At 42.5% G+C, this 260,021-nt stretch overlaps 2 protein-coding genes and 1 pseudogene across 5 annotated transcripts; 2 read left to right on the forward strand and 1 right to left on the reverse strand.

The window, feature by feature from the left end:
* Positions 1–7,193: 7,193 nt before the first annotated feature.
* Positions 7,194–154,369, forward strand: SGPP2 (sphingosine-1-phosphate phosphatase 2). The gene is made up of 5 exons (XM_027514575.1): positions 7,194–7,465; positions 61,526–61,684; positions 109,493–109,672; positions 112,876–112,965; positions 150,933–154,369. Exons 1-5 carry the CDS (start codon positions 7,247–7,249, stop codon positions 151,482–151,484), a joined length of 1,200 nt encoding a protein of 399 aa, XP_027370376.1. The 5' UTR covers positions 7,194–7,246; the 3' UTR covers positions 151,485–154,369.
* An 8,707-nt stretch (positions 154,370–163,076) lies between these two features.
* FARSB (phenylalanyl-tRNA synthetase subunit beta) lies at positions 163,077–236,903 on the reverse strand. Of its 3 annotated transcripts, XM_027514588.1 has the most exons (18): positions 236,801–236,903; positions 230,904–230,959; positions 226,707–226,861; positions 224,131–224,200; positions 223,457–223,572; positions 218,433–218,583; positions 217,334–217,442; positions 216,130–216,200; positions 214,253–214,314; positions 213,395–213,446; positions 210,416–210,477; positions 209,933–210,140; positions 209,363–209,443; positions 206,599–206,691; positions 201,522–201,639; positions 188,615–188,770; positions 170,661–170,788; positions 163,077–163,357 (listed from the first exon to the last, which is right to left on the reverse strand). In XM_027514588.1, exons 1-18 carry the CDS (start codon positions 236,856–236,858, stop codon positions 163,253–163,255), a joined length of 1,851 nt encoding a protein of 616 aa, XP_027370389.1. In that variant the 5' UTR covers positions 236,859–236,903; the 3' UTR covers positions 163,077–163,252. The 3 variants fall into 3 exon arrangements, with proteins under 3 accessions (XP_027370389.1, XP_027370396.1, XP_027370398.1); XM_027514595.1 differs by lacking the exon at positions 170,661–170,788; XM_027514597.1 differs by lacking the exon at positions 230,904–230,959 and having other exon boundaries at positions 236,801–236,863.
* Positions 236,904–257,140: 20,237 nt separating this feature from the next.
* LOC113875906 lies at positions 257,141–259,314 on the forward strand (annotated as a pseudogene). Its single transcript, XR_003506355.1, has one exon. The product of XR_003506355.1 is annotated as a glycerol kinase pseudogene (transcript).
* Positions 259,315–260,021: the final 707 nt, after the last annotated feature.

The following is a 260,021-nucleotide window of genomic DNA, read 5'->3' on the forward strand; positions in this document are numbered from 1 at the left end:
ATACTTAAAGGGAATATTCTTTAGAAATAAAAATGACCACCCTAATAGACCACTTGTGAACAGTCAAGTATCTTTTCTTTGTCTTAAATTGGAGTTCTCTGCATATGAGCTTGACCAACCCCAATGCAAGCCTGATGGAAGTGGAAGAAATGGCTTGCTTTTTTCCGTTAGATGTTTGATGTTTCATCAAAGCATAAGTCAGACAAAGAGGACTGACCTTTAAAACTGGTTGGCATGAGATAACCCCCTTCTCCCAAGTTCTTTAGTTGGGTAGAGCCAGCTAAACTCTACAATATTCCTCATAAAGTGGTCAAAATCTATCAAAACTCATTGGAGAAAACTATTTGGTCTCATACGGTTTGATTCAACTGGATTCAAACCAAGAAGTGCTGGCTGAAATCATACTCTTAATCAATATTCATGGTTGTAAGAGCGTGCAAACTGGACCATTCCTTGACTGTTTGCTGCAGGGGAGACTAAAGACTCCTAGTCTTTCTTCTTACTGCTTTTCCTCTTTCTGCCCCCTCCCCTGCCCCCCACTCTACAGGAACATCACCTGTAAATGTTTTCTTTCAAAGCCAGGTTTTAAGCTGAAATTTCTCCCAGCCTAAAAGGTCCCCCCACCTCAAGAAAATAATTTATGTTTGATGACTTACTGAAACTGTCTTAATCGAAAAAAGTGTTTTTCATTAGTTAAAGAAAAGTATCCTGAAAAATAGAAGACGAGTTCTATGCTTTGCATTTCAAACTCTCAGTGATCTAAACAGTCCATGGAGCCTAGGGCTTTGATCAATTTGTCAACAAATGATACATCTTTAATCTCCTGAAGTTATTAATCCTTGAGTACTCTACGTATCTGCAAAGATATAAATTATCATTCCTAAAAAGACTGCCAGAAAACAAATTCACATATATGGTAGTTTACAAATCTTGAAAGGATTCCATGCCAGAAGTTTGTTGGATTTCAGAATGCCCTCCCCATAGATAGTGGCTAGATTTCCCCAAGCCCAGGAAGCAGTTTGAGTCACCATGAGGTGAGATAATAGCAATAGACTCACTGTGTTCCCTAATCTCTCAGGAAGCCCTTTCCAACACGTTGAGGGGCTGAGGTGGAGTCACAACCTGCAGTTTCCATCGCAGCAAGATGAAACCTCCAGCAGCAAGACGTGGGTAGGGCTTGGTAATCACTTGATGGTGAATTGAAGGTGAGGAGTTGCTTCATTTTCCCTATTCTGCCAATTCCTGGCTGTCTGAATTAGGACTCTTCAGGTCATAAGTAAAAGACATGGGGGATTTGCTACCAAGGATTCAAGGGCAGTTCAGGAACCCAGGCCAGGAGGACCTTCACAAGGACTGGAACAAGGTGCCGACACAGAGTTGTCTTTCCAGATTAATTGCTTGCATTGCTTAACTTCTCTGTGTGTCTGTCTGCTTTATTTCTCCCTTGTGAGCACTCAGCAGTCTAAGTCTGCTGAGTGAAACCTGACTCCATGTTGGATCTGTTTCTTTGATTTTGTTGTGGTTCAGCTGCTCAGTCGTGTCCGACTCTTTGCAACCCCATGGACTGCAGCACAACAGGCTTCCCTGTCCTTCATTATCTCCTGGAGCTTGCTCAAACTCCTGTCCATTGAGTCGGTGATGCCATCAAACCATCTAGTCCTCTGCTCTGTGGTCCCCTTCTTCTCCTGCCTTCAGTCTTTCCCAGCATCAGCATCTTTGACTTTAACTGTTGCTTTTGTTATTATAATCGCTAAAAGGATGCTGTCTTTAACTATCAGCATACATAATGACCTGTCTCGGGGAACGTGTCCCTCTGCCCAATGTTAAACTAAAGACCCTTTATTCTGTAGGAAGGGAGACATTCTGATCCTGCCCACCTGTGAATGGTTGCAGAAAAGAAGAAATTAACACATCCCCTTCCCAATGCTGGCCCAATCAAGAGGTACTTTGCAAAATGAATGGCCTTTTTTCTTTACTTTCTCACTTCCTCTATTCTATAAAAAAAAAAAACTGGCATGCAGACACCCTCCCTCCCCTCACCATAAGATGGTACTCTGAAGACACTAGCCTGCCTTCTAGGATGCCCAGTTTTATGAATCAAGTCCTTATTTCTTGCCTCAACACCTTTTCAACACCTTTTCTCCCGATTATTAGCTTAGTTGTGTGGTGAGCAGACTGAGCTTGGATTCGGCAACAAGACCACTTGTCTGCCCCATGGCATTGTCTTCACTTTTTAAATTTTCTTCTCCCTAGTTCAACAGATACTGACAGAGGTCTGTGTATCCAAATTCCCAAGGAGAAAGCATTTGATGATCCTAAATGTCATCAAGTGGTGTACAGTCCAGGGTCAACTTGGCTCTGGTCAGGGGGCCAGGTCATGTGGCTCAAAAATGGCTGCCATCTCCTCTCTCATTCTTTTCTCATCCCCTGAGTACAGATGAAGAAGGAAGGAAATTCTCCCCATAAGAGCATTGTGAAATGGCAGACGCTGCAGAGTATCTAATAAATTCTCTAACTTTGGGAAAAATCATTTTACAGCTCAGTCTCAGTTTCTTTTCTTAAAAAAAAAAAAAAAAAGAGGTAAAACTGAAACTTGACCTCAGTTTGGGAATCGAACCCACAAGACCAGGACTCGAACCCACCCAAACCCCACAGTTTTCCCACCGAGGTCACAGACCTGGTTTCAGGACCTAATAAACTTCAAGTTCTTGATGTCTCATCACAGAAAGAATTCAATGAGAGACAAAGTGATAGGTAAGAAGTAGATTTATTCGGAGAGGAACACACTCCACAGACAGAGTGCAGGCCATCACAGAGGACAAGTGCAGTGGTCTTGAAATGTGGCTTTGTTATTTTTTATGGGCTGGGTAATTTCATAGGTTAATGAGTGGGAGGACTGTTGCTACTGCTGCTGCTAAGTTGCTTCAGTTGTGTCTGACTCTGTGTGACCCCATAGACAGCAGCCCACAAGGCTCCCTGGTCCCTAGGATTCTCCAGGCAAGAACACTAGAGTGGGTTGCCTCTTCCTTCTCCAATGCGTTAAAGTGAATTCGCTCAGTCGTGTCCGACTTGTAGCGACCCCATGGACTGCAGCCTACCAGGCTCCTCCGTCCATGGGATTTTCTAGGCAAGAGTGTTGCAGGAAGGGGGACCCCTACCAGGGCCCGAAACTTGGCTCTTGTCTAACACTCGGAAATGAATTGTCTGAGGAGACACATGTGCTGACAAAGCAAGAGATTTTCTTGGGAAAGGGCACCCGGGTGGACAGCAGTAGGGTAAGGGAACCCAGGAGAACTGCTCTGCCACATGACTTGCAGTCTCGGGTTTTATGGTGATGGGATTAGTTTCTGGGTGGTCTTTGGCCAATCATTCTAATTCAGGGTCTTTCCTGGTGGCGCAGCATTGCTCAGCCAAGATGGATGCTAATGAGAGGGATTCTGGGAAGTGGACAGACACGTGGTGTCTCCTTTTGACCTCTCCTGAACTCTTCCGGTTGGTAGTGGCTTATCAGGATCTCCTGTCATAAAACAACTCATGCAAATGGTTACTATGGTGCCTGGCCAAAGTGGGCGGTTTCAATCAGTGTGCTTCCCCTAACAAGAGTACTGGAGTGGCTTGCCATTGCCTACTCCGGTGGGAGGACTATTCCAACGATTTGGGGCAAGGGGTGGAGATTTCCAGGAATCCAGCTACCACTCACTTTTTGGAACCTCTGGGTGTGTCATTTAGCTTGCTGATTGAGGATAAAAATCTGATCAAAGTTGACTTGTCTGCCATCTTGGACCCATTTAATTCTAATCAGTTTATGTTGTGTCCTCAGGCTATGTCATTCTTTAGACAGTTTTGCCCTACCCTGCCCACCACCCCCCCTCCACCCTTCTTTCCCAGTTGGTTCAAAATCAATGGTCTCTGAGGGTTGTAGAATTCACATGCAAAAATTTACAAATGAGTCCAAAAGCTCTAAAATCTGTGAGGTGCACTCTTTAGTCTAGAACAACATTCCCAAAGTGTTTATTGAACACTCACTACACACTAGGAAAACTTTTCAATACAAAAGTAAAGAGTGAAGATAAATTCCAGGAATAGAATGTGGTTTAGTAATAGAAAGATTACACGGTAGTCAGTAACACCTAAGTTGAATCCTCCTTCTGGCACTTGGAGACCTGGGTTCCATCCCTGGGTCGGGAAGATCCCCTGGAGAAGGAAATGGCAACCCACTCCAGTATTCTTGCTTGGAAAATCCCATGGACAGAGAAGTCTGGTAGGCTACAGTCTATGGGGTTGCAAAGAGTCAGACATGACTGAGCGACTTCACTTTCACTTTCTGGCACTTAGTTGTGTGGCTTTGGTTAGGTTTCCCATCTCTGAGCCTCAGTTTTCTTATCTGTAAAGTGGGAATATATGGCAACCCACTCCAGTATTCTTGCATAGAGAATTCCATGGAAAGAGAAGCCCAGTGGGTTACAATCCATTGGGTTGCAAAGAGTTGGACACAAGTGAGTGACTAACACTTTCACTTTACTCTTTGCTGGTGGTTTATTGCTGCTGCTGCTGCTAAGTCACTTCAGTCGTGTCCGACTCTGTGCGACCCCATAGACAGCAGCCCACCAGGCTTCCGGGTCCCTGGGATTCTCCAGGCAAGAACACTGGAGTGGGTTGCCATTTCCTTCTCTAATGCATGAAAGTGAAAAGTGAAAGTGAAGTCACTCAGTCGTGTCCGACCCTCAGTGACCCCATGGACTGCAGCCCACCAGGCTCCTCTGTCCATGGGATTCTCCAGGCTAGAATACTGGAGTGGGTTCCCATTTCCTTCTCCAGGGGATCTTCCTGACCCAGTAATCAAACCCAGGTCTCCTGCATTGCAGGCAGATTCTTTACTGACTCAACTATAAGGGAAGTCCCTAACTCTTTATTATTTATTATAGTCTAAATGGTCCTACTGGGGCTTCCCTGGTGGCTCAAACAATTTGCTCCAAATTGACGTGCACCCAGAACCTGTGAATGTGGAGCAAATGTAATTTTTGCAGATGTAATCATGTTATGATGTGCCAGACTGGTTTAGAACAGACCCTAATCCAAAAACTGGGACTGGTGTCCCTATAAAAAGAGGGAGATCTGGGCAGAGAAAGTCACACAGGGAGAATGCTCCATGACAACAAAGAAGGAGATGGTGTGATATTTCCTCAAGACAAGGACTGCCACACACAAGAAGTGAGGAATGTCATTTCATCAGGGAAGGCAACTGAGGCCCAAAGTGACGTCAGAAGCCACCGGAAGCTAGGGTTAGTACCTGGTCCCCAAGGGGATAAAAATGCCTTGTCTGAATATGCATTTTTTTGGCCTTGTGCTCCATATGCCATGTTTGGCTTTGACTCTACTATTTGGGAGAAAGGAAAATCACAACATCAAATTTGGGAACTACATCACTTAAGTGTCTTCATGGGAAAGCGTATTTCTTTATCATATAAAAAGAAAAGGTCCTAAGGTACAATTCCTACTTTAAAAACAGAACCACAGGATTTCCTTGATGGTCCAGTGGTTAAGAATCCACCTGCCAATGCCAGGGACACAGGTTCGATCCCTGGTCCCAGAAGATTCTACATGCTGGGGAGCAACTAAAACACGTGTGCCACAACTACTGAACCCTCACGTCTACAGCCCATGCTCTGCAAATAAGAGAATCCACTGCAATGAGAAGCCTGGCACCACAACTGGAGAGTAGCCCCATTTGTTCACCGCAACTCGAGAAAGCCCATGCTCAGCAACAAAGACCCAGCACAGCCAAAAATAAAGAGAAAACCCCACAGAATTTGGTCCTAGTGGCTGTAAATGACCACAGCAGAGGGAAGAGGAGCCTTCTGCTTTTAGGACTGAACATCTCTTTGTGTGACACAGCCTGATTGGGCCAGCAGCTCTGTGCCTCTTCTGTAAATTAAGTAGAAAACGGTTATTTGCCAAGAATTTTATTGCTCTCTCAGCCACCTTGATCTTGCTTGCCAGACAGGACTGGGAAGAAGAGCAGAAACGCAGACACAAGGGAGACCACGTCATCCTTGAAGGCCACATCGAAAGACTTCCTGGCCTGAACTGACAATTGGATAAACAAGGTCGGTGGTGAGCAGGTGTGCCTCCCTAGTCATGTGTGCAACCAAATACTTAGCAGCTTCACACGGGGGCTACCGGGAAACCCCAGGCTTCAGCTGCAGCCTGAAGACAGAAGGATTGAATTGCACTTTCCTTGCAGGCTGGTCAGCTGGGCCTAATTTGACTGTTGGTTTTCTCTGTGAGGAAGTGCAGTGTCTCTAGAGGATTCAGGAGGGAGGAGGCAAAATCAAGGTCGACAGGCAGGATGTTTTCTTTGCTCTTCTGTTGAGATATCTAAAGCCCGCGCTGGTGCGGGGAGAAGTCAACTCCTCCTCCAGATCCTTCAACACCTTGTTCTTTTTGGGTCTCAAGTGTCTAAAGGCAGAGTGGGGGGAAAAAAAGTCGGGGGGAGGGGCAAGCACCATCTTTCTTAATGCGGAACACCAAGAAAGAATCAGTGTTCCTCTCCAGGTATCTAGGTGTTCCTCAGTTGCCAAATCACAAGGGCAAGGGCAGGGACCCGGAGGATGACTCGGAATCCACTTGAAACCCACTCGGTTGGTTCTTGAGCAATGTCGCAGAAGTTTGGGGCTGTGGGAAGACGCGACATCACGCAGAATTTGGCAAGAACTCAAGAAATGTTCTCTAGCTGGGCTCGCGATCCCTGCCAGAAGTGGGCAAAGGCAGAGACTAGAGGCTGGATGCGGGGAGTTGGGGGGTGGAAAATTTGACCTCCCTTTGAGATCAACAGTGAACAGGAAGGTCCCTAAGCGATCGGCCAGTGCGCGCCAAGTGGACTCACGCAGATACACACGTGCGCGGCCGCTCCCCATTAGGTGGCACTTATGCACCAGCCGACAGGGGTGGGGACACCTGTACCTTTTCGCCCAGTTCCGAGCCTGCCGGACGCCAGAGATCACCCGAGTACGCGCGGGCCCGCCGGAAGGAAAGGAGCCCGGACGTGCCCTGAGCAAGGTGGAGGCGAACACCTGGGCGTCCGCTCGCGGGGGGCGGGCGCTAGGACCCGAGCGGCGCACCTGTTGGCTGGCGCCCCGGGCTCCGCCCGCCCGCCAGCCACCCGGAGCGCCCAGCCCGGCGCGGGCGAGGGCGGGAGGGAAGGCGCGAGCAGAGGGCACCGGGCGGCGGCGGCTCCGGGAACACCATGGCCGAGCTGCTCTGGAGCCTGCAGGATTCCCAGCTTGTCGCCCGCTTCCAGCGCCGCTGCGGGCTCTTCCCCGCGCTGGATGAAGGCCCCGGTGAGAACGGCGCGGGCCCAGCGGACGGCGAGGCGCAGACGCCGGAGCTCGGGCATCTCCCCGCCGCCAAAGGCAAGGGCGCCGGAGAGCCGGCCAATGGGCTGCGGAGACTGGCGGCCCCGCAGGTAACCGCGGGCCAGGTGTTCGCAGAGGGGGGAGGTGAAGGGGGCAGATCGCTCTGCAGCCTGCGGACTGGTATGTCCAGCCGACCCCGCGACGCGGCGAGGGGCTTCCGGCGATCCTTGCCGAGCCGAGAGGGCCGCGTCCCCGGCGGTGACCCGGCTGTCTGCGCGGTGGGTCCCACCCCTAGGATGACACCCTCTAACGCTGCCAGGTGACAACCAGGTCTGTTAAGACTTCAGATGGACCCTGAGCTAAAGCTATTTAGAGATTTTTTTTTTAGAGTCTATTTAGAGATTTTCTGCCGTCCTAAGTATATGTGCATGTATATTCTTCCAAATGTATGAGAGTTACATAATTGAAAAGAGGAGCGGAGATGTCATTGTCATTTTCGGGAGAGGCTTCACTGGGGAGAAATTCCGACAACTCCCCCCTCCCTCATTGTGAGTTTCCGCGCCATCCTTTGTTTGATCCACACTAAGCTGGTGCAGTAGGACTCCGCTTGCTCCTCACCGTCCTGCACCGCTGGCTCTCCAGACAGAATTGCGGGTTTAAATACTGCTGCTGGAGAGATTTACCAACCCCACCGCCTACAAACAGTGCTGTTGTCCAGACAGCGCGCTTCGCTCCCACCCTCCCCTAGAGTCTTCGGGTCCCGCCGGCCTGGTGGGTCTCTTTTTGGCTGACACCAAGTGACTCTGAACAGATGCTGTCAGGAGGGAGGCTCACCACGCTGTCCTTCAGGCGTGCACAGTGTGGTTATACAATCCACTGCGGCTTTGGGAAGCCGGCGCATCGTCGCAGTGCACAAGGACTCCAGGCGGGAGAGACGAGACAGGCTGCAGATGCCAACGTGCCAGGGCGCAGGGCTGCCCTCTGGGAGCAGTGAGACACCTCGGGCCAGGACAGCGTCTGTGCTCTTCCCCCAGGAGAGGTGGAAAGTGTGACAAAGGAAAAGGGAAACAATGTATTACAACTCTTTGATGGAGGTGGTGGTCTTGGTGGTGGAGGAGGAAACCAGGTATTTTTTCTTCCTAGAAGTTTTGATGACAGGAAGGTGGCATGTATTTATGTGTAGATTTCTAGATCTAGTAACAGGAATTATGAAGAATCTGGCTTTCACCGGGAATGGAATATTGTGGGCATTAAATGGTAGGATTTAATTAGAGGGTGGGCGGTGGGTTCCACTCCAGAGAAATCTTCCTCCATGATATTTTCTTTTCTCCTTTTGTGTTTTCTTCTCCATCCTACAGGACACCCAAAAACTTTTAGAGACCTTTGAGAGCCCCTGCCCCTTTCCTCTTGCTTTCTCTTTAAAATGGTGCAGAGAGGAGAGATTAAGAACCTGTCTCTTTCCTTAAACGCTGTCTGGCATTTTCTGGGCACACAGTTTATATCCACAGGTAGATTCATGGGCTGCTCCCTGTTGCTCTCTCCTCTAGCATTTCTTTATGCTCTGTTTCTTTAGTCCAGGGAGCTGAAGAAGAGCACAGTTTTCCAGTAGTATTTCTCAAACGGTTTCAAACATTACTCTTAGTCATTAACTTCCAGATCTGGAAAAGGAACCTCCTGCCCTTTAAAAGCGAGAGGAGCAGGTTTCCTTGTAGAAGGAGTTATCTTGCTCCTTTCAGTGAAGGAAATGAAAGGATCATCCCCTTTCTTTCCTTTTTTAAAACACTTTTTTTATTGGAGTAAAATTGCTTTACAATGTTGTGTTAGTTTCTGCTGTACCGCAAAGTGAATCAGCTATATGTATACTTAGATCTCCAATCCCCTTTCCATCCTACACAGGACCTCACTCACTGTAAGAGGGTTAAAAATTCATGATAAGAAATCCCCACAGGCAATGGGCAAAAAAATGAGAGCACTTGATAAATAATGGGATAATGTTTTTAAAGATGGGTTGGTATCAAGTGACTTGGGAACATTCATATTTTGCAAGTACAGGTGGAGTTCCCAAAGCAAGATGATTGCATACTTGCCCCCAGATAATTGATAGGACCTCAAAGGGACAGCGGACAAAACTTCTCTCCAATTAGCTACTCTTCCCCTTGGCCTCTGCCTGACTTGTGGCTTGTCTGAATTGCCTGTCCATCCTCTGAGTAAACTCCCACTCATCCTTCAGTTTCAAAGGTCAGTTCCTCAGGAGACACTTTCACTCACTCTCCAATTTCCCTCCTCTCTTTATAGATTCTCTTTGCTTCTTATCTGTTTTCATCATGTTGTGTAAGCGTACCACTTTGTGGCTGTCTGATTATTGCTAGCCTCTTCCAGGGGATGATAAGCTCTAAGAATGCGGGAAACTTGTCTACGGTGCTCATTATTTGCTCCTCATGGCCTGGTGCCTGGGAGCTCAGTGAATTTTATACATAAGTGAGTGCAGATTGCAATATAAAATTGCCCTTTAAAAGCTAAACAAGGAGGTTTTTTTGCAGAAAAGTATCTTCTTACTGCTTGCGCATTGAGTGAACCAAATGGTAGGCTTTCCCCCTCCCATCCAACACTCTTCACTCACTATATCATGACAAAGAGAGTGTTCAACATTCAAGATAAGAGACTGAAGATTTTTAAAAACTGAAGCATAAATATTGAAAATCAAAATTTTCCACATAATCTAGAAGTCAGGCAGCACCAGGGTATTGATTTAAGATATATCAGACAACAGAGAAGTTGTTTTCTTCCCTGAATGGGTTTGTTGTTGTTTAGTTGCTGTGTTGTATCTGACCCTTAGTGACCCCATGGACTATATGGAGCCTTCTGGTCTCCTCTGTCCATGGGATTTCCTAGGCAAAAATACTGGAGTGGCTTGCCATTTTCACCTCCAGGGAATCTTCCCAATCTAGGGAACAAACCTGCAGCTGGCTGATTCTCTACCCCTGAGCCATCCGGGAAGCCCCTGAGTGACTTCAGATAGTAACAAGTCTTATTTTTTCTTAACCTTTCATATTTTCTATATTTCTTGTAGTGCTTATAAAGCAGGGACAAGTAGGAAAATGACTGAAGAAGGGCTTCCTTTACACATTCTTGTAACACCACACACTTCTAGCTTAAAGAGTAACTACATCGTTTACAAATCAGGCTGGGCTGAACTTGCACAAAGCTGTCATGGTATAAATTAGACTCGATCTCATAGATTTCCCAGTAGGCCTACATTTCACAGACAGAAAAAGTTTGAGTCCTAAAGAGTTAAATGCTTTGTTGAGGACTTTCCTGATATTACACAGTCAGATCCGTGACTTATGTTTAAACTTCTTTCTACATGCACACTTTCCTGGGAAAACAGCTCAAGGCTTTATTCTGTTTGCGTCATGGAGGATGTGTGAGGTGTTGAGACTGTTCTAGGTCAGGGTAGAGACTTAATGGAAAGAGGAGCTATTGCTCTTGGTTTGTAAAGGTAACTGGTTTGCAAGGGTAACCAGAGGAGGACATTCTTGGAAGTCACCAGGAGCACTAGGCAGGGGTCTTTGGACCCAACTAAGTGGGAGACAAAGGCCTGGACAGAATTATGTTTATTTGTTCTGGAGTAAAGCCAACGTTGAATACAATGGTATTTTGATTTCTGTCCTCTTTGCCTGCTCAATACAGTCCCATCAAGTTAGATTTTGTAGTACCTTTCCCGTTGTTACGTCAGACTGTGGTTAATGTTTCCAAATTGCACTGTGCTCAGTAAATACTATTTGATAAGTAGCTAATTTTTAGAAGTCTTTGCACTCCGCATTTTCCTCTTAAAACTTTTGGGGTCCTCCAAGACTGTCAATCTATAAAACCCCACCCTTAATTTTATTGGCTTGCTAAAGTGCAAAGGACCAGGGTCTAGCTCTGTGCTGATGTCATTTTGAACTTCTCTAGGCCTCTGTTGTCCCATCCTCAAAATGAGTAGAGTGGAATAGAACCTTGGATTTCCAACTATGGCTATACATTACAGTCAGTTAGAGAAGCTTTAAAAACGAAACAAACAGGGATTTCCCTGGTTTGATCTCTGGTCAGGGAACTAGATCCCACATGCTGCAATTAATACCTGATGCAGTTAAATAAAAAATTAAAAAAAAACAAACAAGCAAAAAACCAATGTCCAGGATCCAGGTCAGAAGTAGGGCCCCAGTGCACGTGTGCTCATTTGCTAAGTTCTGTCCGACTCTTTGTGACTCCATAGACTGTAGCCCGCCAGGCTCCTCTGTGCATGGGATTTGCTAGACAAGAATACTGGAGTGGGTTATCATTTCCTACTTCAGGGGATCTTCCCGGACCAAGGATCGAACCTGTGTCTCCTGCATCTTGTGCATCGGCAGGTGGATTCTTTACCACTGAGCCACCTGTGAAGCCCGGGGCCCCATAGAAGCTGGCAAACAGAAGTAGGAAGCTCTGAATTCTCTTTCCCTGGGACCCACCCCACTTAGTGTGTTTAGGACAAGGGTAGTGATGGCTGGAAGCAGCAGTCATGGTGTCTATTGACATTTTGACTTGATTATATCTGAACTGTCCAACGATCAGCCTTTAAGCTTTGATTATCTTTAGCTGGATGCTCAGGTTGGAAATGGCAAAATAAGCCTCTGTGAAAAGGTACGTTTGATCATTTTTTTCCCTGGTTGCAGATATGGTTCAGACGTGAAAATATGGGAAAAAATACAAAGAAAAAGTTAAACCCATGTCCATTATACCACTGCGCAAGGATAATCACCTGGTAAATGTTCAACCTGAATTTTAATGACTATATATTGCTCCATAGCATGGATGTACTATAATTTAGTCGACCTCTTGGTAAGCCTTTAGTTTCTTTCTAGTTTTTGCTTTTAAAATATTATTTTTGTGTGTGTAGCCTGCAGGCTTCTCTGTCCCTGGGATTTTCCAGGCAAGAATACTGGAGTTTTTGCCATTTCCTTCTCCAGGGGATCTTCCCCACCCAGGGATCCAACCCATGTCTCCTGCAGCTTCTGCATTACAGGCAGATTCTTTCCTGCTGAGCCACTGGGGAAGCCCCACATATCTTGGTAGTCTTGTTTTTATTTATTTATTTTAAAAAATATTTATTATTCATTTGGCTGAATCGAGTCTTAGTTGCTACACACAGGCTCTTTCATTGTGGCACATGGGTTCAGTTGCTCCAAAGCATGTGGGCTTTTAGTTTCCCAACCAGTAATTGAACCCACCCAAGTTCCCTGCATTGCAAGGCAGATTCTTTACCACTGGACCACCAGGGGAGTCCCAATAGTCTTGTTTTTAAATTGAGATATAACTGACACAGCTTATTAGTTTCGAGTATGCAACGTGATTCAATATTTGTATATATTGTGATATGATCACCACAGTAAGTCCAGGTAACATCCATCACCATACGGAGTTACAGTTCTTCTTGTGATCAGGACTTTTAAGAACTGCTCTTTCAGCAGTTTTCAAATATACAATACAGTATTAACTATAGTTATCATGCTGTTCATTACATCTTCATGACTTATTTATTTTTTAACTGGATGTTTGTATCTTTTGACCATCTTCATCTATTTTGTTCATTGCTGTCCTCCACGCCCCACCTCTGTGTGCATGTATGTGCATGCTCAGTCGTGTCCGACTCTGTGACCCTTATGGACTATAGCCCTCCAGGCACTCCTGTCCATGGGATTCTCCAGGCAAGAATACTGGAGTGGGTAGCCATTTCCTTCTCCAGGGGATCTTTCCAACCCTGGGATCGAACTGACATCTCCTGTATCTCCTTGCGTTGGCAGGCAGATTCTTTACCATGGAGCCATGAGGGAAGCCCCACCCCCATTCTGGCAACCATCAACTTGTTGTCTGTAATGTGAGTTGTTTGTTGTTGTTTAGATTCCACATATAAGTGAGGTCATACATTATTTCTCTTTATCTGACTTATTTCACTTAGCGTAACGGCCTCAAGGCTTCTCAGGTTTCCTTGGCCCTGCAGAAGCCTTTTAATTGAATGTGGTCCAGCTTGTTTCTCTTTGCTTTTGTTGCTTCCACTTTGGGTGTCAAGTCCAAAAACTCATTGCCAAGACTGATGTCAGTCTTTGATTGCTTTCTTAATTTAAATTTCCAGTCTTGTAATTGCTGGGTAGAAATATGTATATATTATGGCTTTTGATAAGTATTATTAACTTGTCATGCAGAAAGCGTGGAGGGATACATAGCTATGCATGCAGCTTTTCTGACACCCTCACCAGTCTTAGATATTAACAGTCTCTTTACTCTTTGGAGAAAATAGGCCATCTCTGTTTCTGTCTCATCTTTGCTTCCTTGATTTCCAGCTAACATTTATTGATCAGCTACTGTGTTTCTAGGACAGTTCTCATCCTTAAAGGTACAAGATAAAGGAGATTTAGTTCCTGCCCTGGGAAAGCCACAAAGAAAATAATGCAATGCAGCAAATACTAGAATACAAGGAGAAATAGGTGGTTAGGGAGACGAGAGCAGGAGTCGGGGAACCCATGAGGTCTCGAATCAAGGCTTAAAGAGCAGTAGGTAGCAAATAGTTGAAAATATGAGACTCTGTTTTTCTTACATGGAAATCTCATGTAATGAAACATAAAAACACATTACTATTATTTTTTGTGAGAAGTGATAAGTTCATCTTGGCATAGTAAGAGTCCCAGCAGGAGACAGATGGTTTACTGATAAGGGGTCACTGAAACTCTTATAAATGATTACGTGACAACTTTTATGTCTGTATGGTAGTGGTGGTTTAGTCGCTCAGTAGGTCTAGCTCTTTGCCCCGCCATGGACTGTAGCCTGCCAGGCTCCTCTGTCCATGGAATTTTCCAGGCAAGAATACTGGAATGGGTTGCCATTTCCTTCTGTAGGGGAACTTCCCATCTCTCGGATCAAACCTGGATCTCCTGCACTGCAAGTGGATTTTTTTACCAACTGAGCCACCATATTTTACTGCAATTTACAAAAAAAGAAAGAAAGAAAGAAAGGAAGGAATGGAGAAAGAAAGGAAACATGGGCTCTCCTCCAGGGGGAGAAATCATAATTTCCCTCTCCTTGAGTGTGGGCTGCACACGGTGACTTCCTTCGGAAGAGTACAATACGGAAAGAGGGAGGCGGGGAGAAAAAGTGACTTTACAGTGTAAAACCTGACAGTGCCACCTCAGCCAGATGATCCAGGCTGATGTCGACAGTGATGAGTGAGTCTTGTTGATGTGTGTGCTCTTGGTGTGCATTGAAATGATAATCTCTTGATCCATGTTGAAAATGGCACTTCACCTCTGTGACCTTCTTCCCCCAAACTCTCATTCTAATCATGAGAAAATCCTAGTTGAGGGACATTCTACAAAACACCTGTCCTCTTCAACACTGTCAAGGTCATCCATCATAAGGGATATCTGAGAAACAGTCACAGTCAAGAGGAACCTAAGGCGATAGATGAAGAAGTGTAATTGTGGAGTCGTGGGTGGGACCTTGGAACAGAACAAAAAAAAAAAGAAAAAGCATTTGGTAAAAGCTAAGGACGTCTGAGTAAAATATGGATCTTGGTTGAAAATAGCACATTAGTATTTTAACCAGTGTATCATATTGGTAAGATGTTTAAAGATGGGGAAACAGGCTGCAGGGACTTCCCTGAAGGTCCAGTGGCTAGGACTCCACATTCCCAGTGCCCGGGTTCCATCCCTGGTCAGGGAACTAGGGGCCACATACCACAAGTAAGAAGTTCACACGCAACAACTAAAGATCGTGCATGCTGCAACTAAGACCTGGCACAGCAAAATGAATACATATGAAAAAGAAAAAACAGGCTGCAGAGTATATGGGAAGAATGTAGAATATGTGGGAGCTTTTAAAGGGGAATGAATGGGCAGTTGAAGAAGTTCAAAGATGGGATGCTTTACAAAGCTGTAGGAAGAGTTGGGGAAAATCAGCATGGGATGATGAAGTATCCTAAACAGACAACTTTAGCCTAAAAAGGTGAGGGGAGAGGATGGCATTCTGGCATCCTCAGACCCAAGGAGAGCTTAGCATCAGAGAGGCCCCTGATGGGAATGAGCCTTTTAGTGGAGAAACAGCCACAACCGGGCAGGAGCTGAAAAGGAAACTTATTTATAACTTCTCTGTATGCCTTCTGCTATCCCAACAGTTGCCTCTGTCCCTCCAAATTCAGTCAGAAGCCAGGGATCCTGGGCTGATGCAATTCAAGAAGGTCAGCCCCACTCTGGAGAAACATGGAGAGTGGATCTGGAAGGACAAATGAAGAATATCCAGTTGTGTAAAGAAGTTGGTGTTATATTGGCTGTAGTGTTGGGCTAGAGCCAGAGTTCAAGTGTGGCTTCCTGCAGAATTTGGACCTCATCCTACAGGGAATAGCAAATCACTTTCATCCCATGTGCCAAATCAGAATTTTCAACTCGGCCTTGGTGTTGAGAAAGGTTCTTGGGGTGTCACTGTGCTTCATGAGAAAGAGTGTGAGGTTGAGTGGTGACGCCTGTGTGGGGTACTGAGGGACCTAGTGCTGAAGCATTTAAGCAACGATGATGTCATCCCTTGTATGCAGAATCTAGAAAGAAAGGATACAAATGAACTGATTTACGAAACAGACTCACAAACTTACGGAATGAACTTATGCTTGCCAGGGGGTAAGAATGGGGGAAGAGATAGTTAAGGGAGTATGGGATTGACTTTTACACAGTGCTATATTTAAAATGAATCACCAAGAAGGTCCCACTGTATAGCCCAGGGCACTCTGCTCAGTACGCAGCTGGAAGGGAGGGGATTTTAGGGGAGATTGCTCATTTGCTCAGTCGTGTCCTATGCTTTGCGACCCCATGTCTGTAGCTCACCAGGCTGCTCTTTCCATGGGATTTTTCAGGCAGGAATACTGGAGCAAGTTGCCATTTCCTTCTGTACAGAATCTTCCCGACCCAGGGATCGAACACTCGTCTCTTGCATCTCCTGCATTGGCAGGCAGATTCTTTACCACTGCCCCACCTGGGAAATCCTAAGCAGGGAGGAGAATGGATACAAGGATATGTATGACTGAATGCCTTTGCTGTATACTTGAAATTATCACAACATTCTTAGCTTTGTATACATATTTTTTAAAAAAAGAAATGGTGGTGTATAGTCAAACAGCATCAAACATGGGACTAACATAAAATCAAGCCTTAGTATCTGTTTTGGGTCCTTGGTGATACTTTGAGTGTCTTCTGCACCTAAAAATGCCTTAGGAGGAAAGAGACCATAAGTTGTTTAAGACGCAAGTTGCCATGTTTTGAATCATGGGACCCCATCATTATGGCTGAAAGCTGATTGGATCAACGATCAGCCCTTAAGTCAAAGGCAGCCTGTGTAGGCTGGTCAGTATTTTATGATGTAACCCCACATGGGAACTTCACCTAACTGGGATACTGCATCATGGAGGGTGACTAAGGGAACCAATTTAGTGGCTCCCTTAGGGAGTCTGAATGGAAGACCCAGGGGTAGGGACATGAATGGTAGAGTGGTGATGGACTTCAGAGAGAAAGAGGAGGTCGTAAGCAGAAGTCTCATGACAGAGAAAGCAGTAGGAAGGCAGAGTCCGCAGTAATGGGTGGTAAAAGCAGCAGGAAAAACTCTCAGGTGGAGAAGCAGCAGGAATCCTGAAGGGTAGACTCCACTTCTGAGGGAGGAGGTGCTTGAGGACTGCTGGCTTTCAGCATAGAGTGGCTTAGGGTGAGGCCGACTCAGTCTGTGTCCTTGTTGATGTTCAGTTGCTCAGTCGTGTCCAGCTCCTTGCGACCCCATGGACTGTAACACACCAGGCTTCCCTGTCCTTCACAATTTCCTGGAGTTTGCTCAAACTCATGTCCATTGAGTCAGTGATGCCATCCAACCATCTCATCCTCTGTCATCCCCTTCTCCTCCTGCCTTCAATCTTTCCCAGCATCAGGGTCTTTTCCAGTGGTTTGGCTCTTCACATTAGGTGGCCAAAATATTGGAGCTTCAGCCTTAGCATCAGTCCCTCCAATGGATATTCAGGATTGATATCCTTTAGGATTGACAGGTTTGATCTCCTTGCAGTCCACAGGACTCTCAAGAGTCTTCTCCAACACCACAGTTCAAAAGCATAAATTCTTTGGCACTCAGCCATCTTTATTGTCCAACTCTTACATCCATACATGATGGAAAAAAACCATAGCTTTGACTAGATGGACCTTTGTTGGCAAAGTAATGTCTCTGCTTTTTAATATGCTGTCTAGGCTTCTCAGAGCTTTTCTTCCAAGGAACAAGCATCTTTTAATCTCATGGCTGCAGTCACCATCTGCAGTGATTTTGGAGCCCAAGAACTTCTGAGGATTTATGTAACTCACTGGAGGGGACCTGAGTGGGTCTCCACTTGCAGCCAGAACATGCTGGTCTCTAGGTGCTCTGAAGACTTGCACATAATCACAATTAAATCATTCGTTCTAGCAGTTTTTGTGAAGTTGGAACTGGGGTAGGAGGGAGAGGGGAGAAGGGGCCAGGTTTCTCTTCCTCACCTATTCATCCTCAAGCTAACCTGCCCCTGGAACCTGTTAATCTGTTAACAGGTACCTGGCACTCCCTGTTTGACGAAGCATGTAACTGTGCTGAGCACAACCTTTTCTCTCTTGGCAGAAATGTGATGTCTCCTATCAGAACTGGGGTCATTTGGTCCCTGACCACTCTACCTGACCGTGTCCTCCTTTAAGCTTAATGGTGTTTTCAAGTGTTAGCGCCTTCCTTTTTATCCAGGAAACTGATGACGGATTTTGATTAATGAATAACTTTTTTTTTTAATTGGTTTGCTTTCTTCTGTTGGACACTGTAAAGGGAGTTCGGGTATTGCTAGAAGTTGATGATGGTGAAACACCTGTCAACTTTAAAAATGTGATTAGGTAACTGTTTTAGGAAAGCTTTTGACAGCAAGTCTAATCTAATTTTAACTTTTGACTTATAATTAAGAGGTTGAAACTTCCCAATTTTAAAAGTGCTTTTGCTTAAGTGGGTACAGTTAATGATTAAATCTTCTGTTGTCCTGATAAGAATTATGTCTCGAGCAATGGCATTTTTCTTGCATTTTATATGGTACACAGTTTTCCTGGAAGAAAATAATACTGTCACCGTTTCCTGGCAACACATTTGGAAGGCTCCTATCTCTGTTAGAAAGCTATGGAAATACTAAAATTGGGGCATACACTGGTTGTTATAATCTGGCTTGCCTGGTGAGATATTTTCTACATATTAAGAAAAAAAGTGAAAGTGTTAGTGCTCAGTTGTGTCCGACTCTTTCGACCCCATGGACTGTAGCCCTCCAGACTCCTCCTCTGTCCATGGAATTCTTCAGGTAACAATACTGGAGTGTGTAGCCATTCCCTTCTCCAGGACATCTTCCCTACCCAGGAATCAAACCTGGGTCTCCTGCACTGCAGGCAGATTCTTTACCCTCTGAGCCACTATTAAGAAAATGAGATACTGAAAAATCCAGCAAGACCCTGATTCACATTTTTTTGCCTCTTGACTCTGGCTTGAAACAGTACGGGCTAATTAGCAAAGTGTTTTGAAAACAAAGAAAGAATCCTTGGGCATGCACCAGGGTGATGGCAGTAGGGAAAGAGGTGAACCACCTAAGATCTGGAGAGCAGAGTTAGGAATTTTGGGAATGGGAGTACTGGTTTCTTTGAACCATTTAGAAATACTGCCTCTAGTCCTTCAAATGCTAACTGGCAGTTTTATACCTCTTTGTTTAATAGAACAAAGTGAAACAAAACAAAACACCGGATTCATTCTTTCTTTTTTGTTAATGCTGTGTATTTAGCAATCATGCCTGCAGGAGAAACTTGATCTCTGGGTATGTTTTGATTTTTCCAAGTGGCAGAAACTTTGTTCTCACAGCATTTTATGGGAAACAGCTCATCAAAGCATGGACTGAGGAGGATGAGGAATTGATGATCGCGCAAAGAGGGCTTCTGAGGGTAAAATGTTGGCAGCTGAAAAAGGGTGTGTTAATCTTTCAGCTGTGTCCCACTCCTTGGGACCCCATGGACTGTAGCCCACCAGGCTCCTCTGTCCATGGAATTCTCCAGGAAAGAATACTGGAGTGGGTGGCCATTCCCTGCTCCAGGGGATCTTCCTGACCCAGGGATCAAACCTGGGTCTCCTGCATCGCAGGAGGATTCATTACCCTGAGTCACCAGGGCAGCTGAGAGGCCAGGGCTTAATTGGCGGGTAAAGGGCACAGGTGAACTTTTTTTGTTTTTGCAGTTAAAAAAATATCCTGTCTTGATAGGTGACTTAAAAGGTGGCCGTGAAGTAGAACTTCAAAGATTTTGTTAAAAGCATGATAGGTGAAAGAAGACTCTATTAGAAGTTGGTTTTCTCCTTTCTGAATCTTGATCTTCTGATTTTTTTCAACCAGGAAGCTATTAGATACTTTGAAATTAATGTTTATGCTTTTCCACTATTAAAGGAATGAATGTTCGTGTTAGAAATAGTGGAAGACACCAAAAAGTATAATGAAGAAAACAAAATCCTGTCATTATTCTGCAACCCAGAGAAAAATATTAGCATTTTAAAGCAGTACTTCGCTTTATCTCTGAAAAACATAGGATATTTACGTTATCAACATTCTGTGAAGGTATAACACTGAGATCAGTTTTTGTCACTCATATCATGAGTATTTATTTCCCCAGATCACTGGGTAGTCTTTATATGATTTAATAGTTGTATTATAGTTTATCAGATGATTGTAACTTAGATTTTTTAAGCATTTTCTTAACTATGCATTTTGATTGTTTCATTGTTTATCTTTGTACTTCAACTGGAGTTTAAATATTTAATTGTTTCCGGAGAACTGGAAGAAAATCTTATTTCAGAACTCTTCACACGAACTGCCAAATTGCTTTTTGGAAAATGTATCTTAGTTATTGTTCTGAACTGCAATCCAAGACTGCTAGTCTATTGTCAGCATTTATTATCTTCTTTTGCATTTTCTTTTTCTTTATTATAATATACTGTGTGCATGCTCAGTTGTGTGACTCTTTGGGACCCCATGGACTGTAGCCTGCCAAGCTCCTCTGTCCACTGGATTTCCCAGGCAAGAATACTGGAGTGGATTGCTATATCTTCCTCCAAAAGAACTCACAGACCCAGGGACTGAACTCCCATCTCCTGCATCTCCTTCACTGGCAGGCAAATTCTTTACCTCTGAACCACCTGGGAAGCCCTTATTAAATATAACTTCAGTATAAGTGCAGTATAACTTCAGTATAATAAATGTAAATACGACTATATGTCTGGATTCCAGTTACTATTGCCCAGATGAGAATATAGAGCAATTCCAGAACCTCAAAAAGCTCCCTTGGACTTCCCTGGTGGTCCAGGGCCTAAGACTCTGAGCTCCCAAAGCCAGGGGCCTGGATTTGATCCCTGATGAGGGAACTAGATCCCGCATGCCGCAACTAAAATCCAGCACAGCCAAGTAGTTAGATATTTTTTAAAAAATACCACTCTCACCCCCCAGATAACCACTTCTTTCCCCCCATCACCAGAACATAGTCTCACCTCCTCCTGAACTTCATATAAATGAATCATATAAGCTGTACATTTTTCATGCCCATTGGCATGCATTGCAGGAACATACAACCGTGTGTTTATATGTTCTACTGTCTATGGACAGTTAGGTTTCTATGACTAAAGGACAGCATCAAGTATTATCTTTAAAGCATTTTTAAGTTTTATTTTGAAATAAAACTTTTGAAAGTTTGTAAAAATAGTACAAAACATTCCTATGTACTCTTGACCAATATTCTCTTAATGTTAACATCATATATAACCACAATACAATTATCACAATGAGGAAATAGTATGTAATCTACAGGCCTTATTCAGTTTTCATGAATTGCTCTACTAATCTCTTTTTGCTATTCTAGGATCTTACACAAAGCCAAAAATTGCGTGTAATTGGTATGCCTGTTTAGTTCCACCTGGAAGTTCTTCAGTCTGCCTCTTCTGACCTTGACTGTTGAAGGGTCTAAGCCAGTTATTTGTACAGTATTCCTCAACTTGGGTTTGTCTGATGTTTTCTCATGATTCCATTCAGGTTCTGTAATTTTAGCTGGAATGCCACAAGCAAGATATTATAGGATGCACATAATGTGGATTTGTTCCATTCCTAGTAATTTTTAACTTCACACATTTTTTAAGCTGCTTCAGTGATGTCTTCCATAAATGTTATTCTCTTTGTAATTAATAAGTATCTTATAGGGCACTATTCGGGAGAAGGCAGTGGCACCCCACTCCAGTACTGTTGCCTGGAAAATCCCATGGATGGAGGAGCCTGGTAGGCTGCAGTCCATGGGGTCGCAAAGAGTCAGACACAACTGAGCGACTTCACTTTCACTTTCCACTTTCATGCATTGGAGAAGGAAATGGCAACCCACTCCAGTGTTCTTGCCTGGAGAATCCCATGGATGGAGAAGCCTGGTGGGTTGCAGTCCATGGGGTCGCACAGAGTCAGACACGACTGAAGTGACTTAAGAGCAGCAGCAGCAGGGCACTATTCTGAGGCATTATAAATATCTTGTTTTTCTGTATATTTTCATCCTCTAATTTTGTCATTCATTTAAAAAACCTATAGCAGATGAAAGCATCTCATTATTTTGGTTTTGTATTTCTTTTTATCTCTAGTGAGGTTGAGCAATTTTCTTTTGTTTAGCAGATACTTGTATTATTTTCTTGAATGATCTGGTTATATACTGTATCCACTTTTCCACTGTGATTTTAATGATTTCCTTACTGAGTTTCGATGGTCTCCTCAGTTTATCCATTGTGCCTTAAGATCTTTTACTGTACATCAGCTACCATAATCTCACAGCTAATGGATTTCTAATTTTTCCTCGTAAAAAGAAAATATTTGGAGGCTGAGAGAGTGAAGGATGATGGGGGGTGGGGGGGTGATAGCTCCCTTCCAGACACCTGAGGGTTTAGATAAGTCTTGCCTGGCCCCTTGGTCCTTCTGCCTGCTCCTTCCAGGTCAGGTCCATCATTCACAGCCTGGACATGTTTGTGATACTTCAGTAGCCTTGGGCAGGGGCTGAAGATTCTGTAAGACTTAAAGAATATATCCTCTGGCAACTCTGAGCCAAGAAGGCAATGTATGCATAGAGGATGTTCCCCTCACTTTATGATATTATGGCTGCCAAGCAGGGAAATGAATCTGTTCTGTTGTGCAGAGAGTGGCAGACAGTTCCAGAGTCCTCCCTGCCTTGGGTCTCCCTTTTCTGCATGGTTCCTTGAGGAGGCTTCAGGACGGCCGTCTTGCCACGGTCATTTACAGCACACATATCCTCAAACAGAAAGAATGAAATGAATATTCCCAATATTTATTTAGTAGTATATTCTGGCATAATGATTACTTCTGGAGAAGCAGGACTATCATCTGTTGATCACTTAATTTTGCCTCCATCTCAACCCTCTGACCAGTTCAGTTCAGTCTCTCAGTCATGTCTGACTCCTTGCAACCCCATGGACTGTAGCATGCCAGGCTTCCCTGTCCAACTCCTGGAGCTTGCTCAAACTCATATCCATTAAGTTGGTGATGCCATCCAACCATCTCATCCTCTGTCATCCCCTTCTCCTGCCTTCAATCTTTCCCAGCAACAGGATCTTTCATATTTCATTGTCTAAAAATCTGGACCCTGATGGACTTACCAGAAATTTCCAAATATCTTGGGTTATAAATGGTCTAACCCTGATCTCTTCATGCTTACCACCCCAGTACCATTGTGACAATAGAAAAGGGACTTCCCACGCTCGTTCTGAGTACTTTCCAATAGAAAGAGGTATGGTGCATAGATCATGGAGCCCACATGTCATGATGAAGCCCATAAATATGATACCCTCTCTTACCTCCCCTCCTCTCCTCTGCCTTACCTGACCCTCGACCCTCAGCCTAAGTGACTCACCAGATAAATAATCTGTGATGGGAAAATGTTACTTTTGTAGAGAAACATTTAATGTTTAAAAGTTAGTGCTAAACATACATTTAGGGCTTTCCTGGTGGCTCAGTGATAAAGAATCTGCCTTCCAATACAGGAGATGTGGGTTCCTTCCCTGGATTGGGAAGAGCCCCTGAAGGAGGAAATGGCAACCTACCCCAGTATTCATGCCTGGGAAATCCCATGGACAGAGGAGCCTACAGTCTTCAGTTCAGTTCAGTTCAGTCTCTCAGTCGTGTCCAACTCCTCGCAACCCCATGAACCACAGCACACCAGCCCTCCCTGTCCATCACCAACTCCCAGATTTCACCCAAACCCATGTCCACTGAGTCAGTGATGCCATCCAACAATCTCATCCTCTGTCGTCCCCTTCTCCTCCTGCCCCCAATCTTTCTCAGCATCAGGGTCTTTTCAAATGAATCAGCTTTTCGCATCAAGTAGCCAAAGTATTGGTTTCAGCTTCAACATCAGTCCTTCCAATGAACACTCACGACTGATCTCCTTTAGGATGGACTGGTTGGATCTCCTTGCAGTCCAAGGGACTCCCAAGATTCTTCTCCAACACCATAGTTCAAAAGCATCAATTATTCGGTACTCATCTTTCTTTATAGTCCAACTGTCACATCCATACATGACCACTGGAAAAACCATAGCCTTGAGTAGACGAACCTTTGTTGGCAAAGTAATGTCTCTGCTTTTGACTATACTATCTAGGTTGGTCATAACTTTCCTTCCAAGGAGTAAGCGTCTTTTAATTTCATGGCTGCAGTCACCATCTGCAGTGATTTTGGAGCCCAGAAAAATAGTCAGCCACTGTTTCCACTGTTTCCCCATCTATTTGCCATGAAGTGATGGGACCGGATGCCATGATCTTAGTTTTCTGAATGTTGAGCTTTAAGCCAGCTTTTTCACTCTCCTCTTTCACTTTCATCAAGAGGCTCTTTAGTTCTTCTTCACTTTCTGCCATAGGGTGGTGTCATCTGCATATCTGAGGTTATTGATATTTCTCCCGGCAGTCTTGATTCCAGCTTGAGCTTCTTTCAGCCCAGTGTTTCTCATGATGTACTCTGCATATAAGTTAAATAAGTAGGGAAGAGGGTGTTTGCTATGACCATTGCATTCTCTTGGCCTACAGTCTACGGAGTTGCAAAGAGTCGGACATGATTTAACGACTAAACACCACAAACATACATTTACCATGCAACCCGCAAGTGCACTCCTGGATGTTTTTCCCAGAGGTAGGAGAACCTATGCATACAAAAATCTGCACATGATTGTTCATAGCAGCTTTATTTATAATAACCCCCAAACTGGGAACAACCAAGATGTCCCTCAGCAGACAATGGCTCAGCAAACTGTCGTACATCCATACCATGGAACACTACTCAGCTGTTAAAGGGAATGAGCGATTGATATACCCAACAACTTGGATGGATCCCAAGGGCATTATGCTGAGTAAAAATGCCAATCTCAGAAGGTCACATATTACATGATTCCATTTATCTGTTTCTGAAATGACACAAATATAAAGATGGAAAACAGATTAATGATTGCCAGGGATTAAGAATGGAGGGGCATGACTATAAAAGGGTTGTAACGAGGGATACCTTTGTGGTAATGGAAAAACTTTATAACTTGATGACTGTAGTGGTTAGTAAGTCTACATGTGTGGTAAATTGTCATAACTCTACACACTGCACCAATGTTGGATTCCTGGTTTTGTTTTTTTAAAAGAGGATCATTTTCTAGAGTACATTTTACTCATGAGATCCGCATACTTTCTTGACTCCAGACAGAAATATTAATAATTAACTAGCCTCTACAAATAGAAAAATTCCTGATTTTGATTATGTAATCATGTGAGATGTAATTATGTGAAATGTAACCTCTGGGAGGAAATGGGTAAAGGCTGTACAGGAGCTTGCTTATTACCTTTGCTATTGCTTGTGAATCTACAGTTTGTAAAAATCAATACTGCCTTATAAAAATGGGTCCCAAATACTCATCACAACTCTAATTGCAGGCACTCCACACACACACCAGAGAAGGCAATGGCACCCCACTCCAGTACTCTTGCTTGGAAAATCCCATGGACGGAGAGTCTGGTAGGCTGCAGTCGATGGGGTCGCTAAGAGTCGAACACAACTGAGTGACTTCCCTTTCACTTTTCACTTTCATGCATCGGAGAAGGAAATGGCAACCCACTCCAGTGTTCTTGCCTGGAGAATCCCAGGGACGGGGGAGCCTGGTGGGCTGCTGTCTATGGGGTCGCACAGAGTCGGACATGACTGAAGCGACTTAGCAGCAGCAGCACACACACACATTTCCCAGGTGGCTCAGTGGTAAAGAATCCGTCTGCCAGTCAGGAGATGCAGGAGACCTGAATTCCATCCCTGGGTGGGGAAGATCCCTTGAAGAAGGAAATGGCAACCCATTCCAGTATTCTTGCCTGGGAAATCTCATGGATAGAGTAGCCTGGCGGGCCACAGTGTATGGGGGGTCTCAAAGAGGCGGACATGACTTAGAAACTGAAAACCCAGTGTGCAGACTGCAAACTTGGGGAGACCTTCCTCTGAGGGGCCTCTGTTTCCAGAACTGGGGTGGTTGGAAACCTCCTCACTAGCCTCACCTATCTACCCAGGATGAACAGAGGGAAATATTTGAGGGTCACAAAAAGCATGTTTGCCCTTTACTTTTGTTCGACTTATTTGTTGTTCAGGGTTTTTACATTAAAAAAATATTGTTGTTGGTTTCTGTTTTTTACATCAGTTCAAATTGATGTTACAAGCAGGTCAAATTCACACATCATTCGTCTCCCCTCAGTTGTCATTTTTTCTGTCTACAAACAGGCTGAAAATCTTCAACCCCCTCCTTACCCAGGACAGAACTTCTGCATTCAGCCTGCCTAGAGTCTGACACGCTTGTCTTTCTTGAACCACGTGATATCTTGAAAGAGTCATCTGAGATCTATGCTCCATTTCTACTATTTCACCTATATTTCCCCCCCTGTGGCATAGCTCTAGCTGACATAGTATACACTAAAATGAAGAGGTTATTTACCTTAAGATGATGTTTAAGGTTTACTTTGCTGCTGCTGCTAAGTCACTTCAGTCGTGTCCGACTCTGTGCGACCCCGTAGACGGCCACCCACCAGGCTCCCCCAGTCCCTGGGATTCTCCAAGCAAGAATGCTGGAGTGGGTTGCCATTTCCTTCTCCAATACATGAAAGTGAAAAGTCAAAGTGAAGTTGCTCAGTCGTATCAGACTCTTCGCCACCCCATGGACTGCAGCCTACCAGGCTCCTCCGCCCATGGGAGTCTCCAGGCAAGAGTACTGGAGTGGGGTGCCAGAGGTTTACTTTGCCTGTGTGTAATTTCATTGAGGATAGTTGACCAATTTTAAATTAACAGTTGTAAAAGAGAGAGACTTCTCTGGTGGTCCAGTGGCTAAGACTGCAAGCTCTCAATGGGGGCCCAGTTCCACCCCAGTTAGGGAACTCGATCCCACATGCCACAACTAAGACCCAGTGCAGCCAAATAACTAAGTATATTTTTAAAAAATTATAAAAGAAAGCGTTCTCTCTGATATACATAAAAGACAATGGGGATTTCTCTTTATTTCAACTGCACTCCAGATGTCAAGAGCCGAGGCTATGGCTTCCCATGGCTCAGCTGGTTCAAGAACCGGCCTTCCGGTGCAGGAGGTACAGGAGACACAGTTTCGATCCCTGGGTTGAGAAGATCCCCTGGAATAGCAAATAGCAACCTGTTCCAATATTCTTGCCTGGGAAATCTTATGGACAGAGAGCCTGGTGGGCTACAGTCCATAGTGTTACAAAGAGTTGGACATGACTGAGCACAGCACCATTGAAGCTGTGGCAATGGATTAGCTGAATAGAAACTCACGAGTTCATATTTTACTGGCTGGTTTTCCTGCTTTCAAGGTTAACAGTATACTGCACAAGTGGTAGGCTCCCTTCACCCCTGTTTGTTAGATTTATGTTTTTCTCCCACAGGTAGGTTTTTTTTTTTTTTTTTTAATGTTTGTTTGTTTATTTGTCTGCTTTAGATCTTAGTTGTACCATGTGAGATATAGTTCCCTTACTAAGGATTAAACCCAGGGCCCCTGCATCGGGAGCATAGAGTCTTACCCACTGGACCACCAGGGAAGTCCCTCCCGCAAGTAGTTTTTACCAGAAAGTGTTTATCAAATATCTAATTGTAAAAGGTTTTTTCAGCTGTCATCTACAAAAGGAAAAACTTAATCACAATATTGAAAGGGTATCTCAAATTTATTAAAATTCCATATATTTCTAGACATGGAAACATCCATGACATTCGGTTCAACCCATCCCCCCCCCAAAAAAAAAGCAAATATAAAAAATATTTATGACCCAAATTTAAAAACTGTGTAAGTTCATGTTTGAACAACTTTTTAAAGGATTTGTAGGGATGAAGCAAATCTTACCAGTGGTTCTCTCTGGGAATTTGGAACTTTTCCCTTATTCATGCTTTTCTGTATTTTCTGCATAGTTTTGTTTACTCTAGAAGGTAGAGGTTTTATGTTTAGATAAGATTAAAGCACTGTTGTTTTATAGAAAAAAGTCTTAGGCCATTTTGTACTTTTGAGGAATATTAGTTATTAAGATTACTAACATTACTCCATGTAAGAATTCTTTAAAAAAAATTACCATTGGCATTTTTGTAAGAGAGTCCCAAATATCAGCTGTATTGGTCATGATCTATACCTGAGGAAATATTTATTAAATCATGTGGAGTACATGAAAGCCTTCTTAAAAACAATATGGCTCCCTCCACGTATGCATAAGAACCTTGAGTGAAATTACAGAACACCTTTTCCTTGTCTGTCTGAACAACCATGTGAAATTCCAAGAGCTTTAAATACATAATGTTCTTCTGTACTATTGGGAATCATAATGCAATTAAAGATTTTGGCCCGCAAAAGATCTCTTCTTTTCTTGGCCTAAAATATATTATTAGACAGCTCAGGAAAGTTTTAAGAAAAGCAGATGTTGTGTATTATCACCCCCCACCCTTCAGGCAACTTTTGGCAAGGACTTTTTGTTTCTTTATAAGATCTTTGGACATCTCTTCTTACTGTTGTAGATCCAAATGATTGTAAGTGGTTTTTTGCTTGTTTGGGCTTCCCTGCTGTCTCAGAGGATAAAGAATCCGCCTGTAATACAGGAGATGCAGGTTTGATCCATGGGTCAGGAAAATCCCCTGGAGAAGGAAATGGCAACCCACTCTAATATTTTTGCTTGGGAAATCCCATGGACAGAGGAGCCTGGTGGGCTACAGTCCATGGGGTTACAAAGAATAGGACTTTCATTTTCACTTTTACTTTTTAGCTGGTTTAGCTCATTAGTTACCTGATGGCAATATCTTGGGCATGTTTTGTGTTGGATATTGGCTCCTCTTAATCTGATGACAGTGATTAAAGTAAAGGGATCTTAAAGTAGGATTGGACTTAGGGCATCTCAACTACCATTGCCATGTGTTTGATGTGGTTCTTAATCGAATAACTTAAGAATCCATCCATTTTTATTTTAAAATAAAACTTAGTGTTAGGTGTTCAGTTGTGTCTGACTTTTTGCGACCCCATGGACTGTAGCCTGCCAGGCTCCTCTGTCCATGGGATTTTCCAGGCAAGGATACTGGAGTGGGTTGCCATCTCCTTTCCAGGGGATCTTCCCAACCCAGGGATAGAACTCAGGTCTCCTGCATTGCAGGCAGATTCTTTACCATCTGAGCCATGAGGGAAGGGCCTAATTACTAATTTCAAAAATTAAATGAATGATAGTTTTCTTTTCAAAAATGATATTCTTCACTTTCCTAAAAAATAATTTGTGTGCATGCTTACTCAGTCATGTCTGACTCTTTGGGATGGTTGTAGCCTGCCATGCTTCTCTGTCCATGGGATTTCCCAGACAAGAATACTGGAGTGGGTTGCCATTTCCTCGTCTGGGGTATCTTCCCAGTCCAGGGATCGAACCCACGTCTTCTGCATTGGTAGGCAGATTCTTTGCCACCTGTGAAGCCCAAAATAATTTGTAGATGAACTCAGTTTTAATATAATTTTATTTGGAGTTGTATTAAATCTATGAGTTGATTTTAGGATAATTGATATCTTTATAACACAGTCATCCCTAAACAAATTATGTCTAGCTCTTTATTTGTGTGTGTGTGTGCTTAGTCAGACGTGCTTAGTCTTTCAGTCGTGTCCAACTCTTTGTGACCCCATGGACTGTTGCCTGCCAGGCTCCTCTATCCATGGAATTTTTCAGGCAAGAATATTGGAGTGTATTGCCACTTCCTACTCCAGGGGATCTTCCCCACCCAGGGATCAAACCTGTGACTCTTGAGTCGTCGAGTGGATTCTTTACCGCTACCAACCCCTGGGAAGCCCTGCCATTTATTTAATTCTTTCAGTAGAGTTGTACAACTTTCCCCATAAAATATTGCACCCTTTTGCTTGATTTATTCCTAGATGTCTTATATTTTTGTTAGTATCAAAGCAATGTTTTGAAATTGGTTTTCTGCTGATGAGTTAGAATGCAATTGAATTTTGTCTATTGATTTGGCAACTGTGCCAAACTTTTAAGTCCAACAAATTGTCTCATATTTCTTTGTGTTTGTTATAAAAATAATAAAAAATGGATTTTATTTCTTCCTTTTTGATTCCTATACTTTTCATTTATCTATTTTTTTCTGCCTTACTGCACAGATAAGGACCTTCAAGTATTATGTTGAGCAGAATTGGTGATACCACACATTCTTGTCTTGTTCTTGATTTTAAGGGAATGGTTTTAACATTTCACCATAGAGTATTAAACTTGATTTAGTCTTCCCTGCCTTTTAGAACTTGCTTGACAAGAGATGTTCTCATGAATTTTGGCTAAATTGTGTTGAATTCTTTTTCTGTATCTATAATGAAAGGATCATATGTGGGGTTTTTTTTTTTTTTCCTTAATCTCCTTTAATCTTATGAAAGGGTGAGTTAAAAGAGATTTTCTTTGTTGACTCAACTTTCCATTTATGGGATATACTATCTGTGGCATGATGTAATCAATAGCAATATTCACTGCTCATAGCAGATATTATAAAAATATCTAAAATGTTTTGTACTAGTGTATTTTTATTTTTAACATTTGTTTTCTTTTTTAAAAAAGTTTTCTTTTCTTTTTTTTTTTTTTTTTTACTATTTTTTAAGATGAGTTTGAAAGTGATTTTATTTTATTTTTTGGCCATGCCACTCAGCATGTGGGGTCTACTCCCCCATCAGGGACTGACCCTGTACCCCATGCACTGCAATCGCAGAGTCTTAACCACGTGACTGCCAGGGAAGTCTCTGTACTTGTATATTTTAAAAATATTTTCCTTCAGTCCTTTCCCCCACCCCTTCTGGCTTTGTTGGGTGATATTTTTCATAAGCACAGAAAAAACACTGAACAACTTAATTGTAGAATTTATCTTCATGTCTCTGTGAATATTAGATACGTATCATAAAATTTGCTTTGTTACGTAAATATTCCTGAGCATATAAACTACCCAATTCCTAAGGGGTTAACTGCATGAGTATCTCTTGGCTAAAAACCCCAAATATTTTTTAATAAGTAGGTTTCTTTTTGCAGTGGGATTCTGTACTCATGTATGAACTCTGATGTATCTAACATTTATGAATCCACTATAATATAATGGAGTCACATTGGAAAGATTTGACTCAGGGACTCTAACTTCCTCCTTCTTCAGAGCAGACACTGTCTTAGCTCAGTATTCTGAAGATTCTGACCAAAAGCAGAGCAAGAATCTGTGGATCAGTGAGCAAGGGGCTGTGTGAACAAACCAGAAATCAGAGTGACCAAGGATTGAATCACGCGGAATGCCTTGGAAAGACTCAGCATATTTGCATGTATTGACCTTTATCAGACACCCACACTTAAAAGGAAAATGACATTTTTAGTAGTTAATCCCCTAAAAATGATCACATATTAAAATTGAAAGTATATCACCAGATAAGATCAGAAATTGTCTTAGGAAGTATTATATCATGTGTTACCCTGTGAATTTTATTTTTTAATTTTGCCCTTTTTTCTTACTGAAGGGAAGGATTTAGGAGGGGCCAGCCTGGAGAGAAGGAAAAGCAGTAATGTTGCTTTCTGATGTGCCTCCAATCGTGTCTTCTTGCTGGTAGTTCCTCAGGTGATCTGTGTTCTGCCAGGAGCAGGCATTGCCATAGTTTGCTCTCCTGTTTTTGTCTTTTCAGCCATAGGTTTTGTTGGTGTTAGCCTGGGTCATGTGCTACAGGGCTTTTGGCAACCTTTCGTGGCTGCCCGTGCCCCAGCAGGCCATGTGTTCCATGCCTGTGCTGTACTTTGCAGGGAGGCAGTATAAGGAATGGGCCAAAACAGTACTTGGCTTCTTACACTTGCAAACACTGTGACCTTGAACAGATCGAGTAAGCCATACCACCTTGGTTACCTTATCTCTGAAACATTGAGGAGCAGGAGAATAATAACAGGTGAGATGGTTAGCATCACCAGCTCAATGGACATGAATTTGGGCAAACTCTGGGAGACGGTGAAGCACAGGGAAGCCCTGGTATGCTGCAGTCCATGGGGTCACAGAGAGTTGGACACAACTTAGGGACTGAAGACCAACAACACCTCCAAGAGTCCTGAGATGCAAATAAGATCATCAGTGGGAATGCCAGACACATTGTTGTAGCTGCAAGCTAGCCCTCAAATGCTATTTTCACTATCGTTGTTTTAAAAAAATTATGATTTTATTTTTTGGCCTTGCTGTGTGGCATGTGGGATCTCAATTCCTGACCAGGGTTGGAACCTGTGTCCCTTGCGTTGGAAATGCAGGGTCTTAACCACTAGGCTGCCAGGGAAGCCCTTTCACCATCATTTCTGCCAGCCCATCACCACCAATGCTACTTGCTCTGGCTCCTACTACTGCTAATATCCCTACTGCTATTTTTTATCCAGTGAACCTTGTCTGGAATGAATCTCTGATGGCAGGGCATGAGTGGTGCGGAGGAGGAAAGTTGATATAAGTAGCGCAAATCTTTCCGTGCCACTTCCTAGTGCCTTCTACCTTAAAATTTGGGCTGATCTTACATGTTCAGTTGTTGCACTAAAATGTATTAAATTTGGCATTCCTTCCTTCTGATAGTTCACAGCACCTGATCATCTGCCATGAAAATGCTTTCCCAGGTCCCGCTTCCCCTCCTGCATGTGGGAAGTGCATTTTAGAGTGTTTCTTGCTCTGATAAAACACTATCCATGTTCAGCCAATCTGTATGAAGCATCTAATGATGTGTCAGATCTGGGGTCACACTCTGAGCTCTCAGCAAGAGGCATGAGCCTGCTACTCCTGCTCTCGAAGAACTGTCAGTCTGTCGAGGAGACAAGGAGACAGATGAACATGACCTGAGGGGAAAGGACAAATTCTCCAAGATCATCGATGTGGAATTGAGCAAGGTCTTCCTTTCTTGGCTTCCCTCATACCCCATGAGAAAACTCGAAGAGAACATTTCAAAAGAAGATGCTTCTAAGATTCCTGATGGAATCATTAAGAGGATTTGAAACATGCCAAATATAGGACAGCTGATGTTGTCGGATTTTAGAAGACAATAAATGTGGATATCATCTGGGAAAAAAATGCTTGGCGATTTTTTTTTTACAGCTTGTGTCAAAGAGATTTCATGCTTAAGACTAGAACTTTGTGAGTTTAAAACTTAGAAATGGGAAAAGAAATTGTGTCCATGAGTAATAAGATAAAGCTTCGAACATATGGGTGTCAAGGTTTCTGTCAATCCTTGGCCAAATCCCAACCTAGGAGAATGTTAACTATCCGGTGACCAGGGCAAAGGAGGGTCTCCCCTGATCCTTTTTTCCATTGACGATGTGTGGAGTTTTGAAAATAAGGCCACCCACCCTTGTGGGGAACCATGTGTGATGAAGATGGTAACCTCCACTGCTGGGACCTGGCCTTGCCTGGGGTGGCTCTTCTTTAACTGCAAAGTAGAGGTCGCAAATGAGGCAAACCGAGTGTTGGCTACGCATATGCTTTGTTCACTCATGGTTTTACTAGCAACATCTTTCTAGATTTTTCTGGCTTCTGTTTTTCTAAGAAAATGAGATCTGGAGCAGTACCTGCTTGCATTCCTACATGACTGGAAGAGGCTAGTTCCCAGTTGCAGAAGCCTCTCTCAACCAGAACAGGCTTCGACTGCATCTTATCCCACATCTGCTGTTGATTGGCTTTGCTGATTTACATCACTTGCTTAAACCATGTAGGCATTTGAATTTGCAGCTCCTGGTCTAGAAAATTCCAAAGTGAGAGAGAATGGCTGGGGTTCCCAGGGTAGAAGCCTTCAGGAAACCCTCAGAAATGGTGTGTGCTGCCCTGGGGACCAGGATGTTTTGCCTGATACTTTTGGATGTAGGCAGTGGTCCCCAGGGGAGAGACACAGAATCACTTTGGACTGGTTAGGCCATCAGAGACACTGCTTTTAGGGTACTTAACCTCATGACCGGTGATTAAGTATCTACCTTGCAGTGCAGAGGATGTGGGTTCGATCCCTGGTCGGGGAGCTATGATCCCACATGTTGAGGAGCAGCTAAGCCGGTGTGCCACAGCTAGAGTCTGGTGATCCTGTGTGATGCAACAAAGATCCTGCATGCCACAACTAAGACCCTATGCAGTCAAATGTATAAATATTTAAAAAAAATTAAAACAGACCCAGCAATCCCACTGCTGGGCATACACACTGAGGAAACCAGAATTGAAAGAGACACATGTACCCCAGTGTTCATCACAGCACTGTTTACAATAGCCAGGATATGGAAGCAACCTAGATATCCATCGGCAGATGAATGGATAAGAAAGCTGTGGTACATATACACAATGGAATATTACTCAGCTATTAAAAAGAATGCATTTGAATCAGTTCTAATGAGGTGGATGAAACTGGAGCCTACTATACAGAGTGAAGTAAGTCAGAAAGAAAAACACCAATATATTATATTAATGCAAATATATGGAATTTAGAAAGATGGTAATGATGACACTATATGCGAGACAGCAAAAGAGACACAGATGTAAAGAACAGACTTTTGGACTCAGTGGGAGAAGGCGAGGGTGGGATGATTTGAGAGAATAGCATTGAAACATGTATATTATCATATGTGAAATAGATCGCCAGTCCAGGTTCGATGCATGAGACAGGGTGCTCAGGGCTGGTGCATTGGGATGACCCTGAGGCATGGGATGGGGAGGGAGGTGGGAGGGGGGTTCAGGATGGGGAACACATGTACACCCATGGCTGATTTATGTCACTTTATGGCAAAAACCACTATGATATTGTAAAGTAATTAGCCTCCAATTTAAATAAGTAAATTAAAAAAGAATTTAAAAAAGGCCCTGCTGTGGGTGGGAGTACATGGAAAAGGCTGATGACTGCTGATTAAGAGAAGCCTTGGACACTGACCTCTTTGAATCCTCCCAACACTAGGCTTAGGTGGACCCACCACCTGCCTCATTCATACACTAGCCCGGGAGCTTTGTCCCTGGACGAGGCTTGAGAGAAAGGATAGGATGGGTTTTGAAGAATGAGGAGAATTTGTAATGTTGGAGGAGATGGAGAGAACATTCCAGAAAGAGGGCACGACAGAGTGAAATACAGGTGGTGGGAATGAGTGTGCCATGAGAAAGGGACACTTAGGAAACCAGACTGACAAAAGCAGAGGGGAAGCGTGGAAGTTGGCTATTTGGCTCTTCAATCTGTTCTTTTTTTAAAAATGTTATTTATTAATATTTATTTAGGCTGCACTGGATCTTCATTGCTGTACAAGGGCTTCCTCTGGTTGCAGCAAGCAGAGGCTACTCTCTGGTTGCCATGCGTGGGCTTCTTATTGCAAGTGGCTTCTCTTGCTGCAGAGGACAGACTCTAAAGTGTAGGCTTCAGAGATAATTGTGGCACGTGAGTTCAGTAGTTGTGGTACACAAGCTTAGTTGCCCTGTAGCATGTGCAATCTTCCCTGATCAGGGATATAACCTGTGTCCCCTGCATTGGCAGACAGATTCTCAACCACTCAATGCTAGGCTGAAAATTTCTTGTTGCTCAGTCTCTTAGTTACATCCAAGTCTTTGGCAAATGAGACTGGTGAAAGAGTCATCCAGGTTGACTTGCTCCATGGCCCAAAGTCCAGTCTGAGTTTGATTTTGCTAATAAGCCAAAGGGGGATGAGTAGTTCCCAGTAAGCAATTCATGATGTCTTGGATGCTATGCTGAAAAATTGAGTTACTGGGTCATTCAGGAGGTATTCTCTGGGTATCAAAGAACCGTGGTATCGAGGTCAAAGCCGTACAAGAAAAGATTGGAGTAGTCATTGCATAGCCATAGAGGGAACCAAAGATGATAAATCAGACACATAAGACAACAGATTATTCAGTTTGAAGGAGAAAACTGAGAAGAAAAATTAATATTTATTAAATTTTCCATGGGTGTTTTCACTTAATCCTCCTAATGATTTCATGATTCTCCAAATATTAACCAGCAGTTTACCATGTGCTGATTTTCTCTGATGGCTCAGATGGTAAAGAATCTGCCAGCAAGGTATGAGAGCCGGGTTCAATCTCTGGGTCAGGAAGATCGCCTGGAGAAGGAAATGGCAGCCCACTCCAGTATTCTTGCCTGAAGAATCCCACGGACAGAGGAGCCTGGCAGGCTACAGCCCATGGGGTTGCAAAGAGTCACACATGACTGATTGCCTATCACTTTCACTTTAACCGTGTGCTGAACTAGGCACTGGGATACGATGGCGAATAAAGCAGACAAGCTGCTTCACTATTGAGCTTACAGGCTAGTGAAGGAGGCAAAATAATAACCAGAGGAACAAATAATGTCAGGTGGAAATAAGTGCAGTGAGGAGACATACAGCTCAGCCAGGGGATGGAGAGTGATGAGAGATGTGTCACCAGGAAGCAGCTTCATCATCACCACTTTTCTGCCGGGGACACTGAGGCAGGCAGGCTGGGATCCAGTGCAGCCAGGTGGTAATTGGCAGAATCTGGCCTCTGATTCAGGTCGAGCCCCAGAGCATATAGTTGGGAAGTCTTCCAGCTGGGACCTGGGGAACCACTTAACATCTGCCTTTAAGTGGAGACCAAGCATCTCATGTCGGACTCCGCATATGAGAAGAAGGCAACCTCGATGGCGTCAAGCTCCTTTGAATTTTGCCAGTCTGCTATATCAGGGACCAGCCACCTGGTTTTTGCCATGACTTCCTGGTCTTCACTGGCCAATAGTCATTGAAACACAGGGATTGTGTTCCATTCTATGAGCTGTCTGGGCCAGCACCAGTTTACAGGCAGGATGGAGAGACGGTTGAGGGGTTGTAGGCTCTAGAATCCAACGGCTTGGGTTTCAGTGCTTATTCTCTCACTCACTGGTGTATGAACTTGACAAGTTAGCCTCTGTGTGGCCAAGTGTCCTCCCCTGGAAAGCAGGACTAATCCTAATTTCTGCCTTAGTGCCTAGATGTGCGGTCTCTGAGATAATACAGGTAATAGGAGTACAGAAAGCCCATAATAAATGCTCACTCTGTGTATTGGTTCTCTTAGTGTCTTTTATGGAGTCTTTGTCTCCTGTGATGTGTTCACATTTGCAGAGATAGCCTCAGAAAAATGTATTATTTTTTTTCCATGCCGAAACCTCACATTCACACGTTTGTAAACTGTGAGCAGCCTGGTGGTGTGGCTAGGGATCGTGTTCCCCCAATGGCGCATTTCTAAAGCACAGCCTCCTCAGAAGTGTATCTTCCCATTTGACGTGCTTTTGCAGACTGCACAACGTGAAACTGGTCAGACTCCTAATTGTGACCGTGGTCCAGAGCCAGAATCCAGTCATCTCGTTGACAAAGAACTTGGTACAGAGAACAGTAACCAGCTGTTCCCCATCTCCAGTGAGCAGAGAGTCAGAGGAAATGGGTTTAAGCTGCGTGAAGGATTTGGGTCATTCATGCCAGAATTTCCTGACAGTGAAGGTTGCTGAACATTAGGACTGGATTAGAGAAAGAGGTTGGAAAATTCCCGTCTGCGGAGACTTTGCAAGCATATGTTTGTCTGTGTGATTACTACACACACTGCCTTCTACCAGCACTCTCTGCCTTGTCTCTCTCTCTGGTGCTTGGAACCAAATGAACTTTATCTGAAGGACGAGGGAGGAGGAGGCTGGGCTGAAGAAAAGGGAAGAGGCCGCCTGGTTAACTGGTCTTTGGCATTCTGGTGAGGACACATGAGCATTAACAGCCTTGGGCTAGAAAGCCCACCTGGGCCAGATGAGATGCAAAGGTGGTCAGGTTTAAGACTTGGATGGACGTGGAGGACACAGGCTGGCCCTGAAGAAGACAGACCCATAGGAGAATCAGCTGATTTTCATTGCAGGGTCGGTGGGAACTCACACTGTTGCCAGACTTTGATTCCCCAAAGGAGTATGAATTCTAGGGAGTCTAACAGTTCTGGCATGCATGCATGCTAAGTTGCATCAGTTATGTCTGACTCTGTGTGACCCTATGGACTAGAGCCCACCAGGCTCCTCTACCCATGGGATCCTCCCAGCAAGAATACTGGGTTGCCATTTCCTTCTCCAGGGGATCTTCCTGACCCAGGGATCGAATTGGCATCTCTGACATCCTGCATTGGCAGGCGGGTTCTTTACCACTAACACCACCTGGGAAAAGATTCTGATGACTAACTTTTAAAAAGCCAGTTACATATGGGCCAAGCCAAAGTAAGGAGGTCAGAATTCAAAGTGCAGGACTCTCTTCTGTGACCTTGGCTCTGTTGGTCTGGTCAGCAAGGAGAAGGTTAAGCCTTTCTCCAAGTTCAAATAAGCACTTGAAGCCGCAGAATTCCTCTTTTAAAATGAGAACCTCTGGGGACTTCCCTGGTAGTCCAGTGGCTTAGACGCCTCACTCCCAATGCAGGGAGCCCGGGTTCAATCCCTAGTCAGGGAACTAGACCCCACACACCGCAAATAAAGAGTTTGCATGCTATAACTAAAGGTCCTGCATGCTTCAGTGAAGAGAAGATCTCGAGTTCTGCAACTAAGACCTGGTGCAGCCAAGTAAATAAATACATATTTTTTTAAAAATTAGTTTGTGAGCCTGTAAGAGTGAATAGGAAAATTTTCTAAAAAAATTTAAGAATTAAGATAAAATCAGAAACTCTATATTCACGGGTTGAACCATAAGAACTTGCTATTTTGTACATCAAGAATGATCAAATATTGTTAATATAATTTACTTCAATCTAAAGTAATCATTTACTATTCAAGAAAAATAATGCTAAATGGAAACCATGTTTTTTCCTGCAGCATCAAAAACTGCTGCCTCCTCTGGGTCATCCTTCTCTTCTCTTCCCATCTTCCATGTCATTATAGGCTGCCACCTTTGTCACTCAGTGGACATCAGTTTGACCAAACTCCGGGAGATGGTGAAGGACAGGGAAGCCTGGCATGCTGCAGTCCATGGGGTTGCAAAGAGTCTGACACAATTTAGCTACTGAACATCTTTCTACAAATATCATTAGTTTGAAATCATCTAGGCATAACTGAGGATAAGAAAATTGTTACTAGACAGATGGCCATATTCTCAAAGCAGGAAGAGTTCTGTTTCAGCCAGGATCCATAATGTTTCTGGGAGAAATTGCTTACTGATGGTTTCAGTCTCTTGAACACAAGGCGTGTTGGGGGAGACATGAGTGGCAGACTGCCTCATAGGAACCAGAAAGGGAGCTTCCACCTCGGATGCCATGTTCTCTGCCCCCCTCAGCCTGACCCCTGGCGAGGGTATGGGATGCCAAGTGTTGGTCATGTTACAGGAGAAAGATGGATATTAGAACAACCTTGATACCTCTCTGGCCTCCCAGTGTGTCCTAGAACTCCAACTCTGATGGAAGGATTTCTCCAGTCAGTTCTGAGAGCTCTCTGGATAAACCGGGTGACACAATTTTTTAACCATTTAGTATACTCTCTGTGTGCATAGTCGGTTCAATTCTTTGCAACCCCATGGACTGTAGCCCCACAGGCTCCGCTGTCCATGGGGATCCTCCAGGCAAGAATACTGGAATAGGTTGCCATGCCCCCGTCTAGGGGAATCATCCCAACCCAGGGATCGAACCCAGGTCTCCCACATTGCGGGCTGATTCTTTACCTTCTGAGCCACCAGGGAGAATACTGGAGTGAGTAGGTAGCTTAACCCTTTTCCAGGGGATCTTCCCGACTCAGGAATCGAACCAGGGTCTCTTGCATTGCAGGCAGATTCTTTGCCAGCTGAGCCACCAGGGAAAGTTTACTCTCTACTGATTTATAATTAGCAACTTTTTTTTGGCATATTTTCTTTATAACATCAAAAAGGTTAATTGCAGTTCATAATTAATTGGGATTAATTGGAATTAATTGATTGGAACTCATAATTAATTGGAATTTCATCCTTGCCCCAATTTCTTCACTTTTAGTAAAAGTAGCAAATGAGTAAAAACCATACTTAAGGGATGGGGTGGGGGTGCTGAAAGCAGAGACTTAATAAAACTCACTGAAGCAAAATTCCAGAAACAACTTTCAGAATACCTACTAAATCAATCATCTGAGAGGTGTTTTGAAGGAAGAGAAATGCCCTATAAAGTGACTTGTGTATTTTCTTCATGGGGCTTTAAAAAAAGTGTAATCTATTCCTCATTATGTTGATGGTGAATATTTTGAAAGTCATAATTCTATTTCAAAAACAGCTGTGACCACACACAGCACTATCCAGCTGCCGCTTTATCTAGTCTAATAAGTATGTAAAAACTCATTTGGATGTGTCCAAGGAATCTAAACCCTCTTCGCTGACTGTAGCTGGCTCAAAAACTGCAGAATCATCTGAGGGCTGAGCCCAGGGCACAGCCACCCCTGGGTGCTTCCTTCTCTTATCAGAAGAGAAAGAATCCAGTGCTTCTTTGCTTTTCATAGACTGCTGCTTCAGCAGCTTTGTGCCTCAGATTTTAGACTGATGGTATTGCAAAGGTCTCACTGGAAGGACTTAGGCTGAAACTGAAGCTCCAATACTTTGGCCATCTGATGCAAAGAGCCGACTCATCGGAAAAGACCCTGATGCTGGTAAAGATTGAAGCCAGAAGGAGAAGGGGGCAGCAGAAGATGAGACGGTTAGCATCACCGACTCAAAGGACATGAGTCTGTGCAAATTCTGGGAGATAGTGGAGGACAGAGGAGCCTGGTATGCTGCAGTTCATGAGACTGAAAGTAGTTGGACACAAATTAGTGATTGAACAACAACAACAACATTGCAATGGCACTAAAAGTAAAAGGATAATATACACTGATTTAAAAATATGTTCTCATGTTCACTGAACAGGGATGCATGGAATCTTACTGCCTCAGTTCAGTTCAGTTGCTCAGTCGTGTCCGACTCTTTGCAACCCCATGGACTGCAGCACGCCAGGCTTCCCTGTCCATTACCAACTCTCAGAGCTTGCTCAAACTCATGACCTTCGAGTCGGTGATGCCATCCAACCATTTCATCCTCTGTCGTCCCCTTTTCCTCCCATCTTCAATCTTTCCCAGCATCAGGATCTTTTCCAATGAGTCAGTTTTTCACATTAGGTGGCCAAAGTATTGGGGTTTCAGCTTCAGCATCAGTCCTTCCAATGAATATTCAGGACTGATCTCCTTTAGGACAGATTTCTCTTGGACTGGTTGGATCTCTTTGCTGTCCAAGGGACTCTCAAGAGTCTTCTCCAAAACCAGTTCAAAAACATCAATTCTTTGGCGCTCAGCTTTCTTTATAGTCCAACTCTCACATCCATACATGACCACTGGAAAAACCATAGCTTTGACTATATGGACCTTTGTGGGCAAAGTAATGTCTCTGCTTTCTAATATGCTGTTTAAGTTGGTCATAGCTTTTCTTCCAAGGAGCAAGCGTCTTTTAATTTCATGGCTGCAGTCACCATCTGCAGTGATTTTGGAGCCCCCCAAAATAAAGTCTCTCACTGTTTCCACTGTTTCCCCATGTATTTCCCATGAAGTGATGGGACCAGATGCCTTGTTCTTAGTTTTCTGAATGTTGAGCTTTAAGCCAACTTTTTCACTCTCCTCTTTCACTTTCATCAAGAGGCTCTTTAGTTCTTCTTTGCTTTCTGCCATAAGGGTGATGTCATCTGCATATCTGAGGTTATTTCTCCCAGCAAGCTCTTGATTCCAGCTTGTGCTTCATGCACCCTGGAATTTTGCATGATGTTTTCTGCAAATAAGTTAAATAAGCAGGGTGACAATATACAGCCTTGACATACTCCTTTCCCAATTTGGAACCAGTCTGTTGTTCCATGTCCAGTTCTAACTGTTGCTTCTTGACCTGCATACGGATTTCTCAGGAGGCAGGTCAGGTGGTCTGGTATTCCCATCTCTTTAAGAATCTTCTACAGTTTGTTGTGATCCACACACTCAAAGGTTTTGGGGTAGTCAATAAAGCAGAAGTAGATGTTTTTATGGAACTCTCTTGCTTTTCTCTTGGAACTTACTGCCGAGGCCTGGTTGTTTAGTGCCTGACGGGGTACAGCAATTCTTTCTGTTTATTTGTTGTTTACTGGCTGCACCAGGTCTTAGTTGCGGTACATGGGATCTTTGATCCCTGTGGTAGCATGCATTTATTTTTTAATTTTTTATTGGAATATAGTTACTTTACCATGTTGTGTTCGTTTCTGCTGTACAGAAAGTGAATTAGCTATACACGTACATATATCCCCTCTTTTTTTTTAGATTTCCTTCCCAATCAGATCATCACAGAGCACTGAGCAGAGTTCCCTGTGCCATATAGTATGTTCTCATTAGTTACCTATTTTATACATAGCAGTGTATATAATGTCAATCCCAGTCCCAATCCATCCCACCCCCATGCCACATTTGTTCTCAATGTCTGTGCCTCTGTTTCTGCTTTGCAAATAGGTTCATCTATAACATTTTCCTATTTTCCACATATATGCCTTGATATATGATATTTGTTTTTCACAATGAGAGTTTTTGACTAGCTGGAAAGTCAGGCAAGTCTGAGCCTGAGTTACCTCCTCTGAAAGTGAAGCGATCAGACTAACAGTGGAACTTGTAAAAAACCAGACCAATTGAACCTCCCCCCAGACCTAGTAAGTCAGACTGTAAGAGTGGAGTCCAAACATGTATATTTGGCACACCTGCCTGGGTGGTCATTATGAACTTCTGCGTGGTTCTAAGGCCCCTTCCACCCAGAGCCTGTGGTTCACTCTTCGTTTTCGTGTCTGTTCGCTCAACAAGTGTTCCTTGTGCGCTTGCTATGTGGTGGGCAGAACATGGCCGCTGTGCTGGATGTTAGGGTTTCCACAGGAAGTCAGAGGTCAGGCTTCCAGCTTTCCAGGCGCTTGCAGTCCAGTGTAGGCAAGGAAACAAGCCCAAGGGTAAAAAGCACTCAAGTGGGGTACAAATTAGAAAGACGGTATCACATAGCCACACAATGCAGCTGCGGAGAAAGTCGCCGGAGAAGGCATCTCACAGGGGAAACCCTGAGGGGCTGGCATCTCAAAGATGAGAAGGAGCCAGCCACACAGAAACCTGCTCAATAAAGAAGATGGGAACTGCTCATCATGCTGAAGGAACAAGTAGTGAACGAAGGCCAGGGTGGCTGGTCTATGAACCGAGGTGGGCAGAGACGCAGGAAAAAAGAACAGTGGTCAGATCTCAGGCCTTGACCATGGTCAGACATTTGGACTTTATTCTGAGTGCACTGAGAAGCCACTGGGGATGGAGGTGGTTCAGTCTGCTTGTTTTGAGATGTGAATCAATTCTCTTTGATTGATATTGATTGATTGAATAAAGTCATTTTGGCTGTTCTGTCATACTTGACAGGTGGATTTATGAAATTATTGCTTGATATTTGATCAGCTTGGCTACTTTTCACCTTTTTAAAATGTGGTTTTTGTTTATTCACAAAGCCGTGAAGCTGTGTAGATTGTACATCAGTTACTATCTGCTTTTTGAATTTAAAGATAAGTTGATTCAAGTTGCAAACACATGGCTATATAAGAAATCATAGTCCCAAGAACAGAGTGAGTATAGGAAGGCTTGGTGGGACCTCAAGGAAACACAGAAACTCTCTTAATTCGGCATTTCCAATAGAACTTCCTATGAAGTTGGGAAGGTTCTGTATCTGTGCTTGTCCACATGCGTAGCCATTACTCACATGTGGCTGCTGAGCCCTTGAAATGCGACTAGTACAACTCAGTAACTGGAATTTTTATCTAATTACATTTACACTTAAATAGCCACATCTGGCTACAATACTGGCCAGTACAACTGCAGAGCAACTTACAAATTCACAGTCTTATCTGAGATCATTCTCCCTATCTCCCCTACCACCCCAGCTTCCAAAATGTTGGAAAGTTTGAAGCATCTGCTATTGCTTGTATTGTTGTATTTAAACTTAATCCTCACTACAAAGGAAAAATTGCTACGTTCCCATAGGGAATCCAGATGACAGAGCTTCCACATATAGGATGGGGAGCCATTCTAGAAATACATCTGAGTGGCGTCTACTTGGTTGGCACCAGGCGTGGGTGACATCTGTGTGCTCAGAGGAGTGCAAAGTAAACTCATGAGCTTGGCCTCAGTTTCACGGCTCACACAGAATAAAAATAATTCCAATATTTTTGAGAGGGCCTGATAAGTATGGTTGCTTCTCCTGCTCACACTGGGGTCCCATGTGACACAAGAGCAAAATCACCCCTTCTAATAATCTGTCACCAAACTATCAGTTGAGAAGAATCAAAGGGCCATGAAAGATTCTTTAAACTCTTACTGTTCAACTCATTAAGTTCCTCCTCTCCCTAAAGGTCCATTTAAGCTGTTTCTGTTATTTAAAAAAAAAAAGTCTTCAGCAGCTTGTGTTTTTTTTTCCTTGAGAATTTGCTTTTCCATGAGGAAAGACTGAGGACATGAGGAGAACAGAGAATGAGATGGTTGGAAGGCATCATCGACTCAATGGACATGGGTTTGAACAAGCTCTGGGAGATGGTGAAGGAGAGAGAAGCTTGGCGTGCTGCAGTCCACGGGGTTACAGAGTCAGACACTGAGCAACTGAACAGCAACAACAGGAGAAGAAAAGTAGCCCAAGAGGACCTTTAAGCTTTATGAATGTTGTAAAATATTCAGTGTTGTTTTTTTTTTCATTGTTCTTTATTTCCTGTTCTTCTCTTTTTTTCAATTATCATGTTTTGTAAATACGAGGCATACATGAAAGCACAGTGAAGATGCTTCTTATCCTAAAACTTCTTATACTTTTAGAGCAAAAAAAGATCCTTAGCATTAATTATGTATGAAGCTATGAAAAGATGGGCTGGCCTTTAATGAATAGTTAATATTTACCTATAAAATATGACATGCTCAGGAGAAAACCACAAATATTCACTGACTGCATGACAAACTTAGAAGAAAAAAATAATTGACCTCTAAAATGGTTCGGTTTTAGGACAAGTGCACAAATGGAGAAAAAGATGCCATAGGTCAAAGTAGTTTTTCAAGATATTTATCGAGCTAAAAAAGCATTACATCTTCTTGTACTTTCACTTTCTATTTATTAATGTTAGGCTGCACCGGGTCTTTGTTGCTGTGTTTGGGCTTTTCTCTAGCTGTGTCAAGCGGGGGTACTCTCTAGTTGCAGTGTGAGGGCTTCTCGTGGTGGTGGCTTCTCATTGCAGAGCATGGGCTCGAGGGTGAGTGGCCTTCAGTAGTTACAGCACTTGGGCTCAGTGGTTGCAACTCCTGGGCTCTGGAGCACATCTCAGTAGTTGTGGCACAGTCTTAGTTGCTCCATGGCATGTAGAATCTTCCCAGATCAGGGATTGAACACGTGTCTCCTGCATTGGCCAGCAGATTCTTTGCCACTGAACCATCAGGGAAGCCCACAAAGCATTACATTAGATAGATTTTGTCCTCCTACCTTGACATATCGATCTTCATATGACTTGGAAAGCTAGGTTCATAGTTAAAATTCTCAGACCCCAGAGTTCCTCGCTGGCATGCGGTGGTGTCAGGGAGCCGGCCTGTCACTGCCTGGGGCTGCACGATGGATTCCTGTGTGCCCAGTCTGCTTCCTCACACTAGCCAGCCCTCGGGTCTAGGGGAGTGCACACCAGTGCTCACGCTTCCCAGCTGGCTCAATAGGTAACAGAATCCACCTGCAGTGCAGAAGATGTGGGAGACTCGAGTTCCATCCCTGGGTCAGAAAGATCCCCTGGAGGAGGGCATGGCAACCCACTCCTATATTCTCACCTGGAGAATCCCTTGGACAGAGGAGCCTGGCGGGCTACAGTCCATGGGGTCGCAAAGAGTCGGACCCAACTGAAGTGACTGAGCACGCACGCACACCAGCAGTCTCATTTACCCTAGGAAGGACGACCCTGACAGAGAGACCTGCAGAGGCCCTGCCTGCAAGCTCTGGCATTTGGGCAGGGAATGCTGGGCCACCAGGTGTCTGGAGAAGGATCTAGCAGCCTGAGCATCTTCCCTTGCTCAGGGAAGAAGGACACAGCTGGAGGAGGATCAGAGTGGGGTGTCTACATCACAGAGTCCAGGACACGGACCCTGCAGCCTGAGTCTAAGGGCAGCATGGAAGCTTTCATATTTTAAGAGCCAGTGACCATTTCAGTACTGCCCTGCTGGAAGAAACTGTGTTTCCTAACATGCCCCTTAAATCTCACCATCCTAGGACAATAGAGCAGTCTCTTACTGGAGGTGCCCTTCAGTAAGAGTTCTGCAAGTGGTCTCTTTTGCAGTGGGAATCATGAATTTTCAGTTTGGTGTTTCCAAGACTCTTGAGGGCTTTTATTTCTATTTTTAAGTTTTCTTGAGATACAAGTCACACACCATGCAATGCGCCTATCTAAATGGTTTTCAGTATATTCAGAGTTGTACAACTTTCACCAGAAGCTATTTTTAGAGCATTTTCATCCTCCTAAAAAGAAACTCATCTGCATTAGCGCCCCTCCCCCTTTCCTCCCCACCTCAGCTCCAGCTGTGGGCAACCACCGATCTACTTTCTGTCTTAAAGTACTTTTCCCCTTTCATGTGTCCATAGGCCTAGAGAGCACTGTAAAACCTTAGTACATCCATCCAATCTTATTTTTCTCATCAGATGTGGATTTGTGCTTCTCCAACTTCAATGTGTGTGTGTGTGTGTGTGTGTGTGTGTGTGTGTGTGTGTGTGTGTGTGTGTGTGTGTGTGTGTGTGAATCCCCTGGGGAATCGGGTTAAAATTCCCAGGGATTCCCCAGGTCTGGGGTGGACTTGACATTCTCAACTGCTATCAAGTGATGCCCATGCTCTGGGTCTGGGGACCACATTTCAAAGGATAATGGGTGATGCTGAAGTCATTATTTTAACTGGAGTAACTTCCATTTCCTGGGTTTCCCTGGTGGCTCAGACGATAAGGAGCCTGCCTGCAATGTGGGAGACCCAGGTTTGATCCCTGGAGAAAGAAATGGCAACCCACTCCAGTATTTTTGCCATGGGAAAATCCTATGGATGGAGAAGCCTGGTGGGCTAAAGTCCATGGGGTCGCAAAGAGTTGAACAGGACTGAGCGACGAACACACAAAAACAGCCTGCATTTCAGACGGTGTGGCAACGACTTGTGATTTCAACGGGCTTAGGATGGCAGGTTTACATTCCATCTTAGAAAGTGGCGCGGGGGAGGGGAAGGAAGAGTGTGTGTGTGTGTGTGTGTGTGTGTGTGTGTGTGGTGTGTGTGTGGTGTGATTCAGTGGGCAGAGCTTTGCATACATGGACCTCTGTCTACCATTCTGAAATGAGGCCTGTGAGGACCCCAGGCCTCCTTTCTGTCTTTTCTTTCAACCCGTGTTCACCCTGCTTTGTCAGCATCCTTGTGGAAGCAGGCAGAGACACTCCATTGTTTACTTTGGTCTGGTTCCCTTCCTCATCGGGGCTGCAAACCCACATTTCTCTGACCATCTCTGCCTCAGGGTCATCGGTTCTGGTCACACAGCGCTTTCTGGAAATAGTATCCTAGGAAAAGAAATGAGAAGCACATTTTCCACACTGTGGTACTTGCAGTGAGCTCTGTGTCCTCCGGTGTAGGAGCCGTGGTCTCCGCTGGCGGGGGAGGCCTCTGAAGCATGTGTCCCTCGGTGACAGAACTGAGCTGCAGCCCAAGGGTTCATTTGGGGTGGGTCTTGACACAGCCTGTGGCATTCGGCCGCCTTCCATGGAGGAACTCACTTTCTCTGGGTTTCATCAACTTGTTTTTGTTCCTGTGGTTTCTTGCTAAATAACTGTATCCTCAGATCCCACACGGCAGAGCCAAGGCCAGAAACAGAAACCGAGCTTTCTTCATCTTCCATGATGGTCCACGGAGGCCCTGGGAGCACCGATGGGGAACCCGGAGCCCAAGAGGCTCACCCCGGGCTGCGGGTGGCAGAGGCAGGTTGTGTGTGAGACCCTCTAAGAGCAGAGCTTGAGAAGTGGTTTCCCGGCTGTGGTGCAAGGGTGTCTGACCTCTCCTGAGACACATGTCAGCCTGCAAAAATGGGGGAATCACGGAGAAAGGATGAGAATGTGAGCACAGAGCGGGCCGTGCAGAGCACACCTCTGATCATGACACTTCCTGCTCAAACACTCTCAGTGGTCCCCATTACCCACATCCTCCTCGTTACCGCCTTCGGGACTCCGCTCTCTGGTTCTAGTCACCCCTTCCAGCCTTGCTGCCGACGATTCCTGCTATAAATGCCGTACGCTCCAGGCATGTGGACCAGGTTCTGTTCCAGGAGCACTGTGCCTTGCTGCATCCGTACTTCTCAGGCCATTCCTTCGGCTAGAATGTCCCTGTTCCCTTTCTCTTTCTGTCGCAGTTCCAGCCTCCTGCCAGGACAGCTCCCTTTCCTCCTCCTCTATAATATCTTTGTTTTTTAAATCTTCTCATCTACTTCCCCTCCTCTGTGCTTTCTCCTATAACCAGACACTTCTGACACTATCCTTAGTATTTATGTGTGTGTGTGTGTGTGTGTGTTAGTTGCTCAGTCGTGATGGACTCTTTGTGACCCCATGGACTGTAGCCCGCCAGGCTCCTCTGTCCATGGGATTCTCCAGGCAAGAATATGGGAGTGGGTTGCTATTCCCTTCTCCAGGGGATCTTCCTGACTCAGGGATTGAACTTGGGTCTCCCGGATTGCGGGCAGATTTTTTTACCCACTGAGCCACCTGGGAAACACCTTACTAAAACCATGCAAATACAGCTACCATCTCTTGAGCTCACACTGTGTCTGGTGTGGTGTAGTATGGTTTACATAAGTAACTTCTTTTTATCTTCTAAGGGCCTCTGCAAGGGAGCTGGTATTAGATCTACTGCACAGTTGAAAAATTCAAACTTCCCCAGAGTTGCCCAAGGCTGGTGATTCTTACCAACTGAACTATGAGGGAAGCCCTCATAACTGTGGCCATTAGGCCACCTTAAACTGTATCCCTGATGCTTCTGCAAAATCTGGCAAAGAGACTTGAAGTCACCAGAAAACGAAACAAGCAAGCCACAGTAAGACCAAAAAATGCAGACAGGTGGTCTCAGGGAATGTTGTCGCTGTTGGAAACATTGAGGAATGAGCAAGGTGAGACAGCATCCATGGAACAGTACCTCTGGGGGCTCTAACGGAAGTGGGTGGGAAACTCCAGTAAAGAGGTTCTCGGGTGATAAGATTCTTGGTCATCCAACCTGTGATGTGTTTGCAGTCTTGGTCTGTCCCGGGAGTTGCTATAAGAATGGGTGTGTAAGAAGGGGGAGGGGGGGTCACAGTAAAGGTGGAACAAGAAAAACTTAAATGGTTAAACCTTACCAAAATCATGATCTAAAATAATATAGGGAAATGCTTACAATACAATAAATAATACTTAAAATTTTAAGATTCAGTAGAATCTCAATTTTTGTAAACACAGGCCACATGCTTGGGCACCAGAGAGGAGAAAGACCAATGGGAATATTCATAGGGGTTGAATCTGAGGGTTAGGATACTGGGTAATTTTTACTTTGTACAGCTTTTGAAATCCCGCATGTTCTAGAGTGAAATGTGTTCATCAGAAGAATAACAAGTGATCATCAGATAATCAGGAAAAAAACAAATGATATAAAAAGCCCAAATTTTAACTCAAAAAATTAAAAGTGAAAACAAAACAAAAAACAACCCTCACAGGGCATAAGGAAATCAGTGTGCCCAGAAACAGGTTGGGTGGGGAGGACCATTGTTCTCACCCAGCATGGCTTTCTTCTTAATGTTCTTTTATGCGTGTATGTATAATTTCAAAGCTTTTCCTAAGTTTATTTTTGTGACCAGTGGCTTTAAACTTGCTAAGAGATAGGCTTCCAGAGGGAACTGTGGTTTGAAAATGTGACGGAAATTGATGGAACCTCCCAAGAACTTTTGGTGTAGACAAGGCCTTAGAAGTGTGCAGGGAGTGAGACCCTCTCAGCAGAATGCCCCATCCCTGCTTTCCCTGCGATACCCATCACCATGTAAGAACAGTGCCCCAGAGAGGGGCAGGGAGGGATCAAGAAAGAAAAGCTCACTGCGGTGGCTTCTCTCATCGTGGAGCCTGGCTTTAGGGCACACGGGCTTCAGCAGTCACAGCACGAGGGCTCACTGGTTGCATCTGCTGGGCTCTAGAGCAGGAACTCAGTAGTTGCGGCCCACAGGCCTAGTTGCTCCACAGCACGTGGAAAATCCCGAATCAGGGATCACACCTGTGTCCCCCGCACTGGCAGGCAAGTTCTTAACCACTGGGCCACCGGGGAAGCCTTGTTTTTAAATCTCCGTACATAAAAGGTCACCAAGGAGAAAACTTTAGGTGTATCTGAATAGTTTCTTACATTTTGGTGATGCCTTTTTAAAAGGAAAAAAAAAAAAAATTTTTAACTGAGGTATAATTGACAGATAACATTAATTTCAGGTGTACAACAGTGATTTAATACTTGTATATATTGCAAAATGATCATCGCAGTAAGACTAGTGTCCATCACCACCCATAGATACAGAATTTTTTCCCTTGTGGTGTAAACCTTTATGATTTACTCTCAGCAGACTTTCAGATATGCAATGATGGTCTTATTGACTGTAGTCACCATGGCTGAACAGTAATTCCCCATGACTTATTTATTTTATAAATAGAAGTTTATATCTTTGACCGCCTTTACCCATATTTTGGTGGTGCCTTTATAAATCTTTAGCAAATGTTTCTTGAAGGGAATTAGGAGTGGGTGAGTTCATGCTGCCAGGTTAGGGCAGAACTGAGTCAGTCCTTCCAAGTTCTGAGTTCTGAGTATGTGTATCTGGGTAGGGGGTAGAATTCCTGCATTAAAACTAACAAACCCAAGCTTATGACTCCTTCTTGAACATCCTATAGCTCGTCCAAATGTCCTTTTGATAAGTTAATATAAATGAATGAGAAACATCTGCATCAGAAATCTCCCTGAACACACCAGGGCTTAACAATTAAATGGAAGAATGTTTGGCACAGTGTGGTTCAGGTTTTAGCAGATCCAAACTGTTTTGCAAAACAGTTGTTCTGAAGACATTCTGAGAATTTAAAAGGCAGCTGGTTCTCCCACCCACTCTAAAAATGAGAGTGGTGATTTCTGTTCTTTGTGTCGACTCTGGTTGCTCTTACTGACTGTGGAGGGACTTCTCCTCGCAGAGGCCCTGTCTCTGGTCTCTGCCAAGTGCTGTCCTCGCCTCTCATTCTCTCTTTTCTCTTTCTCTCAATCCTACATTTGGGTCCTCAGCAGATACTCTGTGTTTCAGGCACAGTTCTAACAGTGATGACGAGGCTGCATTTTGTCGAGCTGTGAGATCCAGTTCTAGGTTCAGGTCGAGCATTATTTTCACCCTGGTTCACAGAATTTAATAATCCTTGTCCCTTTCACCCTTCCTGATGGTGCCCGATATGAGAGCTGGTCTCTGGGGAAAAGAGAAAGAAATTATCAAACATTCAGAGGAGGAGCTGAAATCTGATGGATGGTCCAGAGGAAAGCAAAGCTCAAACTGTGGGAAAGGCTACAACGAAAACGCCACTGTAAATAAAAGCCAAGTTCAGTTCAGTTCTCTTGAGCCTCCCTCTTGTTCTGGAACACAGACTGAGTGATCCCAGCAAATGCCAACGAAGCAGATGAAAGTGATTAGTGTGCTGTTCCCTTTCAAGCTCTTTTATTCGAAGACGTTGTCCTTCCATTTTAATTGACTTTCAGTCTCGCCATCGTGAAATTTTAATCACCCGAGCACGGAGACGACATCTCAGATCACCCAACTCGTAATTCTATCTCAACTGCAAGATGAAAGAGGACACCCTCATGCATTCTTGTCCCTTCTGTTTTCCCCTTCAAGGGACACTGTCAATCTTCCTTAGGCTTCCTGAGTGATCATTTAATTTTCTTTGGAGGTTGCAAAGTCTTGATTTCCTAAACTGAAAAAAAAAAAACAAAAAGAGTAATTAAAAGTGATGGAAGCATGTTAGGAAAGAGATGGAAATTCAAACAAATGGACATCTACCCCACTGGGCAAACAATGCGACTCCACCCCCAGTGGCTTTTAAGTTTAGCACTGCTAGTTAATATTTCTCCACTAAGTTTAAGAAATTAAAAACAAAAGAATTAAAGCGTGGCTTTTTCCCTTGGCTTCAGAGCCAAAGCTTGTTTTAGTTTTGTCAGAGTTCAAATAATGAAATTCTTATTTGGAACCTTTCAGGGACTTGCTGTTATTCTCAGCCGAGATGCCAAACCTTAGCTTGATCTTGCTTCTGCTCTTAATTTCATCTCTTCTCTCTCTTTTTCATCTGCCATGTCCTGGCACACAGGCTTGGTTCCTCCTTCGGGGCCTTTTGCTAAGTGGTCTTTCTAACCCTGGACGCCAAAGGAACCAGCTCATTTCCCGATGCAGGGCTCAGCTCAAATGTCTCCTCCTTGGAGAGCATCCCCCAACACACACATATCATTTGGTATCACTTAATCCTGCTTTCATTTCATCATAGTGCTTATTGCTAAACGAAATAATCTCACTTGTTGTCAATCTTCCATCCCTAAAGTGTAAAATGGCTGAGTGGTAAAGAATCTGCCTGTAGTGCAAGAGATGCAGGAGGTGAAGGTTCAGTCCATGGGGTCGCAAAGAGTCGGACACGACTGAAGTGACTGAGCACAAAGTCTAAGCATTGAATACATGATCTGTGTAGATGTGGCCTCCCTCTGCAAAAGATTTGCCACTTTCAGTTAAAACAAAAAGGAGGGCATTGCTTGGTTTGTACTTGGCGTGTTAACATGCCAGTTGCTGTTTTATAATACCTTGGAGTGTTTCTTTTGCAAATGCTCCATCTCTGCAGTGTGTCCTTACATGTCCACCAAAGCTAGGCTTTTAGAGACAGGGAGCAAGACCCAAACCTTGCAAAGTGTAGGCTGTAATGAAGAGGCGTCAAGTTCCTTAGATTTGCCCTTCCTCATCTCTAGGCTCTAGATTAGAAATTCTTACTACATGGCTCAGTAGTAAAGAATCTGCCTGCCAGTGCTAGGAGCCACAGGAGATGGGGGTTCAATTCCTGGGTTGGGAAGATCCCCTGGAGAAGGAAATGGCAACCCACAAGAGTATTCTTGCCTGGAGAATCCCATGGACAGAGGAGCCTGGTGGGCTACAGTCCATGGGGTCGCAAAGAGTCAGACACGACTGAGGACGCACATGCAGAACGTGGGCAAGGCTAGAGCTTTAGTCCCGAATTGCCTACCTTCCAGGACACTTCTCCCACCATGGAAGGTGTTTCTCCGGAGGCCCCAGTCTCCATAAATGACTGTTAGATTGGAGACCAGGCTGATGTCCCTTGCCTCCCAAACTGCAAGCACATGAAGTGGTTCCCACCTTGGAAAATGATGCCAAGATGACAGCCCCCGGGAGCTGATGAGAAGAATCCGTGTGTAGGTTGAATGTATAGCAGATGTAACTAGAAATGACAAAGGCTTTCCCAAGTTGGGTTAAAAAAGCAGTTTAAAATTCCCAAAACCATTGATTTTAATGGAATACTCTCCTCTTAGTTTTTTTTAAAAATAATTTTTATTTATTTTTGGCTGTGCTGGTTCTTTGTTGCTGCGTGGGCTTTTCTCTAGTTGTGGGGGCCACTCTCTAGTTGCTGTGTGTGGCCTTCTCATTGCGATGGCTTCTCTGGTGGTGGAGCATGGGCTGGAGGACACTCAGGCTTCAGTAGTTGTGGCACATGGGCTTGGTTGCTCCGTACCATATGAGATCTTCCTGGATCAGGGATTGAACTGGTGTCCCCTGAATTGGCCGGCAGATTCTTTACCACTGAGCCATACCAGTGGCTCAGTGGTAAAGACACCAGCAAAGTCCTCTCTTTTTAAAAAAATTTTATTTATTTTTAATTGGAAGATAATTGACTTACAATATTGTTTTTTGCCATATATCAACACGAATCAGCCATAGGTATACATATGTGCCCGTCCTCTTGAACCTCCCTCCCACCTCCCACCCCATCCCACCCCTCTAGGTGGTCACAGAGCACCAGTTTGAGCTCCCTGCATCATACAGCAAATTCCCGATAATCTAATTTTACATATAGTATTGTATGTGTTTCCATGGTACTCTCTCATCTTACCCTCTCCTTCTCAACCCCTCTCTTCTTAGTTTTTATCTTTTCCTCCAAAAGTAAAAAAATGCTGCCTCTGTCTTAGCAGAGAACATAAGGACAGATACTCCGGCCTGCAGAGCCAGAGAACCTTGTCTCCAAGCCAGGATTCAAACGGTAGTACAAGAGCCCTTTTTAGGGAAATGAGATTTCTTTTTCTGTGATGGTCTGAGAGGTTAGGAATGTTTTTCATGCTTCAGAGCTCTTTGACTAATTTTGAATTTGTCATCCAGGAATTTATGCAAACCCTTCTCAGATGAAGGCAGGGAGCCTGGGACGGCTTCTTTTCTTTCTGCATCGTCAGTGGGTCGGTTGATCCACTGCTATTTCGGTGGGATGCTTCTTCCTCGTGCCCTTCCCGTCAGTACCTCCTGTGGTTGAGGGGCACACCAGGGCTCAGTTCCTGCACTCAGCTTGCTGTGGGATCCTCCATGGAATTCATGAACTGCTCCCTCTGGTTTGTCACCAGCATTTTTACCTGTCACTTTGATCATGCTCTCTTACTCTCTTAAACTCCAGTTGAGCCTTCCTCTAACACTGAGAATTAAACCTGAGAACCTTCCATCTGGGTTTAAAAACCCTTCACTGGGAATGTCCTTGCCCCTTGCTACTCAAAGTGTGGTCCATGGGTGGGCAACCTGGCCGTATCTGCATCACCCTAGAGCCCATTAGAACTCGCAACCCTGCCACAGGTGAACTGCATCAAAGTCAGCATTTTTAATAAGATCCAGGTGAGTCACGTGTGTGTTAGAATGGAGAAATGCTTTCTGGGAAATCCTCCCTGCTACCATCATCATTCATGGCCATCAAGTAGGTCTTAGAGCAACATTTCTCCACCTGGCTCTGACCTGATGCTTGGCGTATAGCAGAGCAGCACACTCCAATTTAATCTTCCCAGTGTCTCCATGTGGTATGTACTGTTGTTAATCCCACTTGCAGAAGGGGAAACAGGCCTTTGGGAGATGCTCATTCAGGTAGTGAGTGCTGGAGCAGCCTGGATTTAATCCAAGACACTCTGCCTCCAGAGTTCATGTGCCTAACTATTGGCTCTGCACCCTCCCCTTTTCTGGACTCTTCCCTCCAAGTCTATTAGCTCTGGACTCTCTTGCTTCTTTCTCATTGGTCTGTAAAACTTCTCTAAAGCAAAGCCATGTTGAAGGAAATGCTGCTGTTTGGTGTCTTCTAGAAAAGCTTTGAGTCCTAAAGTTATTTTTAAGGAAGATTGTGCTGTACTCTGTAGAGATTTGATCTCTCAGCCAAGGAGAAGGAGCTCTTTCTACTGCTTCCAATTTAATACAGGCCACGTGGAGCCTCAGATATTACCCTCCCCGGATGTGAACTTCTTCTGGCTGTGTTGAGATAGAGTAGTATCTCAAACTTGACCTTTGGAAGAATCCTTACATTTACAACTCTAATCAGAAAAAAAAATGGAGATAATTCATATGACCTTCAATGACATTGGTGCAGAGTTTATCAAGTCCTTTGAAGACCTTAAGGTCAGAATGTTTATAGCCTGTATACTCAAGGCCAGAGTTTCGTTACAGGAGGTTAGCTATATGAGGTCAGGAAGAGATTAAGGTCAGTGGTTTTCAAACTGATTATTGAACTGCTTTGAGGGAATATTCCAGAGAAAAACTTGGAGGCTTTGGTGTGAGGTAGTGTCTGAGCTGAAAGAGAGGTTCCCTGGGCCCCACCTCACTTTCAACCAATTAGTTTCAATTTTACATCATTTTGTATAATACATCCTGGGGTAACATTTTATTTAATGGGCACTTCCCTACTTAGGGTTTTCCTGGCGGCTCACACGGTAAGATCCCTGGGTCAGGAAGATCCCCTGGAAAAGGGAATGGCTACCTATTCCAGTATTCTTGCCTGGAGAATTCCATGGACAGAATTTTCTTTTTGTATATTAAAAGCCAATTAAACTACTCCATCCTTTGCATTTGAGGCTGTTGAGGTTCAAAAAGGCAAATTGACTTCCCCAAGGTCATGCATAGTTTTGGCCAAAAGCTGTTTCTTGTATTCCTCCTTTGAAAACTCAGAAGCTGGGCCAGCTGCCAAGCCTGCTGGACATTCACTTCTTTGCTGTCTGGGTCAGCCCTTCTTACAGTCAGTGGTGCTGACCTGGCCATTTTTCCTTTGCATTTAGGACTGTGTGTGTGTTTGGAAAACCAAACACCATTCAGGTGTTTTAGGGGCAAAGCTAAGTCAAGAAGTCATATATTGGCAGCATTCTTTGTCTTCATCTTGGGGTGAAGCTGTATGGCTGTCTCACTGTCCTGACTTAGTTATCCATTGAAGGCAGCCTTGCAGAGAACACAGAATATTCCGGTACCTGCAAAACAGAGCAGCTGTTCCCCTCCGAACATTAGTTTACCAAACCCCCCATTTTAGGAGAATGTGCATTTGAGGAATGTGTGACCAAAAGGGAAAGATGGCATTGAAAGACTGAGATCATGTATTTTTCCCTGCTCCTGCAAAAACATTTTTTTCTTTCATTTTCAGGAAAATAAATCAATAGGTGAAACAGACAAAATGAGAATTTCAGTGACAGTTTACAGTTAGTAATGATGGATATATGGGTAATTTCCATCATATCATCTGTTGTTTACTAGAAACTTCTTTAAGGCAGATGATTGGCATACTAAGAGATGTTTTATTTCTAAAAATAGCTCTTCACCCACCTGTATGTTCAGTGCTTGTCCTGATCTTTTGTTTAGAAAATTGGGTGCTAATCACTGCCTCCCTCCTGAGTCTGGGCCCCAGAAATGCAGCCCCACTGCCTGGGATGTAAGCCCTTTGTGTGTGGCCAGTTATGTAGAATGTAGATGTTTCATTCCGGGACTTGATTTTCTGTCAGTTTTTCTCTCTTCTCTCTGCCATTCACTTTACCTACTGTTTCTTTCTCTAACCCCAGTTTCTGCTACCTCTAATTGTTCCCAGTGGAACCAACACATACCCTGGAACTAAAATTCTTCTTTACAGAGATATATTAAAGTGATACACACTGTGATCTCCTACAAGGGAAACTTAGATTCTTGTTCTGAAAAGACAAGTACTTAATTATTTATAGTATGTATAATTCCTAAGAATTTGGAGGCAAATATTAGCTCTCAAGCTATTTAGTTACATATAGAGATGTTACCTAAAAACTCCTTTGGCTGCCCTATATACATGTTGGAGGCTTCCCTGATAGCTTAGTTGGTGAAGAATCCTGCACCACAGGAGATCCCGATTTGATTCCTGGGCAGGAAGATCTGCTGGAGAAGGGATAGGCTACCCACTCCGGTATTCTGGCCTAGAGAATTCCATGGACTGTATAGTCCATGGGGTCACAAAGAGTTGAACACGACTGAGGGACTTTTACTTCACTTCATATACATGTTGATATTTTTAATTTCACTTTTGCTTTTTGTTTCTAAGATTTAGAGAGGATTCAGTTCTCCACCAAAAAAATAGTTCCTAAGAGATTGTAGAAAGCATGCCTAAAGATATTAATTAGTTACATGTAACATTACTTTGCCAACAAAGGTGCGTGTAGTCAAGGCTATGGTTTCTCCAGTGGTCACGTATGGATGTGAGAGTTGGACTGTGAAGAAGGCTGAGCACTGAAGAATTGATGCTTTTGAACTGTGGTGTTGGAGAAGACTCTTGAGAGTCCCTTGGACTGCAAGGAGATCAGCTCTGGGTGTTCTTCGGAGGGAATGATGCTAAGGCTGAAGCTCCAGTACTTTGGCCACCTCATGCGAAGAGTTGACTCATTGGAAAAGACTCTGATGCTGGGAGGGATTGGGGGCAAGAGGAGAAGGGGACGACAGAGGATGAGATGGCTGGATGGCATCACCGATTCGATGGACATGAGTTTGAGTGAACTCCGGGAGTTGATGATGGACAGGGAGGCCTGGCGTGCTTCGATTCATGGGGTTGCAAAGAGTCGGACACAACTGAGTGACTGGACTGAACACTAAAGCAGTTTTTTGTCATCTTTGGCAAATTTTTCCATTATTTACTAGGATTAAGGTATTGAACTTGGTCTCAGATAGGTCTCTAGGATAGGGTATGGTTGTTGCTGATTGTTTATGATGTCATGTAACATTTAAGTGTTTATTATTTAAGTGTTAGTCACTCAGCCATTTCTGACTCTGACCCCATGGACTGCAGTCCTCTAGTCTCCTCTGTCTATGGAATTCCACAGACAAGAATACTGGAGTGGGTTGCCATGCCCATCTCCAGGGGATCTTCCAACCCAGGGATCGAACCCAGGTCTCCTGCATTGCGGGTGAATTCTTTACCGTCTGAGCCACCAGGAAAGCCCTTGGGTACTGTGAAATGACATGAGGGAGGGGCTTGACCCTTGTCAAAGTTTGGCAAAAGTTTTTCCTCCTAAAGCTTCAAAGCAGGAGAGAGTCCCAAGTGTACCTGGCAGCTGGTGCGTTAAAATAACTAATCTTCACATACAAAAGGCCTCTTCACAGGATTTGGCCAAAGGTCAAGCCTGTTGGATATATATTTATAAAACAGAGTCTGTAGAGATTAGTCCTCACTTTAGATAATGAGTGACAGGAGGAGGAGGGAGGAGTTTGTCACTTACGTATTCATCACGGTCCCTTGACCTCGTTCTGCACGTCTAGCCATAGTTATCTTGCCAGAGAGGTAGAACTATACACTTCTTTATTTAATTCATTTTGTGCTTTATTGTCTTTGCTCTTGAGGATGGATCCATTCTCTCTCCTTTGAATTCACTTAGAAGTGAAGTTGCTCCCCAAAGAGAGATGAACTTCAGGCTTACATTGTATGCTCCTAACGAGTAACTTTACTCCTGACTAATAACTTTCTCACAGATAGTGCCATGTAACGCTGGGCTTTGAGGCTGAAGATTTGCACTTAACCGTGACTGGTTTACACAAATCTAGATATACCTCTGGAGCCAAGGATGGTGTCAACTCCCGCCTGAGACACTGGGCTCTGTAGGGGAGGTAGACATGCTGGAATAAAATCAGGAACCTCAGAAAGAGGAGAAAGTGATGCATACTTGGTAGGTAGCCAACAGTGTCTAGCACAGTTAATATTCTGGCAATTTCCAAGGTCATTTTTTTTTTTTTAAGTATAAAAGCATTCTTGGCCTTTTTCAAGGCTTCAAATAAAATATTGGTCCTTTAAAAATTAATTTCCTCAAATTATAGATTTTGATACCCGCCCACCCCCACCAGATAAGAGCTTCTTGAAGCCAGGCCTCATGCCTGGCTCATCTGAATATTCTTGGCAGCCCAAGTTCTGAGTCATCATAGACAATGACTATTTGCAAAATAAATGCATATAACTTATTCTCTGGATTCCCCCAGGATTCAAGGACCTCAGACATTGTGTAAAAACAAACCAAAACTCCAGACCTACAAGACCCTTGACAGAGTCAATCCTGTGGTAGGGCTGCCTTTTTTCCTTCTCATTTTCAGTACTGGTTTTTTACTTTGATTTTATGAAGTTCACAGCTACCTTCATTAACATTAAAATTCTATTGTTTAGATTCATTTATTGGGGTGACTGTTTTTGTTTTTTTCATTACAATTATACCATAATTTGAGGACATATACCATATTTTAAAATAGATTGTTTGTTTACTCCAGTTTTAATATCCTTAAGTTTTTTTTTCCTTCCCTCTTCTCCCTGCCTACTACCAGGATGATAGAAAATGGGAGTGCATTTTAGCAGGCCCAGGTGTACTTGCTGTTTCTTAGGTTCTCACTGTAGTGGGTTGACTTTAACAAATCCCATTTAAAAGGTAAATTACAAACATTCATCAGCAAGTGATTTTTCTAAAGTCTTCATATTAGCTATCTCTTGTTGCCGCAACAGATTAGCACAAAAGCCGTGGCTTAAAACAACACTCGTTTATTCTGTGGCTACAGAATGCATGGAAGGCAGAAGTCCAAATAGTTCTTACTTGGCTGAAATTAAGGCATCAGCAAAGGTGCCTTCCTTTAGGAGCCTCAAGCAGAGGGTCGGTCCTTTCCCTCACTTTTTCCAGCTTCTAGAGGCTGCCTGTATTCCTTGAATCATGGCTCCTTCCTCCATCTTCAAAGTCAACAGTGTAGCATCTTCAGATTCTAACTGGGTTTCTGACTTGACTCTTTTGCCTCCTGTTTTTTTTAAGGATTTTGTGATTACCTTGAATCCATCCACATAATCCAGGGTGACCCCTCGACCTCGAGATCATTAATTACATCTGCAAACCTCTTTTTGTCACATGAGGTAACATATTTGCAGATTCTAAGGATTAGGATGTGGACATCTTTGGGGCCATTCCCCTGTCTATCATAAGCATGCATGCATGCTAAGTCGCTTCAGCTGCGTCCAACTTTGGTGATCCTAAGGACTGTAGCCTGCCAGGCTCCTCTGTCCAAGCAAGAACACTGGAGTGGGTTGCTGTGCCCTCCTCCAGGGGATCTTCCTGACACAGGGATCAAACCCAGGTCTCTCATGTCTCCTGCGATGGCAGGCGGGTTCTTTACCACTAGTGCCACCTGGGAATCCACCACAGTCATAGACCCACACAGTGTTCTCACAGAGTTCCACTACCTCGAGTTTCTAGCTTTCTGTGTACTCAGGAGAAAGGCTTTGAGTTTTTGTGTGTGTGTGTCTTCCCCTGATATTTCTGTCTTGGATGTTACTACTTTAATTTTATGAAGTGATAAAGAATCCGCCTGCCAGTGTAGGAGACATGGGTTCAATCCCTGGGTCAGGAAGATGTCCTGGAGAAGGAAATGGCAACCCACTCCAGTATTCTTGCCTGGAAAATCCCATGGACAGAGGAGCCTGATGGGCTATATTGTTCATAAAGTCACAAAAGAGTCAGATGTGACTTAGTGACTAAACAACAACAATATCAACAAAACATTATCTGTGTTTGTGTGGACACATCAGGGTGGATAGATAGATGTTCAATATTCGGACAATAATGACTGGGTATTGGGTTGATACAATGATAATGTAAAATTCGCTCAGTTTTTCCTATTACACCATACGGAAACCTGAACAAGCTTTTTGGCCAACCAGTGATTAATAATGGAAAAGGAGGCAGCAACTTGGCAATTGAAACCCCATGAGTTGTAGATAGAGGTGTTTTGTTGTTGTTCTCATGTTTGTTTTGTTTGGGCTGCAGCTTGAAGCATGAGGGATCCTCGCTCCCCTATCAGGGATGGAACCTACACCTTCTGTAGTGGAAGCTCAGACTCTTAACTACTAGATTACCAGAGAGGTCCCCAGGAGGAGGTTTTTAAAACTTGTCTTTATGGTAACCTGTTCAGTGAACTCACAGAGCCTTCTAACTTTTGTCTTTTAGGCTTATGTACAGAAATATGTCGTGAAGAATTATTTCTACTATTACCTGTTCCGATTTTCAGCTGCTTTGGGACAAGAAGTGTTCTACATCACATTCCTTCCATTCACTCACTGGAATATAGATCCTTATTTGTCCAGAAGACTGACCATCATATGGGTTGTAAGTATTATTATTACTTATGGACCAGTATTGTTTCTGCAGCAGCCATCTGCTTTGGTATTCAAGTTCTCTGCATATTTGCTCTTTTTTAAAAAATCACTGAGAGCTGAATTTTTACCTGGTTTACTTTGGGAAAATGAAAGGAAAAACATTGTTAAAGCTATGGGTGAGTAAGACTAGGAGAGGAGAGAGATGATGTTCAGAGAAATGACCTTTCTGAGAATCCTAGCAGTGGTGGGGCATGTGTGCATGCTCAGTCATGACCAACACTTTGTGACCACACGGACTGCAGCCCAGAACCCAAGATGGGGCATAAAATGCCTCCTCTCACGAAGCCCCTTTTAGTAAAATTTGATCAAAAACTGAAAATAGGAGCTGTTGGCTAATACCACTTGGAATTCCTAGGAGAGGAAAGACATGATGTGGTATTAAGCGTGACTTAATTCCAAGTGGTTTTAAGTGTGACTACTCTATACCGATTAGACGCAAAGGCATATAAGGCAGGGCAGCTTTAATTTGAGGGAGTTTCTAGTATTAGGGGGGCAGCTGGCCTATATACAGAAACTCATTGACAATTCCAGGTAGAGAGGTGGAGCCCCTTCTGATGTTTTGTTTCAGACCCTATCATTGAACTTTGTTCAGGACTAAATTCTGATTTTCTTTTTTTTTTAATTGAGAGAGAGAGTAGCAAGGTGTGCTGTGAGCATCCAAGCCCTGGGATCAGATTGGCCTGGGTTCAAGTGCAGCTCAGCCAATGCACTTGTCTGTGTGCCCTTGTCCTGAGCCTGTAAAACAGTGTTAATAAAGTGCATCTCCCAGAATAATCCTGAAGACATTCACAGCATGGCCAACATGTGGGAGGGATCTACAGGTTGCTATAAGCATGTAATGCATAGTGATGAGTCCATGAAGGTGAAAGTCTTAAAGATCAATTCTTAGGTTAAAGATTGTTTAGCCAGGAGAGGGTGGCTTCAGGAACAAGGCTGCCAGCACAGCTGTTTCCTTAACTCAAGATTCTACCCTGAAAACTGAGCTTCAGAAGCACTTGGTCATGTGTAAAGGCACTAGGATTCTTAGGCAGCTCTGTTCTAAGAAGCTGTGGCTGCACATCTGGGGCTTTATTTTTCTCATTTGTAGAAGAAGTGAGAGAGAGGTCTTGTTTGGAGCCATAAATGCAAATGTTACAACAGGCAGGGGGTAGAAATAAAACAGTGAAGTGATGGGTGGAGAGGGCTGGTGGGTGAGGAGGCATCTTGGGACACTGGGAGTGGCTGCCCCTCTCCACCACCTGTGCCCAAGAGAGGAAAAATAGGGTGGGATTGTCAGATCTCTTTTTTCTGTAAAGTCTTTAAATGAAGGCTTACAGTTGTTTAAAATATGGTATTTATTTATTTATTTTTGGCTGCACTGGGTCTTTGTTGCTTTGTGCAGGCTTTCTCTAGTGGCGAGTGGGAGCTACTCTTCATTTCAGTGCTTGGGCTTCTCGTTGCGGTGGCTTCTCTTGTTGCTGAGCGTGGGCCCTGGGTGCTAGGGCTTCAGTTGTTGCGGCTCTCAGGCTCAGTAGTTGTGGCGCATGGGCTTATGAGTTACTCCACGGCATGTGGGATCTTCCCAGATCAGGGATCAAATCTGTGTCCCCTGCCTTAGCCCACAGATTCTTATCCACTGGGCCACCAGGAAAGTCCTAGGCTTGCATTTTAAAAGCTTTATATGCCAACTGAACAAAAGCATCCTTGACATGCAGACTTCCAAGGTCTGGTTTGAAGTCTTCGGCCTAAAGGACAACTAAGGTCCCTCAGGCTGGTGGTCAGGATTATTTGGCCCCTAATTCTTCCTGATTATTTGCTCCTTTTCTCTCTCATTCTACAAGTCACTGTTTCCTTTCTCCGTCTCTGTCTCCCAGCCAGCCCTCTTCTGAAATCTAGCTTACGTCTAGAAGTATGATCCAATGAGAACGTGCAAAAGCATAAGAATCTTGGAAGAGATGAACGTTAGTGCAGTTGTTCCCCTCCTTTCTGAAGTGCCTTCTGTTCCTGCAGAGCTGGTGATGTCCACTAGAGCAGCTGGGGGAGGAGAGGGAGCTGGGAGTACTCCTCAGGATGTGAATGTGCACCCAAGATCCATGGTACTTGCATTCCTTTTCTTGTCATTTATTTTCTGAGATTTTTGTGTAGTCGTTAAGATGTGTCTGACTCTACAACCCCATGGACTGTAGCCCGCCAGGCTCCTCTGTCCATGGGATTTCCCAGGCAAGAATACTGGAGTGGGTTGCCATTTCCTTCTCCAGGCAATCTTCCCAACCTATGTCTCCCGCATTGGCAGGTGGATTCTTTACCATTGAGCCACCAGGGAAGCCCCTTTTTCTTAGATTTTTTTTTTTTAATCCAACTTTTATGGTAGTTGAGTGTGGTAAATGATGCAAAATATTTTTAATAACCCAGCAATATCTTATACTGTGTACAGTCAGTTTGAGGTCAGTTATCTTGCCCACTGAGGGTAGAAAACTTTTCTTGAGGGATCAGGAAGATCTTTAGACCCTGTAGGAGGCAGTGGTTATGGGACTCTGATTGTCATCGTGGGTGGCGGTTTTTCATTTTGGAGTCCTGATTTCAGAGCACTCAAAGGATTTCCGACTTGAGGTAGAATTACGAGTCTTTTGTCAGAGAGTGGGCAAGTAAAGTCTTCACCTGAGAGAGGAAAGGGCAGCCTTTGAGTGTGCTATTTGTTGTGAGCTTTGGCAACCTGTTGTTTGCTTTTAGAGATGAGTGAATGGTCCAATCCACAAGGCACCCACATAGAGGGTTATGTAATTTGCATCAGTGAGGCATTCTTGGCAGTTAATGGTGGAGAGACAGTGGTGGGTCCAAGGAGGGTTGGAGGGAAGGAAGGAAGGAAGGAAGGGCAAAGGGAGGTAGAGGTTTGGAGGGGACAGATGCTGAGAGGTGGGAAGGTGGTTGCTCTGTCCTCGGTTGTGGAGATAATTAAGGGGGATGCTTGGTTTGGCTCCACTGTTGTAACTGGGTGGAGGGAAGGAAAATTCTTGATGGTGTTACAGGGAGCCAGGAGGGGAGGTGGATGGACATGCCTGCTAAGTGCTTAGTCCCTTCAGTCATGTCTGAGTCCATGTGACCCCATGTACGGCAGCCCACCAGGCTCCTCTGTCCATGGGATTCTCCAAGCAGGAATACTGGAGTGGGTTACTGTTCCCTTCTCCAGGGGACCTTTCCAACCCTAGGATCCAGCCCACGTCTCTTACATCTCCTGCACTGGCAGGTGGATTCTTTACCACTCGGGCCACCTGGGATGGAGATGGGTGAGATTCTTCTGGGCAATCAGTTTCCTCCTGTGGCAGCCTGTCTCCTATAAGGGATATCACTAAATTAGTGGCTGCCTCTTTAAGGGGTGAGGATGAAGACACGTTTATTATATAAGGGACAGAATTTGAAGTCCCCTAACTAAACATCTTATCTCAAACTCAAAATCCTTTGGAAGGTAGCTATGTTCAAGAGTGCCAGATCTCTTGACAAATTGCATATTAATTTGACAGTTGTCATTGGATGAAGTCTCAGCAGGTTTTATCGCTTTTAAAAATAATTTGTTATATTAGGAATGACTCATATTGTCTGAAGCAACTTAACAGAATTTATGGTTACATGAACAGCTTTCTTATCACAGTTGTAATTGTTCCTCCTGTCTATTCCACCTCTGTTAATTGCATTTGTGGGCATCCCCATGTTCTCTGGTGGCTCAGACGGTAAAAGCATCTGCCTGCAATGTGGGAGACCCAGGTTCGATTCCTGGGTCAGGAAGATCCTCTGGAGAAGAAATGGCAATCCAGCACTCTTGCCTGGAAAATCCCATGGACTGAGGAGCCTGATAGGCTACCGTCCATGGGGTCGCAAAGAGTCGGACACGACTGAGCGACTTCACTTCATTTCCATGTTCATTGTCTTTTTTGATCTTCATAAAAATGGGTTGGTATCGTTTTATCATTTTATAGATTGGGATTGTAATACTTCAAATAATAAGCCACTTTATGTGTTGAGGACACTCAGTGTATTAGTGCTTTACATATACTACCTAATTTAATCCTGCCAGCACCTGAGACATGACTGTTGGCGATCAGGAAACTTAACATGTAGAAAGAATCACTTTGGATTAAGTGGATTTGATCCAGAGCCCTAAGGCCTCTTATGCAAGAAAAGAAAAACACTTCTTAGAAAAACTTCTTAGAAAAACACTGCTGAACTACACTGACTCTTCACTGATGGTTGGTATTTTTTTTTTTTTTTTTTTTAAGAGATGTTGAAGTTGAGGCTTTAAGCATTCAGACAACTTGCCCTAGGTTCTGTTCCATTGCATTTTTGCTATGATTGCATTTCAGTTTTGCCCATATGGCATTTATTAACTTTATCTACTCCTTAAGTGTCTTTCATAGACCTTTCTTGACAAGTCAAAGGTATTTTATCCCAGGAAACTTAGATAAGCTTTTTCTTTAAGTTAGCTGAGAAACATCTATGAGGTATTTTCTTCCTCTGTCACTAATCAAGGTTTTTAACCTGTCCTTTGATTCAATAGAATCTTTGACCTTGGGACAGAAAAGGCCATGAATGGGTTATTCATTAGATCCTCATAAGAGATGTTATCCATAGAACTTTAGGAGTCACTGCTCAACTGAGTGATTATCTGATCTCCTGTCTTCCATTTTGGCATGGTGACAGCCCCACCAAAAAAGAAAATAGAATATTGCTTGTGTCTTAAAAAGGTTAGCTCCAATTTCATTGAAACTGCATGGTGTTCAGCTCTGTAACATGAGGTAGCATAATGGTACCTCCATTAATTTTCATATATTTTTAATATCACTAAAATTTTTTTTCAGGTGCCACTTGTGTTAACTCTTGTGAATTTTCAGTCTGTCTTTTGAGTATATTTTAAAGGGGCTTTTATAATCTCTTTTTATCAGTTAGCATCAAGTGAGATTGAACTATTGATTTTCCAAGTCTCAGAGGTCATGTGTCTTTAAGATTTTTAGAAATTCAAGATTTTGAGAAGTGGTATGTAAGGTGATGGTATCATCAGTAGAAGAAAATCCCTTAAAACTGAATTTCAGTGCTTTTATGCAGGGTGTTCACATTAGTCTAGGCAGAGACCTCACCACTCTGTTGCCTTACCTTTTGTGACCTCCATGGCCCGTATGTGTGTGCACGCACGCTCAGTTGTGTTCTACTCTTTGCGACCCCATGGACTGTAGCCGGCCAGGCGCCTCTGTCCAGGGGATGTCCCAGGCAAGAACACTGGAATGGGTTGCTATTTCCTTCTCCAGAGGATCTTTCTGACCCAGGGATCGAACCCACATCTCTTGCATTGGCAGATTCTTTACCAACTGAGCCACCAGGGAAGTCCTTGACCCCTATATAACATTTGAATTTGGAACTCCCATCTTCAGGCACCAAATCTTTCTGACCTGGAGTTTCCCTGGCCCTGAAATAGTTTACTCGGGGGCAATCAGCCTTGAGAAAACCTGATTCTCGCTGCCCAAACTCCAGAAAGTTTTAAATTTGTCTTGGGAGTTTTCTTTTCCCTTTGTTTTCCCATTTGTAAACACTTCTTTTACATAACATCAAAGGATACAGTCCTCACCATTCTGACCCATATGTGGTTATTTTTAATAATTGTCATCCTATCCAAACTGTTCTTAGAGTTTTTCTGATGGTTGAAGGTCTAGTTGAAGGCCCTGGTTGCTTCTGAGTTTCCAGGTAGGGGTAATCTCTTTTCTAATAATTCATGTTGTTTTTTTTTCTTTTCCTTTTTTTAATTCCCTCAATCCACTTTTTTTTTTTTTTTTTTAAATTTTTGGCCATACTACACAGCATGCAGTATCTTAGCTCCTGACCAGGGATCAAACCCACACCCCCTGCAGTGGAGGTGAGAAATCTTAACTACTGGATGGCCAGGGAAGCCCCCCTCAGTCCTCCTGAATTTATGGCTTTTGATGAACTCTTTGAATGAAATCAAGGAGTGTTGATGTTGGGGGAGGGGGGCTGCTTCCACCTCTATCAGCAGCTCTGAGGTTTGGTCAGAGATTCCTGGCTTCCCAGGTGGCACTAGTGTTAAAGACTCCACCTGCCAATGCAGGAGACAGGGTTTGATCCCAGTGTTGGGAAGATCCCTTGGAGGAGGGCATGGCAACCCACTCCAGTATTCTTGCCTGGAGAATCCCATGGACAGAGGAGCCTGGCGGGCTACAGTCCATAGGGTCACAAGGAGGTGGACGTGACTGAAGCAACCTAGTATACATGCACATTCGGAGGTTCCCGGGCTTCCCTGGTGGTGCAGTGGTAAAGAATCCGCCTGCCAGTGTAGGAGATGCAAGAGACACAGGTTCAATTCCTGGGTCGAGAAAATCCCCTGGAGGAGGAAATGACAACCAGTATTCTTTCCTGGGAAATTCCATGGACAGAGGAGCCAGGCAGGGTACAGTTCATGGGGTTGCAGAGAGTCAGACACGACTGTGCACACACATACACACAGAGGTTCCTGATCCTGAAACATCAATACCATGAAAGGAACATGAGGATGGTGTTTATAGGGTATTGGTTTTGGTTTCCACTCAAAACTGGCTCCAGAAAGGGGAGATGTTGTCAGGTTGTCTGGCTCTGTAGGAGCCAGAACCACACGGGCTGATGTCAGTGAACAGCTTGGTTTCTGCTACAATTAAGCAGTGACTCCATGGACCTGCCTCTTTACCTCCTGATGCCAGCTGGTAACTTCCTGTCTTTTGATTCAGAGTTTCAAGACAATATAACCTAGCTCACTGTGTAGCACAACTGCACCCATTGGCTAATGCATATATTGACAGTATTTGGTCCAAGCAGCTGTGTTGGGGGTGAGGATAGACAATTAATTGAGGCACAGAGCCATGGACCAGGTTAAAATATCAGGAGACTTGGACTATAATCCTAGCAGTGAGACTTTGCTCAGGGCACTCACTGCTTGATTCTGGCCTGCAGCATCCCTAGCTTCAGAATGAAAGGACTCAGCTAGAGGACCTTGGGAGGTACATAACATGCTCGTGACTCTTCTTTATATGTTCACTATGTGACACTTAAGAGAGCCATCCATGGCTTGGAGTAAGAAAGCAAAGACTAAATGCTGGACAGAATTATAAAAAAAAAAACCTCATCTCTTTTGCAGACTGAATGCTAATATGGTTTTACATGGTTCATCTTCTGCTCAATGATGATACATTAGAAATGCATATCAAATCCACTACTAACTATTTGTTAGATAGTTTGCTGTTTTGTGTTCAACACAATTAAAGAAATGCTTTAAAAGGAAATGCTGAGTTGCTCGGTGACTAGAGATTCCATTTTTTTTTTTTTTTTTTTTGGTACTCTCAAAATCCTGGCAATAAGGAAGTCATAACAGCAGAAGATTTCCTTTTGGCAGGTCCTTCTTTTCCTCCTCTTCCAAGTCAAGTTAACTTATGCTGAAGAGCTTGAGTTTAAAATGCTGGGTTTCACATCTCTCACATTTTGATTACTGAAAGCTAAAGTGAAGTGAAAGGCACTCAGTTGTGTCCAACTCTTTTGAGACTCCAGGGACTATACAGTCCATGGAATTCTCCAGGCCAGAATACTGGAGTGGGTAGCCTTTCCCTTCTCCAGGGGATGGTCCCAACCCAGGGATCAAACCCACGTCTCCCGCATTGCACGAGGATTCTTTACCAGCTGAACCACAAGGGAAACCCTTATTGAAAGCTAGCTGGCTGATATCTATATTACAAAGCAGACCTAACATTTTATGTTTAAATTGTGCCTGTAACCTAGTGTCTAACTGCGGTAGAGTCTTGGGTATTATAAAGGGTTCCATAAATTGGTTAAGAGGCAGTTGTGTGATAACATGTCAAAATGCAGTGGTGTCTCTTTGGATGTGGGCAGACTGCCATCTGGCTGTGTCACAGGGGAGTCTGAGACATGGTAAGAAAGGAGGGCAAAACAGCCTCTCCCAGCCCTGATTCACAGCCCCCAGACTGGGGTCAATTTTAGTGCCAAAAGATGACTTTTAATGTGATTATCTTCTAATCCTCTGTTTAAACCACTACCACCGTTCACTTCAAAAGGTTGCCCTGCCTGTTAAGTTGGTTCTTGCTTGAGATTAATGAGTCTTGAAAAGTATTCAACAAAGGCCAGATTGTAACTTGCAGTGAATGAAATGGAATTAGGCGTCAGAGGTTCTGACCAGTCCCTCTGAAGTAGAATCTTGTAATTTAGCCTTGGTTAAATATTAAGTAAATGTCTCTAGAGGGTTTGTTATGCAAACTGTGTTGGTTCGGTTTTCGCAATGAGGAAATGTTTTTGGTTTTAGTGTAGGTTTTAAAAAAGAAAAACTTGAAAACCCGGACTCAACAGATTCGGATCTAATTATCACTGTCATTACCTGAAAAATGATCTGTCCCCCTCCCCTTTTGATGATGACTGGAGAATGTGACTACATTCTTCCAGAACTCATCTGCCACCCCACCTCTGAAACAGGAGGGAAGGGGGGAGGGCACAACCTTTAAAAGAATGACAAAGCCATTTTGTTGTGGATTTAGTAGCTTTTCATGACTCTCTTGCTTCCCTATGGAGTGTAGCCCTCCAGGCTCCTCTGGCAATGAGATTTCCCAGGTAAGAATACTGTTTGTTGGTGTTCACTTGCTAGGTTGTGTTTGATTCTTTGTGACCCCATGGATTGCAGCATGCCCGGCTTCCCTGTCCTTTACCATGTCCCGGAGTTTGCTCAAACTCACGCCCATTGTGTCGATGATGCCATCCAACCTTCTCATCCTCTGTCATCCTTTTTCTCCTGCTTTCAATCTTTCCTAGCATCAGGGTCTTTTCCAATGAGTTGGCTCTTTGCATCAGGTGGCCAAAGTATTGGAGATTTAGCATCAGTCTTTCCAATGAATATTGAGGGTTGATTTCCTTTAGGTTTGACTGGTTTGATCTTGCAGTCCAAGGGACTCACAAAATAATCTTCTCCAACACTGCAGTTCAAAGCATCAATTCTTCAGGACACTGGAATGGGCTGCCATTTCCTTCTGTAGGGGATCTTGCCAACATAGGAATAGAACCTGTGTCTCCTGCATGGCAGGCAGATTCTTTACCACTGAGCCACCTGGGAAGCTCTGACATGGCCATCAGATCAGATCAGTCGCTCAGTCGTGTCCGACTCTTTGCAACCCCATGAATTGCAGCACGCCAGGCCTCCCTGTCCATCACCAACTCCCGGAATTCACTGAGACTCACATCCATCGAGTCAGTGATGCCATCCAGCCATCTCATCCTCTGTCTTCCCCTTCTCCTCCTGCCCCCAATCCCTCCCAGCATCAGAGTCTTTTCCAATGAGTCAACTCTTCACATGAGGTGGCCAAAGTACTGGAGTTTCAGCTTTCGCATCATTCCTTCCAAAGAAATCCCAGGGCTGATCTCCTTCAGAATGGACTGGTTGGATCTCCTTACAGTCCAAGGGACTCTCAAGAGTCTTCTCCAACACCACAGTTCAAAAGCATCAATTCTTCGGCACTCAGCCTTCTTCACAGTCCAACTCTCCCATCCATACATGACCACAGGAAAAACCACAGCCTTGACTAGATGAAACTTTGTTGGCAAAGTAATGTCTCTGCTTTTGAATATGCTATCTAGGTTGGTCATAACTTTCCTTCCAAGGAGTAAGCGTCTTTTAATTTCATGGCTGCAGTCACCATCTGTAGTGATTTTGGAGCCCAGAAAAATAAAGTCTGACACTGTTTCCACTGTTCCCCCATCTATTTCCCATGAAGTGGTGGGACCAGATGCCATGATCTTTTTTTTCTGAATGTTGAGCTTTAAGCCAACTTTTTCACTCTCCACTTTCACTTTCATCAAGAGGCTTTTGGGTTCCTCTTCACTTTCTGCCATAAGGGTGGTGTCATCTGCATATCTGAGGTTATTGATATTTCTCCCGGCAATCTTGATTCTAGTTTGTGTTTCTTCCAGTCCAGCGTTTCTCATGATGTACTCTGCATATAAGTTAAATAAACAGGGTGATAATATACAGCCTTGATGTACTCCTTTTCCTATTTGGAACCAGTCTGTTGTTCCATGTCCAGTTCTAACTGTTGCTTCTTGACCTGCATATAGGTTTCTCAAGAGGCAGATCAGGTGTTCTGGTATTCCCATCTCTTTCAGAATTTTCCACAGTTTATTGTGATCCACAGAGTCAAAGGCTTTGGCATAGTCAATAAAGCAGAAATAGGTGTTTTTCTGGAACTCTCTTGCTTTTTCCATGATCCAGTGGATGTTGGCAATTTGATCTCTGGTTCCTCTGCCTTTTCTAAAACCAGCTTGAACATCAGGAAGTTCACGGTTCACATATTGCTGAAGCCTGGCCTGGAGAATTTTGAGCATTGCATTACTAGCATGTGAGATGAGTGCAATTGTGTGGTAGTTTGAGCATTCTTTGGCATTGCCTTTTTTTGGGATTGGAATGAAAACTGACCTTTTCCAGTCCTGTGGCCACTGCTAAGTTTTCCAAATTTGCTGGCATATTGAGTGCAGCTCTTTCACAGCATCATCTTTCAGGATTTGGAATAGCTCAACTGGAATTCCATCACCTCCACTAGCTTTGTTCGTAGTGATGCTTTCTAAGGCCCACTTGACTTCACATTCCAGGATGTCTGGCTGTAGGTCAGTCATCACACCATCGTGATTATCTGGGTCGTGAAGATCTTTTTTGTACAGTTCTTCTGTGTTTTCTTGCCATCTCTTCTTAATGTCTTCTGCTTCTGTTAGGTCCATACCATTTCTGTCCTTTATCGAGCCCATCTTTGCATGAAATGTACCTTTGGTATCTCTGATTTTCTTGAAGAGATCTCTAGTCTTTCCCATTCTGTTGTTTTCCTCTATTTCTTTGCACTGATCGCTGAAGAAGGCTTTCTTATCTCTTCTTGCTATTCTTTGGAACTCTGCATTCAGTTGCTTATATCTTTCCTTTTCTCCTTTGCTTTTCGCTTCTCTTCTTTTCACAGCTATTTGTAAGGCCTCCCCAGACAGCCATTTTGCTTTTTTGCATTTCTTTTCCATGGGAATGGTCTTGATCCCTCTCTCCTGTACAAAGTCATGAACCTCATTCCATAGTTCATCAGGTACTCTATCTATCAGATGTAGGCCCTTAAATCTATTTCTCACTTCCACTGTATAATCATAAGGGATTTGATTTAGGTCATACCTGAATGGTCTAGTGGTTTTCCCTACTTTCTTCAATTTCAGTCTGAATTTGGCAATAAGGAGTTCATGGTCTGAGCCACAGTCAGCTCCTGGTCTTGTTTTTGCTGACTGTATAGAGCTTCTCCATCTTTGGCTGCAAAGAATATAATCAGTTTGATTTCGTTGTTGACCATCTGGTGATGTCCATGTATAAAATCTTCTCTTGTGTTGACACGGCCATAGGACATGACAAAAACTGGTTAGAGCCAACTAGGTACAAGATGGCAGGAACTTAGACCTCTAGTAGACCTTGAGCCTGATTATACTATCATTGTAATACATTAGAGTGGCGTGCTGCTGTCCATGGGGTCACAAAGAGTCGGACATGAGTAAGCGACTGACCAGCGAAATATATTAGCATCTAAACAACACATCCACCAGCGCCAAGACATTTCTGAGGCTAACCATAGAAGACCAGAAAATGGGCAGTGGTCCAGTTCCTGGAAATCCCAGCCCCTTCCCTGAAATGGTTGGAATATTTCAACCATTAGCTCCTACTCATTATTCTATGAAATTACCTAGCCCACAAAAACTAACTGCCCTGTATTTCAGGGCCTCTCTTCCTGTAAGTTGGCCCACACTGTCTGTGGAGTGTGCTCTCTCTAAATAAATCCTCTTCTTTCTCTCTCACTGATGCCTTTCTGTGACCAGACATCAAAAACCTGAGCATCATTAAGTCCTAAGACCAGATGTATGATCTCAATTAAAGGACTGTGGGTTCAAGTCTTACCTGAATTTCAGTTTTCACCTCCACTGCTGTCTCTCTTTTCAACCTCCTAAGACTTGAAATGCTGGTTTTTGGATTGGGTTTGATTGAGCAGAATTGTAATCCTCCCATAAAGAGACCAGCACCCCTACTCTTCACCCCTAAGCACCACTTCTAAACACTTCACTTTATTTCCTGGATGTGTGATTACTTTCCAGTTTAGCTAGGTATGAAATTGTTTGAAACATCAGGAGCCTGGAGGGCAGGATATCTTTAAGGATGAACTTAGTTTATTTAGATCTGCTAAGACAACACAGAAAAAATTAAACATTTCATTTCAGAGTTTGGATATGCAGTTAGTTCTTCTCCTTTCCTTTTGGTTTTATCATAGCTTTAAGTGTCTTATCAAGAAAAACAGCCTTTGCCATGTTATATCCAGACCTTGAACCATGGAGCCTCCAGTAGGTCAGATCTCAGGAGGTCACCTTCTGAATTCAGCTGTCTAGGCCCAAAGCTGCCTTTCCCTATTTCCTGCAGGGGATCAGTCCCTAAGGGCCTTTACAAAGCACCCTTTCGGCTGGACCTGTCCCAGAGCCTCTCCCATTTATTTGTAAAACAAAATGGAAGAAAAATGAACTAATCAGTAGGCCACAGGGGCCTTTCTTTCACAGGAAATTTTCAAGTAAAATCTTAACAATGCTCTCCCTATTTTTTTTTTAACTAATCAATCCTATTTGCAAAGCTGCCTTCTTGAATGGGTAGGATTCTCACAGCCACTGCTCGAGAGCTTCCTCTATTCGCCAGTTACTTTACCCAGTTCACAGGTGAGAAAACTGAAACCCAAAGAGTAGTTAAGGGATTCACCCAAGATTCATCCAGTAAGTAAAATACATATGTCTGTCTCCCCATCCCATCCATTCCTTTCCACTGCAGCATCTTGCCTCAAATGGCTAAATCCTACTTCCCCCTCCCCGCTCCATCCAGTTATTCAGAAGGTGCTTGGCCTATTTGGTTGGAAGGCTCCATATATCATCCTGTTAGCAAGTGCCTTCCACATGCAGCAGATACACGGCCCAGGTTCCTCAGACATTGGCCTCCCAGTTCTCTGTGCGGTGATCCCTTGAGTGCCCTCCTTTTTTTTCAGACTTTGTGTCCCAGACTCTCTACTCTCCATAAGAGGCCGGGGCATTCCAGGGGCCTGGGAGGGGAGAAGGGCTTTGGGACCTTGGTTGGGGGCAGGGAATGGAGAAGGTCTGAGGAAGCAGACTGTTGTCCCCTCAGGCTTGTGGTGCCACCGCAAACACTCTACTTCCTGATTGTATTTTGTATGCAGCCAAGTGGAAAAGGAGGAATGAGGCTAAGACTGGCCTTTGTCCCACAGGGAGGTGGGGATTTGACTCCTCTTTGCCTCAGGAGCCTCTGGTGGAGGAGGGAGGAGCCCTCTACCCCTCAGCAACTCTCCCACAAGATTAGAAGTGTCTTCTAGGCCAAGAAGGGGAAGAAAAGGGTTTTTCTTTTTTATCAGCTTCCAGTTTACAACTGGAGAGGCCATACTGTATTTTGGCCTCCGGAATGTTCTGGAAGCTTGGGGTACTATACCAACCCAGTCTTGCTAAACATAATGGCAGTTGCCTCTCATCTTTCCTCTCCTTTCTCCAGTGCGGCCCTGGGGCTTCCCCAGGTGTCCCCTTCATAGCCGCTTCTCCTCAGTGCAGCCAACAGCCTTGACCTCTGTTCCTTTCCTCCCAGGCCCAGCTGCCACCAGATGCTAGTCAGGCACTGTTGTGCCAGTGGCCTCAGTGGGGCTCGTTGGCCAGGAGGCATTGTGTCTGCTTGTGGGGGAGTTGGGCCTCAGCTAACTGAGGGTTAATCTGGGAAACTGAGGCTTCCTGGCAAGACTCTGACCCAGGGCGCCCTCTCTGGCCTCTTTCGGCCTGCAGTGGGTCCTGGCCGCCACCCGAGGCCTAGCCCCAGTGCTCTCCCTGTTGGATTGAGTCCAATTCCTGTGTCCTTATTGTGTCCTCTGTGAGGTGGAGTGAATGTGTCATTTTCAAGGTGCCACAGCCTGTTTATGAATAAATAGTGTAGAATTCATGAACGTGAACTGCCCATGGCTGTGTGCAGAGCCTCTGTGCCAGCCTTCGAGACGATAACAGCTCTCTGTGAGCCAAAGCCAGCTAACTGTGTCCTGTCTGGGTGCTGAACACAGGGCCGTTGACCCTATAAATGTTGGGGAGTGAGGTTTCATAGGTGGCTCAGTGGTAAAGAATCTGCTTGACAATCTCACTGGACATTCGGGTTAAATCCCTGGGTTGGGAAGATCTCCTGGACTAGGAAAAGGCAGCCATGGACAGAGGAGCCTGGTGAGCTGCAGTGCATGGGGTCTCAAAGAGTCAGAAACGATTGAGCAACTTCACTTTCACTTTTCACTTTCATGCATTGGAGAAGGAAATGGCAACCCACTCCAGTGTTCTTGGCTGGAGAATCCCAGGGATGGAGGAGCCTGGTAGGCTGCCGTCTATGGGGTCGCACAGAGTCGGACATGCTTGACATGACTTAGCAGCAGCAGCAGCTCTTTGCATCAGGTAGCAAAGTATTGGAGCTTTAGCATCAGTCCTTGCAATAAATATTCAGGATTGATTTCTTCTAGGATTGACTAGTCTGATCTCCTTGTTATCCAAGGGACACTCAAGAGTCTCTCCAGCCCCACAGTTGGAAAGCATCAGTCCTTTAGTGCTCAGTCTCTTTTCTAGTCCAAGAGTGGGAACACTTAACATGGAAGGCCCAAGAAGCTGACATAGCCAGTAGGGAGCAGTCTCAGGATTTGAACTCATGAATATCTTATTCCAGAATCCTGGCTATAAACCACTGCTCTCACTAACCTTTTCCCTTAATTATGTTAAATATAGTCGGGCTTTTCTGTTTATTAAACGTGCTCAATTAATTTGATTTTTTCATTTTAAAAGTATGAACCATACTAATAAAAAATTGAGCAAAGAAGAAAAGTTTCCTAGATCCTCATTTATTGATTTAAGAGTGAATCCCCCTTTCCTTCTATTTTGTCTGCCTGCTTGTCTGTCTTTATGCACTGTTTGATCACAGGATACAGTTGATCTGCTATTTTGTGGTAAATAGTTTGATTTTACACTAACTATCTCTTGGGGTTCATGGTGCATACCTAAAAAAAAAAAAAAGGAGTGAGATGGGATAACTCACTAAGCTTTTAACCTAAAAGAAATCATTCAATCTTAATTCCTTTAAGAATTAGAAAACTTGGATTCTAATCCAAATGAGAATTGCTCCACCTCTATTTTACTTACCATCAGTTCAGTTCAGTTCAGTTCAGTCGCTCAGTCATGTCCGACTCTGCGACCCCATGAACTGCAGCACGCCAGGCCTCCCTGTCCATCACCAACTCCCGGAATTCACTGAGACTCACATCCATCGAGTCAGTGATGCCATCCAGCCATCTCATCCTCTGCTATCCCCTCCTCCTCCTGCCCCCAATCCCTCCCAGCATCAGAGTCTTTTCCAATGAGTCAACTCTTTGCATGAGGTGGCCAAAGTACTGGAGTTTCAGCTTTAGCATCATTCCTTCCAAAGAAATCCCAGGGCTGATCTCCTTCAGAATGGACTGGTTGGATCTCCTTGCAGTCCAAGGGACTCTCAGGAGTCTTCTCCAACACCACAGTTCAAAAGCATCAATTCTTCGGCGCTCAGCTTTCTTCACAGTCCAACTCTCACATCCATACATGACCACAGGAAAAACCATAGCCTTGACTAGACAGACATTTGTTGGCAGAGTAATGTCTCTGCTTTTGAATGTGCTGTCTAGGTTGGTCGTAACTTTTCTTCCAAGGAGTAAGTGTATTTTAATTTCATGGCTGCAGTCACCATCTGCAGTGATTTTGGAGCCCAAAAAAATAAAGTCTGACACTGTTTCCACTGTTTCCCCATCTATTTCCCATGAAGTGATGGGACCAGATGCCATGGTCTTCGTTTTCTGAATATTGAGCTTTAAGCCAACTTTTTTACTCTCCTCTTTCACTTTTATCAAGAGGCTTTTTAGTTCCTCTTCACTTTCTGCCATAAGGGTGGTGTCATCTGCATATCTGAGGTTATTGATATTTCTTGCGGTGATCTTGATTCCATCCCAGCGTACATTTTAGTAAAATAGAGGGAGATATTTTGGTTGGAGTCAAGGCCAAGCTAGAATGGGCTCATAACTACTGACTGTTCCAGACGGGCAAGTAATTAGTCCAGAGTTTGTTAATAATTAGCCTAGTGATGTTTATTTCTGGGTTCAGTTTGACCACCTCTGAAATTTGGAGTTGAGCAAAATGACCACAGGGGTCCTTCTCATTTTGAAAGTGTCACAGTTATAAAAATAATAATGGTGATGTGTGTTTTAGTTATGAATTCTGTTTTTTTAAATCATATGTTCTGGCTTCAACAATGCATCTGGCCCTATACAGTTTCCCCCAGGTGACTGCCACCTGTGCCTTGACTGGGTTTGCTCCTAGGGTCCCTCTAAGGAACAATAGTTAGCGGTTCTCTGAAAAAAGTTCTGAGACCCTGTGTTGGACCACTGGATCTGAGTCCCCAGGAATCACTTGGCCCTGAAAGTGCAAACCAAGTGATAGAGGGCTTTGCTGAAGGTTTAGTGATCTTAGTCCAGGCACAAGCAATGGCAAACATCAAGCACACAGTCTCGCTCTGAGCTTGTGTCTGTGTGTGTGTGTGTGAGAACACATAGCAATCCATTGTTTGCATTGCATACGCTCTGATTTAACTAGAAAAAGATGTTATGTTTTTGTTCCTCTGAAAATTAAATTTCTTCTGGCATTCACAGGCACTGAAATCGGAAGGGAAAAAAAGTTTCGTTAAATTTGAAAGTGTTTTTGAAATACGTAGCATTTCGACTCTAGGGAATGGGAAACAATATTCTGAAGGTTTTTCCAAAAACATGAACTTGGAAATTAGCAACTGAGAAGCAGTAAGCTGACTTCCTTTTAACCTACCACTCATCAACAAAGGCCAAATGAGCGAAATAAAACAACTGATTTCTTTATTAGGCCATAACAGAAGGTTCAGTCAAAGGAGAAAATGAAACTGGATTGAACACTAAGGCTAGGATGCATGGCACACCTGTGTGCGGGCTGCCCTGCCCCCACAGGAGCCCCTTCCAGCCCAGCCACATCCCCAACCAGGACTTCTTAAACCTAGGCTGTTTGAGATAAAGGTTGAGCAATTTTCTGCATTTGTCTACGTAATTGGGGAAAATATTTAGAAAGAATGGATACAGGGGGATGGCTTGAATGGTCCCACTTTTCTTTAGCCAGTGAAGACCACAACAGTGTCGTTTCTTGAGAATTCATTAAAAAAAAAAAAGAAATGGGGCTCATTCACTGGGGTAAGCATTCTACACAAGCTGAGTGTTCTTTGAGGCTTTTGCCCTTTGGGGACCGGATTCAGAAATTTAAACCTGAATTTGTACTGTAGGAAAGCTTCTCAAGTGTATAAGTCTGGGTTTTATGCTTTAAAAAAAAAAGTCTGCTAATCTACAAAGAATGCTAGACTTTTTTCCCCTACAGGGCAATCCAAAGGGTGTGTCTTTAACACAAAAAGGATTAAAATCACTATAACTCTGTCAAGAGCCTGAGTTTCAGAAAGCCAGGTGCTTGTCTTTATTTAAAACATCTCAGCTGCCTAAAGTGATGTTTTAAGGCTGTGTTAAGCTGTTATCTAGCTCTCTTATGGATGCTAATTTTGTGTAACTTTATATGTATTCATGAGGTATATGTTTTAAGGAAAATTTATAAAAGAGGCATAAAACCACCTAGAGCCTTTTCGGTGTGTTACCATTAAGATAAAGATATAAAAAGCTATGTATAGGATCAGCCCTGGTTTAGAAATTGTTTGGTAATAGAACAGTTTTTCTAAAGGAAATTCTCCTAGAAAACCCAAAGTGAAGGGACACCCAAATCAAACCTGGGCATGCGTGCTTAGTCACTTTAGTTGTGTCTGACTCTTTGCGACCCTATGGACTACAGGTCAACAGGCTCTTCTGTCCATTGGATTCTCCAGGCAAGAATATTGGAGTGGGTTGCCATTTCCTTCTCCAGGGGATCTTCCCAACCCAGGGATCAAACCCACGTTTCTTTACATCTCCTGTTAGCAGGCCCGGAGAAGGCATTTTTTTGAGGGTGGGACTGCTGATAAGAATTAGGGTGTGTGAAGGGTCTTTAATCTGATTTTAGGCAGTCTAATGAGTTTCTGAGGTTGCTTTAATCTGGCCTCAGGTGGTCTCTTGAACAGCTTTTCTGGTTTCCTTAACATAGAATGAAGAATGCTAATATCTTCATTTGTTGGCATTTTTTGTTTTATAGGCTCAAATGTATTGTTACATGTATCCCTTTAGGAGGAACCAGGACCCTGCCCCTGGTTTCACTGTATGATTATACAGTGGAAGTGAGAAATAGATTTAAGGGACAAGATCTGATAGACAGAGCGCCTGATAAACTATGGACAGAGGTCTGTGACATTGTACAGGAGACAGGGAACAAGACCATCCCCAAGAAAAAGAAATGCAAAAAAGCAAAATGGCTGTCTGAGGAGGTGTTACAAATAGCTGTGAAAAGAAGAGAAGTGAAAACAAAGGAGAAAAGGAAAGATAAGCATCTGAATGCAGAGTTCCAAAGAAAAGCAAGGAGAGATAAGAAAGCCTTCCTCAGTGATCAGTGCAAAGAAATAGAGGAAAATAATAGAATGGGAAAGACTAGAGATCTCTTCAAGAAAATTAGAGATACCAAGGGAACATTTCATGCAAAGATGGGCTCGATAAAGGACAGAAATGGTAGGGACCTAACAGAAGCAGAAGACATTAAGAAGAGATGGCAAGAATACACAGAAGAACTGTACAAAAAAGATCTTCATGACCCAGATAATCACGATGGTGTGATCACTCACCTAGAGCCAGACATCCTGGAATGTGAAGTCAAGTGGGCCTTAGAAAGCATCACTACTAACAAAGCTAGTGGATATGATGGAATTCCAGTTGAGCTATTTCAAATCCTAAAAGATGATGCTGTGAAAGTGCTGCACTCAATATGCCAGCAAATTTGGAAAACTCAGCAGTGGCCACAGACTGGAAAAAGTCAGTTTTCATTCCAATCCCAAAGAAAGGCAATGCCAAAGAATGTTCAAACTACTGCACAATTGCACTCATCTCACACGGTAGCAAAGTAATGTTCAAAATTCTCCAAGCCAGGCTTCAGCAATACGTGAACCATGAACTTCCAGATGTTCAAACTGGTTTTAGAAAAGGCAGAGGAACCAGATATCAAATTGCCAACATCTGCTGGATCATGGAAAAAGCAAGAGAGTTCCAGAAAAACATCTATTTCTGCTTTATTGATTATGCCAGAGCCTTTGACTGTGTAGATCACAATAAACTGTGGAAAATTCTGAAAGAGATGGGAATAACAGACCACTTGACCTGCCTCTTGAGAAACCTGTATGCAGGTCAGGAAGCAACAGTTAGAACTGGACATGGAACAACAGACTGGTTCCAAATAGGAAAAGGAGTACGTCAAGGCTGTATATTGTCACCCTCCTTATTTAACTTATATGCAGAGTACATCATGAGAAATGCTGGACTGGAAGAAGCACAAGCTGGAATCAAGATTGCCGGGAGAAATCTCAATAACCTCAGATATGCAGATGACACCACCCTTATGGCAGAAAGTGAAGAGGAACTAAAAAGCCGCTTGATGAAAGTGGAGAGTGAAAAAGTTGGCTTAAAGCTCAACATTCAGAAAACTAAGACCATGGCATCCGGTCCCACCACTTCATGGCAAATAGATGGGGAAACAGTGGAAACAGTGGCTGACTTTATTTTTGGAGGGTCCAAAATCACTGCAGATGGTGATTGCAGCCATGAAATTAAAAGATGCTTACTCCTTGGAATGAAAGTTATGACCAGCCTAGACAGCATATTAAAAAGCAAAGACATTACTTTGTCAGCAAAGGTCTGTCTAGTCAAAGCTGTGGTTTTTCCAGTAGTCATGTATGGATGTGAGAGTTGGACTGTAAAGAAAGCTGAGCACCAAAGAAGTGATGCTTTTGAACTATGGTGTTGGAGAAGACTCTTGAGAGTCCCTTGGACTGCAAGGAGATCCAACCAGTCCATCCTAAAGAAGATCAGTCCTGGGTGTGCATTTGAAGGACTAATGTTGAAGCTGAAACTCCAATACTTTGGCCATCTGATGCGAAGAGCTGACTCATTAGCAAAGACTGTGATACTGGAAAAGATTGAGGGCAGGAGGAGAAGGGGATGACAGAGGATGAGGTGGTTGGATGGCATCACCAACTCAATGGACATGAGTTTGGGTAAACTCCGGGAGTTGGTGATGGACAGGGAAGCCTGGTGTGCTGCAGTCGTGGGGTCGCAGAGAGTTGGACACGACTGAGCGACTGCACTGGACTGCAGGACCGTGCCCCAAGACTGCACTCGTGTTCCTTGGCCGCTCCTCTCCTGTCTCTGTATCCCCTCCCTTCCCTGGTTAGCAATGGTTTGAGTCTGCTCTTTGGAACTCAAGGAAGGTCTTGGAGGGTAAACAGAAAGGTTCCTGCACCCAGAAGCCCCACAGGGTGCTGCTTGTTTTCATAAGTGCACTACAGCCCAAGTGTAAAAAAAGTTAAATGATGTGAACATGTGCTTGCCTCTTAAAATGATGAAGTGCTGTGAGAGTATATGTGGTCTCATGCCAGCTCTCCTTTCCACTCTAAGAATAGCTGGACATAAACTCTACAGAAGTAAGTTCTGTAGCATATCTGTATCTAAAATGTGATGTCAGGAGCATGTTAAAAAAAAGTTCCAGAGTCAGTCATTGTTTCTAAAAATAATGTTTTAAAAAAGCATACAACTCCACAGATGGCTGAGCCCTTCCAAGCATATTCTTATCTCAATCCAACAGCATTTTTGTGATATTAATGCCTACATTTACATAAGATGAAACTGAGGATGAGATATTAATATCACCCAGATCTCATTTTCACTCCAGCCCTCTTCTTACTTCATTGTACTGTGTCAAGCTTAATATAAAGGTTCTTTAAGAAGAAAATGAACAATCTTTGAAAAGAGCCCAACAGGCTAGAAATGAAAGGATTTAAAGACGTTTAAACGTTTAGTAAGGACTGGACAACTTGTGTGTGTGTGTGTGGGGGGGGGTGTTCTTTTAATTTTAAAGGAAAGTTTGCTCCTTTCCACTCAGTCTAGCAGTCTTGGCTTCAGTTACTGTCAGCTTCTCAGAAAGCTCCTGAAGCCCCTACTCACCTGGCTCTTGTTGACTGGAAAAAAAGCAAAACAAAACCTACAATATGAGAGTTGTGAATTAAGTTATATCTGGGACAGAATAAGGATTGTAGTCTAGGAGATGGCATTTCAGATAGCTCTGAGAAACTGCTCCAAAAAGGCGTGGGGGAAGTCGTCTATATGTGATTTTGGTAAAGATAGAATACGTGCAATCAAACTCATCGTTTTTGCAAGTTTTTGCTAATCTCTAGGCACGAGGAGCAGATATCACTATGAAGGATTTTAGTCCTTTCTAGATTCAAGGAGATGCAAGAATTGGGCTCATAAAATCTTCTCCTAAAAATATCTAACTATCTGAAGACCTGTCAGTTTTCCCAGAGCACAGAGTGCCTCCTTCCTGATCTCCACCCTGGACTCCTTTCAGGGATGTTGAAGGTGAGCAGCTGCAGTGAAGAAGTCGATGGCAAGTGCCAATTTGCAGGTGACACCTTCAACCTAAGAGATTCGGATGGTCTGAGAGCACAAAGGGGTTTGCCAGAGTTTATCTTAAAATACTGATCTGCATTTTCTTCTGCAAATAAAACCCTGATTAGATAAATCCCTAAATACACTGCTGGCTGAAAAATAAAAGAGAGAAGATGATCCTATTGAATTTTACCTGAGCCCTATGCTCCTGGAAACAGAAACCATGAAGATAATCCACTCACCCTTTTGTGTTCTAGGAATGATTTACTACAAGGAACCATCCTTCTCCAGATAACTTAGACAAGGCTCACAGCCCCACCCCCGCCTTATTTACCTGTGACAAGGCTGGTCATGACACCTCCAGTTCCCATTCTTTGATTTATAAATGGTTTTAACTCCATCCCCACTGGCCCATCTGGTCAAAATACCTGCTCCCTTGACTTGATCAAACTTGAGTTGAGCTTTTCTCCAAGGCTGGACCCTGGATTTTGATTTATCTCATACCAGCCAGTACACAGCCCCCCTCCTGAGGATAAGCTGACCACAGGATAAACAAGGCTCTGATCTACCACCCTGTCCATCTCCCCACACCCAGAGAACACCTTTCCAGTACTGATCATCCCTCTGGATGAAAGAAAAGCCCTTTTCTGCCTGGTCTTTGAACACTCACAGATCTTAGATCAGAGAGATCTTCCAGTCCTTTCAAATAAAAGCTGTCCTTGCCTAAATCCAGATTTGTTTTTCATTTGATAAAGACAATAGAAAGAGAATTCAGCCCTGAAGTCCCTCTACGTGCTGTCCTATAGTTCTCACTTTCCAAGATCATTTTGGCAAAATGTGCTTAGTGTCTACTCCCTCTTGTGCAACATACAATCTTTTGTATTGCTGAACAGCTTTCAGGAAAGCATTTGAATTCTTCCTCTAACCAAAGCAGCATATAAACATTAAAGAAAATGAGAAGAAGCAGTTATTTTGCTTAGGCTAGTATTTCACATACACTTGAGACTAGATTGCTGTTCAAACACAGTGATTTCCTAACTTTATTATTATGGCTCCAAATCACAAACGCTAGAGATAACTACAATTATGCTAGAGAACATTCAAATGTAACTACAAAAGTAGTTACAAGGTAACTATCTTCCACCCCTCAGTATTAAAGCATTTCTATTGTCTCTTGCTTTATATGGGGGCTTCCTTGGTGACTCAAATGGTAGAGAATCTGCCTACAATTTGGGAAACCCAGGTTTGATCCTTGGGCCAGGAAGATCCCCTGGAGAAGGGCATGGCTACCAACTCCAGTATTCTTGCCTGGAGAATCCCATGGACAGAGGATTTGCTTTATGTAAACTTCAGGATTGACTTTCCCAGCATTAACTAGAGACATTGAGAATTTGCTGTATGGTATCTCCTTCTCTTGCCTGGAAAATCCCGTGGGCGGAGGAGCCTGGTAGGCTGCAGTCCATGGGGTTTCGAAGAGTCAGACACGACTGAAGCAACTTAGCAGCAGCAGCATCTCCTTCTCAGCTGTGTCCAGGTAGTCGATCACCTTGTTCTGTTACTATTTCAAAGGAATAAATACTCCACAAAAAATATAGGTTTTAAGTAATGTATGGAAAGTCAGTTTTACTTCTGTTAGGACATCTAGGCTATTGATTAACTATCAAATATGTGTCCTACTTTATGTACCAGTTAATTCAAGGGCCTTAATTTAGCCAGTTGTATGATGAGGTCTGTAGTAAGGAGGCATACAATATTTTTTCAGCCCTTGATATTCTAGTATATAACTTAGAAATTATACACTAGGATTTACACAGTATTAAAGAAGTTGTCACATAATTTTTTGCTTGTTTGTTTGTTTTTTGGCTACACCACATGGCATGCAGGATCTTAATTCCCTAACTGAGGATTAAACTCTAGCTCCCTGCAGTGGAAACCTGGAGTCTTAACCACTGGACTACCAGAGAAGTCCCATCCTATAAAATTTTATCTAAGATTCTTAATTTTCTCCTAGAGTGCTGGCTACAAGCTGTAAAGTCCAAAGTTGTTTATCAATAGAAGTGGCATTTTTTTCTCTTATTTTTTTCTTGAGCTTGGTAGATACCAAAAGCAGGACTTTTAAGCTGGAACATTTAAATGATCTTCCTTCACAGGGGAAGATATGAAACAGAAAAGCTACAAAGTAAAGGCAGTCAACTTAAAACAGTTCCTGTTCATGAGGTCTTCACTTCTCAGAGGGGATACTGAGCAGAGTCTCATTCTCCAGGGAGCCCCAGTGTGTCCTTTTATTCATTTAGTAAAGATTTAGGGACTCTACTGCGCACTTGTAATTTTACATTTCCAACAATTCTGGAAATATTCCCTCACTTCGAGCCTGTATCATCTTTATTTTGCCTGCTCATGTTAACCATCTAATGAGCCTCCTTACAGCAATTCTAATGACCTTCAAATCCATCCACCCCACAGCATGTTGTTGTTCAGTCACTCAGTTGTGTCTGACTGTTTGTGACCCCAGGGACTATAGCTTGCCAGGCTTCCCTGTCCTTTACCACCTCCCAGAGCTTGCTGAAACTCATGTCCATAGAGTTGGTGATGCCATCTAATCATCTTATCCTCTGTTGTCCCCTTCTCCTCCTGCCTTCAATCTTTCCCAGCATCAGGGTCTTTTTCAGTGAGTCAGTTCTTCACTTCAGGTGGGCAAAGTATTGGAGCTTTAGCATCAGTCCTTCCAATGAATATTCAGGATTGATTTCCTTTAGGATTGACTGGTTTGATGTCCAAGGGACTCTCAAGAGCCTTCTCCAACACCACAGTTCAAAAGCATCAGTTCTTTGGCACTCAGCCTTTTTTATGGTCCAACTCTCACATCCATACATGACTACTGGAAAAACCATAGCTTTGACTGTATGGACCTTTGTCAGAAAAGTAACACCTGCTTTTTAACACACGGTCTAGGTTTGTCATTGCTTCTCTTCCAAGGAGCAAGCGTCTTTTAATTTCATGGCTGCAGTCCCTGTCTGCAGTGAAGTCTATTACTGTTTCTCTTTGTTTCCCCATCTAATTTGCATGAAGTGATGGGACCAGATGCTAGCATGTAGAATGACCTATCTCAGGAGCCCAGTGGTGCATCATTTAGCTCTCTGGTCTTATATAGAGTGACCTATCTCCGGTGCAACTATGACCATGGTCCACTGTTTAGAACATATTAATGTCCAAGCACCTTAAAATAATTGGACTTCTGCCTAAATCTCTACCTTTAACTCTCCCTGATCTGTTCTCTTCTCTGGAATCACAGAACTCTCTGCTGATGACCCCCATGTCCACCCCAGTTCCTGCCCTGCAGACACACCCACACTTGACTCTATCCCTCCTTCTACTGTTGCCCCCGCCACCAGCTTCAAGTCTCACCACACACATTGTCTCTAGAAAACCTTGAACCTGCATTGTCCACTTGCGTGCTCAGTTGTGTCTGATCCTGCGACCCCATGGACTGTAGCCCGCCAGACTCCTCTGTCCTTGGGATTCTCCAGGCAAGGATACTTCAGTGGGTTGCCATTTCCTCCTCCAGGGAATCTTCCCTACTGAGGGATCGAACCTGCGTCTCCTGCATTAGCAGGTGGATTCTTTACCACTGCGTCATTCTCTGCTAGATGGTTCTTTATTATTCCTTGAACTTGGCATGTAGTAGTAGCTCAATACATAATTGTTGAATAAAATAAGTAAAGATTCATAATTCTATGAAGAGGATTTCAGAGCTGTCCCTCTTGAGGGGACAGATGTAAAGAAGTAATTACAGTTCAGGGTACTAAAGATACATTAGAAAAATCTATAGAGTGCTAAGGAAGCATCCTAGAGATGTTTTTAAAATGAAATTGTTGGACTACCCTGGTGGTAATCCACCTGCCAATGCATGGGACATGGGTTCGATCCCTGGTCTGGGAAGATCCCGTATGTTTCGAGGCAACTGAAGTTGTGTGCCACAACTACTAAGCCCTTGCTTTAGAGCCCGTGCTCTGCAACAAGCGAAGCTACCACAATGCGTGATCCGTGATCACTGCAACTAGAGGAAGCCTGTGCACAGCAATGAAGACCCAGCACAGCCAAAAATAGAAACAAAATTAATTTTTTAAAAGTAGTTGTTCCCCATCCTGAGTCATTCTGCAGGGCCCTGATGGACAATCAGGACCCAAATTTAGTCAAGATATCAAGGCCTTTTCTGTATGCAAGTAGTAATTCTGTTTTATGTTTCTCAAATGCGAAGGGCTCTTTGAATCAGAAGCCAGATTTTCTTTGCCTTTTTAAAAAAGCCTCAGATTTCTTTCTCACCTTGTGATTGATGAGCAACAACTTTTAAATTTATTTAGTTGTTCATTTATTCACTTGAAAAACATCCAGCAAGATCAATTATGAAATACTCTGCTAAGTCCTAAGGATTAAGCAGTGAACAAGACAAACTCCATCCTACTCTCCTGGAGTTTACTTGCAGGCAAGACAGAGTAATAAGTCTAAACAGAAATTAAAGGTTGTACAATTATTGCTTACAGCATGATGAGGGTGAGAATAGAGACCTACTTTAGAAATGCTGTTCAAGAAGAAGCATTTGGTGGTAGTTTCACTTAAGTCTTAAAGTATGAGAAAGAGCCAGCCAGGTGAGGGCCCAGGGGAGAGGGCTCCAGGCTGAGACAGGTGGAGAGGGCACAGGTCCAAAACTGAGTCAGAACCAGATACTGTCCTAGACTCTGGGCCAAGCATCCCCTTGGGGGTGGGGCTGGAGCTGATAAATCAAAATGTATAGTCTAAGTGCAGGCAGAGTAGAGTTCTGCGAAGAAAAATAAAAGCAGGTTATGCAGACTGGTGCCAGGCAGCTGTCTTAGGTCAAGTGGTCAGGAAAAACCTTCCCATGGAGGTGGCTTTTGGACACAGGGCTGATTTTACTTACAATTTACTCACATTGAATTGTTTATGGCAAATCTAGAATGTTCAAAATATATCAATAGTCTTTGTAACTAATTTCTGTATTCATTTGGAAACCAATATTCCCAACAAGTCTAAATGGTAAACAAGCCTTCTAAAAAGACAGCTGAATTTTAAGTGGAAAGACACCTTTGAGGTGGTCTTTTCTAACTTTAAAACCAAACTTTTCCTGTGATTCAAATCCTGTTCTTTAGTCCCTAAGTTGCTTCCTACTCTCTGTGACCTCGTGAACTGCAGCATGCCAGGCTTCCCTGTCTTTCAGTATCTCCCAGAGTTTGCTCACACTCATGTCCATTGAGTCAATGATGATATCTAACCATCTCATCCTCTGCCACCCCCTTCTCTTGCCCTCAATCTTTCCCAGCATCAGGGTCTTTTCCAGTGAGTCAGCTCTTTGCATCAGGTGGCCAAAGTATTAGAACTTCAGCTTTACATCCGTCTTTCCAATGAATATTCAGGGTTGATTTCCTTTAGGATTGACTAGTTTGATCTCCTTGCTTCCAAGGGACTCTCAAGAGTCTTCTCCAGCACCCCAGTTTAAAAGCATCAATTCTTCAGTGCTCAGCCTTCTTTATGGTCCAACTGTCACATCCATACATGACTACTGGAAAAACCATAGCTTTGACTATACGGATCTTTGTCAGCAAAGTGATATCTCTACTTTTTAATACTCTATCTAGGTTTGTAGCTTTTCTATAGCTTTTCTTCCAAGGCGCAAGTGCCTTTAAATGTCATGGCTGCAATCACTGTCCGCAGTGATTTTGGAGCTCAAGAAAATAAAGTCTGTCAGTGTTTCCACTTTCTCCCCATCTGTTTGACATGAAGTGATGGGACTGGATGCCATGATCTCTGTTTTTTGAGTGTTGAGTTTTAAGCTTGCTTTTCACTCTCTTCTTTCACTCTCATTAAGAGGCTCTTTAGATTCTCTTGACTCTCTAATATTAGAGTGGTATCATCTGAATATCTGAGGTTGTTTATTTCTGCCATCAATCTTGATTCCAGCTTGAGCTTCATCCAGCCCAGCATTTCACATAATATACTCTGCCTATAAGTTAAAAAATCAGGGTGACAATGTACAGCCTTGACATACTCCTTTTCCAATTTTGAACTAGTCTATTGTTCCATATTCAGTTCTGTTCCTTCTTGACCTGCATACAGGTTTCTCAGGAGACAGGTAAAGTGGTCTGGTATTCCCATTTCTTTAAGAATTTCCCACAGTTTGTCGTGATCCACACAGTCAAAGGCTTTGGTATAGTCAATGAAGCAGATTTTTTTTTTTCTTTTGGAATTCCCTTGCTTTCTCTATGACCCCACAAATTTTGGCAACTTGATCTCTGGTTCCTCTTCATTTTTAAAATTCAGCATGTATATCTGGAAATTCTTTGTTCATGTACTTGAAGGATTTTTGAGTATTACCTTGCTAACATGTGAAATGACCGCAATTGTACGGTAGTTTGAATATTCTTTGGCATTGTCTTTCTTTGGGATTGGAATGAAAACTGACCACCGACACCTCATCAAAGAGTTCTGTAAAAATTCTGGCATTGCTCATCATCCTAAGGACCCCAGCCTGACGGTGGAATGTAGAAATTGCAGAGGAAAGGACTCCAAGGGGAGAGCATGGATGTGCCTGTCAGCCTAGAAGGCTGAGGCTGGCCTTCTCAAGTCGAGCTTCTCTCATTACAAAGGGTCACAGGGAGGTTATAGCCCCAGTTACAGTCCTGTTGGGGAGGTACTGACTGTGTGATCAACAGCCCCTTTTACTAGCTAGAGTTAATCACTCACTGACCGGCTGGTAAATCAATGGTGCCCTGCTCTCTCCCCCTCCGCCTCTCCTGTGTCCATCCAGCCTCCTTCCTTCGCTCCCTGCAGTGAACAGGCGTCAGGAAGGGAGTTCTCTGGGATGCTTGTCTAGTCCTGCTCAAAGACTGGCTCTACAGGAGGACAGTCATCTAACTCCAGGGGAGGAGAACCCATTCTTCTCTGCCTGGGAGAAACCTTGTAATGAAGGCATCCTGCCAAGGATGAAGAGGAAGCAGCAAAAGGAGGGGGAGGCGTGGGGGGGATGGGAGAATGGAGGATGGATGGGGTGTGTTTAAAGGGACAGAGGAGGGGAAGACAGTCTTTTGGAGGAAAGACATTATTGCAGCCAAATGAAAAACTTGATTTTTGCAGATGATGGGCTAGAAAATGTCTACATGTCAAAGGCACTGTAATCTTAGTTCTTAGACTTTTCATTTCAGGAGGTGGTGAGTTACATTTTTGAGCTCTACAAGTTAATGTCAGTAAGTTTATTCCAAGCAGGCCCTGTCGTAGGACTTACTAGACCAGCAGCCTCTTGGCAGAGAGGCCGAGCAACCAGGCTGCTGGTGACCTGGACCAGAGCTGAGCGTGGTAACCTTGGGCCTGACTAGGTGTACGTCTGAACCTTGCTTGTCGGAAAGGTGTGACCAGCTAGTGGAATTAAATCTCAAGGTCAAGAGAACTGTTCATTCAGGCACTCTGACTGAGCAGTTTCAGCTGTGAGATGTGAGAGCCTTCACCTGAACTTTAGGGCCATAATAAGAGACGATTCACAGGGTTTGTACATTTCCCAGGAGAAAGGTTAAATCTCAGACCAGGGCCGTTACTTTCCCAAGTGAGATGTGAAGCTGGGGCTTCTGATGGCAGTGATGGGTGTGGAGGGGAGCCGTGCTGCCATCACAGTGTGGATCCTTACTTTCACCAGAATGTCCCTGATTTCCATTTGGATGGAAGAGAAGTGATAACCAGGAGAAGCTGGGGGCAGGACGATGAGGAATGTCAGGGACACTGATGAACATCTAGTGGATTGGAGTGTTGTAGAGATAGTATATTCAGGTCTCTAGAGGTTATTATTTTTAATTTATTTATTTATTATTATTTTTTTGACTGCGCTGGGTCTTCGTTGCTACGCTCGGGTTTTCTCTAGTTTCAGCAAGGAGGGGCTCCTGTCTACTGGTGGTGCACGGGCTTCTCATTGCGGTGGCTTCTCTTGTGCTGCACAGCTCTAGGGCACACCAGCTTCAGTAGCTGTGGCACACAGGCTCAGTGGCTTTGTGGCATGTGGGATCTTCCCAGACCAGGGATTGAACCTTTGTCACCTGCATTGCAAGGCAGATTCTTAACCACTGGACCACCAGGGAAGCCCAACACTTCTTCTTTTTTTTTTTTTTTTTTTTAATAAATTCTGTTTAAAAATATTTATTTACATGCACCTAGATCTTCTAGCTGCACGATGCAAACTCTTAGTTGAGGCATATAGGATGTAGCTCTTTGACCAGGGATCGAACCCAGGACCTCTGCATTGGGTAGTCCCTGGACCACCAAGGTAGTCCCAGGTCTCTTGACTTTGGCTCAGCCGACTTTGGCACACGGAGTTGATAGCCACTCCCTCTTCCCAGTCATCATGTTGACAGTCATTCAAAATGAGTAGGAAATTGGCTTTGCCCAGTGTTGATAGCCCAGCTCGTGACGTCAGCCTGAGAATGGAAATAGGTGTTGTGTAAAGAAATATGAGAGTCCGCTTGGCTGTTCCCCTGGTGGGTTGAGTAGATGCATATCCAGGGCGCCTTCACCGAAAGCGGACATCATCTGCGTTGTCATAAGTGAATTTTCTTTCCTACATCCTGTGATTATGGCTCCCGTAATTTTGTTAGCCTGCATATTGAGTTTTTATTCTTATGCGTTTCCTTAGCTCTCCATTTCCTCCCCAGCCTCTTAACTGGTAATTTCGTTTGCTCATGGACTGCTGTATGACAGAGCATCTCATCATGAAATGGTGCTTCTCCTCCCCCCAACATGTGTGCAGATGTTTCTAGCACAAGGAAATGCAGCCAGCAATACCAGCCTTTAGAGACAAAGAACAGCTAGACTGGAGAATTTGGGGTGTGAAGGGGACCAAAGCCAGGCAAACAGTAGGTCTGACATTGCTTTCACAATGAAAAATGGTTTTACTTCCTTAGGGCTACAGCAAGCGTTGTGTATTAGCACCACAAATTCAGATTCCTTTCTGTGCAGTGCAGCTGACTGGTCACAAAGAAGGCAGGCCGCAGAGATGTGGTTGATGGTCATTCAGAACTTGGGTGGATACAGTTGTGTGACTTAACTCTGTGGAGTCTTTAAATCCCTTCAGATATAAATCTTTTTAATTTCTTCTGAGTGACCCACCCCCCCACCCCCCAATCTTTCCTAAATTCTACAAGATTGTAAACTGGAGACAAAGGTGAAGTGAACTCTAACAGAACATGTAAGGAAAGCCTATGATAGCCTGAAAAACTAGGTGTGAAATGTCAATGTTGTTGTTGTTTAGTTGCTAAGTTGTGTCTGACTCTTTTGAGATACCATGGACTGTAGCCAGCCAGGCCCCTCTGTCCATGGGATTTCCCAGGCAGGAATATTGGAATGGGTTGTCATTTCCTTTTCCTGGGGATCTTCCCAACCCAGGAATCGAACCCATGTCTCCTACATTGGCAAGCGGGTTCTTTATCGCTGAACCACCAGGGAAATCCAGAACGTCAGTGACCATTAGCCTAATGTTGGGTTCATGGTTCATCAGGTCATCGTGATGGGTGCTCCAACCTCACACCAGGTCCAGAGACTCTTGTACACAGATGCTTCCATAGAAAGACAAGCGAGTGCAGTATGGTCACATTTTCTGTTGTCTCAGGGTAATTCAAGCCTAGACATTCTCTAGGGCAAGATGTGTTTCAGGGTATAATAAGCTAGAATCTCATTTTAATGTTACCTATGCTGGGGAAGATTGAAGGCAAAAGAAGAAGGGGTCAGCAGAGGATGAGATGGTTAGGTAGCATCACTGGGAGATAGTAAAGGGCAGGGGAGCCTGGCATACTGCAGTCCATGGGATCGTAAAGAGTCAGACACAACTTTATGACTGAATGACAACATGCTTTTTCCAACAGAATATTTTTTTTCCAGAAAATATGAGACACATTACAAAAACCCAGATAGTGTAGTCTACAGAGCTATTTTTATTTTGTCATGGGTTTAGGTTTTTAATGATGGTGGAGGTGGAAAGGGCAGGTTTAGAAAAAATGTTTTGTTTTTATGACCAGCATTTTTAAGACAAATGCTGTCTCAGTCTTTATGGGGAAACACAAGTTTACTTGGGTAACATTAGAATGACCCAAGCTTTAGAAAAGGTCTGGGCAGCTGTTCTTTATGCCACACTCATAATTTCCCTTTGGTGAGGCACAAATAGGTTCATTCATAGAACATGGGTGATAAAATGGGGGCACATTTGTAAAATATGGATGAAACAGGGTTATTGATCTAGAATTGCTCGATTAGGCTTTTTGTTTTTTTTTTAAATCACCAAGAATCAGGATATGCACATGAAAATGTCTTGGGAAAACTATCAGGTTATAAATTTAATTTCCAGGTTATAAATTTATTATTTAAATTTCACCTACCAGTTCAGTTCAGTCGCTCAGTTGTGTCCGACTCTTTGTGACCCCATGAATTGCAGCATGCCAGGCCTCCTGTCCATCACCAACTCCCAGAGTTCACTCAGACTCATGTCCATCGAGTCAGTGATGCCATCCAGCCATCTCATCCTCTATCGTCCCCTTCTCCTCCTGCCCCCAATCCCTCCCAGCTTCAGAGTCTTTTCCAATGAGTCAACTCTTCACATGAGGTGGCCAAAGTACTGGAGTTTCAGCTTTAGCATCATTCCTTTCAAAGAAATCCCAGGGCTGATCTCCTTCAGAATGGACTGGTTGGGTCTCCTTGCAGTCTAAGGGACTCTCAAGAGTCTTCTCCAACACCACAGTTCAAAAGCATCAATTCTTTGGCGCTCAGCCTTCTTCACAGTCCAACTCTCCCATCCATACATGACCACAGGAAAAACCGTAGCCTTGACTAGACAGACCTTTGTTGTCAAAGTAATGTCTCTGCTTTTGAATATGCTGTCTAGGTTGGTCATAACTTTCCTTCCAAGGAGTAAGCGTCTTTTAATTTCATGGCTGCAGTCACCATCTGCAGTGATTTTGGAGCCCAAAAACATAAAGTCTGACACTGTTTCCACTGTTTCCCCATCTATTTCCCATGAAGTGGTGGGACCGGATGCCATGATCTTCGTTTTCTGAATGTTGAGCTTTAAGCCAGCTTTTCATCATCTTTTACATCTATGCAGGAAAATAAGAGAGCGACTTCCCAGGAAGGGTCCTTTGAAGGTGGAGCATATTACTTTCCTGAATTACTGCCAAAGCATAGCTCAAATTTGCTTTACAACATGCATCATACATAGGCTGCTGTTAGCACTGTTGGTTTTTAACATCTAAATGGGTCCCAAGCTGATGTATGTATAAGCAAGCGAAGATTTAAAGGGACCAGCAGCTCATTATTAATGCATGTGTGGAAAAGCTGTAGCTTGCTGTTGTTAAAGATGGGAGTGCTGGGGAGAATGATAGCTCATTGTGGAAGCTAATATTAGAAATGGTTAGTATTAAAAATGGTACCACTACTGACAAAGGATTTACTCTGTGTAAGTTCTGTCTTTTGAGACGTCTTCAATTAGAGTTGAGTTGCTTTTACAAACATGGATAGAAGGGAGTAAAGAGTTGAAGTGCCCTGTCTTATTTTGAAGCTTGATATGAAATGATATATAACTGACTTATTTCTGGTTGAAGAAAATGTGCCCATTCAAGGGATAGTGCTCATAGCATCCTTTTGCCCTCATCACCTGCTCTGGGACATTCTGCCTTGGGGCAACCTATGGAAATTTTGAAATTTTACGACTCTGGTAAAAAGATATCTGTTCAGACTACATATCCCATTAAAAAAAAAAAAAAGTGAAAAAATAGACAAGAGAAAGGATGAGAATCATGAGCATAGTTGATTCATGAGGGACGGTCAGGAGGTCCTTCTATTATAGCAAAAGCTATGTAGTAAAATGATACTGAATCATACATTTTATTAAATATATATGAAATATTTCAAATGTACTATAAGCATACTGAAATAATATAAATAATAGGACTGAAATGATATAAACAGGAGAAGGCTGGTTGTGAATTGTGGTTTCATTGTAAGTGTTAGGAGCACAGATTTATATTGGTTCACTTGCCTTCAATACTCAAGTCTGTCCACCTTCAAGAGAGATGTGAGGCCAACTTTTGAGGGGCTTTTCCTCTGGAAGATGGCAGAGGGCTTACTCCCTAGCTATTGCAAATCAGTGTGTAAATTACAGACCACCAGTGTTTTTTCTTGTTTAATTTTGGGGGGATTTTGGTGACCATATTGTGTTATAATGTCATTGATTATGATGTCCATTTTATGTCCCCATGGGTTTTATGTCCTCATCTGTGCCCCAGCTGTGCACAGTGTAGATTTATTGTTGGTACCCATGATGTACAACAAAGGAAGACTCTTAAGTCCCCTACTTTTCACCAGTCCTGGATGATACCTGTATAGAAAGGATGGAAGATTCTCAGGATATTGGGGGTAGAATTGGGGCAGGGATTCTGCAGTGGCTGAGGGGCTCTCTCTGTCTCATGCCTTTGCCAGGGAGGATAGACCAGGATTCAGATTCCTTCGAGTCCACGTGAACCATAAAACCCCACACACAGTTGCTTTGGCCCGATTCATGGTCATAACAAAAAATGCTTGATGATGTGGTTGTTGAGTACGATACCCACCCCAAGCATCCAGTGTGTCATAGTAGTTGCCCCGGAGGCAACCAGCTGACCCTGCATGTGGCCCAGGATGCTTTTCTGGGGCCCTGGACTCTTGCTTCATTGACTTCCTTTCTTTGTTGTGTTTTAATTTATTATTTATTTATTTGGGTGTATTGGGTCTTTGTTGCTATGAGTGGTTTTCTCTAGTTTCAGCATGTGGGCTTTGCACTGCAGTGGCTTCTCTTGTTGGAGACCACAGGCTCTAGGGTGCTCGTTCTGCATCAGTTGCAGCATGCAGGCTCAGTAGTAGAGCATGGGCTTAGTTGCATGTGGGATCTTTCTGGACCAGGGAAGAAACCTGTGTCTCCTGCATGGGCAGAAGAATTCTTAGCCACTGGACCGCAAGGGAGTCCTTCACTGACTTCTTGATGTTATTGTACTTGGCAATACATCTCCAGTGAAAAAGTGAAAGTGTCAGTCACTTGTGTCTGACTCTTTACAACCCCATGGGTTGTAGCCAACCAGGATCCTCTGTCTGTGGAATTCTCCAGGCAAGAATATGGGATTGGGTTGCCATTTCCTACTCCAGGGGATCTTCCCAACCCAGGGATCGAACCCAGGTCTCCCGCATTGCAGGCAGATTCTTTACCTACTGAGCCACCAGGGAAGCTCACACATCTCCAGATAGCAAGTCAAATCCAGAACAAATTGAATCTTCCAGATCCAGAACAAATCAAATCTTCCAGAAGCCTGTCACCCCAAGAGCCTAGTTCATGAAATGAGTTTTTTTTTTTTTTCATTTTTCCTTTAAATATATACATCTTGGTTTTAGTGTGTATCTGTAAAATATAACAATCAGATCATGTTTTCTTGAGTGTTTCACTGAAAAGGAGTGAGCCAGTTTGAAGACCAACATTAAAGTGATAATAAAATTAGTGGTCCCTGGATATAGCAGAATCTAGAAAATGGTTTATGAGTGACTGTCATTTAAAAAAACCCTCATAGAGCCAGGCAGAGTGAATGGGAGCATGGAGGAGACCTCCAAACCCAGCTTTGTAGGAGGGACAGAAAAAGTGTTCCATTGGCAGTTGAGGTATGTTCCAGTTAATACCGTGCTGACTTGGGGACTTCCCTAGCAGTTCAGTGGGTAAGACTCTGCACTTCCTGTGCAGCAGCCCCAGTTACACCCTTGGCTGGGGAACTAAGATCCCACATGCCTGGTGCAGTGTAGGCCCCGCCACCCAAAAAACAACCCCAAAAAACTATGTTGACTTGATCTTGAAAGTATTACAAAGCTGGTATTTTAGGCTGTTCTTACTTCATAAAGACCAAGGATGCTGCTAGTTGGTGGAGTAGATTGGCAGAGGGTTTAGATGTAGGGCTGTTGGCTCAAATTGCTTGGGGGAATTTCTTTGGGGTGATTTTCCTAAATTTGGGGGAGGGGTTCTAATTTGTGAAGAAATCCTGTTAGCAGGTTTTACTGTTTTTGATGCAGGTAAGAGCAGTATTCTTGGGCTTCCCTTGTGGCTTAGCTGGTAAAGAATCTGCCTGCAATGCGGGAGACCTGGGTTTGATCCCTGGGTTGGGAAGATCCCCCGGAGAAGGAAAAGTCTACCCACTCCAGTTTTCTGGCCCAGAGAACTCCGTGGACTCTATACTCCATGGGGTCGCAAAGAGTCGGATACGACTGAGTGACTTTGACTCACTCACTCAAGAGCAGAAAGAATCTCAGATGAGTAGTCATCAGTCAAGGCTGAAGACAGACTTCTCTTCAGCTTGAAAAATCTGAGACTCTGTTTAATTGAAATTTGTACTGAAATGCCTTTTTGTGTATGTATGTGGCTGTTGCCTAGACTGGTTGGCTGGGTTACCCACAGAGATGCGTGGCAGCGTGCTTGGAGATGAAAATAGTTTGTGGGATTTTTTTCTTTCTTTCTTTTTTTTTAGTTTGTGGTTTTAATCAGATGAGAAAGTTGAGCATGGCATGCAGCTAACGTCTGTTGCATTTTTGCTTTCAGTGGTCTATAAAGTAAAGGTTTTGATCTTTTTGTATTATTTTGCAGTTTGCTTTTTTTCCCCTCTGGTCAGCAGGACTGACAATTGACATACTTAGAAATGTGAAGGAAGAGTCTAATAATGAGGAGTCTTCTCTGCAGTACGTACATTTTTATTGGAAGCAAGCCTTATTGGTTTTTGCATGAAAACTCAAATGACGCACAAGGCACCGACTGCAATTCTAACCCCAGTGGATCCGCCATCCACAGTTTGCCCTGTAAGCTACATGCATTTGCTTATAAATACATTTTTTAAATTATAAATAGGATCAAAATATACTCTTGCTGCCTTTCACTGTTTTCATTTAACAGTATATCTCACAATGTTTTTTTAATATTTATGTAATTTAACCAGTGTCCTGTCATGAACATTGAATTGTTTCCAGGTTTTGTGGTTAGTTGGCTCTCTGAAGGAAGATGGGCTTATGCGTGTTTTAGCTTTTGTGCACTCCACATTTCCTAAGACTGAAGACACCCATTCCCTCAATGGGTGCCATTTGGGATGTGACATCTGTCCAGTGGTGAGTAAAGGACACTGGTCCCAGACTTCTGCTGGACTGGTCATTGTTGGAGTGGTGTGGATAAGTATTTGGCAACTGTCTCATGAGATGTGAAGTCTAAGACTCTTAGCCCCCAGGGCAGTCAGGCAGCCTCTAGTGAGTGTTCCATGGATCTAATGGGTTAGGATCATAGAATTTGGGTTCTTTAAAAAAATAGGTATCTGGTTTCAGTAATAACTGTCATGCCAGATTTAAGAGGGTGGGATGAAAAGACCTTAGGATTTTGAATCAGCAAAATTCAAACTCAGCTTCTCTACTCATTGTATTATCTTTAGGGGGTCAGTCACCTTCTTTAAGCATTTCCTGTTTTACAATTTCCTCATCTGTAAAATAGGAATGGTATGAATATTAAAACAAATTATGTCAGTGAAAATACACTTTAAAAATCACTGTACTAATCTATTTCTGCTTTATTGACTATGCCAAAGCCTTTAACTGTGTGGATCACAATAAACTGTGGAAAATTTTTGAAGAGATGTGAATACCAGACCACCTGACCTGCCTCTTGAGAAACCTATATGCAGATCAGGAAGCAACAGTTAGAACTGGACATGGAACAACAGACTGGTTCCAAATAGGAAAAGGAGTATGTCAAGGCTGTATATTGTCACCCTGCTTATTTAACTTCTATGCAGAATACATCATGAGAAATGCAGGGCTGGAAGAAGCACAAGCTGGAATCAAGATTGCCGGGAGAAATATCAATAACCTCAGATATGCAGATGCTGCTGCTGCTAAGTCGATTCAGTCATGTCTGATTCTGTGTGACCTCAAAGACGGCAGCCCACCAGACTCCCCTGTCCCTGGGATTCTCCAGGCAAGAACACTGGAGTGGGTTGCTATTTCCTTCTCCAATGCATAGAAGTGAAAAATGAAAGTGAAGTCACTCAGTCATGTCTGACTCTTAGCAACCCCATGGACTGCAGCCCACCAGGCTCCTCCGTCCATGGGATTTTCCAGGCAAGAGTACTGGAGTGGGGTGCCATTGCCTTCTCTGAGATATGCAGATGATACAACCCTTATGGCAGAAAGTGAAGAACTAAAAAGCCTCTTGATGAAAGTGAAAGAGGAGAGTGAAAAGTTGGCTTAAAGCTCAATATTCAGAAAACGAAGATCATGGCATCCGGTCCCATCACTTCATGGCAAATAGATGGGGAAACAGTGGAAACAGTGTCTGACTTTATTTTTTTGGGCTCCAAAATCACTGCAGATGGTGACTACAGCCATGAAATTAAAAGACGCTTACTCCTTGGAAGGAAAGTTATGACCAACCTAGACAGCATATTCAAAAGCAGAGACATTACTTTGCCAACAAAGGTTCGTCTAGTCAAGGCTATGGTTTTTCCAGTAGTCATGTATGGATGTGAGAGTTGGACTGTGAAGAAAGCTGAGTGCCGAAGAATTGATGCTTTTGAACTGTGGTGTTGGAGAAGACTCTTGAGAGTCCCTTGGACTGCAAGGAGATCCAACCAGTCCATTCTGAAGGAGATGAGCCCTGGGATTTCTTTGGAAGGAATGATGCTAAAGCTGAAACTCCAGTAATTTGGCCACCTCGTGGGAAGAGTTGACTCACTGGAAAAGACTCTGATGCTGGGAGGGATTGGGGGCAGGAGGAGAAAGGGACAACAGAGGATGAGATGGCTGGATGGCATCACTGACTCGATGGACATGAGTCTGAGTGAACTCTGGGAGTTGGTGATGGACAGGGAGGCCTGGCGTGCTGCGATTCATGGGGTTGCAGAGAGTTGGACATGACTGAGCGACTGAACTGAACTGAACTGAATACTAATTATTATTTAAACCAAGTCATCCTTAATAAGGAAAAGAAGCCTCAATTGTTTTAAAGTAACTTTCTTAAAGACATGCATACATACATGACTTAATTACTTATCTTTGTACCTTTAGTGTTTGTCTTCACAAATTTCAGAAGCAGATCTGAGCTTGAAAAATTTGGAGTGTTAGAAAAAACAGGAAAGTGTTGTCACTTAATTGTTTTATTTTTCTTACCTGCCATTTGTGCTTTCTTTATTATATCTTAATTTTTATAGGACGTGGGCTATGTCAAGACCAGTTTGCTGATCGCCTTCTGTGATTTATGGTGTTCGCTCTGTAATTTCTTTGTTTCGGTGCTTCAGGCGCGGAATGAAATTTTATTAGTTTGAAGTTGTAATTGCGTGTCCCAGTGATTCACCATCACCCCATCCACCCCACCCAACCCCCCACAGACACAGAAACCCACGTGACACACACTATAGGAGGGCTTTGAATTTTAAAAAGTAAATAAAAATAAGGCCACAAGCAGGAGAGGACATTCACCAGTGGAAAACAACTTTTTACACTGAATGGTAAGCGGTAGTCTCTTGAATGTTCCTCCATCACCATAACAAAGAACTGCTTTTAATCCACTCCCTGAAGCCAAATAGAAGACCACAGAGCAGCAATGTGTTTTCCTGGGGGATAAAAGACCACCAAGTAAACAAAAGCTGCGCAGGCTACTGCAGTCACTCTCTCTCTCTCTCTTTTTTTTGGTAAAACTATTGATCTAAAAAGCCTCCAGAGCTTAAAATTACTCTTAAAATGAATCCCATTCTCATGGGTTTGAGTAGGGAGGACTTTCAGCTTCCTGTGACATGGGCGGTCACCGCCTCAGTGCCCTGTAGAACTGGGGTTTAGGGGCAGAGCTGGGCAGGACTTTTGAAGAAAATAGCAGTAGCAGCCGTAGCTGCTTCCATTGAATCGGTATTTGAAGGCATTGCCAATAACATTTTGAAACGAAAGTCTTCAGGGCCACACAGGAGAGGTATTTCAGAATCCGTCTTGATATCTAGTTTCTCTGTTTTTCATTGTGATACAGTTCACATACCATAATATTAACCTTTCTAAAGAAAATAATTCGATGGCTTTACTATATTCACAGAGTTGTGCAACCATCACCACCATCAACCTCCACGATATTTTCATCTCCTTAAAAACAAGCCCCATATATTCACTAGCACTCACTCCCCATTCCAACACTCCCCGCCAAACAGCCCCTACCCCCCCAGATAACCACTAATCAGATAACCACTAATCTCTATGGATTTGCCTATTCTGAACATTTCATGTAAATGGAATCATACCATATTTGTCATTTTAGTCTGACTTCTTTCATTTAGCACACGGTTTTCAAAGGTCATCCTTGCTGTAGCATGTATCAGTACCTCATTGTTTTTCAAGGTCAAATAATACTTCATTGTACAGATGTACTCTGTTTTTTTAATCCATTCATCAGTTGATGGACATTCGGTTTAAACTTTTAATTTGGGGGCTATTGTGAAGGATAATGCTAAGAATGCTGCTGCTAAGTCATTTCAGTCGTGTCCGACTCTGTGCAACCCCATAGACAGCAGCCCACCAGACTCCCCTGTCCCTGGGATTCTCCAGGCAAGAACACTGGAGTGGGTTGCCATCTCCTTCTCCAATGCATGAAAGTGAAAAGTGAAAGTGAAGTCACTCAGTCGTGTCCGACTCTTAGCGACCCCACGGACTGCAGCCTACCAGGCTCCTCCGTCCATGGGATTTTCCAGGCAAGAGTACTGGAGTGGGGTGCCATTGCCTTCTAATATTCATGTACAAATTTCGGTGAGGACACACATTTTCAGGGTTCTTGAATATGTACCTGTTGCAGAAACCAGTACTCAAACACCACACTCGGAGAGCTGAAGAAGTCAGGCTTATTATGCCGGCAGGCCCAGAGGAGTTAACACTCCAAGCACTGAACCCCGAACAAAGGGATTACAGAGTTTTTATAGACAGACTGTAGTGGGCAACACTAGCTGTTAATAGGCTGGTTTAAACTAAGGAGTTTCGTGTCTGCGGGAACAGCAGTCAAGATGGGGAGAGGATGACCCGACTGAAGTGACTTAGCAGCAGCAGCATTCTTAGCATTATCCTTCACAGTAGCTCCCAAATTAATCATTTTTGCAGGGTTATTAAATGCAACCTCATTTAATCAGGTCTGCAGGGGCTGGGCAATTGCAAAGAGCAGTACAAGGGTAAGTGAGATAAACTCCAGTTCCTAGTAGTGCAAGTCCCCACTTTCTGAGACTACATGACCTGCGTGATCTAGACTTTGCAGGGGGCAGGCTGAGTTACAGAGGCAGAAGGAGAAGGAGGTTGATGTAAAATTTTAACTTTTCCTCTTCATCCCTAGGAGTGGGATGGTTGGGTGTCTCGTCTTTCTTTATCCAATTTATCGTGTTAGTAACCTGAGGAGACGGAGAAGGCAATGGCACCCCACTCCAGTACTCTTGCCTGGAAAATCCCATGGACGGAGGAGCCTGTAGGCTGCAGGCCATGGGGTCGCTAAAGTCGGACACAACTGAGCGTCTTCACTTTCACGCATTGGAGAAGGAAATGGCAACCCACTCCAGTGTTCTTGCCTGGAGAATGCCAGGGACGGGGGAGCCTGGTGGGCTGCCGTCTCTGGGGTCGCACAGAGTCGGACACGACTGAAGCGATTTAGCAGCAGCAGCAGCAACCTGAGGAGAAGAGGACTGAGCTTAATTTGGACAGATTAAGAAATGGGATGATTAGAGAAGCTGTGGTCTTTGGGCTACATCTCATTGTTCTCTAGGATGAGGAAATGAATTCCTGACTTTTTAAAAATAAATCTATGGGTGGACCATAAACCCTAGTGACTCACAATGTTTCTGCCCCGTAAGACCTGAGTAGCATCTTGCGTGTGTGTGTGTGTATGTATGCGCTCAGTGATGTCCGACTCTTTCAGACCCTATGCACTGTAGCCTGCCAGGCTCCTCTGTCCATGGTATTCTCCAGGTAAGAATACTGGAGTGGGTTGCCATGCCCTCCTCCAGGGGATCTTCCCAACCCAGAGATCAAAAACCCGAGTCTCTTGCATCTCTGCATTGGTAGGGGAATTTTTTTTTTTTTTTTTTTAAACCACTGCACCACCTGGAACAGCTTACATGCCTCTTAGCTAATTGCTTGCACTATGATTCCCCCGTGGTGATGTGGACTATGGGTGAAGCCAGAGGGAAGAGAGATGTTAGAGTTTAAAAATGTGTGGTTTTGAGGGGCGTTGGAGGTATAATTTGAAAAGAGCTTCTCTGTGTTCCTTCCACCCTGCAGAGGAATCAGCTGTATTATAACAATGAAGCCCTCACACCATGGGGAGTGGGAGATGGATGCTGGGGGAGGGGGATTCTTTGGGTGGGCAGCGAGTAATCCCAGAGCATAAAAAAATCAACGTGTGGCTGTTCTTTAAAATCCTGTGGGGCTTTACTGGTCTTGTTATTTAAAGACTCTTCTGTTTCCTAAACTATCTAGGTTTTTATTTATCCTGGCTTGAAGACCAAAGTTCTGTTCATCAGAGCTGTGTTAGACACGGAAATGTTGTCATTTTGGATTGTATTGGCTTGGCCAAAAATTTGTTCGGGTTTTCTGTTACATCTTGTGAAAAAACCCAAACTTACTGGCCAACCCAGTAAAAAGCAGGAAGGGCCACCACACTAAGAGAAAAAGCGCTGTTTTTTTCTGCTCGCCCCAAAGAGCCCAGATGTCAATGATGATCCTAGGTTGGAAGTTCTTCCACCTTCTGAAGATACACTGCATTTGGGCAGAATTCGCGCCTTCTGTGTGCTTGGGGACAGCAGTAGGTGATCAAGAGAAATGGATTTTCTTTCCATAGTCTACAGTAATTAGGGGAGAAATAAGCAAGTAGGCTAATTTCTCATCATGAAACACCACGGGGCCCTAGACCCGTCAACGCCAGGCAGGGGACCAGCCAGGTGGCAGAGGCTAACAAGCTGTAATTGCTTCCTGTCTCGCCTCCCCATGGATTTTTGCTTTTACACTTAGGCCTTGGAGGCCTCAGCCCAAAGGAGCGTGATGGATGACGGAACTTAATTTAGTTCCTTTAGGTAGAAGGGCCTTTCAACAATGCAGAGCAAAGTCCTTCACGGAAGGCACGCCGTAATGAGTTAATCATTGTACTCCTTCCCTGAGAACTAAACGGAGAAACAGCTCTCTTCTGCCACAGTATTCTTTTTAATAGACTTTACTTTTAGAGTGGTTTTTAGGTTCACAGCAAAATTAAGCAGGAAGTATAGAGTATTCGTAAATAGCCCCTTTACCCATACATGCATATCCTCTGCCAGAATGCGACATTTGTTACAACCAGGGATCCCACACTGGTATCCCAAGTCCTTAGTTTACATTAGGGTTCACTCTTGGTGTTGTGCATTTTATGGGTAGGACGAATGTATAATGATGTGTGTTCACCCTTAGAGTATCATACAGAATAGTTTCAATTCCCTAAAAATTCCCTGTGCTCCACTTACCTATGTCCCCAACCCTCGGCAATCACTGGTCTTTTTACTGTCTCTGTAGTTTGCTTTATCAAAACATCACATAGATGAAGTCATACAGTACGGAGCCTTTTCACACTGGCTTCCTTTCACTTGGTAATGTGTTTAAAAGCCTTCCATGTCTTTTCATGGCTTGAAAGCTGCTTCTTTCAAGTGCTGTAAAGATACTGTCTGTGACCCAGGAAGCAGGTCCTTACCAGTTACTACTTCTGCCAATGCCTTGATCTTGGACTTCATCCTCCAGAACTGAGAGAAATGAATTCCTATTTGTAAGCCACCCCGTCAGTGGTTGGTTGTTGCAGCAGCCCAAGCTGGCTAAGACAACAACAACTTTTTATGATGTGATTGACATGCAATAAACTGTACATACTTGGTTTTATTGGGTGTAATTCACATACTATTCAATTCATTTAAGCATATGATTCAGTAATTTTTAGTGTATTCACGAAGTTTGTGTGTGTATTAGTCTCTCAGTCGTTTCTCTGCGACCCCATGGACTGTAGCCCACCAGGCTCCTTTGTCTATAGGATTCTCGAGGCAAGAATACCGGAGTGGGCTGCCATTTCCTTCTCCAGGGGATCTTCCCATCCCAGGGATTGAATGTGGGTCTTTTGCACTGCAGGTAGATTCTTTACTGTCTGAGCCACCAAAGTGAAAGAAAGTGAAAGTGAAGTTGCTCAGTCGTGTCTGACCCCATGGGCTTTGTGACCCCATGGACGGTAGCCTACCAGTCTTCTCAGTCCATGGGATTTTCCAGGCAAGAGTACTGGAGTGGGTTGCCATTCCCTTCTCCAGGGGATCTTCCCGACCCAGGGATTGAACCCGGGTCTCCTGCATTGTAGGCAGACGCTTTACCCTCTGAGCCACCAGGGAAGCCCCTATTCATGAAGTGTGCACATATTTGAAATGTACCATGTGGCACATTTTGTTATGTGTACATACCCCTAAAATCATCATAATTTAGATACTTGTCACTGAGAAATTTCAAGCCCATTTGTTATTTATTTCCCTCCTGGCAACTGTTGATCTCCTTTCTATCCTGTAAAGTCATTTCCATTTTTAAGAATTATATATATAGGGACTTCCTGGAGGTCCAGTGGTTAAGATGCTGTGCTTCCACTGCAGAGGTCATGGGTTCAATTCCCTGGTCTGGAGACTGAGAATCCCCCGTGCTAAAAAATAAAAGGGGAAGCAGGAAGAATTTTATATGAACAAAATCGTATAGTGTGTACTGTTGTTTTGTTTTTGATCTGACTTCTTCATTCAGCAGAATTACTTTAAGATTCATCTGTGCTGTAGCTTGACTTCTATAGTTCATTTTTTTTGTTGTTGCTGAGAAGTATTCAATTGTATGGGCTTCTATGGTGGCTCAGTGGCAAAGAATCCAGTGCAGGAGATGTGGGTTTGATCCCTGGGTTGAGAAGATCCCCTGGAGGAAGAAATGGCAACCCACTCCAGTATTCTTGCTTGGAGAATCCTATGGACAGAGGATCCTGGTGGGCTACAGTCCATGGGAATCTCAAAAGAGTCAGACACAACTTAGTGACTAAATAACAACAATTCAATTGCATGATCATTCCACAATGGAAATTGGGTTGTTTGCAATTTAGAGCTGTTAAAGAAGCTGCCATCAACATCCATGGACAAATCTTTGTATGACTTATGCTTTCACTCCTTGTGGGTAAATACCTAGGATTGGCGTGGCTGGGTCCTATGGCAATCATTTGTTTTAGCTTTTTAAAAAACTGCCGAACTGTTTTTCCATAGTGGTTGTATCATTTTGCACCTTCTTCTGTGCTGTATGGAAGTTCCAGGCTCCCCCTCCTCCGCAACACCTCGTATGGTCAGTTCCTTTAGTCTCAGCCCTTGTAATACACGGTGTGTCTCACAGTTTAAACTCCACTGGGAACTTCCCTGATGCTCCAGTGGCTAAGACTTCATGCTCCCAATGCAGGGTGCCTGGGTTCAGCCTCGGTCAGGGAACTGGATCCCGCAGGCTGTGACTGAGGACCCTGGTGCAGCCAAATAAATAAAAATAAATATTACAAAAAATGCCACTGGTCCTAACCACCTAGGAGCTCCACCCAACATCACTTTTTTAAGTCTTTGCTCATCCTATTCTTGCCACCTGGATGCTTCTCTGTCTATCCCTCCCCTTAGTTAAACAGTCTTCCTTTTAACATTCAGCCCCAGGACTCCTGGTTCCCCCAGGTTGCACCAAAGTCGACTTCTACATATATATATATACCTATAGAATTCTGTGGATGATTTTTTTTTTCAAAGCATATTTGCATTATGGTGAGATCCTCTGTGTGATGGTTTTCCCCCCTCAAGGATGGGGCCCCAATACAGGCCTGGGTACCTCATTGATTTTCTGTAATGAATGAAAAGGCAGAGACAGGGTTGGTCATCCTGAGAGTGGTGCTTTTTCCCTACAACTTGAAAAACATCACCTCATTTGCTCTTATTCAAAGAGCACTGCCATTACAATAATTGCTATTTGTAATTTATTGATCAGAAACAATTGTGTTGCTAAGAGAATACTTTTAAATAAAACGAACAATTGCCCGCATTCTTAAAAACAACCTTCGGACAGAGAAGGCAAAAGATAAATGAAATCAAAGAAGCTCATGAACTTCAAGGAAATTAAATTTTGTCTGAATGAGGGTCATCTTGTCTGTCTTCACTCTTAGAATTTTAATGTTTCCTCTCTGAGGATTCTAAGTATTTTTGAGTGAACTAAAGTTAGTCATTATGCCTGTAATATTTTATTGATATTGATTAGCGACAAAGGGACAGGATTGAGAAATATATTCAAGCATCTTTGGAGAAATTCTTAATAGTCAATAGTATCTGCAAGTTTTTCAACTCCCCAGAAAATAGTCTAATGCAGGTATCGGGCTCACAGGAGGAAGGCAGAAACATAGAAGAGTTAGCTGGTTTCCAAGACAGTAGTTTCTGGTAAGAAGGGGATGTTAAAGGGGTTAAGTTTCAAAGTCTGATTAGAAATCGCAGCTACGGAATTTGGAGTGATCGTCACTGAGGCTTTAAAGCCTGTGGATTTGGCCTGCTGTGCACAGGCAGTGGTTCTTGATTTTTAACCCAGAGCAAAGTGGCAGCCAAGCAAAAAAAAGAAAACATATGCAGCGCCTTCTGGAGGATACTGAGTGCACTGGAGCAATGCTCAGAATTCAACAGCAAGATGAGTTAAAAGAAAGCACCAGAATATGGGAAACTCTAAAGCAATCTGGCTGAGTAACCCAAAGTATTTTGAAATACTCTTTCATGAGTTTTGTTCCAAAGCAAAGTAATTCCAGCCATCATGAGCTAAATAAAGCTCTAGTAAGATCAATATAGTCATGGTAAGATGAGGAGGTTTATAATTAAAGCCCATGAGAAAGGGCAAGACTACAGTGAAAAGCCATGCTCAAATTCTCATGTGCAGAGCAACCACCCAGGAGCCTTGTGAAAATGAGGGTTCTAATCCCCCAGGTACAGGTGGCAGCCTGTACAACAGCCCTCAGGGGGTGTGGATGCTCTCTGTCCTCAGACTGCACTTGGAGTTGCATATGCAGAAACTTAAGTAAGCAGGTTGCTCTTCTCTTTCGAAACAGATTTTGAAACTTGTCATGTGAAGCTCTCTGGCATAGTAACTGAGTCTGTTCTTAACAGTCCTATGTGTCTTGGGAGGGTATGGAAATCGATTCTGATTTTTACATTGTGCTTTAAGGGAGAAAGAGAAATGGATTTTTTACATTAAGGGCATTGTGGGAAAAAAGAAAAATCAATTGAAAAAAATTCCAGACTGAATTGTGTTTGTTTTAGGGTTGAAAGTATTCCCACCATTTATTGTATGATGCTCTCGACTACTGGGTAACATTAAATTGTATCCAGTATCTTGCCTACATATATCAGAAATAAAAGTGGTACTCAAAAAATTTTAAGCCAGAAGTTCCATAAGAACAGTCACTTTTCTGGTTAAAACTTGAAAATAAAGACTGTCTGATTTGAATGTTAGGTTTCAATCCAATAAGTCTTTACCACTTATTAACTATATGCGATGATTTATACCTTACCCTCTGTAAAATGGGTCTGCATTCTACAGTTGTTTTTGGATTGAGTTAGTATCTGTAAAGCTCTTAGACCAGTGCTAGGCTATCTAAATGTTTGTTAACTATATGACCAAAGTAAGATGTGTTAGTGTCACGTCTTGGTTGCCCAGTGACCCTCTGGAATCCAGAAGGCCTGTTTCCCTTTTCAAACAATGAAAACATCATCCTACAAGACTTCCCCAACGAGCAACTGGATCAGAGAGAAAGGTGATTTCAGCCAAACAACAGGAAACCTCGAAATAAATTCACAGAATCCAGGAGTTTATTATTTCGCTTGTTTGGTTAGACTTACTTCCATCCTTTGGTTTTGCAGCTGGTGATGTATATTGGCCAGGTAACCAAAGAGATCTTGAAGTGGCCCCGCCCCTTCTCCCCTCCTGTCGTGAAACTCGAGAAGAGAGTGATGGCTGAATATGGGATGCCGTCCACCCACGCCATGGCAGCCACGGCCATCTCCTTCACCCTCCTTATCTCTACCATGGACAGGTACCAGGTGAGACAGTGACTCTTCTTCTTCACCGTTTAACACCAGAGGGAGCAAGGAGGGGTTTTGCTTCAGGACTTCAGGGCAAAGAGGGGTTTTTCTTCAGGGGTCTTGCCTTTTTTTTTTTTTTCTGAAGGACAATGAAACTTATGAAGTAAAGATGGGGGAACACTTATTGAACAGTGATGATTTCTTTATTAATGAAGTGACCATATGATTTAGTGTCCAAAGCAGGTTATGCCCAAGAGTGAAAGTGGACACCATTGATAATAAGAGTAAAACAAGCATCACCAGGCTGTGTGGTCTACCCCTTCTGGAAGCATTTTCACCCTGAGCTACTTGACCAGATGGCTCTTAAGTCGATGCCTGCATCCTCTGTTTACAAGAGATACGAGGGGCTGATGATCCTAGTAGATGACTCTCCACGGTGGAGATGATTTCACCAAATCCTCAAGCTCGATATCCCAGGGCCCAGGGTGAAATAGAATCTGGGCTCAAATTAGCTCCCAAAGATGCATCTGCCCTTTCTTGGGGCTCAACTATTAGAAATAATCAGTCCACATTTTCTAGAAAGCTTGTCTAAATGACAGGAGATTAATAAGTGTTGAAAATAGAATTTCACTTATTATCTGCTTAAATGCCAGTTGCAGCAAGACCTTTTCAAAGTTATATACTATTGGGAATTTCATGGTGGTCCAGTGGTTAAAACCTTGGTGCCTAGGTGCAATCCCTGATTGGGGAACTAAGATCCCAGAAGCCACCCAGCACAGCTGAAAAATACATAAAAGTTATATTACTACTTTAATGGAGATTTATTTTTCCTATCTGAGAACTTTTGCTCTATTTTGGTGCTTAATTTCAGAAATTGTATCTTTTGCCTGTTGGAAAATTTAGATTTTGCTAACACTAGCAGTCTCCTGTGTAAATGGCAGCATTGCTTCTCCTGCCCTCTTTACACCAAAAACCCAGAGGCATTCCATGTTTCAGGTTGTAGATAACACGGGAGGCTTGTTTTGGGTTTGAGAGAGAACAAGATTAGTGTCAGGTCCTGACCCACCTGGTTTTCTATTTGGGCACCTGGGATTAGACCTCAGTCTCCTAAATGGGAAAGGGACAGGTATAGGATTATATCTGACTGTGTGTTCAGTCATGTCTGACTCTTGTGACCCCATGGACTGTGGCCCACCAGGCTCCTCTGTCCATGGGATTCTGCAGGCAAGAATACTGGAGTGGGTTGCCATTTCCTACTCCAGGGGATCTTCCTGACCCAGGGATGGAAGCTGTATCTCTTGCGTCTCTTACATTGGCAGGCGAATTTTTTACTACTGTTCCACCTGGGAAGCCCCCATACCACTCTTGATCTTAGCCAACTTAAACATCATGCCAGGATTTAAAAAAAAAAGTCTTAGCTCCCCAATACTGTTGGAGTTTATTGGATGCAGACTTCTGAGCTATGTTGTACTGCCCCCATGCCATCTGTCCCAGAAGGACATAGTGCTCCCATCACTGGCCCCATCACTGGGAGCTGTCAGCATCCAGAGAAACCTGTGAACTTGCTTCCCTTAGGAAAAAAGCAACAAGTGGGGCTGACTGCAGGAAAGCAACAACAGTCATTTTTATGCTTATTTCAAGGCCACCTGGATCTTCTTAAAAACTTCTTTACAGCTCATATGATGAAACAATTTTCTTAAGGCCTGAGTTGTTATGGACTTCTTTTTCTATTTGATTTTTAATGATAAATATATTTAGCTAGTTTGGTTGTTTATTCGTGAATAGCCCTAAAAATGGGTTTATTTCTTTAAATACGTATTTAGGCTAATACCCAACCTCTAAATTGTGACTGCATTAGCTTATTCCATTTTTAACACTTTTTCAATTAAAATCAGAGACCCAGTTAACGATAAATCTTCAGAAAAGCAGTACAAACCTATATCACTGTACTCAGATGTTACATTGGAAAGCACATGTTGACTTGGACTCAGAAGATGTGGTTCCTCGTTCAGACTGTGTCACTGCTGACTGTGTTACTGAGGTCAAGTCACTGCACCTCTCTGAGCCTTGGCTTCTGTTGGGAGGATCAAATGGGATTGATGGGCAACCATCTTTGTGCAAAAGTTCAGGACTAACGCAACTTATTATCAAGGTTAAGGGTTTCCTCATTTGTAGACTGGGGCTAACGATAGACTGTACTTCATAAGGTGTGTGAAGAGTGACCGTAAAGTACTTCACATAATATAGACAGTTCTGTATCATCTTAATTCTTAGCACCATGGAAGACCACAGACATTAGTACTTGAAGCAACTGAATTATATCTCTATATCTAGTTCATCAGCATATCTGTGTGTGCCTTATATGACTTATCATTAGCCAGATTCCTCCAACTGTTTTCATTATTCATCCACAAATGTCAAGATTCAGTGAAGTCTAGACTTTTGCCTTGACATATGTACAGATATGCCAGTCTTAGCTTGGCATTGCTGTTCCCAGACTTCCCTATGAAGCCAGTTGTTGCCAAGCTTTATCTTCACAGCACATCTTGGGAAGGTACCTGGTTGGACTTTGTAAAATTATAGTACCGTCCATATACCTTGCCTCTTGGAAATACTGTGTATTTCACAAATTTTAAGTATAGGTAGAAATAGCGATGGCACCCCACTCCAGTACTCTTGCCTGGAGAATCCCATGGATGGAGGAGCCTGGTCGGCTGCAGTCCATGCGGTCGCTAAGAGTCGGACACGACTGAGAGACCTCACTTTCACTTTTCCTTTCATGCATTGGAGAAGGAAATGGCAACCTACTCAAGTGTTCTTGCCTGGAGAATCCCAGGGACGGGGGAGCCTGGTGGGCTGCCGTCTCTGGGGTCGCACAGAGTCGGACACGACTGAAGCAACGCAGCAGCAGCAGAAATAAAAAATCATTTACTCCACTAAAACTTTCAGCACAATAGCTATGGTCAAGTTCCAGTGTGTCTTATTTGCAGGTCAGTATGTTGTGAAGCTTCCTTCCAGAATTACATTCCTAGGCATTTTTTCCTTCTCTTTCCTTAGTTTTCCCATTTTTTTGAGTGATTTTAGATCATCAAACTGCTGGCCTAAGAAATATGAGATTGAGACTAGGAGTTAATGGATCAGAAACCCCTTCCCTTCTACAACATCAAGCTGTGTGTGTCTGAACCTGAACTGATGCCTTGTTTTCTCTTCCTCCCCTGCAGTATCCCTTTGTTTTGGGACTGATGATGGCTGTGGTGTTCTCCACGTTGGTGGGTCTCAGCCGACTTTACACTGGGATGCACACGGTCCTGGTAAGGCTTTGTGGGCGAGGCTTGGGGTGATATCTGAATAGGAGTGTGGCCAGTGTGTTCTTCACACTGTATGTTTATAAAGCTATTTGCATTTCATAAGAAGGCCAGTGAAGGCTATAATTTTATTTCCCATCAGGCAAATGAATTAGGAAATGATTATCTTAAGGCACATGTATAATAGTAGTAATGAATCATTAAGATACTATCAAGTAGGCTGGTCTGGGTTAGACTGGCTAGAACAGCAATGAAGATCCAGGTAATTTGTTTACATGCTGGTTTACTGATGATGAAGCAGGCAGTGCAGAAACATATCCAGGGTCAGGGATGTTGAGTGATGAATGAAGTTCTTCACTTAGGTCCTCACAGAAATGGTTCTGAAATTCAGGGGTCTTAGCTGCCTTTGCAGGGTAGGAGTCCCACCAGGTCAAAAGAGCCCAGCGTCATGGGCTTGCTTCCTTCCATAGGGGTTTGCATTTAAACAGCTGTCTACTTTTTTTTTTTTTTTAACCATATTAGGAATTTTTTTCAGAGCTGCCACAGTTAGCTCAGTTGAAATGACTCAATTCTATTTCCTAGTGTGCCAGCCATCTGCCTAGGAGTTCCAGAGCATAATGCTGGCCATGGCTTACCATGGGCACTATTTATCATGGTAATTGGTGATAGATTTCTTTAAAAAGGACTAGGCCCTTGCTAATTGTGTTACTCTCCACATGAAGCTCAACAATTGGGTTAGCATAAGGCCTCAGAGGGAAAGGCCAGCCTTCACTGGCCTTCTTGTTTCTCCTCTTCTGCCTGACCTTGGTCATCCAGAGGTGGGGGATGGAAGGACAGAAGCCACAGAGGGGAACAGATTTAGGGAGAGGGTTTGTCAAAATGGGCAGAAGCAGAGAATGGGAAGGAAAATAAACCCAGAGTCCAGGAGTTTATGGCTGCATGGGATTCAGAGAGCGGTACCATCATGCTTTCTTCTTTAAAAAAAAAAAAATTTTGATTAATTTTTGCCTGTGTTCAGTCTTTGTTGCTGCACATGGGATTTCTCTAGTGGCAATGAGCAGGTGGGGGGCTACTCTCGTTGCAGAGCACAGGCTCTAAGGCACAAGGTTCAATAGTTGTGGCACACAGGCTTAGTTGCTCTGCGGCAGGTGGGATCTTCCTGGACCAGGGATCGAACCCCTGTCTCCTGCATTGGCAGGTGGATTCACAACCACTGGACCACCAGGGAAGCCCCATGCTTTCCTCTCAAAACAAAACAAATTCTAACTCCAAGGAAAGTGGGGACCTGAGTGGAATCAGGGCCGAACCCAGGGTGAGGCCAGGAAGGCAGGAAATCGAAGAGGTGCCAAACAACTCTGGAATCAAGAGAAACGATGCTCAGGCAATACATTAAAAAAAAAAAAATCAAAATCAATGCTGAAATTTTCCATGATGAACAAAACATACCAGTTTGAGATAAACTGCCTGTGTGTGACCTTGCTGACTTTGCACCATGCTGGTCCTGGAGTGCAGCCTAGGATGCAAGGGGTGTGAAAATATGACACAACAGTTAGGGGTCAGGCTGATTATCTACCTACCAAGACAGGTCCCTGCTGTTCCCGTCCCTCCGCACAGTGTGTCGCGTGGCTTCTAAGACTTCAGGGGAAAAGGGGAGGAGTGCATTCTCAATTTGCTACACCACTGCACCTCATCATAAAGGGGTTCTCTCCAAATGCGTCCACAGGCTTGAATATGGAACAAAGCAGAACTCTCTTGGGTGTTTGAGTATTTCTTTTATCCGGGGCAACTTTTTAATTTCCATAGGTTTTATTAAAAAGTGATCTTAGGAACTCAGGTTAAAATTAAACCCAAAGTAAACAGGAGACTGTGGGGCTGCAGACATGAATAGAGGGTACAGAAAACCCTGGATTCAATAAGAATCCAGCTACATGTCTATCTTTAGGTCTGAAAGTAGGTTGGGGGGTGGAGAAGCACAAATCTGCGGGGAAGATCGTTAAGGCCTCTCTTTGAGATGCGAGGAATGGGTCCCCCCACCCATTTCAGAAAATCTGTCCCAGGAGAAATTAGAACAAGGGGTATATGTGTGTGTGTGTGCTCAAGTCGCTCAGTCATGTCTAACACTTTGCGTAGTCACAACTATTCCTCCCACCCCCATTCTGCACCACCATTGGAGTCCAGGGACATCCTTCACTTGAATAGTTTTGTCTCCTAAAGTTCAGAGATCCTGGGCTTCTCTGTCAGTCCAGTGGTTAAGACTCCATGCTGCCAATGCAGGGGACGTGGGATCCATCTCTGTCTGGAAAACTAAGATCCCATGTGCTACACAATGGGCCAAAAAATAAGAGACTTGAGACCCTGACTCAGGCCCAGATCCAAGTCAGGCTCCAGGGCTAGAGGCATGATCCAGGCATGAACACACACACTCAGTCGTGTCCAGCTCTTTTGCCACCACGTAGACTTTAGCCCACCAGCCTCCTCTGTCCACGAGATTCTCCAGGCAAGAATACTAGAGTGGGTTGCCATTCCCTTCTCCAGGGGATCTTCCCGACCCAGGTATGGAACCCAAGTCTACTACCTTACAGATGGATTCTTTACCACTGAGCCACCTAGGAAGCCCATGGCCCAGGGTAGGATGATACATAATTTCTCTTAGCAAAAACAGATGTTTTTAATAGAAAGATGGAGTTGAATTATGGATTTACTGTCTTCTCTATTTAGCAGCAACTTAGTAAGCTTCTTGGCTCCGATGGTAAAGGGTCTGCCTGCAATGCGGGAGACCCGGGTTCAATCCTTGGATTGAGAAGATCCCCTGGAGAAGGAAATGACAACCCACTCTAGTATTCTTGCCTGGAAAATCCCATGGACAGAGGAGTCTGGCAGACGATAGTCCATGGGGTTGCAAAGAGTCCAACATGACTTAGTGACTAACACTAGTAAGCTTCTGCAGGCTACAGGCTTGGAGCTAGATCTGGAAAATAGTGGGGTAAATAAAACCTACGCCACCCTCCAAGTGTCTAAGTCTGTTGATGGAGTCAAACATATGAGATTCTGATTACTGGCTCTGCTGCTGCTGCTGCTGCTAAGTCGCTTCAGTTGTGTCCGACTCTGTGCGACCCCAGAGATGGCAGCCCACCAGGATCCTCTGTCCATGTGATTTTCCAGGCAAGAACACTGGAGTGGGGTTCCATTGCCTTCTCCGTTACTGGCTCTAATGAGTGTTATAATTAGCTCAGAACAGCTATATCAGGCCAGGCCACCTAGGTGGCATGCCTCCCTCCTGGACCCCTCACATTCTCCAGGAACAGCCACAGACTAGTGGTTCTCAACCTTGGCTACACATTCAAATCCCATGGAAAACTTTTCAAAAACATTTGGACACCCAGATTTACAGCAGCAGCATTATTTACAGTAGCCAGAAGGTGAAAGCCACCCACATGTCCACTGACGGACGAATGGATAAATAATCTGTGGTTCATACGTACAATGGAATATTATTCAGCCTTGAAAAGGAAAGAAATTCTGACACATGCTACAGCATGGAAGAAACTTGAAGACATCATGCTAAGTGAAACAAACCAGTCACCAAAGAGAAATACAATATGATTGTGCATATATGATGTCCTTAGAGTCGAATTCAGAAAGTCAGAAAGTAAAGTCATGTCCAACTCTTTGTGAATCCATGAACTATAGCCTGCCAGGCTCCTCTGTCCATGGAACTTTCCAGGTAAGAATACTGAAGTGGGTTGCCATGCCCTTCCTGACCCAGTGATCGAACCTGGCTGTCTTATATCTCCTGCATTGGCAGGCAGGTTCTTTATCGCTAGTGCCACCTGGGATTCCCACAGAACGTAAAGGTAAAGGTGGTCGCCAGAGCATGAAGGATGAGAGGAAGAATGGGGAGTTATTGTTAATGGGGTACAGAGTTTTAGTTTAGGGTGATGAAAAAGTTCTGCAGGTGGATAGCAGTGATGGTTGGGCAACAATGTAAATGTTCTTAATACCACTGAACTGTATGCTTTGAAATGGTTAAGATGACAAATTTTATGTTGTGTGTGTGTGTGTGTGTGTGTGTTTAACCATAGTGAAAGATACAGTCCTATGCATTGGTGTTTTTTCAAAGCTCCTTGGTTGGTCTTAATGTGCAGCCAGGGTTGAGAGCCATTGACGAGACTGTCCTTTAGAACTGGGCATGGACACAAGCCTGAACAAAAGAGGGAGGTGGGAACAGTGCTGCATAGGCACTGACTGTGTCCCCCGCCTGAATGGCTCTAATCACACCCGGCTTGGAGGTTCACAGCACACAGGTCATCCAGGAGGCTGCCAGCCTCCTATAAATGGCTCTCCTCCGCTCGTAGTGACTTAAGCGGGCAGGAAGTCCAAAAACAATGTGATAATATGTATTCATACAGCTGAATCACTTTGCTGTAGAGCAGAAACTAACACAGCATTGTAAAGCAACTCTACTCCAATAAAAATTAATTTCAGAAAATTTGGTGACATTACACGGGAAACTTTCTGTCCTTCCCCTTGTAATAGTGTTTTATAGATAGTAGCTTCTGAGTAGACTGGGAACAGTGTATTTTGAGCGATGGCAAGGAATCCATAAAACTATTTTTTGGTGACCAAAGACTGATTTTTTCCTGCTAAAACTACTATTTAAGCTTTGTTTCTTGATGCTTTGTCAAGTGTCTATATGTCCTCTTTTGGTGTCATATCTTTTTGCCTTTTCATACTGTTCATGGGATTCTCAAGGTAAGACTACTGAAGTGGTTTGCCATTCCCTACCACTGGAGTGGTACTCCAGTAGACCACATTTCGTCAGAACCCTCCACCATGACGCATCCGTCTTGGGTGGCCCTACATGGCATGGCTCATAGTTTCATTGAGTTAGACTCACTGGAAAAGACCCTGATGCTGGGAAAGATTGAAGGCAGAAGGAGAAGGGGATGACAGAGGATGAGATGGTTGGATAGCATCACTGACTTGATGGACATGAGTTTGAGCAAGCTCCAGGAGTTGGTGATGGACAGGGAAGCCTGGTGTGCTGCAGTCCATGGGATCATAAAGAGTCAGACACGACTGAGTGACTGAACTGAACTACATGTCAAGTGCAATAATTGAAACTGTTGATGATTAAAAATAATTTAACATACCTTTAAAAAAAAGGTTCTCCATGCATCAAGGGGAGGAATAGTTCATGGAGCACAGTCACTTGCTTCTCTTGCCCATTAAGACATCCTTCCCGTCAGAGATGAGTGGTCTGCTGTTACGTCAAGGCTTCTGGACGGGCTCAGCTGACTCTTGGGCAAGCCCAAGTGAAGCATGGGGAGGCACTGAACCCACACGTGTTGCCATCTAGCCAGACCAGCTGTGGCATCGCTTCCTTCTGCCAGGATGCCTGAGTAAGAAACTAGAGCACCACCCTCACTCCTCACACCCACCAGTCAGGTAGTCACCAAGTCAAATTAGTTCTGACTCTTAAAGATGGCATAGAGCTGTCCTTACACCACTGCCTGGATACTCTTTCCAAATGTGATGATGTCCTTCCATGCATGGAGACATTTCTAAAGCTCCTACTTAATGTGAAGAATGACACAGGTAGTCCCCAAAGGGGGCTTTGGGCAACTGACCTTTGAGAGAAGGCAGCACTATCTATGGGCTTCCCTCATGGCTCAGATGGTAGAGAATCCCTCTGCAATGCAGGAGACCCAGATTCAATCCTTGGATTGGAAAGGTCCCCGGAGAAGGGAATGGCAACCCACTCCAGCATTCTTGCCTAGAGAATCCCCTAGACAGATATATGCAGAGTCAGACACAACTAAGCAACTAACACTTACTTACTAAAACTATTTATGGCAAAACATGGAAATAAAACACAGGGGCCCTGGTGACATTCTTGTCCCACACCTGGGGACCTCTAAGCTGGCTGTTCTTTTTCGCCCAAGCTGATTTTTATTAAAATCTTACATTTCCCATAGTAAGATGTATCCTCAGCAATGGTTTACAGAAATAATTTTTTAGTGTATAATTTCATGTTCTCTTGGTTTAGAAAGTAAATCAGTTACAGCCAGCTGAAGGGGCAGGGGAGAGGGTAGAATATTTTGGAAAGATGGGGTAGCCCGTGGAATCCAACACAGATGGGACTGAACAACCAAGCCTCACATGTGTCTTCCTCTTCCTGTAGAGTGCCTCTGTGCACAGAACCCAGCTCCCAACAGCTTCTCTCTCAGATCCAGGCCTTCACTTGAAGAGATGAAACTGATTGAACTGGGCATTACCTTGGGACTTGGGAACCTGGCCAGGGGAACAGATTCAAAGCAGGAACAAAGCAGAAAGAGGGCCCCAAAAGCCACCCCTGTGGGCTGCAAAGACAGTCCCCAAAGAGCAAGAACTGGAAAAACAACCAGTAAGTTGACCATAATTGAGAATGCCCAAACTTAAGTGGTCACCATGTGCATGAGGCAGGATGCCTTGAATACAAATAGAAACCAACTCAAACTTGTATAAGCTTGAAGGGAAATGGTTTTTATAACCACAGCGTATAACATAGGAAGGGCAGAGGTGCAGGTGGCCACTAGGAGAGTGGGGCCCAGGGGATAGATCTTTACTGGATCTTCACTTTACCTCCCTTTTCCCCAAAGTCATCTCTGTATGTTTTCCACATGGTAGATCCATCCTTTTGGGTTGCCTTCCCTCTAAGTCTAGACTCGGGGCTTAAACTCTTTCTGTTTTACTCCTGAAAGGACTGCAGTGGGAAGACTTTCAGAAAAAGTGTCTAATTGGCCTAGCCTGGATTATTAGCCTTTTGCTGCACCAAACACTGTCCAAGGGGATGCAAGGGGGTGTGACTGGACGAGTGGGTCAGGAGTCCGCCTGTGTGAGCAAGGACTGTGACTGGTAGTGATGAGTAGAGTTAGCATGTCAGAGGAACCTTTCTCTGGAGTCTGTTGCCAGAAGATGAAAACAGGCAAAGCACCAGTGGTGTACTTTGTACGTTGACATCATTGCATTTTCCTACTGTTTCAGACTCAAAAACTGGGATGTTGTATTTGTGGGGAAAGGATGAGAGAAATTCAGGAAGGCTGATTGTTCTATGTTTGTAATGCCTGAAATTAATCAACTTACACAGAATGGATTTTAGGTCTTTTAACTGATAACACAATCACCCCCCAATACATTAACAGTAAAATTAGAGTTTTGTTGTTGTTAGGTTAGTGAATAATTGTTCCATTATTTTGAACTTGGATTTGCTGAAAGTCTGCTCTATTTTATTGTCTCTAAACTGCTTGATCTGTGAATAATTATATAGATATTAGGTTTTGTTTTCTTACTCATTTATTTTTCCCCTAAATATTGCTTTAGTTTTGGTTGGAGTTGGAGGATGTTGAAACAGTTTCTCAAATATTAAATTATCTGCAGACCATACAAAACTATGTTCTGGCTTTGGACTAGAGCATTTTGGGTGTGTTTTTTCAAGGTCTTTGAAATTAAAAAAAAAAAAAAAAGACTTCAAACTGCCTTACTTAATATAGAGAAAAAAGCTAATTGTAATATAAATTATACCCTACAAAGCTCTATTTTGTTGGATGAGTTAGTTACTGAGATAAAAAGGGAGTTTGGTTACATTTCTATGCATCAGTTACTACGTTATTATGTGCATTGTTTTCTCTTTACCTTGGAGAGAAATATTTGTATGCTTTCATTAAAATAGAGGATTATTTCTGGTTTCAGAAGTATTAAGTACAGTAAAACCCTCATCTCTTGTTTTTAAAGTTGTTGTATATATGTGTATGTTTAAGACAAAATAGTTATTATTCAGTCTACTGCAGGAAGAGTTTAGACAGCCATTTGTTAGGATAATGTGAAAGGAAATGAAAGTATTTTATGTTTCTGTATTAAATGAGCCAAAATTAGGACTTTGCACAATTTCCAGCAAGAACTGCTCTTGATACATATTCCTAACAAGAAACATAGGGAAATTAATTTTTTACCTGCTTTCTCAGTGCTGTCTAAAAGGCCACTGTTGGGTCAGCTTTTCCCAGGTATTCCATAAGTGTGAGGTTCATAGATGACTGGAGAGGCCCTAAATCTAGGAGGGAGAACTGGACTGAGCCTTGAGTGAAGCCCACAGCAGATATACAGAGACAGAAGCTGGTCCAAGCACCAGAATCGCATGGAGTTCAGAGGTTCCTCAGGGCAGTGAGCCAGACCCTGAAGGTCAGGTGCAGGCACAGACTGGTCCTGGGCCAGTTGGCCTCAGACCGGAAGCCACTCTATTCTTCCTGCTGCAATGAAAACTGGTTGACCTCTACCTTCTGTGAGCTGGAGCCTCAGAAGCTGCTTCAATAGATTGTGTTGTCAGACGTGCTGAAGAGAAAGTGAAAGTCAGTCACTCAGTCTGACTCTTTGACACCCCATGGACTATACAGTCCATGGAATTCTCCAGGCTGGAATACTGGAGTGGGTTATCTTTCCCTTCTCCAGGGGATCTTCCCAGCACAGGGATCAAACCCAGGTCTCCTGTATTGCAGGCGGATTCTTTACCAGCTGAGCCACAAAGGAAGCCCCGACGTGCTGGAGTATGACAACTGCCCATTAGCCTGACAAGGGGTAGGAGGTCAGGGAACTCTCTGAGGCTAAGGCGGGGCAGCCAAGCCAAACGGACTAGGCCTGCAGCTACAGAGGTGGTCCCCTGAGGCTCGGTGGACAGGAGAGGTGGTGATGAGGAAGCTAGTAGTTTATCTCAGTAAGAAAGACACCAGAGTGTCTGCATATCCCAGACTGCTGAAGAGGGAGCTCGGGTCAGTGCTTAAGGTCTCTTTTGTGTTGAGAATGCATTCATTTTTCTCCAACACATGAAAACCAAGCACATTCAGAGACAGAGCATGGATTCCTGACGTGGTACTACTGTGGCTTGTATTTATGATCCACGCAAGTCCAAGATACCAGTAAAATAAGCTGGAGACTGGCTTCATAGAATCAGTGTATTACAGTCTCCTTGAAAGTGAAGGTTTTCTGTAAGCTTCTAATTGTATGCCCCCCCCCCACTTTTTTTTTTTTTTTTTTAAAGAAAATTAAATTTATTTCTCACACCAGAACCAGAGTGGTCCAGACTGGTGGGTCACCTGAGGATCTGGCTTCTTCCCATCTTGTAATCAGATGCCTCTCAGTGGAAAAAGCACTGTCTTCAATATTTGTTTGTGAAGTCAACTTTTGTAAAATGTGTCAGACCTTCCCATTTTTTTACATGATTTTTTAAAAAAGATTCTTTGACCCTCTGGGGAAATATGTACACAAATTTCTGCCATTATGTTCACTATTGCTATGACATTCCTGGAACTATTGGTATGCACTGGCACTTTATTTTCATTGCATCTCTCTCAGTTATTACTATTTTGTCCTGAAACAAAAGAAAAGGGAGATGAAATGGTTTCCTGTGATTCCTCAACTACCCATTGAAGCTAGAGAACAAAGCTTTATTTATGAACCAAATCCAATCATAGGGGAAAAAAATCAATCTAGTTTCCTAAACTGTTCAACTCCTTCAGAAAGCAGATGAACCCCTTGGAAAAGAAGAATCCGGGACTTCCATGACAGTCTAGCAGTTAAGATTCCATGCTTCCAATGCATGGGGCATAGGTTCAATCTCTGGTTAGGGAACTAAGATCCTACATGCTGAAGACAAAAAATAATGAATTTGAAAAAGAAAAGAAGAATCCTACATATTTAATATCAGTAGTTAAAGCCCACGAAGGCAGAAGCAAATCCAATATGCTAGGGGCAAGGTAACTTTGTCTGCCTCACCTCCGAAGGCTCCTATAGTCTTCATGTTGTCTCAAAAAGCATTTGGAAAAATTAGAAAATATAAGTGAATATTTATATAAACATAAAATATAAAAAGACCTTTCTTGTCATATATTAAATGGAATAATTCATGAAAGATTAGACAAGCTGATTACATACATTTTTTAGAAGCTTCTATATGTAACAAAATGAAAGTCATTGGTAAAAACATAAATGCATTAAGTGATAGACAAAGAATTAATATAAGGAATCAGTGAGTAAAAGCCTAACATAAAAACAGGCAATTCCCAAAAGGAAAATGTACCCAAAATAGAAAGAATAAATTCCACCTGTATTTATAGAGATATTTTTAAAGTCATAAAAGAAACACAGATATTAATAAAAGTGAGATGTCAGTTAAAAATTTTTGCCTGTGAGATTGGTAAAAAAAATTAAAAGATGGCAATTCATGTTGACAAGGGGCTGAGTAATCAGATGTTCTCATGAGGGACCATTTCATGCGATAGGTATCAAAAGCAGTAAAATATATGATGCATACCTTTTGACTTAGGAATTCTTTGAGATTTTTTTTCTATTATTTATTGCCACATAGTTGTTTCACAATGTTCTGTTAGCTTGTAGTGCTTAACAAAATTGAGAATTTACCCTAAAGGACAATTGAACAAATATATATGTTTGAATAAGGTTAAACTAGGGAAACAGGGAAAACAATTCAATGTGTAACAATAAGGAACTGCCAGGTTAAATTAACTATAAATCAAGATATGGAACAATATTCAGATATTTAACGCTATGTAATTAAATATTTATTGATATATAGCAATTTTATTCATAATCTCTGAAAACGAAACAATGCAAATGCCCTTCAACGAGTAAATTGATTAACAGACCTTGGCACGTCCATACAATGGATTGTACTCCACAGTAGTGATAGTGATAGTGAAAGTCACTCAGTCGTGTCGGACTCTTTGCAACCCCATGGACTAAACAGTCCATGGAATTCTCCAGGCTAGACTACCGGAGTGGGTAGCCTTTCCCTTCTCTAGGGGATCGTTTACACTCAGGTCTCCCGCATTGCAGGTGGATTCTTTACCAGCTGAGCCACAAGAGAAGCCCAAGAATACTGGAGTGGGTAGCCTATCCCTTCTCCACCAGATCTTCCCGACTCAGGGATCGAACTGGGGTCTCCTGCATTGCAGGCAGATTCTTTACCAACTGAGCTATCAGGGAAGCCCCATACTCCACAATAATGAGGAGCTAACTGCCGTTTCATGCAATATATTGGATGGTCCCCCCCTTTTTTTTTTATAGGTTTATTGAGGTATTATTGCTCATATTGAACATATGTACATTTAAGGTGTATAATGTAATTAGATATAGATATATATTGCAAAATGGAAATCCCATGAACAGAGGAGCATGGCAGGCTACAGTCCATGGGGTCACAAGAGTCAGACACAACTTAGCAACTAAACCACCAACCACAAAAGAAGTTAGTTAACACCCCTGTCCCCTCACATAATTACCTGTTTTTGTTTTTTGGTAGTGATAAGATTTACCATCTACTCTTTTACAACTTCCAAGCATATAGTACAGTATAATACGATTTGTTAATTATAAACACCAGGCTTTTCATTAGATCCCCAGACCTTGTTCCTCTTATAGTTGGAAGTTTGTACTCTTTGACTAACATCTCTGCATTTCTTCACCGTCCAGCTTTCAGATCAGATCAGTCGCTCAGTCGTGTCTGACTCTTTGCGACCTCATGAATCTCAGCACGCCAGGCCTCCCTGTCCATCACCAACTCCCGGAGTTTACCCAGACTCATGTCCATTGAGTCAGTGATGCCATCCAGCCATCTCATCTTCTGTCGTCCCCTTCTCCTCCTGCCCCCAATCCCTTCCAGCATCACAGTCTTTTCCAATGAGTCAACTCTTCGCATGAGGTGGCCAAAGTACTGGAGTTTCAGCTTTAGCATCATTCCTTCCAAAGAAATCCCAGGGCTGATCTCCTTTAGAATGGACTGGTTGGATCTCCTTGCAGTCCAAGGGACTCTCAAGAGTCTTCTCCAACACCACAGTTCAAAAGCATCAATTCTTCGGTGCTCAGCCTTCTTCACAGTCCAACTCCCCAGTCCATACATGACCGCAGGAAAAACCATAGCCTTGACTAGAAGAACCTTTGTTGTCAAAGTAATGTCTCTGCTTTTGAATATGCTATCTAGGTTGGTCATAACTTTCCTTCCAAAGAGTAAGCGTCTTTTAATTTCATGGCTGCAGTCACCATCTGCAGTGATTTTGGAGCCCAGAAAAATAAAGTCTGACACTGTTTCCACTGTTTCCCCATCTATTTCCCATGAAGTGATGGGACCGGATGCCATGATCTTCGTTTTCTGAATGTTGAGCTTTAAGCCAACTTTTTTACTCTCCACTTTCACCTTCATCAAGAGGCTTTTGAGTTCCTCTTCACTTTCTGCCATAAGGGTGGTGTCATCTGCATATCTGAGGTTACTGATATTTCTCCCGGCAATCTTGATTCCAGCTTGTTTCTTCCAGTCCAGCGTTTCTCATGATGTACTCTGCATATAAGTTAAATAAACATGGTGACAATATACAGCCTTGACGAACTCCTTTTCCTATTTGGAACCAGTCTGTTGTTCCATGTCCTGTTCTAACTGTTGCTTCCTGACCTGCATACAAATTTCTCAAGAGGCAGATCAGGTGTTCTGGTATTCCCATCTCTTTCAGAATTTTCCACAGTTTATTGTGATCCACACAGTCAAAGGCTTTGGCATAGTCAATAAAGCAGAAATAGATGTTTTTCTGGAACTCTCTTCCTTTTTCCATGATCCAGCGGATGTTGGCAATTTGATCTCTGGTTCCTCTGCCTTTTCTAAAACCAGCTTGAACATCAGGAAGTTCACATATTGCTGGAGTCTGGCTTGGAGAATTTTAAGCATTACTTTACTGTCATGTGAGATGAGTGCAATTGTGCTTTAGGCAACCACTATTCTACTGTTTCTATGATTTCAGTTTTTTCAGATTTCATATATAAGTTAGATATCATATACTATTTGTCTGATGTATTTTACTTAGCATAAATGCCTGTAAAGTTTATCCAATCTATTGCAAAAGGCAGGATTTCCTTATTTTTTAATGGCCATAGAGATACAGATAAAGACGGGCTTCCCTCGTTGCTCAGATGGTAAAGAATATGCCTGCATTGCAGGCAGGAGAGCCAGGTTGAATCCCTGGTTTGGGAAGATCCCCTGGAGAAGGGAATGGCAACCCACTCCAGTATTTTAGCCTGGAGAATCTCAGGGGCAGACGAGCCTGGCAGACTATAGTCCATGGGGTCACAAAGAGTGAGACGCACTGAGTGACTGTCAGTTCCACTTTCAAGCAGTTTGTGACAAGTGTGCTGCCTCTCCTCAACCCAATACACAGTCGTATATAAAGATTCTTAAACATTTGCAACCAAAGAAACTAGTGTAATGTTGCTTACCCAAGGCTGTATCTCATTCAATCCAGTCAAAGAAATTCTAAAATCTTACTTTAAAATGCATTGTAGGTCTCTGGCCAACTCTTTATAATTCCCTTGAAGATTCCTGAATCTCAAATTGTTTTCTTTTTCTGGACTCCTCCCTAACAACTATAGACGCATGCTTGATAAATGCCAACTAAACAACAGAATCTTATTTAGCAATAACAAAAGCCCAAGATGCTATATTAGGGCACAAAATAGAAGCAACTCTAGGTGTTTTTAATAAAGGGAAATTTGTTTTGGCTGCACTGTGTGGCAGGCAGAACTTCTCTGACTAAGGGTGGAACCCACACACCCTGCCATAGAAGCAGAATTCTTAACCACTGGACCACCAGGGAAGTCCTAGAAAAGTGGAATTTAATACAGGGAATGGAGTGCTTACAAAGTGTCAGAAGGGCTTGATGAGCAGGGAGAACTCACTGTTCTCTCTGTCACCCAGAAGTCAAAGTGCTGCTGACGACTTGTCAACACCAGCCCCGTCCATAATCTTTATTTCTGGGCACTCACCAACCAAGTGAGCTGATGCTAGGCCTCTGTGATGGCTTTTGTTGGCTCTGAGAAGCCAGGAGCTGGAGTCCTCAGACCTGTTACTGCAACTCACCTTCCTGTGATGTTCCATCTCTTTTCCACTTTCTGTCCTGAGATGCCCCATCTCTTTGCCACTTTCCAGATTCCGTAAGAGTGCATTTAAACGGTGGAACCTGATTTCCAAAGGAGCCAAGGAAATGTCATTTTGATCTTTCCCACAGCCCAAGTTCAAGGGGAGGCGGGAATGGACGGGGGTGCTAGTTGGCAATTTCCATTGTGCTTTGGTCATCTGGTGCGTTCCTCTGAGAATCCCTGTGGGAAATTCTACTTAGGACCATTTCCTAGGAGCAGGCGTCCTAGGGAAAACTGTGACATTTTACCAAATGAAAAGGCAAGAATGTGAATATTCTGACATTTGTTTCTTTTAACGTTATATACAAATATTTCTATTCCAGTAGATAAAAGGACACATGAAAGATTTTCATTCAAAGTCCCTTACGGGTGTCTAGCATTTTAATGCATAAATATCACTTTCATAGCAGTAACAGCAAGCTATAATATAAGCATATGATTGGCTATATTCATGTCTGTCTGTCCCAATAGATTTTGAGTCCCTTGAAGCTAAGAATCTTATTTTCCTCCCCTTGGTATGCCCCACAATTCCCAACACAGTGCCTGACCATAAATGCACAGTAAATATTGAGTGAATTGTAAAAGATATCAACTGAGATCTGTTCATAAATCAGTCTCTCTTATTTCTTTGTACTTTACTGACTCAGATTTGACAAGATTCAGCCATTAGTCTGAATATTGCATTCACTGTAGAAGACCAGATGAGATCACATCTGATATTCCTTTTTAAAAATTTATTTTTGGCTGCACTGGGTGTTCATTGCTGTGCACAGGCTTTCTCTAGTGGCAAACAAGGGCTACTCTTCATTGCATGGCCCCGGTTTCACAGTGCAGGGGTGTCTCATTGCAGAGCACAGGCTCCAGGGCACGCAGGCTTCAGTAGTTGTGACTCGAAGGCTCAGGCCCAGTAGTTGTGGCCGATGGGCTTAGGTGCTCTGCAGCCTGTGAGATCTTCCCGGACCAGGGATCAGACCTGTGTGCCCTGCATTGACAGGTGGATTCTTAACCCCTGAACCACCAGGGAAGTCTCCCATATTTAATATTCTTTTTCAACATCGTTTTGTTTTGCCTGTAAGAATAAACTTGTGAAAAGTTCTATAGAGAGTGGCACGCAATAGTAAATACTGTGCAGGCATGGATGCTCCATTTCAAAGATTCTAGAACTCCCAGAGTCGAATGTGTCAGGAGTCTGGACATGTAAAAAGGGAACCCTGGAACAGTAGTCAACAGCATGAAGCTTTAAGGCTTTCTGAGAGATCAGTTCTCAGGAGAAGAGTATCTGAAGACATGGTCCTTCAGTGCTTCACACCTTTCATCTAACAAATGTAATGATGTAGCCAGAGGTGGAGAGAAAATTCTGCAACTCTTAGTGGACTTGAGAATTTTATAAAGAGAAAACCTGTCACCTTGTGTATAAGTGTGTACGTAGTATGTAGAGGATAAGAAAAGGTAAGTAAGCACACCTGAGGAAGGTTGCTGTAGCTATAGCATGACCAGTATCTCAGAAGTCCGTGTCCTTTGCTCTGCATCTGCTCCAAGGTACCCACTCCCCATGAACCTGTGAACTTCATGTAAATGGAGTTGTACAGAATGTTTTCTTCTGCACTGGGCTGCTTTCGCTGTTTTGTTTGTGATCCCTGATGACTCAGTCAGTAAAGAATCTTCCTGCAATGCAAGACACCTGTGTTCTATCCCTGGATTGGGAAGATCCCCTGAGAAGGGAATGGCTGCCCACTCCAGTATTCCTGCCTGGGAAATCCCAAAAAAGAAGCCTGGAGGGTTACAATCCATAGAATCCCAAGAGTTGAACACAATTTAACAACTAAACCATCATCACCACCCATATTGTATGTCACTTTAGTTCATTGATTTTTATTCTTATACTCTATTAATTCACAGAACTATATCATAGTTTGCTTATCTCTTTTATTACTGATGGATGTTTGGGTTGTTTCCACCTTGACGGTATTGAGAATGATGCAAAGCTTTCTTTGATGTGCCTTTTAGAGCATAGATGTATGTTTTAGTGTTGACTATGAAAATAGAAGTGGATCATTAAGTAAGTTCAGCTTCCAGATGTCCAGTTGTGTTTTCGGAAGAATTGTACCAGCTTACACCCCTACCAGTTAGTATATACGGTTTCCAGTTCTCCACATTCTTGCCAGTCCTTGCTAATGTCAGTCATTTTCTGTTTTCCCCCCAAACTTTAAACTTTTATTTTGTATTGGAATATCGCCGATGTGATGGTTTCAGGCAAACAGCAAAGGGATTCCGCCATACACATACATGTATCCATTCTCCCACCCAAGCTGGCACATAACATTGAGCAGAGTTCCACGTGCTATACAGTAGGTCCTTGTTGGTTATCTGTTTTAAATGTAGCAGTGTGTACATGACCTTCTCAAACTCCGTAACTGTCCCTTCCCCTGGCAACTGTAAGTTCCTTTTCTAAGTCTGTGAGTCTCTTTCTGTTTTGTAAGTAAGTTCATTTGTTTCACTGCTTTTTAGATTCCACATACAAGGGGTGTCATATGATATTTCTCCTTCTCTGGCTTACTTCGCTCAGTATGACACTCGCTAGGTCCATCCATCTTGCTGCAAATGGCATTATTTTATTCTTTTTAATGGCTGGGTGGTATTCCATTGTATATATGTACCATACACTCTTATCCATTCTTTATCCATGGATGTTTAGGTTGCTTCCATGCCTTGGTTATTGTAAACAGTGCTGCAATGAACACTGGAGTGCATGTATCCTTTTGGATCATGTTTTTCTCCGAATTTGCCCAGGAGTGGAACTTCAGGGTCATATAGTAGCTCTATTTTTAGTTTTTTAAGGAACCTCCATACTGTTCTCCATTGTGGCTATACCAATTTACATTTCACCAACAGTTTAGGAGGGTTCTGTTTCCTCCACACCCTCTTCAGCATTTGTGGATTTTTTGATGATAGCCATTCTGACCGGTGTGAGATGATAACCTCATTGTAGTTTTGAGCTGCATTTCTCTAATAACTGTGTTGAATATCTTTTCATGTGCCTATTGTCCTTCTGTATGTCCTTGGAGAAATGTCTGTTCAGGGCTTCTGCCTATTTTTTGAGTGGGTCGTTTGTTTTGATGATGTTAAGTGTCATAAGCTGTTTGTAAATTTTGGAGACTAATTCCTTAATGGTCATTTTCATTTTAGCCATTCTAATGGGTGTGGTAACAGTATTGCTGTGTGTTTTTATTTTTTTCTGACGAATTCAGCCGCTTTTAATGTTTTATTGGTCATTTATGTGTCCTCTTTGGTGGGATGCCTATTTATCTTTGACCATTTTTTAATTGGATTGTTTGTCTTCTCTTTACTGATTTATTGGTAAGTCACTGGTCAGATAAATGCACTGCGAATTTTTTTTCCATTCTCTGGCTTGCCATTTTACTCTTGGTGTTTTGTTTGTTTGTTTGTTTTTGGTGGGGGATGTGCTGGGTCTTAGTTGCAGCATGCAGGATCTAGTTCCCTGACCAGGAATCAAACCCAGGCCCCCTGCATTGGGAGCGTGGAGTGTTAACCACTGGGCCCCCAGGGAAGTCCCTTGGTGGTATCCTTAAATGAACAGAAGTTATTAATTTTAATCTACTCCAGTTATCAATCTTTACCCGTGTATTTTTACCTGCCACTAGGTCATGAAAATATTCTCTTAGTTTGAAAAGTTTTATTAGTTTGCTTTTCTTATTTAGATCTACAATCTTCTTAGAATTAATTTTGTGATCCACTTTTATTCTGTAGATTTATCATATATAGTCAGCATTATTTATTGAAAATTCAGATTGTCTTTTTTCCACTAACTGAAGTATCAACTTTGTCATAAATCGAATGACTTTACACACACTCTATATATGTATATATACTCACTACTCTTTTCCATTAGTTTAGTGGTCTATCTTCATGCCAATACCACTCTCTTAGTTTTTTGTTTTTTTTTTTTTTTTTACATTTTATTTATTTACTCATTTGTGGCTGCACTGGGTCTTCATTGCTGCACATGGGCTTTGTTTGTTTAGTGAGTGGGGGCCACTCTAGTTGCGGGGTATGGGCTTCTCACTGCAGTGGCTTCTCTTGTTTCTGAGCGTGGGATCTGGTCACGAGGGCTTCAGTAGTTGCGGCTCCCAGGCTCTAAAGCACAGGGTCAGTAGATGTGGTGCACAGGCCTTCTTGCCCCTCGGCACGTGGGATTTCCCTGGACCAGGGATCAAACCCCTGTCCCCTGCATTGGCAGATTCTTAACCACTGGGCCACCAGGGAAGTTCCCTACTCTCTTATTTATTGTAGCTTTGTAATAAGTCTTGATGTCAGCTAGTAAAAGTCCTCAACTTTGTTCTTTTTGAAAACTATTTTTTATTATTCTTGACCCTTTGGATTTCCATGTGGCTTTTGGAATCACTTTGTCATTTTCTCCAATGCTAAGCTTTTAATTGGGATTATATTGACTCTAATAGATCAACTTGGGAGAACTGACTTCTTTTGTAGTAGTGGTGCTGGTGATTTAGTCGCTAAGTCATGTCTGACTCTTGTGACCCCATGGACTGAAGCCTGCCAGGCTCCTCTCTCCATGGAATTCTCTAGGCAAGAATACTGGAGTGGGTTGCCATTTCCTCCTCTGGGGGATCTTCCTGACCCAAAGATGATCATAAGCTCAATAATGTGCTTGTTTACTCTGTAACAGTCTTGTATATTATATATTAGATTTATTATTATGTATTAATGTTTGTTGTTGAAAATTGTATTTGTTTCATTTTCTAATTATAGCCCTTTTGTATAAATACAGTTGATCTTTGTACACTGACATATCTAGTGATGTTGGTAAATTCAATTAATTCCATTAATTGCTTGAATATTCTTTTGGATTTTCTGCTTAACACAATTATATAATTGGTGAACAATACCAAATTTACTTTTTCTTTAATATTTATTTCGTTTGTTTGCTTTATCATGTGGGCTTAGGTTTCCAGTATGATGCTGAATAAAAATGATGTGGTTATTCTTGTTTCTAAACTCAGGGAGAAAGTATTTTATATTTCATCTTTAAGGATGATGTTAGCTATGGATTATTTTGTTGGTACCATTTATCAGCACTAGAAAGTATTCTTTTATTCCTGATTTGCTATGAGTTTGAGTTTTTTTTTTTTTTTTTAATCCTAAATAGTATTGGATTTCCTTAAGTGAATTTTTGCATCTCTTAACATGATCATATTCCAAGATGATTCTCTCTTTTCATTTCTGAATCTGTATTCTCTTTTGACCAATTTTTTTTAGGGACCTATCAATTTTAGTAGTCTTTTTAAAGAACCAACTTCTTGTTTTCTCAATTTTCTCCATTGTATATGTATTAGTTTTTGTTGTTTATTATTTTCATCCTTCTTTCAGCATTACTTTGCTGTTATTTCTAGAATATTTGAAGTTGATTTTTAGTCCTCTTTTTGCAGTGTATCATTTAAGGCTCTACATTTGCCTCTAAAAATATGGTTAGTTGCAGCCTATAAATATAAATTATTTTTTTCATTGTCATTTATTTGGAAATATTTTCTAATTTCCCCTATTGGCTACTTAGAAGTATATTACTTAAAATTCCAAGTATTTGGGAATTTTCTAATTATTGTTTTAAATTTTATTCCTAACCTGATTTCCCTCTAGTCAGAGAAGGTACTGTATATATAGACTTCCATTTCTTAAAATTTGTTGAGATTTATTTCCCCACAATTTGTTGTATTTTGTGTAGTTGCTGCATTGGGTGTTTTATATGTTAGGTCATGTTTAAAATTATTTTCAAAGTCCTGTATTCTCATTGATTATTTTTCCCTGCTTGTTCTCTGAATTGCTGAGAGAGGTGTATAACTCACTATGTATTACTCACTATGTTGATTACATAGGTGAATTACTCACTATGGTTGTGAATTTGTCTCTTTCTCCTTTTAGTCTGTCCTTCTTCACATATTTTGAAATATTGTGACGCTATATTATTTGGTACATACAGTTTTTAAATTGTTGTCTCTCTGATAGTTGGCCCTTTCACCATTATGAAATGTCCTTTTTGTCTCTAGTAATGTTTCCTGTCCCAAAACCTACTTTGTCTAATATTAATATAGCAACATCAGCTTTGTTTTCATGAGCATTTGCAAAGCATTTTTCATCTTTTCACTTTTTGCCTTTTCCGTATCCTAATATTTGCATTGTGATTCTTATAAGCAGTATGTAGTTGGGTTTTATATTTTAATTTAGCTTGACAACCTTCCTTTTTAATTGGTATATTTAGTCTATTGTCACTTAATGTAATCTGATATATTTGGATTTAAATCTACCACACTGTTCTTTGTTAACTTTCTCCCCCGTTCTTCTTCATCTCTTCTTTTGCTTTCATGTGTATTAATCAAGTATTTTAATTCTCCCTTTACCCTTCCTCTATTAGCTTGTTATGAAGTCTGCATAATTCTTTTAGAGGTTCCCCAAGAGATTATAATATATATCCTTGATTTATAAGCATCAAATGCAATTAGTACCTTTACTACTTCCTGAGAAGAATGGGTTATTAAATGACATTTAGTTCTACAATATTTGCCCTCAAGGATTTATTTTTTATTGTTATATATTTAATATAATTTTAAGTTTATCCACATATTTATCCTTTCTGTTGTTCCTCATTCCTTCCTACAGTTTTATTCTTCCATCTGGCATCTCATTCCTTCTGCCTAAAATAACTCTATTCAGCATATATCTTTTAGCATAGTTCTGCTGGTAGTGAGTTCTCTCAGTTTTTGTTTATTCTAGAAATGTCTTCATTTCACTTCCATTCTGCTAGGTTTAGAGTTCTCTGACCCATTTCCTCTAATGTCCCTGAACTGGAATCTTACCATTTCCGCTTGCTTACAGTGTTCACTTAAATCAGTGTAGCCATCTTGGTCACATGGCAGTGAGTTTCCGGGTCTCATACCTGCCAAGCAAGAATGATTATTTTCAAAATTATGGATAATTAGTGTAAGCTTTTGGGAGGGCACTTTGTAGACTGCATAAAGATCTAAAGTGTACATACATAGCCTTCTAAACTAGTTAGCCCATTTCCCAATGCATATAATTACACAAATGTAAAAGTAAAAATAATACCAACCATTTATAAAGTACTTATCTGCTAGGCACCATTCTAAGCGCTTTACGTGTATTAATGACCTCATCAGGGTAATTAACAGTGACTCTATGAGGGTACTGTTATTATTCCAGACTTACAGATGAGGTTAAGAAACCTGACCAAGATTATACAGTTGGTAAGAGACGAACTGAGACTTCAAACTAAGCAATCTGAGTTGAGAATCCATGCTTTTAATTACCATTCTATACTGCCCCTCCAGGGTGCTCATTAATGCATTTAGTAGCAAACATGAGAATACAGTAAATGTCCATCAATCAGAGGTAGTTAAGTAAGGTATTTCCATAGAGTAGAATGTGATATAGCCATTATAATGTAGTTCTATAGTAATGAAATAATGTATATGACATCCAGTCAATGAAAAACAGGTTACAGAACAGCTTGTACAGTATGGGTCCATTAATTGTAAAATTATGTGTGTGGGAAGGGAAGCTGGTTATGGACAGAAGGCTTAGAAGTATGTCTTTAATAGTAAACCTGAATAGTTTTTGAGAAAAACAATAAAGCTATTTTTATTTAAGGGACAGAGATTATATCTTCTTCTATCTGAATATATTTCTTGGGGCGTAATAACCAATTGAAAATAAAACCATGTGATAACTATTGAATGAACTGATAAAGAAATATTTGAGCTGCATTATTATTTACATAAGAATTTCCTGTAAGAGAAGGAAGATTCTAGACTTTGCTGTGATGAATAATAACTCTTCATTGGTTGTATACTTGTATTTCTTATATCTTCCCTGGTACTGTCTTTTTTTCCTTTTTTTAAAACAGAACAACACTTAATGTGGATTTTGGCAATAAAACAAATACATGGATGTCAAAGTGCTCTTGTCTGTGGTCCTTTTATTGTTTGGGAATCAGTTTAAAAGTTCACAAACCATTGATTTTCAAAATTCCTCTTTGTTGCTATAACCCTGCATCCCAGATTTGATTGAGAAAGGGAACCAAGTTCTCCACAGAATTAATATCCACCCATCTTCTCTGTGATGCTGTTTCAAAATAAGAAATTCATCTTGAAGGATTTAGAGAAATAAGGTGGGCCAAGTTACCTGCGAAGAGAAATAGTAGTATCTAGCTTGCCATACAGGGCAGATGGATAGTTCATCCATCACAACCATGAAACTGCCTAAGAATTCTTCTCATTACCAAAGTATGCCTGGTTGGTGATCGAATGAACGCTAATTGGGACACAGCAGACAGATGTAGAGGAGTGAATTAGCTGCCTTGCATCTTATACTCTGAAAATCAGCTGAAAGTCGAGTACTTAATTTTAATTGCAAAACACAACTGAGGACCGTGTTTGTGTGTATCTGTAGGAATGTTCCTTAAAACATTCACTGGAGAAAGGAAATAAACACTTCATGTATCATATTTTTAAATGCACACAGGGCGTCTTGTAAGTCCTGTAGTTTATTTGATTTTTTTCTGACCCTGAAACCTCCATACAATTATTCCATGTATACAAGTTTATGGCACACTTTGGATTCCACACCACATCCCTGAGCTCTCACCACATGTGAAAACAAAGGGTCATGCGTGTACTGCAATCCTGTGCCTCACTGTGTCTTGGGTCTCATTTCTCCACTTTAATAATTACATGGTGTTACCATCTTCACTTCACTCACAATGACTTGGAATTGACCATCCCTGTAATTGAGATTGTCCAGCTTGCTCATAAGAGCTTCCCAGGTGATGCTAGTGGTAAAAACCCGCCTGCCAGTGCAGAAGGCATAGGAGTTGTGGGTTCGATCCTTGGGTCAGGAAGATCCCCTGGAGGAGGGCATGGCAACCCACTCCAGTATTCTTGCCTGGAGAATCCCCATGGACAGAGGAGACTGGTGGACTACAGTCCGGAGGGCCTCAAAGAGTTGGACACGACTGAAATGACTTAGCACGCACACCCTCGGCCTCATCATAAACATCGTGTGGCCACATCGGGCACACCTAGAACAGTCTGCAGAGCAGGACTGCCATTTTAAAATTCTCCAGTAATCTCCAGTTCCTCTGGTGATACACAAGCTGCAAAGGATTCCCCCAGGAAGTTCTGTTTCTACACAAGGAGCCAGGACTCAACGATTTGAGCCAACATTCCCCAGGGTGAGTGACAAAGGACTGGGGCAGTTAATTTTCCTCTAATGTGAGCACTCACGTCACCAAGTCTACGAAGACTTTTAAGATCTTTCTGTGGGACCACTTTATACTCAAATGTTTCTTCACTGGCACATCACTCGAAGGCCTTCAAAATTTACTATCACCTTTTACAAATATTTTATTTATATATTTGTTTGGTTTCTAGGGTCTTAGTTGTGGCACGCAGGATCTTTGGTTGTGGCGTGTGAGCGCTACAGCACTGGCCCTGTAGCTGCAGCATGTGGGCTCTCCAGTTGTGTGACACGTGGGATCGTATTTCTCCAACTAAGAATCGAACCCATGTCCCTTGCATTGGAAAGCGGATTCTTAACCACTGGACCACCAGGAATGTCCTGTACTATCACTTTTTTATGGTACTCACTGAAGTACTGTATGAATATATTATACAGTACTCATATAATTCAGAAGGTTTTTTATTTTTTTTAATGTGTACTTCAAGAAAGCACTCAGGGAGCTCCGACTATACCACGTTCGGCTTGAGGAGTCCGTGTTGGCCTCTAGAATTTAGCAAGGTGAGATAGTCTTCGCCATTCCCAGTGTGGTCCCCTAGGCGCGAGCCCCAGCGTCTTCTGGGACCTTCTTAGAAATGCAGACCCTGTGGCCCCACCTGGACCTGCTGGATTAGATGCATTTTAACACGTTCCCAGTGGGCTCCAATGCAAGATGGAGTTAGGAAAACCCTGAAGCAGTTCTTACACAGCGTTCTAGCCTGTATGGTGACAATGGCAATTACATTTCAACTTGCGTGGGCCTGTTCAACAATCATATTACATCTGAACATGAGTTTCGTCTGTTTGCTTGTTGCTCAGAGGCCCCTCTGCCCACCCAGATCTGAGGAAAGTCGCTTAAATGTTTGACAGTGTCTTTTGTGTCTTCTAGCAGATTGCCCTTCCCTATACTTGTCATTCTTGCAAGCTGCTTAGCAGTTGTCAAAGACAGTGTTATAACCTGCCTGGGAAGCTTGTTTGATCTGATGTCATAATCCTGTTGACCTGCCAAGCCCTGTGATTCGTTACAGTTAGAGCTGTTCATATTAATGTGAAGTGCAGGTGGGGAAGCTTTGTTTCATGAAGATCTTGAAACAAGTCATGTTTGGACTTGATAGATTCTGTGAAACCGAGACAAGGATGTGATTATTTCCTAAATCATACTGTATTTGGAGTTTAGAAATATATAGTCTACCTGAATCCTTTCTAGTTGATATTATAAAAAGAATGCAATAATGTCTTATTATATTACCATGTCAAGAAATGTTAACACCTGCCTTATTTACTTTTTGAGCACACCAGTGCCCTTTAAAGAGAGTATACACAGGAAAACAAGATAAAAAATGCTACATTGTTACATGGATTATGCATATTCAATCATTCAAGACAATTAGTCATATGAATAAACAATTATTATCTACTTGTTAGAATATAATTTTTAAGTGGTAAAATCATAATGCTTGTCCAAATATAAAATGAATGTGTCAAAGATTTTATTCAACTGATTAATTAATAAAGGAACCAGTCAAATATAAAGAGGGACTAAATATTTACAGACAGCTTGATAAATATTACTTTATGATTGCTGGGTTATATACAAAAACTGGTTACTATTCTACAGGGCAACAAACTGTTACCTTTGAGGTTAACAGCAATTATTTGTGTCTCTAACCACCCCCGCCAAATCTATCACTTAGCCTGTTCTTTCACAAACTCTGAGAATTTTAATCAATATTAAAGAGTGGAGTGAACAAAGTATTATTCCTTCTATTATCTTTGAGTGGTCTGTGCCCCTAGAAGACATTGAAATGAGGTTTTCTGCCTTACCTTACATCCAAATTTTATATAATTTCTCTTACAAACCATTTTCTGTTAAAAATGTCAACATCATTTCTAATGAAGGATTGCATATGTTCACTTTCCAAGTGGGCATTTATTCTAAAACAGCAGAAGGTGAAAGTTGGCATACTTTTTTCTACATCCTATAGTTAGTCCTGAACACCAGTAGGTTTTCAGAATAACTGTAGATTTCCATACCTAGTGATCCTGAGTACTCAACTTGTGCTTAGATATCTGAGGTGGCTCAGAGAACAGTCATGACAAGAGTGCCCACTCAAAGAAATGTGAATATCAGGAGGTTCTACTGTTCACACTCACACCACATGGCAAGGTAAATCTGCTCCCTGCTTTTGGTTCTCTGTGGACGCTGGTGTGTTTCAGTAGGAAATTAATATTTTTGAAATTAAGCACTCACTCCTTCTCCCCTATACATATGCTAATTACATAACATGTAGGTTTCTCTCTGTAATCATTTATATTCATATTCATGAAGAGTGCTTCCTCCCTCTTGCCGTTTGGCTTCCATTGAATCTCATCTGCATTATTCTCAGAAATTGAATTAATTGTGAGCTAGCATGGAAGAAGATAAGTATTCTGAGTATATTAACTAGGAAACATTGATCTATAACTAAAAATTATTTTCTAAAATAATTGTAGGGTGTGCGGGTTTTGTTAAGTTTGTTTTAATGTCAGGGTCTGCTTGCATTCAGAGCATTCACTACATCTACAAAGAAGAGGGTCTTGGCTTTTTACGCTGCTCCTGACTTCAGCTTGCTCTCCAAAGGCAGCCAAGGGCAGAGAGGGCCCTTCACATTCTCAGCAGGGGACCTGGCAGAGGGGAAGATGCCAGAATCATAGAGTTCTCAGCATAAATAGTTCCAAGATCTGAATGCATTCTTTCCTAACAATTGAATGAATGGGTTTGTTCTCCCCTTCTTTCTGGTGAGCTAACCTTGTGTTGTGTTGGTCTGTTCAAGAGCATTCTTCAGTGAAGATATTTGGGGTAGAATATAAATGTGCCCCAGTAAACCGCATATGGGAATGTGATGTAGGGTTAGAATTCACAACTGCGGAGACTTCACAAGGCCTGCCCGTTGAAATACCTAGAGATGTTTACCAAAAGGAAGAGTGTTTCTGTTTGGCTCAGAATAAAAACACTGTTTTATGTGTTTGTGTGAGCATTCACTAAAATGTGTCCTGATGCATGGGACAGCTCCGTTAGGATTCTTTCCTAAACATTTTAGATTGCCTGTCTTTATTATTGTTTTCTGTAATGAGGTACAATAAAGCCCAAGCTTTTATCTGTATATTAACTTTTATAACTGAAAATGAGAATAGGTACAAAAATCAAAGGCATTAAGGTAGATCTTCCTGCACTTTAACTTTAAAAATGCTAGGTTCATGTAATCATTTATTTTTTCCCCAAATAATTTAAAAGGCTTCATTTGAGCCTTGATGGTAAATTGAATTACAGATTTATTAAATTTCAATGTGATCTTTAGGATAACACTGGCCACACAATTTATATGCCTTTATTTTTTTATGCCTTTATTTTAAATGTTACCTACATCATGGAAGGATGGTATCTTGATTATCATATAGATTCTTGGGGGCATTTCATTATTTTGGATGATGTAAAAATTTATAAGCATCAGTTAATTATTTTCATTTTTGTCTATTTTGAAAGTCTGATTTTAACATCCTGACTTTTTGCATTGATTATATTTTTATCATAATAAAGGTGTTGACTAGAAGACTTAGAAAATATTTGCAAAGCCTGGAGAAGGTAATGATCATCTGTGATATCCCTCTGTTTCCTGATATTTTATCCTTCCATGAAAATGCAGATTTATCTAAAATTAGGATCATCCTTTATGTAGAGAGTTTGTATTCTGCTTGATATTCTCACTTACAGATACTTTGAAACTATTTTTTAAAAAAGGCAGAGGGTGCAGAAATGTATCTTTTCAAATGGAAATATTCCTGCTATGTTATTAAATAAGAAAGCAGTCTGCAATTTTATCTCCTTTTTGGTGTAAACAACATTATACCATGCTTGATTTATGTCTTTCCAGATTCTTTCTTATTACGACATATGCTCCATTCTTTATCATCTTTTTGCTTATTTGTGTTTTCTGATTGTTCTATGGTGGAGCACTGTTAACTTTTTGGACTTCATCAGTATAGATTGAAATAACAAGAAGCATTCCTATCAAGAGCCTTTGTGAGCAGCTTTTTCTTGGATCATTTTCTTAGGATAAATTCCTAGGAGTGCCATCACTGGGTCTAAGTGGTGAATATTTTGTGTATTTTGTACTCTTTGTAGTCTAATTGCATTCTTCTTGAAAGTGAGTTTTAAATGTGTTTTCTACAAAGTAAAACACATTCATTCAGCCATTTCTGCCCTCATGTCTTTGCTTCATGAGGCTTTGTTGCATCATTATTTTTTCCCATCTTCCATAGAGTTCCTATCTCCTTATAAACCACACACACTTTTTTCTCTTCCCTCACCCCCAAACCCACATTTTTCTGGACAGCATTATCCCAGTGCTGTCCAGTGGTTCCCACTTCTGTGTTCACTGACTCATTGGAAAAGACCGTGATGCTGGGAAAGACTGAAGGCAAAAGGAAAAGAGGGCTGCAGAGGATGCTATATGGTTAGATAGCACTGCTGACTCAACGGGCATGAGTTTGGGCAAACTCCGGGAGATAGTGAAGGACAAAGGAGCTTGGTGTGCTGTGGTTCATGGGCTCACAAAGAGTAGGACATGACTTAGCAACTGAACAGGAACACCCTGTCCTAAGCCTCACCGCTCACCTTTGCCATCCCAGAGAACAGTGACTGCTTGTCCCTCTGGCCCCACATACTGTGCCAAACACAATAAAGATCACCTCCTCATTGAGAATCTGCCAAAATCAAAACATCAGATACTATCCTCAGATGAAGATTTTGTGAGTTTTTTGTTTCTATAAATTTAGTAGCTTGAAAAAATTAGTATACAAAGTTGTCCTTGAATTTTCAAGCATTATTTCTTAGAAGCTGTTTCAGTTCAGTTCAGTTCAAACTCACATCCATCGAGTCGGTGATGCCATCCAGCCATCTCATCCTCTGTCGTCCCCTTCTCCTGCTGCCCCCAATCCCTCCCAGCATCAGGGTCTTTCCCAATGAGTCAACTCTTTGCATGAGGTGGCCAAAGTATTGGAGTTTCAGCTTCAGCATCAGTCCTTCCAATGAACACCCAGGACTGATCTCCTTTAGGATGGACTGGTTGGATCTCCTTGCAGTCCAAGGGACTCTCATGAGTCTTCTCCAACACCACAGTTCAAAAGTTTCAATTCTTCGGCGCTCAGCTTTCTTTATAGGCAAACTCTCACATCCATACATGACTACTGGAAATACCATAGCCTTGACTAGACGGACCTTTGTTGGCAAAGTGATGTCTCTGCTTTTCAATATGCTATCTAGGTTGGTCATAACTTTCCTTCCAAGGAGTAAGCGTCTTTTCATTTCATGGCTGCAGTCACTATGTGCAGTGATTTTGGAGCCCAGAAAAATAAAATTTGACACTGTTTCCACTGTTTCCCCATCCATTTCCCATGAAGTGATGGGACCAGATGCCATGATCTTCGTTTTCTGAATGTTGAGCTTTAAGCCAACTTTTTCACTCTCCTCTTTCACTTTCATCAAGAGGATTTTTAGTTCCTCTTCACTTTCTGCCATAAGGGTGGTGTCATCTGCATATCTGAGGTTATTGATATTTCTCCTGGCAATCTTGATTCCAGCTTGTGCTTCTTCCAGCCCAGCGTTTCTCATGATGTACTCTGCATAGAAGTTAAATAAGCAGGGTGACAATATACAGCCTTGACATACTCCTTTTCCTATTTGGAACCAGTCTGTTGTTCCATGTCCTGTTCTAACTGTTGCTTCCTGACCTGCATATAGGTTTCTCAAGAGACAGGTCAGGTGGTCTTGTATTCCCATCTCTTTAAGAATTTTCCACAGTTTGTTGTGATCCACACAGTCAAAGGCTTTGGCATAGTCAATAAAGCAGAAATAGATGTTTTTCTGGAACTCTCTTGCTTTTTTGATGATCCAGCAGAAGCTGTTTAGAAGAAGTTTATTATCAGAAATGTAGAGACCCCATATGAACGTAGAAAGTTCATTAGAACTGGTTCAAGTATTTTTCTTACAAAAATATATAAATTGCCTTTATACAGCACCACCTTTTATGGCCCAAAACCCAAATATGTGGATAGAAGGAAGGAAGCTCCACAGCAGCAGGCATGTTGACCAAAATTACTTTCACCTCAAATGCTAGGGCTGTGGACCACAAATAGTCTCATTTCCTGATATACTGAAGAACAGAATTGGTTGATGAAAAATATTCCAACCAGATGTCCAGGAATTTGGTAACTGCAGGTACAAAGGAAAGGAGGGAAGGAAGGAAAATTGTCTTCTATGTATTAAAACAGTGAAAGTGTTAGTCATGCCCGACTCATTGTGACCCCATGGACTATAGCCTGCCAGATCCTCTGTCCATGGGATTCTCCAGGCAAGAGTACTGGAGTGGGTAGCCATTTCCTTCTCCAGGAGATCTGCCCAACCTAGGGATCAAACCCAGGTCCCCCGCACTGGGGGCAGATTCTTTACCATCTGAGCCACCAGAGAAGCCCATTATATAACAGTGTGTTTTTTAAAAAATTATGTGTTATTTTGCCGGTGCCAGCCGGCAAAGTCGATCAGGTCCCGAGAACGTGCACGGCGGGGCTGAGAAAGGAAACTACAGCAAGAGACTACAACAAAGATGGGGTCGAGAGGTTCAGACACGTCTCCACGAAGGGACGCAGTCTGACACCAACTTTATTCAGCATCTTATATTTATACAGAAGAGCATGAGAAAGACAAGACAGTTGACATTTTTTCTTGGTTGACCTATACACATTACAACAGTCACAAGAAATCTTGAGAGCACAGGAATGGCACCCTGTTATTATTTCTTATACCAGATAACATTTCTCTGTGCGTGAGAAGTTTGCACAGAACTCCAGGTGTCTGCAGTAAATAAGCGCCTAATCTCTGGGGTGGTGGGACAGAGAGCTATGTTTGCAAGCAAACCCTCAAGGACTGAGGCAGCTCCCAGAGCTGTGTCCTTCGGACAAAGGACCCTGTTCTCACGGGCAGCTCCCCGCATTATTTGTCTTTGGCGATGGGTCTTCATTGACGCATGTAGGCATTCTCTAGTTGTGACGAGTGGGGCTACTCTCTAGTTGGGATGCCTGGGCTTTTCATCGTGGTCACTTCTCTTGTTGCAGAGCCCTAGGGCTTGGGCTTCAGTCCTTGTGGCATATGAGCTTAGTTGTCCTGCAGCATGTGGAATCTTCCCAGACCAGGGATCAAACCCACGTCCCCTGCAATGGCAGGTGGATTCTCAGCCACTGAACCACCAAGGGAATTCCTAACCCTAACAGTGGGTTTTAAGTAGTATGGATAGTCCGTTGAGAGAAAGGCATTACATTCTCCAGATCTCTGTAGCTGAATATCTGTGACATGTTAGGCACTGTGCTGGGGGCTTTGAGGAATAAGGTCAAGTTGCAGGAGAACTTCCTCCTTGCCAATCAGTGTTACAATCAACTCAGGAGAAAGGCATGTGAATGGAGAACTACAGCAAAGGCAATTAAAGAGAGGGGCTTTTTGAGTGCTGTTAAGCAAATGCCTTTACATTCAGTTCAGGGACAGGCTATTTCCAACTGTGGAGGCAGAGGAAGATATTCTGCAAAGGAAGTAGCTTTTGAGCTGAGCCTTAGATTAGCTGATAATATCTTGAGAGATAAAGATGGCTAAAAATGTACATGAAAGGGATGCAAAATTCTGATAAAATTGTGCCAGGCATTTTGGGAAAAGCAAGTAGACCTATCTGACTGGTGTGGAAAGTTCAAGCGGAAAAGGAATGAGAGAAAACTCTGATATGATAGGTTAATTAAACCCATATCATGCAGGACTCAGACTCTCAATTGAGAGGCTGGTATTTCTCAGAGTTGTTTCTGTTTTGACTCACTACATGAGCATTATGTTGGGATGTAAAAATGCAGACTCCTGGGCCATGCTGCAAGTCAGAATCAGAAGGCAGGCCTCTGAAATCTGCATCTTAAAAATTATCTGAAATTTTGATTTAGTGATTCCAGTGCACACTAAATTCCAGGGCTTCCCTTGTGGCTCAGCTGGTAAAGAATCCGTCTGCAGTGTGGGAGACCTGGGTTCGATCCCTGGGTTGGGAAGATCCCCTGGAGAAGGGAATGGCTACCCACTCCAGTACTCTGGCCTGGAGAATTTCATGGACTGTATAGTCCCTGGGGTCACAAAAAGTTGGACACAACTGAGTGACTTTCACTTTCACTTTTCCAGTGCACACTAACACTAAAACTGGTGAACATTTGCATTGAAACGGCAACCAGGAAGGCAGTCAGTGAATGCTGTGGGCAGGTGAATGGCCAGCAGGCAGGGAAACTCAGCAGTGACAGCAGGTGCAGGAGTTTGTGAATCACGGAGGAGGGAAGTCTGTGGAAGTGACTGGTGGCCAGAGATAGTGATAGAGAGGAGCAGTCATTAGGACTCATGGAGGTGGCACCAACAGAAATATGTATAATAAGTGAATTTCCCTGAACACCTCCAGGGTCAGTCTGAACCTCTACCCCTCTGCAAAGTTGTGTTTAACCCCCACCGCTAACAGAAATGCTCATGAAAAAAAAATGCCTGGACTTTCCTGAGGGCGTCTCACGTGTGCTCATGAACCCATCTGAATCCCGAGCGCCACGTTGTCCTGCTGGATGGATGTCATGATGTGAAGACTGCTCTGCTGGGTCCCTTGCTCTCTGCCCAGGCTGTGACCCATGAGCACCTTGAACTTGCTTACTGCCCTCCAGGCCCAGTAGCTTTCTGATACTGTCCCATCAGCCAGTCTGGGAGATGCCGTGGTCGCTGTGAGTTCTGTGGTCCCTGCCCCATCAGCATCCTTCCCTGCTGATTTGCGTGTCACCAGCATCTCTTTGGCCGCCTCACCAGGCCAAGCAGATACAGTGGATGATCTGGATGCTCCACTTTTGTCCTGCCAGGTGGTATCGTAAAGTACCCACATGGGGCACTGTGGCCTGGAGGGACGAGGAAGACTGGATTCTTCTCTTTGGATAGCCCTCTGCCAGAAGGATCTCCAAGCAGCCTTCTTTAGCTCTGTGTTTTGTAGATGGAGGCAAAATGCTCTTTCATCCTCTCTAACTTCTTCAGGGCTCAGACATCAGTTCATTGGGGCTGCCAGGACACACCCTGAGAGGCAGAACCTCCTATCCCCATGGAGAGAGTAGAGGCTTGTGTTGGGGTATTGAGTTCATTGTGCCTGGCCCTCCTCCTCCCCTCAAAATGTATGTTCCTCTAAAACACGAGGCACCCTCTGTTCCCAGCAGGTGATACTTTGGCAGGCCAGCTGCACCCTCCCCTCCATCACCGTATCTGACCAGTCCCCTGTGGAAGATACCATGAGATCACCTGAGATCCCCACTTCACATGGGGATTGAAAGGCAAATTGTGTTTGGAAGAAAAGAGACAAAAATTATTTCACTTAATTTTTTTAACAGAGGCAGTCTGCGCTAAGTTGCTTCAGTTGTATCTGACTCTTTCTGACCCTATGGTCTGCAGTCCACCAGGCTCCTCTGTCCATGGGATTTTCCAGGCAAGAATACTGGAGTGGGTTGCCATACCCTCCTCCAGGGGTCTTCCCCACCCAGAGATCAAACCCGCATCTCTCATGTCTCCTGTATGGGCAGGCGGGTTCTTTACTGCTAGCACCATCTAGGAAACCCAGAGGCAGTACATTTATATAATTCAAAAGGTACACAGGAGTATCCTGTGAAATGTCTTCCCACCTGCATCCCCTGCCCTTCAAGTGAACCTATTTGTGTTTAAAGTAAAAATGTACCGTATAATCTTCCAGCTTTTTAAAAATGGAAAATGGTAGCGTGCTCTACACACCATTCTATACCATGCTTTTTACAATTCCATATGAGAGCTTCCTCATTCTTTCTACAGCTGCAGAGTATTTGTTTGTAGGGTTATATTCAACTGCTCCCTACAGGTAGAACTTGGCATTTTCCCAGGCTTTTGCTGTCACAGATGATGCTACGATGGACAATTTGTAAAGAGCTCATTACAGACACAGGCAGGTGTGTATCTCCACGGTCAAGTCACACATCACTAGGTTCCTCCTCATAAGTGTTGCGCCACTTGGCATTCATACAGTTAAGAGACAGGAGTCCCTTTACCCCCACTTGCTGTTTCATCAACAGAATGCTGTCAGACTTGTAGATTTTTGTTAATGCTGACAGGTGAGGGGTACCTTATCAGCAGTTTGGGGGGGAGGGGAGAGAGCTGGGTTGGGAACCTCTGGATGGCCAGAGCACTGCTTCACACATGGCACACGCAACGCTGTTAATGAGTAAAAACAAAAGCGCCCACCAGCTTTCTTATTTTTGTCTAAAATGTCATTTTTAATTTCATGTGTTAAACGAACAGTAAAGTTGATTTTGCCTTGGGTGTATAGTTCTCTGGGTATTTTAAAAAATATTTATTTGTTTGGCTACGCCTGGTCTTTGTTGTGGCATGTAGGATCTAGCTCCCTGACCAGGCTCCCCCCGCAATGGGAGCACGGAGTCTTAGCCACGGGATGACCAGGAAGTCCCAGCTCTCTGGATTTGAATACCAGGATCGATTTGAGTAACTGCCACCATAACACGGGACAGCTCTGTCACCCCAGAGTCCCCCATGCTCTCCCTTTGCAGCTGCACCCTCCCTCCCCCGACCCTGGCAACCATGGATCTGTTCCCCAGTCCTGTAGTTCTGTCCTTCAGAGAATGTCATAAAAATAGAAGCATACAGTATGTTACCCTTGGAGACTGCTTTTTCCATTCAGCGTGATTTCCTGGAGATTTCATCCAAGCTGTTGCCTGCATTAGTATTTTGTTGCTTTTTATTGCCAAGAAATAGTCCATTGTATGAACACAGCACAGTTTGTTTACCCCTTGAGTGACATGGAGGTTGTTCCCAGTTTGGGGACATTATTAATAGAACGGCTGTAAACATTTGCATACTGGTTTTTGTGTGAATGTAAATTTTAATTTCTCCTCAGCTTAGTTTGATTTCCACTTATTGTGAGTAAGTTTAGGTATATTTTCGTATGTTTATAAGGCATTCATAGTTCCTTTTCTATAAAGTGTTCATTTCCTTGACTTATTTTTCGTTTGGGGTGTTGATGACTTTTAGACAAGTTGGTTAGGGGAGTTGACAGGCATCTGAATGAAAATAGCTGTTAGTTTTAAAAGGTAGGACCAAAAAAAATAAATAAATAAAAGGTAGGACCAAAGTTTGAGAGAAAAATGTCTGAAAACAAAAGATTTTAGAGTTACTCTGGTAGAGAATGGAGAGATGGGGCCATGGATCTATACAAGCTCTAAATGGAGGGGAAAAAAGACAGCCTGAAGACAGAATCTGTGGAAACACCCTGTTTAGGATCTGAAGGAGGAAACTAAGCAAGAGACCTCTTGGAGGTCAGAGGAAAGCCATGATGGTGCAGGGTAACATTAACAAAAGCTGAATATTGAAGGTCTACTAAGTAAAGGGTGTAAACCCACAGGGCCCAGTGTTCAGAAAAACAAAGAACATCTCTTTCCCAGAATCCCAAGCAAAACCCCCCAGCTTTGTCTGATTGGACTGGCGCAGGTCACATGACCATCCCTGGACCAATCAGGATAACCAGGAGTACAGCACCCTGATTGTTCTACGGGGTCACGGTGCTCCAACTCCCGTATTTTCCAGAACTTCATGGATCCCCAGTGAGAGGTATGAGGCTGCTGGGTCAAAGACAGATGCTGAGGAAACAGCCAGCAAATGTCTAGTAAGTGGGCTTTGAGAATTGTGTATCAACAAAGTTTAGTTTAGTCAGCAGTTGTATTTCAAGGCGAAGAAGTCGAGGCAACAGGTGGAGAAAAATTCAATTCGAGTTTGCCTCAAGTTTTGGTAACCAAGAAGTTTAAATGAAGGACTGCTTCTCCCCGCCGCCTGCCCAAATAAGACAACACCCATGCATAACCACAGCACAGGGGACGGTCATGGGGACCGTGATCATGGAGACCACACAGCCTGAGGGGTCATTGAGGAGAAGGATGGCAGAAGTAACAGCAGGTGAAGCCCAGGGGTCACATGGAGGACATGCAGAGTACAAGGCTTCCCCTGAGAAGGCCAGTGGCCTCCCAATCTCCATACTCTTGCCCTTCTTGTATTCATTCTCCCCACTGCAGTCATAAAATCTTGTCATGTTGGTACCCAGAGAGAGCTATGTCAACGGCCTCATGTTGTTTCCTCGATGTAAGTTTTATGGAGTGGATTGGATTTTAGGACCCTGGGGACTTCTGCCTGTGTTTACCCTTTACTCTTCAGTGCCCTAAAACCATCACAATCCACAAGCTGACCACTTTTCCTCTTCAACAATGGCAATCCTCTGTCTGTTCTCTAGACTGCAAGCTCCCCATAGTCGTGGATTGTGATGGTTTAGCTCAGACTGGATCCTCTAGCAATGTGACATACAGCAGGAGCTCACACATGTGGACACTGGAAGGATGGATGGGTACCCTCTAATCTGAAAAATGCTCTAGCCTCAGTGTTTACTTCTAAGGTCTGATTCTCGCTCATTGTTTACCCGAATCAGATGTCATTTTATTAGAAACTAAACAAGATCAATAATGAATGAAGAATTGGGGGGGGGGGGGGCGGAGAAAAGACCAACTCTTTAGAATTCTATTTTATATTTATGGGGGAAAAAAGAGTGGGAGGGCAACATGCCAAAATATAGACACAGTTGACAGTAGGTAGTGGAAATAAGGATCTGTTTTTCCTTATACTTTTTGGTGCTTCCCAGATTTTCTACAATGCATATGTTTTACTTTTTGTTGTTTTCCAGATTTTCCAATGCATTGAGGAAAGTGTTTCAATTTTTCAATTATAAAATTTCAAAATAACCCACATGAAACTGTAACAAAACCATAGCAAGCTCCTCATTCTCTGACTTAAATGTATTAATCAATTGGTTATGTTGAGACTTCACCTAATGAATTTTGCTGTGAAAACACTAAAGGAAGAAGAAAATGGAGGACATTAAGGAGTTAAAAATATTTTAAACATGCCTTTAAGGAAGGAGGCAAAGGAGGGAAGGGGAGAAAGAGAAAAAATAGGGAAAGGAGGAGAGAGGGACATGGGAACAAAGAAGGAAAACCACAGTCTGAAGTGTCCTGAAGAAGGATTGATTAAGCTTCGCGCATGCACCCAGTGAGACATGTACACTATCTGAAGTTCTGTCTCTGAAGACAGTGGTAGTGCCCAGATGGGCACGATGGAGCGTCCATACCGCCACATCTAAAATATCTTCCCTGCTGCTGCTAAGTCACTTCAGTCGTGTCCGACTCTGTGTGACCCCATAGACGGCAGCCCACCAGGCTCCCCCGTCCCTGGGATTCTCCAGGCAAGAACACTGGAGTGGGTTGCCATTTCCTTCTCCAATGCATGAAAGTGAAAAGTGAAAGTGAAATCACTCAGTCATGTCTGACCCTCAGCGACCCCATGGACTGCAGCCTACCAGGCTCCTCCATCCATGGGATTTTCCAGGCAGGAGTACTGGAGTGGGGTGCCATTGCCTTCTCCCAAAATATCTTCCCAGACCACCCCAAATAAACGCACTCTGTAAGTAATGATGATGCTCTTGCTTTTAACATGGCTCCTGCAGAAGGTGACTTTCTCCTCCACCCTCTGCCTGCCAAGAAAGGATGACACCATCTTTGTGAAGATCATGACCATCCTTGTGACTTAAGGTGTGGGTGTGCTAGTTGCTCAGGGGTGTCCAACCCTTTGCGACCCCTGTGGACTGTAGCCCGTCAGGCCCCTCTGTCCATAGAATTCTCCAGGCAAGAACACTGGAGTGAGTTGCCATTCACTTCTCCAGGGGATCTTCCCAACCCAGGGATCGAAGCCACGTCTCCTGCACTGCAGGCAGATTCTCTACCATCTGAACCACCAGGGAAGCCCTGTGACATAATATTAAATAAAAAAATAATAGATTGAAGGGAATTCCCTGGTGGTCCAGTGGTTAGGACTCAGTGCTTTCACTGCAGTTGCCTGGGTTCAGTCCCTGGTTGGGGAACTGAGATCCTGCAAACCACATAGTATATGGCCAAAAAGCAAATTTTTTAAAAGTATAGGATGAAAAAAAAAATAAAATAGATTGAAGAAAGTGTGGTTATAGCCATGCATTGAGAAAATAAACATAAAATTTATTCCAAAAGATGGAAAAACTGAAAGACATACCATGAATAGCAATACAATGATGAATAGCATGACTGTGTTTTTCCTGCTTTTAAAATGTTTACAACCATACATTTTAAAAAATATATGTATTATAAGGGACTTCCCTGGTGGCTCAGTGGTTAAGACTTCACCTTCCAGTGCCAGGGGTGTGGGTTTGATCCCTTGGTCAGAGAGGTAAGATCCTATATGCCTCTAGGTCAAAAAACCAAAACATAAAATAGAAACAATATTGTAGCACATTTAGGAAAGACTTTAAAAAAATGGTCCACATCAAAACAAAAAAAAAATCTTAAATAGTATTATAAAATAAAGCAATGTAAAAATTGTGTTTTAAACATCTAATCAGTTTTACTTGACTTGAAATTAATACAGGAAGAGCTCTCACCATTCTTTGCTCTCCTTCCCGCAGGATGTGCTGGGCGGCATCCTGATCACCGCCATCCTCATTGTCCTCACTTACCCTGCCTGGACCCTGATCGATCGCCTGGACTCGGCCAGCCCTCTCTTACCTGTGTGTGTTCTAGTGGTGCCGTTCTTCCTGTGCTACAACTATCCCGTGTCTGATTACTACAGCCCAACCAGAGCGGACACCACGACCATCATGGCTGCTGGAGCTGGGGTGACCATAGGGTTCTGGATCAACCATTTTTTCCAGCTCGTGTCTGAGCCCATGGAATCTCTCCCTGTTATTCAGAACATCCCACCGCTCACCACCGACCTGTTAGTTTTGGGTCTGGCCAAATTCACTGTGGGAATTGTGCTGATCCTCCTGGTCCGTCAGCTTGTACAGAAGCTCTCGCTGCAAGTGTTGTACTCCTGGTTCAAGGTGGTCACTAGAAACAAGGAGGCCAGGCGGAGACTGGAGATCGAAGTGCCTTACAAGTTTGTTACCTACACGTCTGTTGGCATCTGTGCTATCACCTTCGTGCCAATGCTCCACAGGTTTCTGGGATTACTCTGAGCCTCAGTCACTGGACAAGACATCAAAAAGTTGAGTGGGGAAGTCTTGATGACACATTTTTCTTTAAAAACAATTTCCTTAAGTCACATGTCTATTTTGCTAATATCTAAGATAAATGTTGCTGCTCTATGGTGGGGAAAGTTGTCTCATAGGAACCACTTGCCTGTAAGGGTCATGTCACGGATGAAGCCAGGCTAAACCCACAGTTAACCTCTTTCGGGGTCCCCCACCCTGTTACATGGACTTTGGGCCAGCCGTGAGCTGGCAGGAATTGCAGCCTGGCTTAGGAGTGGCCACAAACACCCTGGGTTCTGAAGAGCATGACCCAGAAAGCTGGACAACGGGTTTTCTTTTCAATTATGACCCTGCCCATCGCTCAGTCTCAGTGCTGCTCCGAGAGAAAAGATGATGTTCCTTGGACAGGGTGACTTTCTGTCGTTATGATCACATGAGACCATGCCAGCTCACAGGGAAAGAGTGCTGTAAACCTCCCTGGGAAGCGTGAAAGGCGAGGCAAAGCCCTGAGGTCCTAGGCAAGAACCTGCTTTCCCTGTGTGTCCTGGTCTCTGTCAGGTGCGCGTTGGACAGGAGGGGATCTGCTCCTCCTTGCCTGTACACTTTGCAGGATTTGGATACCATTTATTTCTATCCTCTTCTGAACCATGAACCCAACTGGCTGCTCCCAACTCACTTCATCTGGGTTCCTCTGGGTATGCGGCTCTCTCCTGCATCAGAGTGACTTGGGACAAGCCCTCTGCCCTTCTTCATCTTTTTTTTGCTTTTTACAAACTGGGAAGGCACTGTCGTGGGCCTGTTAAAGTGGATCAGTAGAAGAACAGGTGAATGTAATCCTTCTTGGGGCCCTAGACCTCCGTCCTGGCCACTGTTTCTTCATTACTTTTTCTAAATCCATTTTCTCATCTGCTAAATAGAATCAGGGGCTCCCTTTCCATCTCCCACCCCCACCTCTTGTCTCTTGGCAATTTTAAGGGTAATTAATGTCAGAACAATGTCAGCCTCTCTTTGGAACAAGCCAACCCAACCCAGCATCCTTTAGACCCCAGGCAAGTCCTTATTAGACTTAGGAAGGTGATCATTATGCAAACACCTTCCTGCAGGGGCTCCTCTAGGAGGAGGAACAAGAATGAAGAGGAACAGCTGAACAGCTGTCAACAGTGTTCTTAAAAGCGAGTGTCAATGGGCAGTTAACAAAGTGTCTTATGGTGGAGCTCCTGAGCTGCTGAAGCCAATGCTTTATAACCTCCTGCGTCCTCACCACTCACATACTTTGAGGGGAAATCTGCCTGTCTGGACAGTTAGGTTCTTACCTCCGCATCCAGTGTGAAAACTGAACACCCGTTTGTCCTGATTTCAAAGACGCACCCTGGCCTTTTGGTTGCGATCATCTCTGATGTTTGCCTTCATGCTTCTGACATTTTTCATAGTTAGAAGGCAGGGGTCAAAATGACTTGCTGTTTGTGTTTTTACATCATCCTCTGACCAAGATCTGTGGCACTCTGGCAGGGGGATGCCCCAGGTCACGGGCACCCCCACCCGAGACCACCCCACACTGCAGTGCACGCGGCACTCTCTGTACCCCCGTCCCCGTGGGCTGCCAGACCTGAGATCATAGCCCTGGGTAATATTTACACAAAATGATTTTAGTTGATTTCTCTGAAGCTAACGGGCAAAAGGATCAGCTTTTTCCACTTGTATCCTTTGAGAAGGGTGCTAATTGTTGTCATAGCGGTGGGTGTGAACGATTCATTTGTGTATGTATAAAAATTTTACTGCCATCTCTTTAGTTTTAAGCCCCAAAAACAGAACCGCAGTCAACTGCATTGATGTATTCAAGGCTGTATTTATACAATTTGGATTGAGGATGAATATGGTAGCCATTGTGCAGTAAAGAAAGACTCACAGATTGGTCACTTTTTAAAGTCTCTTGTTACATCAACCAAAGAATAAAAAGTACATATTGGTGAGGCCAAGCTTAGTTTTTGAGCACGACGGCTCTGTGGCCTAGAATCAGGCAGAAACTGTTTAGAAAAACCATTTTAACTGCTTCAAACTGCAGCTTGGTCAGCCCTCATTCACCTTACCCAGCCCTTCACCCTGTTATACACACACACACACACACACACACACACACACACAGAGCCCTCCTCATTCACTTTACCCAGCCCTTCACACAAACACACACAAAACACCCCCCATCCCACCCCCCAAGACTACACCTTCCATCTCTGACCTTTGGATTTTCTCTCTGGGGATAGACTGCCCCCTGCTGGCATAGGCCCTGTCTTGATCCAGAGCCTCTGTTGAGCAGAAGTCTTAGAGATTAAGTTTTAATATCCAGCTCATCTTGATGTGTCCAGTCTAAGCGTAGAAGATGTAGTCTGGCCAGCCCTGCATTTGAACGTGGTGATACCAAAGTGCCTGGCGTTATCAGCCCCTCCAGGCAGAACAGCACGTGCTCTTCCTGACTGCCCTCCTGCCCCCAGCCCACAAGCACAATGGACCAGGCATTTCCTCCTGTGAGTGTCATGCTAAACAGCCATCATTCCAGGCCAGTTTTGCCTGGACCCCCACCAAAACAGATGATGCGGGAGAAAAAACCACAGAGGAGACCATGAACAAAAAACCCTCAAGGACTGAAATCACCCCTCAAGGTGCCTGCAGATCACACTATAACAGAATTTTCTTGCCCAAATAGGCGACTCATGCTTCCCGAGTGTAACCAAAGCATGTGGTGTTTCAGGGCCATATGCTCTGGTTTTCTATTTTGGAAACCTTCAGCTATCTTACTTATGTACTGTATGTAAATTTATTCTTTTTAAAATCATTTTTGTTTGATTATGATTTATTAAATGCTTTAAAAGCCAGTGTTCTGCTTCCTTGCAATTTTTTCCCCCCTAGATCCTCAGGGTTCATGGGACCTGAGTTGAAAAGTGGTGACAAAAATAAACAGCAGCTATACAGTTCTCTGGGGCTTCCCAGGTGCTTCAGTGGTACAGAATCTGCCTGCCAACACAGGAGATGTGGGTTCGATCCCTGGAGAATCCCAAGGACAGAGGAGCCTGGTGGGCTAGTCCTTGGAGTTGCAAAGCGACTAAACAGTGACGATACAGTTCTCTAGCGCTGTCGTGATGCAGCCACACGCAGATGTTGGTGAGCACCACGGCAGCCACAGGTATGATGAAAAGAAAGGAAGTAGTATGACTGCATGTCTAATTACCCTCCTTCAGCTCCTCGAGACCCAAGAGCATCCTCTTACCATATTCAGAGATAAATGTCACTATATATTGAAGATAAGCAAAATGCTCTCTCTTTTAAAATTTCTTTACGGCTGCACTGGTCTTTGTTGCTGCATTTGGGCTTTCCCCATTTGCAGAGAGTGGGGGCTGCTCTCCAGTTGTGTGCGGACTTCTCACTGTGGCTTCTCTTGTTGCATAGCACAGGCTCAGTAGCCATGATGCCTGTGCTTGGTTGCCTCTCGGAATGAGGGATCCTCCCAGACCAGGGATCAAACCCATGTCCCCTGCATTGGCAAGCAGACTGTTAACCACTGGACCACTAGGGAAGCCCAAGCAAAAGGTTTTCACAGGTGACTGCACTGTCTGCTGAATGAAATGCACATGACCCCACTTTACAGTCACGTCATTGCAATGATATGCTCTCCCCTTCAGCATCCCTTGCTTTTTGAAATGGTATTTAAAGCTGACACTCTTATTTGCAAGGCTAAGTTAGGATCCGGTTTGTACCTTGAACACCATGTTATTTCATAATACCTAATTTGCTGCTTCCCATGGGCATGTGAGACTAGATGAGACCTCATCTGCCAAATGGAGGTCTCTGCAGAGAGAAGACTCGGGCTCAGAAAATTACAAACCAAGATCCAAAGTTGTTAAGGCTGTAGGATAAAGATAAGCTCCCAGTGGGAATTGAGTTCTGTGACTCAACAGAGGCTCATAGGGGAGGTAATGTGTGAGCCAGGCTTAAAGAACAGATGGAGTTTGCATGGAGACGTGATGCAAAGTAGGTACAAGATGATGCTCTAGGGTGAGGGCACAGCTTGCGAGAGACACTTCCCCTACACCTCCAGCTCTTACAAGGAAGAGCCAGACCACACCCGTGGTGGTGTGCATGTGTGTGGGAGTTAACAGTAATGGTAGGGCTGGGATAAACGGCTGGGATAAACAGTGAGCAAGAGGCTTTGATGGGGCAGAACCCGATCACGAGAATAGGAAGGGAGCCTAAGAAGCGCCTTACTCCTTTTCCTTGCCTCCACATGGGATAATCCAGAGGAGGTGACATCTACAGGTGATTTCAGTCTCTTCACTCAAATATTCACCCCAGCAGAGGGTGCCTTTCCCTCTGCTGTCAGTGAACCTCTAGCTCCCACATCCTTTCTTCATCTCTGGGCAGATGTGACAGCAGCAAGGGACTGAATCTGTGTCCTTGGTGTCCACGCGTCCCTCCCGCCTGTCTTTGCTCAGTTCCTTGAGCTAAGTCCCATGGAACTTTATTTTTAAATATTTTGTCATGATCCTGTCTTTTTGAGGGACCTGTAAATAACCCATGTTGTTCTTGAATGATTACAAATCATACCCAGTGGCTTCCCAGGTGGCACTAGTGGTTAAGAACCCGTCTGACAAATGCAGAGGATGTTCAGAGACACGAGTTCAATCCCAGGGTTAGGAAGATGCCCTGGAGGAGGGTGTAGCAGCCCACTTCAGTATTCTTGCCTGGAGAATCCATGGACAGAGGAGCCTGGTGGGCTACAGTCCATAGTGTCACAAAGAGTTGAACACGACTGAAGCGACTTATCACACACCAAGTGGAAATAAATGATTACAAATAAAGCCCTGGTTCTCTAGTAAGAGGTTAACCAGAATCAAGTGGAATGAGGGTAGACATATCTTATTTTAGGAAATAGATCTTTTGGTAAAAGCTGCCTCTGTTTGGTTTGTTTAAACTTGAATTTTAAGTGCACTAAGAAGTTTGCTGCTTAAAAATCATATGGCAGCTCATTTCTGTAAACAGCAGATCAGATTAGATCAGTAGCTCGGTCATGTCTGACTCTTTGCGACCCCATGAATTGCAGCACACCAGGCCTCCCTGTCCATCACCAACTCCCAGAGTTCACTCAGACTCATGTCCATCGAGTCAGTGATGCCATCCAGCCATCTCATCCTCTGTCGTCCCCTTCTCCTGCTGTCCCCAATCCCTCCCAGCATCAGAGTCTTTTCCAATGAGTCAACTCTTCACATGAGGTGGCCAAAGTACTGGAGTTTCAGCTTTAGCATCATTCCTTCCAAAGAAATCCCAGGGCTCATCTCCTTCAGAATGGACTGGTTGGATCTCCTTGCAGTCCAAGGGACTCTGAAGAGTCTTCTCCAACACCACAGTTCAAAAGCATAAATTCTTCAGAGCTCAGCCTTCTTCACAGTCCAACTCTCACATCCATACATGACCACAGGAAAAACCATAGCCTTGACTAGACGAACCTTTGTTGGCAAAGTAATGTCTCTGCTTTTGAATATGCTATCTAGGTTGGTCATAATTTTCCTTCCAAGGAGTAAGTGTCTTTTAATTTCATGGCTGCAGTCACCATCTGTAGTGATTTTGGAGCCCAGAAAAAGAAAGTCAGACACTGTTTCCACTGTTTCCCCATCTATTTCCCATGAAGTGATGGGAGAGGATGCCATGATCTTCGTTTTCTGAATGTTGAGCTTTAAGCCAACTTTTTTACTCTCCACTTTCACCTTCATCAAGAGGCTTTTGAGTTCCTCTTCACTTTCTGTCATAAGGGTAGTGTCATCTGCATATCTGAGGTTATTGATATTTCTCCCGGCAATCTTGATTCCAGCTTGTGTTTCTTCCAGTCCAGTGTTTCTCATGATGTACTCTGCATATAAGTTAAATAAACAGGGTGACAATATACAGCCTTGACGTACTCCTTTTCCTATTTGGAACCAGTCTGTTCCATGTCCAGTTCTAACTGTTGCTTCCTGACCTGTATACAAATTTCTCAAGAGGCAGATCAGGTGGTCTGGTATTCCCATCTCTTTCAGAATTTTCCAGTTTATTGTGATCCATACAGTCAAAGGCTTTGGCATAGTCAATAAAGCAGAAATAGATGTTTTTCTGGAACTCTTGCTTTTTCCATGATCCAGGGGATGTTGGCAATTTGATCTCTGATTCCTCTGCCTTTTCTAAAACCAGCTTGAACATCATGCTCCTTAATGGATTCTTTAGGATACAGCACACATGCGTTGTTTTCTGCAAGTGGGGCACCCCTGCAGTGCAGACGACTATATACAGGATGCATGTTAAGAAGAATGAGAGCTCAATGTGGACCATGAATAGAAGGTTAAGTTCTTTTTTTTTTTTTTGAAGGTTAAGTTCTTAAAACTGGAGCCTTGCGAGACAAGGAAAGCCATGCAAAGCCAAACCCCCTTTTCCTTTTCCACGCCTGTCTACATGGCTTGCAGAAGCCAGCAAGACAAGCGAGGATGTAGCTGGAGTTTCAGCTGGGACGTTTCTCCCCTGTACCCACTCAGCACACGTGCTGGTCCTGCTCTCTTGCTATGACATCAGGGTCCCCTTGGATGGAGCACAAGCCAGATTCTTTCCCATTGGAGAGTTTCAAAGAATGTCAGTGCCTCCTTAACACACACAAAGCCAGCTTTAATGTGTTGGGGGTGGGGTAGGGTGACAGTTGGTACTGTTGTCATGCCATCAACCTGCATCTGTGAGCCTAAATAGGAGCAGAGCCTCCTGGGCTTCCAGTCCACAGTGCCTGTCTCCTGGGAACTAGATGGATGATGCCGAGAGAACAGAAACTGCATAGAGCACACTAAACCCAGATCATTTTATCATCTAAACTAGGTACCAATAAAAATATTTGGCTAGACGACTTTTTGTTGTGGGGGGAATAAAACCACAGCTTAACATAAATTTATTACAAAGCCAGTCAATCAATTCTACTGCCATTCAATTGGTATTAGTATTTTCATCAGGGTATTTCTATTTTATCTCATAGTTTTTTCACTGATATTAATTTAAAATACCCATCTTCCATGTCTCTACCTGTTTAGTCTTTCCTCTGGCTTCTTAAACATATGGAAGAGAGTTATCTTTGTCTATTATCAGCTATGTCACTTTTAAATCTTAAAATTCACTTTCCTCCTTATTGATTGTATTGGTGACTTCACTTGCCTCATAATTTTTTATTGGATGCCAGATACTGTGAAGTTGAGATTCTTGGGTGCTGGGTATCTTGTCCGACTATACATATTCTTAAACTTTGTTTCAGGATACAGTTCATTCCTTGAAAATAGTTTTGATTCTTCTGGGTCTTGTTTTTAAGATTTTTTAGGTGGAACCAGAGTGACATTTAGTCTTGAGTTGTTCTCCGAACCCTTGAGGTAAGGCCCTTCTGGGTACACTCCTCATCATGGTTTCCGAAGTTCGCTAGCTCTACACCTTGCCAATGTGGTATTCAGGTACCTAAGATAATACCGAATGTGGATGTTTATAGTCTTGTGTGCTTTAGGGCTGGTTTCTCGTGGTCCCTAAGACTGTTGTTTTAGGAGCAGCGGGGTGGGGGGCAGGCATATGGAAGTCAACTGGAGCACTGCTTACTATTGCAGAGTTGGAAACAACAGAAGATTCATCAACAAGCATAGCTGACCAGATTGTGGACATCCACACAAGAGACTTTTGCATCATATAAAAGAATGAGGTATGTCTAAAGGAAGGTACTGGCCTGGAAAAATGGGGCATATTAAGTGAAATGTCATGAGATTACACTTTGGAAGGTAGAAGCCAAAACTTGCTGCAAACCAGTAAGCAGAGCATGACCCCAGAACTGTGAACAAGTACGTGGGTCTGACTGTCCAAACTAAGGAAAATGTCAGCAACAACATAAACTAAATTGTTAACAGTGATTAGGTAGAGGATTACAGGAGGAAGGGTAAATTAGCTTACCCTTACTTGGATGGCCTTATTTGGTACCATTTTTAAATTAATTTTTTGTCTCTTTTAGTATTTTATATATAAAAAACAAGACTTGTTTAAAGAAAAAACATTTGGGTAAATAGGTAAATGACAGACACAACGCTCAGATGTGGGTGCCATGTCCCTCTTACCAGGTGTCACAAATCCACTTACGGCCATGTGAATTCTGGGCACATTATTAACCTCTCTGAATGTTGTTCTCTTCCTATAAGTCAGGAAGAATCCCTATTCTAACTCCCACCTACAACTGTTAAACCAAAGAATTAATGCGTTGAGATAAAAATCACATGTGAAAATACTCAATAAACTAGAATAATGCAGGAAAATCAGGCTGAAGAAATTATCTGTAAGCTAAAACAAGAATCAATTATATCTAACTTCCCTTTTAATATGAGGGCCCCCAGTTTTTACTAGGCAGGTGTGTCTTCTTCAGTGAAAGCTTTCTGGCAGGCAGTGCCCACAGACCGCTCTGGTTCCAGTTCGAAACACTCACAGGCACAAGTATAAGACCATCTTGCTGTGGAGCCTCGACTTGTAAGTGAAGGCTCTTCATCTAATGTATCCAATACTGTTTTTCTTCTACTGCCTCCTGCTTCAGAGGGCAGGAATACCACATTATGGCTGGAGTTGATTGTTTCCCTTTCCTGCTGGGATACACAGTTAGGTATCAGTGGCTGCCAACAGAATTAATGGTTCCACCCACTTCAACAATGGCTATCCTGACTCACAAACCCTGACTTCAATCAGTGAACTTGAAACTGGGGAAGAATGTCTCACTAATCGTGGTAGAGCAGTAAGCCATCACAAGCAGACATGCGGATTCTGAAATTCATGCTCTTCTACCCTAAGCGTACATCTGCTGGTGTTCACATCAAAATACAAAAGTTGCACTAATTTTTGTCTCCTAGCTTTAATGAGGTATTACTTCTTAACTACTAATACCACCTTATTTAAGGTACAGATATTCCAATCACCCCAAAGAGTTAACTCTTAATTCTTTGCAGTCAATTTCCCTTTCACAGGCTCCAGCTAATCAATCTGCCTTTGACTTTTCCAGCTCTTCATATAAATGCGATCACATGTAGTCTTGTGTCTGGCTTCTTTCACTTAATGTAGTGCTTAGAGACTCATTCATGTTTTGAGTATCAGTAGTTCATTCCTTTAAAAAAGGAATGTGATGTATTTTGGGGCTGTGATGTATTCCATAGTATAAATATACTCTATTTATCCGTTCATCTGTTTGTATCCAGTCATCTGAATAACACTGCTGTGAACAGCTGCATAAAACTCCCTGTATAGCCATGAGTAAGCCTAGGAGTAGGAAAAGGAGTACGTCAAGGCTGTATATTGTCACCCTGCTTATTTAACTTCTATGCAGAGTACATCATGAGAAACGCTGGGCTGGAAGAAGCACAAGCTGGAATCAAGATTGCTGGGAGAAATATCAATAACCTCAGATATGCAGATGACACCACCCTTATGGCAGAAAGTGAAGAGGAACTAAAAAGCCTCTTGATGAAAGTGAAAGAGAGTGAAAAACTTGGCTTAAAGCTCAACATTCAGAAAACGAAGATCATGGCATCTGGTCCCATCACTTCATGGGAAAGAGATGGGGAAACAGGGGAACCAATGTCAGACTTTATTTTTGGGGGCTCCAAAATCACTGCAAATGGTGACTGCAGCCATGAAATTAAAAGACGCTTTCTCCTTGGAAGGAAAGTTATGACCAACCTAGACAGCATATTCAAAAGCAGACACATTACTTTGCCAACAAAGGTCCGTTTAGTCAAGGCTATGGTTTTTCCAGTGGTCATGTATGGATGGGAGAGTTGGACTGTGAAGAAGGCTGAGTGCCGAAGAATTGATGCTTTTGAACTGTGGTGTTAGAGAAGACTCTTGAGAGTCCCTTGGACTGCAAGGAGATCCAACCAGTCCATTCTGAAGGAGATCAGTCCTGGGTGTTCTTTGGAAGGAATGATGCTAAAGCTGAAACTCCAGTACTTTGGCCACCTCATGCAAAGAGTTGACTCATTGGAAAAGACTCTGACGCTGGGAGAGATTGGGGGCAGGAGGAGAAGGGAACGACAGAGGATGAGATGGCTGGATGGCATCACCGACTCAATGGACATGAGTTTGGGTGAACTCTGGGAGTTGGTGATGGACAGGGAGGCCTGGTGTGCTGCAATTCATGGGGTCACAAAGTCGGACACGACTGAGCAACTGAACTGAAGCCTAGGAGTAGAACGGCTAGACGGCAGATGTATGTTTCATGATGTAACACGTTGCCAAGCTATTTTCCAAAGTGGCTGCATATACATTCCCACCAGCCACACATGACAGTTCCAGTTGTTCCAGTCACACCAACACTTGCTACAGTCAGTTTTTTTGAAATTTTAGCCATTTCAATTACTAGTTTCTTTTTTATTTGCATTTCCCTGATGATGTTAAACATCTTCTCATGTGCTTATTTACCTTTTTTAGGAAAATGTATGATCAAATCTCTTGTCTATTTTTAAAAATTGGGTTGTCAAGTTATAAGAAATTTTATAGATTTTTTGCTAGATACAAACCCTTTGAAAAGCATTATTTTTTATGGTTGTACCTCACTTCATTACTGAAATGTGAGGATCTGCTTACAACAGGATTGGGAAGGAACCGATGACAGTCTGTGTGTTCTTAAATCTTGCTAAGTTGGACACTGCTGCCCTGATTCAAGGTAGGAATATGGTCTCAGTCTCAGGTGCCACAAAAACTCCATAAACATAATTTCTGTCTATCCTTGTTAGCTATTTCTACGGGGACTTTTAGAGTTTTACATTTTATTTTGTTTCATATCTCATCTTGGTGATAATTAAGAACTTTTTTCAAACATTTCATCTAGCTTTTGAAATACATGGTACTTACTGGGGGATTCTAAATCAAAATATTAAAGTAAGTTAGGGGGTAAGACAAGACAGACTGGCAGAAGCTTAGCTTCAGAAGAGAGATCTAATACCTCCCTATAAAATACAACAGAAACTAGTAGCTCTACAGAGTATTTAAAACCATGACTTTATAACGCTGACCACAATAAAATGTGGGGGCTAGGGCAAAAGTAAGCTTTATACTGTTTAACATTCACAGGGCCCTGGTGCCAGTGTCTCCCTTTAAACTCTTCTAGCTGTCTCCAAGTATCCACTCTCAAATATTTTGAATATGTGTGCATTTTTCCTTTAAATGACTTCAAAGGCTGTAACTACTAGACCATCACTGATTCTTAAAGGTTTTCTAAAAATGCTGTTATATTATTGTTTCCCAATGATGAACACCCATCAAATGTCAAAAAATAAAAATCCTGAGTTAACCTCAAACGTGTGCTCTAATCAGCTCTCTCGTTTCCTCAGGGCAAACAGCAGGATCCTGGATTGCAGAAGTGATGGCGATGGCGAAAGCTCTGACATGTGAGGAGCATTTCTGATTCTCTGGACTGGCTCTCCCGCTGGCCTTCAGGGACAAGGCAGCTTCACACAGACACCCCATGTGTGTGGTACAAGCTGGCTGGATGTGGGAATGGTAGTATCACCCATGGAACCAGACACTGCTTTCTACTTTATTCAACATCAATGCACAAGTGGACTTCCTGTGCGGACGACTAAAGGGCATCCAGGAGAAGAGAAAGACCCTCGGGGGAGACAACCCCACAGCAGAGACTCATCTTCACAAAAACGGCTCAATGTTGATTTCCACGCAGGAGCAGGGCATAGTCAGCTCGAACTTGGTGATAACGTCGGGATGAAGGACCCCCAGCTTCCCGATGCTCTGGCCCCGGGCAAAGATCTCTGCACATCGCCCAGGGAAGAACACAGGGCCTGCAAGACAGGGAGAGGAGAATCAGTGCTTCTCCAGGCAAAAATGTCAATAGACATAACACTGAAAGCTTGCTAGTCGCCTTTAAAAAATAACTGTTCTTTAAACTCCTGGCCATGAAACCAGAGTGCTCCCTTGCGCTTTCTGGTTTCTTCTTAAAATGTACTTCTTAAAAAGAAGCATTTTCTTCAAGACACCCTTATAAGGAAAAGTTTAGGGGCAAACCTGAAAATGGGGACCCTGTGTTTTTATTGCAGTGGTCCAGACAGGATGAAGAGGAGGAGACTGAAGGAGCGGAGCTGGGAGGAGACTTGGGGAGGGGGATGTGTGCAGACGTGGAACTGCTCTGAAAGAGGACAAAGGGAAAATGAAATGTAAGACCAACCCCCACTGTGCCTGCAAAGAACCTGTTCTGAAACAGGTTCTTCATAGTAACACTTTCTGGATGCAGAGTCTACACTGAATTCACGTCCTGTTCGGAACAGCACTCTTTTCTACCTCATTCCACAGAGAAACACAAGCTGCGCTGTCTTTGGCAGGCGCGGGCCTTGGACCAGAATGTGACCCGCATTCCTGTGGGCAAGAGAACCTTCTGAGCAGTTCTGGCACATCTACTGTAAACCGCGGCAAAGGCCAGCCCCAACACAGGGCTAGCCTGACCCCTGATTTACTCAAGACAGGTAGAAAGTTCCCTCTTCATTCCGGTGCCAATGACATGGATATGGCTGACTAACCCAGAAACAGTTCTTAAGGTTTAAACAGCCAAAAGACGAGCAGACAGACACCCAGGCCCCCGCACAGTCATGCCGCAACGCTCCATGCTCTGCTGAGGGAAAGCGAAGCCTGACTCGTTTCTCTCACCACCAGCTTGAAAACGGATCAGGTCCGCAGCTCCCCACTGACTCAACCAAAACGTCTACTCGTATGAACTATAAAAACCCCGGGCCACAAGCCTCCAGCCTGCCGTTTCTGAGCGAGTGCATTATTTATGAAAGAGTCGAAACAGAGTCTCTGCTAATGGCTCCAAGGTCAGGACGATGAAGAAACACAGAATTGGCGTGTATGTGGGGGGGAGTTAGCATCAAGTCAGAGTCTGCTAGAGACTTAGGAAGGAAGGATGTTTGTTTCCATTCCTGAAAAACATTTTTAACTATCATTCTTAAAGAACCCCAAAGCAACCCAGCTGAAATATAAGGTGGTCTGCTTCTCATATCTCCCCAAACTAAGTAATTTTGCTTTACTATTAAAAGCAAGAATTTCAATGAACTGCATTTGAAGTTCATAATGGTTTGGCTGTGTGCATTAATCCACACTTGGAGAGAGGGGTCACACGAAATAATACAGAAAGCATACTCATTGATAGTATATGGTATTAGTGACATACAAACACTGTTAAATCTGACAAAGATCGCATGTTTTAATTCTGTCAAAATAAAAACCTAACTTAAAAGACAAAATCAGGCCAAACAAACTTAAGTTTGACTTTGCTGGCAGTCCAGTGGTTAAGAATCAGTGCTCCCAATAGAGGGGATATGGGTTCAGTTCCTGGTTGGGAAACTAAGATTCCACATGCCATACAATGCAACCAAACAAAAAAAAAGACAAGACCACCCCCTCTCACACCAAATACATCTTCAAATGACAAGTATTTAAAAGTGTTGGTGGTGAGCAGTATAATCAAGAATTGTAGAGTTACAACCCTTACATAGAATTCTATATGAATAAACTACAGTATCTAAAAAAGCCTATTTTTAAAGGCCATTCAGAGAGGAAGTTTTGAAGAACTTTCCTGATAACCTTGTTATGTTTAGGAATCCTCACTGTACCAAAATCCTTCCTTTTTATCTGTCTTCCAATTCCAATTTGATTGGATTTATTTTAACTGAAGCATAAAACCAAACTATTTTAGAATCTAAGCCAGATGTGCTGGTTCTACAATGTTAGCAAAATAAAGCCAGAGAGATAAGAACTTTGAATTTTTAGTTCATAAAACAACTTTTCAAATCAGCACTTTTTTAAGCAAAATTCAGTGACGTTCTTCTTTAGCTAGCAAGCATGACATCGCCAGCTGGCCCTCTCTCCAGAAGTTGGCACCGAACTCTACTGGAGCTCACTAACTGGTTAAAAACTTGATCAAACAAAAACATTCATATCACCAAAGAGAATGTTCCTCCTTTCCAAAGAAAGGCAAAAAGAACGGAAAATCATATCATGCATTATTTCAAATATATCCAAGTGTGGGAACATTGTCAATGACACCAATGTCAAAAGTCTCAGCCTCCACAACTGCCTGGGGTTAGGGGGCCTCCCTGCAGAGGAGCCGCTGCCCAGCGCAGGGGCTCCCAAGGGGATCCTCCACCCTCTCATCCAATGCCGATCCTCCCCTGCCCATCCACACGTAAAAACTAAACCCAATGGTGGGGTTTCTGTATAACTTCACTGTGCCGAAAACCGTTTTAAAGCGTGATGACAATTTTCACTTTTCTTGCCCTTTTTCATGTTTAACAAAGTCTTAACATGTTTTGATTGATGCCTCTGTTAAGTTAGTGGAAGGCTGAAGGTCTCTCTTCTCCAGACATAAGTTGAGAGGCACACAAAAGTGCCTTCAAGTTTGTAAGGGGTACAGAGAGACACTGTGCCACCTGACTGATGCTATATGTGAACCAGACATACTGAAAGAAAATTTCAAGTTACTACAACATAAGCATTTCTTAGTGCTTTTAAAAAGTCTTTATGGTTCAAACCAAACTTTGCAGGCAGAACTGAATGGCTTCAAAGAAGGCCGGATGAGAGAGAGAAGTGCTTCACTAACAACAACAAAAAGTGAACACGCCCCCGCTAAGGCAATTAGGACCGAGTTCAAAGATGCCCGCGCCCCCTTCATCAGCAGGAGGGGCGCTCAGCACATCAGTGCGCTCCAGCCAGAACCCAGGCAACCTGAATCGGTCTTTCCAGAAGTAAAAGAAATCACATCTGAGTGGAACCTAAATATGGGTCTAAGCTTATGAAAAATCAGACCTGGATGATAGCCGGAGGCCCCTTTAATCTCACCGGCAAACAAAATTATTTCTGGAGAAAGAGAAGCCTACTGTGTCTAGAATCATACAGTTGTTAAATTCAAGGGAAACCATGCTGCCTTGTGAATGGGAATTCTGAAACGTGAATTCTACAAACTGCCTTCTTTTAATCATTCATTTAAGCCCAGAGTTCCTGGTTTACTGTTGTACCAAGGTACATAAATACTACAATTTTCAACCTGTGCCCAAAACCTCTCCAGCCAAAAAGCCTCTCAGCCCAGTTTTCTACCCAGTTCTTTATACTGATTAAACCCTCAGCTTTGATGGTATCCATCACAGCAAAATGGCTTCCAACGGAAAAACAGATTTGGGGAAAATAAGTGTTCTCTGTTGAAATACATGTGGAAGCCCAGACAAAAGAAACGTCAGTTAAGCACAAACAAGAATTTAATTTCCAGAACTTAGTGGGGTGTAAGTAAGTCCCTTAATTAAAGCTTTTGTAGCATCTCCTCCAGGTCTGTAATTGTCTCCCTGTGCTGAAACGGCAGGACCACTGTGAGGACCTTGGGGGAATTCTTGGGTCAGTAATCCGGCACAGCACCCAGTCTTTAGCACATTTTCTGGCTAATTGACCTTCAAAGAGTTTGTGAGCTCCCTCTCTTACTCGTTGCCAAACACCTTTCACAGTTTCTTTTTGCCCTCGTCTTTCTTTTGGAGTAATATTATAGGCCCGAAGTTTGGATAAGCTTGACGCATAGAGTTTATTCCTGTAATTGTGTGAAGCATCGGAAGCAGAAGCTTAAGGCGGTAACTGAGCAGATCCCTAATCTGAAAGCTCCTTGGTGTTATCAAGCATGAAGCTCTTACTTCCTTAATCTTTAACACCCCCGTCCACTGCCCACCCACCACCCCCCTGCCCGCCATCGATTGTTTTCAACTAATTCATTTGGTACTTTATTTAATCCATCTCTAAAAATCACCTACTTGTACAGTTTTACTTTTCCCTTTCTTCACATTACTAGTATATGCTTTGAGGTTCACACCCGCATATTGTAACTGCCAGCAATCTGGTACTTTATCATTCAAATTTTCCATAACAAAAAGAACAAAATTAAAAGGAGGGTGAAGAACACCGGAGAAGGAATGTTGGTATATCATACACATCACAGCAAGTAACAGAAGCTATTATCATGAGCTTTAATAAAAATAACCATCCGTAAGCCCCAAACACAAAATGCAAAGTTATGTAGATAGAGTAAGCTACTGAGCCGAGAGAAAGTGTTTTAAATCTGTTCTAAAGTGTTTTAAATCTGACTATGTAAATAATATGGGGTGGGAGGAAGGAGAAAGGAAAAATCACCTAACAGGCTGACTCTCGGGCCAGCACCCACCCAAACCAAATCCTTTCCATCTACCAAGTCCCTAAATCTACAACTAGATATATATAAAATTATCCAGTCCGAGGTCCAATAACCCGGCCTAGGAAATCACACGAAAGGAAAAAAAAAAAGAAAACCCAGTGTTCCATTTCTGGAGGGAAACTGACAGACGCGGTGACGGGCCAAGAGCAGAATGGGGCTCTGATCATAATTTTCCACAAAGGACTTTTTCCTGGTTTCCCCCCACTTTTTCATAAGGTAGTTACTACGCCTTACTATGTTGCCAGCACATCAACCACACCTTCCTTTTCTAAATAATTTAAAGGAAAAAAGAAGACAAAATACAGGGCTTAAGGAAACTGACCACACACTTATGTGAGCAAGGTATCGTTCTTAAGGGTTGTGGTTCTCAAAGTTTTAGAAGCAGTAGTTTTTTTTTATTGTTTTCTGGAGTGCCTCAATGCAATGAGGGAGCACCCAAGGGGGAAAGGCACAATACAGGTAAGACATTAACTCATAAAAAGAAAAGGTTTAGGAACATCAGGAGGAAAAACTGCTGTAACTACCATGATATAAACACACACTTTTTTTTCAGATCTTAGTATACTCCAGATTGGAAGAAAAGTTCTCTGCAAAGACCATTTAATTTGTAAGTGGAGACTAAATAATTTCCAACTGGTAATATAAAACACCCATTTTCCCCAGACACACAGAAGTCTTCACCTTACATCTGATGTGAAATATTTATGGCACCTAAAGTCTTTAAAGAGAGGGGGCCTAATCCCTTGAGTGTAATGGCTATCTTTCATCCCTTTCTGAAGATCAAAAGAAAGAAAAGCCCCGTACACAACTTTACAGTGCTAATCCCAACACACCTGCAGACATCATTAACCCTTAAGTCAGAGGCAACTGGACAGGAGAGCAGTGCCAGGCCCACTTACCCCCACCGCACGGGCTCAGAGAGGGAGCCGGCCCACTTACCCCCACTGCACGGGCTCAGAGAGGGAGCCTGTGCTCACAGTGACATTCTATCAATCAGTTCAGTTCAGTCATCAGTCGAGTCTGACTCTTTGCAACCCAAAGGACTGCAGCACGCCACGCTTCCCTGTCCATCACCAACTCCCGGAGCTTACTCAAACTCATGTTCATTGAGTTGGTGATGCCATCCAACCATCTCATCCTCTGTCGTCCCTTTCTCCTCCCACCTTCAATCTTTCCTAGCATCAGGGTCTTTTCCAATTAGTCAGTTCTTAGCATCAAGTGGCCAAAGTATTGGAGTTTCAGCATCAGTCCTTCCAATGAATATTCAAGACTGATTTTCCCTTAGGATTGACTGGTTGGGTCTCCTTGCAGTCCAAGGGACTCTCAAGAGTCTTCTCCAACACTACAGTTCAAAAGCATCAATTCTTCAGCGCTTAGCTTTCTTCATAGTCCAACTCTCACATCCATACACGACCACTGGAAAAACCATAGCTTTGACTAGATGGACCTTTGTTGGCAAAGTAATGTGTCTGCTTTTTAATATGCTGTCTAGGTTGGTCATAGCTTTTCTTCTAAGGAGCAAGTGTTTTTTAAAAATAAAGTCTGTCACTGTTTCCATTGTTGCCCCATCTATTTACCATGAAGTGAAGGGACTGGATGCCATGATCTTAGTTTTCTGAATGTTGAGTTTTAAGCCAAATTTTTCACTCTCTTCTTTTGCTTTCATCAAGAGGCTTTTTAGTTCTTCTTCACTTTCTGCCATAAGGGTGGTGTAGTCTGCATATCTGAGGTTATTGATGTTTTTCCCAGTTGATTGATGTTTTTCCCAGTTGATTCCCAAGATTGTTGATTCCCAGAATCAACAATCTTGATTCCAGCTTTTGCTTCATCCAGCCCGGCATTTCACATGATGTATTCTGTATATAAGTTAAGTAAGCAGGGTGACAATATACAGCCTTGACACAGTCAAAGGCTTTGGCGTAGCCAATAAAACAGAAGTAGATGTTTTTCTGGAACTCTTGCTTTTTTGGTGATCCAACGGATGTTGGCAATTTGATCTCTGGGTCCTCTGCCTTTTCTAAAACCAGCTTGAACATCTGGAAGTTCACGGTTCACGTATTGCTGAAGCCTGGCTTGGGAGAATTTTGAGTATTACTTTGCTAATGTGTGAGATGAGTGTAATTCTATCAACAGGACAGGGCAAAATCTGCCCTGCTAATAAGGACTGGGTTCTGTCAGGCTTTGTGCTTAAAAAGGAAATCAGCAAAGTCCAGACTACCTAGCTTCTAACTAATGGAGAAATGTCTTCAACAAGGAACCACTTTTTTTAATAGATCACCACAATCACTTTATGACTAAACATTTAGAATCGTGACTGCAAAATTTTCCAGTTTTACTTAGTATAAGGAAATTTATAATTTATTTCCATGGCTATTGCCTTTTGATATCTGTCGTTTTATTTACTTTTTTTATTACGGTGTAACTGACCTACAACACCGTGTTAGTTCTGGGTGCACAGAATGGTGACTCAGTATTTCTATACATCACAAAGTGATCACCACTCTTAGAATCTATTTTAAAATCTAATCTTAGCTATGTTTCTCTCATCCACACCAAGGAAAGACTGGGGGCTGGAGGAGAAGGGGGTGACAGAGGATGAGATGGTTGGATGGCATCACCCACTCAATGGACATGAGTTTGAGCAAACTCCAGCAGACTGTGATGGACAGGGAAGCCTGGCGCACTGCAGTCCACGGGGTCGCAGAGTCAGACACGACTGAGCGACTGAACAACAACAACAAAGTCAAAGAAACAGATCCAACATGGAGTCAGGTTTCACTCTTTTCCCTGTTACAGGCTTACTGCTGAGGCTCACAAGGGAGGAGGAAAGCAGAGCACAGAGAAGCCAGGTAATGCAGGCAGCTGACCTGGAGAGACAGCTCCATGCTGGCACCTCGTCCCAGTCTTTGTGAAGGTTTGCCTGGCCTGGGTGCCCGAACTGCTCCTGAATCCTTGGCAGCAAATCCCGCATGTCTTTTACTTATGACCTGAGCGACTGAACAACAATTGTAAAATAACGCGCTCATCCTGTATCTGTCTTGCACTTAAATCATTTCCCCCCAAATTTTCACATTTCTTAAATGTTCATAGGACAGATGCAGAATCACAACTTCAAAAATAAAAGGTATAGATCATCCTGCTTTCCAGGGTCAATAAAATGGGTCTTTCCAACTCTTTCATCTTATGAAAACCTTTAAAGGACAGCAAAATATGCAGAATTTATTACTTTCTCCACAGTTATAGTGAAAGAATAAAAACAACAATAAAGAGACTATTCTATGCTAATTAAAGAAAGACTGGAAATGTTGTGTATTTGAGACTGTATCTATAACTTCACAATTAGTTAACTTTTCAATTGAGACTTTTGGCCAACATGGAATAAACATAACTTCAAGCATGCCATTAGGACAGATGTGCTGTAGTTTCAGAATTAAATTTCAGCTGACAAGTAGGGCATGTTAGAAGAGAAAGAAGAGAATAATGAGATTGTGAAAACAAAGTACCCTACTTTCGACTCATCTTCCATCCCCAGTAAAGGGAGTGACTTGGTCCCAGTGCAGCCCTGGCCAAGCCCCCAAGGACAAGCAAGTTACAGATGGAAAAAGCAAAGCCCAAGAAGATTAGTGGACCTGCCCGAGGCAGGCAATAGTATAGGCCCAAGAGTGAGCGCCTCTGTGTGTGGCCTGAGGCACAGAGGGCCTATGAATAGTGTTTTCAAACTTTTGGTCAAGCTGTCCATTTCATGTGTGCAAACTTCTGGTTTCAAATTAAATAAAAAAACAACACTTAAATAAAAGGCCGACAACCGCTAGCCTTAGGACCTAACAACATGCTCTGCAATATTATTAACATAATATAATACGGAGCTAGATACCTAGAGCTTTTCCAAGGAGAACGGCACTACGTGAGAAACAATCCCATCTAAGACAGGCTTCCTTAAAGAGTGAGTTTCAGATTCCTGACACAAGGCTGGAATGATCTGAGTGGATAAAGAAGCACCACAGTAACACCATCTAAAAAGGGGAAGAAAGCGCACTGTTACGTTAGACCCTATGGCGGAGCTACTTCTGACGCATTTAAACTCCTGCAGGATCTTAAAACTGGAAATGACCCTGGCGGTGATTCTGTCCATGCTTTATCTCAGATATAAGAAAATGGATACCAAAGAGGTTAAGAAAACCAGCCAGCCAGGTAACAGTCAAGCTGAGAACCCAGTTCCTTCTTGAGTCTGTGACTTTTAGCCAAAGATGACTTTCTGAAGGGCAGATCTAACATCTACCCTGAGGGAACTCTGGGGAGTGATCAGCCATTCTAAAATGTTTTCCCAAATTCTTAGTCTGCCCGGTACAGACAGGACAGATATTATCATTCCCATTTTACAGATGAAGAAACTGGCACAAAGGAATTAAGTCCTAAATCACCTGGGCTAACACTACAGAAGAACCTGACCCAACACACAGGACTTACTGTTACTATAACTCATCACGGTTGATACCTCACTGGCGATCATACCCCCCAGTGCCCAATAAAGTGTATTCTTCCCTTGCATTTTAGTAAGAGTCTGTATCATCTTAACATCTGCTTTTTCAGCTTAGTTTATATTTACATGTTTATCACATTCCATTAGATTTATATGTCATTTGCCAAATTGTTTTTCAAGTATTTAATCTTGGCGGTGTTTCCAGTTATTCACTATTACAAGTAGGGTCCTGTAACATATATGTTATTAATACCTTTTGCTCTTTCTTTGCTTCTTGCCTTTGCCAAAGGTAGTACCACACAAGTAAAACAATGCTAATTACTGTATAGCTCATAACATGTCAAAATGTTAAAACAATGGACTTTTAACAATAGTAGGACCAACAAACCACAAACTAAATATAAGATCACACTAATGGTTGGATGGCATCACTGACTCAATGGACATGAGTTTGAGTAAGCTGCAGGAGTTGGTGATGGACAGGAAAGCCTGATGTGCTGCAGTGCATGCAGTCACAAAGAGTCGGATACAACTGAGCTACTGAACTGAACTGACCTTGTTCTGTACAACACTGATTTTAAAAAAAAGTCCCTTATATAATACCAACTACTTCCTTTTTTCAGTTCCACTGGTGGAACCAAAAAAAAAAAAAAAGCCATCAAAGAAGTCCAGGAAGATAATTCCAAGAGAAAACCTTTGTTCAGAGAATACAATTCATAAACAAGCTAGGAGCCTTTGGGAATTAAAAGAATGGGCAGAAACCCTTATCTTCTGGAAGAATACCAAGGCATAGTTAGTGGCTGCGATCAGAGAAGGCAATGGCAACCCACTCCAGTACTCTTGCTTGGAAAATCCCATGGACAGAGGAGCCTGGTAGGCTGCAGTCCATGGGGTCACTAAGAGTCAGGCACGACTGAGCGACTTCACTTTCACTTTTCACTTTCATGCATTGGAGAAGGAAATGGCAACCCACTCCAGTGTTCTTGCCTGGAGAATCCCAGCGACAGAGGAGCCTAGTGGGCTGCCGTCTATGGGGTCACACAGAGTCGGACACAAATGAAGTGACAGCAGCAGCAGCAGCAGTGGCTGCCATAACAACACTGATAAAACATTTAACAGCTACTGATGAATACTGGGCAAATCAAAACAGGAAACAGGAAGTTCTAGAGACATTCAGAGGGAGGCACTTTATCTGTTAATTTTGCTCAACTGTTTACTCCTTATGGCCAGCTTCAACATCGCTCAAAATAAAAATACTGTAACTAGTCACTGCTGCTGCTAAGTCGCTTCAGTCCTATCCGACTCTGTGCGACCCCAAAGACGGCAGCCCACCAGGCTCCCCCGTTCCTGGGATTCTCCCTACAGTTTACTGTTTAAAGAAAGGCAAATAATTAATTAACGTCTACCTATTTGCTGATGCTTCCCTAGTGGCTCAGATGGTAAAGCGTCTGGCTGCAATGCAAGAAACCTGGGTTCGATCCCTGGGTCGGGAAGATCCCCTGGAGAAGGAAATGGCAACCCACTCCACTATTCTTGCCTGGAAAATCCCATGGACAGAGAAGCCTGATGGGCTACAGTCCATGGGTTGCAGAAAGTCAGATATGACTTAGCAACTAAACAACAACAACATTTGCTAATATAATGGGCTGTGTTGCTGTTTCCCACGTTTCTCCTTTCCCCTGTTCCTAAACATAAGGAAGTGTGTGCGCGGCTGTCAAACAGGTGTAGTTTCAGAAGGTGGAGAGAGTTTTTCTATTCCACTAAATTTGCCCCACCCTTTTTAAAGCTAATAACCTAACATTTCCATAAAGGGACCAAATTTTCTCCTTTCACAATGCGAAAGGGCTAAAAATTAAAGCAAGTTCACACTGGTATGTATCAACTGAACCTCAAGTCAGATCCTTTCTTGAAATGAAATTTTCTTTTTTTAAAAAAAGGCAGAGTGTTTACAATGAGAGTCCTGGAGGGGTAGGAAGGAATGGAAGAAGGAAAAACTAAGACGTAGGAAGGGCCACCCAGGCTGTAAGTGCTGGAGGGCTGGGGTCTGAAGACAAACTGCCCACCTTACACGCGGCCTATTTGGCCTCAAAGAGCTCCCAGCAGGACAATGACACTCCTGACCCTGACCCACGACCAACCCGGGCTGGTGGGTGCTTGGAGATGTTTCTAGGAGGGGGACAGGTTGTCCAAGTCACCCAAGTGACTATTACACTTTATTTCTCAAGAGGGGGAGACTAGACCACAGCTAATGAACACTAGGATCAAAACCACAACAGGGACCTGCCTGAATGAAGTTAGATTGTCTGCCTGTCATTTATAGAAAATTATCAGGAATGCTTTAAATGAATGTCAATCTGTGGGATTCCTGCAATGATGTAATATATAGAAGGCTATCTCTCTAAGACAGCCTAACCAGGGGACAGAAGAAATGTGCTGACAGATGAAAGAAACTCAGAGAAGACAGATATTAATAGATATCTGATTAAGGTTCTGCTTCCATACTGCCCCAAAGTCCACAGTAAAATATGCATTTCTCATTTTTTAACAAAGCAGACTCTGAATTAATATGAGATTTACAAAATACCAGTGCAAGCATTGTTTAAGGCATTCTACAGTCTTGCCTGTTAAAAATACTGGGAAAATAATGGTCAAAAGGTACTTTATTGTAGGCTATGTTCTAAGTACAAAAAAAACTGAAGATAAAGCTTTAAACTGTTTCTAACAATTATTAGTAATAATAACTGATATTATTCTGAATAAAGATGGACAGAGTAATAATATAAATTCATCAGGAACCAAGATTTTCAACGTAAAAAAAAAAGCCTTTATAAAGCCCAACATATTAAGTAAAAATCCTCTAATCCTAAATATAAATTGGAACTGTCCACATGAAATCAATGCTTTTCTTTAAAAAACAGAACTTTTTTTTACAAAAAGGTTTTCCTCAGCTCTGCATTTTAAAAAGTCCTAGAAACAAAGACTCACTCAGTAGCAATGAGCAACCTTAGCACCTAGATTGTGATCTAGATTTGATTTCCCACTAAAGGAAACCAGGGCCACTTGGCGATATAGCTGACTCCAGGTTTGAGGCAGAAACTATATAAGATGAACCCAGAAATATATCTCCTATATTATAATCCACTTCCAAAAAAGCAACACCATATATAACTACTTTCTCCCTTTCACTTTAGTAAGAGCCTCCCTGCCAAGAAAAGTTTCTCAAGACTTACAAAGTCTTCTCCCCTCTTCCAGAATAATCTAGTCCTAAAGGGGCCAAGGAAAGCAGAGATCCCCACACTCGGGGTGGGCACTGGGTGTCAGAACTACAGGGGGCAGGGAGGGTACCCACAGATGAGAGGGGGCAGCCCCAAGTGGGCAGGCAAGAGGTCCCCAGAGTCTGAGAGTGAGTGATGAGCCGGGCAGACACTCAGGGTATGAGAGAGGGTTCAGTTACAAACAGGGGCAATGAGCAAGTAAGTGAATAAATTATGAATCATGGGAACCGGGTTTTTCACTATCGGAGAAGTGAGGTACAAATACCTAAAGGGAGAAAACTGTAATGAACCCTAAGGTGTTGAAGGGATGGAGATATTAATATGGGCTTATGGTTTTCAAAACACATAGATATAGGAGTAAATTAGTAGATACAGGTATGTCTGTGTGCACCTAGAAGCCTAAATCTTGGCTTTCAGACACCACTTCCCACTAAAAGGAACCAGGATGGAAAAATGGGACAATGGAAAGTTCAAGATAAGCCTGGAATATCTTCTTATGCCCAAAGCAAGAGAGTCCTAATAATAATAAAGAATAATAGGAACATGTTAAAAGGACACAGAAGCCAGCTTGAAGGGATTCCCACTGGCCAAAGTGAGGACAACATGAGCATCAGAATAAGTAACAGATTAAAAGACACTGCTCCTTGGAAGAAAAGCTATGACAAACCCAGACAGTATATTAAAAAGCAGAGACATCACTTGGCTGACAAACGTCCATCTAGTCAAAGCTATGGTTTTTTCAGTAGTCATGTACGGATGTGAGAGCTGGACCATAAAGAAGGCTGACTGCTGGATTAACTGATGCTTTTGAACTATGGTGCTGGGGAAGACTCTTGAGAGTCCCTTGGACTGCAAGGAGATCAAACCAGTCAATCCTAAAGGAAATCAACCTGAATATTCATTAGAAGGACTGCTGCTGAAGCTGAAGCTCCAATACTTTGGCCACCTGATGCAAAGAGCTGACTCACTGGAAAAGACCCTGAGGGGGTGACAGAGGATGAGATGGTTGGATGCAACTCAACGGAAATGAGTTTGAGCAAACTCCAGGAGATACTGGAGGACAGGAAAGCCTGGCGTGTTGCAGTCCATGGGGTCACAAAGAAGTGACTGAACAACAACAAAATACATTGGATAAAATAGGAAATAATTAATCTGTACTGAATAGATAAACATATAGGAACACTGATTAGGAAGAGAACATTTACATAATTTTAATGCTCTTCCCCTCAAAATGCTTATTAATTATAAGGGAGAGAGGAATAAGTTGACAGTAAAGAAATCCAGTAGACACAAGCTTGATCAAGGGATTAAAGTTAACTGCCTCAGCTGTGAGATAAATAGAAACTGGGTGCCACTGGCAGGATGCACCGAGAAGACAGCATTACTTCTGCAACATCCTTTCAAAGATGCCGAACTTGAATCTACTGGGAAGAAAACATCTGTCAACCCCAACCTGAGGGACACACTATGAAATAAAAGTGTCAGGGTCATGAAAGTCAAGGTGAGACTATTCTAGAACTCTCCAGAAGGAGGCTAATGACATGACATGACAGCTAAAGGCAACAAGTGATTCTTTGATATAAAGGATAACTGATAAAACTTGCACACGGTGTAAGGATTAGATGGGGTTAACATGAACATGAAAGATATTTTTCTGGTTTTGATGATTACATTTTGGTTATGGAGGACACAATGTCCTTTGTAAAAAATATACACTAATGAATTAAGGGGTATAGGTTGGCAATTTACTCTCAAACAGTTCAGAAAAAAGTATTTTGTCTTGCGTCTGCTTTTTTTTTTAAATAAGCTTGTAACTGTTTCAAAACTTTTATGGAAGCTTTTGCACAGCAAAGGAAACCACAAACAAAATGAAAAGACAACCTACTGACTGAGAGAAAATATTTGCAAACAATGTGACTGACAAGGGATTAATGTCCAATATATACAAAATGATCATGCAACTCAGTAACAACAACAAAAATGAATAACCCAATAAAACTGGGCAGAAGACCTAAACAGACATGTTTCCAAAAACATACAGATAGCCAACAGGCACATGAAAATATGCTAAACACTGCTAATTAGCAGAGAAATGCAAATCAAAACTACAATGTGGTATCACATCACACTGGTCAGAAGGGCCATCAAGAAGTCTATGAATAATAAATGTTGGAGAAGGTGTGGAGAAAAACGAACAGGTACATCACTATGGAGAACAGTATGGAAGTTCCTTAGAAAACTAAAAGTAGAATTACTATATAATCCAGCAATCCCACTCCTAGGCATATATCTGAACAAAACTATAATTAAAATAGATACATGCACCCCAATGTTCATAGCAGCACTATTTACAATAGCCAAGACATGGAATCAACCTACTTGTCCATCAACAGGTAAATGGACAAATAATATGTGGTATATAAAGTCAATGGAATACGACTCAGCCATAAAAGAATGAAATAATGCCATTTGCAGCAACATGGAAGGACCTAGAGAATATCATATTAAGAGAAGACAGAGAAAGACAAATATTCTATCACATGTGTCATCTAAAAAACAGTGCAAATGAACTGATTTACAAAACCAACTCAGAGAGAAAGAAAACAATTTTATGGCTACCAAAGGGGAAGGCGGTGGGATAAATTGGGAGTATGGGATTAACAGGTGCATACTACCATATATAAAATAAACAACAAGCATTTACTATACAGCACCGAGAACTATATTCAGTATCTTGTAAAAGCTATAATAGAAAAGAATCAGAAAAAGACAAAAAAAAAAACACCCAAAAACCTGAGTAGTACAAATCACCCTAAAAACCATCTCAACTTTCAGGATTTGGGTCCCTGAAACGGCAAATGAATTTCTTTTGCATCTCTTTGTATTTCGGCCATAGTCTTTTCTACAGAACAGTGGAAGCCAAGGTCTAAGAAGCAGGAAAAAAGGAGTACACGGTGTTAAACAAAAATACCTCTCTCTCTCTTTTTTGCCCAGCACATACAGTTAAACTGAAGGCCTTACAAATAGCTGTGAAAAGAAGAGAAGAGAAAAGCAAAGGAGAAAAGCAAAGATATAAGCATCTGAATGCAGAGTTCCAAAGACCAGCAAGAAGAGATAAGAAAACCTTCCTCAGCGATCAATGCAAAGAAATAGAAGAAAACAACAAAATGGGAAAGACTAGAGATCTCTTCAAGAAAATTAGAGATACCAAGGGAACATTTCATGCAAAGATGGGCTCAATAAAGGACAGAAATGGTATGGACCTAACAGAAGCAGAAGATATTAAGAAGAGGTGGCAAGAATACACAGAACTGTACAAAAAAGATCTTCACGACCCACATAATCACGATGGTGTGATCACTGACCTAGAGCCAGACATCCTGGAATGTGAAGTCAAGTGGGCCTTAGAAAGCATCACTATGAACAAAGCTAGTGGAGGTGATGGAATTCCAGTTGAGCTCTTTCAAATCCTGAAAGATGATGCTGTGAAAGAGCTGCACTCAATATGCCAGCAAATTTGGAAAACTCAGCAGTGGCCACAGGACTGGAAAGGGTCAGTTTTCATTCCAATCCCAACGAAAGGCAATGCCAAAGAATGCTCAAACTACCGCACAATTGCACTCGTCTCACATGATAGTAAAGTAATGCTCAAAATTCTCCAAGCCAGGCTTCAACAGTACATGAACCGTGAACTTCCAGATGTTCAAGTTGGTTTTAGAAAAGGCAGAGGAACCAGAGATCAAATTGCCAACATCCGCTGGATCATGGAAAAAGGAAGAGAGTTCCAGAAAAACATCTATTTCTGCTTTATTGACTATGCCAAAGCCTCTGACTGTGTGGATCACAATAAAATGTGGAAAATTCTGAAAGAGATGGGAATACCAGACCACCTGACCTGCCTCTTGAGAAATCTGTATGCAGGTCAGAAAGCAACAGTTAGAACTGGACATGGAACAACAGACTGGTTCCAAATAGGAAAAGGAGTACATCAAGATTGTATATTGTCACCCTGCTTATTTAACTTATATGCAGAGTACATCATGAGAAACGCTGGACTGGAAGAAACAGAAGCTGGAATCAAGATTGCCGGGAGAAGTATCAATAACCTCAGATATGCAGATGACACCACCCTTCTGGCAGAAAGTGAAGAGGAACTAAAAAGCCTCTTGATGAAAGTGAAAGAGAGTGAAAAAGTTGGCTTAAAGCTCAACATTCAGAAAACGAAGATCATGGCATCCGGTCCTATCACTTCATGGGAAATAGATAGGGAAACAGTGAAAACAGTGTCAGACTTTATTTTGGGGGACTCCAAAATCACTGCAGACGGTGACTGCAGCCATGAAATTAAAAGACGCTTACTCCTTGGAAGGAAAGTTATGACCAACCTAGACAGCATATTCAAAAGCAGAGACATTACTTTGTCAACAAAGGTCCATCTAGTCAAGGCTATGGTTTTTCCTGTGGTCACGTATGGATGTGAGAGTTGGACTGTGAAGAAGGCTGAGCGCCGAAGAATTGATGCTTTTGAACTGTGGTGTTGGAGAAGACTCTTGAGAGTCCCCTGGACGGCAAGGAGGTCCAACCAGTCCATTCTGAAGGAGATCAGTCCTGGGATTTCTTTGGAAGGAATGATGCTAAAGCTGAAACTCCAGTACTTTGGCCACCTCATGTGAAGAGTTGACTCATTAGAAAAGACTCTGATGCTGGGAGGGATTGGGGACAGCAGGAGAAGGGGAAGACAGAGGATGAGATGGCTGGATGGCATCACTGACTCGATGGACATGAGTCTGAGTGAACTCTGGGAGTTGGTGATGGACAGGGAGGCCTGGCGTGCTGCAATTCATGGGGTCGCAAAGAGTCGGACACGACTGAGCGACTGAACTGAACTGAACTGTACTCCAAAGTACACTGTAAGTCACAGCATGCACTTTCAATGGGGGATGAAAACTGGTTCTTGGTGGGGGAGGCAGGTATGAAAACAATCATATATTACAATGGTTTCCCAGCCTGGCTTGGAGAATTTTGAGCATTACTTTACTAGTGTGTGAGATGAGTACAATTGTGCAGTAGTTTGAGCATTCTTTGGCATTGCCTTTCTTTGGGATTGGAATGAAAACTGACCCTTTCCAGTCCTGTGGCCACTGCTGAGTTTTCCAAATTTGCTGGCATATTGAGTGCAACACATTCACAGCATCATCTTTCAGGATTTGGAATAGCTCAACTGGAATTCCATCACCTCCAATAGCTTTGTTCGTAGTGATGCTTTCTAAGGCCCACTTGACTTCACATTCCAGGATGCCTGGCTCTAGGTCAGTGATCACACCATCGTGATTATCTGGGTTGTGAAGATCTTTTTTGTACAGAGACCCCCAAATTTGAACCCTACTTAACAAAACTGTTCTCGTTAGTATTCAGTTCGTCTCACTGGCTTGTCTTGGGCTTCACAGGAGCAGCACTGCCATGGAAAACATAGCTAATGTGTGCAAGACCAGTGCTCCATAACCACGGTGACAGATGGCTCAGGTCCTGTGACTGGAAGACTGTATCAAGTGCTCAACTTCGAGGTCATGTTAAGAGGCGACCTGCATGTGCCAGGAGCCACCATAGACTGCCTTGTGGATGTTGTTTATGTATGATCCAGAGAGCTTCTGTACATAGCTCAGGCTTTGAGAATTAAATAAAAAAGTTTCTAATTTAAAGAGTTATTATGCAACACATCATTAAGTACATCAAGTGCTATGCTAAGTCACTTCAGTCGTTTCCGACTCTGTGCGACCCCATAGACAGCAGCCTACCAGGCTCCCCCATCCCTGGGATTCTCCAGGCAAGAACACTGGAGTGGGTTGCCATTTCCTTCTCCAATGCATGAAAGTGAAAAGTGAAAGTGAAGTCGTTCAGTCGTGTCCGACTCTTAGCGACCCCATGGATTGCAGCCTAACAGGCTCCTCCATCCATGGGATTTTCCAAGCAAGAGTACTGGAGTGGGGTGCCACTGGACTGAAAAAACATCAACATACCTGACTATCAGGGGCTTCCCTGATGGCTAAGAGGGTAAAGAATCTGCCTGCAATGCAGGAGACCTGGGTTTGATCCCTGGGTTGGGAAGATCCCGTGGAGAAGGGAATGGCTATCCACTCCAGTATTCTGGCCTGGAGAATTCCATGGACAGAAGAACCTGGCAGGCTACAGTCCATGGGATCGCAGAGTTGAACATGACTGAGCAACTAACATTTTCACCTGACTACCAGCTAATTAAAAGTTATCTTCTCTTATCAAGGAAAAGTTAAATTCACTGAAAATACTTTTTAAGAAAATTTTCAAATGTTTTACTTTCACTGGAAAAGTGAGTTTTGAATCTTTTTTAAAAACTTTTGATTACAGTTATGTATTAAAATCAATTGCCAACTGGCATGTATAATTTGATACACTACAATTTATTCAAGAGTATAACATTAAAGGCTATGCAGCAGATACAAAGTTAAAGGTTAGTAGTTTTTTCATGCAAGCTGCTAGGCTTGAAGGATCTCAGTTCCCCAACCAGGGATTGAACCTGGTGGGTTGCAGCAGTGAAAGCCCAGAGTCCTAACTACTAGGTCACCAGAATTTCCTAATTTAACTCTTGACTTAAAAGTACTTACTTATTAACCCTGAACTGAATTTTAAAAATAAGATTTATACTTTTTTAATGTTTGAAGCCCAGATATTCATGGAGTACATAATAAATATGCAGTATATCTGTAGTATTAACGTTTTCAGTTCAGTTCAGTCACTGAGTCACGTCCAACTCTTTGCGACCCCATGGACTGCAGCACACCAGTCCGCATATCTGGGCTTCATACATAAAAAAGTATAAACCTTATTTTTAAAATTCAGTTCAGGGTTAAGAATAAGTAAGTACTTTTAAGTCAACAGTTAAATTAGAAAATTCTGGTGACCTAGTAGTTAGGACTCTGGGCTTTCACTGCTGCAACCCACCAGGTTCAATCCCTGGTTGGGGAACTAAGATCCTTCAAGTCTAGCAGCTTGCATGAAAAAACTACAAACATTTAACTTTGTATCTGCTGCACAGCTTTTAGTGTTATACTCTTGTATAAACTGTTATAAATTAACATTTTATGGAGGGGCAATTAGGAAAAAAGTCTAAAACGTTTCTTAAGGCAGTGATAATAAAAAGAACTTGAGACACACTGTGTTTAAGTAAGATCTATCAGGTAGGAAAGTGAGCCTACCAAGACATTCAAGTGGGACATGGTGTGCAGCACCCACCTTAGCACTGAGTTGTCAAGTGGGTTCCACGGCTCACCAACAGCACGGGGTGTTGAGCACACGTGGAGAGAACTTTGCCTCATAGTATAAGAGGGAGTGAGGCAAGGAAACAAACAAGCACAAGAACACAACCTCCCTCATGGTCCAGTGGTTAAGAATCTGCCTGCCAGTGCAAGGGACATGCAGTTCAATCCCTGGTCCAGAAGGATCCCATGTGCCTCGGAGCAACCAAGCCCAAGTACAGCAACTCCTGAGCCTGCATTCTAGAACCTCCGACCAAAATAAGAGAAGCCATTGCAACGAGAAACCTATGCACTGCAACTAGAGAGTAGCTCCTGCTTGCCGCAACTAGAGAAAAGCTCTCACAGCAATGAAAACCCAGCGCAGCCAAAAAGAACACTTTCTATAAATAGATAAAAAGTAAAAACAAACAAAGGAAACACAGGACTAAGTGAACCATGATCACAGCTGAGGCTTTTATGAGCACCTTGGCCCCATGTCATCCTGCTGCTTGGATGTGGGGTGATCCCTGCTGATGCATTTAATACTGCTCTTAAGAAAGCCCACAAAGAAGATAACAAAAACGGCAAAATCTGAAAGCCTGCCTCCAACACCAAAAAAGTAGAGAATCAGAGGATACAAAAAAGCAGAGAATCAGAGGATGAAGGACATTTTTTTACACAGAGTAACAAGGTCAGAAGCGCACAAACTTCCAAACATTTTTTCTTTTAAACTTGGTGCCTTAACAGTCTTTGTTGACAGTAACTAAAAATTTGGAGATGCCATAAAGATCACTCCTTCTTCCAGTCTAGACGTCTTGTATAAATGGGACTATAAATGGAACACTTTTACTCCAACAAACTGTTCAATATATATGATTCTCGTGTACTTCCAAGCTCATGTTATACTAAAAACCAGTGTGAAGACCGGGGAGATGTCACAATTTCACCCATATTTTTTAGCATCTGCAATCTTTCCCAGGTGTCCTGAAAGAGGGAAAAGGTCATGACCTACAGGTCATGGATCGTTAGGTGACACTAACAGAAGGTATTTAAATACCCTCTATAAGTACATATGGTGCAGGATTAAATGTGCCTATTACTTGCAAGGTTATTTTTCATTTCACAAAATGGATTCTGAGCAGCATGAAAATTAGAATTGTCAAAACTAAACGTACTAAAACTTCTGTTTTTCCATCGTGTCTCAGGTTAAACTGATGTTTTCCATAGATTTGTGAATAAACAAAACTGAAATAGTAACAAAGGGGAAAACACACACACACACTCGAGTCCATGCAGCCAATCACACACAAAGCCCACATCTTCTACAAGAAGTGATTTTCACCATAATTTGCCCAGGAACCACACAACTGTTATAAACACAAAAATGCTGGGAATTTTCCTTGACCAGAAGTGGTTTTTGAAAAGGACAAATGCATTTTAACATACATAATTTAGTTTGCAACAAACCACAAAAACAGAGGGGAAGAAGTCTGAGAAAAAAGCATATACATATGCTGTAATGACATGATCTGATGCCAGTGAAACACTATGAGATGTCTGAAGCACTCACAATGCTTTATTGTTCAGTCACTCAGTCGTGTCTGACTCTTTGTGACCCAATGGACTGTAGCCCACCAGACTCCTGTCCATGGGACTTTTCCAGCCAAGATTACAGAAGTGGGTTGCCATTTCCTTCTACAGGGGATATTCCTGACCCAGGGATCGAACCCACGTCTCCTGCATTGGCAGGCAGACTCAAAAGGTTGAAGGTTTGCTTTCTTTTTTTCCACCCAATGGTTGCCTTTATTTTACTGGCAGTTTGACATTCTAGTTCCTTTTGTGTTCTTAATTGCCATGATGCTCAGCAAATAAAAACTATGTGAGACTAAGCGCCTATGGCTTCTAACTGTGGCTGCAGTCACAGGCCTCAAGAGTGCTTCTCAGAGACTCTGGGGAGGCAGAGGTCTGCTGCCTGCATCAAGCAAGGTTACATGCAAATGTCACCGGAACTCCCTGGGATCAATGTGATCAATGCAACGAGTCTCCAGATTTCTCTCACAATGGACAGGGCCAAGTTTCTTAAAGGGGAATCAAGTCTGTTCCACCCCCCCGCCACCAAACAAAGCGGCACAAAAGGCAGTCAGTGGTGTTTGCTAGAATGGACAGAGAGAGACTGGGTACACCTGCCAATGAACTGACATTAGCATGGCTCTCTAGTGACCAGACTCTGCTCAATTATAATGGCAGGGCCACCAGGGACTTTTAATTATTAAAAGGTAAACCATATGCCAGGGTAACAGAAGACTGCGCAGTGATCAAGAATGGCAGGAAACGGTAGCCCTTCATCTGTTTCTACTTGACATTTTGATACTCGGAAGACCTTTTCTTGAAGCAGAAAAAACTATATGCAATTAACAATAAACCTGAGGAAACGATATAGCTAAACATGCCTTAGCAACCAAACTCCTGTGTAGAAATTTACTCAGGAGATAAATATATATGAAATTTTAGATGGAGAACTTATACCAACTTTACTGCTGACTTACTCTGACAATGGCATTTCTTTAGGTTGGTTTCTTTAACCATTAAAAAAAAAAATGGCAATCAGAAAAAAAGATTAAAAAAACAAAAAAAGGTAGTCATGCTTGTCATTAATCAAAATGTAATAAAACATTATAATATTCTGAGAGCCAAAGTAAATTCAAAAGAAAACACATATGGCCTCTGTCCTTATACAAAATCAAACAGCAATAATAACTTGGCTAAAAAACTGAACATGAAGATCTACAACCACATCATAAGTGGTTACAGTTTATCAATGCAACTTCTGACACACACATACTCTCTCCAAACCAAAACAGACATCTGTATATTAAAAAAATTAAGTATTGTCTTGATGCTAAAAGATATAAGGATTAAAATTATAATTTCACAGGTTTAGAATATTAAAAATGGAACTTTAGCTTCTACCTTCATACATCTTCTTAAATCAGTCTTCTCCTTGGTATACCCTTGGCCAACATTCAAGTCTTACTTTAACTGCTTTAAAACACACTATAACACCTTTCCACCATTCTCTTCCCCTCTACTCTCTATGCCATCCAACTTACATATTGCTGTCAGATTAATCCTTTCAAAGTACAGATCTAATCATATCACTCACTTAAGGGCGGGGAGGGGAAGTAGCAGCAGCTTCAATATTTTCCAGTTAATTAGCTGAAATTCCTTATCCTAGCACTCAGGACACTGTGGTCCCAAGCTTCTTCCTTACCCTATAGTCAAACAGAACTGCACTAGGCCTTGTCTCCCATCATTTCTGGCTTTGCTCCAGTGGTCTACCTTGCTTCCAGTCTCTCACCTATTCGTTCAAAGGCTCATGTGACCTCCCAGAAACTCACTAGTGTTTTCCCAGATACCATGAAGAAGCTACACCATATCCCTCTCTGGAAACGTTAAGGCACTGGCCTTAGCAGCAAGGTGTGAGAGTTGGAGTGCAATGGTTGTTCCCCTTGTAGGTCCCTTGACAGAATGACCTGTACCCTACTTACTTGGTCTTCATGTAGCCTATTTCACGACTGGGAGCTCAGATTCTTCTGAGAAATACCTCTAAGGAACTGACCAAGGCAGGAGAGTCATTATTAAGACACTGGTTTACGGCTTATAGAAATGTCCTTAGTATAAATGTTACATATAAAAGTGTCATAGCCACAACAAATTAAGCTCCTATGTTTCATGTCAGATCTTTGCAACCTTTCAAGCAAGGAAAAAAATTAATCTCATGTAATGGCACAATGCTTCAGTGAACAGATTTTTATCCAGCTAATGTCTATATGAAATATAGAATTTCTGAGAAGAGACTGTATAGAAGGTTTAAAAAAAAAAAAAAAAAAAGCGTGTCACATCAGCTCTCAGGTTGCTGTTAACATGGATGACCAGACCTTAAAGCAGAATTCTAGAAGCGTCAGTTGGTGAAGGAGTACGGAAAGCCACTATAAAGGTAGGCAACCTGGCCCTGTGGACAGAACACTGGGAGGCAGGAGCCCTGGGTTCTACGTGTGTGACCCAGCACAACTCACTTAACCTGCCTGTCCTTGGCTCCTGCACTTGTCCAACTAAGGAACTGGACGTGATGAACTCCAAGACCCAGTTCCAACACTTTAAAATTCTATAAGCGTAATACATATCTTCACCGGATGACTGTTAATGAGAGGTGTGGCAGAAAGCTGTAACTCCCTGAAATATGTAATCTTTCAATTTTATTAAAAAAATTTATGTAACTCCACAAATCTTCAACTTTAAAAAGGCTCATATATTTAGGGCTACTGCATTTTCAAATAAGCTTCCAAATTAAACATAAATAAATAAACAGTAAAAAAAACTATCTTTGAGGACTAAGAAAAATAAATTTAAGGGGAAAACAAAAATATGTCCCCGCAAATCTCAGACCACTATAAGTACTGCTAAATAACACCAAGAAAAAGTGAATTTTCCAACAGAAATTCAAAATGACAAACAGAGTTATAAAATTGTCAGGTAAACAGTGGAAATAAAGTGGTAAAACGTTTCTTGCAAGCTTTTCTGGATCTCCTGTCTAACAAAATATACTGATTCAAGATATAGGGATATGAAAAGCAAAAATTTCAGAATTCCTCAGACAAGAAACTAGCATGTTAGGAGTCTATATACCATTTAGTTAGCCTAACTTCAACTCTTTCTCCCTTTTCTTAAAGGCTTCACATAGGCGACTGTAAGCGTAAGTCATGAGTTGAGGTTCTCTCTGTTTCCAGCTGGCCATGGTTTGACGGTGCAGTAACTAGAGGCTACCAGCACTCAGCTGGAACAGAAGTGTACTGTGTGGTGCTGGAAGAGCTCTGAAAAGCATTTTCTCAAATTGTTGGAGGGAAAAAAGGTTTTTCTAGAAAATATGGACAATTAATTGATTTAAGGAACTAAAGAGCCTCTTGATGAAACTGAAAGAGGACAGTGAAAAAGTAGGCTTAAAACTCAACATTCAAAAGACTAAGATCGTGGCATCCAATCCTATCACTTCATGGCAAGTAGATGGAGAAACAATGGAAGCAGTGACAGACTTATTTTCTTGGACTCCAAAATCACTGCAGATGGCAGTTGCAGCCATGGAAATAAAAGATGCTTGCTTCTTGGAAGAAAAGCTATGATCAACCTAGACAGCATATTAAAAAGCAGAGACATTACTTTGCCAACAAGAGTCTGTCCAGTCAAAGCTACAGTTTTTCCAGTAGTCATGTATAGATGTGAGAGTTGGACCATAAAGAAAGCTGAGCACCAAAGCACTGATGCTTTTGAACTGTGGAGCTGGAGAAGACTCTTGAGAGTCCCTTGGACTGCAAGGAAATCCAACCATTGAATCCTAAAGGAAATCAGTCCTGAATATTCATTGGAAGGACTGATCCTGAAGCTCCAATACTTTGGCCACCTGATGAGAAGAGCTGACTCATTAGCAAAGACCCTGATGCGGGGAAAGACTGAAGGCAAGAGGAGAAGGAGACAACAGAGGATGAGATGGTTGGATGGCATTACCAACTCAATGGACATGGGCTTGGTGATGGATAGGGAAGCCTGGCATGTTGTAGTCCATGGGGTTGCAAAGAGTCAGACACAATTGAACGACTGAACTGGACCGAATTGACACAAAGCTCTATCTCCTACTTCCCTGTAGTCCCCCCTCTCCGCCATCGAGCCAAAAAGTTTTATCACAAATAGGGCTTGGGCTCCTCATTACAGCATCGCTGACTCTAGACTCAATGGATCTGTCTCACCTTCTGATGCTTTGATTGCATATCCTCCCTTCTTTTCACCAGGAGGCACGTCAAGCAGCTGCATGATTCTATCCAGAAGCCCATGGATTATCTCAAACCCAGGATTCTTGTTGTAATAAACAGCACAGAGATGCCTGTAGTTTCTTGCACCCACATCTGAAAAAATAAAAAAATAAAAGAAATGGTCACAAGGATACGCTGATCGTTACCTAAGAAGCTGATTTACCCCAACACAAACTCGGGCAAAATCAACAAAAAAGGACACCGATTAGTAAACATATGGAGAAACAACCAACCTCAGAAAGAGAAGATGATTTTTCAACCATCAAGTTCCCTGAATTGTTTTTACTCGGGGGAGGTATGGAAAACCCTCAAGGCTGGCCCAGGAACAATAGGCTTCACTGTGGTATGAACTGGTAAAGGATTTAGCAACATTTTTCAGAGCCTTAAAACTTCAAACTCTTTAAGGCAGAAAAGTATCCGAAAGAAATAATCTTAAATACAAAAAAAGGATTCATACAGAAAGCTATTACTTCTACATAGAGCATTAGTTCCAACAGTGAAAATTAGAAACAACCCAAACTAGAAAATGGCTACACAGAGTTACAACACAATCACTCATTAGAATACTATGCAGCTAAAAGGCATCTTTGAAAGTGAAAGTGTTAGTCACTCAGTTGTGTCCAACTCTTTGTGACCCCACAGACTGCAGCCCGCCAAGCTCCTCTGTCATGGGATTTTCCAGACAAGAATACTGGAGTGGGTTGCCATTTCCTTCTCCAAAAAGCATCTTTACGAAGATTCATTATAGTAGAGCTAGAGCAAATACTTATAATGGTAAATGAAACAAAAAAAGGAGGCTACGAAGTTCAAAAAGAAACAAAGCCAAATCATACTGTCTAAAGAGTATGCACAGGTTGGAAAACTATGAAGCAAATAAGGGAGTGAAAGTGTTACTCAGTCCTGCCCAACTATTTGTGACCCCGTGGACTGCAGCCCACCAGACTCCTCTGTTCATGGGATTTTCCAGGCAAGGATAAGGATGCCATTTCCTTCTCCAGGGGATCTTCGCGACCCAGGGGTGGAACTGGGTCTCTTGTGCTGCAGGCAGATTCTTTACTGACTGAGCTACCAGGGAAGTGACTGTCATCAAAGTCAGGACAGTGACTGTTCCAGGTAAAGGAAGGTGATACGATAGAGATGGGTCTTACGCGCAGCTTAGGACACTGGCAACATTCCATCTCTTAACTTGGATGGTTAAACCAGTGTCTGCTTTATAATCTTTTTAAACTATCTATGTCATATTTACACATCACAATTAAAAGTATGAAAAAAACATCAATTTATGAAGGATACAACTACGTGAATGTAACCACAAGCCAAAAAATTCCATTCACAGGAAAAGTATGTAAAGAAATGTACCTGAATGTTAACAGACGTAGTGTTTGGGTAGGATTAATTTTTTTTAAGTTTATCTATTTCAAACCTTCCTTGATTAGTATATTTTTTCTACTTTGAAAATCAGAACAAACTTAAGAAATGTGATATTTTTAAAATTTTTTATTTGGATTTGCCAGGTCTTAGTTACAGCATGTGAGATCTAGTTCACTAACCAGGGATGAATTGAACCTGGGCCCCCTGCACTGGAGTGTGGAATCTTAGCCACTAGACCACAAGGGAAGTCCCACAAATGTAATATTTTTTAAAAGAATTGCAAAAAATGCAAATGACTAGATAACAAACTGGTTCGCCCATACAATGGAATACTACTCAGCAATAAGGTAGTCTTGATAACTTAGCTGTATCTCAAGGGTACTAAGATGAATGAAAAGAAGCCAGTTTTATACGGCAATGTAAGTGGACAATGTAAGTCCATTTATGTGACCTGCTAGAAAAGGGAAAACCAAGGCAACAGACAGGGCTTCCCAGGTGGCACGAGCGGTAAAGAATCTGCCTGCCAATGCAGAAGATTTAAGAGATGCGGGTTCGATCCCTGGGTCAGGAAGATCCCCTAGAGGAGGGCATGGCAACCCACTCCAGTATTCATGCCTGGAGAATCCCATGGACGGAGGAACCTGGAGGGCTACAATCCATAGGGTCGCAAAGAGTTGGACATGAGTGAAGTGACTTAGCATGCACTCACTCAAGGCTAGTCACCAGGGTTAGATGCGGGGGTGGGGTTGGAAATATGACCACAGTGGGACAACTTGTGGGTCTAGGGGCGTGATAGAACTGTTTTGTATCTGTAGTGATGATTAAAAAAATTTTAACTAATTTATTAATAAAGAAATGCATAGCATACAAAGACAGACTCAAATTCACTGGAGGTCATTTAACTTTCTAACAGATAACCACACTCATGGCCCTTTAATAAATTCTGGAGGAGACTGCTGCTCTATACAAACAACGAACATTGGCTTCATTTTACCTTTCAAATTAGAAAAAGAACAAATTAATGTCTATCTGGGGGAACCAACTGAAAATAAAAAGCTGCTTCATATTGGCATGTATTGAGCAAAATTTCTTCCACACACTTATTTTCATAGCCACAATTCGCACAAAATATACAATGTCTTTTGCCTTCCAGACATCCAAGTAAACAAATGAGTATTTTAATACATTGTGTTTTACTATTAAAGTAATGTAAAAATGAGTCCATAAATGGTAAAAGAAAAGGAAAACTAACATGAACGAATTATCTACTATGTGCCAGGACTTAGCAGCCATCAGCCTATCTGTCATCTTAATTCTCAAGACAATCGTGTTAGCTAGGGTTTTATTGTACCATAAAATGGACAGGGAAACTAAGATGGAGAAACGAAAGCTCAGAAAGGTTTTGCCCAAAGTCAAGCTAACTGCCTGGAGCTAACTGTAATTAATTACACAGCTAATAAGTTACAAAACCAGGACTGGACCAGGACTGCCTAACTTTAAAACCCATACCCTCTCCACGATTCAGCAGAAATCTCTTAATCTCTAAAGGATTTAGAAGAAATCTCCAAAGGATTCAGATGAAGATAAAGAAAGTATAAGCACAAACTTATGCATGAATATACTTAGTATAGTCAAAGATGTGCATTCTTGAAATATTTTTGATATGTTAAACAGATGCTTTTATTTTCAAAAGTTTTCACGTTTAAGACTTTTAGTTAAGCAACTGAAACATTGTTTTTGAAAGTGAGTTAACTAAAGTTTCTAGCCATCATCAGTGTCGTAACTCATGGAAATTATATTCTAAGTTAAACTTTGGACTGAACATACATAGAGAAATAACTGTCCCTGCCATGCAACATTTCTTAGCACCCACTATGTTCAAAGCACTCTACTCTAGGTATCCCTAGAGGGTAGCGGTCAGAGCCAGCATAGGGCCTGCACAGACTAAATGCTCAAGGATTATTTTCCAAATAAATGAATAAAGCTTGGAAAGAAAGCAAAGCATATATAGAATTAAACAAGGCCAGGACCAGATAGTAGCCACATTCTATAGAGCCAGCTGATGTTGGAGAGTCAGTACTGTGCCAGCATCATTCTCTATCACTTCCACGTGCATGGATAAAGATATTTGCTATCTAAAAGCTATAATCGAAGGCTTCAGAATAAAAATTAATATTACACCCAGGCAGGCATCAAACCTCACTAATCAACCACATGCATTAATTACAATGAGGGAACTGATTGCTCTGTAGGAACACAGACACACAGACACACTCTCTCCTCTCCACCTCTCTTCTTCTCCCTCCCTCTCTCCTCACACTCCCCCTCTTCCCACTTCCCCTTGGAGAGAAAAAAATGCAATGAAACAGAACTAATTTATCCCTTTCATATTACGGACTTGCTCCTGGGTATCTCCACCATGTGGTACCCATTTGTTGGTGTCACATGCTTCCACTTTAACACACAGATACGTATTCAAACGATGCTGCAGCCCCATTCTTGCTGTGAGAGAAGAGCCCCACGGTAATGCCACCATTCAGAGAGCTTAGTAACACAAACTGGAAGCTCTATTTTGGTAACCTTTGCCTTGGAATACTTCTGTCCTGATCTCCACATTATGTAAAACTTGCCTTTCTGATAAGAGGAACAACATCTGGTTTAAAGACTTAGAATTTTTTAAAAAACATTGATTTTGATGATGAGAATAATGAAATTAGGATAAAAATACAGGACTTAAAAAAAAATTATACTCCAGTCAAGAAAGGTTTCAGGATGTTTGCAGCATACACATATACAGTAATAAGCTGTTTATTTTTTAATTCAATGTCACAGTATTTTTAAGAAAGGCCATTGATTTCAGGGCTTTATACTAAACCCACCATAAGAACTAGATTAAATGCATTGAAAAGGTGCCCTCTCGCAGCCCCCACCACTGATGGGCTATTTTTTCACATCTCTTCCAAATGCTACCAGTCCTTCTAGACCTGCTTCATCACATCCTGCTAAAATACTTCCTCTGAATTAGCTGGACTGAATTGAAAGGGAAAATAACCACATACTCACTTCCACCCAGAAATGTCTTGGAGAAACTGCTAGGTTTAGTAAAATTTCCACTTCCTAGGATTTTGCACTGAGGGACAATATTACATCACAGGAAGTTCACTGATTGCATGCCACAAAATAAGAACTATTTAAATTTCATGCCAAAACTAGGGTTTGTTGGAAATGCTCAGTTCTTTATAACTCAGTTAACAGACCTCTTGTGTCATGCCATCAAACAATTCTGCTTTTTAAATGGGCCTGCCAAGTATGTCAGCCTAAATTACCAGTGTCTTTCACAGACTTCAAAGTACTGCCTGGAGAGGCTGATCTAAACCACCAAGAAGAGGGGTAGCTGCTACAACTCTGGAAGCTGCAAGAACATGCCAAATGATTTTATAAAGGAAGAAAAAAGGGGAAAAAGTGATACACAAAGTCCCTTAGTAAGTGACTATTGCATTCAATTCAAATTTTTAGAACAGGCTTCTGCTTAGTGTAGACTCTCTTTCACCACAGGATGAATGATTAAAAACAAATTAGGGGTGTTAGGTTATCATAAATGGCACAGAATGGAAAAGGACAGAGTCTCCAGGTCCATCTTTCCATCTCTCTTCTCACATTCACAGAGAAGCCCAAGTGAAGATACTAGGAGAAAGCCTACTGGGAAACCAACAAAGCTCCCAGGACAACTGGTGGCTGATACTGAGCTTGGGTATAACTGTCTGGCCAAGCTCAGAACATAAAACAAATCATCCTCATCTTTAGTTTATTCCATCCAACAAATTTCTTTAATATTGGTGGTACCCATGAGGTGATAGCTTATATTGCAAATTTTACTTACCTTCAGAAGAAATTCAGAGTAGGCCCAATGATTCACAAAAGCTACAAGAATCTCGTTAAGACATACACCGTTAAAAATTAGATCTAATGTGGAAGAACAGGAACTTTTAAGCACTTTTGATAGGACTGCAAATTTGTGTTTAAAAAAAACCCTTTGTAGTAGAGAATTTGACAAGGTAGCAAACATTTAATGCGCAAACCTATGGACTGACCAACTTCAAAAAATATGCATTTGTATAAGGGTACTAGGGTGCTCATTACAATAGATGTATTTTAGCAAAACCCTGGTAACAATCTAAAGTCATCATAATAGTCTGAGTAAATAGTCTGAGTAAATTTACTGAGTAAATTACAGTATATCCACACAATGGAATGCTATGCAACAATTAAAAAGAATGAGGTGGCGGGGCGGGCGGGGGTCGGGGGGGACTTCCCTATTGGTCCAGTGGTTAAGACTCCACCTTCTAATGCAGGGGGGGCACGAGTTCAATCTCTGGTCGGAGAATTAAGATCCCACATGCCGAAGTCAAAAAATAAAGAAAACACACACACACACACAACAATAAGCAATGAGGTAGACAGAATGCATTCAAAGGGCAAAAGTACAGAACAAGGCAGAAAAAGCATAATTCTATTTGTATGAACACTAAAAAGTACCTGGATCTGCGGCTACATACAGAAAGGTAAAACACACAGTTAAATATGCATAGAATGTCTGGCAACTAATTAAAGGAGTAGGATTTGGGAAAAGGTGGATATGTGGTTTTATTTTTTAATGTGAAAATAGAATTACTCTTAAAAATATGGATTTGGGAAAGTTCTTAAAGATATTACAAATACATTTTCAATTTTAAAAACAAACATAATAAAACCTAAGAACAATTTTCCTTAAAGCACTTCTATATTACAGCACTGAAGTAGAGACTTATCTTTTTCAAATAATGCTGAAGGCCAAGAAACAAATGTGAGGAAAAAAACTATGACCTTCTCAATGCATGAAGGAAAAAGCTACATCCTTGTGGGTTGGCTTTTATTTTGTTAACATGAACCTGGAATGGATTTTTATCTATTAAAAAAATACAATATTCAACGCATGACAGAGCACATTATAGTCACGTTAGAAGATCTTAACTATGTTGAGCCAAATGTACTAAAATAACTTTCTATATTAAAAATGATGTTATTTACACAGTTAAGATGCCATCACACATGTGAATGATGCTACTTCAAATATTGTTAAGGTCAATGTTCCCTACACCCATACTTTTTGAATTATTAATTGGAAATTCTACATGCCAAAAATATAAAGTAGTAAATTAAATTAATCCAGACTGATGACATAAGCTCTCTTCAGAGAGCCACATTCCACATGTGGACGCTAGATAATCTCCTAATATTCAATGGCTGCAGAATTAATGGAAATTTCTCAGAGCTGAAGTATTTTACAAGCTCATAATGAAAATGCTTTCATTGAGCTTTTTATCAAGCAAAGAATTATACAAAAAACTACAAAGATTGGGCCCCTTTATTTTAGTAGGTTACAATATAGAACAGATACATAAAAGGTGCAAACCAACAGCAAACAGAAGGAACGAACCAAATCACAGAAGAACAGTGAATCAGCTATGTTCTAGGAGCCATGGTGGTGCAGGGAGCAGCACAGACAAGAAGCTTAAATATGTTAAAGATAAAAAAAAAATTACCTTCCAAAGTTTAAAAACAAAATTCTGGATTTCCACATCCAAACTAAGCAGGGTAAGAAGTAGAGCATTCTCTGATTTAGAAAAGCTGCAGGGAGAATGAGGTTTAGGAACTATTGAAGCAGCGATCTGGCAGGGCAGAAGAAATGCAGCCCTACCACAACTGAAGCAATGCTCTGCAGGAATGGTCTGAGCAAGAAGTGAAGGTTTGGAGCAAGTGTCCTTGCTGAGGCCAGTGAGGTAACTGGACCCTTCCTCAGGTCAAGGGCCTTTAACCCATTTCTCCTACTAGAATAAATATTAGAAACCCAAATTCTTCCCTAGTGGCTCAGACAGTAAAGAATATGTCTATAGTACGGGAGACCTGGCTTCGATACCTGGGTTGGGAAGATCCCCTGGAGGAGGGCAAGGCTATCCACTCCAGTATTCCTGCCTGGAAAATCCCCATGGACAGAGGAGCCTGGCGGGCTACAGTCCATGGGGTCACAAAGATTTGGGCAAGACTGAGTGACTAAGCACACAGCAAAAATTCTTTAAGACACAATATGATTATCACCAATATATGTCAACAGACAGCTGGATGATTGCATTACGCTAAATGTATTTATTTAAATATAAATGTTCCCTTTAAAAAATATTTTAATGTATTTATTGATTTGGCTGTGCCAGGTCTTAGGTGCAGCAATATGAACGCTTTAGTTGCAGCACATGGGATCTAGTTCCCCGACTAGGGATCAAACCCAGGCCCCCTGCATTGGGGGCATGGAGTCTTAGCCACTGGACCACCAGGGAGTCCATACCATGCCAAATGTAAATCACCCTATATAGTTGCTCTACAAAGCCAAACTAAGTCTTCCTTCTATCATTCCTTTTAAACCTAGACTCAACCCTATGATGCTTGTTCTCCTGCCATTATTGTGAGCTTCGAGGCATCCTGGCAGCTTCAAGGACCACTGTGGAATAAACCGTGACAGGCAGAATTCAATCTGCACTAAGTAAAAAGCCAGAGTGTGGGACTTGGCAAAATATATTTGCATTTGTGGCCGCAAAGGTTAGCAATCCCACTCCACAACTGCTCCTCTGAAGTAATCTTTTACTATTTTGTTTGCAGTTTCTCTTCCACACTGAAAAGACAAATGTAACAACTGAAAAAGATCAGTTGGTCATACGGCAGTCTGATCTGATGGCTTCAGTTCAGCCTCTACTGGACTTCGTTGTTATAATAAAGTTGAAAATTTACCCCACAGCAGAATCTGCGTTTAACTTCTCGTTTCAGAGACACACATCACTCTGCCCAATAAAAAGGATATATCAGCTTAGTCCCTCGAGTCAGGACTAATTTTTTTTTAAATGTTGCAGCAATTTCAGATCTTATGATTCAACAAACGCAGTGACCAGCTCAGCCTCAAAGAACAGGAGTGTGTCTGACTCAGAGTTGAAACCCTCACACTAGAGGAGGGTACCCAAGTCTCTCACTGGGCAGGCTGCCAGCCCCATGTCATGACCAGTGAAAAAGTCCACAGTAGCATACGAAACTGTCTGATGAGGTCAAATAGGGGCTGAGGGACTTTCATCCACTCTTACAGGAATGCAGGTCAGACAGAATTTTCGGGAGTCATACTGAATCCAGTACAGATTCCCTTTCCATTTCCATCTTGGAAGATATGCTTGGCTACACAAAACTGAAGGGACGCTGAGAGTGCTGGGTTTTCCCTAACGTCACAAAAACAATTAGTGGCAGTTGTCACTCCCTTCTCTGTGTGATCAGGGTGTCTTACATACTCCCTCGTAACACCACCTGTAAAAACTGTTCACTGGTCTGTCTCAAGGCTGGCAACCTTTCTCTCATTCCAAGCAGGTCCCTGGCGAAGAAAAGGAACTTTAAAAATACATTCTAGCAGAGAAGGCAGTGGCACCCCACTCCAGGACTCTTGCCTGGAGACTCCCATGGACGGAGGAGCCTGGTGGGCTGCAGTCCATGGGGTCGAGAAGGGTCAGACACGACTGAGCGACTTCACTATCACTTTTCGCTTTCATGCATTGGAGAAGGAAATGGCAACCCACTCCAGTGTTCTTGCCTGGAGAATCCCAGGGACAGGGAAGCCTGGTGGGCTGCCTTCTATGGGGTTGCACAGGGTCAGACATGACTGAGGCGACTTAGCAGCAGCAGCAGCAGCGGCAGCAGCAGTACAACCAACGAGAATGTCTTGACCACTCTTCCCACACACCTTCACCCTTTTTCAACCAATAGTTTGAGTACTGCCCTCACCAGTGAAAATCTGGGACGTTTTTACAGTTAACTGGAAGACTGCTCTATCATTTCACCTTTGATGATCTAGATTTTTTCCTTCAAAATTGTTTCATTATTTAGGAGAAAATGGCTAATGTAAATCCAAAAGAGAGGATTCCTGGTTTGAGAGATGGTAAAAACACCCCTAATTCATTGAAAAGAAGTGGGTGATAAATTGCTCAAAAAACAACCTTCTTAAGTAAATTCCCATAGTATGTTTGGGTTTTCTTTTCCATAAAAAAAAAAAAAAAAAAAAATTGTGCATAATAGAAGAAAAACCAATTAAGTCAAAAGTTAGGATAAAAATGAGTCCCACTTTTCTTAGCACTAGGTGATATTAACCCTTTAATGACTGGCCAATTTTTAATTCATTCTCAAAATTTCCAGAGACCTCAAGATGCTAGGTATCTGGCCTTGCTGCTGCTGCTGCTGCTGCTAAGTCGCTTCAGTCATGTCTGACTCTCTGCGACCCCATAGACAGCAGCCCACCAGGCTCCCCCGTCCCTGGGATTCTCCAGGCAAGAACACTGGAGTGGGTTGCCGTTTCCTCCTCCAATGCATGAAAGTGAAGTCGCCCAGTCGTGTCCGACTCTTAGCAACCCCATGGACTGCAGCCTACCAGGCTCCTCCATCCATGGGATTTTCCAGGCAAGAGTACTGGAGTTAGGGACTGCTAATACCCTGACAGAGCACACACTAAACAGTGCTTATTATGTGGCTGCAACTTTCTATGTGGCTTAACTTTTACAACAAATCTCATGAAAAAAGTTCTATTGTTGTTCTCACTGTACAGATAAGGAAACTGAGGCACTGAAGAATTAAATTGTCTAAAGTTAAGCAGCTGGTAAGAGGCGAGAGAGAATGAGACTGGTTGGATGGCATCACTGACTCAATGGACATGAGTTTGAGCAAGCTCTGGGAAATAGCGAAGGACAGGGAAGCCTAGAGTGCTGCAGTCTGTGGGGTTATAGGGAGTCGGACACGACTTAGCGACAGAACAACAACAAACGGCAGAACCAGGGCTCAAATGCGGGCGCTCTGGCTGCAGAGTCCCTGGCGGACCTGCGGAGCCCGGCTGCCTCTACTGCAGAGTCCTCTCTGCACAGCAGACAACAGGCAGGGAGGCCACAGGTCCACAGTGAGACTAATCCACCAGAAACGCTTCTTCTGCTATGAAACAGAATCCAGGCCTACCTAAACAGGAAACACATTCCACATAAATGAAAGCAAATCTATATTTTCAAGATGGTAGACTTACTGAGCACATTTACCTCTTCTTTATTCCTCGAATGCCATTGGGATGACAGAAAATTTTAAGGAAAAAGAATAAACCATAATGGTGCAAGACAGCAGACCAAAGTAGTAGCAGTTAAAAAATGGATTGATGTGCAAACAGAGCAGAATGGTCACAGCTAAACACAGTTATAAAAGAGGTCTGCTGCAGAGAGAAGAGCTACTCTTTCTGAGCAAACAAAAGTGCAGCAGAAATACAAATCTTCAAGTTAAAAAGTACATATATGGATGGGGTTTTTGAATCATCACCAGGGCCATTGGTTCAATGATGGCCTTTGGCACTCATATTTAAGAACAGGTCTCTTTCAACCTCCACACATGGGCCTTGGGGCCTTCCCAAGAAACACAGAGAGAAAGAAACCCAGCAAAGGCACCCCTAGCCAGCACTGCAGTAGAGTGCAATGCTCCACGCCTATGGCAAAGCCTTCCCATGGCAACTATGGGGACCACAGCTCACCTCTCACTCACACCATCCAGGCTCCAGTTGCCTGCCTGAGAGCAGGGAGCCCTGCAAGGAGCCTCTGCTACTAGGGAAGAGGCCTGGTGCTGAAATAGTATTACAGAACTTTTGAGGAAATCTCAAGTAATTAACCTACCCTATATTTAGAAATATGAATGGATCGTCAAGGATGAAAACAACATACAACTCCAAGAACTAGTATGAGAGATAACAAGTCAAAGTTACCAGAAAAAACTGACATTGGGATAATAATAAATTCTCAGTTATCTACACCAAAGGATGGTTAGAGGCAGTAAGAACCCTCAAAACTATTTGCAGCTGGCACTGAAGATGTCTTTTCTGTTACAGCAGATTTATCACCCAAGGAACATTCTACAGGGACTGATATGACAGTGAACTTTTATTCTCTAAGGATATGAGCACTAAGATCAAAATCCTGGCCCGAGCCCTAAGTTCCTCATTTTAAGCGACTCTGAACAAATTACCAGTTTTTTGTCTTCATTTTCCAGCATATTAAATGGGGACAATATTTTGTCCCATTTGCCTCAGAGATGTTTTAACAATCAAAAAAGAAAAAGTATTTTAAAAATACTTTTTTTTTTGAAAAGCAAAAAGCACCATACAAATGCACGGTGACACTGTTAACTGAAGACAGGCTACATACTGGGGAGCAGACGGAATCCAGGCTTTGGCTGGAAGGTTTGCGGTGGACAGTCCACCACAGACAGTCATGTTGGCTGTACCTCTAACACAGGCCGGCTTACAGTCAGTGGTTCTTGACTACTTTCTGGTATCACAATGACGCCATATTGTCCTCTTCAGGAGAAACTGAGGAAAAGGCCTCTTCTTTTGTGAACTGATTCAGAGGAACACACTGAATTTTGCAAAGTCTGCAGTAAAATAAATACTGCTGGGACTTCAATGGTTAAATCCAGGGACTCAAAAGAAACACTGCCAGTAATTTAGTCCTTTGAGGGCACTGCTCACCAAGAGATACCATATACGCGGCTCCAAACAGTCAAGTCAAAGTTATATAAAGTTGAAGATATGGAGAAGGCTGAGTGAGACTGGCTTTCTGGGCAATCGGGTTTAAGTACTTACTACACACTTAATATATTTATTAAATAACCACTATATTCCAAATACTAGATGAAGCAACCTGCTGTACTAACAAGTTCAGACCATACTCAAAAGAAGCAAAAACTGGTAAAACAGATTTATAATCACTGGACAACAGTGATAGGAACAATCACTGCTGAACCAGAATGGTAAGATATAAAGTATGTCAAAATGATACACATATAAATCACAACATAAAGAAAAAAGAAGTGCTCCGCAGTGCTTTTCAGGTTGAGGTTTTAATAGGGCTCTTCATAAATATTATTAAACTCAGTTAAAATTTGTTTTCTATTAAAAATAAGAGATACTACAGTCAAGTAGCTGGCCCTTGCTTGGATTGATTCACACAAATCAGTAATGAAAATTAAATTTATGAAACAACTGGAAAAATTCAAACACTAGCTAGATAATTAATGATATAATATAACAATGGTGTTGGGTTATTAAAAAAAAAAAAGGCAAACCAGCGATATTCCTTATCTATCAGAAACAGAAACTGAAGTGTTTCTTGCTGACATGATATGATGTCCAGGATTTACACTACTCAAATAAGGGGCAGTGGGTTGGAGTAGACATGAAGGAAGCCTGGCCTCATGTGTGTTGATAACTGTTGAAGCTGGGTGCTGGAATCACAGGAGTAATTACATTATTTTCGCTACTTTTATATACAGTTGAAATTTTCATAATAAAAAAATGCTTTAAATATACAAATCAAAGGTGACTCATTCTTACCTCTGCTAGAATCTTTTATTACAATGTCAGAAATTTCAAACAGCTTCAGAGGAAGTGGCATCTTCCGATTGGCAGCTAGGGTCTTGAGGAGGCCAGGAAGAAGGGTCGTGCGTGCCACCTGCAGGAAAAGACGTGAAATTGCACTGACCAAATAGGAATTAAATGCTTATTTCAAGACTTTGTGGTCTCACAGGAAGACTTGGAAAATGCACTGCCTAAATATCCCAGTCATTTTTAAGTTTTAATTTCAGGACTTCATGTTCTGCTTTATTTCACAAAGTAATTGAAGTAGATTACAAGAAATACAAATATTTTATATAGATTAAATATGAATTAAACCAAATTTTTAAAAACTAGGACCAGGAAAATGTAAATGCAATAAAAAATACCTGGACAATGAGGAAAACAGGACACAAATACGTAGGCACTATAAAAAAACTATGAAGCTGCCATGGGCATATGACCACAGTTTTCAGCTTAGTAGCCAAAACAAACAGGAAAACGTGCATAGTTATTTCATTCTTAATGAAGAAATACAAACACTCATCCTAATTCTTTTTTTTTTTTAAAGGAAAAACTTCCCTGCTTTTGTCTGTGAAATAAATTTCTCCTTCTAAGCTTTATGAGATATTAGTTTCCAACACATCATGTTACCAGAAGGGTTTTATGAGTGGTGGTGTTACATCTGCAGTCAGCCTCCAACACCATTACCTTCTGTCTAAGCTCTGCCTGAGCTTCTGAAGCTGATTTCTCTGCTTCTACTTACCACTTTATTATGATCTATTATTCTCCCCACAGAGTGATCCTTTAAGACCTGAATCAGACCATGGAACTCTTCTGCTCAAAAACCTCCAACAGGCTTCTATCAGATTTTGAATAAAAGCCATGCCCTATGTGGGGCTTTATGTGAATCTGGCCCCAGCTCCCTCTCCAGCCCCAATACCCTCAGCTGCCCCTGGCTTACTGCACGTGTTCCAGGCACATTTGCTCCACACCCCATCCCAACCTCCACACTGGCTCTTTCTTCTGACTCACACGTTCTTCCTATAGATCGTATGTAGCTATCTTATTTCCTTCAGATCTCTGCTCAAAGGTCTACATGGTTCTACATGGGCTTGCCCTGCCCATTCTGGCTAAAACAGCAGCCCCTCCTAGATCCCACACAAGTAACAGTAAGCCCTTAAAAGGACCCGCTAGACTGTGCTGAGCAAAGAAGAGGACACCCTTCCTACCATAGTCCTTCCACCAGCAAGCTGCTATCAACCTTCAACTTTGTGCTTCCTAAAATATGGGGCACTTTCCCAACCACAGAGAAAAGTGCCCAAACTGTTCAGAGAACAAAACCACAATGTTAAAAACAAGTTTAACTTATTGGAATCGAAACAAGCTACTTTTGCAGATAACTTCTCTTAGAATTTTTTTATTCATTTTATTCTATAGATAAGATTTATTTACTTCAAAACTCACAGCAATACAAAAAATAAAACTGGAATCAGATCAAGCTCCTATATCTAATTCTAATTTACTGAAACTATAGGGGACCACCAGAATATAGTCAGCAAAACCCTAAATGTGAGAACTCCACAGGGTAAGTGATCCAGTTTCTTCCACAAAGTGAAACGGGGACAGAGGAAGAGATGAATGGATGGAGGGACAACCTGTGGATTAGGAGAGACTAAGAAGCACATCAATCTACATCACATTGAAGTATGAACTTCATTTGAATCCCAAATCAAACAATTAAAATGAGAGGGAGGGGACATATGTCAAACCTCATGTGGAGGTTTGACAGAAAACAACAAAATTCTGTAAAGCAATTATCTTTTAATTAAAAAATTAAAAATTTAAAAAAGTAAAAGAACCTTGAGAAAATTTGAACAATAATTAGATACTTAAGGATATTAGGAACACTATTGTTAATTTAAGGGGATATGGTAATATTCTGTAATTGTCTCTACAATTATAGTTAAATTTCACATACTTCAGTAAATAACACTTCTGTTATTTCATCCATTTTCTAATGTATCTACTACCAAAAAATAGCCCAAAGTTAAGAATTGAGCAAAAGAAAGAATAAGCGTAGACAATAAACTGATAGAAGACCATGAACAATGTACATTTATTTTAACCATAAATAAATATAAACTAGTTAGCCACATTAGTAATGGTAGGACATAGCTATTCATAAAGCGAGGGTAAAATACAGAATTTGCCCAATCTAAAACACAGACTCTCATCTCTCATGTATTTAATGCAGAAATATTGATTGTTATGCGTGCTAAAGTACAGCTATTTACAGTGACATTTAATGTGCTTCTGATTTATTTTCTTTCCACTTATATAAAATGGGCAGGATGTAAATCCTAAAGAACCTAACATTATCACACTGTAAGATATCTATCAAGCTTGATAAGTGAACCTAGAAGGAAAAAAAAAAAGAAACACTTGGAAAAAAACTCAAAAATCCATTAAGATTTACTGAAAAATTTCCACCCATTTATAATGAGTGAATCAACACCTGTTCCATTCTATCCAAATGAATTTGAGTACCTCTTATTAAAAAGAACACCTACGACATCTTAGAAAAGCCAGTGGGCCTCAGAAAACAAAATATATAAACTCATTATTACAATCCTTCTAAACTAGCATAAGAATTCTTTAAAGTTCTGACATTGAATACAGAGACAGAATTCAAGTCCTTGATGCATATTATTACCAATTAGTTACTTAGTTTAGCTCTAATCTGCCACATTTGGTTGTTCTTCAGTCGCTCAGTCATGTCAGACTCTCTGTGACCCCATGGACTGCAGTGCACCAGGCTTCCCTATTCTACTTGTAAGTATTTCTATTGATTAAATCTAACTTAAAAAAAAACCTAATTTTAACATTATTAGAACTTTTAGAATGTCAAGAACTAATTCAGCTACTACTTTTAAAAGTGAAAATCAAGATCCAAAGAAACAAATCACAGAATTCAGATGAAATTAACTTTCTTAAAAGCATTTCCTTCCAATTCTAAGATTCCCTTTGATGCTAGAATGAATCTAATAGACACGATCTTCTCTAAAGCCTCAGTTAAACAAACCATGCATGCATGCTCAGTTGCTTCAGTTGTATCTGACTTTTTGCAACTGCATGGACTGTAGTCTGCCAGGCTCCTCTGTCCACAGGATTCTCTAGGCAAGAAAACGACTGAGTTGCTGTGCTCTCCTCCAGGGGATCTTCCCAACCCAGGGGTCGAACTCATGTCTCCTGCATTGGCAGGTGGATTTTTTACTGCTGAGCCATGGGGGAAGCCCAAACAAATCACAGATATGCATACATAAGAAAAAGAGTGAGCTTATTAAAGTATGAAAGATAAGACTACTCAAACTTATTAATAAGACATTATAACTTTGAAATGCTCTTTTTATAGTTTGTGCACTAATCTATAATGTATATCACTTAACATTTACTACTAAGGGAGTATCACTCTCATTTAAATATGTATCATAACCTTGACATGAAACTGACAAAACACTAGACAATCACAATGAAAGGCACAGTCAGCAGAGTCTAGAACTGGCGTAACGACTCATTTCAAAGCCAAAGACTTAATGGAGGCTCTGGGAACAGGTGTTGATTAACTCATAAATGGGTGGAAAAGAGGTGAAACCTGAAATTTTTTTTTTTTTTTAATCAATTGTGAAATAGAAAGTTGAGGTAAGAAAGGCTAGGCTAGGTAGCACTAAGCAAGGGATCATGGAAAAAGCAAGAAAGTTCCAGAAAAACATCTATTTCTGCTTTATTGAATATGCCAAAGCCTTTGACTGTGTGGATCACAATAAACTGTGAAAAATTCTGAAAGAGATGGGAATACCAGAACACCCGACCTGCCTCTTGAGAAATTTGTATGCAGGTCAGGAAGCAACAGTTAGAACTGGACATGGAACAACAGACTGGTTCCAAATAGGAAAAGGAGTTCGTCAAGGCTGTATATTGTCACCCTGTTTATTTAACTTATGTGCAGAGTACATCATGAGAAACGCTGGGCTGGAAGAAACACAAGCTGGAATCAAGATTGCCGGGAGAAATATCAAGAACCTCAGATATGCAGATGACACCACCCTTATGGCAGAAAGTGAAGAGGAACTCAAAAGCCTCTTGATGAAAGTGAAAGTGGAGAGTGAAAAAGTTGGCTTAAAGCTCAACATTCAGAAAACGAAGATCATGGCATCTGGTCCCACCACTTCATGGGAAATAGATGGGGAAACAGTGGAAACAGTGTCAGACTTTATTTTTCTGGGCTCCAAAATCACTACAGATGGTGACTGCGGCCATGAAATTAAAAGACGCTTACTCCTTGGAAGGAAAGTTATGACCAACCTAGATAGCATATTCAAAAGCAGAGACATTACTTTGCCAACAAAGGTCCGGCTAGTCAAGGCTATGGTTTTTCCTGTGGTCATGTATGGATGTGAGTTGGACTGTGAAGAAGGCTGAGCACCGAAGAATTGATGCTTTTGAACTGTGGTGTTGGAGAAGACTCTTGAGAGTCCCTTGGACTGCAAGGAGATCCAACCAATCCATTCTGAAGGAGATTAGCCCTGGGATTTCTTTGGAAGGAATGATGCTAAAGCTGAAACTCCAGTACTTTGGCCACCTCATGTGAAGAGTTGACTCATTGGAAAAGACTCTGATGCTGGGAGGGATTGGGGGCAGGAGGAGAAGGGGACGAAGAGGATGAGATGGCTGGATGGCATCACTGACTCGATGGACATGAGTCTGGGTGAACTCTGGGAGCTGGTGATGGACAGGGAGGCCTGGCGTGCTGCGATTCATGGGGTCGCAAAGAGTCGGACACGACGGAGCGACTGATCTGATCTGATCTGATACAGCTAATCAAGAAAAGATGATAAAATGTCCTAAGAAGTTTTGTCAGCAAAGTATATAAGAACCCAACATAAACTTATCCAAGAAGAGATTCTAAAGAAGCTCTAAAATTCTGCCCCCTGAGATAAAACAACTGACGAGACTTCATAACTCATGTACTGCCTCTCAGTTTTTACCCATTTTCTTATCTACTTAAAACCCTTACCTGGAATTCAGCCGTTTTAGGATTACTTATGTGGACGGCCTTGGTTGCAGAGATATCCATACCCAGTTTGTCAGCAATATCTTCTTGGGAGCACTAAGGAATACATGAAAATAGATCAATATGGAAACACGATGACTAAATCTTAAAGTATGTAATGCTGTAACAACTTGTAATGGTCTCGTGGCGATGCAGATTATATAAATCAGTAAACTAAGAATAAGCATACATCAATTACATTCAGGTGCACAGCAGATGCAATTCAACATTAATAGTTCTCTTACCAGAGTTCTAACCATGGTGCAGAGCTAAAGCACATTTTTCACATGGAGTTGGTGGTACAGCCTGTACTTGGGCCCTCCTACATTGACCTTAGCGGTCCAATCTCCAACAATTCCCTTCTCATTCCCTCAACTGTTTATACTTTTCCATACCTTTACCTGAAATGCCTTCCCACCCAACTTGTGGCTACCACCTCCCGCCAAGATTCTACTTAAAAGACATCTCTTCCATAAAAATATCCCTAATGACTCCAGGAAGAAGTTCTCTCCTCCTCCTTGGTGTTTATACAGCTTTCTGTTTTGACTCCTGTTGTAACCTCTGCAAAATCCACACTGACTTGTGGCAGAACAGGGGGTGGAACTGAGAGAATTCTCAAACAGAACCAGTACTGTCTGCATAAATGAAAAAGGGCCCACAGACACACAGCTACCCAGCTAGGTATCTAAGTGACTTCTACTTTATTGTGATGATGGATGACAAAAGACAGAGATAAGAAGAAATTTAAATCAGGTATCCTGAAGGGGTAGTAGTAGGTATACAGGATGAAATGTTTATCAATGTTAATATTTATATGTTTTAAAGTGCTAGAAAAAAATGTATAGAGTAAATGAAGCCCATAATTTTTATGAATACTATTCTTATAATAAGGTTAAAGTAGCTTTTCAGTTTTAAAAGTGAGCTAACGTAAAAGAAATTATTACTACTGGTTTGGAAATATAGCAAAAACCATGATGCTATGTGAGGTACTTACGCTTGGGAAATCAAGGGCTGAGTTTTATGAAAAGAAGGCTTGTTACTCTTATGCAAAACTAGATATACAAGGCTCAGTGATGTTTAGGTCTGCTCATAAAGTTTGTAACCATAAATATCTGTAATGTTGACATTCCTATAGAAAAACTGTTACTACAAAACTGAAACTCTCTAGCACCTAACTTCTCCCACCCTGAACTGTGACAATGTGTTGACATGACCTTGGACAGCTGAATGGACTCCTAGTGGGAGTCCATCAGTCACAGGCCTGGGGTGCAGACAGACCTGGTCTGGAATCCCTGGTGCACAGCGAACTGGCTGCATGGAGTGGAACAAGTTACCTCAATTAACTGCTGTGAGAGACAGAAACACCGACTTCACAGGGCTGCCCTGAGAGACGGAATCTCGGACATAAACCCCTTCACAGCAGACCCATTCTCTTGGCAGTGTAGGTACTGGTCAGCAAGCAGAGCATGGGCTCCCCTGAGATGCGTGGGGCTATGCACTTACAAAGTCCCTTCCCGTGCCACTTACTGTAATTTAAAAAAACAGAAGACACTTCAAAAAAAAAAAAAACATTTCCTTATGCGATTTTTTGTGTGTACATTTTACATGAAATCATTGCTGTTCCTGACGGCATATGTATATATGGTCCATACATGAACACCGTATTCAAACCTAACATTCCTTCATGGTCCGACCTAAGGAAAAAGCACTCCTCTAGAAGTGAAAAGGCCAGATTTTGGTCACAGTTCTCCTGCTCTCTGTGTATGCTTTGCCGGGTGCTTATTGTCTCAGCCCCAGGCTCCCTCACCAGTACAGCGCCTGGCATATAACAGATGTTCCATAAATATTGTTCAATGAATGACCTGCTAAGCCAGAGAAACAACTAAGCTGGCTAGGTCTGGAAGGTCCCTCCCAACATGAACATCCTACGAACTACAAATGATCAATAAAATGACATGAGACAGGCCGCATCGCCGCACCAACCCTCCATGTACTGGTCGTGACTCCCACTACTTTTCTTCTGCAAATCGTCTGAGAATTTAGGGCTGGAATTGAGTCGGGGGGAGCTTTCCTGGTTGTTTTGGTTTTTACCCTACGTCGCTAAGCTGAAACGGACTTGAATTCTCAAAAACTACACTGTGGGCACCACAGAACAGCTCAGCAAAAGAGAAAAAGAAACTACAAATTGCACACACATTTCCCTCCCTTCAAATGGTCAATCTGCTGGGGCAAGGAGATTTCCGTCTGATTTTGTAATAAAATTCATTTCCTGATTCAGGCCTTTTATGTCAGCTTTTCAACTCAAAGCAAATGTTTGCGAACATGTTCAAAGACAAAGAAACAAGTTTAATGTGGAACAGTCCACAAGCCCTCAACCAGGGCGGCATCCAGCGGGCACACCACAACTGAATCAAGCCTAAAAATTCTAATGTAATAACTCTGGTTATGAAATTCACCATGAGCCCTCAACAATGACATGAAACTCTAAAATACACTGTCGTCTGTCATTTCAGATACTTTTTTAATCCTTCACGCTTTTCTGTGACTAAATAAAGAAATCTTCATTTCTGTATCAGAAATTATACAATCTCTAAGTAACAAAGGTTATTCTTCTAGAGCTTGGAAATTTTGTTAAGTCTTAATAAATTCATGTAAAGCATCACAGAACAAGGAATCTGGAGATTTAAAGAAAACCATCAGCAGGACAGAAAACACATGTACAACATACCAGAGCAAAGGTAAGTGCTTCGGTGAATCCGGCAGCTGCCATGTCCTGTCTCAGGAGTTCTGTGAGTTTATTTAGGGGAAACTGGGGGAAAGAAATCATTTCACTTCAATAAAATTTCCCACTTAAAAAAAAAATTATAGAAAACTTGTCACTTAAAGGAACTGCCCTTTCACCCTAATATGTTCTAGTCCCATCATTACTGTACTACCTTACCATCCCCTCCCCACCACCCCAACACCCCTCCTTTGAGGTAAAAACCCTCCCTCTCTCTCCCCCACACACCATTCTGCCTTCAGGCCCAGGATCAGAAAATGAACCTCCTACTTAGAGATGCAAGGAGGCCTCCAAACTCAAAACCTGTCTTTCTTCAAAGAGCCAGTCATCACAGGTTTTTAACGTACTCTAATCAATGGGGCATCTGTTTTGTATCCTCTCCACAGCAAATGCCTCTCAGAGCAAAGCATGTCCAAGACTGCTTAATTCCTAGGCTCTGTTTCTCTCCAAGCCATCCTGGCATTCAATAATCAGTTTCTAACAATAAGGAGTGTTTATTTAAGGGTGCAATCTTACTTGATTAGCTATGGTGTACGTTTTCGGGAGAGTCATCTGAATGTTGTTATATCCGTAAGCAATAGCTGCGTCTTCTATGATATCACAGGCGTGGATAATGTCAGCTCTGGTCGGGGGGATTTCAACCTCGATCTGATTCCCATCGCCTATGACTTCTGACTTTAAACACATCCTGGTCAGAAGCTTGGCAAGATTTTCTGGAGTTTCTCTGAAAGAGGAACGTACGAACCATAAATGTCATTGGATTATTTAAAACATGTTTATATTTGGTTTTAAACTATGCTACTACCTGAAACAGTAACCTGTCTTTGTGAATTCCAAAAGACCCCCGACATCCTAACTGAGGTTCTGTCATCACTTAACTTTCTCTGAAGGGACAGAAAAACCTCTCTAAGCATTCATTCAGGAAAAATTAAGCAGTCATGTGTGCACTTCATTCTTGAATTCAACAATAAATAAATAAATGAAGCATGCGGAGTGTACCTGATCCCAACTTTTTTGTTAATTAGGTCAGCTCTCACCATCTCCTTTCGATAAGCCAGTTCCTAAGAGAGAGAAAGAGTTGGAGAAGCTTAAATCACTCCTGCCAGATACAGCCTTAGCTTCTTTCTAATTCAATTTGTTGTTGTTGTTGCAGTTTTATTAGGCTCCCAAGCAACTGTCATTAGAGCCAGACATCAAAAGTAAACTAGGTATTTCAGAACATGATTTGCTACATTGTATTTGTAAATGAACATTCTATTGATACTCAATAGACAACCGGAAGCTTGGAAATGTTACAAAATGCCAAACATGTTTTGCTTTTACATGGTCAATCACCATTTTCCTCAGCAAAACACTGGTGCATTACATCATTTCTACACTGCTTACAAATCCTGCTGAAGACTTTCAATTTCATCTCATGCAAGTAGGTGTCTATGACTAAAAAAGAATAATTCATGTATTGCACTGTACTATACAGCATACTAAATCCAAGAGTGTTATGAAGTCATTCCTCTTCTTTTTTAAGGGGGGAAATGGAACCAGGCTCGAGCCCGAGCTATCAACGTGCTCCAGGAGCCAGCCGGGCTGGGAGCATCTGATGAACTAGTCCTCACTCTCCTTCAAACAGTACACAACTCTACCTTGTGAGACAAGAACACACAAACATAAAATCCAGGCTTTACCTATGAGTATTTCTTATCACTGAATTATTCTCAGAAGTGTAACTGCCACTAGCAAAAGGGCCATAAATTTAAACACCTGTTTGTACTCAGGTAAGGACAATGGGTGGAGAAGGCAATGGCACCCCACTCCAGTACTCTTGCCTGGAAAATCCCATGGGCGGAGGAGCCCAGTAGGCTGCAGTCCATGGGGTCGCTAAGAGCTGGACACGACTGAGCGACTTCACTTTCACTTTTCCCTTTCATGCATTGGAGAAGGAAATGGCAGGCCACTCCAGTGTTCTTGCCTGGAGAATCCCAGGGACTGGGTGGGGGTGGGGGGGGAGGAGCCTGGTGGGCTGCCGACTCTGTGCGGACACGAGTGAAGTGACTTAGCAGTAGCAGGACAATGGGCCAGAGTCCTGCTAATCAAAATGCGGTTCTCAGATTATGGTTGCCAGGGGCAAAGCTGAAGGGAAGGGACAGTTAGGGAGTTTGGCATGGATGTGTACACAACTGATGTATTTAAAATGGATAGGCAACAAGGACCTACGGTATAGCACACACAACTCTGCTCAGTGTTATGGGGCAGCCTGGATGGGAAGGGAGCTTGGGGGAGAAAGGATACATGCATATGTATGGCTGAGTCCCTCTGCTGTTCACCTGAAACTACCACATTGCTTGCTAATTGGCTATACCCCAATACAAAATTTTCTGAAAAATTCAGTTCTCAGAGCAGAAGTATCATTACCACCCCAGTGCAACCACCACTAGGTAAAGAAATCCAAGCTAGGCTGCTGGGTGACGAGACACTTGACTTGTTCGCCCCACTGCTAAGAAGCAACATGAAAGAGAGGCCGATCCCGGTCATCAGCTGCCAAGCCTACCGACCAGCTGAAGGAGCTCGGCAGGGATGAGCCTAGGAAACTACCTGGCTGACCACAGAACCATGACACAAACAAATGACTGTTGTCTGAAGTCAGTAAATCTTGGGGTAGTTACATAAAAAGGGCTGATAACAGTAACTAAAATCAATTAAAAAAACAGAAAACTGCTATAGCCCAAAATTTCAGTTATGCTCCCCTAGCGGCTCAGACAGTAAAGAATCTGCCTGCCAATGCAGGAGACCCAGGTTCAATCCCTGGGTCAGGAAGATCCCCTGGAGAATGGCAACCCACTCTGGTATTGCCTGCAGAAGCCAATGGACAGAGGAGCCTGGGGGGCTACAGTCCATACGGTTGCAAAGAGTCGGACATGACTGAGCGACTAATATTTTCTTTCTACAGTTATACATTTGTTTTGAATTATAATAAATACTCTAGAATAATACATGATGCCAAATACTAATGTTTTCAGGAAGGGGAAGGTTTTGATCTTGGCAGGTTTTATCTACTCTAAAAACCATTTGAATAGCAGAAATTATTCTAGGCTCTGACTCACTTCATAAGTAACAGAGGAATTGTGAAAAATCCAAAGATAAAGAGCTCATCAAAGAATGGCCTCACTGAATCAGAACCCAACTGATAGTGACACTGAAAAATGTGTTAGAATGGCCACCCTGTGTATGCGAAGCCATCTTGGGGTAAAAAGCTCAGTTGTTTAAGAATGCTATTTTGAATTTTTATCAAGATCCCATATCTTCAAAGTAATTGTGCTTACTAGTAAATTAGTTTTATTAACACATCCAGATGTAATTTATTAGTTACAGTGATGGCCTTTCACAATTGGTAAATCAAATGTGAAAAGACTTAGTTTGGAAGGCCGAATAGCCTTCAGTTCAGTTCAGTCGCTCAGCTGTGTCCGACTCTTTGCAACCCATGGACTGTAACACACCAGGCTTCCCTGTCCATCACCAACTCCCGGAGCTTGTTCAAACTCATGTCTATCAAGTCAGTATAACCTTAAAAGGGGTGAAACTAAAAATTACCCAGTTACCTAGTTGATAAGGGTATAAACCACAGGAATTACAGTATCTAACTCCTGTGGTATAATGGAGTGTGTCAGGAGTGAAGTGTGCCATAAAATAGTGTTGGGGCTGTCAAGCTTAAATCTTAGCTCTACCACTAGCAATAAGGCAGGCGAGCCGCCAGCTCCACCAATAGTAACAGGCAAGCTATTTATCATCTCAAGGTCAAGGGCCTAATAGTGGCACCCAATCGTATAGGGTTAATGTGAAGATTAAGCCCACGTGATGCACATAGCATCACGCCTGGCATGTAGGTGGGCAGATGGATGCACAGAAAGACCACAAGCACTCTACAGCTTAGTATTGCTGTTACTGTTGTCAAAGTCATCATCATCAAGTCACTTCTATACTTACTGGAAAGGTATGTAATTTTCCATTAGGAAAAACTACCTCAGCTGCTTCAACCCTGAAAACAAAAATAAAGACAGAAATAGAATTAAAAAATAAAAACAAAAACCTAAGGGGAAAAAAGAGCCATACATTCTAGAAATGTGTGAGGTTAATACAACGTTCATTTGGTCTACAACTGCTGAATCAACAGTCTATTCGTGTCCCCACCCTGCTGTCTAGGTTAATCCTCCCAATACACAACATTACTATTTTATTTCCTGTGGCTCTTGCGTCTCTCCTTGATCAGTTTATCTCCCAGTCCTGCCAAGCACACATCCTCGATGAACTCCTTGCTGATACTGATACACACGTCCCAGGCTTTACCACAGTCATGTTGTTATAGGAGGAAAGCTGACTGACACCACCACTAAAATGCAAATCAACTTAAAAAAAAAAAAGATGTGAGCATACAGTAAGGGCCATATAGGTTTGGGAAGTAGTTTTTTATATAAAAACTTAGCCTTAGAACAAATACAGTAGTCTTATTGGTATATATAAGATATAATGCTTTGCTTTTATGTATGATTTCTCTTTGTTCAGCTGTTCCTTTTCCTGTTCCTCCATGTTTATATTCTCAAATCCAGTGATCCTTACAAAAAGCCTGTCACTGCAGTAATGTGCCCTTACAAACAGCCAGAGCATCACTGAAACTTTCTAAAGTACTTATCACCTTTTATATTATTAATTCATGTCTTAGCTCCCCAAAGAGATTATGTATTCCAATTACAGGAACTGCATTTTTTATCTTTATATTTAGCACAAGACCCTAGTGCTTTGACTTCAGAACAGACCATCATTGATAAAAATACCAAATGAACTTACGTAAACTGATTTTCACAATATTCACTGAACGTGGTAACAATGACATCAAGAACTATTTTTGCCTGCAAAGGAAAAAAATCAAATATTATGGTAACACATGAAAATCCTCTCTTCCCTCAAACAGAAATGAATTAATATTTAATATAATTTAGTCTCCAAATATATAAAAATGGAACTGCATACACAAATTTTAAAGAAAGAAATGGAATAAAAACTGAGCTTGAATGTGCCTGACCTTATTGTCAGGTGTTCTGCATTTATGAAGTTCTCTGAGAGTTACAATCCATGACCGAGACAAATCATTTATTTCCCCCACTCCCCCTCCCCTAGGTTCACCAAATTTCAAGAAAGACAGATGGCTAACGACGGCAGTAAACCTTATCAGTCCCATAACCCTCTGCAGCCAGACACCAGATTCCTGGCCCAGTCACTTACCATCAGTCTGATCTGGGGCAAGTTACTTACTGTCATTGTACCTTAGCCTGTCTGTTAAGTAGACATAATAAAAGTTCCTACCTCATTTGGTTAACATGAAGATTAAGAGTGTAAGAGTGAGAGAGAGAGAGAGTGTGTGTGTGTGTGTGTGTAAAATACATAGGACAATGCTTGGCACATAGTGATGGCCCTATTGATTTGTTCATTTTTAAATTAAAAGAAATGCTGAGGAAAAAACACAGTAATCTTATAGGGGTACATGCTTTGCTTTTTTATATATTTCACACTTATATACAAACTTCAAGAACGATAACCAAGGTCTGCTAATGTACAAATTTTAAAAAGTTTTTAACAGGAACAGGTATTATATATTACCTGACACCATTTCTGAATGTACATTTGGTATGCCATACCATGCTAAGTCATTTAAGTCATGTCTGTCTCTGTGTGACCCTATGGACTGTAGTCTTCCAGGCTCCTCTGTCCACAGGACTCTCTGGGCAAGAATACTGGAGTGGGTTGCCATGTATTCCTCCAGCGACATTTGATATATAAAAGTTATAACCATTCAAGTCTACCTTTCTTAATATGCTTTACTACCACCTAACTCTACACCTTACTTAACACGTGGAAAGAAATCTTATGCTATAGAAAACAGCTGTCATGACGTTCCAATCTAATACGTGGTGACGAAAAGTGACTGAACGACTAGTATTCTGTATTTTCTAGATATATTTGTGTGTGTGTAAACTCTTTATCAGTTTGCTAAATAAGACTTTATAGCCAGCTGGTCCTAAATTTTTTTTTAACAAGTACACAAAAGTACAAAATTAGGATTCAAATTAAGCCAACTAAGATGAACTCCTTATAAAGATGGCATTACAATGTGGATCCCATTCTCAGTTTTACTGTTTTAATGTATGTGGCTAATTCTCTCACAAAGATGATGAGTTCCTTGAAATCAAGAACAAGTAACTCTTTGTTAAATTCATGGCATTGGAGAAAGAGAGTAGGTGCTCACTAAACATTTGTCAATTGAATGAAAGCACCATAACCAAGGGGCTTCCCAGGTGGCGCTAGTGGGTGAAGAACTCGCCTGCCAATGCAGGAGATGTAAAAGACGCTGGTTTGATTCCTGGGTTGGGAAGATCCCCTGGAGGAGGGCACAGCATCCCAGTCCAGTGTTGTTGCCTGGAGAATCCCATGGACAGAGGAGCCTGGTGGGCTACAGTCCATAGGGTTGCAAAGAGTAGGACATGACTGAAGTGACTTAGCACACACTACAACCAAAGTACAGAATACAAACACCTTTCTCATTTTCTAAGTTTCTAAAATACAGCCCCATTTAAAAAATAAACAAATTTTAAAATTTAGTCACATGGTCTCAGCTCAGAGGTAAAAATCTATATTGAGAACAAAAATAAAATAAAAGTTTTATTTACCTTAGTAAAGTCAGTTCCTGTGCACTCAATAAATACATTTTTCGTATTTACTGTTATTTTGGAATGGTTTCCTGCAACAAACACAAAACAACAACAAAGCAATCAGTTTCAGAAATAAAGGTGCACTAAAGAACTCTACAAATACAAGCTGACACCTCAGAGGTAAGGAGACACACAACTTTTATTCTAATCTCTCATTATAAGCTGGAGAATAAAGATAAAATAAAAAACAAGGTTAAAAAAAAAAAAAGTCTTTACAGAGTACATTACACAGTATGCTGCTTAACAGAAGCCATCTCATCTCATTTTCACCATAATGCTAAGACAGGGCTGCAGGCAGGACAAGTAAGATTCAAAGATTAAGCTCACTGCCAAGAATCACAAGCTATTAAACAACAAGGCTAAGATTTGGGCCTGGATCTGGCTCACTCCAAAGTCCACGATGAGTACGAGAGTCCAAGATATGGAGGAGGAAGTTTCTCCTTCCCATTGTGAAGCAACTGAACCCCCTTCTCACCTCCAGAAAGGCAAACATCTATGGCTTTGACATCACTAAATTTTGTAAATACATTCAAGTTGCTTCTCGAAAAAGCTTCAGAAAGAAATTAAGAGGGTAAATTTCAGTTCTGAAATTTTAATTTATAAAACAGCAGGCCAAGCAGAATTCCACTTTAAGTTTAACGAAATGAATTAAGGGCTAAAACCAAAATATCGACACCTTTTGGAAGAACAGAATCCAGAGAACTAGCACCAGAACATATTTATAAACTTAGCTTTTCCCTTCTCCAGGTGATCCGCCCAACCTCGGGATCAAACCAGGGTCTCCTGCATTGCAGGAGGATTCTTTACCAGCTGAGTCACCAAGGAAGTCCAAGAATACTGGAGTGCGTAGCCTATCCCTTCTCCAGCGGATATTCCCGACCCAGGGATCGAACTTGGGTCTCCTGCATTGCAGGAGGATTCTTTACCAACTGAGCTATCAGGGAAGCCCTAAAAGTAGGTATACATTTATGAATTATATAAAAATCACCAGTAAAATATTGAAAAAATGAAATGAACTATTGCAATAAAATCCACAAAAGACCTGAGATTCTCAGACTGAGTCTTCTGATTGATTCAGCCAAGACAATTGAGAATTCCACAGAAATGCTAAAGATTAAGAAGGAAATAGCAAAACACCTATGGTACTTAAGAAATAACTCACCGTTGATGATTGGAGGCATGGAAAGGACGACACCTTTGCTATCATAGATAACTGGGTACAGAGGTTTATTTTCAATTATATGTAAATAATGTTTAAGCTGGTTGTCAGTCTGAAAAAAAATTAAGACAAACAAAATTAGCTTCTTATTTCTATCAGTGTAATTAGTTTACATACGTACCTAGCATAAAAAGGGGGGGAGAATCAGAAAAATAACAAAACAGCCCCCAAAGTTTTAACTGTATGATATTTTCTAATATAAAGTAATGTCTCAGAATCTTCATACAGCCTCAGTCTCCTACTGAGGAAAGATGAGTTGTTGTTTAGTCGCTAAGTCATATCCGACTCTTTTGTTGACCTCATGGACTCTGGGCCCACCAGGCTCCTCTGTCCATGGGATTTTCCAGGCAAGCATACTGGAATAGGTTGCCATTCCCCAGGGATCAAACCTATGTCTCCTGTACTAGCAGGCAGATTCTTTACCACTGAGGAAAGATGAGACCACAATTATTTTTTAAGACTCAAAACAGATTTGCAGAGTAAGCCTGAATCACCTTAAGCAAAACACAAACCATACAAAACTATTTAGATAAACAAGAAAAAAATCACTTGCAAATCAGGCCAATAATAACAGCTGCTTTTCCCAAATGATACCTACCTCTTCTACTATTTGTTAAATGCAGTTTAAAGTGACAACTGAATTGATTTTTACTGCTGGACTCTGTAAGTGCTAATCATAGGAGGCAGGCACTTTGCAACAGTGCATGCCACACACACACACACAAAATCTAGATAAATCTTATTGTGCCTTATATTTGCATGAGTTTTAATTATTCCTAAATATGAATATTACAGAGCAGTAAGACCTATGTAAGTGGTTCTCAATCCTAGGTATACATTACAAACATCTGAGAGGATAAAAAAAATAATAAAACTAGAGCCAGAACTCACTCTAGATCAAATGAACCAGTATCTCTGGGTTGGAGCCCAGACACTGTTATTTTTTCAAAAGCACTCATGACATCACCCTAATTATAACTTGATTTTGGAGGAATTTTATGATTTATGCAGAGCTATTACATCAATATAAAATGACCTTTACCTTGTATATGTTCATCAGTTCACAGGCTGTATACTCTTTACTCTTATTTAGAGGCTTGAATTTGATATCAGAAGGTTTCTTTGCAGTGTAAGTAAATGGACCTGACAAAGTGTCCAAATCATGGGTACCAATAGCAACCAAGGCTCTTTTCCTAAATATGGAAACGGGGAGGGAGAGAGAGAAAAACAAAAGAGATCTGAAGATCTCAAAACATAAGACTACAGGTTTTTAAAAATTATTTGTAGACAATTCCTTAAAATAGTCTGTTACTATGTGACATCTTTACAAACATTAAAAATATAAGAAATTATAAAGCTACTGAAAACACATTATTTTAGTAGCTGAAATTCCTTCTACTAGTTTTCCCAAGTACTACGTTATTATTAATAGGACCTTAACATACCCTTTATCTTCTTTTTTTATCATATTTCCCTTTATCCTATTTCCTCTAATGTCAAGTAAACATAAATGTTTTATTAAGTTAGAATAAACCACCCAAAAACTCCTCTGTTTTTTGGCTTTTCTATATTTTCCTAAATTTCCTGTAACATAGCTATATTGCTTTATTAATGGAAATTAATTTTAAGAACTGAGATTACATTTAAAACTGAATAAGGAAATTTCAAAAGCTATTAATTTCATTTGTTCTACAGCTTATCTGCAAAGAATTTAAGGTAATTTTAGGAACTTAAAGATATAAAGTAGGCAAGAAAGAAACAGACTCAGGGATATAAAATGAAGCCAGGAACAATGCCAATATTAAATTAGAATCTCAAGGCCTACAGTCTTATCACAGAAGATTACAAATTTGACTCTAAGCTTTCCAATAGACAATCCAAAAAGAGAAACTCAAATCAGAATTTATGATATTCTTAAGGCTTCAAATGTGTTTTAGACTATGTAGGTCTAAACTAAATATCAAATGGATAAAATCATTAGTTATCAAGAAATGTGTTGAGTCCACATTACATGAACTATGAAATAGCTTTGAGAATTTGTTGAAACAAACTTTGGTCAACCTCAAATTAACACAGCATTATACAGCAACTAACTGAATAAATTTTTTTTGTTCAGTCTCTAAGACAGGCGACTAGAATTTTAATGGGTGACTTGAACAGAGCTGTTGACAACCCTAGAGGGAGTGTTACTGTACTCAATGAGTTGCATGTTTATATACTAGCATCAGATGTATGCATGCTCAGTTGAGTCCAACTCTTTGCAACCCCATGGACTGTAGCCTGCCAGGCTCCTCTGTCCATGGGATATCCCAGTCAAGATTACTGGAATGGGTAGCCATTCCCTTCTCCAGGGGATCTTTCCAACCCAGGGATTGAACCTGCGTCTCCTGCATCGGAAGGTGGATTCTTTACCACTGCACCACCTGAGGAGTCATATACTAGCACAAGTAGAAATGTACCCATGGCCTGCAACAGAAACCACTCCTCAGAGAAAAAGAACAAAATCAAAAGCCTCTGCCATAACAAGATATTCTGTATACAATCAGAAAGCAGTGCATATGAAAACAGGGAAACACAACATACTCCCAACAAGCCAACCCATACAAATCAGTGCTAAGATGACCTGGATTTTCTAATCACTATGCAGATTTTTAAAATACTACTACCACTACAAAAAAAGCTACTACAATGGTCCAGTCAGTTTAGATAAATCAACAACTGATAAACCCATGAGTAAGAAAATCCATGTTTTCTTGGACATTAATGTTGGTTTTTTAATCCGAAAACAGTATCTCAAAAATGTAGCTAAATTTCAACTTCAAGCCAATCACAAAAAAATTCTGGATGGATCAGAGAGCTATGCATTTTGAAAAACAAACAGCAAACATAGGTACATACACACATACATATACACAAACAAGGTACCATAAACATTATTCAGAGAAAACATAGATGAACAATGCTTAATTAAAACTGTGGAGCAGGACATCCCTTAAGACACAAAACACAAAAGTCATATAGGAAGACTGATAAATATTGATACCCAAATTGTAAATTTTATACAATCAAAAGACCCCACAAGTCAAAAGACACAGAGAGGAAAGGTCTACGACACAGGTAAAGAAAAAGGATTAATATCCCCCAAATAAAGAGATATGAAAACTAAAAATAAAAATCAAGATTCTACTTATGATACTGGCAAGAATTTTGGTAAAGTCTTGCTGTGAAAAAGCAGCGACTGAAAGAACCGAGCGAAAAAAAGAGAAACTTCGTTAAAAGGGAACCAAAGAGATTCTATAGAGTAAAAAGTTTGCTGGATACTTCCAGGAGTAACAGAGACTAGACTGACTCTCTTGCCTGACACAATCACAAAAGAGGGAAGACACATATACCACAATGGTTTCTAAGGCCGGCACTGGACCTCAGGCGATGAAGGACAGGAAAGAGATAAGGGAGATGAGAGACCAGAAACAGGTAAGGTAAGCCCTATGACTGCCCAGCTGGCTGCCTGGAGGGACTTCAAGTCACAGGGCAGGAAAGGGGGTCAGGCAGGAGCCCAGTGAACTCCCTAAGTTGAAGAGACACAGCTGAGAGCCTCGGGAGACCAAGATGGCGGCCAGAGGTCACCACACAGAGCACTGGAGATGAACAGAGCTACACAGGCAGAGAGCTCTGCGATCTGCAGAGGGGCCCCCTCAAGAACTTGCTGAGTATCAATCAGTGTGAGCATGTGAGGAAACCACCTAAGGCCAGGCAAAGAACCATCCAACGCAACAGTGCTCACACAGACTGAAAACCCAATCTTTCACAGGGGCCATGGGTAAAGTAGGAACAAGGTCTCGCCTCAGTAGTAAGGACTAATTAGCCTTAGACAGAACACTGTATGATCAACAAAAACAGAAACACACATACACACACAAAAGCAGAGAAAAATCAATGAAACCAAAAGCTAGTTCTGTGAAAACTGACACACAGAGATATCCACTAAAGTAACTGATAAAACTTCTAGCTACACTGATCAAAGGGGAAAGAGAAGACATAGGCATAAAAGAGGTGATACTGATACAGATACTGTAGCTATCAAAGGATAATAAGGGAAGATCAACAACTTTTATGCCAATAAAAGTTTACTATAAATCACTTATAATTTAAGTGAAATGATTATATCTCTTGAAAAACACAAATTAGGATTTACTGACTCTGGCATATCAGAGTATTAGGATATAATTTATACCTCCCCTTAGAAAAAGCTCATGATTTCCAGAAATACTGCATAAAATACAACTTAAAGCTGAATTAAGGAAATGCCTTACAATTTAGATAACAACTAGATTCTTCAAATGACCAGAACAGATAACAGGGCTCAAGTACTTACTAGCTATATCAATGCCTATCAGAAATCCTCTATCTTGACCTATATGGTGAAACTATATTTAAATTCTTATTGTTTTGCTTAAGAGTGACATATTTGGAAGACGACAAATAGATTGTTTTATAAAACAACTTGGAATAAACGTTATTCAGAATCCTAGAAAAAGCTTCTTCTACCATGTACTCAAAAATGTTTCAAGAAAAGAAACTGTGTGAACATAACCACAGGTGTTTTATTTTTTAAGTCTTTTTCACACCAGCAGAAAACACCCAAGGTCTCCTTCCCAATCCTGTGTCCAGCCCATCCCTTACACACAAGCCTCTTTTAGTTTCCATAGTCTACCAAATTGCAATCACTGCAATTACTAAAAAATAAGAATTATGTTTTCCCTTTTATACTCAAGACATATGTAACTATTAATCATACCTTTGATTAGCATGAGGTAACTTATGTTGCTGTATTTTAGGACCACACAAAAAAACTTGGTATGTTAGCTAAAGACTGATGTTTCCTATCAGTAACTTTTATTAAGATTTTTGAAAAACTGACATTAGTTCAAGGACTCCCACTGTTACCTTCCTTGACCTTTAGGAGTTGAGGAATTAAACTGATCTGAAGATCATCACACTAAAGGGAGCTGTATGGGAAATGATGTATAGCAATGTCAAAGATAGAATAAGAAAATTCAGTTATTTAAAAATCTCAAAAAAGAAAATACAGTTAAAAAATCTAAGAGGTACTTGCTCTTTGGAAGAAAAGTTATGACAAACCTAGACAGCATATTAAAAAGCTTTGCCACCAAAGGTCCGTATAGTCAAAGCTATGGTTTTTCCAGGAGTCATGTATGGATATGAAAAAGTCAAAGTCAAAGTCGTTCAGTCGGGTCCAACTCTTTGAGACCCCATGGACTAAACAGTCCATGGAATTCTCCAGGCCAGAATACTGGAGTGGGTAGCCTTTCCCTTCTCCAGAGGTTCTTCCCAACTGAGGGATCGAACACATATCCTACATTGCAGGTAGATTCTATACCAGCTGAGCCACATGGGAAGTCCATGGATATGAGAGTTGGACTATAAAGAAGCTGAACGCCAAAGAATTGATGCTTTTGAACTGTGGTGTTGGAGAAGACTCTAGAGTCCCTTGGACTGCAAGGAGATCTGACCAATCATTCCTAAAAGAAATCAACCCTGAATATTCATTGGAAGGACTGATGTGGAGGCCGAAGATGCAATACTTTGGCCACCTGATGAGAAGAGCTGACTCATTAGAAAAGACCCAGATCCTGGGAAAGATAGAAGGCAAGAGGAAAAGGGGAGGACAGAGGATGAGATGGTTGGATGGCATCACCAACTCAATGAACATGAGTTTGAGCAAGCTCTGGGAGATGGTGTGGATTGCCATTCCCTTCTCCATGGAATCCTCCCAACTCAGAGATCAAACTGAAGTCTCTCACATTGCAGGTAGATTCTTTACCATCTGAGCCACACGGAAACCCCCAAATTTAAACTTACTTAAATTTAAATTTCATTAAACTTTCTTGTTATTCTCACATATTCTTATTTTAGAAAAAAATTTTTTAAAAGTCTGCGGGGGTAGGGGGAAGAAAGGAAAGAGGGAGGAAAAGAGGAAGAGAGAAGGGGAGGGAAGGAGGAGAAAGAGGGAGAAGCAAGCAAGAAAGAGATACATTCACAAACCTGCAAATGTTCTGATGTAATTTCTCCTGAAGTTCAATGAAGCTGTCATATCTATCTTTTGTAAACTTTATGTTTCGGAGAACCGCTGCAACAGCGTACGGGCGTATTTTAGCTGTCTGAAATTCATTTTATCAGTAGAGATGGTAAATATGAAGGCTTTTCTTTGTAATAACATCTTGTAATAGAAAGTCAGCTGTCACAAATTTTCATTCAATCAACAATAAAATACAGTGGTGACAGGAGAGGAAGTCACTGTCCTCATGGAATTTACATTTCAGCAAGATATCTGAAAATTTACTGAATTGTTGATTAAAAAAATTAACCTTTCAAGTAGTTTGCTCAAGTAGTTTGCTTTTGGTATTTCTACCAAAACAGCCTTCCCCCAAGAGATTTTTTTTCTAAATGTTATTAACACACCACAATTTAAATAATTACCTTAAAAGTATTTTAAGCAAACATTTGGATGTTATTTTCCAAAATAATTCATAGAAAACAGATGCTGTCTCCTTTCACTTTTTGGTAAAAACAAAATGACAGTTTTTCAGAGCTAGAGGCTAAATATACAATGATCAAAGAAAACTACATTTGGCAGAAGGGTCAGCTCTGTCCCACCTTAGAGAGATATACACACAAGGGATGTTTTTAAACGAAAAATGAGAATTGATCCTTATTACCTCTTCTGTGATGATCAACTTCTGGATTTCTCCTTTAGGCATTACCCGTTTATACATCGGAGTCTTTATCCTAAAATATTAAAATAAATGTGTTCATTACTAGTCAAAACATTTGAAACTAATTTCTTCTGTGTATAGAAAGTATACAAAATGCACAGAAGTAGGACAATGGGTTAAAGTTATAGCAAATCAAATTTGGGCTGAGTATTTAAAAATAAAATCCTAACAAATATTCTGACATTTCTAGTGTTTAAAAATGGGCTATGATGCTTTGTGGTAATGCATATTACCATCACTGGAGTCTCAGGAGACTAGAAAACCTTTAATTAAGCAAAGTGTATGGAGGCATTTAAACATCAGCTGAGGGGCTGGATTAAATAACCTTTAAGTTTTATTCCAACCATGAGAGTTTGAACTTCTCAGAAAAACAGAGCGTCTTACAAACACAGATGGTCTGGCCCCACCTGGACCTAATGAATCAGGCTATTCAAGAGAAAGGCCTGGTAAATGGTACATTCTGAAGACATAGTTCAGGTGATTGTTATATCAGGCGAGGGTGGGAACCATTGTTTTAACAGTGCTTTTCAAACCTCAAGGTGCCTACAATCAACTGGTGAATTTGTTAAAGCATATATTCTGATTCAAGAGGTCTTGGGTAGAAGCAGATTCTGCAGTTCTTACAGGCTCCCAGGTGTTACAGATGCTGGTCCCTGGTCCACACTTCGGGTAGCAAAGGTTTTAAGTCATTTTCCTAATTTTCTCTCATCATAAAAATCATATGAGGTGCCTGTTAAATTCCTATCAGGCAGGTTTGGGAAACACAATGTAAGGAGACTATCCCTGACCCTAAAAATATAAACATCTGGACTTCCCTGGTGGTATAGTGGATAAGAATCTGCCTGCCAATGCAGCGGGGACATGGGTTCGATCCCTGATCTGGGAAGATTCCACATGCCTTGGTGCAATTCAGCCCATGGGCCACAACTCCTGAGCCCACGTGCTGCAACTTCTGAAGCCCGTATGCCTGTGCTCTACAACGAGAGATGGCGGTGGTGGTTTAGTCGGTAAGTCCTGTCTGACTCTTGCGACCCAAGAACTGTAGCCCACCAGACTCCTCTGTCCATGGGATTTCCCAGATAAGAATATTGGAATGGGTTGCCATTTCCTTCTCCAGGATATCTTCCCAACCCAAAGATCAAACCCTCATCTCATGAAAAGCCACCACAATGAGAAGCCCACATACCACAACTAGAGAGTACTAGAGGAAAGCCTGTGAACAGCAACGAAGACCCAAAGCAACCAAAGAATAAAAAATAAAATAAACATCTGATCGTCACGCAGAGAAGCAACTGGGTCAACCCTCAAATTTTAACCATCTTATTAACCAAATGCCTTATTATCACCCTTTCACCAACACCTGTCTCTCATCTGACGGCCTCATAGTTTCAAAGTCTAGCCTATCAGCCTGATTGGAGAAGGAAATGGCAACCCACTCCAGTACTCTTGTCTGGAGAATCCCAGGGGTGGGGGAGCCTGGTGGGCTGCCATCTATGGGGTCACACAGAGTCGGACACGACTGAAGTGACTTAGCAGCAGCAGCAGCCTATCAGCCTGAGGCTCATATTCTTTTGCATCTGACAAGATAATGGGTAAGTAATGAAAAATTAATAATTTTTTTCCATGTCCATTATTTATTTATTTTATTTTAATTGGAGGCTAATTACTTTACAATATTGTGGAGGTTTCTGACATACATGAATCAGCCATGGGTGTACATGTGTTCCCCATCCTGACCCTCCCTCCCACCTCCCTCCCCATCCCATCCCTCAGGGTCATCCCACTGCACCAGCCCTGAGCACCCTGCCTCATACATCAAATCTCGACTGGCGATCTGTTTCACATATGATAGTATACATGTTTCAATGCTATTCTCTCAAATCATCCCGCCCTCACCTTTTCCCACAGAGTCCAACAGTCTGTTCTTTATAATTATTTTTGATAGCTTTACTGTTTCACCTTTTTTTCACTTTACATATTCATCATTTTCTATATGTATTACATGAAGAGTCGGAAGGGGACTTGAAAACATTCTTCATTATAAATTACAAGCCTGAAACTAAAGAAGTCGATTAACTTGCCCACAGCCGTCACGAGATCTTCCGTTTTCCAGTCAGGAAGCTCCATTTCTGAGCTTCCTCAGAATTCTTAAGAAAACAGCATATAAAGTTGCACCCTTCTGCTTTTCTCCCAACCTTTAACCAACCCCATAAACTATCTATTCCAACTGGATTACTGAAGGAACTCACATGAACCCACTAAAGAGTTGTTAAAGAAGCCATAAAATCATTAACCACTCCAGTTTTAAAACATGCTCCCCAAAAGAAAGACTATGACTCTTTTTTTCAACTTTCAAATGGCTACATCTACAGGCTCCAGTCAGCTCTCCATGCAGACCCAAAGCTGTGGATCTGTCCAACAAGCTTTTTTCCAGAAACTTAAACAGGGTTGTTGACAGTGACAGGCAAAGAAAAAAGAAATCCCACTTAGCCACGGGTTTAATGAATATACTCCCTTACCTTTCTTTGAAGACTTGAAGTCCTCGAACCAATCCTTCCAGACACAGCAGGTCATATCTATTGGCAGGGACGTCAATTTTGTAGAGAACAACATCAGAGGCCCCATGGGCCTTTTCATTACCTTGTTCCTTACTTATAATTTCCTTTTCAGATGTCTAAAACAAACCCAAAAATTAAAACAAAACTAAATAAATCTAAATTTTTTTTGAAAAAGTCATTATCAGTCCTATAAAGACGTAACTACACTGTTCATGTTCTTTCCAGAGCAGCAGAAAGCTGTCTAAAGCAAGGCGAGGGCTAAACTTTGCCTACTACTTGTTTTTGTAAATAAAGTTCTACTGAAACACTGTCAGGCCTATTCATTTACATTTCATCTGTTGTCATTTCCATACTGCAACAGCTGAGTTGTGACAGAGACTCTATGTAGCTTTCAAAAGGTTGCTATTTGGCAGAAAATGTTTGCCCATCCTTGATCTAAAAGAAAATGAAAATACCAAGGAGAACACAATAAGAACCAAGGAGCAGCAATAACGAAAGTGTCAATGAGACAAAGTTAAGGAAATTCACCAAATAAAAGCTATTTTGGAAATTCCCTGGCGGTCCAGAGGTTAGGTCGCCACACTTTCACTGCTGAGGGCCTGGGTTCAATCCCAGGTCAGGGAACTAAGACCCCACGAACCAAGAAACAAAAAAAGAGAGAGAGAGAAAGAAAAAAGAAAAAAAAAATGAAAAGATATGCAACTTTTTATAAGATAATGACTCTAAAAGCTAAATCCTATGGGCACCCAAGACTAGAAGCAACATGAAAATGAGAATAATACTATAAAAGCAAACAAAAACATTTTAAGGGATCATCAGAAGCTGTGGTGTAAATCAGAAGGAATTATAAGTGTATAGTCCATGGGGTCGCAAAGAGCTGGACACGACTGAGTGACTTTCACTCACTCACTCACTCACAGGTACAATGGGAAGAGGTCTAAGGACAGTAAAGGGTACAAAGCAGCAAGAGCAAAAACAAACGAGGGAGAAAGGGGAAGAAATACCACTAGAATAAATTCAGTGCAGAAGTAAAAAGCTTAGAATATCTCAATCACCACACTGTAGAGATTTTCTTAAAAACAATCATTGCCAAGAAGTTAAATTCTGTTCTCTACATTTACCATGGCAGGAAAATACCTATATACTTATTTCCAATCAAATTCCTTAGAAGTCATACTCCAACTGTTAATGTTACCCACTAGTTATCCCCACTTAACTGGAACTCCTGCTATTTCTATCACAAATCATCTGCTAAAATAACTGATGCACTCCTATCAAAATATATGATGTATTTTGTTTTACATGGGGCTCTCCCACTGCCACAAGATAAGCAGTTCAGATTACTTCCCAAAGAAGTATAATCTACACTTGTATAGCATGCTGAAGAATTCACTTTCCTCAATGAGCACTATGCACCTGAGTTACACCTGAGGAATCACAGAGTCCACAGGAGGCTGGAACTGCCCAGGGCTCATAGTGCTTTTTGACTGTGGGCTCCAAGGAACACCTTCACTGGCCATCTCAAACTCAGTAGGCATACTGTGAAAATTAGGGAAAATTTAAAAATAAAAAAAGAATGTTGATGTATGGCAGAAATCAACACAATATTGTAAAACAATTATCCTTGCTTATTTAACTTATATGCAGACTACATCATGAGAAACGCTGGGCTGGAAGAAGCACAAGCTGGAATCAAGATTGCAGGGAGAAATACCAATAACCTCAGATATGCAGATGACACCACCCTTATGGCAGAAAGTGAAGAGGAACTAAAGAGCCTTTTGATGAAAGTGAAAGAGGAGAGTGAAAAGGTTGGCTTACAGCTCAACATTCAGAAAACAAAGATCATGGCATCCAGTCCCATCACTTCATGGGAAATAGATGGAGAAACTGTGGCTGACTTTATTTTTCTGGGCTCCAAAATCACTGCAGATGGTGATGGCAGCCATGAAATTAAAAGACGCTTCCTCCTTGGAAGGAAAGTTATGACCAACCTAGACAGCATATTGAAAGGCAGAGACATTACTTTGCCAACAAAGGTCCGTCTAGTCAAGGCTATGGTTTTTCCAGTAGCCATGAATGGAAGTGAGAGTTGGACTACAAAGAAAGTTGAGAACAGAAGAATTGATGCTTTTGAACTGTGGTGTTGGAGAAGACTCATGAGAGTCCCTTGGACTGCAAGGAGATCCAATCACTCCATCCTAAGGGAGACCAGTCCTGGGTGTTCATTGGAAAGACTGATGTTGAAGCTGAAACTCCAATACTTTGGCCACCTGATATGAAGGGCTGACTCATTTGAAAAGACCCTGATGCTGGGAAAGATTGAGGGCAGGAGGAGAAGGGGATGACAGAGGATGAGATGGTTGGATAGCATCACCGATTCAATGGACATGAGTTTGGGTAAACTCCGGGAGTTGGTGATGGACAGGGAGGCCTGGCATGCTGCAGTTCATGGGGTTGCAAAGAGTCAGATACGACTGAGCAACTGAACTAAACTGAAAAAATAAGTTTGTTTTTTTTTTTTTAAAGAAACAAAAAAATAAAAAAAAAGAGGATAAAGAGCAAGGGGAAGAGAAGGGGTCAGGAGAGGAAGAGGAGAAAAGAAATGGGGAAGGGACGGGGGAGGATATGAGAAGAGGCAGGAAAAATTAGAATTTAAACTGAGTTCCATCAAAGGGGTCAACAAAATTGCTAATGTTTTAGTGAAGAAAGATGAGTCACTTCATAGGGGTGCTGGATTTCAGGCAGGACCCCATATAAAGGAGGGGAGAAAATGTAACTAGAGATCCTTTACAAAAAAGACATGGCTGCCTAAGCCTTCTCCCATTTTCAGTATCTCAGTTCATACAAAGATCACAGGTGATGACTGTGATCAATGCAGTTTATCAGTGCTAACAAAAATGTTATGGAAATCAACAACCACAGAAACTTCAGAGCCAGAGGGATCTATGATAAGCGAAAGTTAAAGTGTTAGTCCCTCAGACGTGTCCACCTCTTTGCGACCCCATGGACTGTAGCCTGCCAGGCTCCTCTGTCCATGGGATTCTCCAGGCAAGAATACTGGAATGGGCTGCCATTTCTTCTCCAGGTCAGAGGATCATCCTGACCCAGGGATCGAACCTGGGTCTCCTGCATTGCAGGCAGACTCTTTACTGTCCGAGCCACCAGGGAAGCCCAGCGGGATCTACAGGGATCCCTGAAAGGATCATACATGTAAACTCCTTATTTACAGATGAAAAATAGGCCCAGAAAGGCAATGTAATGTCCCTGGTTCCACAGCTAGTAAATGTGGTAGCTCAAACTATTACTTCATTTTTTCTGACCTTCAGTCCAATGCTTAGATATTACAAAACCTCAAACATAATTTTGAATTCTAATAAAATTAACATATACTATAGAAATCTCAGCTGACTTCTCGAGCATATAGATGCTCATTAACATTAAAAAAATTCTTTTTTGTAACATTAGTAAAGCAGCAGCAGGAAAACTAAGACAAGACAACACAGGTTTTTGTCAGTCTGAAGGCTTTTTTAACCTTATAGTGTTTTATACACTGAACAGATTAAGAAGGCTTGGGGGAAAAAATAACACTAATTACCAAGAAATATTATCTTTTTATTTACAAGCACAGTGCTTCTAATACATAATCAATATTAGTTATCTATTTGGTAAATAAAGCTATTTTTTAAACATTTTAATCAGTGTACAATTCAAAGACCAGGAAAATGTTTCAAAATCATTTTTACAAGCAATTCTTCAAAAGGCAGGAGATCATTTTACAAGATCAATGTGTAGAGTAATAAATGAAGAATGAATTAACACCAGAACAGGCATGGGAGGAAGGTGGGATGGGGCTCAGAGGAAATGGAGGAGGAGGGGCCAGAGGCCAAGGAGACAGCAAGTCGGCTGAAGCTCAGTTTCCATTGCTCCCAGACCCCTTCCTGATGCCTCGACAGGACTGCGTCCGAGTAAAGGCATGAACCCCTGTGGAGATTTTACATAAAGCAACAACTTGGAATCAGAGCTTAGTCTCATAACACAGAGAACACAGAAACCACCAGGGCCCACAAATGTTTCCTCTTAGTCTAACCATAAGGCATCAAAGATAAAATGTAATGAACTTAGATACAGAATATTAAAGAAGTATCTAATACATACAATTTCATCAAGTTCCAGTCCAAATTCAAAGCACAGTTCATCAAATTCTTCGTCAGCTAGGGGGAAAAAAAGAGATTACAAATTTTAATCTGTTCAGTACAAATGCAAATAGCACATAAAAACTGCATCTTTTTAACTGTCTTACACCGAACATACTAGATTATCAGGCATCAGATATCACCATTTAAAAACAAAAAAAGCTTGATCAAAAACAATTTTTAAAGAAAGAAAAACAAAACTATTAAATAAAGGGCTGATTCATCTAACTAATATCAGCTATAGAATCAGATTACCTGATTGTAAGCATGGGCAGCTTACACTTGCTGCTAAGTTGCTTCAGTCATGTCTGACTCTGTGCGACCCCATAGACGGCAGCCCACCAGGCTCCCCCGTCCCTGGGATTCTCCAGGCGAGAACACTGGAGTGGGTTGCCATTTCCTTCTCCAATGCAGTAAAGTGAAAAGTGAAAGTGAAGTTGCTCAGTCATGTCCGACTCCTAGCGACCCCATGGACTGCAGCCCACCAGGCTCCTTCCACGGGATTGTCCAGCCAAGAGTACTGGAGTGGGGTGACCAGAACGTCATATTTAACAGTAAAATGCTAGAAGCTTTTACTCTGAAATTATTTTGAAGACATCTATGCCATCCTTCTTACACTTACTTGGAAGAAAAACAATTGTGGGTCCAAATCACAGATCCAACACAATAGAATCACGTCATATAACTGCTATCATTTCAAATTCTCTGAGGTGGCCTGACAGCTGGCTTTGGAGCCAGCTCAATCTGAGTTCAATTTCTGACTGTTCCACTAGTCCTGAGAGCTTGGCACCTTATGGAAACTTTCTGATTCCTATGCCTCATAAAGTAGTATTTTACAGCCATGCACGCAACTGTTGGAAAGATTTAAATGCATTCATGCAGATAATGGGCTTCACCTAGTATCCTGAAACACAGTAGGTCTGCAATCATTAATAGTTCTCTTCCTTACTTTTAAATCACATCTTACTTCGCTTTGCTACCTGATACACAGCATTGTCAGGGTTTTCATGTTACGAAGAATGGAACACAAACCATCATTACCAGTATATTCTAGTGTTAAGCTGGTCTTAAGATTTCTGATCCTGACATTGAAGTTCAATTCAAGTTAACATTTACTGAGCATCTTCTATGAGTTGGCACTATATTAGGTGCCAGGGCTACAAAGATAAATAAAACACAATTCCTGCCATAACTACTTCCTACTCCAGCAAACAAACCAGATATGTAAATGCAGGTATGTTAAGTGCAAGGTACAGAGCTGGCACAAAGGAAGTCATCAACTGAGGGTCAGTAAAAACTTCACAGAAAGGAGTCCATTAGGCAGGGACCGTGGGGAGTGAGACAACAGCATGAGAAATCTGGCACGTTCCCTATGAATGCTGCATGAGGCTCATGTCAGGAAGAGATACAATGGAAGAAGTAGAGAGAAGTCAGCTCCTGATGCCAAGGGATTTGCCCCCCGTCCTGCCTGAGGCGACGGGGAGTTACACTGCAGGACTTTCAGCTGGGCAACAGCATGGTCAGATCTGCACTTTAGAGCAGTGGTATCCAACCTTTTTGGCTCCAGGGACCGGTTTAGTGGAAGACAATTTTTCCACAGACCTGGGGGATGATTCAAGCACATTACGTCTATCATGTACTTTATTTCTCTTTTTATTACATCAGCGCCACCTCAGAAAATCAGGCATTAGATCCCAGAGGCTGGGGACCCCTGCTTTAAAGAATGGTGGCAGGGGACTTCCCTGGCATCCCCAGTGGTTAAGAATGTGATCCCAATGCAGGGGACCAGGTTCAATCCCTGGTCAGGGAACTAAGATCCCTCGTGCTGCATGGTGCAGCCAAAACAACAACAAAAAAGAATGGTGGCAGGGTGGCAGACGAACTGGAGCAGAGAATCTACTGCAAACAAGTGAGACAGTGAGGAATTCATTAAAGCAGCAGCAGTGAGTGAGGGAGAAGGAAGAATGTGAGAAATGCGGAAGGTAGAATCTGTAAGGCGCAAAGGCTGACTGGGAGGCGGGAAGAGTGAGTGAGCAGGAGGTGCCTAGGATGGCTCCCAGGTCCCTGGTGGGGTGAACGTGTAGGTGGCGAGTGTCATTAACTAGGGCAGGAGGTGACAAAGGCCCCCATCGAGCCCTCCTCCTGGTGCTCGCACCCTGTTAACTGAGGTCTCAGACGACCACATGGACGAACCCAAAGCACACTGTCCAGCCCAGCCCAGCTCTGAGATGACTGCACACCCAGCTGACAGCTTGCCTGCAACCTGGTAGGAGACCCACGGCCAGCTCTCCCAGCTCCGCAGCTCCTCCCTCGATTCCTCTCTCAGAAACTGCGAAATAATAAAGCCTTGTCATTTTAGCCTCCTAAATACTGGTGTAATCAGTGATGTAGCAGTAAATAACTAACATAGACTTCGGTCCCTGGAAGTGGAGTGCTGCCGTAACAAAACAAAACGCAAGAAAGGCTCTGGAGTCAGGAGGTGGGCTTTGACAGCGTAAACAAAACCTCAAGTGCCTGACAAAGCTGTTATTTGAAGCCTCAGTCTCCGACAAGGAGGCAGGTAAGGACATGGAGGAAAGTGAGGAAGTGTTACTGGAAACTGACAGACCCAGTATCCTTTTCATGTAGAGGCAAAGCTTAGCAACACTATTGCTGACAGTTACCAGGACTGAAGAAAATGTACCCACTCAACAGGGTGATATTAACTAAGCTTTCCATCCAGTGCTGACACAGTGGTTTATAATGTGAGAGAAGAGATGAAGACTAGCAAACAAAAAGGAGCTTGGACTTGATGGTTTTCAAAATTTTCAGTCTCCTCAGATACAACAAATGCTAAGATTAAAAAATGACTTCTGAGCAAAGAGCAAATCCAGAGCATCGCCAGGGAGACATGGTCTAAAGATGAAATCAAGGGTGTGACTGTAAACTCTTGAGACTCAGCAAAATCAAAAACACTGTTCACTCAGACAAAAGGCACTATGGATCAAGAAATGAAGGATGTGCCTCACAAATTTATTCAGTCTCCCAACTGAGTTTAAATAAGAGCACTGTGTCAGCAGAGGCCCAAGGTACAGAACAGCTTATTTCAGAGATCCGTGAGTGCTGTGGCTTTTGACCAAGGAAGTGGAAACCAACAAAACTGACTGAAGATCCAGAGTTTTTTTTTTTTTTCTTTTTAAAGAAATACATATGCACAAACATTGCAAGCTGGAGCTAAAAGGGACAGAGACGGGAAGAAATGAATACCCAAAAGCTGTTAGTGGGAAGAAGACTGAGAAAACCAATCAGCTGTAAAGAGTGCTTTCTTTTCACCAAAAAAATAAAGTAAAGAGCATCATCCGGAGGGTAGAACCAAGAGACTAGAGGGTGGAGCAGAACCAAGGACAAAGATCCCAGGCCTGAAGTTCTAATCAAGAATTTCCAACATTTACCAGCCCAATTTCAGAACTACCATGGACCAGTAAGTCCTTTGTGTCTCCAATCTTATCTTTTGAAGAACAATGTCCTAGGCCTGTCTTACCACTGTATGTTAGGTGCAGGTGGAGCAGATAACCTGTCTCTTTAGTCTCTCGGGTCAAGAGTAATTATACTCGAGGAGCTGTACTTAGGGAACTACACTGAAGAGCCTCGTCCGCAACTGGACCTGATTTAGATGAAGAGACTGGGTTGTGAGCTGCTGCTGTAATGCGATGACACTTCTTGGGGCTTTGGGAGGGAGTATACGTTGCATGTGGGAGGAACATGAATCATTGGGGGCCACAGGACAGACGGTACTAGTCAGGTCCCAAGCTGGCCTCCAAGAACACTTGCCTCTGGTCTTCTGGTACCAACATCCTTTGCAGTCTCCAGCTGCACAGTGCCAGAATTGGTCTCTGTGACCCAGAGAATATGGCCAGGGATGGTATATCACCTCTGATACGTTAGGAAAAACTGTGGCTTCTATCGTGACCTCTCTCTTGACTATCTGCTCTCCTGGACCTCTCACTCTGGGACAAACGAGTCACCATGTTGCAAGCAGTCCTATGGAGAGGTCAAGGTGGGAAGCACTGAAACCTCTGACCAAAACTCAGCAAGGAACTACTGTCTGCCAACAAGCACTTGAGTGAACTTGGAATTAAGACTCTCCAGCCCATTAGACCTTGAGATGAGTATAGACCTGACACCTTTACTACAACCACGTGAAAGTCAGAACCACTCAGCTAAGTCACTCCCCAATCCTTGAGCCTCAGAAACATACACCAAATGACCATTGTTTTAAGGTGCTAAGTGTGAGGATTATCTATAGATAACTAAATGGTTACTGACAAAATTGTTTGGACTCATTAAAATATACTGAATCCTGTATTGGGTCCTAATTATCATACAATTTGTTTTATTCCTTTCAGCTCTATTTCACCACTTAAATGCAAGGAAGAACCAACAATAAATCATGTTTAATGATTCCCTCTAACAAAATGACCCCCCTAAGTAACTACATCTTTGGGGTTTATATGATATACAGAAGTGGCCCTGGCAGCATTGCAAGCAATTACACCAAGGCAGGACAGGCCCAGAATTGAAGAACAGTGAAAACAAATCAGTTAACAAGAAAACGAGTGGCAAGAAGAAAACATCTTAACAGAAAGGCGATAAAAAAAGATGGACTAAGGAGAGAAAACTGCCCCAGAAGAGCAAAATGAATAAAATAAAAGCAGCTTGAGGGATTCCCTGATGGCTTAGTGGTACAGAATCTGACCTTAATTTAATTAACATTTAAAAGATTAAGAACACGTGAAATATAAAATAATAATGAGTATTATTCCTGAACTGTCTGAAGTACACCAAGATCAATCTTCCTGAGTGAAACTTTAATGAGCCAGCAGTCAACAGATATTTATGAATAATCAAGTTTACCTGATATCTCTCAATATGAAGAAAAGGGAGAGGATAGCTAGAGAATAAAACATCAGATGATGGTGCTGCTGCTGCTAAGTCACTTCAGTCGTGTCCAACTCTGCGTGACCCCATAGACGGCAGCCCACCAGGCTGGGATTCTCGTCCCTGGGATTCTCCAGGCAAGAACACTGGAGTGGGTTGCCATTTCCTTCTCCAATGCATGAAAGGGAAAAGTGAAAGTGAAGTCGCTCAGTCGTGTCCGACTCTTAGCGACCCCATGGACTGCAGCCCACAAGGCTCCTCCGTCCATGGAATTTTCCAGGCAAGAGTACTGGAGTGGGGTGCCATTGCCTTCTCTGAGACCACATGCTACCACCTAATTAACGTTTTTCCAGACACAGTATCTTTTTTGTTTCCCTGCTAGCATTTAACATTATCCAAACCAGCATCAGTTACTAAGCTGGTTTTATTATCTGCCCCTTTCATCAGAAATGTGAACGTGGTGGACTTTAGGCGCCCTGTGCACCGCTGTATTCCCCAAACGCCAAGAACAATACATGGCACATAACCGGCGTTAGGTAAACGTGAATAAAATAAAACTAGGAAGGAAAGCAGGCTGTGCCTCCTGCTCCTGCTCACAAATGGGAGTTCCCAGAGCGCTCTTCTTGCACTCCACTGGCTACACTTGGAATGCCATCCGGAGCTTCATTCCTGTTCTACCCCCTGGCATCAGGTACGCCGGAGGCGCTCCGTAAGACACCCGTGAATGAATGACACTGCGAGCCCAGCACGTGCGGGTGCTGCCCTGACACCCGCGGCAAACTGTTCCCAGAGGCTACATCCGCGGTTGGCCTACCCTAGCTGGACCCCGAACGCGAGGCCAAAACCTGCGCGCAGCATAAACGTGGCCACAACGCCTTTTTGCAAGAGGGTCCCAGCCTCCGAGGAGAGGCGCAGAGCACAGGCTACGGGACGCGCACTCACTGTAGGTCCGGCCCAGGGCTCGGAAGAGCAGATCTCGCTTCACGCTGACAGTCGGCATGGTGAGTCCTGCCCACTGCGCCTGCGCGGAGCGCGGGCCCAGGCTCGGCGACCGGCCTGTGTGTAGGACCCGAACCTTCCGTGCGGGCTGTCTTAAATATTGCCCGTCTAATTCTCACAGTTCCTCCTCTCGATTTTCATTTGAAAGCAGGTGAGTCGCCACCATGAAGCTCATTAAATCTAATTCGTTGGGAGAATAAACTGGAGGCCGAAAAAGGTGACATACTTGGATAGAATGGGCGAGGGTTTGATAGGCAGTAAGATGAACAGCCCGCGAAGGTCCTCACGCCTTCAACACTACGGAAGGAGGACGGCCAGCTAGGTGGGCGGGGCGAAGGCGGGGCGAGTGCGTGGAGGAGGCGGGACCTAGAGAAGGCGGGACCTAGAGAAGGCGGGACCTAGAGATAGAGACGTCTCTTGGGAGGGAGTGAGACTGTGAGAAGGCGAGGTCTTAGGCAGCTCCAGGTGGCGCTAGGGATAAAGAGCCCTCCTGCCAGTGCAAGAGAGCTAAGAGACTTGGATTTCATCCCTGGGTGGGGAAGATCCTCTGGACGAGGGCGCGGAAACCCTCTCCAGTATTCTTGTCTGGAGAATCCCATGGACAGAGGAGCCTGGCCGGCTACAGTCCGTGGGGTCGCACAGTCAGACACAACTGACGCTTATTAGCAGGCAGCCAGGACTGCGTGATGTGCAAACCCAAGTAGCGGGAGCCAAACTGTTAGCGTTTCTGCTTTTATCTCATTCTTTAGACCCTGATGCTGTGAAAGATTGAAGGCGGGAGGAGAAGGGGACGACAGAGGATGAGATGGTTGGATGGCATCACCGACTCAATGGGCATGAGTTTGAGTAAACTCCGGGAGTTGGTGATAGACAGGAAGGCCTGGCGTGCTGCAGTCCATGGGGTCGCAAAGAGTCGGACACGACTGAGCGACTGAACTAAAACCAAAAAACTAATCTCTTACACCCTACTACGTGTTCTAGCTGTGCTTTGGACTTTATCGCAGCCGTATTAGGGAGGCTTCCTTAGAAACCATTTTTTAAAAGCGGAAACAGACTGACATGTACTGGGTTTCTATTGGCAGATGCTGTGCTCAGTCCTTTGCTGGCCTTGGCAGATCTCCTTCTAACAACATTCAGTGTAATCGGCAGCAGAACAGCCATGGAATGTTCCAGGCCCTAATGCCTGGAACCTGTAAATGTTACCTTAAATGGAAACAGTCTTTTTAGATAGTTAAGATTTTCGAGATGCAGAGCCTATCCAGGATTATAAGAATAGGCCCTAAATACAATCACATGTATTATTATAAGAGGAAAGTCTAGGCAGTCTGAGTGCCGGTTGGAAAAGAATTTCCAGACACAGTATTTTAGAAGGGAGTTTCTTGAGAATAGGAGCGGAGATAATGAGGGCGCTGCTAGCACAGTGGACTGGGGGCTGTTAGAACAGCTACAGCATCCCTGCTCAAGGGAGAGCGGATGCTTTCCCTGGGTTAGTAGCCAATTTTTATAGCCTCAAGACAGAATTCCTGCTGGAAGGGTGACATTAGGTGATTGGTCAGAGTGCTATAGGGTGAGCACTGGGGTGGGCATTTTTGCCTAAAATGGGATCAGGAAGCTTGTTGGTGGTGATTGGTGGCCAGGGAGGAGGCTTTAGGTAAGGGTTACAAAGGGGCTTGCATGCTAAGTCACTTAAGTCATGTCCAAACGTGTGGAACCATATAGACTGTAGCCCACCAGGTTGCTCTGTCCATGGGATTCTCCAGGGAAGAATACTGGAGTGGGTTGCTATGCCCTCCTCCAGGGGATCTTTCCAACTCAGAGAGTGAACCCAAGTCTGCTATGTCTCCTGAGTCGGCAGGCGTGTTCTTTACCACTAGCACCACCTGGGCAGCCCCACAAAGGGGCTTAGTCAGTTCCAGAGGTGACCTTGGTTCTGGGCTCCACTTCAGTGGCCTTGATGAAAGGCCTGGCACCTGTGGCCTTGGGGCAGGGCTCCATGAAGAAGTTAGAGGAAGATTTAAGAAAAACAGAAGAGAGGAAGCAGCGTAACCATGGGGGACGAGATCAGAGGGATACAGCCACAATCCAGGGAATGCCAGGAACCACCAGAAATGGAAGAGATGAGTAAGGCTTCTCCCCTAGCCTTCAGGAGCAGCCCTGGAATGTCTCTAGACACTTTAATTTGGGCCCAGTGAACCTGGAATTCTGCCCCTCAGAATTTTGGACTTTTGGACTTCTGCCTCTCAGATCTATCAGTTCAGTTCAGTTCAGTTCAGTGCAGTCTCTCAGTTGTATCCAACTCTTTGCAACCCCATGGACCGCAGCATGCCAGGCCTCCCTGTCCATTACCAACTCCCAGAGTTTACCCAGACTCCTGTCCATTGAGTCAGTGATGCCATCCAACCATCTCATCCTCTGTTGTCCCATTCTCCTCCTGCCTTCAATCTTTCCCAGCACTGGAGTCTTTTCAAATGAGTCAGCTCTTCACGTCAGGTGGCCAAAGTATTGGAGTTTCAGCTTCAGCATCAGTCCTTCCAATAAACACTCAGGACTGATCTCCTTTAGGATGGACCGGTTGGATCTCCTTGAAGTCCAAGGGACTCTCAAGAGTCTTCCCCAACACCACAGTTCAAAAGCATCAATTCTTCGGCACTTCCGTCAGATCTATAAGCAAATGCATCTATTAGTTTAAAGTCACTGCATTTGTGGTACTTTGTTACAGCAGCCATGGGGAAATAATACACCAGGTAGCTGCTGCCATTATCCTCATTTTGCAAATGATAAAACTGAGGCCCACTCTGATTCACCCAACTCAGAAGGTAGAGCTGAGACAGTTCCACAAGGGAGCCTACCCTTATCCTTTCTACTGGACAGTGAGTGAGGGCCTCCAAGACCATTCAGCTGAAGGGACTGTGGCTATGTGGGATTTAGGCCTCCCTGGTTGCCAGGTAGGGCTTCCCAAGTGGTGCTAGTGGTAAACAGCCTGCCAATGCAGGAGATGCAGGTTCCATCCCTGGGTCGGGAAGATCCCCTGGAGGCAGGCATAGCAACCCACTCCAGTATTCTTGCTTGGAGAATCTTGGACAGAGGAACCTGGAAGGCTACAGTCCATAGAGTTGCAAAGAGTCAGACGTGACCAAAACAATTTAGCACACACCCACACACAGTTGCCAATTAATCTGGGTTTTTTTCTTTGTTTGTTTTTTACATAAGCTTTCCTGTTTGGTTGCAGGCAGTGCTTTCTCAGTGCCTAACACGATAGATTGGCAGAGGCCCATCAATGGCAAATAAAATTTGCCCAAAGCCAAATAAAATTCTCTGCCCCCCAAATTGATACTCGATGAAAAATGAATCAGTGAATAAAGAACTTCCTGAATTATTGCATGCTGAACAGCTCTTCTCTGGACATTCCAAATTGTTCTGTGGCCTTTAACCTTATTTTCCTTATCTATAAAGTTGTTGTTGTTCAGTTGCTCAGTCATGTCTGACTCTTTTCAACCCCATGGACTGCAGCATGCCAGGCTTCCCTGTCCTTCACCATCTCCTGGAGCTTACTCAAACTCATGTCCATTGAATTGGTGATGCCATCCGATGATCTCAGCCTCTGTCCCCCACCTTCTCCTCCTGCCCTCAATCTTTCCCGACATCAGGGTCTTTTCCAATGAGTTGGCTCTTCACATCAGGTGGCCAAAGTATTGGAGCTTCAGCTTCAGCATCAGTCTTTCCAATAAACATTCAAGACCGATTTCCTTTACAATTGACTGGTTTGATCTCCTTGCAGTCCAAGGGACTCTCAAGAGTCTCCTCCCATACCATACTTCAAAAGCATCAATTCTTTGGTGCCCAGCTTTCTTTATGGTCCAACTCACATCCATACATGATAACTAGAAAAACTAGCTTTAACTATACAGACCTTTGTTGGCAAAGTGACATCTCTGATTTTTAATACACTGTGTAGATTTTCTTCCAAGGAGCTGCTGCTGCTGCTGTTAAGTCGCTTCAGTTGCGTCCGACTCTGTGCAACCCCATAGCAAGGGGCAAGTGTCTTTTAATTTCATGGCTGCTGTCACCATCTGCAGTGATTTTGAGCCCAAGAAAATAAAGTCTATCACTGTTTCCATTTTTTCCTCATCTATTATTGTAAGGATTAGAAATAATACTCATAAACGAGTAGCATAATTCTTGTGTCCTGAGTCCTGGAATTTGGGCATTGTCATTATTATTATCCTCAGTTTCAGACTATTCTCAGAGGCATTCTGTTCCCAGCTTCTACATGCCATATCTCATCCATCCTGCTTTTTGTCCTTGTGCAGGCATAGGTACCCTGTACCTTCTCCTGGGAAAGGTTGAGGTCAAGAGAAGGCGGCTTCAAAGGATGAGATGGTTGGATGGCATCACCAACTCAATGGACATGAGTTTGAGCAAACTCAGGGAGATATTGATGGACAGGGAAGCCTGGCCGAGCTACAGTTCATGGGGTTGCAAAGAGTCAGACACAACTGAGCGACTGAACAACAACCTTCTCCACGACTAGCTAGAATTAAGACAGGCCTGGCACCTTTTGTTGCTGTGCTTCAGTGTTTGTACTGGGACACACCTCTCTTCATGCAACAAAATACAAAGGAATTGTATGGAACTAAAAATAGCTGTGTGCATGCGCAGTGGGACAGATTCTGAACAAAAGATACAAAGAGACCCCAAAAAAGAAAAAAGAAAACCCAATTGCCACTTTCAAAGAGCCTGGAGCAAAAATGGGGTGCTGGGAGCACCACAGTAAGGGTACTGTGCACACTCCCCTGCACACAGTACCACCTAACAGGTGAGCAAAACACCAAAGCTACCCCTCTGTCCTACCTGTGGACACATTCCTACCCTCACCCCATGTAAGGAACAAGCTCTCTCCTTCCGCCTTCCTCCCCCCTGCACTCAAGGAGTGAGTAAGCAAGGGAACGTGTTTTTTTGTTCTCACTCCTCCCTGCTGCAGCAGGGGCCCCAGTAAAGCCTGGTCTGAATTTCTTGTCTGGCCTCTAGTCCATTTCTATTGATTGGGGAAGGCCAAGAACCCTGTTCAGCAACAAAAATGTTAGGATAATCTAATGGAAAAGGGAAAACTAGGCTACAAGTACACATCAAAAATGGCATTGCTGCTGCTGCTAAGTTGCTTCAGTCGTGTCTGACTCTGTGCAACCCCTTAGACAGCAGCCCACCAGGCTCTCCCATCCCTGGGATTCTCCAGGCAAGGACACTGGAGTGGGTTGCCATTTCCTTCTCCAGTGCATGAAAGTGAAAAGTGAAAGTGAAGTTGCTCAGTCGTGTCCGACTCTTTTCGACCCCATGGACTGCAGCCCACCAGGCTCCTCTGTCCATGGGATTTTCCAGACAAGAGTACTGGAGTGGGGTGCCATTGCCTTCTCTGAAAAATGGCGTTGGCTGACAGATAAAAAAGATATGTGGAAAATGTTGGGATAGTACATCACAAAATATAGATAGGTGTTTCTCTTGTCTAATTTTAAACCCAGCCTGAAAGCAAAAATGAGATGGCACTATTTCCTAGGACTGAAAGATGGGCTGGCCGATAAACATGAAAAGTTCTCCATACAATGGAAATTAGGAAGACACAAATTAGGGCTTCCCTGGTGGCTCAGCAGTAAAGAATCTGCCCACAATGCAGGATACAAAAGAGACGTGGGTTCAATCCCTGAATCGGAAAGATTCCCTGGAGAAGGAAATGGCAACCCATTCCAGTATTCTTGCCTGGGAAATCCCTTGGGCAGAGGAACCTTGCAGGCTATAGTCCATGGAGTCACAAAAGAGTTGGACATGACTTAGCAACTATACAACATCAACAAACAAGATTAAAATAAAATACATTTTTATACCCACCAGATTGGCAAAAATGTGAAAGTCTGACTAAACCAGATGTTGGTAAGAATATGGGAGTATAAACTGATACAGCCACTTTGGAAAACATGACCTTACCTACCTAGCAAGGCGGGGCATATGCCTGCCCTACTACCCAGCAGTTAGGAACCCAGGAGTATTCCCCAAAGAAACTCTTACCCTTGTGCACTGGACTACCAAATAAGAATGTTCACTTATATTGTTCATTATAGTTAAAAACTGGAAATATCCCAATGTCTATTGATATTAGAACAGGTAAATAATTATAAATTCATACAACAAAGCACCATACAGCTGTGAAAATGAATTACAGCTGCATGTATAAACTTGGACAAAAAAAATAAACAAACCATGGAAATATATATACAGCATGGTGCCATTTATATAAAAATGAAAAACAGGGTAACCTAAAGAGTATATTATTTAGGCATACATCAATAGATGGGGCTTCCCTGGTGGCAGCGGTAAAGAATGCTCCTGCTAATAGAGGATACATGGGTTTGATCCCTGGTCTGGGAAGATGCTCTGGAAAAGGAAATGGCAACCCACTCCAGTATTCTTGCCTGGAAAGCCCCATGGACAGGGAAGCCTGATGAACTACAGTCCATGGGGTCTCAAAGAGTTGGATGTGACTTAGCAACTGAAAAACGACATGTCAATAGATGGTAAGACTAAAGGAAAACCGATGATAAACAGAAAATCTGAGACTAGTCAGTTCTTCTAGTCAACCTTCTCCATGAATAGCTAGAATTGAGACAGGCCTGTGGGATGGAAAGGACAAAGCCTATAGCATTGGGATACCCAAGGGTTTGAAAAATATTAGTAGTGTTCTGCTTTTTCTGGTATACCTTTATGGATGTATTTTAAGGAACTTAAAATGAAATGAGAAACAAGAGATGAATTGTGGCCTCCTTTTGGGAGGTGAGGGAAACAAATGCTTGGTGGCCTATAGCTGAGTAGAAACACAATAGGAAAACTTCAAATTTGATTTTAAGTTTTTTTTTTTTTTCATAAACAGCATTTTTAAAAGAATTTTATTTAAAGAATCTAATTTATGATTCTTTTCCTTTATATATTCTGGATTTTATGTTCTGTTTTTTTTTTAATTTTATTTTATTTTTAAACTTTACAATGTTGTATTGGTTCTGCCATATATCAAAATGAATCCGCCACAGGCATACATGTGTTCCCCTCCTGAACCCTCCTCCCTCCTCCCTCCCCATACCATCCCTCTGGGTTGTCCCAGTGCACCAGCCCCAAGCATCCAGTATCGTGCATCGAATCTGGACTGGTGACTCGTTTCATATATGATATTTTACATATTCCAATGCCATTCTCCAAAATCATCCCACCCTCTCCCTCTCCCACAGAGTCCAAAAGACTGTTCTATACATCAGTGTCTCTTTTGCTGTCTCATATACAGGGTTATTGTTACCATCTTTCTAAATTCCATATATATGTGTTAGTATACTGTATTGGTGTTTTTCTTTCTGGCTTACTTCACTCTGTATAATAGGCTCCAGTTTCATCCACCTCATTAGAACTGATTCAAATGTATTCTTTTTAATGGCTGAGTAATTCTCCATTGTGTATATGTACCACTGCATTCTTATCCATTCATCTGTTGATGGACATCTAGGTTGCTTCCATGTCCTGGCTATTATAAACAGTGCTGCGATGAACATTGGGGTACACGTATCTCTTTCAATTCTGGTTTCCTCAGTGTGTATGCCCAGCAGTGGGATTGTTATGTTCTGTTTTAATAGAACTTTTACCATCCCAAGTTATTTCTTTTAAAAATCACATATTCTTTTCAGAAGACTTGAATGGATTTTTTTCCTTTTCCATTTAAATCTCAGATCATTACAAAATTCACTTTGGTTTTAAGATACTGAATGAACCAGATTTTTTTTTTTCCCCCTAAACAGCTATCCAGTTAGCTCAGCAAAATTTATTGAATAAACTTCTTTTTCCTCAAAGATTTGAAATACCTTCTCTAGCACATATTGAATTTCCATATCTATTTGGGTCTGTTGCTGAACTATCTATTCCATTGCTAGTACAAAACTGCTTTAATTATTATAGCTTCATAATACATTTCAGTATTTGAAGGAGTGTTCGGTGCTTCCTTTTTAAAAAATTTCTTGACTATTCTCTCATGTTACTTTTTCTCCATGAGCTTTAAATTCTATCAAGTTCTGAAAAACATTCTTCTGATGTTTTACTAGGAATCATATGTACTTTATGGGTTAATTTAGGAACTTTTCTAACCAAAAACCATAGTCTCCATGCAGGTATTTCGACATAGCAGACACTGGTCCACCTTAGAAATTTTGAATCAGCAGTTTCCTCTGTTAGAGTGTTCTTGACCCCAGACTCCTGCAGAGCCAGCTCTCTCAGCTCCAACAAGTCTAAGAGAGATTTATCCCTGACTATACTGTTTATTATGGTTATTAGATATAAATGTCTTTCCCTAATAAAATATAAATTTTATAGAGCAGAAATTTTTGTATTTTGTTCAATAATATATGCCAAGAGCCTTAAACAGTGACTAGCACAGAGCAGACCTTAGATAAATGTTTGATGGTTTCCTTTAATGATAGGAATATTATATATTTATATCATTAATATTAAAATACATATTGTTATATATTATATAGAGAGTATTATCTTTTCTTTTTTAAATAGATACTTCAATAGAAAAAAAACAGTCAAAGAATGTTAACAACCATTTCAATCAACAGAAACACAAAACAAAAAGTGAGGAGGGGGGAAGCAATGCAGATTAAAACCACAGTGAAAGCAGAGATATTTTCTCCAGGGAGACTAGCAAAGATTAAAGAAGTAAATGATCTGCCTCCTGCTGGCAAAGATTTAGGAGGCTGGCACTCTTAGGCACAGCTGTCAGGAATATAAATAGTAGCTTGACAATATGAATCAAACTTTTAGATGTATACTCTTTCATCCTGAAATTCCACACCTAGGATTATTCCAAGGAAATAATGAAGGGAGTATTCTTCTCTTTATAATACCGAGAATTTGGAGACAAATGTCCAACAATATGGGACTTGATGGAATAAATTCTGACACCTCCATATAATAGAATACCACGCACACATTAGAAATGATGCTGCATTTTTCAACATGAAAAATTCTACAACAGGGACTTCCTTGGTGGCCCAGTGGTTAAGAATCTGCCTTGCAATGTGGGGGACGTGAGTTCAATCCCCGGTCGGGGAACTAAGATCCGGCATACCTTGGAGCAACTACGCCTGTGCGCCACAGCTACTGAGGCCCACGTACCACAGATGGAGGGCCATGCACTGCAGCAAAAGATTCTACATGACACAGTGAAGATCCCACATGCTGCAACTAAGAACCGAGGCAGCCAAACAAATGAATTAATCATAAAATGGCTCCTTTTAAAAAGTCCACAACGTAGTACAGGAAAACAAGTTTCTAAACAACATACTTAAAATGGTTTTTCAAGGGCATGTATGTATGTGACTGTGAACAAAAGTAAAACAACTGGAATGGTATACACCAAAGTGTCAACAGTGGTTATCTTGGGGTGGCGAGCTCACTTTCATCATTGTACCTTCTGTATTTTACAGACCTGTAATTAGTAGGATTACTTCTATTGTGAGGAAAAACCAATTGTGTTCGGTTCTCCTCCCTGCCTAATCAGTGGCACACAACCTAGCTCTTTCATCACTACATAGCTTGTGTAGATCTGGCCGATGATGATTGTTTTTGCCCATAAAACGTGTAACGTCCTTGGAAGAAGTTTCTGATTATGCCACTTTCCTGTAATGTTTGAGGGTTGGGCAGCAGCTGGGAAAGACATGTTGTCAGATCCGAAATTCTTCCTACATAGGTCCTGAAAATGCAATGCTGTGTCTGATGACAGCTCACACTAGAGCAGCATATAAAGTGACACTTTAACAGATCTATTAACAGATCTGGTCTATTAACAGATGAATGGATAAATAAGATGTGACACACACACACACACACAATGGAACACAACTCAGTCTAAAAAAGCAATGCAATTTTGCCATTTGCAACAACATGGATGAACTTGGAGGTATATACTAAGTCAGAAAGAGAAAGACAAATACTCTATGATGTCACTAATGTGGAATATAAAAAGTACAGTAAATGAGTAAATATAACAAAAGCTCACATATATAGAGATATAGAGATACTCACAGATATAGAGAAAAAAAAAAACTAGTGGTTACCAGTGGGGAGAGAGAAAGGAGGAAAGGCAAGATAGGGGCAGGGGATTAGGAGGTACAAACTACTATGTATAAAATAAATAAGATATGAGGATATTTTGTACAGCACAGGGAATATAGCCAATATCTTATGACTAGAAATGTAATATAATCTTTAAAACTTGTGAATTATTATGTTTTACACATGAAACTTATATAATATTATATATCAACTATACCTCAATTTAAAAAAAGAAATGCAAAAATTTTGATTAGAAAAAAAATAAAGCGGTATGCTGATATTATGTATGTGCTTTCTTCTTCAAAAACAAACACTGTCCATTCCAGCCTAATTTCCTCATCCATAAAGTGGATGTAGGACCTCATTGGATGGTTTGGAGACAAAGTATGTGGAAACAATTTGAAAGATGCCAAATACCTTTTGAATACTAGCTATTAATATTCCAGGTGACAACCTAAGTAATCTGAGACTGCAAATCCTTTCTGGTATTAAGCTTAGTAAAACTTGAGCTGCTGCCTCCAGGAGTGTGAGACAGGGCTGTAAACTCAGATGATAGATGATACAATTTATAGAAACAATGGCAGATTTTCTTTTCTTGGGCTCCAAAATCACTGCGGATGATGACAGCAGCCATGAAATTAAAAGACACTTGCTGCTTGGGAGGAAATTTACAACAAACCTAAACAGAGTATCAAAAAGCAGAAACATCACTTTGGCGACAACGGTCTATATAGTCAAAGCTATAGTCTTTTCTGTAGTCACGTACATGTGTGAGAGTTGGACCAAAAGAAGGCTGAATGTCAAAGAATTGAGGCTTTTGAAAACTGTGGTGTTGGAGAAGACTCTTGAGAGTCCTTTGGACTGCAAGGAAATCAAACCACTCAATCCTAAAGGAAATCAACCCTGAATATTGTTGGAAGGGCTGATGCTGAAACTGAATCTCCAATACTTTGACCTCAAGCTGAAGCTCCAATACTTGGGCCACCTGATGTGAAAAGCAGATTCATTGGAAAAGACCCTGACCCTAGGAAAGACTGAGGGCAAGAGGAGAAGGGGATAACATAGTATGAGATGGTTGGATAGCATTACTGACTCAATGGACATAAGTTTGAGCACACTCTGGGAGATAGTGGACAGGGAAGCCTGGTGTGCTGCAGTCTATGGGGTCGCACAGAGTTGGACACAACTTAGCAACTGAACAAAACAGCAACAACAACCTCGTTTTAATTGCTATGTATCCAAAACTAGTTCTGTTCTGATGAAAACCTAATATGCCTTTCCTATAATTCTCCTGGAGTTTTAATCTCTTGTAGGACATGACCAAAGTTTTCTACTGATGGATCCAACAAGATCAAGAAGGTCTGCTAGACTCTCCAAGCATCAGGTTGATGTTCCTGATTGTCAAGTCACTGGTCAATTTTAATTATATTTTTTAAAAAAACTTCTTAGACTTGTTATATTATTGACCATTCCCTCTTTCTTAAAATTCTTTCTTAATTTTCCTGACTCTCAACTCCTCTATTTAACTCCTTGGATTTTTCTACTATTGTAGGTGAGAAACCATGCAATGTCATGTTAAGGGTTCTAAAACTAGTCACTGATTATGATTCTGTATCTCAGTTCAGTTCAGTTCAGTTCAGTTGCTCAGTCGTGTCTGACTCCTTGCGACCCCATGAACCGCAGCATGCCAGGCCTCCCAGTCCATTACCAACTCCCGGAGTCCACCCAAACCCATGTCCATTGAATCAGTGATGCCATCCAACCATCTCATCCTCCATCATCCCCTTCTCCTCCTGCCCTCAATCTTTCCCAGCATCAGGGTCTTTTCAAATGAGTCAGCTCTTTGCATCAGGTGGCTAAACTACTTACTAACTGAGACCTTAGACCAATTACTGAATACTGATAAGCCTTCATTTCTTATGAAGTGAAGATAATAATAATATCTACTGCATAGGTATGGGATAAGGCAATGGCACCCCACTCCAGTACTCTTGCCTGGAAAATCCCATGGGTGGAGGAGCGTGGTAGGCTACAGTCCATGGGGTTGTGAAGAGTCAGACACGACTGAGCGACTTCACTTTCACTTTTCACTTTCATTCCTTGGAGAAGGAAATGGCAACCCACTCCAGTGTTCTTGCCTGGAGAATCCCAGGGATGGGGGAGCCTGGTGGGCTGCTGTCTCTGGGGTCGCACAGAGTCGGACACAACTGAAGCGACTTAGCAGCAGCAGCAGCAGCATAGGTATACCTTAGGGTGGTTGTACAAATTTTAATAGAAGCCGATCATGCTATGCATGGGGCTTCCCAGGTGGTGCTAGTGGTAAAGAATCTGCCTGCCAGTGGAAGTGACACAAGAGACTCAGGTTTAACCCTTGGCTCAGGAAGATTCCCTGGAAGAGGGAATGGCAACCCACTCCAATATTCTTGTTGGAAAATCCCATGGACAAAGGAGCCTGGCAGTGACAGTCCAAGGAACCACAAAGAGACACAACTGAGCGACTGAGCATACACATATATATATACTTGGCACATGGGGAACACTTGATCAATATTAACTCTCATGGCCTCTTCTACTTCCTACACTACCCTTTCTCTATCTTCAGTGTGGGGTACCCTCTAGAGGTGTGTCTTTGGTGATCTTCTCCCTGAAAGATCTCCACTTCCACCATCACCTAAACAGATATGGCTGTCATTCTAGCCCCCAGCCGACCTCTTGCCTCTGCATATCTCTTGCTGGTTTCTCAACAGGCTGGCACGCCATACTCAAAACCTATACTTTCCACTTACCACAACATTTGTTCTTCCCCATGTTCTTCCTATCTTTTTCAGAGTCATGAGCATCCACAGAGTTGTCCAAGCCAGAAATACTGAAGTCAATCTAACTCTTCTCTCTTCTAACAAGTTATGATTGAGGCAACTTGGGATAATCTGCTCAGCATTCCTTGTTTCTCTCCACACAGGGTAAACATTTGAGTCACCACGGTAAAGCAACGGGACACTGTATCTCATGCCAGTGAATTGGTCCAGGGGTAAACAGCTGAAGTAAGCTGAATTTTGGACTTGGAACCACTGGGGACATGAGGTTCTGTTTTTTTTTTTTTTTTTTAATGGTGGAAACAGCAAGATGCAAGGCTAAAGCTATTGGTGTTTCTGTATGTTCTCTGTACGTTTCCCATCATACAGAGAAAACTAATCAGTAATGAGCTAAAATGATATTGACATGAAGAAAAGATAGCAGAGAGAGACCCAGAAGGACTGAAATCCCTGGTTATTCATAAGACTCAAGTGTCTCCCTCCTCATCCTGAAACTTGATTGTTCACATGAATGAAGTTCAGAAGGATGAAAGCTTGGAGTGTAAGGGTCAGAGAAGGATTACAGCTGAGACTCAAGAGGTGAGTGCGTGTGTGTATGTGTGTGTGTGCACGCTCAGTCCTGTCTGACTCTGTGACCCCATGGACTGTAGCCCGCCAGGCTCCTCTGTCCATGGGATTTCCCAGGCAAGAATACTGGAGTGAGTTGCCTTTTCCTTCTCCAGGGGATCTTCCTGATCCTGGGATCAAACCCATGTCTCATGCATTTGAAGGCAGATTCTTTTTCGCTGAGCCATCAGGGAAGCCCCAAGAGGTAAATAGAGGCCCTATAATGCAGGGTCTGAAACTACTTGAAAGAGTTTGGAGTTTAAGAGCAATGGAAGAAACTGAAAAGTTTTAAGCAGAAAAGTGACATGATTAACTTGGTATTTTCTTAAGTTCACTTTGGATACATTGTGGAGAAGGGATTAGGGATGGTAGACCAAGGGGCAAAACTCAAGGCATGGAAATCACTTAGGAGATTGCAATAATCCAAGAAGAAATGACAACAGCCAGGACCAGGGAAATAGCATGTGTCGGGGGAGGGAAAGTAACAATATTAACAATAGACCAGAGGAACCAACAGGTCATATATCAAGGAGCCATGAACAACCAGAAAGATACAAACATGAGTGAAAGTCCAGCCATTGGATTGGATGTTCTTGGAAACTAAAAGTGAATGATGCAGTTTACTGCAAAACTCCAAGGACACTGTTGTTTAAATGGCTGACAGCTTCTCTCAAGAGCCTGTCAGGCCCCGGCCAGTTGCAGTGGGCCTTTCTAGTTTCTTTCTCCTAGATTCTCCCTTGTTTTGGTTGCTGGGGCCCCAAATAGGTTCCCAGACCACATGCAAAGTAAAGTGCAGAGTGGACCATGAGAAGAGAAAGGACACTTAATGAACATTAGTGATTACCATGGAGAAGGCAATGGCAACACACTCCAGAATTCTTGCCTGGAAAATCCCACGGACGGAGGAGCCTGGTAGGCTGAAGTCCATGAGGTCGCTAAGAGCTGGACACGACTGAGCGACTTCACTTTCACTTTTCACTTTCATTCTTTGGAGAAGGAAATGGCAACCCACTCCAGTGTTCTTGCCTGGAGAATCCCAGGGACTGGGGAGCCTGGTGGGCTGCCGTCTATGGGGTCGCACAGAGTCGGACACGACTGAAGTGACTTAGCAGCAGCAGCAGTGATTACCATAATAATTTCTAATTCATGGGGCTTCCTCTGTACCTCAGTCAGTAAGGAATCTGCTTGCAATGCAGGAGATCTGGGTTCGATTCCTGGGTCGGGAAGATTTCCTGGAGAAGGAAACAGCAACCCACTCCAATATTCTTGCCTGGAGAATCCCATGGACAGAGGAGCCTGGCAGGCTACAGTCCATGGGGTCGCAAGAGTAGGACACGATTTAGCGACTAAACCACCATCACCACCAATTGTTCATAGTATTACAATAATTTAAACCATCAACTATGGAAGCGCCTACTTTGTAGAGGAAATCATATACTAACATTAACTAATGGAAAGATAACAACTGAACTTATATCAGTTGGACTTTCAAAGGAGAATGTGAAAGAAAAGAATAGTATATAGAGTCTGAAAACTTGTACATGCCTATAATTTATTATAATGTGCTCAGTTTTGTCCACTCTTTGTGACACATGTGTCCTCTGTCCATGGAATTTTCCAGGCATGAATACTGGAGTGGGTTACCATTTCTTTCTCCAAGGGATTTTCCCAACTGAGGGATCAAATCCACATCTCTTACATCTCCTGCATTGGCAGGCAGGTTCTTTACCACTAGCACCACCTGAGAACTTGTATGTGCCTATAGCAAAAGAAAATACAGAGAAAGGAAACCTTTGCAACATTATCATGGGGTGGCTACAAAGTTTCACTCTCTTGGGCAAGACTCCTGAAACTTTGCTCAGAACAAACACATTCCAGTCCTGTTGGACTGATAAAATAATTCATCGAGAAGATAATAAAAAAAAAAAAAAACAGAGGGTCCTAAGCAAGTTTCTTGAACTTCGTTCAAAAGAGTATTGAAAATATAACTGCTTAAAGGACATTCCATTGAAATTGCCATAGTGATGGTCCTCTGTTTGACTTTAACCCGAGCTGGTCACTCTCAATGAATAACTGTGATAGCTGAGTTTCTTGTGTGTACTCTGTGTGTGAATGAGAGAGAAATATTTACCTTTATGATGAATGTACTTTATGAAAACCAGAACAGTGAGCTAAACTGTCCACTTTAATGACTCTCAATGACTCTAGAGAAAATGCAGTTTCCTTTCCTAATAATAGGAACATTTTAACATAAATTATAGTAAAATGTCATGTTATAGAAAAACATTGCATCTTCTTGCTAGTTCAGTTCAGTTTAGTTGCTCAGTCATGTCCGACTCTTTGCGACCCCATAAATTGCAGCACACCAGGGCTCTCTGTCCATCACCAGCTCCCGGAGTCCATGTCCATTGAGTAGGTGCTGCCATCCAACCATCTCATCCTCTGTCGTCCCCTTCTCCTCCTGCCCTCAATCTTTTCCAGCATCAGGGTCTTTCAAAATTTTCTTGCTAGTAGAAGTTAGCTATTGTCAAATGCACAGGAAACAAAACAAAGAAGTGGTTTTTAGTTACTCATTTCCAAGGGTAGACTTTTGTAACCTATGATGCAATCTGAGCTGTCACCTTCTCATTCCTTAATTAAAGAGAAGACCTGGAAAGAGGAACTGCACTTGGTTGCTGGAATCTCAGATCTTCAAGTTGGACAGCTGATTTCCAACACAATGGCCACCTCAGGATTTACCGTGGCAAAGCTGCTTTATAAATTTTTGTTGAATTATTGAAAAGTTATGCACGTTTTATTCACTCATATATACCCAATGCCAAACACATAGAATATGACTGGCAAATAACTATTGGCTGAATGAATAACTAACCCTAACCCAAATTATGACGAATTTGGCCCTCTGCATTCTTCCACTTGCTCTTCAGTGACTTATTCCTTGGTTTCAACAACATTCCCTTCCTTCCTTGTGATATTGTTTGAGGAGGAGCCTAGTATGGTAGTTATTTGCTCAGGCTCTAGAAACAGACAAACCCATTTTCAAACAACAGAAACTCACTTCTACTACCTACTAGGTGAACAATTAGTTTGACCTCTAGCCTCACTTTCTTTACTGGTAAAAGGAATAATAGTATTACCCTGGAGAGCCGTTATGAGGCTTAAAGCAAACACAGCATATGAAGCATGTAGCCTAGTACCTGGTGAGATACTGGTTCAATGGTAAAGAATCCTCCTGCCAGTGCAGGAGATGCAAGAGATGCAGGTTTGACCCCTGGGTCAGGAAGATCCCCTGGAGAAGGAAATGGCAACCCACTCCAGTATTCTTGCCTGGTGAATCCCTTGGACACAGAAGCCTGGCAGACTACAGTCCATAAGGTCTCAAAGAGTCAGATATGATTGAGCGCACGTGCACGACAATGACAGACCCTGGTCAGCACTAAGTCAAGTTGATACATCACATACAGTTACTTAACTGCACCCCTGTTTAAGCTGTGTATTTCTCCAAATATTAAATGACCCAAAACTACCACCCCACCACCACACACACACACACACATGCACAAAGTGGTTTTCAACCCATTTGCCAGTCCCTCAGAGATTCTAATGGGACAAAGTAGGTGATTAAATAGTTAATCCCATTTGGGTACTGTAAAACAGGAAGAGTGTGGGAGACTCCTCTAGGTTAATAATTACTCAAGAAAGTATGTTTGGGCTTCTGTGGTGGCTCAGCAGTAAAGAATACAAAGGCCAATGCAGGAGACATGGGTTGAATCCCTGGTCCAGGAAGATCCCACATGCCTCAGAGCAACTAAGACTGTGCTTCCCAACAAGAGAAACCACAAAAATGAGAAGACAGCACACCATGACTAGAGAGTAGCTCCCGCTCGCTGCAACTAGGGAAAAAGCTTTCACAGCAACGGAGACCCAGCACAGCCAAAAATAAATAAAGAAAATTATTAAAGAAAAAAAAAAGATAAAGCAGGTTTGCTTAAGTACAAAATCAAGCAGAGTTGATCAACAACAAGACCATGCAAGAGAAACACGAGATATGCCCCCAAACAATAAAACAATGGTGGCACGAGACCGCATCCTGCCCAGTGAGCTCAGTAAGTTAGAACACACTATCTGTACATATTAAAAACAATCATCTGTGAACCTAGCTTGACAGGTAGAGACACCAAAACTCCCCTTCTCAGCCTGGAGGAGGAAATGATGATGGAAGCATGATGCCTACTCAAGAAAGACAAAGAAGTTCTTCTCCCCCTCCTCACTTTTCTTTTGATTATAAAACTGTAGCCCATAAAGTTCTGGGGGGTGTGGCATCCCTCCTCTCCTACCTGCTTGTAAGCCTCACAAGCATCCTATTCTAATATCCATCTTATCCATCACTTTGCCTCTCGCTGAATTCTTTCTGTGCGGAGACATAAAGGACTGTGGTACTAGAACTCTTTGGAGCCCCTGAAAATGACACTGAATGGTTTCAGTTCTGTAATTATTTGATGATATTAGTTTCATTTTGCTAAAGATACAGTTACCTTGGGAAGGAGGAAGATACTGACAAAGTGGCAGTCAGGGTCCCTGTTCATTTCCAATAAGAGCAGTTTCACTTTGATTTCTTTTATAAATTGGAGTTATTTGAAGATTTAAAAGAAAAAACCCCTGCTAAACTCAAAGCTTGAAACCCATGATCCTACAGGACATCACTTCTCATCTGTTTTAGTGCAGTCATAAAGACATCTGGTCTACTCCTTGCCAGTAACTAGCTGGGGTGCCACAGACAAATCAGCTTCTCTGCCCTAATCTCCTTACTCCACAAAATGCATAGTTTAGAAAGATAATGTCTAAGGTTCATGCTTTCCTATTAGTTTTATTTCTGCTGCTAAGTCACTTCAGTCATGTCCGACTCTGTGCGACCCCATAGACAGCAGCCCACCAGGCTCCTCCATCCCTGGGATTCTCCAGGCAAGAACACTGGAGTGGGCTGCCATTTCCTTCTCCAATGCATGAAAGTGAAAAGTGAAAGTGAAGTCGCTTAGTCATGTCCGACTCTCAGCGACCCCATGGACTGCAGCCTACCAGGCTCCTCCGTCCATGGGATCTTCCAGGCAAGAGTACTGGAGTGGGGTGCCATTGCTTTCTCCGAGTTTTATTTCTAGAGATTAACAAAACTCATACAGAAAAGTTGTTTTGAATAGCTTGATGAATTAAAACTTTCTCACCATTTAACTCCAATAACCTGGGACACAATATGTACACAATATGTACAAAATAAGTGTGTTGAATGTTAAACAAGTGAATGAATGATTTATTTGCTAATTAAAGTTGTGATAGAACTTCATGGGTCCCTACTTTGCTCAAATGAGTTGTGGTGGGATATGACAGTTCTTTTCTACCTGCTGAGGGCTCCGGGAAAGTGACAAGAGCATAATTCAGGAGAGCGAACTCCAAATGACTAGGAATAGGAATTCTGGGTAACCCGCTTGTCTTACCCACCAATATATTGTGAATCCAATTAACCTGTCAGTCTTTATATCTCTCAAGCTTATGTCAAATCCATCTCTATTTGCTAACACAGTAGGCCAACCCAGCATCCTCTATTCTCACATAAGCCTCCTTAGGGTCTCCATACTTCCACTCTTGTTACTTCCAATCTCTTCTATTAATAATTAGGTGTTAAAGATGGTAACCACAACGCTATATGCAAGACAGCAAAAGAGACACGGATGTAAAGAACAGACTTCTGGACTCTGTGGGAGAAGGCAAAGGTGGGATGATTTGAGAAAATAGCACTGAAACATGTATATTACCATATGTGAAAGAAGCAGTCCAATTTCAATGTATGAAACAGGGCGTCAAAGCCGGTGCACTGGGACAACTCTGAGGGTTGGGATGGGGAGGGAGGTGGGATGGGGAAGGAGGTGGGATGGGGAGGGAGGTGGAGGGAGCATTCAGGATGGGGGACACATGTACACCCGTGGCTGATTCATGTCAATGTATGGCAAAACCCACCACAATATTGGAAAGTAATTAGCCTCCAATTAAATAAATTGATTTAAAAAATAATTAGGTGTTCAACCTCTATCACTAGAACTTGTGTCTTTCAGGGCACTAGCACACATTTGGCTTATTTTGTTTCTCTCACTAGACTCTGAGCCCTATGAAGTCAGAGACCTTTCTTATTCACCCCCTCTTATTCAGCCCATCCCCGTACCCCCACCTAGTGTTTAGCACCTGGACGCCTTTTCATAAATAGTCAATGAATGAATGCGTGTGAATTCTCAGTCTCAGCGACCCTGTCTTAATTCACCTTTGGGTTATCAGGACCGAGGGCTATGCCTGGTGCCAAGCAGGTACTGCATAAATACTTGTTTCACGTTTGGGTCAACTGAAGAAGGGAGGACTCTCCTCTCTACGTTATAAACAAAGCTGAATTGTCACTCTGTTAGTTGCTTGACTTTGACCCTGGCCTTCATTAACTGACAAATGAGCTAATTTCACAGGGTTGCTTTACGATGCGCTCTGTTTGGTAAAGGGCTTTGCAGAATGTGTGACATGGCGTATACTCAACATTCCCAGTAGCAGTGGTGGGAGGTCCAAAGTCTAGAAGTGGAAGGGGCGGGGCGAGAAGCTTGGTGCAGATAATGCGTTCTGAGGCTGCGCGCCGCTTGGCCCTCTGGGCTCGCCGTCCTCCCCTCCCCCGCCGCCGTCACCTGGGAAACGGGACGCGTTCGCCCGCCCACCGACCGAAGCTAGTTTCATGGCAGCCACGAAGAAAGCAGTTTTGGGGCCGTTGGTGGGAGCAGTGGACCAGGGCACCAGCTCGACGCGCTTTTTGGTTTTCAATTCAAAAACAGCCGAACTACTTAGTCATCATCAAGTGGAAATAAAACAAGAGTTTCCTAAAGAAGGATGGGTGGAACAAGACCCTAAGGAAATCCTGCTGTCCGTGTATGAGTGTATAGAGAAAACGTGTGAGAAACTTGGACAGCTCAATATTGATATTTCCAACATAAAAGCTATTGGTGTCAGTAACCAGAGGGAAACCACTGTAGTCTGGGACAAATTAACTGGAGAACCTCTATACAATGCTGTGGTGTGGCTCGATCTGAGAACCCAGTCTACCGTTGAGAGTCTTAGTAAAAGCATTCCAGTAAATAACAACTTTGTCAAGACCAAGACGGGCCTTCCACTGAGCACTTACTTCAGCGCAGTGAAACTTCGTTGGCTTCTTGACAACGTGAGAAAAGTTCAAAAGGCAGTTGAAGAAGATAGAGCGCTTTTTGGGACCATTGATTCATGGCTTATTTGGAGCTTGACAGGAGGAGCCCGTGGAGGTGTCCATTGTACAGATGTAACAAATGCAAGCAGGACGATGCTTTTCAACATTCACTCTTTGGAATGGGATAAAGAGCTCTGTGAGTTTTTTAAAGTTCCAATGAAAATTCTCCCAAATATCCGGAGTTCTTCTGAGATCTATGGCCTAATGAAAGCTGGGTCTTTGGAAGGTGTGCCCATATCAGGGTGTCTGGGGGACCAGTCTGCTGCATTGGTAGGACAACTGTGCTTCCAGGATGGACAAGCCAAAAACACGTATGGGACAGGCTGTTTCTTACTATGCAATACAGGCCATAAGTGTGTATTTTCTGAACATGGCCTTCTGACCACAGTGGCTTACAAGCTCGGCAGAGACAAACCAGTATATTACGCACTAGAAGGTTCGGTAGCTATAGCTGGTGCTGTTGTTCGCTGGCTAAGGGACAATCTTGGAATTATAAAGACCTCAGAGGAAATTGAAAAACTTGCTAATGAAGTAGGTACCTCTTATGGTTGCTATTTCGTCCCAGCCTTTTCAGGCCTATATGCCCCTTATTGGGAGCCCAGTGCCAGAGGGATCATCTGTGGGCTCACTCAGTTCACCAATAAATGCCATATTGCTTTTGCTGCACTAGAGGCTGTTTGTTTCCAAACCCGAGAAATTCTGGACGCCATGAACCGCGACTGTGGAATTCCACTCAGTCATTTGCAGGTGGACGGAGGGATGACCAACAACAAAATTTTGATGCAACTGCAAGCCGACATTCTGTATATCCCGGTAGTGAAGCCCTCGATGCCGGAAACGACTGCCTTGGGAGCTGCCATGGCAGCAGGGGCTGCAGAAGGGGTCGGCGTGTGGAGTCTCGAGCCTGAGGATTTGTCAGCTGTCACGATGGAGCGGTTTGAACCTCAGATCAACGCCAAGGAGAGCGAAATTCGTTATTCCACATGGAAGAAAGCTGTAATGAAGTCCATGGATTGGGCTACCACTAAGTCTTCACAAAATGGTGACACTGGCATCTTCAGTAGTCTACCCTTGGGCTTTTTTGTAGTGAGTAGCATGGTAATGTTAATCGGAGCCAGGTACCTCTCAGGTGTGCCATAAATAATACCAACTCCTGGATCCCAAAGATCTTGACCTAAGGAGAGAATTCAGTGATTCTGTCTCTTAATGTGCTGACGCTATTCATAGACTCTGATTTTATTCACAAGCCACTTGCTGACCCTCCAAGTAGACCTGTGGCTTGAAATAAAGAAAATGGGGCCGGAAAAAAAAAAGTGATTTCTCAATTAGGAAAAAAAAAAACCCCAGCAAGTTTTGCATACAAAAAGTCACAAACTACTCCCCTGAACTACTCAGGTGTTGTTGTTTTTATCCAACTTTCTATTAAAATGTTGAAGGAGAAAGGGGCATGGTGGGGGGATTGGCAGTCAACTATGTTGATTTGCCCTGTTCCAAACTCCCTCTAGCAATGACTTGACAGCTACCTCCCACTTGGTGTTGGTCAACTCTACAGTAAGAATTATAAAGAAAATGTAGTGTGTGCTCATAGGATGAGGCACAATCTGTTATTTAGTTGCAAAGTTGTGTCTGACTCTTTTGCAACCCTATGGACTACAGCCCACCAGGCTCTTCTCTCCATGGGATTTCCCAGGCAAGAATACTGGAATGGGTTGCCCTTTCCTTCTCCAGGGGATCTTCCCAACCCAGGGATCCAACCTGTATCTCCTGTATTGGCAGGCAGATTCTCTACCGCTGAGCCACAAGGGAAGCCCGAGGCACAATTTAGAATCACTCCATTTATTTAGCATATCATAAACGGAATCCTTCCGTGGCAAATCTTAGGGTAAAGACTTGAACCCTAAACACAGCCTGCAAGGATCTGATTCGTGGCCACTGTTTTTGCATCATTTCACTACAATCTCCTTGTTCTCTGAGTTCCCATTATATTTGAATGTATGAAGTAAATGAAGTATATTTATATACTTTAGTTTCAGCCACAGGACCTTTGCACATGTGCTTCCCTTTGCTTGAGTTAGATTCACCTTTATAATTAAATTCAAGGTCACTTCTTCTGAGACTGACCCTCCAGTCTAAATCCTAGAACCTTCTCATTCATTCACAGTAGGGTTTCACTTTGCAATTACACACCCAATGGTGTGGTTAATTTTTCTTGTTTCTCTCCCCGCCCCACCCCCACCCTCCAATCTCAATTTGTACCGAGAGCAGAATTGATGAATGAGCTAGTGTATGTATCCTCACTGCCCAGATTTGTTCCCGGCAAGTGATA

Source organism: Bos indicus x Bos taurus, chromosome 2 (genome assembly GCF_003369695.1).
Source record: "Bos indicus x Bos taurus breed Angus x Brahman F1 hybrid chromosome 2, Bos_hybrid_MaternalHap_v2.0, whole genome shotgun sequence".
NCBI lineage: Eukaryota > Metazoa > Chordata > Mammalia > Artiodactyla > Bovidae > Bos > Bos indicus x Bos taurus.

Coding starts and splice junctions, on each gene's coding strand:
- FARSB (XM_027514588.1), bottom strand. CDS start 236,858: ATGCCGACTGTCAGCGTGAAGCGAGATCTGCTCTTCCGAGCCCTGGGC. Junction 226,862..230,903: donor GACTGGAACTTGATGAAATT/GTATGTATTAGA, acceptor GGTTTGTTTTAG/ACATCTGAAAAGGAAATTAT. Junction 216,201..217,333: donor CATGCCTCCAATCATCAACG/GTGAGTTATTTC, acceptor TGTTTGTTGCAG/GAAACCATTCCAAAATAACA.
- SGPP2 (XM_027514575.1), top strand. CDS start 7,247: ATGGCCGAGCTGCTCTGGAGCCTGCAGGATTCCCAGCTTGTCGCCCGC. Junction 61,685..109,492: donor GACTGACCATCATATGGGTT/GTAAGTATTATT, acceptor TTGGTTTTGCAG/CTGGTGATGTATATTGGCCA. Junction 109,673..112,875: donor CTACCATGGACAGGTACCAG/GTGAGACAGTGA, acceptor CCTCCCCTGCAG/TATCCCTTTGTTTTGGGACT.